The sequence below is a fragment of the Cydia strobilella genome, chromosome 8 (assembly GCF_947568885.1).
Source record: "Cydia strobilella chromosome 8, ilCydStro3.1, whole genome shotgun sequence".
Lineage (NCBI taxonomy): Eukaryota > Metazoa > Arthropoda > Insecta > Lepidoptera > Tortricidae > Cydia > Cydia strobilella.
The window spans coordinates 12751893-13040250 of record NC_086048.1 but is presented as its reverse complement, the minus strand read 5'-3'; the positions used below and the strand labels follow the sequence as shown (position 1 = coordinate 13040250).

The 288358-nt window shown below is 37.6% G+C and overlaps 10 protein-coding genes across 23 annotated transcripts; 7 read left to right on the top strand and 3 right to left on the bottom strand.

Moving 5' to 3' along the window:
- The first annotated feature begins 28901 nt into the window (after positions 1–28901).
- LOC134743676 (uncharacterized) lies at positions 28902–41185 on the top strand. Its single transcript, XM_063677271.1, has 14 exons — positions 28902–29204; positions 30161–30340; positions 30785–30968; positions 31495–31644; positions 32797–32993; positions 33668–33878; positions 35649–35767; positions 36650–36763; positions 37245–37436; positions 37720–37833; positions 38013–38116; positions 39742–39877; positions 40214–40358; positions 40967–41185. The coding sequence occupies exons 1-14, from the start codon at positions 29004–29006 to the stop codon at positions 41161–41163; spliced, it is 2244 nt and encodes a 747-aa protein (XP_063533341.1). The 5' UTR covers positions 28902–29003; the 3' UTR covers positions 41164–41185.
- Positions 41186–42604: 1419 nt separating this feature from the next.
- Positions 42605–123502, bottom strand: LOC134743733 (phosphatidylinositol 4-kinase beta). 3 transcript variants are annotated; one of them, XM_063677356.1, is made up of 10 exons: positions 122965–123502; positions 80542–81445; positions 68024–68224; positions 49462–49725; positions 49069–49230; positions 48230–48463; positions 47933–48111; positions 46954–47065; positions 46228–46369; positions 42605–45995 (listed from the first exon to the last, which is right to left on the bottom strand). In XM_063677356.1, the coding sequence occupies exons 1-10, from the start codon at positions 123054–123056 to the stop codon at positions 45814–45816; spliced, it is 2472 nt and encodes an 823-aa protein (XP_063533426.1). In that variant the 5' UTR covers positions 123057–123502; the 3' UTR covers positions 42605–45813. The 3 variants fall into 3 exon arrangements, with proteins under 3 accessions (XP_063533426.1, XP_063533427.1, XP_063533428.1); XM_063677357.1 differs by lacking the exon at positions 122965–123502 and adding an exon at positions 88289–88511; XM_063677358.1 differs by lacking the exon at positions 49069–49230 and having other exon boundaries at positions 122965–123501.
- Positions 123503–134795: 11293 nt separating this feature from the next.
- Positions 134796–137100, top strand: LOC134743354 (bolA-like protein 2). The gene is made up of 3 exons (XM_063676746.1): positions 134796–134930; positions 135018–135196; positions 136942–137100. The coding sequence occupies exons 1-3, from the start codon at positions 134885–134887 to the stop codon at positions 137071–137073; spliced, it is 357 nt and encodes a 118-aa protein (XP_063532816.1). The 5' UTR covers positions 134796–134884; the 3' UTR covers positions 137074–137100.
- Positions 137101–137397: 297 nt separating this feature from the next.
- Positions 137398–151042, bottom strand: LOC134743740 (set1/Ash2 histone methyltransferase complex subunit ASH2). Of its 2 annotated transcripts, XM_063677374.1 has the most exons (10): positions 150744–151042; positions 150440–150618; positions 150204–150351; positions 149773–149969; positions 142432–142649; positions 142165–142342; positions 141021–141177; positions 140244–140367; positions 139580–139834; positions 137402–138588 (listed from the first exon to the last, which is right to left on the bottom strand). In XM_063677374.1, the coding sequence occupies exons 1-10, from the start codon at positions 150890–150892 to the stop codon at positions 138484–138486; spliced, it is 1710 nt and encodes a 569-aa protein (XP_063533444.1). In that variant the 5' UTR covers positions 150893–151042; the 3' UTR covers positions 137402–138483. The 2 variants fall into 2 exon arrangements, with proteins under 2 accessions (XP_063533445.1, XP_063533444.1); XM_063677375.1 differs by lacking the exons at positions 149773–149969; positions 150204–150351; positions 150440–150618; positions 150744–151042 and adding an exon at positions 147109–147342 and having other exon boundaries at positions 137398–138588.
- LOC134743724 (uncharacterized) lies at positions 139771–210202 on the bottom strand. Of its 8 annotated transcripts, XM_063677328.1 has the most exons (29): positions 209991–210202; positions 201796–201978; positions 199623–199763; positions 197828–197860; positions 196360–196542; positions 195894–196037; positions 193849–194031; positions 193351–193482; positions 192736–193050; positions 192261–192575; positions 191861–192175; positions 191172–191360; positions 190288–190428; positions 189596–189916; positions 189089–189271; positions 188490–188540; positions 186906–188288; positions 186391–186621; positions 185136–185267; positions 184724–185047; positions 184452–184640; positions 184208–184345; positions 183887–183991; positions 183058–183372; positions 182813–182969; positions 182567–182733; positions 182147–182473; positions 181883–182062; positions 180505–181802 (listed from the first exon to the last, which is right to left on the bottom strand). In XM_063677328.1, the coding sequence occupies exons 1-29, from the start codon at positions 210151–210153 to the stop codon at positions 181615–181617; spliced, it is 6828 nt and encodes a 2275-aa protein (XP_063533398.1). In that variant the 5' UTR covers positions 210154–210202; the 3' UTR covers positions 180505–181614. The 8 variants fall into 8 exon arrangements, with proteins under 8 accessions (XP_063533406.1, XP_063533398.1, XP_063533400.1 ...); XM_063677330.1 differs by lacking the exon at positions 183887–183991; XM_063677329.1 differs by lacking the exon at positions 197828–197860.
- On the top strand, positions 151618–156892 carry LOC134743780 (uncharacterized). Its single transcript, XM_063677435.1, has 4 exons — positions 151618–151946; positions 152694–152920; positions 153883–153995; positions 156708–156892. Exons 1-4 carry the CDS (start codon positions 151724–151726, stop codon positions 156859–156861), a joined length of 717 nt encoding a protein of 238 aa, XP_063533505.1. The 5' UTR covers positions 151618–151723; the 3' UTR covers positions 156862–156892.
- Positions 158234–179404, top strand: LOC134743675 (2-acylglycerol O-acyltransferase 2-like). 3 transcript variants are annotated; one of them, XM_063677267.1, is made up of 6 exons: positions 158234–158414; positions 169445–169672; positions 170057–170500; positions 171065–171155; positions 177684–177792; positions 178712–179404. In XM_063677267.1, the coding sequence occupies exons 1-6, from the start codon at positions 158332–158334 to the stop codon at positions 178867–178869; spliced, it is 1113 nt and encodes a 370-aa protein (XP_063533337.1). In that variant the 5' UTR covers positions 158234–158331; the 3' UTR covers positions 178870–179404. The 3 variants fall into 3 exon arrangements, with proteins under 3 accessions (XP_063533337.1, XP_063533338.1, XP_063533339.1); XM_063677268.1 differs by lacking the exon at positions 158234–158414 and adding an exon at positions 165526–165584; XM_063677269.1 differs by lacking the exon at positions 158234–158414 and adding an exon at positions 166852–166919 and having other exon boundaries at positions 178712–179403.
- A 5024-nt stretch (positions 210203–215226) lies between the features above and the next one.
- LOC134743657 (myosin heavy chain 95F) lies at positions 215227–267116 on the top strand. 2 transcript variants are annotated; one of them, XM_063677240.1, is made up of 27 exons: positions 215228–215430; positions 242694–242883; positions 243864–243937; positions 244548–244677; positions 245435–245599; positions 245964–246226; positions 247398–247547; positions 248008–248264; positions 249212–249369; positions 249616–249780; positions 250306–250429; positions 251314–251416; positions 251849–252046; positions 252338–252562; positions 252940–253147; positions 254147–254283; positions 255256–255360; positions 256168–256280; positions 256680–256787; positions 257100–257237; positions 257595–257687; positions 258903–258947; positions 261661–261781; positions 263348–263465; positions 264898–265083; positions 265448–265587; positions 265880–267116. In XM_063677240.1, the coding sequence occupies exons 2-26, from the start codon at positions 242700–242702 to the stop codon at positions 265585–265587; spliced, it is 3708 nt and encodes a 1235-aa protein (XP_063533310.1). In that variant the 5' UTR covers positions 215228–215430; positions 242694–242699; the 3' UTR covers positions 265880–267116. The 2 variants fall into 2 exon arrangements, with proteins under 2 accessions (XP_063533311.1, XP_063533310.1); XM_063677241.1 differs by lacking the exon at positions 258903–258947 and having other exon boundaries at positions 215227–215430.
- On the top strand, positions 218520–219237 carry LOC134743352 (myophilin-like). The gene has a single exon (XM_063676744.1). It carries the CDS (start codon positions 218635–218637, stop codon positions 219196–219198), a length of 564 nt encoding a protein of 187 aa, XP_063532814.1. The 5' UTR covers positions 218520–218634; the 3' UTR covers positions 219199–219237.
- A 7111-nt stretch (positions 267117–274227) lies between the features above and the next one.
- On the top strand, positions 274228–285214 carry LOC134743654 (cytochrome P450 4V2-like). Its single transcript, XM_063677233.1, has 10 exons — positions 274228–274381; positions 278679–278768; positions 280989–281099; positions 281380–281565; positions 281965–282161; positions 283146–283200; positions 283667–283871; positions 284075–284226; positions 284466–284645; positions 284994–285214. Exons 1-10 carry the CDS (start codon positions 274228–274230, stop codon positions 285197–285199), a joined length of 1536 nt encoding a protein of 511 aa, XP_063533303.1. The 3' UTR covers positions 285200–285214.
- Positions 285215–288358: the final 3144 nt, after the last annotated feature.

The following is a 288358-nucleotide window of genomic DNA, read 5'->3' as shown; positions in this document are numbered from 1 at the left end:
TTCCCTTGGTCCGACTCAATTCGGGTAAAGCCGCGAAACCACTAGAGGCAGCGTCTCCACTTGCGCGACCTCGGAGCGAGGCAGCCGCTCGACCCGCGGGTTGCTTCGTCTTATAGAGGTACATCTCGCTCGCACTAATATGCCAGTACGAGCGAGATGCATAGAAAGTAAGTTACGCACACGTTAGAAAATATGTAGTGTGAATCTCGTGGTAAGGCTGTAGCCTTTTACCACGAGTTTCACACTACATATTGCAACTGTAGTTACATTACATAAAATTGGTGGTTTTCGGAAGGAAATGCTTGAGTTACTTTAGAAAACACCGAAATCCCCTTACACGTGCCATTAAAAATTGAGGAGTTCCCTCAATTCCTCATGGATTTCATCATCAGATCAGAACCAAAAATAATACGGAAACACCTTGGAGGTAACTTCTTTCAAACAAAAAAGAATTACTCAAATCGGATCACGGGTGCCGGAGTAATCGCTGAACAATTTACATTAAAAAAAAAACCTCTTCAAAGGTTTTGAATTTTTGATGTTCGATGAAATTTACGAACACCGATCAAATGATATTCAGAACTAGAAAGAGAAAAAATGACAGCAATTTGAAATAGTTATTTGTGCAACAAGAGAGGAAAGTTGGTTTTTTTTGCGAGTGTTGATTTTGAGAACACGAGATGTAAAATAACTTTGCTCTCGTGTGACACATAATTTTTCACCTCAGTAGTGTGAACATATTAAAGGTTAAAATGTATTTCGAATTATGACACAGAATAATACAGAGAAACAAAAAAAAAAACAATTTTTAATAGAAGTATGAGTGGCAGTTCATGGCCTTCACTAATTTAAAAAGCAACTTTGTTTTACTCCCTGGAGTAAGGAAAGTCGAACTAAGACGAAAGTAGGCTTGTTCGAGCTGCTGAGGTGAAAAAATATTTTCATGAAAATTTTCTCAGTAAACTCATTAAATTGGCGTACCTATATTTAAAGACATTAAATACCAGGTAAGTAAAGTTTTAAATTACCAAATATAAAATTACTCTTATTCTGAAAATCTGTGTTGTTAAGTTTAATTCACTGGAATTTTTTTACATCAAGAGTGTAAGTTTTACGAGCAATTTCGACAAAACCGTGCCAATCTACCTTCCTAGTTCGTCGTTGCGCTTGTAAATTCAGCTATTTGGTTTTAAAATTTTCAAGAAAGAAAACTTACATATAGTTTTCAGGGTTTAATTGCAGTTTTAAAAAATCGAGCACATTTCGGAATTTACAAGCGCACCGATGCTATAAAATATATTACCTAGCCGCCTAACCTACACCTAGAATAAAACTTAAGTAATTGAATATTGAAAGAAACATTTTATGCTATGGGTATATAAATAATTTACCTAATTCATCGAAATAAAATTAGAAATAGTCCTAGTTATTCACAAGAATATGCTATTTCTAAATCGCAATCATTAGGATCTAAGGTAATAAATCAGACGGAATAGCTAGAAATGTCTTTTCCCCTCACTAGCTCGGAAAGCCGTCTTTTATCCTTTAAAACAAGCGGGCAAAAACGCATTTTATCCACTAGTGGGGAAAGTAATTTGACCTTGGATGGAGCGTGTTTAAGTAGCTTTTGACAGATAACAAAACGTAAAACGCTTATAATAATGGTTCGTTCGATATTAATTATCATAAATAAATGGTTTGAGAATTTAATAAAAATACCAAATTTAGCTTTATTTAATGATTTTAAATCATAAACCTTAAATTCCATAAGAAACATTTGTTTTTTTAAATGATTTTGAATGTAATTCTGAACGCACAAGTTGAGTCGATGCAATTTCAAAACGCATCGTCAGAAATGTCAACAGTCAACAAAAAAATTCTCACCGACTCCTACACATAAAAATACACAACTTCCAGAGTTTTCTGTTATAATATCGTATTATCGTAAAAAAATGAGTGATTCCAGTGATGAAGATGATCTAACGCCTGTGGATGTTGCACTTTCCTCGCTATAGTGAGGGGAAAAGTTTTGTGTTACACACAGGTGCAAATGTATTTTACTTCTTGTGTGTTGAAACACCTGCGGGTAAAATACAACTTGGCGCCCTTGTATAACAAATAACTATTGTTCAACAATCTCAGGAATCTGCGGCACTCCCTCATGACGCGGATACGAGATTTCTCGGAGATATGTGGACTATATGTTTTATCTGAATTCCAGGCTGACCTAAAACCAATACGTTAACACGCACGTATGCTACACATGCTAGCGTTAACATTGACTTAGGCTGGATACAGTGGATGCCTAATACCAAAATGTTCTTTATTAAAGTGAAAGGCACAATCTAAACTGTTGACAATTGGAATAGAAACAATAAATAAAGCCTTACAAAAAAAATAAACTACAATTAACTAAACTAAAACTACTATAAAACTAAAAATCTAAATCTAAAATGGGCCCCCGTGGCATGGTGCCGAGGATGCTGGCAGCATTTCCGCGCTGGATCGCTATGCTCAAGCGTTGGGCGAGGAAGCTGCCAGCTCTCTTATCTCCGGTCCCATCCACCAGCCGTTTCGCCAATGTTCTTAGTTATCAATATCGATAATTGTCACGAAAATGTATGAACGTTACAACTGCCGGTTGTCCACTCTATCGTATGACACAACCGAAGCTTTTACTTGTAAATTGTCACGAGGGTGTAATCGCGTGTAGGTATAGCTTTCTTTAGCCCAAGAGTTGCTATTTATTGGGGCACGCAACCCCTAGCGCGAATACCTTACCGATTTAGAAAACGGGTATGATTTTCTTTTCACCAAGTTTATTACGTTTGAGTTACGGCAACCCTTTAGAGCTATCTCGTTTACTTCGTCAACAGAACTTTTTACAACAGTTGTCATATGATAGTCTGTTCGGAAAGAGAAGAGCCGTGGAATGTATATGGCCCCATACATTCTACGACTCTTCTCTTTCCGCACATATTACCTACTCTAGTAGTTGACATGTGGTTTTTAAAACAATTGTCATGTGGTATGTAGCACATCGGATATGGGCGATATTATTTTAACTTTAATTTGTTCTACGACTTCAATGGCTTTATAGTAAAAAAAATACTCTTAACACAAAAAGTAAAACGTAAAACAATCAATAGTAATGTGTAATCTTTGAAGAAAATTTTCTCAATTTTAACTCATTGTCGCTTAACCGCTTTTTACATAACGCAGTCTAATTGCTTAATATGTTTGTGACAAGTCGATGGATAACATACTAATTTCTTGAGAATATAGAAAATTGTATTGAATTATAGTCCGGGTTCTTAGCTCAAAGTACAGTTCCAACCAGAAGAAATCGTGACTTGGCATACGTGTAACACGAACGAAAAAGAATGGAAGTGCTCCCTCTGTGCTCCGCCTCTACTTTTTTACCTTTTTTAACATAAGTTACGTGCGTTTTATGCTTTCTTGCGGATGGGAGTATAGGTAGGTACTTTTGTTAGGAAAAAGTCCCGTCGTTGTTGCCCAACGAAATGTATTTAAAATCGCTTACTGAAACTTAGCTAAAAGCTCATCCCACATAATAGTTAATTTAGGAATCGGAATCTCTCTGAGTATACCGATTAAATAAATAAATTTACAGATTATTTTAATAGGATCGTCTGGGACGAGCGAGAGTTTAAATATTAATAAGTATCGACAAAAAGTGGAAAACCCTTTTCCCGCTCTTTACCCTTTAGTTAGGTATATGCTGCTCAAAAAACATCAAAAAGGTCTCGTTTTTGTCAGGAATCCCGTTTACGAGTAGCTTGTTGTTTAATCTTTGATCTCCGCTCAGACGTCAAGTGGACGTCAATGAAGTTTACGTTTTTGTACGCACGGTTAAGTTTGATATAAGTACACATACACCTTGCCTAGTTTGCCAGTGCCTGTGTTAGTTAGTGTACTCCCGAAAAAAGCTGGACAAACTTTTTAACATTAGCGGATATTATGTAGGTATATTTTTACCGTACTTACCTATTATAAAAACGAGAGAGATATTCTAGTGCTTGTTATTACTTAACTAGTTACAGTATAACACTCTGGTTTAATAATGATACGCTTGATATCTTTTGGTAGTGATTCGTTTTTATTTATAATTTTTTTGCCATAAAATAGGCAACTAACATATACAAAAAAACTATTGCGTATGCGTATTAAGTATGTATGCGGTTAATCAACACATCGGTGATTTAATTATGCTAACCTAAGCTTGACCTTTTGGACGCCAATGATGGATATATCGACACCGCAGGTCCAACGCCAAAGACTGATTAATCCGTCACAGACCACAGAGCAACATAGACCTAGGTGCATGTGCACGGTCAGCAATACTATTCACTTAGCACCTTTGCATGTAAGGGGGAGTACCTTTTCTCTGCAGCTGATTGTACATAAGAAGGCACCTCGACTAGGTCAGTAAGCGACGATAATATTGATGATATATCTGCGTCAAAGCGCATGCAATGAGTATTTTCTAAGGAGTCCACGTCCGCACACGTGTAAACAAACAATTTTCTAGTTAAGTAGGTACTTATTACTATTCTGCTATTTGATCCGCCTTAAAAATCTCTAGTATATTGTTTTTGTCCAATTCTTAATGTGGTTATTATATAGACCTCTTCTAGTACACGAAATTTAGTTTAGTTTATTTATCACATGTATACAATTTTCACACAGGTAAAATATACGAACATTTCAGCTTGTACTACTTGTCGTATAATGATCGTTTTTCGAACCAAATTTTCGAAATACAAAATAAGGGATTACGACACGCTGTCTTGGGCTGTTTGATGTACCTAAATTCAGTTCGAGTGGCAGTTGTCCCCTTCTTACCCTAACCGGTCTTGAAACAATAGTATAGTGTAATACAAAATCCGTCCTGGACTCGGGAGTTCCCGAGTCCCGTCATACAAATCTACCGGTACTCCTATTCCTTATTTTTTTTTAAACATAGGTCTCTGATCTCTTATTCACTTAAAGATACGAAAACCTATAAAGCCTAAGTATATACGGATGATTCATGAGACGTGAGCAGGACTAATCCTGCAAACTCAGTAACTGTTAATTGATCGATGACCGTCGTATTTAGGGGAAACAACCGCACTTTGTCCTATTTTTTAACTTTTTGGTGAGGACAAATTTAATTCTCTACAATCATGGTCACCCTACAACACCCAATTAATAAACATAAAACATTTTTAAACGTAATGACAGCATTTTGATTATGAAGAAAATAAACTGTCAAACTTGAGTGAGATACGAGTTTTCAAAAGTAACAAGACTGATGACAGTGATGAAGTGATGACACTCAATTTGACACAGAATATCGGTAGTTTAGTACTTATTCTAATTGTAGGGCGACCATGCATGTCGTAAATAAATTAATAACTTTTTTTTTCAACGCGACAAAAAAAATTACGTTAATCTCACTAATACTGATACGAAACAGTTGTTTGTAATTTACTAAATGCGCAGTTTTGATCCTGCTCACGTCTTCTGAATCACCCTAAACCTAAAAAGCCTATAAAAGCCTAGTATATAGGCAAACATAATATGGTGGAAAACCACACTAGATTTTAATTTGGCACTGACATTGCATAGCATAAATTTAAATATTTTAAACCCACTTTATCGTCTCAGACATTTGGAGGGTTAACTGCTCGGGCTACTAACTGCTCATACCGATTTATCAGTCGCGTATACACTAAAGTGTCTAATGAAGGTTTATATCCAGGACTTATTCAAATTTGAGATTTATTCATGCCATAAATTTTTGTTCGCAGGTCTGTACGTGATACGCGCTTTGGATTGGGACAAGTTGAGAAAAACTAGAATAAGAATATGAAAAGTGAAAGACTTCACCAGCCTATGTTTAAATGTGTACCAGTGTCTGATACTACTGATGGATGAGGATCATAAACACAGGACGCATGGTTAAGGGGATCTGTAGGGTCCTTTTCTCGAAACTTTTCGATGCCACGTAAACTCCTATGATTTTTTAGTTTGTGGACTATAACATATTAGTGTAATAACGTTCAAAAAACGCCTCAATTCACACCCACAAAGAAGGAGGCAGATCCTTAGCGATACAAAGATGTGTAACATGCAAATATTGGGATCATAAAGACTAAAGTCCTTCGGCAGCCGGGTAAGAACAATATAAACGGGTTCCGCTTATAGGTATACACGTTATGTACCAAACCGCTCGTTTTAATTGTGCTTTGTTTTAATTGTAGATTTAGATTTTAATGAATATATATATCTAATAAGAAATACTTTTTAGTGTTAATGCACTACGTTTATTATTCAAATTATAGCAGAGTTCTATACGAAATGTAAAATGTAAATACGTAAGTACCTAGGTAATATGTCTTCTCTCGAGTCTCGACTCTCGAGGCCAGACAAACTATTTCGCCGGAGGATTAACGATTATAATACCATAAAACTCCCGTGAGACTCAAACATATTAGATTATTTTAAACCGGGTCACGCCGCGCCCTCGACCAGTGAAGACGTGTCGTGTCTCCGTGAAGACGGTCCTCGTAAATTGGACCGAAACATGTCGAGCTATTCGACTTAATAATACGTGAGTGACCCGGTTTAAAATAATCTAATATATTATAATACCGGTATTGTATCCCTGCCATTACTTCATCAAATATACCCAAGGTCAGGTAGGGTTAGAGGAATCTGGGATTTTGATACGGTCCCTGTCGCCCCGAGCAAAATAAACTTTCCCAACTTTTCTTGGCCAACCAGACCTTTCCAGTGTCGATGTTACAATAATCTTGTTAATTGTACTTTTAAGCGTTATCTACGTATAAATATTTAATCGAGCAGTTGCAACACGCCACCGGCCTAGAAAAACAAGGCAAGGTTTATGCCGAATTGAATAGAGATATGAAATTCACGTGTAGATATTGTTGACTTTAAACGAGAGGTCAAAATTTTGACAAACAATATAATATTACAGACGGCTTGTGGGTAATTAGCTGAACAATTCTAATCTGTAAAAAAAAACTTATTTTGTAAATAAATAACAGAAATTTGAAAATTTTAATTTGTATTTTGAGTACCTATTTTAATATAACAATTACCCAATTACAAATATGCAAGATATGTAGTGGTACAAAACCCTTGTAGGTTGTAACTTGTAACCCATTCTATTTAGGTCGAGTAAGCATGAACCCAGTCTCTTATCGTCCCCTGAATGACAAAAGAGCAATTTTATAGAATTAACCTTTTAATGTTTAAATACAAGAAGGCTTGCGTAGTGAATATTTTTATTGTTATCTTTAGGCCCGCCCTAATATCAATTTTATACACAAAAAAAATAGGATAATCTTTTTTTTGTCCTTAAATAGCACAACAAGTCAATAATCATAATATACATATTAGATATATGTTAATATAGCCAGCCAGCCATTTGAGCTTTAATTATATTAATTTTATAATTTCTGTTTATTTATTTAATGTTACAAATACACGTTTTTTGTATAAATTCCGCAATAAATGTAAAAAAATGTTAGATTGTTTTTATCCCTTCCTCTGAAAAATCGAACTAGCTACGGGAAAACAGACGCAATTTCTTAGTACGCTAGTTGCTGGCGCGGTTGCACGGAACACTCGTATTTTAATGCCTTTCATTATGTACCTAAATTGCAGTCACATAAACTATTATTTTTACACACGTAGGTAAGAGTTTTCATAAACGCGTCATTATGAATCTAAATAAGGAAGTCGTCTGTGCCTTAATTTTGCGGCATTTTCAAGGTACATATATTATGTAATGCATAAGTAACATAAGCGTAAGCGTAGATATAAAAAACGTTTTACAATTGTTATAACTCTGGATTGCCTTTATTAAATAGGTGACTACTTACATCATTTCATTTTGCAAGTCACTAAAGAAACCGCTAGAAATATTATAAGCACAACAAGTGTTGCAAAAAATAGCACGTTCATAAAATAATAAACAAAAAACATTGTTCGACGCAATTATATACTTGAGTTTTGTTCAAAGCGTGTATACATGTACAACTTGCGATTTGCGTCACTAGTATTTGTTAGTGTTTATTACACGAGTATTATACCTGCTCTGCCGTGTCATGACATGACTAATTGACGTAACTATATATACATAAGTTAGTGCAGGTAGCAAGGTCCTACAACATTTATTTGGTCATATTATACCCCCCATAAAGAAAACAAGTGAAAATATCTCTTACATTACGAGAAAATGCAAATCACAAAAGGACGTAACTCACATTTTGACATTTCCCATGTCATTGTCATGACTATTTGCTGTATCTTGAATTACCAGATATAGTCATGACAACACGCTAGGAATTTAAATACGTGAATGTGATATACCTTGTGGTGTAGAATTTTGACGCGATTCTTTTCACGTGTATCTAAAAAGTCAGGCAGTCATGCAGGAGATATTTTTGGAAGTATATATTATCTGCAGAGACATAATTCCATCAACTAAAGCTTTGCCAGACGTGTTAGATCTTCCGCACAAAAACAAACCACGGGGTGTAAGAAAAAACTGATAAACGACGAACGTCTGAAATTATGTAAGTCAATTTCCATTATCCCGAAGGATTTTTTTTTTAAATTGACGTGTGACGCAACAACTGCTGATCTTGACACAATTTGTGATTTTTGCATTTTTTATCTTAGACAAAACTATATATTGACGTAGATTGTAAACTAAGGAATGAAAGGCACTCTTTTCAATCAAGATATTATAATAGTCCAATAGTCCGCGACTGAAATAGTGCCTTTCACCTGAGGACGGTATTTACCTCAAAAGTAATAGAGTATTTACTCTACTTTTCATTTCGAATACGAGGAAAGTAATGTGTACAATTGTACATACATGATACATGTGTATTAAAAAAAACATGACTATTGTTGAGGGTATCAACTAGAATTTTTGTCAAAGTATAGTTATTTATTAAATAGAGCGTTCATTATCACTGTTATCAGAATGGAAATTGTAAAAAAAAAAACAATTTGTAAGCAAATTTTAATTGCTAATTATAAATATTATAAATAAATAAAAAACATACTTGGAAAGTAAAACGCTCTAAAACAGAAACGTATCACTTTCTGCACATAGATAAAAAATTACCCCTTTCATAGCGTGAAAAATTAAAAAGCTACACTTTAAGTCTTGTATTGTGAGTAAATTAACCATTTAGGTATATGGTGCGTGATCGTGATCTGCTGGATTTTGATATGCCAACTTCACAGACATGTTAGACTGTGTCCTCCCAAGTCTTAGGTACATTTTTATTTAATCATATTCACGTGACAAACGTGCGAGACCAAAGACAAAATGATGATGATGATGCTCACCCGACCGATTGCGGCCACAGCGACTGTTGTGCTCTGGAGGCAATTCTTAATTCGCGTTATTAGTGTAGCTGATCCACTCTCTGATGCGCCCTTAGGTGGCTCACGAGTCTCACAACGCTCACGTACACTATCTTCTTGCTTCTCAAGCGCATTTTAGGCACTTCACGTTGTAGAGAATTGAGGTTGGCGGCCTAGCGGTTTTAAGCTCATCGAATCGTAAAGACACAATATATTAGTAAGTATACAATACAATAGAACCTTATTCTAATAGGTATGCAAGTTTTTCGCTATCAACCCTGTATTCTCAGGAGCTCTAACAACCTTCTCACCGTACCTCTACCAATACTTACCATCCACTTACAACTATAGCACCTACAAAACACATGACATCACCCTACACTACAAAGTAGTCATGCTACTTACATTGAACTATTATTACTAACGTACGAGTTGCTGCCGTTTTGGCATCAAACCATAGAAGCGCCATGATTTTTACGGTGCTTACGACGTTTTGGTCGCGTGGTACAGGTTGTGATTGCGACAATTTATTTGGTAGGTATGTCGTCTCTATGTAGTACTTAATTAATAACTCAGTGGTTACACAATATAGTCATGGATGTGGTTAATGTGTGGTCTACAGTACTTGTTCGAGCCGCTCGTAAAGGAGCCAGGGAGCCTAGCCAAGATGACATTCGTCAATAGAAGACGCCAACTGGAATTTTAATAATGTATGGAAATAATCACGTAACTTTTCGTAGCATCTGTCATCCCGATAAGCACATTTTTACTTTTCGTTTGGCGTTCGTCGATGTACGGTTGGCATTTTGGCTAGGCCACCAGATGATATTATGATATTCCCCTGTGCCCTACTTCTCTTCGTTTTATCACAAAAAAAATGTGTTCAGGTGAAACCGACAGGGGAGATTTACAGGTCTTCTGTGTAGAGAAAAACGAACTAGAAAGAACTTTCAAATATTTTGCAGTAACACAGACAACACAGTGTGGAAGAGCAGACAGCAGGGTTATAGCTTAGCTTAGACAAACACGTGCTCTCGTTCTATTTTCTGTTTACCCAACAGCGCGACGCAAAGTGCCTAATGTGTTTATTCGAAGAAGTTCCGATGACTGTCGTTATTGAAAACTCTATTAGCAATGTTTATTACTACCTAGTATCTGGCTAAAAAAAAAAATACATTTATTTACATACAAGATATATACAGTGGTACTACGTAAACGAAATTAATAACTAGCTTAAATATGTACATTACATACAAACTGCTTTAAGATTACCTCAGTCGGAAAATCCACGCGGATCCGGCGCATCAAGGCTGCTTCATTCTAGATTATCATGCTAAGTAGTTTTCCATTCATTCAGAGAATCGCATGTAATGTTTACTCAATTAGATTTAACGAGTAAACAACGCTGTAGCTGCTTCTAATTTTGTACAGATGTTTTCGAAGAATAAAGACAATTAAGTAATAAGAATAAATTTACATTAGTACCTATTAGTTTAGTACCTAAAGGAAAAAAGATTTAGTGTAATTCGCTGTTGTAATACTGATTACAGCATAATAAGGGTAGATAAAACTTTGAACAAAATTAACCCACATACGGCACTTCAAACATGTTCTATTTCCGATGAGTAAGACTGACATTCGATTGTCATTTTTTAAATGTTAGCCAAACCATAGCCAAACAATGTTATTTTAAACGCGTCACTTTCCAGACCTCCATCCAAATATCAAGTTAGTAACTATTATAATGTCTTCGGGTACGCACTTCTTGACGCTGGTTCTGAGTGGACCATGTTGGTTTCCATCTAAGACACTCACACACACTCTTCCGTGTCCTTACGTCCTTACCCCCTTCATCCACAGATGCATCTAAGTTACGTGAAAAATTTTCGCCAGTAGGCGCGCGCGCGCGAACGATTTAGATTTACAAGAAGAAGAAGAACACGTAAGACCCTATCGCTCCTCAATCCCGCAAGATCCCGCTTTTTTAGAGCGGGATTAATCCCACAAATTGCATGCGGGATCCCGGTATTTCGGGATCCTAGTATCCCGATATTGCATTCCCTAGAGACCGTAGCTCCTAAACTATGCGACGCATAAACACAAACACACCTTCAGTTCAATATTTAAGTAACATGCCTCATAGTTACTAATAGAATGTCTGTGACATGTAAGTACTTATGACAAATGGAAATAATAAAAGGGTTTCGTTACTGCTATTTTGGCTATGGAACCCTAAAAAGGACTCTTTATTGGCTACAAAGCCGGGTTCACTGTCTTAATTATCACTCTCTCTTCGTTTAATTGTTTTATTTGCATTACCTATTCTTTATTTTATTCAGAAGTGAAGTATTTTTTTTTTTGTGAACAGTAGTTATTTTTTTCTTTACTTTTTATCGTCCTAATAGCAGGTTAGACGACGACAAAGACCAGACAAAGAAGAGTATATAATTAAAGATAATTATGAAGGCTTCATACTCTTCATAGCGCAATCAATCTTGACAAAGATTCTCTCTCGACCATTCGAAAGTGCTTTAGTAACGTACATTAGGTAGAATAGGGGAAAGCAGGGCTAAAACGTCTGCGGGCAAAAAGACCTTAGTATGCTTGGGATAAATTTGTCATAGTATGATGGCGTTTTATGGGCTAACGGGCTATTATCAAAAACAGAAAAATACGTTGGCCTTCTTACCGTAGCACGGTTTACCTAGATGAGGTACAATTAAAACCATGCAAACTAGTTACAAACTGTCACATATTAAATTTAGCCTACCTTCTACTAGGTATTAATGTTATCTAACGTCTTGGTAGGTATATCTTGTAAGTGAATCTGAATATTGTATAAATTAGAACTAATTTAACTGCATCTGTTTCTGTCGCATTTATCAAGAGCATTGGTTATAACTTAACAAGAAGACAAGAACTCAATTCCACATTGCCGCTCTAGACATTGCCTATTTACTGTTTTACACTTTTACCTAAGTCACGGTGAAGTCTCAGTGCAATCCTCATACATAGTTGCAATCGTCCAGAGTAAATATGTCACGATATCGCGGTCATAGCATATGTCACAAGATTATTTATGCTACGAAATTGCGCTTCAATGTCCTATGAATATCCAATGAATCTATCTATACATATAATAAAGCGGAAGAGGGTCGAAAGTCTGTACATGGAAGATATTCGAAAAAAAATTGGCTGGGGATACTTAGAATCGATAACAGAACACATTCCAACAGTTTTTAGAATTTTTGTCTGTTTATCTGTTTATCTGTTTGTCTGTTTATCTGTTTATCTGTTTGTCTGTTTATTTGACCGCGCTACAAATGAAAACGGCTGAACGGATTTTGATGCAAACTTTACTAATCTGTCGAAAAAATCCACGGCCAGGTTATAGGCTATAAAAATTTGAGAAATTTTACCCCTAAGGGGGTTAAAAAGGGGATGAAAGTTTGTATGGAGTTCAAGATTTATTTTAAGCTAGCAATTTGAAACTTCGTAAGAAGATATATTATTGAAATACAAGAAAACTGATTTCAGCGTTTTTGAAAATTCATCCCCTAAGGAGGTGAAATAGAGGTTGAAAGTTTGTATGAAGTTCAATTTTTTTTTGAGTGCGTTACTTGAAACTTTGTATAATGGGCGTATTATTATAATACAGGAAAAGTAATTTTAGCGATTTCAAGAATTCGTCCCCTAACAGGATTAAAAGGGGGTGAAAGTTTGAATCCATTACAAATGCTTTGAAACTTCTTAGAAATGTATGATAGACGATTACAAAAAAACTAATTTCGACGTTTTTGGAAATTTAACCCCTCAGGGGGTTGAAAAGGGGATGAAAGTTTGTCTTGGGGTGCAAATTTTATTTTAAGCCAGGAACTTAAAACTTTGCAAAACGTTAATTATATTAAAAAGCAAGAATTTTTTTTTCTGCGTTTTTAAAAATTCATCCCCCATGGAAAAAGGGGTTTCGACGTTTTTGGAAATTTAACCCCTCAGGGGTTTGAAAAGGGGATGAAAGTTTGTCTTGGGGTGCAAATTTTATTTTAAGCCAGGAACTTAAAACTTTGCAAAACGTTAATTATATTAAAAAGCAAGAATTTTTTTTTCTGCGTTTTTAAAAATTCATCCCCCATGGAAAAAGGGGTTAAAAACTTTATCTTGATAACTATATCATTTTAGCTACTAGGCCAAGTTAGGTATCGTTTTTGTATAAATCGGGTATGCCGAATTCATTTATGATATCAAAATGACACCATTCCCGAGTGAAAACACAAAAAATATGAAAAAACTTTTTTTAATTTCTCTTTACGCTTAAACCGCTAAACCTATTTAGATAAAATTTGGTATAGAGATAGTTTGAGTCCCGTGGAAGAACATAGGGTAGTTTTTAACCAAAAAAATGGAGACTGCGTTTGCATGAAGACGCGGCCGTGCCCTTTCCTCTTAATAATGGTCACGAGGGTGGGTACTTTAAAAAAAACATTTTTCAGTAAATGTCAAACGATTTGGGACTTATACGCGTTACCATGCCTTCCCGAAAAAAATCGAATCTTTCGCGAAAGTCTCGCAATGCATTGCGGCCACGAGGGGCACGGTCTCAGAAGTCTAAGAAAAACCACGGTGAGAGGCTCAGTGGCGCTCTAGCCAGGCAGGTCGCTTCGCTTTCGGCTGAAACGGCAAGCCAGCGCGAGTCTCGATTGTGATCCCAAATACATCGTACGCAATACATATGTAGGCGCAGATCCTGACGGAGTGTGGCGCCGGAGAAGCCGTGTTCATCCTGCGTATCTCCCTCATTCCGAGCAACTTCCCGTTCCGCTTTAAGCGCCTACAGGTCCCTGTGAGCGTCTGCTTCGCTATGACCATCAACAAGTCGTAGGGGCAGACGCTACGCAGTTGCATTTCCCACTCCGAAAACAAAAAAAAGGGGCAGACGCTGCCCGCCGCCGGCGTCATGCTTAGACTGATTTGACTGGAGGACCGATTTGGATGACATGATTTTGATGGGAACACCCAAATATTCCGAAATACGTTTTTCCGATTTTTATAACCACGACTTTCATAATCCCGATTATTTATAAGTCCGAAATATCAAAATTACGATTTTTAAAAACACGATGGAATAAAATCACGAATGTGCTATTTCCGAAAACTTTAAATCCGATTGTCACTTGACAGAAAGCTTAAAGTTCCGATTTTACACTTTTCCGAAAATATTTTTTTTTCCGAATTCCTAAATTCCGAAAAATCATTGTCCGATCGGAAATAAAATAATTCGGTATTCAGAAATTCGGTTTTTTACAAGATCGGAAAAATGAAGTCCGTGATATTTAAATGAAGACTCACGTTTTAGTAATTATTACGGGTACCTGTCGTGCCGCGTCATGTTAAATTCGGCATAAAATATTTTTGGCATAAAAATTCGGCATAAATAAATTAGACAGAACTGCGAACCCGAAATGTTGCTAGAAGTGGGTTAGGTTAGGTTAGAACTGCGACCCCCAAGAAAACGAACTGTTGCCAGAAGTGGGTTAGGTTAGGTTAGAATTGCGACCCCCAAGAAAACGAACTGTTGCCAGAAAAGTGGGTTAGGTTAGGTTAGAACTGCGACCCCCAAGAAAACGAACTGTTGCCAAAAAAGTGGAAATTTAAAAATTGGGATATTTAAAATAGGAATCACGTTAATTCGGAATAAGGGCAATTCCGAATTCGTGATTTTGAAAATCGTAAATGTTAAATTCGGTGTTTGCCACCATCGGAATTATTATAGTCGGAATTATGTAGTTCGGAATTTACAAAATTCGGCTTTTTGGGTTTTCGGAAATATAAATCTTCGTGATTTTCATCATTCGTAATTATGACAGTCGGAATTTTGATGGGTCGAGCATTTAAAAATCGGAATGATAAAATTGGACATTCTAAAATTCGGTGTTAATTTTTTTTTCGGAAATATGTAGTGTACCCGATTTGGATAGGTACAGTCAAGGACGTAAAAATACAAAAATAGTACTGTATCGTTCGATATACACCTACCCGTTCTACCTACCTATGCCGTTTAAATCACGTCAAAAATTTGAATAAGGGCAAAAAAAAAAACATTTTGGAGTGTAATTTTATTTAGTGGTAGCAAAGAGGATGTAATATTATAGAGCGGTACTGTCATAGTAAATTTTATAACCACACTAAATTCACTGCCATCTATCGACACACTTTAAAACTAAAAATGAAGATTTATAAAAATACGATAAAATGTATTTAAATATGGATAAATGTTTTTTTATTTTATTTGCATTAATTATTTTTATTATTTTGACCCATGTTCTTTCACTGATATGCGTTAAAATTGTTAAATAATAACAAACGAAACCGTTAACGCCCTCTATACGAGAGTAGGCAAAAGGTAGTAGCGACATCTGATCGAGAATCAAATTTTCGTGATTTTCGAGGCACGTTTTTTCCTTAGACTGTATCCATCTATTACGGAGTTATATCTATCTTTGGTGGTAGGTACCTAATTGTAAAATATTTTATCTGGACTACAGTCCTCTAGCGTATCCATTTGTCAACTTTACTTTAAGTTCCGTCTCCAGGGGACAGGGAGATAAATTAGGGGTGAATTAGCCGCTTACTGACACATACCGAATTCCACGCAGGCGAAGCCGCGGGCACAGCTAGTACCTAATAACTTTGAAGGTACCTAGAGGGAACAATAGAATAGACTATATTTCATACAAGTCAGGCTCAGGTGAAACTGCCCGAATCCAAGGATAGTTCAGTAATGAATGGGTATTCAACGTGGACCTATTAAACTGTCCCATCGACAATTCCGAGCGTCGGTTGCCAGTGCATTGCAGTGGAATTGAGAAAGTTTAGTTTAGGTACGACTTTGTAAGTGTGGCTAAAACTTTACCTGTCATTAAGTAGGTACATAGTAGGTATGTACCGCGACTGAAATGGGTGCCTTTCACCAGTTTCACCCCTTGGTATATTTACACTTACTTTCTCATTAGGGGGTATCCAGTAATCACGTCATACGAAGTAATGAATCACGAATGATCACCATAGGGGAGGGGGGCTCTAAGGAAATAGGACGTGTCTGAGGGCACGGTACTGCCCCCGCCAAGAAGAGCAAAGCGAAGCGCTTCGTCGTTTTTTGAACCCTCTTAACTTGGGTTTGGATTACACCAGATAAACAAAATTTTCGGGATATGATGCCAATTGTGGACTTATTAAGCATACAAAATTTCAATTGCATAGCTCTTATACTGTAGATTTTATTCATACCTGAAAAAAACCCTGATTTCGTCACTGACTCACTCGCTCACTAAAGGGGGGGCCCACTGACTATCAGTCCGCCGGACGATATCGGTCTGTCAGTTAGAACAAAAATTTGACAGTTCCGAACAAGTGACAGGCCGATATCGTCCGGCGGACTGATAGTCAGTGGGCCCCTTAATGATCATCAAAACCTTTAGGATGTTTCCTGAAGTCCTAGGAAGCTGAAATTTGGTATGTAAAATAGTCCTGGGACCCAAACAACAAAAAAAATCAAAAATTTGAAATTTTTAGCCCTTAAGGAGGTGAATGGGGGCGAGGGGGCTGGAATTTTGTATGGGGAATCAATAACCGCTGTACCTATCGATTTAGGCGAAAGGTATGTAGATATGTTTTTGTTATGGGGAATGATATAGAATAGCTTTCAACCTATAAATCACCCTGTAAGGGTGAAAAGGGGGTGGAAAAAGGCATTAGGGGGAATAAGGGGGTTGAAGTTTGAAAGGGGAATCAGTAAAAAGCAGATTGTATAAAAGATGTCCCCAGATACGTATTTCAGTATTTTTAATAGTAAATAACCCCCGACCCTTTAAATTAGGAGATGGAAGACTGTCATAAGCAACTTACAAAAAGAAGTGAAATCCCACCAAAAACATTTCATGTAAATTGTTGCCAAGACGAAAACGTAGGGCTCGCACTGTCATAACTGTCATAAGTTATCAGATCTTTTGTAGAGCCAAGCTTCTAGGTTCTAAGCTTCTAAGGTGTAGAGTTTGTGAAGTTAGGGCCTGTAGAGTTAGAGGCTTGGCTCTACAAAAGATCTGATAACTTTAAAAAAGTAAGTCGCTTCAAAGAAAAATATAAACATTTAAAAACAATACCGGGTGTTTAATGAATAAGAAAAAAGTTTTTTTTTTATTCAACGCCCTTTGTGTATGATTATAGTTGACAAAAAAATTACACGTGATATTAGATAGGGGTTGGGGGGTCCTGAAAATATCACCAAATATCACCATGGGGGAGGGGGGTCAAAAACTAAGTACCTACGCTATCTACATATATCCTCTCTGCACTTATATACCAGTAGGTCTAGCCAAGATGACGTACATCAAAAAACTGCTACGAAAAGTCACGTGAATATTTCCATACATTATTATATTAGTTTCGATTGGCGTTTACTATTAACGATTGACATCTTGGCTAGGCCCCAGAAACAAAGTTACTCGTACGTAGAAAGGCATGATTTCTCATTTCTCGTGACAGCAACCTCGTTAGTATAACCAGAAAAAAAAGTTCACCTTGTTGGGATATTATATCATTAGCAGAAGCGTTTTTATTCGCAACAAACTTTTAAAGGCTCTGTTGCATTTGGATCATAAAACGAGTTTCCAGCCTTGAATAAAAAATATAAACACGTTGGGCGTTCAACCACTATTGAAAACAGGAAGTTATTGGCAAGTGCTATTATTAGAGGTCGACGGGAGGTGAGAAAACGAATTTTAGGAATCGTTTAACCTTATTCCACATCCGTCTTTCCGTATTTTTTTAGGGTTCCGTACCCAAAGGGTAAAAACGGGACCCTATTACTAACACTTCGCTGTTTTAGCTAGACAGTTGAAATTTTCACAGATGACGTATTTTTGTTGCCGCTATAACAACAAATACTAAAAACAGAATAAAATAAATATTTAAGTGGGGCTCCCATACAACAAACGTGATTTTTTGCCTTTTTTTGCGTAATCGGAACCCATTATTCAAGTTACATTCAACATATTAGTTGTTTATATACTCTCTTTGAAATATACATGTGTGAGCTGTGGCCACCTATAAGTGGCTAAACATCAGTAATGTTAATTATCCTTGTTCTAATGTACTAGTGTACATGTATTATCCGTTGGTGATCCTTAAATAAAAAAATCCTTCGTGTGCGAGCCCGACTCGCACTTGGCCGGATTTTTAAACATTGACAATCCTTTTCACGGTCAAAATGTATTGAACTTCGACTTTAAATACTTGAAGAACTACTTACTGAATTACTTACTTATATAAATCATCATCATCATCATCATCATCATATTAACCCTTTATCGCCGACAAGAACAAAGCTCTTAAGTTATGATGATGATGATGATGATGATCGCCCAGTGCTGAGCATAGACCTCTCTTCCAGTACGCCACTTGTCCCGGTCCTGAGCTAATCTCATCCAGAAGTGACCCGCAATCTTCCGGATGTCGTCCACCCAACGAGCCAACGGACACTGCCCCTGCTTCTTTCATACTTATATAAATAGATCTTCATTAGCTAACTAAATCGGTGGATTGCGTAGAATGTTTAGAACTTACACCATACCGTATAGATTATAGAGGAGCCTGGAAGGAATGTCATTGAATTGTTCTACATCGAACGTAGAGTCTGTGCGGAAAGAGAAGCATAGGTATAGCGGATATAGGATAGTTTCAAATCATTCAGAGTGAAAAAGGGAGTGGAATTGAGAAATTTAATGAATTGCATGATAATTGATGTCAAAATAGCTTATCCTCAAATGGATTGATTGCTATTACACTTTATCCAGGCGCTTAACTTACTCTAGCTGCTGTTACTGATTCCACGCAGACGAAGTCGCGGGCAAAAGCCCGCGCTGGACCTGGTGATATATGGCGTCAAATTCATAGTATTTATATTTATCTAAAGTACCAGAAGATGTTCATTTTCACGACCGATTTGTCCCCTACCCATATTAAAAAAAAAACTGGGATACTAACTTTAACAGGAGATATAAGTATTTTTTTCTACGTTATAATTATTAAGATATTAAGAGCAGACCAGATATCTCTCAAAAAAAACCTTTTAAATAAATTGCCATTGGCGTATTTTTCTTGTAAATGTGATGTAAGACTCACGCATGTGCAGCAGTATCGTTGGTTTGTGATTGTGATACGACCGTGAAAGTAGTGAGGGAAATGAATAACTAGACCAACTCAAAAAAAAAACTACAAAACTGTTACCTAGTCAACTTTTTTTCTCGGATCCACAGATATCGATTTTCATTAAGATCGGGTCAAAAATAAATAAATTCTAGATGGCGACCGTTTCGTTCAATTCCGACTTCAAATTCGTGTTAAGGGGCCTCTCGGATCCTCAAATATCGATTTTCATCAAGATCGGGTCGAAAATAAAGAAAATCAAGATGGCGACCGTTCCGTTCAATTTCGACTTCAGATTCGTGTTAAAGGGCCTCTCGGATCCACAGATATCGATTTTCATCAAGATCGGGTCAAAAATAAAGAAATTCAAGATGGCGACCGTTTCGTTCAATTCCGACATCAAATTCGTGTTAAGGGGCCTCTCGGATCCTCAGATATCGATTTTCATCAAGATTGGGTCGCAAATAAAGAAAATCAAGATGGCGACCGTCCGTTCAATTTTCACTTGAGATCCGCGTTAAGGGGCTTTTCGGGTCCTTAAATATCGTTTTTCTGAAAATAATAATAATAATATGCCCCTTATTCAATTTATCACTTCTATATATAGTTTGTCAAATGACTGTCTCATCTCAAACATTGACAGAGAGAATCATACTATCTTTGTCTTACACTAGTACTAGCACCCAAAAGAAAAGGATGAGTATAGTTTTTTTGTTCTTATTTACTGCCAATTTGGGTTGACCAACTATAGACACAAACACATCGGGTAAGCACTGTCATAGAATCCAAAAATAGCCGTCAGTCTTTTCAAAATCGGAATGTTCTACATCGCGCCATCGCGCTATCGAAATTTTTCCTGTCACGTATATATACCCCCGACCATGGAGACTATATGTATAGGTATAAAGGAGCCAAATCTCTATGTATGAAAAGTGTCCATCAAAAAACAGTAATTAGGCGGCGCCACCATACACCGAAATACTACCAAAAACAACCTACGTAATTTGGTCGGGTTATTTGTTGCCTTATATGGTTCATGTTATACTCATGTCCCAGAGCCTAACTAGCGCCACCGGAGAGATTAGGAACTATTATTTAAAGCTAAAAGCGGTCACTTTTGCAACAATTCTGCCATAAGTGATTGGCATCCTTTCTTTACCATCCATACCCCCGACTCACTTATAGGGAGGATGGTCGGGGAGGTGGGTACTAGACCTGTACCGCTGGCTATATTTTGACCCCTAGGTTATAAAAATATTAAAGTCAATTCTGTTTTCGCTTATGAATACTTTGTTAAGATGTAAATCTTACATTTTGTTTTGTGTCATATATATAATTTGCTTTTCTAGTAATTTGTTATTTTGTGGTAATTATTTTTTATTTTGAATTATCTTGGAGAAAAAAATATTCGAGAGAAAACATGTAACTGTGTTGCATTTAGGATAGTGTTTTTAGTGTGAAAACATAGTTTGTGTCAATTACGTCCACTGCAATCTGATACTATGTCATAATATTCTAAAAGACACAAAAAAAAATTAGAGTTAAAAAAAATTACTTAGGTCGAATTTAATCGTTTAAATAGGTCCATTAAATGATTTTGTGTCTTATTAAGGCATAGCTTCATAAGATATTTGATGATTTTGTTGTAACAGGCTGTCACCGTTACAAAAGAATATTAAAGATATTAGAGTTTACATCTTATTAATTTGAAATGCGGGATAAATAAGATGTATGAATTTGTGTCACTTTCATCCACTGCATAAACAAATATTACAAAAATATTATTTGCGTTCAAACGAAGCTAGCGGGCGGTCTGAATGGGCAACGGAGGCCGTGCAGGGTGGGGCCGCGGCGTGACCTTGCCGTACGCAACGCATGTTTACTTCGCCTGTGCGCCAAATTAACGCAACTTATTCAAAGAAGTTACGCAAACAACACAACAACAAGCAACAAGCAAGCAAAGAATGCGTCGAATTATCTTTTACCTATTTAAAACTCATAGATATTGTACAATGTCACCATTATGCAAAAGAACTGTAAGTACATGTTTGATTTGCGAGCGAGCTGGCAACATTGCGCAGGGAAATCTTAAAAATATCGCGTTTACGTGAACGCCACATACATTTGTGACAGTGATAGGGAAAAGGTACCACTAAAGTAAAATTTGGTTATTAATACCGTGACTTTCTTTCATTCTTTGATAAAAAAAATTGCTATTTATGCAACAAGTGCGGAAATCATCTTTACGCACGTGTATCATACAATGTTTTACTATGCATTGTGCGAGTAAAAATTGAAAACAAAAAGCACTAGTGCGGAAAAGCAGTACTTTCCGCACGATATGGCTCCGTAGGAAACGCACTTTTCGAGCACATGCATTGTAAAAAAATATATAGGACTGTATCTCCTAAACCATGCGTCGTAGCGCAAAAATAATAAAATTTTCGTTCCCCTTTATGTAACCCAAAAGTAATACATGAAAAATACAATGAAAAAAAAAAGAAACAAAATCTTTATAGGGCTGTATTAGCTGTATCTCCTATATCGTGCATCGTAGCGCAAAAATAATCAAATTTTCGCTCCCCTTTAAGAAGCCCCTAATTAAGATTCAAAAACGCAAAAAAGAAAAAAAAAGAGGAAAAAATCTTTATAGGGCTGCATCTCCTAAACCGTGCATCGTAGCACAAAAATAATCAAATTTTCGTTCCCCTTAAGAAATCCTTAATTAAAACTTTTAAAAAAACCAGGAAAAAAACTTTATAGAGCAAAGCTATATATATAGATATAATATCTCCTAAACCGTGCGTGGTGGCGCAAAAATAATAAAAATTTCGTACCCCTTTATGAAGCCCCAAAGTAATATAATAAAAACACAATGAAAAAAAAGAAAAAAAAATAACAAAAAACTTTATAGGGCTGTATCTCCTACACCGTGCATCGTAGCGCAAAAATAATTTAAAAAAATCCCTTTAAGAAACCCCTAATTAAGATTGAAAAACGCAAAAAAGAAAAAGTGGAAAAAAAATCATTTTAGGGCTGTATCTCCTAAACCGTGCGTCGTAGCGCAAAAATAATAAAATTTTCGTTCCCCTTTACGGAACCCCAAAATAATATACAAAAAACCCAATGAAAAAAAAAACAAAAAAAAAATCTTTATAGGGCTGCATATCCTAAATCGTGCATCGTAGCGCAAAAATAATCAATTTTTCGTTCCCCTTTAAGGATCCCTTAATTAATACTTAAAAAAAAACAAAAAAAAACAGGAAAAAATCTTTATAGAGCTATATCTCCTAAACCGTGCGTGGTAGCGCAAAAAGAACAAAATTTTCGTTCCCCTTTACGGAACCCCAAAATAATATACAAAAAACACAATGAAAAAAAAACAACAAAAAAAATCTTTATAGGGCTGCATCTCCTAAACCGTGCATCGTAGCACAAAAATAATCAAATTTTCGTTCCCCTTTAAGAAACCCTTAATTAAAACTTAAAAAAAAACCAGGAAAAAAAACTTTATAGAGCTATTATAGCTATATATTAGAGATCCACGCCGCAGCCAAAAAACCCAGCGGCGGCGCGCTGGGTTTTGAACCCGGCGCGTCGCGGCGTCGCCGGCGTGAGGACATTTTTTAGGAGGAATAATTAAAAAAAACATAACTATGCTAGGAATAAACATTTATCTCTTATCTCCATCAATCACTGACTAAAAATTGTTTACAGTACAGCTACAGTGGTTGTAATTATCGTGAATAAAAAATATTTTGTTCACCTTTGCCGGATTTAAGCGCGATCGCTTAGCAGTCAAAACCATCCCAGCTACAGAAAACACCCTTTCACTGGGTGTACTTGTAGCTGGAACGCTTAAAAGTGACCGCGCCAACCCTGCAAGCTAAGGAAACATTTTTTTTTGTTCCCAATACAATATCGCCTACCCTGTTCGTTCTGCATATCAATGATATGTTATTTACTAACAATATTCATTGCTATGCGGATGACAGCACTGGTGATAGCTGTTATACAGGTCGTGCAAACGCCCCCCCCTGAGCAGGTGTCGGAGTGCAGGATGCGACTTGTGTCTGAGATCGAGACGTCCCTTGAATAGGTCTCCAAATGAGGTAGACGTAACCTCGTCCAGTTCAACCCTAGTAAGACACAAGTCTGCGCGTTTTCCGCCAAAAAAAAAACCATTTGTCACGGCGCCAAAGTTTCAGGGCATTCCCCTTACCACCGCTAAAAGTATCGCGATACTTGGTGTCGACATTACGAACGAAGTCCAGTTTCGTAGTCATCTGGAACAAAAAGCCAAACTGGCCTCCAAAAAACAGAGCCAAACAGTACTTCACACCGGGTCACCGACTTTTGTTATATAAAGTGCAGGTTCGACCTCATATGGAGTACTGTTCTCATCTCATCACTGGTCTGGCGCTCCACAATACCAGCTCCTTCCCCTTGACTCCATCCAACGGCGGGCAGTTCGTATTGTCGGCGATCCCGAACTTACTGTACAATGGGGAATGTTCCGAAGAACTTTTTGATCTGGTGTCATCGTCTCGTTTCTATCACCGCACGCACCTCCCGCCAAAGGAGCAAAACTCATCCTCACTTCTTAGACACATGGCACACCAAGAATAAGCGGGCATCTCGCTCGTTTCTTCCCAGAACGTGCAAAATGTGGAATGAGTTGCCTCCTGAGGTATTTCCTTTGCGCTTCGACATGGGATTCTTCAAGAAGCGGGTATTTAGGGTTCTCAAGGGTCGGCAATGCTTAAGGGCTCCTGTGTTGTTGCTTATGTCCATGGGCGACGATGACTGCTTCCCATCAGCCGGCTCGTCTGCTCGTTTGCTGACTATCACATAAAAAAACTAGTCAAGCCAAGCACTGCAATGAAGTGAGTGAGCCAGCGTTCGTTCTTTCACTTCACTCACGCGGCGTGATGGATAGATGATGCGGTGGGGATGGGGGTCAGTGGAGCGGGCGGGAGTGATGCATGCAGCGACCAGTCGCTAGCGCACGGAATGGCGACAGCGCATTGTTTGTTTTGGTCGGTTTGTTCATCATATTTATTCGAATTTCGAGGTCGGCGCGAAATTTTGAACGAATATAATATCTCCTAAACCGTACGTGGTGGCGCAAAAATAATAAAATTTTCGTTCCCCTTTATGCAACCCATAATTTATATTTAAAAAAAAAACGCAAAATTTAAAAAAAAAACATTATAGGGCTGTATCTCTTAAACCATGCGTCGTAGCGCAAAAATAATTTAAAAAAACCCCTTTAAGAAACCCGTAATTAATACTTAAAAAAAAAAAAAAAAAAGGAAAAAAAACTTTATAGAGCTGTATCTCCTAAACCGTGTGTGGTACCGCAAAAACAATAAAATTTTCGTTCCCCTTTATGCAACCCATAATTTATATTTAAAAAAACGCAAAATTAAAAAAAAAAATCTTTATAGGGCTGTATCTCCTAAACCATGCGTCGTAGCGCAAAAATAATAAAATTTTCTTTCCCCTTTATGCAACCCGTAATTTATATTTAAAAAAAACGCAAAATTAAAAAAAAAAAACATTATAGGGCTGTATCTCTTAAACCATGCGTCGTAGCGCAAAAATAATTTAAAAAACCCCTTTAAGAAACCCGTAATTAATACTTTAAAAAAAAAAAAACCAGGAAAAATAACTTTATAGAGCTGTATCTCCTAAACCGTGCGTGGTACCGCAAAAATAATAAAATTTTCGTTCCCCTTTATGAAACCCGAAAGTAATATACAAAAAACACAATGTAAAAAAGAAAAAAAGAAAAAAAAAACAATAAAAAAATCTTTATAGGGCTGTATCTCTTAAACCATGCGTCGTAGCGCAAAAATAATTTAAAAAACCTCTTTAAGAAACCCGTAATTAATACTTTAAAAAAAAACAAAAAAAAACCAGGAAAAAAAACTTTATAGAGCTGTATCTCCTAAACCGTGCGTGGTACCGCAAAAATAATAAAATTTTCGTTCCCCTTTATGAAACCCCAAAGTAATATACAAAAAACACAATGTAAAAAAGAAAAAAAGAAAAAAAAAACAATAAAAAAATCTTTATAGGGCTGTATCTCTTAAACCATGCGTCGTAGCGCAAAAATAATTTAAAAAACCCCTTTCAGAAACCCGTAATTAATACTTTAAAAAAAACAAAAAAAAACCAGGAAAAAAAACTTTATAGAGCTGTATCTCCTAAACCGTGCGTGGTACCGCAAAAACAATAAAATTTTCTTTCCCCTTTATGCAACCCATAATTTATATTTAAAAAAAACGCAAACTTTTTAAAAAAATCTTTATAGGGCTGTATCTCCTAAACCATGCGTTGTAGCGCAAAAATAATAAAATTTTCGTTCCCCTTTATGAAGCCCCTAAATAATATACAAAAACACAAGAAAAAGAAAGAAAAAATAATAACAAAAAAACTTTATAGGGCTGTATCTCCTAAACCGTGCATCGTAGCGCAAAAATAATCAATATCCGTTCCCCTTTAAGAAGCCCCTAATTAAGATTTAAAAACGCAAAAAAGAAAGAGAAAAAATCATTTTAGGGCTGTATCTCCTAAACCGTGCGTCGTAGCGCAAAAATAATAAAATTTTCGTTCCCTTTTATGAAACCCCAAAGTAATAACAAAAAACGCAATGACAAAAAAAAGAAAAAAAAACAACAAAAAAAACTTTAGGGATGTATCTCCTAAACCGTGCATGGTAGCGAAAAATAATCAAATTTTCGTTCCCCTTAAGAAGCCCTTAATTAAGATTTAGAAACGTAAAAAAGAAAAAGAAAAAAATCTATATAGGGCTGTATCTCCTAAACCGTGCGTCGTAGCGCAAAAATAATCAACTTTTCGGTCCCCTTTATGTAACCATTAATTTATACAAAAAAAAAACGCAAAAAAAAAGAGTTTTTTTTTTTATAGGGCTTGATCTAAACCATGCGTCGTAGCGCAAAAATAATTAAATTTTCGTTCCCCTTTATGAAACCTCAAAGTAATATACAAAAAACACAATGTAAAAAAGAAAAAAACAATAAAAAAAACTTTATAGGGCTGTATCTCCTAAACCGTGCGTCGTAGCGCAAAAATAATCAAATTTTCTTTCCTCTTTATTCAACCCTTAATTTATATTTAAAAAAAAACGCTTTCACTAAACTGCTGTAACTCGGAAACTTAGAATCCACAAAGGGGACTTTACTAAATTATGACACATATTAAAGCCTGACCAGTAATATATGATCATTGTCAAGAGGGCGCTGTTCATTCTCATGTATAGGGTGACAGTTCAGTATAGTATGAAAAAATATTGTATTTAATGAACATCATCATCAATGTAATTAATGTTGCTTGCCACGCTTAAACATAACAAAAATCACAATAAATTGCGTCTTAAAATAAACTTAAAAAGTCTACTAAAAATCGAAACAAAAGTAATTTTTAAGTCGCTGTTGTGACATTCTCAATCAAAAGGTAGGTACCACTTTGTCGTTTACCATAAAGACGAAATTTGATTATATCTTTATACAAATAACCTGTCAGAGAAAGTGGTACCTTTTGATTAGGAACGTCACAAATGTTGGTCAGTATGAGGAGTGCAGCCTACAGTTTATTTTTAATTATATTTATATACCTACTACGGTAAGATTATGACAATGTAATTATGCCTACGAATGAAATAAATACACTGTATCGCAAAACTAAGTGGCGAGACAGCTCATAATGCCATCTCTTGGTTGGTCTTAACAAGGGTAAAGGAGATAGTATTAAGATCTCAGTCGCCAGCTGATATTGCGGCAAGTATAATAAGCACCCCACCCGCGTAGGTACCCTTCCCCGCGCACGCCCTTCTTGCTCAATTGAGTTTTATTTTGCCAGATAGTAAAAAAACCGTGGATCAAAATGACCCAAATTATGAATGATGTCTCAATGTGGTATTATAATATTGTAGACGTAAACTTAATAACATGAATTTTTTTTTGTGGCAGATACAGGGTGTTAATTAGAATTTTTTTTTTTTAAATAAAAGCGGTGGATGAATTTGACACAGATTTGTTTGAATAACATATAACAATGTTCTGTAAAGTACAACACTTCACTTACCGACTCTAATATTTTTTTAGGCGTTTTAGGATCAATATTAGGTATTTATTAAATGCCATTATACCCGTGGATGAAAATGACACAAAATGCGTGTGTACGTCGGAAGCCACTTTGCCTTTACAGGGAAACAAAGAATTTCGTCTCGAATATTTTTTTTACAGAATGCTGATTGAAAAAAGAAATACCTAAATTTCTACCTAAGCAAATACCTAGGATGACACAAAATATTATTTTTAGGTTTAGTATATGGTCTGGAAACTATATATAAAAAATAAGCAACATTAATATTCTTATAACCTCAGAAGTTATTGGTACAGGTCTATACTGGACTCCGGCCGAGTGCCGCTGGCATAATAATAATAATCAAAATTATTCACACTATAAAAGGCAGCGCGCTTCTTGCGTCCTTACATACAGGGCGCCTGGGACGCTCCTTCACACTAAAAGGTCGTGCGAAGCCCGACATTCAGCGCGCTTCGCGCGCTCTAGCATACAGGGCGCCGCGTCGCCCTTCACCCTAGGAGGTCGGGCGAAGCCCGATATTCAGCGCGCTGTGCGCGCTCTAGCATACAGGGCGCCTGTGGCGCCCTTCACACTGAGAGGTCGGACAAAGCCCGACATTCAGCGCGCTCTGCGCGCTCTTACATACAGGGCGCCTGTGGCGCCATTCACACTAGAAGGTCGGGCGAAGCCCGACATTCAGCGCGCAAAGCGCGCTCTAGCATACAGGGCGCCTGTGGCGCCCTTCACACTGAGAGGTCGGGCAAAGCCCGACATTCAGCGCGCTCCCTCACACTAAAAGGTCGGGCGAAGCCCGACATTCAGCGCGCCTCGCGCGCTCCACGCGCTCTTGTTAGAGCCTGCGGCGCCCTTCACACTAAAAGTTCGATCGAAACCCGACATTCAGCGCTCTAACATACATGGCGCCGTTGTAAATTTGCCGCCTTTTTCTACTGACAAGATTTGCTTGACCAACTAAACATTCCACCACTCTTCTCTTTCGCTCACATTCTATAAGTGGAATGCTTGGGATATTTTGGTTTTACGTACGCATGAAACGGAACGTCCCTGTACAAAAAAAAAAAAAAAATGTCATTCGATGGTCATTCCATTCTATTGGCAAGTCATTTCATTCGGGACAGGGTTGTCATTGTCAATTTGTCATTTGTCAACATCATTGTCATTGTCAGACGAAAACAGTCACACGTGTGTTTATAGTTAAGTTTCAGGAAAATATATAATATAATGTTAAAACGATTTACTAAACACCAAAAATGCTAAAGCCTAAAGAAAAACTTGACGATCTGCCGGGCTTCGAAGTACCAACAGATGAAACGGCACCAGAGAATGAATCGCAAAGCAATAAAAAGAAAAAGAAGGGCTCTGGGGGTTTCCAGTCGATGGGGCTAAGTTTTCCAGTCCTCAAAGGTATTACCAAGCGAGGCTATAAGCAGCCGACACCTATACAGCGTAAGGTAAGCTGCTAGTAAAATTATCCAAACATAACCTCAAAAGAATTGCATGATTTTGTTACATATTTCTTAATCTAAATATTATTCATTTGAATAAAATGTCACAACTGTTTTGCGCCTATACACTCCACATGTACTGAAAAAAATTATTAATTAATCAAAGTTTATTTTTAATTACAGTTTCAATAAAGTCACACAGCAAGAATCAAGATCTTACTAGTGAACTGAAACTATTCAAGGATAGGTATTTACGAGTCTGAGTAGCCTGTCACACTAGTCTTGCTTTTGCATTTGCATTGTCAATTATATAGGATATCATTCCAGCACAAATTGAATGCTAATTTGTGATTATACCATAAGTCAAGGCTCATCCCAAAGCTAGTCTACCAGTGCTAAGATAAGAAGGGTTATAAATTGTGTACAGATAAATAAATATAAATATTATAGGGACATTCTTACACAAATTGGCTAAGTCCCACGGTAAGCTCAAGAAGGCTTGTGTTGTGGGTACTCAGACAACGATATATATAATACTTATACAAATACTTAAATACATAGAAAACATCCATGACTCAGGAACAAATATCTGCATGTGTTCATCACACAAATAAATGACCTTACCGGGATTCGAACCCAGGACCATCGGCTTCACAGGCAGGGTCACTACCCACTAGGCCAGACCGGTCGTCAGAATATATATAGATATATTATCAATATCACTATCAATAATCACAATGAACAATAATATGTTTATTCAAAATGTATTTAAATATTAACATAAGAAGGGTTCTCCTACCTTTTTAACTCAAAGGCCACAGATAATAAGCCTTTGCGGGCCTGACTTTATGGAATTTGGCTCTTTTCATGGGCCAGGTAGTAGGTCATGGTTTGGCAACCCCTGAAGCGTTGTTTACTTTTAAATCACAACTTTAAGTTTTCACCCAGTCATCCTTTTGCAGACAATTCCCCTAGCGTTACAAAACAAAGATGTGGTGGCCATGGCCCGGACGGGGTCTGGCAAGACTGCTTGCTTCGTGTTGCCAATACTGGACAAGCTCGTGGCACCAACCAACAAGCCCATGCCAGGGAAGAACTTCAGAGCTCTCATTCTGTCACCTACCAGGGAGTTAGCTTTACAGGTAAGGTGTGAACCTATTTTTACATTATTTAGTAACAAATAATTATTTAAATTCTTTATTAATTTAATTTATAGATAGACATTTCTGTATCGTTAAAAATAAATCAATCAATGAATAATTGATTAACTAGTTTAAATTTGATTTTATTTATTTATCTTTCTATATGTGCACAGCATTCCATGGTATTAAAGAAAAAACAATTGTCTATAAACATTTATTTACATGTCATAGGTTCATGAGCACCTGGTGTGAGTTGTAAGGCGCAAGCAGCACCTTACTTTTCTTCTTTGTAGTGTGCGCAAACTGTATATTCTAATTTATTTACAATTTTTCTTTCTTGTGGTAACCTCATGGCTGAGGGACAAGGCGAGTGTGGACACTCTTCACCAGTGCTCTCCAGGCCGCTCTGTCTACACTTACAATTGTGTTTATTTACAATTGCAGACTCTGAAATTTGTCCGAGAACTAGGCAAATTCACAGGCTTATCTTCTGCTGCTATTCTCGGGGGAGAGTCTATTGAGCAGCAATTCAGTGTGATGTCAGGAAAGGCCCCTGATATTGTGGTGGCTACTCCTGGAAGATTCCTTCACATTTGCATAGAAATGAACTTAAAATTGGACAATATAAGTGAGTTTGTTTTTTACTTGTAAAAATATTCTTATTAGTCCGTCAATAATTGCTACTATTGCTAGTAACACTGATCTTAGGCAAATGGCTACCACTCATGGTATGAGGGTACAACAATTGACTTGCATCCAAACTTACAACCTTACCAAATTACAAATATCAAAATACGCAAGCTATAGTAATAATGGTACAAAATACGATTTTACGATAAAAAGAACGCCTATATGACCCCAATTCTTTGTAATCATATTGCAGAATCTATAACTTGTCTATGACTATTGCGAGGCCAATATCGTACACGACAATCAAAATAAAGTGTGAAGACTGCAACATGCAACACTAGAGCCTATACAGGCGAGTGAAATGGCTGGCCTAATAATTTACAAGTATACATTTTTGCCCTACAATCGTGTATGGTAGTCTATGATAAGATAAGATATTTCTTTATTGTACATTGTACGTTGTATTTGTTTGTATTGTATTTTTGTATTGTATGATGTTTAAAGGTACGTATGTATGTTTACAGAAGTAATAGTGTTTGATGAGGCGGACAGGCTGTTTGAACTGGGCTTCGGCGAGCAACTGCGGGAGATAGTAGCTCGCCTGCCTTCTGGCCGGCAAACCCTGCTCTTCTCAGCCACCCTGCCCAAGATGCTGGTCGAGTTTGCCCGTGCAGGCAAGTAATTACTTAATTACTTAGACGACCGGTCTGGTCTAGTGGGTAGTGACCCTGCCTACGAAGCCGATGGTCCCGGGTTCGAATCCCAGTAAGGGCATTTATTAGTGTGATGAACACAGATATTTGTTCCTCCTGAGTCATGGGTGTTTTCTATGTATATAAGTATGTATTTATCTATATACGTATGTATATCGTCGCCTAGTACCCATAGTACAAGCTTTGCTTAGTTTGGGGCTAGGTCGATCAGTGTAAGATTGTCCTCATTTGTTTATGTTTTTTTATTTAATTATTATATATATTATATTATATTGTTTAATACACTAGCAGCTAAAAGCTGATGTGTGTATATCACTGCACTTGTTTTTTTTTAAACTATTAATGTTCATTTTGTTAGTTGTTTTAAGTGTTTGTCAAGTCTGTTTTTAAAAGTGTTCACTGAAGAAGCACATATCACTGCCTCGGGTAATTTATTCCACTCGCGTATGACGCGGTTTGATAGAAAGTGCTTCCTAGGATTGCTTGTACTGGGAACTCGAATAATCTATAAGCTTTAATTATAAAATTTTACTATTTATCTTTTTTATTACCTTTCTACATCTAGATTTAATGAAGATGTTTAGTGTCTATAGTGACTTTGGCGCGTTTTATGATTATCTTCAAATTTTCTCTTGACTAGTCTGAGTTTTGAGAACTCGCACATTTATCAAAATGCTCAAAACTTATTGCTATTGCTACACGCATTGTCAAGGATTTGTTTTAGAGTAGTGCTTGTTGCAACAATCTTTTCAATAAATTATAATTTGATAATTGATTGTTGTTCGCCAATTTAAGAACTTAACAAGCTTTTGACACCTCAACGAATAAACTCAAGAACAAAACAGGTCAATTTACATACCTATAAAAATCAACTATGAAATGAAATTTATTGATGTATGTTGAGAATGGGTTACGTAGTAAGTATTAGTCTCACCAAACTACCTTATCAGGCGTACAATACATTTCAGGACGACACACACAATCACATAATATCGATTTAAAATAATTATAATTAATTTAGATAAATAAATGTCATATAGTTTAAATTTTGAAATTGGCCTTGAGTTTACGTTCACCAACATAAAACTTATTCCAAGTTCCTTATATGACCAGGCCTATCCGACCCGGTGCTAATCCGTCTGGACGTGGACTGGAAACTACCATCAACCCTATGGCTGGGCTGGATCTACGTCCGCGCAGAACTGAAGACGGCCGCGCTACTGCTGCTACTGGAGCGCGTGCTGACGGACACCACGCCGCAGGCCGTCGTGTTCGCCGCCACCAAGCACCACGTCGAGTACCTACACATGGTGAGTATGCTAGGTCTAACTGAAGACATTACATACTATTATTATAGACGTGGACTGGAAGCTGCCATTAACGTTATGGCTGGGCTGGATCTACGTCCGCGCTGAACTAAAGACGGCCGCCCTACTGCTATAGGAGCGCGTGCTGACGGACACCACGCCGCAAGCCGTCGTGTTCGCCGCGACCAAGCACCACGTCGATATATCTGATGGCGACTGTACCTGCACATGGTGAGATCTAACTAGACCACGGACTACACAGACGTTACGAAGCATTTACGAAGAGCGTCAAGTTACACATATAGGTGTGTTCAGCTTGTGAAAAGTTACGCTGCGAGCAAGCACCACGTCGAGTACTTGAACATGGTCAGTACGTTAGGTCTGGTCTAACTGAAGAGCTTCTGACGGACGGACACTACAGATTATGTTTCCTTTATTTATTTATTTGTCTTCCTTAGGTTAGGAATTTATAATATTATTAATAACCGGGCCTCCTTTGGCGCAGGTACAGTCAAGGGCATAAAGATATATACATTCCCAAAGTTTCAAAAATATGTGTAGGTACGCTCTTACACCATAGACAATAAAGTCGTGTTCACATATTTATGAGCCATTTGTCTGGATCGATATTTTCGCCTTCGACTGTACCTTATACATTTTTTATTTTTTTATCCCAGATCCTCCAGAAAGCCGGGATCTCCTCAACGTACGCGTACTCCGGGCTGGACCCGTCGGCGCGCAAGATCGCGCTCGGCCGCTTCACCAACAACAAGTGTTCCGTGCTCATCGTAACGGATGTCGCAGCGAGAGGGTTGGATCTGCCGGCGTTGGACACAGTGATCAATTATAACTTCCCGGCTACACCTAAGCTATTCGTGCACAGAGTCGGTGAGTACTTGCAATATATATCCTATGATCCTTTCACAACGTCACTGGGTAGCATAGGTAATATACGCGCTTGGCGGGCCAACAACATAATATATCTTTCGTATCATAGTTACAGACGTAGCAGCGAGAGGGTTAGGTTAGGTTTAGACACAGTAACTTCCCGGCTAACTTAAGCCTAAGAGTACAGAGTAGCTAGGAAGGTAGGTAGTTTATTCTTGCAGTATCCTATATCAACGTCACTCAGGTATCACATACACTCAGCGTCAAATACTTTGTAGCAACCAAAGTAGTCAAATAGTTCGGTACACCATACTAAATATATGGTGTACCGAACTATTTGGCCACTACAGTCATTTATACAATATATGTTATTTGGCTGCTACAGAGTATTTGACGCTGAGTGTACAACAAGTGCTCTGTCCTTAGGCCAGGATTACACTTGTAAGTTTTACTTACGTAAGTAGGGACAAAGCTATTTGCTAGAATGAGATAACGATATTCATATCTCATTCTGTAGTATAGCTGTGTCCCTACTTACGTAAGTAAAACTTACAAGTGTAATCCTGGCCTTATTGGCACAGACGTCGCGGCGACAGGGTTGTATTTGCCACCGTTGAAAAGTTTATCAAATACTGTTGTATAAAGTAGCATACATCATTGTATTTTTATTTTACGGTATTTTATTTATAAATATAACAAATAAATAAATATTATGTTGCAAGGACATTCTTACACAAATTTACTGAGTCCCACGGTAAGCTCAAGAAAGCTTGTGTTGTGGGTATTCAGACAACGATATATATAATATAGAAATATATTAATACATAGAAAACATCCATGACTCAGGAATAAATGTTTGTGCTCATCACGCAAATAAATACCCTTACCGGGATTCGAACCCAGGACCATCGTCTTCATAGGTAGGCTCACCCTAGGCCACCACTAGGCCAGACCGGTCGTTATATTTATAAAAGTTTCAAAAAGAAAATAAAACAAACGGACGATCACATTTTATTGTCGACAGTTAAGATTAAAGGGGACGGCCGCTTCTCCATACAAACGTAGTCCCCAGTCTCCTCGCTGGATCTTGACATTACGAAAAATATTTTTACATAATTGGATGTATATTAACAATAGCTATTAAATTAAATTAAATTAAATAATCATTTATTTCAGCATGGCCCATAGAAGTGTTAGTAACAAAAAAACTTAAATACTAATGTTAAACAGTACAATGAATTAAAACCTACTATGCAAATCAATATACTTAGAGCTAGGACTAGAACAATACAATACCGGGTGAGCCGTACACTTTTACATTACATAAAACATTTACTATTACATTAAAATGCCAATGCTATGCCCCTACGTTTGACTTTTTTAGATTTTTTTCATAATGGTAAAAATTAGGAGCGAAAAACTGTTTTTTTTTTTTAAATAACAATAATTAAAAAATCATTGCTGTTGTACAACAAATTGTGTCAAAATATTTTCAATTTTCGAGAGGAAAATGAGGACTACGTTTGAACGAAAGGCGATTTCGTGCGGGTCCTCGTCTTTCATCTTAAGCCAGACCGGATGCGTAAACAGCTTCTACAAATTGAGAATCTATTAAATTTGTTGGAGCTGGAGACAGATGTACTGCATGCACTGGCCGCCCTTTTGACGACATGGTGTAAATGCCATTAATGTCAAATTGACAAAGAGTTGATAGTTAATGAGAGGTCGTCAGGAGGTTAGTTGAATGTAAAGGTAACATGATGTACCCAGGTCGCAGCGCCCGCGCCGGGCGCTCGGGCCGCGCGTGGTCGCTGGTGGCGGCGGGCGACGTGGCGCACCTGCTCGACCTGCAGCTCTTCCTCGCTGCTGACCTCCAGTGTCCCACCCAGGTACAATACCTACACGTTACATGTTGTCTGGGACGCCCAGCGCCCAGCCGACCATAGGCGGGCTGTCGACGAATGCAACAAGCGGCATTCATTCTGCCCAATTAGCTCTATGCATGAATTATTTTTATTTTTGTAATCATAATTTATATCGTTTGAACACCGCAAAAAATAAAAATACTTTTGTAAACTTTCACATTATTTTATTAAAAAACATTTAAAATGTTGAAAAATTTTGAGCGGTTGAAACGCTCATAATTTTTGGCGCGAATTCGACAGACCGTGATGACGTCACACGTTGGACGGTCCAACTGAAGTTTGCCACTGATGACACTTATGTTATGTCATTATGTGAACTAATCTGTCTAACGCGTGACGTCACTTGATGTTTCGCGCGTTTCGCTCACTACTCTCACTAGCTTTTGGCGGGCAAGTTTTTGTACTTTTTATTTATTATTTTAAGCAATTAAAGATAATTTAATAACGGAAATGTATTTGTAACATGATATAACGGTAACAAACATCCGAATAAAAAATATTTCGTTCAAATATAAAGTTCATGCATGAGGCTAATTATCTACAGTTGGGGCTGCAGGTTACTGTCCCAACCTCAAATGCCCCGAGCAGGTAAGCTGCGTCTACTCTTAGAGATTAAATAAACTGCGTTTCTCTAAAGAAATCTTACGTGTTCTTGTGACACACTTTTAGTTGTAGGCGCAATCGCAAGTGTTATGTTGGGCGCGCGAAATTTAAAGATTGTTTATTTATAATGCAACTATGCTTATATAACGATTTCAAACAAACCGTACTTGCTTTGCTGTCAATACATTTTGTGTATATGAAAATTGTACAATATACATGTTAAAATGCAGTCAATGTTCCTAGGTATCCGAGTCTGGTCTGGCGTGTCCGAGCGGCGTGTGGGGCTGCATGCCCGCCAGCGCCCTGGAGATGCGGCACCAGGACGTCATGGCCTGGGAGAGGAACTACAACGAGATCGTACGTACAAATGCCACTCATAATAGTCAGAATTTCATGAGTTGTGTGTGTCATAGATCGGACAAAGTTCCTTAGGACAGTTAATAGGAATAGAGTTGTGCAATTCTCGAAAACATTCTCGTTCGAAAACATTCGTTTTGTATGAGAAACATTCCCGCTCGAAAATATTTCCCATAGTAAATGGATAATGTTCTCGAGAACGACACAACTCTAATAGAAAATATTTAGATGTAACCATTTAAATTTTTCAACGTGGTTCTAGAAAAAATTGTTATGTACTAAAATTGACAAGCACCCGTACAATCCCCGTTATGCCGCTAATCGAAGAGATTCTGTCACTCCGGGTGAAGTAATTCCATTCGGGGTAATGCGTGGCCATTCAGAATGAAATACTATTGTTTACTCTGGTTATGTGGAAGTTCCTCTATAGAGAAATTATTATGGTAACTTACACTTGGTACCTTTTTTAACTTATATTCAGGAAGACGCAGCTCGCGTGATGGGTCGCGGCTGGCAGCAGTACATGAAGTGGCGCGAGTCCGCCTCCGCCGACGCCAACAAGCGTGCTAAAGCAACTACCCCTCCTACTCTAACACACCCGGCCTTGCTAGACGAGGGACAGAGAGCCGTGCTCGATCTAGCGGCGCAGATCAAGAACTACACACCTAAAGGGGTATGTTACATTATAGACTGACCTAACTTACACCTAAAGGGCCAAGTTAGATTGTCACTGATAGACCAACAAGGCCAAGGCAACTACACCACTCACGCTTACACACGGCACTGTTAGACGAAGGACAGAGGGCCCATAAAGGTTGTTTGCCACCATCATAGCATAAAAGAAACATTTATAGCTCAGTAAACCAGACATTTAAGTTGATTTTAGAACATATCATGTTGTTAAAACTTACGTACGCAGACAGTATTTAAGTTTATTTTAACCTAATTCGTTTTAGACTATCCTCGAATTGGGCGTGAAACATGATTCTCCGATGAATGTAGCCATGAAGACCATGAAAAAGAAACACGGCAAATTGGTGCAGCGCGTGCGCGAGAACAAAAAACTGCAGGTGAATATATACCTTCTTACGCAGATGTGTACTAACATAGCATTCATTTGAATCATGTCATTTATAGTGAAAGACAGGACGGTACAGGTTTTCAAAATCCATGGGTGCGCGAAACGAAGGCATCCAGAGTTCTACTATGCTTTAATTAAACATGAAACTAAACTTAAAATAACTTTCAGGCTGAAGGAATCTTGAGCACAGAGGGCAAATCAAAGAAGAAGGAAGTGGTACGAGACGAGAATTACATACCGCACCAAGCCAGCGACCAAGTTACTGAAGTCGGGTATGTACATAATTCCACATGATTTCTAAGGGCCCCAACTGCCCTAACTGAATGAAATTATATGCGTTTAAAATAGATTTTCTCAAAAATGGACTGCAAAGTCGACGTTGCCAGTTAAAAAGTAGGTCGCGAAGTGCGTAGTTTATGGTCAGTCAAAAAATTAAAAAGTTAAAAACATTGCAGTCTCGATTTCGGGACTGCAATTTTGCATACAAATTCAATTATTTGTCGAGTTCCAAACTTTTTGAAAGTTGAAGTGGCCATATCAAATGAAGGCATAGGTCCATTATATTTGTGTTTAATGCGCCATTTTGGAGAAAAGCACTATATGTGACTCGGCTGGAAGGCTACTTGCTGGCTTCGGATTCAATTAAACGGACTTCCAAGGACGTCCGTTTAAAACGAATCCTCAGCCAGCAAGTAGCTACTTCCGAGCCTCGACAATAATGTACTATTATATGTCGAGATTTATCCTCCCAAGTTCCAGATGACTACATACATTGCTAGGTGCAAGTTGTAAATTTTTCTTATTTCCATTTTGATCAGCAGCCGTAGCACAGTCGCATTTTTATCACCTGTCACGTTCTAACAAGTATGTAAGTGCAATAGTGACAGGCGTTAAAAATGGAACCATGCTGCCACCGCAGGACTTTACAATGGTTTTAATTGTTCTATTAAAATCTAGCCCAGTCTCTGTAAGGCCAGGATTACACTTGTAAGTTTTACTTACGTAAGTAGGGACAAAGCTATTTGCTAAAATTAGATAACAATATTCATATCTCATTCTGTAGTATATCTGTGTCCCTACTTACGTAAGTAAAACTTACAAGTGTAATCCTGGCCTAAAATTAAATATTTTATAGTCCCGTTACTTTGGAAGTTAAATGATGAACTTACTCATATGGATACAATTTTATAGGTCATAGCAGATTATTAGCTTTTATACAAATTGGAGGCAAATTCAATACACTAATTGTGTCGTTTTCAAGCAAAAGGTACCCCATTGACGCTTGCCATAAGGACGCTCTGCCAGGTTATTCATAATTTCGTATGAAGATACAAGCAAATTTCGTCCTTGTGGTAAGCGACAGTGGTACCTTTTGCTTGAAAACGTCACAATTGGGTTGGCAACTGTCAAAGGTTTGCATAGATGGCGCCATCATAGCTTTCTATGAGATTTGGCTTATAGGGCTGGCATCCAGGCCATAAAATTCCATTAAAAATTTTTTTTATTATGCTAAGGATTGACAGGGAAGCTATGCTGGCGCCATCTGTTAAATACTTCGACCGGCCAACCCCATTGATCTTTCCACGTACGAGACAAGCAGACGATGACGTATTATACACGGTGGCTAAAAAATAAGTGCATTCCCGTTGCCAGGGAGGTTTTGGGATTATACTGAGCAACTTTTACTATGGGACCAACCCCGAAATCGCGAAAAAAATATTTCTGTTTTATACATTTTGGCTGGTCCATTTTCTTTGAAAGGGTAATTTTTTACGATTTCGTGTTTGGTCCCATAGTAAAAGTTACTCAGTAAAATCCCATAACTTCCCTGGCCACGGGAATGCACTTATTATTAGCCACCCTGTATATACTCAGTCACCAATCACTATGTGTGCAGTATGGCGGTGAACTTCAACTCGGGCGCCGCGTCCGCCTCGCTGGACATGGGCGCCGACAGCGGCGAGGCGGCGCGCGCGCACCACAACCACATGCGCTGGGACCGCAAGCGCAAGAAGATGGTGCACGCAGACCCGGTTAGTCATTCACCAATCACGAACACTTCATTTCTGTTTTAGCGATTCATTTTTAGGGTTCCGTAACCAAAGGGTAAAACGGGACCCTATTACTAAGTCTCCGCTGTCAGTCTGCTGTATCTCATGAACCGTGATAGTTAGACAGTTTAAATTTTCAGATGATGTATTTCTGTTGCCGCTATAACGACATACTAAAAACAGAATAAAATAAATATTTAAGTGAGGCTCCCGTAACAAACGTGACTTTTTTGCCGTTTTTTTGCGTAATGGTACCGAACCCTTTGTGCGCGAGTCCGACTCGCACTTAGCCGGTTTTTTAACTGATCTTTTTCATAGGACGGAGGCCGCAAAATGATCCGAACTGAAAGCGGCGGTCGAGTGCCGGCATCCTTCCGCAGCGGCCGCTACGAAGAATGGCGGAAACGAAACGCGCAGGATCAGGATGACGACGAGGACACTAACGCCAACAGGAAGAGGCCTGGTAAGTAATACAGGTTGCCTCTAAAGGGGCCCACTGACTATTACTCCGCCGGACGATATTGGCCTGTCAGTTAGAAGAAAATTTTGACAGTGCCGAACAACTGACAGGCTGACAAGGGGCAAGAGGCGGGCAAGGCGAGCCACGGATCAAGGTCATTCATACATTGCGCTTGATTTCGACCCACTTGCGACCCTTCCGCTTTCATTGTCAATGTTTTTTTATTAGTCAATCATGGTAAAACTAGCACTAAGATTTCGCCCGATGCCGGATGTGTTCTTGAGAACGCCAGCGCATGTTAATTTCTATCAAAATCCCTGTACCGCATACATTGAAGGTAGTTTTAATGACATTCATTGAGTATAAAAGTTCCACCAACATATTCAATTCAAAGCCGTCATGTGTTCGACTGCCAAAACTGCCAGGGTTCTGTTAAAAATAAAAAACAATTGCTGCATTTCGGGATCCAAACGGAACGCAATATTATCACCAAGTTTGGAGTGCCGTTCTTTTTTACGAAAGACGATAAATTTAACCTTTTAATAGTGTCATCTATAGGCGAATCGAGAAAATTTAAAAATCCTTAACCCGATCTCTCAATTTGTTTCCAGTGTCCGAGTTCCGTCCCCACTGGGTGAAGCACAACGAAGCCATAGCCAATAAGAAGGCCACAGCGTCGTCCAAAGAGTTCCGCGACAAGACGCAGATCGTCAAGGACCGCATCCGCAAGGAGAAGATCCAACAGAAACTCAAGCACAAGCTCGGCAACAAGGGCAAGGGGAAGGGCAAGGGGAAGAAGAGGAAATGAGATCAATATATTATATATAAAAGTGAAAGTTTTTGATTTTCGTTCCCCGACTTTTCGTTGGTGAAAATGAGCGATTGACTTGGGTTTCTTATGCGAGCTTCTTTCCACCAATTTAGTTGAAGAAATATAATTTGCGTTTTACTAATGTGTCGTAGAAAGTTTTTTTACATATTTTTGTATTGCATAATGTTACTTAGCAAAAATGTCGATTGGCAGAATTACCTTTCGCATAGTATTATTTTGCATACAATCACTTCACAGTTTTATAATCCAGAACCATATTTAGGCATACTGATGTTATGATGTTCAATAGTCTTTTAAACGAATATTGATTTCGCGGATAAATCATCATCATCATAACTCTTAAGAGCCTGGCTCTTGTCGGTGGAGTAACCGCCACTCCGTTCTTCTTTCTGCCGCTGTTTTAAGCTCCTGATAGGTCACTACGTTGATTTTCTCTTTGGCTTGGTCCAAAAACGCACGTCTCGGTCTTCCTCTGCCTCTCCTTTTTTCTATTCTTCCTTCTATTATAGACTGTATGTAAGTATCGTGCCGTACCTGATACGGCAGATAAATGTATTGCATATTTAGGTGGCATACAGTTGTCAAGTCGAGTCTTCGTCTACGTGGAATGATGTTAATGATTGATCAAAACTACCCTTTGTCCTTCTACGGGTCTCAAACTATCTGCATATTTTCCAAATTCCATCTAAATCACTAACGGTTTAAGCGTGAAGAGGTAACAGGCAGACGGACAGTTATAATGGAATTGCTGTTTGCTAGTTTTTAAAGTGCGTTTATACGGTAAAATAATCAGTAACTATAAAGTCCGTCGGGTAAAAAAAATATGAAATTAATTTCATAATCTAATAACAGGTATTTTTGTTATGCTCTAATGCTGGGGACGGCTAACGGGAAACGCCGTTGATTATCGCGATAATCCCAGTGTTTCCCGTTAGTCCGTTAGTGTGGCCCCGGCATAACCTAATCTATTTTTCTTGCAATTGTTTGTTTTGTGTCAGCCGTTCGTTTTTTATAGGAGGCCGCAGTTCCAACCTAACATAACCTTATTTTCTGGCAGTTCTTACTTAACCCACTTTTCTGCTAGCAGAAAAAATCATCATGCCATAATAAGAGTATGCTGCAGGTGCAGGATGATTATGGTACATAAAATTATGCTAAACTAAAGTCGGCAAAAGTCATCATCTGCTAAGTTTCTGCGATACATGTTATGCGAAGTGTATTTCTGACAAACAATATTATGCCAGATGAGATGAACCCACCAAACCAAACCACCAAACTTTTATGCGGAATAAGTGCAAATTATATTTAGTACCCTTTTTACTCGGAAATTACCGTTTCAAAAAACGCAGTGGTAACTCGTCTATAAAATATGAAAATAGGTTTAACGGGAAACAACATTATAATAAAAAACTAAATTAAAAATCGTGATATATATTTTAAAAAATTAAGATAATCATTATAGTACTTAAAATTATCTGTACACTGATAAATAAATTGGAATTAATTTAGACGAAAAATACTAATATTGGACTTTGGATGTTATGTTTCTTAACTGGAATAGGTAATTGTTATCATTTTTGAATCATCAAGCAAATACTATTCTATTTACAGTTCAATTTATCTAGAAAAAGAATATAATGAGACTATATTAAGAGTAAAATATTAAAGGTACATATAAGCTATCTACAGGTTCAATATCTCAACAGCGACAAAACTCGCGCAAAAATACAATTCGACACATAACCGTACTCACAGTCCAGATTGTTTCACAAAAATATAACTATCAATCGACGAATCCGTAGGAAAAACAATAATTTTACACAGTACATAAAATGTACATTATATTTAGGCGTTTAGTTTTTTTTTGATATGTAAAATACCCATTTTTCCTCCGTATTCTACAAATGTATGTTCCGTTTTATCTAAAACGATCAAAAGGCGAAAGTACACTCCAAACACAATTATTTGGGAGGTTTAATTGAAGTCATTGATATAACTCAATACAAACTTGGTTTTTCTATATCAAACACTACCTTATAATAACTACATAAGGTACATTTTGATATCTGAAAGCCACGTTTTATTCCTGAAGTCTGGCGATGTTTGAATTATACAAATGGCCCTTTGAATTGCTATGTTATATGTTAATTCTATTACAATAGGAAAGTTAAGAGAATATCAGGGAAATCGTGAATATATCGAAAAATATCAGCATCTCTTTCCTGCTCAGTAATAATTTGGCAACATTCTCCTTCCACATTATCCTAAGCTTATTTACGAAACAATCCCAACATAATTCAATCACGTACGAACGGAAAAACTAAATTAATTGTTAACATCAATTTTCAAACATGTCGTCTGTGTAACAAAGTTATGCGTATTTTATCCCTTTAGTTATGATACAGAAGGCTATCTAGCGCACCGCGGCTCGCGACAACATCTAACAACAACCGTCCTTACAACGGGAATCATAACATTACATAAATCTGCATGCTGCCACAATTTTATATCTACTCGTCCAATTTCAGTGATGCTATCTAATTTATCAACAATATTCCAATACACACCATGCGTCCATCCGCGAATGCTTTGGCTTTCCTATTTAGAACCTGCGTTTATCCATAAATTCATCGTACACAATTAATTTCAATATACACCGTTAAAACTTATACAAGGATAAGAAACCTAAACCTAAACCGCTTCATGCTCGAACATCAGTCTTCTCATTGCGAAAATTATCATAATTTTGTTACTATATACAGAGGGTGTCCGAAAGTGAGGAATAGGTGCGGCCCCGGTCGGTCGGACGCTACACTACGGCTACGGACGGGCGCCGGGGGGCCGCTGAGCAAACAAATAACTAACAGATTCAGAGAACGACTGACACCTGGATGTGGGCCTCGCGCAGACCTAGAGGGAGGCGAACGAACATAATTTATCATTTTGAATGGCTAAACGATACCTAAACAACTAAAACGCTTATGTTTAGAAAACTTAAATATTTTTAACATCAAAGCATCTAAAAATAACGAACAAATAAATCAAAGTAAAAAAAATTCTAACTTGATACCGCTGCGATGCGCCACATACTGATATGTCCCTGATTTTAGTTTTGTTGTATTTTGATCCTTGTGTGTAATGTGTAATATAGTATGGTTCAATTTGCAAGTTATCTGTTCTCCTCTACTCTGTAGGTCTGCGCCGGCCCTATGGCACTAACTACAGAGCCGCACGCGGCTCGAAACGTCGAACATCTTCGACGGACTCGTCAATACGTTCGAAAACAACGCAGTACCTTAACACGTTCACTGTCCCCGTACAAAATGATATGACAAAGTCACACGTCCAACTGTGCTTTCACTTTAAAGTTGTGAACTCATAGTGGAAGGCACAGACTCCTGAAAAAAAGTTTGTTGATCCCACCCTGTTGGGGCACCCGGACAGGGAACGTGTTAAGTAACCAGTCAATAATATGTATACGTATTTATACTCCTTTCCATGGCTTAAGTACACCTGAATCCATATTTATGACTATTTAATTACTGCGTTCCTCGTCAGAGCAGAATGGCCTTCTCGTAAATCTCTGCGAAGATGTAACTTAATAATATTTCCTACATCGGAACATTCTGTCTTTTACTAATCAAATTGGGATATAAATTAAGTCCAAATATTTTAAACCATGGATTAAACTAGACTGTTATAATCTATTTTGTTTATAACTCAGTTAAGTCGGATAATATTGACTTGTTACATTGAAAGTAGCTTGAAAAACGTTAGAAAAATCTAAACCAATTTTAAAACTAAGTGAATAAATGTATGATATTCGATGGAATGGAAGCTAGCGTCAATTTCGCATTCAATAATAAATCCTTTATATCTATCTACATCACTCAGATATTTTGTCAGAGTCCAAATATACATTGAATATAGCCGGATTACAATTTGAAAGGATAGAAGTGTTGTTAAACATGAACATGTATTTAGTTTTTATTACTTTAATGTAAATAAGGCCATATGATATACTGCTTATAAGTTTGATTTCTTTTGGGCTCTGCGCTCGTGTGTAAAAATGTACTTAAATTTACTTGTAGGTACATATAACAAAAGCTGAACAGGTTACATAGATAATTTTACAATATTTAGTCATTAAATTTTTATGCAATCTCTATTAGACATTCCTTTCAAATTGTAACTTTTTATTGTCAATACCGTCGATACCACGAAAAGTTTCACTCGGGATTCTGCTATTTTCAAGGCAAGATTTTCTTTTCGACACTACTACAAATTCGTGACGATTAGAGTTGTGCCGTTTTCGAGAACGCTCTCCGTTTACTATGGGAAATATTCTCGAGCGAGAACGTTCCCCATACAAAACGGAGAACGGCACAACTCTATTCGTGACACGGATCGAACGAAATCTTGCGACTCCGGTCAACACGTCCGAAAATCATACGACAGCGAATACCTACGTCACGTGAACTCACACGAATTCATCCGATGGTTACAACCGCGAGCCTCGAATCGGCCTTCTTATTCTTATCGCTCGAATATGCAAGCGCGATATAGAGGCGTATATGGAAATGTCCGTGTTCGCGGTAGACCCTCACTGCAGATTAATGAGTGTTATTAGAGTATCCCGTTGGTGTAGTACTGGTAGTTGTCGTAGAGGCGGGTGGAGAGCGAGTGCAGCGCGTCGCGCACGAGGCGGTCCACGAGCGCCTGCAGCTGCGGCTCGGTGCGGCCGAGGTGGAAGCGCGCGCGGAACCCCGGCACCGCCGCGCTGCTGCGCAGGCACGCCAGCTGCCCGCCTGCCCACAAACAATACTTATTGTAACGTCGAAACCATGCATGCCGAACACCATTCATGAGGGCAACGCGCAACGCACGGGTAATCCTATAGTTAGGTTAGGTTTGTTTTATGGCAATCGTGAAAAGTTACGCGTTTCTGAGAAAAAACAAATTATGACTAACGAAAACGCGGACGAACCGTACATTATGCCTTAAAACTTTATGGGAAACAATAGAGACCCATGTACTCACACATGCGCATAAGCTCGACGATGTGTATGATCTGGTCGCAGTGCTTGCGCGCCGCGATGAGACCGCGCAGCATCAGGATCTTGAAGTAGCCGAACATGTCCGAGTTCTCGCCGTCCATTACTTCTACGAACTCTTGCGTCAACTGCAATGCCATCAAACACTCGTTACATAACAAAAAGTTTATTTGCCAAAAAGTGTACAAGTTTTTCTTAACCTATGACTGCCACACTAGACTATGCCCGTCTTGTGGAGTCAGATTGAAAACAATAATAATTTGAATTCCTACGCTGAAGTGGTGTGGCCTACGGTGAAGTTGGCGACCAGTGACGGGACACGCGCGGAACATATAGGTAAGCCTTTTTACAGTGCCTGAGGCAAGCTAGCGGCCATATTGGGATGCTGTGGGCCTGGAGCCGGCTGGTCGGCTTACTATTAGGGTAGGTTATATCACCCTAGAACAGGGGTCTCCAAACTACGGTCGGAGTCGGAACTGGCTCGCAAGCCTGCCTATTTGATCCGCGAAAGGGAAGTGCAGGCTGTGGCCCTCGGGTCAAAAATATTGAAGTTTTACGAGTATTAAGTAATTCCTAATTAGTGATTTGATAAAACATGAACCATAAACTGATACAGTATGTGTGTATGTACCTATTTACAATCTTCGTATTGCAAATATAAACAATCAATACATGTCATCAACTTGAAGAATTTGTAATTCGTTAAACATACCTTAAAAGGTGAACTCTCAAATCCCAGGTTCTTAGGTGAAATGGAGAAAATAAAACCAAAATCGATGTGGATAATGTGTCCTGCACTGTCCAGCAGAATGTTTCCATTATGCCTGAAACAAAACATTACCATTATACAAGGTGTCTCATCTCACTCAAACCTAAAAAAAGTTTGTTCAGAATCGACAGGAGAATCGATTGCGTTATATTTAAATGGGGGTATTTTTATTTTTTTCGCATGCCCAGTCTACAAGTTTGTAATGCAACAATATCAATAACTAGCATTTGACACGTTGTTTGACACTAAGCAGAAATTAGAGCAGTTAAGGGTGTTTAACTGGCCATTGGTAAACCTTATCTAGTTGTAGTAAGGTATACAAATAGTCAGTTAACAGTGTTTACGATGTTAGGTAGCAATTGGTTTACGTCACTAAAACGACAAAGCATCTTGTGAACAGTCTGGCAAAAAAGAGTAGAAATTAAAAAGTGGCAACACTGTAGTGTCCTACTAGTTCTACTCTTTTTTGCCACACTGTAGAATTACCAATCGAATAGAATTGTTAAGAAAACTAAAAAACTAATATTTTTTTGAAATAATTATCGGATAAAACAATAAATACTCAAGATGAGTCAAAAAAAATATGTTGGGGTATCTCAGGTTTTCAGTGGCTCAAATAACATCGTGTATAAAGCGGAGCGTTCTTACTACTTACTTAGTACTTAAATGTAACGATTCTATGATTGTTTTGAAAAACCGTCAAGGGTGGAACTGGGTCGTTCGGCTAATGCGTTTGCCGAATAAAAGTATGGAGTTGCCAGGAAACCGGCATAGTTGATGCGGCGAACGTCATCCAAGTTGCGACTTCATTCAACATATTAGTAACAGCTAAGAATAATGACGACAAGAAATTCAAGTTCTATGATTTCATAAGCCTAGATCACCTTCGGACCGTTGAAACAGGGTAAATAATTATTATCACCTGTCTTTCAGCTGCAACAGGTAGCTGGTGAGCGCGTACGCAGCCGCGGACTGCACGAAGTTGTTCTGCGCGCGCATGAAGCCCTCACTAGTGGGGGGCCCGTGTTCGAGCTCCAGCCACGCGCGGAGCGATTTGCCCGATTGCTTCTTGATTTGGTGCAGTGATACAGAGTTTAGTACCTGGAGAAGAGTGCAAGGTTAGAAACAGTTGTCTATAATCGTAAGTTAGGAACCTGTCGAATGTCGTGTTCACGACACAGTCGTGTAAATAACGTATAAATTACTGAATGACACTTACCGGTTGAATGAGACCTGACTCCCTATCCAAACACAGGATTTCATAAGGGTGCAACTTGAGTGGCACTCTCTCCAAGTCCCAAACAGCCTGAAGTCTTCGCAGTAGTTGTGCGGCGAGCATTTCTTGTCGAAGGTCGTCGCCGACTTTAACGATGCAGCCGAGTAGCCGCCAGCCCGCCAGGGAGCCGTAGGGGGAGGAGGAACGCATGCGAGCGAGCTTGCTTTCCCAGGATTCCTGAATAACAAAAATATGTTTACCTTAATAATTTGCCACATACACACATACACTAAACAGTCGGAAGTTAGTTTTTCGTAAAACCGACTGCCTCTTCAGTCACAAAAGCTATACAGTTTTTATTTGGAAACCGGTGTCGTTATCGTCTCGACCATACTACTGAGTTGTTAAAATGTGTTGTACTCCCAGCCGCACAATTGCATAGCCATTTTATTAATGACTTCATTCATAATATGTTCGACCAATTTTGCAGCTCGCTGTACCTTGAGCGATGCTCAGAGTTCCTCTTCGGGACAGATTCAGAAATGGAAAAAGTTCTAGAATAAGATATAACACACATGGTTTGTTGGCGGGCCACATAGCCGAAAAATAGGATGCTTTGTCGAGCCATTAAAGTCAGAGTAGCGAAGGGAGCTAGAAAATCGCAGCGTAGTATCCTCAGCACGGCAAAGTGGACGAAAAGCCTCAAAAGGCTTGGAGCCGGTAGATGGGGTCATTGCAGTAACGCAATTTGTGGTAATTGATGGACAAAGCCCATGTTCAAGTTCAGGAGTCGAGTGACAAGACACAAGCACAAGCGAGCTATAGTTAGATAGAGCAGGCACCTTGAGCGCGAGCGCGGAGGGGTCGGCGGGGTCGTGGCGGAAGGTGTTGGGCGGCGGCGCGGCCGTGGCGTCGGCCAGCCGTCGCCGCACCTCGCCCGCGCCCACCGCCAGCGACTCCCGCGATCCGGCTGACGACGCCGACAGTGCTGATACTGCTGACACCTGCCGAATAACAACATACCTACATTAGGTTCAGTTCACTTTCACTGTTCACTTGGCGCTCTGTATCTATTCGAGTCATTGATTTTATGGTGCGCTAAGAATTGGCGAACTTGAGACCGCGGATCCCACATACAAAATGGGTATACCTACAGTTTTGGGGAACGATCTAGCTTATTTACCAAACATAAGTTCTTATTAAGTAGGTAGGTAGTAAATAAAATAAAAAGTAACCTGTGAAACGCTGTCCGGCTGCGGCGCTCTCGCCGGGTACTGGCTCAAGTCCTCATCATCATGACTCCAGCAGTCTCCAGCATCAACATCATCCAACGCGGAGTACAGAGACAGCGCGGGCCACTCCGGCACGAGGTTCTCCTCGCTCTTCGTGTGCCGGATGGGGGGAGAGTGGGGCGCGGGCGGCGCTGGTGGGAGTAAACGTGGGGGAAGTGGTTCGTGGCCCTCTGTTTCTAGGACTTCCACGTACATTATGTAGGGGGCCTGCAACAAGATAAATACTAAGATAAGTATACCGTCTCCTATAGCCAATTGGTTATCTCAATCAAACCTAGTAAACAGTTGAGGTCAAAATATTAGTAACCAACGTTAACGTACCTACCAACAATTTAGTTTATTTTATTTTAATTGTAATAACAATAACTACAAAAAAACTCGACTCAAAATTTGTTTATGATAATTATAAGGCACCAAGGCATCCTAAAAGGTGCGGTTAACTTGTGCCATTTCCTTGCCACTGCAATATGTTCTAAAATTACCCGATTCCTCATACGGGTAAAACCGATCATGCTTGATTTACGAACACACGGCTACAGCTAATTCACAAACAGTGCCAAATGACTCAACGATCCTTTTTCGCTTAAAATTTAAATACTCATGCAAGGCGGATACTGACACACTTGTTTCGTTACCACTTTCATAATATTCTACATAATATGTATTATACTTAATTGCTCGTGGCTTGTTTTTTCACCGATTTAGTAAGAAAGTTCTCTGAGATTCACTTTCAGTCCAACCAGTGGACCACAGTTATGTCAACTTAGGTGTATTCGGGTACTTCCGAAAAGTTCAGAATTTCAGGACTGTAATATGATGGATTTATGGGTGATTTTCGGAATTAGCAGACATTTTGAAGTAGATAGTCGGAATTACACGAATAAGCCATACAATAAAATTTATGCAATAACAGATGCTATCTGTTAGATAATTACTTTCTATTAGATAGTATGTTAAGTTGTATTTAACCGACCTCTACAAGAAAAGGAATGTGGCAGTCAACAGTCAACACACTGATGTCGGAAGCGAGAGAGATGAGAAAATGCATTGCGTTACGAGCAATATGCGCGGCATACAATGTCGTTTCCTGTTGAATCACTGTCCTGAGCTTTATAAACATAGTTAACATTACAAGGTAAATTAATGTGCGCTGACGGAAACAATTGAGTAAATACTGTAAATAGAAATATTTTGCGTCTTTATATCAAAACTTCAGTCAAATCCTTTAGCACTACTTCTTTCAACCATGTTTCAGGTCCTATATTCCATCGGGTCGTATATTACAGAGTAGAAAGCTGTAGTCCCAAATTGTTGCGTGTGTGAGCATTTCAGTCGCTTACTAAACTTCTGCCTTTTATAGCAACGTCGTACAAACAAACATACCCAGGCTTCCTCGCAAGTTTTATGGTTGCAGTAAATGCCACCCATCCCATTCATCACCCTCATTTCCGCTACTAATGTTTTTATTTTATAGGCGTCGTACAAATATTTTGTGATAACATTAGTAAACTATATTTATTGTATGCATCCTAATGATTCTTACTAACGTCCCTACTTCATACGATACAATAGAAACGTTACAGGCCTATCAACCAACAATTATCTAATTAAAACAAATTCATAACTCCAGACACTATTACCATACTTAAGTAAATACATATTCTCGTCAGTATCTTTGTAATAAAATAAATTATTGTCTTTACTGAGTTGTAATAATCGGTGAACCAAATCGTCATGCTCCAGAACATACTTGCTAAATAGGCCGATCCCTGTCCTAAATTCCTTTTGTCGACTCGTATCGACGCCAACTATTAGGGAGCCGATTTACCATTTAAGGCGGTTCCCTTAACGGACCGACACCAGAGCTTATGAAATCAATTTCTTGTGCTGGCACATCGTGCGGTTCTTTTATCAGACTTCATGGCCACCAAATTAAACGTAGGTCTCCAAATCCATAGCGTTAATGTTTCGTCTGTAATAGTCAATAGATGTTAAAAGCTAACGATAAAAGGTCATCTTTGCAGCATCCGAATCAGGAAAAATAAGGATAACCATAAATAAATTTTTCTACAAATGCAATAAAGGAGCGAAAAAATGTATCCGTAAAATAAGGAAACTGAACACTTTTACATAAAAACTATTAGCGATATAATTAATATACCTACGTTACTTCTATAGCGAATAGCGACTGATACCTCTATAGAGAAGCTGAACTGTTTTTCATCCCTAAAGTGAAGCAACGAAACAACTTTGGCACTAGATTTTTCATACTGTCAACAAGTATTAATTAAAATGCGAATATACGGATCCAGTCCCAGCGCAGCTCCTGCGTGTCGTGAACGGTATCGCTCAATCAGCTGAAGGTCGACCGGTCACGGGATCCGTAATTCGGTCCACGAAAGTCGATCAAGCGCTAGATCGATAGTAATAGTTTTAAGTTATCGAGGTAAACGTATAGGGCCACTTTTTAAAGTGCGGAAGAAAAATTGTTATAAATCGTTTCGACCTTGCGGTTGTGTTGACACAATTGCATGTGAAACCTTTGTCTGCTGATAAGTGAGTCGCTTAACTTCAAACTCGGGTAAATCCAACTGTCAGATTTTGCGATTTTGGTATTAAGTAAAGGTAATAGGGTAGATATTTCCTAAGAGGGTCGAATGGATTTATCCGAGCTTAAAGTTAAGCGACACAAGTGGTTGTTATTATAAAATGATCGAGCGATTCGTTTAAAACTAAATTAATTACTAAGCTGTAAAGCGGTGAGGCTACTAAAGCAGAAGTCGTGAGTTCAAACGAACACCAACTCGTATCGATGAGTTGCTCAAAAATAATGTACCCACAGTCACCAGTCCACAGTCATTTAATTACCAGTTGCTCTGGTGAAGGAAAACACACAACTAACAAAACTCCAAAAAGAACCTAGCTTTTCTCTGTCATCGCTTTTGTAAAAGCGCCATCACCAATCGTTGGGATTAGGACGGTTTATTATTTAGCCGGGAACCCGCCAGGTAATGGAGCTCACCGATTGATACGGCTCAGGTAAAACAGCGTAAATGCAATGCAATTAAATTAGAGTTGTCATATATAATCTACACATACATATCTTTACAACGATACTCTTATGAGATATCGTCACACTCGATTACGATGATGAAATCAAGACATTGCGCATTTACATCTTGTTGGTTCCGAGTACGTGTTCCTACAACGAGAGGAATCGTATAAATCAACCTGCCAGAAAAGTCAACTCGATGTGCAAATAATCCCAGAGTAAGCTGTGTGCTTCTTGGCTGGATTTACAATCCGCTCTGAGACTATATTAAGAGCCAACAGGAGTGGTCATTTCTCCATACAAACGTACTCGACTGTTTCCTCCGTGGTTTTTGAAGCTAGAGGAATGATTTTTTCAACACAGATTAATATTGTCAATATCTGTGTCGGTGTGTTTTGCTTTTTTTGATATTTTTGTTTTTTAAGGCGCTAGAGCCCTTCAAACATGGCCAAAAATGGCCTCACTGACTATGCCGCAATGAGAGGCGTGGTATTCAAAACTGATATCAATTTGCCAAAAAATCAAAACAGTCCGACACAGACAATTTCATAATCATTTAGATTTCCAAATTTGGTTACGATTGGTTAAGTTTTGGAGGAGGAAACAGTCGAGTACAAAACCTCGATTTTTGAGATTTTTACGCAGGATTTTTCGCCTAAGCTGCAGTTGTCCTTATCGTACTAATTTTAGGGGCGGGGTCAAGTTTCTAAATACGTACACAGACAGAAAAGTGACGGGCAATAGTCGATATTGAATGTCGTAATGTCGATAATCTAGTGATGTGATAAGATCGATAAACCATAACAGTCGCGATTTGCCTCTTAGTAGGCGAAGTAAGTAAAGTGAGTATGCACTTTGGCCTCAGGGGATATCGTTTAATACTATTTATTATTCCTTGGTTCATACAAAGCTGAGCTGACGCACTAGCTACGAGATTAAGTCCTGGCTACCCCCCAAAAAGGAAGGGGAAAAGTCGGCTTCTGCGGTCCAGTTTGCCTCTATTTCTACCTATCTGTTGATCATGATCTATGAGATCAAATTTGGTATAAATTTTGTGTAAATTAGGGACGAATAATTTATTTTAGAAACAATAGTTTCACATTTTCATATACAAATCTGAATATATGAACGAAACATTAAAATTAAATAAATATTTAAATGTCGCTCCCAAATAACAAACGTGATTTTTTTGCTGTTTTTTGCGTAATGGTACGAAACCCTTCGTGCGCGAGTCCGACTCGCACTTGGCCGTTTTTTGTTAATAGCTTTTGAACTTTTTTTAAGTGGGAATAAATTAACGCTTCGAATACGTTTTTCTAGACATCATTCCGAATCCAATGAGGTATCATACGTATTTTTAGGAATTAGTATCTCTATTAGTGGCAGCCGTACAAGCCCAATTTCAATGAAAAACCGCAAATCGATGTACAGGTTAGCCGTTTGGCACACGCATACTAAGAGGTCAAAACAAAATTTTTGACCCGCAGTTCCTAAGAAAATCCCTTTTTTTTGTAAATTAAAACAAATAGAATTTTCAAAACATACCAAGTTTGGGGTCAAGCTAAAGGGTTAAAGAGGTATTTCCCGTTGGATATATGGATATTACGTATCATTGTATGATTAATATGTACCGTATCTGCAGTACAGTTCCATAAGTCTCGTAAAATAGGTATTGAGTAGATTGTGTCACTTTGTATTGAAAAAAAAAAACTAAATAAAATTATTTTTAAAATTGCTTTTTTGGGGTTCGATATGAGAATATCACGTATCATTTGTGGTATATTGTACAAAAAAAAATCAGCCATATCGTAACTGGAGGAGTCCAAACTTGGTATGTTTTGAAAATTCTTTTTGTTTCAATTTAAGAAAAACCGGCCACGTGCGAGTCGGACTCGCGTTCCAAGTCTGTACATTACAAAATTTAAACAATGTATTTTTTATATGAAACGTGAGTGAAATGTCTTTAAAAAAACCCGTAGGGGTCGGATCAAAAACTAAGTAATTAAGTCCGACTCACGCTTGACTGCAATTTCCAATAGGTTTTCCTGTAATCTTTTGGTAAAGATCTATTTTGTGTATTTTTGTTTTAAATTTTAGATCCAGTAGTTTCGGAGATAAAGAATGATCATTTTTTGCCTATTTTCTTGAATAACTTCTAAATTATTTATCCTAAATTATAAAAAAATGTATTAGAGATTCTCACAATGAGCTCTTTCATTTGATATATAACACGATATAGTTATTATAGTTTAAAATACTTTATTTTTAATTTTCTCATTTACCCCCTAAAAGTGGTCCCCATGTTTAAAATTCATTTGTTTACGTTACATGTCCGTCTTTGGGTCACAAACTTACATATGTATACCAAATTTCAACTTAATTGGTCCAGTAGTTTCGGAGAAAATAGGCTGTGACAGACGGACACACAGACAGACAGACGCACGATCCTATAAAGTATAAGGGTTCCGTTTTTCCTTTTGAGGTACGGAACCCTAAAACTGGCTAAAATGTAATGATGTGGTATTTTCAGAATCGCTTCAAAAAGCCCTTTCGTATGATAGACAAGAGAAGATTACGATAGGTTTGAAAAAAAAAAAATATAAAAAAAAAGGTTTCAGCACTCCCTCCTAAAGGATTTTTTTTTAGGAACTGCGGGTCAAAAAAATTGTTTTGACCTCTAGTATACGTGTACCAAACGGGTAACCTGTACCGATGTACAGGTTACAGCCGCAAATCGATATTTGCGGTTTTTTTATGCGAACAGCTTACACTATATTTTTCACCACCTTGAACGTTTTGTAGACTAGAATATTGTCCCAAATTGGGGTTTCATATTTATTCCGACCAGAATTAGCTCTTCAAACATTTTTATCAAAATCTGACTCATAAATAAAAAACGGACAATTAATAAAACTGTATAATTACATCAAAGTAAGAAATATCACATGTCACATGTTTCTTTGTTATGATATTTTATCTAACCTGAGGCTAATTTTTTCTATTCCACGTAGCCGGAGAGCGGCAAATTTGTTTTTAATCACACTTGCTCGAAAAGATCTTATTCTATGCAGGTGTACTGAAGGGAAAAGGCGTTAATGTTCCCGCGGGAGTTATAGCTTTCTTTTTTAATTAGGTATGTGACTAATTCATACGAACCAAGTAAGTTATAAGTAAAATACTTTGTTTAAAGTCAAGGTATAAGGGAGTTTTACTTTTAAAATACTTACGACTATAATTTAATATTTAATTGGATTAATTTAACAGCCGTTATCTTGTATGTTTTTATACAACAATGTTTTCTTGTATGTACATGTTATGTTATGTTTTTTTACCCTTCTGTACCTCGAAATGTTAATTAGATTGCAGGTTGTAGAAGGATATTGAATTCAGTTACTTAAAATCAAGGAGTTAACCACAATAACAGGGAATAAGCAAACGCTTAGTGGTGGTAGCGAGCGAACGAGTTCAAATCGAAGAATAAAGTAAGAAAAGAACTGGGTGGTGTGTGGCGTGGTATTTGGTATTATATGCATAGCTATAGCGTAGAGCGGGCCGGCCAGCGGAGGCCGGCGAGGAGCGCAAAATGCGTTCGCGTCTGTGTGCGTGCACCACACACACTGGAATAGTCCCTCGCTACGCGGTACCGCCCCCGTCAGAGCGACGGCGATATTCAACTTGAAATCTCAAAATTGAACCCGGGCTCACCTCCTGTTGGCTCTTAACACAGGTAACAGCCACAGACAAGCACTAAGTACAAAACGTACAACGTCGAGCAAACTTGACGTTTACAGGAAAATAACCGAGAATCCCGAGATAAATAAATAAATCACTTTCGAATAAATCATGCTTTTGGTGTGCGCTAACTACATTAAATAGTAATAACAACACCGAACAATCTGACTGAGCAAAACCACGAGCAAAACAAACACGCAAAACGACAGGACAGGTTCCCGAGTAACCGTTTAAACCAGTTACAAACCGTATGAATGCCTGTTGTAATATTATATAAAGAACAATAAAAACCTGGTTCTAAGGTCGCAATAGAATACGTTTATTATCGTTTAATCGATGCAATAAAACTTGGCATTAACCGGATCTCGTGATAATTTATTATAATAATATTATGCACGGTAATTCCGAACCCATTGTCTCGAATAATATCCCACGCAAGAAATTCGTGCAAAAACATTTACGAGATTTCTATAGCTTGTGCTGAAAAAATACTAAGACTATGCCACGAATACTGCAACAAACAATATTTAACAAGAACAAGTCATTTTTATCCTATTAAGACGAAAAGGGACGACCGCCTCGAAACCGGTTTTCCATACAAACGTATTCCCCATTTTCCTCTCTGGATATTAACATTATTGAAAATATTATTACACAATTTGATGTATTTTTAATCATAGCTATACCCGACCGTTCGATTTTTACTTTATTATAAGTTACCATTTAAAATTTTGTATGAAACCTGTTTTTCGCCCCTAACTCTTATAATAATTTAAAAAAAACGAACGGTCGGGTATAGTTATTATTAAAATACATCAAATTGTGTAAAATCATTTTCCATAATGTTAATATTAAGCTTCTGTACCGTTATTTGAAGCCTATATTTTAATATTTGAGAGAGCGATGCAGTTTGTCAGTGACGAGCGGTTCCGGTTCATGATTGTGCTGACATCTACCGGCATGTTTCCACTTTAACAATTTCAGTTTTAACCCCCTCCAACTCCACCAGCGACCGTGGCGTGCGGCCTCGGATTTAGTTCATTGGCGTTCTGTTTGTCGGAACGTTCGGTTCACTACAAAAAATTCTTAGAAATTCTTAAATTCTTAGAATTTTTTGTAAGTACTAATTAAAAGTATTTTTTTTTAAACGGTGTTACCGTTCGATTATTAATATAATTTAAATTTAAAACATTTGACGGACAGCTCGGGTTCGTTAACGTGTTTAGAGAAGCTGACACGTGATCGATTCACATCGCGAGCGCAGCGCAGCGGTCGCCGTAAGTAAGCGACTTTTATATTATTTTGTTTACCGTGAATCGATTCGTCTTAACAATTTATAGGCCTCCGTTTTAGTGTCCTCCGAAAGGGAGGTTATAACGGTTTCTATTTCAAAATAGAACTGCCTAATTTCAAAGGTCTTAAACAGACGCGCTCTATGACGTCGTAATTTATGCTAAGTAATCACTGTGTGTTTGCATTTAGTATTTTTAGGCTAAAGTAATTACAGTGTTAATGATAGTGAGATATACCTATGACCTGATATTTTCCGTGCATTTCCACATTTTCTGGTACTGTGCTGCTGTAATAAAAATTATTTTCCTTTGCATTGAAATCGAAATATCACAAAAATAAAGAAATGCCATTTTTGGTATTGGCACCATTAAACAGTTACTCTAGTCGCTTCCAAACTAGGGTCCTATCTGCCTTAAAGTCGACGAAGCCCAGCTGTCGCTGGGCTTCTATTTCCGCTCTGAAGAGCGAAAGGTAACTAACAAACCTACATCGAAAACCTCCCTTTTCGATCTTTGTGTCTATAGTCTTTGGAAAGTTTTCTCTTAAGTATTGCCAACTTTGGTTGCACGGTAGTCACGGTACCGTCAGCACCTTTGAATTTTATTTTCAATTAAGGGTTTTGTACCTAACAATAAATACTTAGCTGTTAAAAGCTGCCTGCTAGTTCAAGCAAGGGATTGGAAAGTGAAACTCTTGTATGTAAAACTGAGGTATCTCTATCCAGTTTGTGTTGTTATGAATTTTGGTTAATAAGTATTTTTATACATACAAAATGTTGATTTCGTATATATATGTATATGTATAACAGCATACAGGAGGAGCACTATTTTACCCTTTGCTATAATAATAACAATAACTCTTGTGAAAAAACTGAGTAACGTAATTGAGGCTGGGAGGTCTGGTGGTTACGGAGCCGCTGCCTGCACAAGGCATACATTCCTGCTGCATAAGCAGAGTAGTACAATGGTGCATTATGTTCTGTTGACTTAGCATACTCTAAGATTTCCCACCTGCGCAAGGTGTGGAGAAATTTACCACCATAACGTAACTTATATAATGGATATCCGCCAAGCCCTAAATACTACAGCAATTACCCACTGCGCAAGCGGGTATTGCCGGAAAGTTTATTAAAATATGTGCTGATAAGCTATGCTGTGCTATGCTTTAGAATTCAAATAACATACTTAAAATTTCCTGCCTGCGGAAGGCGTGTGAATATTATTATTTAGCCAGCTGAAGACCCGTCGCCTGCGCAAGGCGTGCGAGTTTCATTATCATGAGAAGCTAGTAGATGAAGCAAAATACTATAACACTGGTATAATACAATCAACATGGCTCCAAACGCCAAGACCTTTTATTAAAGCCTGCGTAAGGCGTGTAAAAATGATTAGTCATTGGGCGAAAAGCTAATAGTTGGACATTGTTCTGGAACTGTTGTTACTGGGTTTTTAGTAGTTACAGTTACACTAAAACTGTTTAAGCTAGGTATATTAATATCATACAACATGCCTGCGCAAGGCGTGCAATATACATTAGCCTGCTGTGCAAGCGCGTAGCAATTAGTTCAGGAGTTTATTAACCAAATATTGCTACTACAAAGCAAATAGGATACAAGTATACATGTTTTTCAATGTGTAAAAATGATTCGCCTCCATGTAAATCTCTGCCTACGCAAGGCATTTGAGAAATTATTTACACTTTCGTTTTGCTGCAAAAACACACCTCACTAATAAACATTAAATTCTCCCGGGGAGACCCTAAGTCTTAATATTAAAAGACCCTAAAAAGATAAAATAAGTAACACACTCACTGCCAGCGACCCGCTAGGCGGGTTCCCTTTCGTAGACGCTTTTCGCTACATACTGTTTTTCGCGTGTTATTAGCTACGCTAGCAACGCGTAGTTCGCTCTGGCATTGAGTGGGTTAACTGGCTTTTAGGGCAGTAAGATTAGAAATCACCATAAGCACCATGAACCCCGTTTTTAACAAACCAATCGATTAGGTTAGAAGTGGGTTCAGACGCGGTTCATTCAATCAAGCAAATAATTGTGTAATTCCTATGCCAGGGCCAAGGTCACGCTTTTATAAAGTTCATGATACTAATCGTTGAACTAAAATTTTAAAATTTAATTTTGTTTGCCATAACCAGCGGGCCGCCCCGGCGCCACATATGATGCAAGTCATTGCGATTGCAAGTAATGGGCCACTAGTGCCTGAAGTTGTTAATTTTTTCATTCATTTTCAGTTTATTCATTCATTAAAAGGTAGAAATACATTACTCTTGACTGGCTCAGGCCAAAAATTCATCATTTAAATGATGGGATTAATCCCATGTGGGTCAAAACATTAAGAGAAAGGTTCCTTCTCTGCATATAATTATAAATGTTTGATACAATGTATCCCACCTGCAAGGGTGCATTGTAAGAAGTTAACTTTAGATTCCCTTAACTTTGCATTGTCTTCAGGAAAGACGTGAACGAGGTAATCAAATTACTATATGTATAAAATGTGTATGACTCTCACATTGCAACTCATCTACTCAAGAGTATCAGTCCAAATGAAACAAAGCCATTTTGTTTATCAATCCAGATGAATAACACACGTTAATGATATAAATGTCCTAGATTCCCTAGACAACTTCAGGTTAACAACAGAGCCCTCGCAGGCTCGCACGTTTTTAAGGAATGGGGACAAAGGTCATTTTCTGGAAAACTGATCCAATCCCTTAAGTTAATAAGCTGAAAGAATTTACATACATGTATCGCTGGGTTAAAATCCAACAATATAAAAAACGGTCAGTTTGTTTCTAAATATCAAAAGCTAAAAATTACTCAGGAAGCAGTAATCAGGTAATCTCGATGGTTATTACTGTACTAATGCTCATTAATGGTGTCCGGTGAAATTCCTCCCATATTTATTGTTTTTGGTAACAATATTTTAAAAACAGTATTAGCTTTGTGAGAATGGTACAAATACATGCGCGAATCAGTAAGCTCACTCAGATAACTATTATTTAAATCATCCTAATATAGAGGGTTGATAAGATTTAAAGCTAGGTGCCTGCGCCATAGCCCAGGCGGCAGGTTGAATTGGTGCTCAAATCACGTTTGACACTTTAAGGCACTTCATTTGAAAGCTACATCACTATCTTTCTTTCGTTTCTCTTCAAAAACATAAAAAGAAGAAGGGTACTTAATGCCAAATGATTGAAGGCTGATCATTTTACACGCGAAGGTCATTGACCTTACCTACCTAACCCGCCAGATAATAACATCAGTTAAATCTATAATCTATATATAAATATATCTTGCTCTTTCTTGAGCTTGCACTACGGGTAGTACAAGTAATCCCGAAATAAGGTTCTGTTGTAGACAAAACGCCCTAGCTTTGTAGCCGTCTTCCGGGTAGCATGGCTGTTATAGGTTGAAATTATGCGAATGCAAATATTTGTTTTGAAACACTACGCAGATCTGTCGTCTATGCACGGGCCAAACCTTGGCTAAACAGAAACGCAAACAGAGTACCTAATGTGTAAAATATCAAACGGCACAAAGAACCAAGCGGAAGAGCAATTCTCTGGACAGAGCTTAGATTCGGTTGTTGTAGCTGGTTAACCGGAATTTACGGGGTTTTTATTACCAATAATACAGCACTTGCTTATGACTTTGATCAGATACGGTCACTACGTGTTTAATCTAAAACCAAAGGCCAAGTTAAGTTATATATATATGTCGTACGCCCTAATATACTAATATTATATACATCTTGCAGGATGTTACATATTTTCACAAATAGTAATGAGAGGAACATCTTACTGTTATTCTTGCGGTAATACAGCTCTCGGATTAATATTATACTTACCATACCGGCTCTAATTATTGCTCGTGTAATAAAATAAAACCACATAATAGGTTGGTTAGTATGGGCTTAGGCCCTAGAATATTTTGGAATACTCTGTGGAGTTAGGCTTTACCAACATAGCGACTATCATAGAAAAGTTTAGTTTTATACAAAATGTATATACCTATAACAAGGGCATTCCCATTATGAATAGCTGAGGCTCAGCTGCTGAGCACTGTACCTACACAACGACAGAGAGTTCATGTTGGGTACCTGGCTGAGGTAACTCCTTCAGATGGGCAACAGAAAGTTGTTATAGCCCTACCGAAATTAACTTGTCAACATAATATCATTCACGATCTAATTGTTATTCAAGATTGTACCATAGCTAGAAAATAATGGTAGCTAATGAGTTAATCCTTTAATTGATTGACCGAAAGCCCTGATCACGTTTACACTGTGGTGACAAGTGCACTTTACATGTTAATTACCTGCCTCAAATACTAAGACTTTTAAAAAGAAACAAGTGAGGCTCGGAGGAATGTATTGAAAACTCGTTTTTGGGTGCCTGTAAAATAAATTGTATCCTGCCTTATCATTACTAATGTCGGGTATTATTACATGGGTAAAGGACACTTAAAATTTTCAACAATCAAGGTTTATTTTCCTCGTTGCAAGGTAAATACGTTGAATACAATAATAAATATTGAAAAAGAATACAAACACAAATTATGGCCTGAATACATTTGTGGGATGGATGAAATAAAATATAATAAGGTTGTCAGAAATAATTTTTAATAAACATACTGATATCTATATACATTCAGTTTTTGACAACCCTAATTACCCACCTATAAATAATTAGGTGTAGTAAAATATGTCACTTCACACTTAGCCCATTAGTCTATTTCACATTCATCCATGTACCCGGATTGTTAAGTGCACTTGTACTAGTTGTTTCCACCAGTTTCACTTATGAGTATAAATGAGTCACATAAGTCACATTGGCGTTTTCTGACCACCAGGCGATCACAGACACGTCTCAAATATTAAAATATAGGCTTCAAATAACGGTACAGAAGCTTAATAGCAGCGTTTTACCTTACAATAAAACGCTTATTAAGCGAAATACCTTATTTGAAGCCTATATTTTTAACTTCGCCTGTGGCTACAACACTCAGTTGCAATAAACCACATCACTTTTATTTTATTATGCCCGTTGAGGGTACTTTTGGCACGCTGCATTTTAACCTATACCATGCAATATGCAAATAGCAACATCTACTGTCTTTACAGTTCAATGCCAGTGCATACCAGTGATACCAGTGTATGTCTTTGTTTTATTACACATCGGAATAATAAATGAACTCAACCCTTTGGTAAGTGGTATATTGCAACTTTGTTTTATTATGGTATATTTTGAGACCCAATGAACTAAATCCGAGGCCGCACGCCACGGTCGCTGGTGGAGTTGGAGGGGGTTAAAACTGAAATTGTTAAAGTGGAAACATGCCGGTAGATGTCAGCACAATCATGAACCGGAACCGCTCGTCACTGACAAACTGCATCGCTCTCTCAAATATTAAAATATAGGCTTCAAATAAGGTATTTCGCTTAATAAGCGTTTTATTGTAAGGTAAAACGCTGCTATTGTCAATATCCAAGGACGAAAATGAGGACTACGTTTGTAAAAGGTGGAGTACAGGATATGTGTAATACAAAATTACCATTTTTAGCCGTCCAAACTTTATGAAACTTACAAATAAGAGCGACAAAATCAGTGCTTTACGCGCGTTTACCTAAACGTCCATCAGAAAAAAAACATTACTAATTTAGTGAGTCTGTTTTCAAAAAAATTATCCGTAAAACGGCAAGATGAGAAGACGTGCTAATAGAAACCAGTACTTGTTAGTTCTATTACGTATCAAAAGGTGTACAATTTCAGCGACTAAATCTATCAATTTTACATTTTTGCGACTAAAATCGATAACGGGCTCTTAAGATTTTATTAATAGCCGGTATTGTGCTAGCTGCTAGCATACACTATGCGAAATATCACAACACGAGCGACATAGACAAAATTTGAAATTTTCCTTACAAACTGTCAGTGATTTGTAGGTATGTACTAACTGTACTACTTAAAATATATGTATACCTACTACCTAGTGAGAGTAGAGAAACAGGCGTACTCGGAACATGGATGGTACTAGTATGTACGTACGAAATGCAGTAAAACCATTAGAAAGGCGCGGCGTACTAAGCAGAAAATGTACCATGGCGCCGGTGAAATTGTTCACATAACAACTTAACTACATTGTTGCAAGTTCGCTCAATGCGAGTCTGCTTATTTGCTATTTTGCTTAATTAAGTTATTAACTAAATACAGTCAAACATCGGTTGTAACAGGATAATTTTAAAAATACCTTTCATTTGTTGTACGCGGCAGATTAATTGGCATTTACCTGTTATTCGTTTTTGTTAATAATGGCAAAGGTTCACCATTCTGTCACAGAGTGTCACGTAGTATGTGACTAGAAGACTTCATCAGATTCAGTAGTAGCTTTTGTCATTTACAGCGAACAAGAGTTATCTGCCAAATGATCTACCGTATTCTATCCCCTATACAAAATGCAATTTTTTTACAGGTCCGCTTCAATATTTTGTCTTGTATATACTTAATCCTTTAAGATACATGGACTTCGGAGAAATGTTGATTTGGTATCCATCCAAATACCATGAACAAGAAACGTGTCATGCATCGTAAACATTTAACAGCATGCAACCCAACCTTAGTCTTCAAATGTGTCTCGTATAGCCGCATCTCTAACTAGACATGTATAAGACTATCAACGGTCCATGACAAATGAGTACAGAATGTGTCGCTGTTGCAGTACCGATACGACGTGCGTACAAGCGTAATACTGTCAGTGAAAGTGGCCCACTTTAAGCCATTCGATTTTAGCTGAAAATAATTAACAACGCTTTCCCTGTGCATTGATAAGATATCATCAATAAGAAAAAATTAACATGTACTGGCATACTTCAATAAATGTTATATTATCCTTTTTCAATCTTACAATCGCATCTCGATTACGAGTGGTACATCACACGTTTACTCAAGCAAGTTTCGCAAATATTTAAATATAACATTTTGTCACTTTTACACATTAGACAGATACGAGTATTTGCTGTCTCACAGACACAGTAGGTGAAATGTCAAACGTGGGAATTTTAATCTTTAGGGGAAGGGAAGGGTACCTACTTTGAGTCAAAGATAATTCAGTAATTGTTGTTCCTGTATTGATCCTGGCAGGGGGTCTATATAAATTCGCATAACGTAATACTCCTAATTCAAATTGGCATAACGTATATTACGCATGACTTTTAAATCGAATAACATTATTCCGCATAACTGAGTACGCATAATGTAAATGCGCATAACGTAAATTTCCATAACGATGACTTGGGATAAATGTAATAAGCATAACGTTACTTTGCATAATTATAAAATGGTATAAGTATAGAAGTAAATATTATGAAAGTGACTGTGTAGCACGCACTTCTTATACGGTCTTACCCAAATTACCGTCAACTTCAAACTTGAGGCAGCGAATTCACTATCAGAGGAAAAATCAAATTGATTAAAAAGACCCACAGACAGTGTTCATTTTGAGGCATTTTGCAAAGGCTCTGTTGGGGCTCCACGAGAATACTAATTAACAAAAAAAAACAGCTCTTTTATAGTCGAACGATAATTTTAAATTTGGGGCTCCGTCAAATATTTTGCTTTCCAAAAGGGTTCCGTCACCAAAAAAGTTTGAGAACCGCTGTAATAAAGCAGTTTGATATTAAAGTATTAGACAAAATATGTGACGGCAAGAGGATAATCAAAATCATATTTACAAGAAAGAACTTGATGACAATATTACGCAATTCATTATTTTTAATTATGGATCTGGGGAGTTAATTAGGATGTGAAAATATCTATTATCGGGCTGTTAGAAAAAATACCTAACATCGGAGGCCAAGGCGTGCCTTAACCATCTGAACCTAACCTAACCGAGTAGTTTTGCCCTGATCCATCTAATTCAATCCCTTTATAATACTATCCTAATTCATTTTGTGTTGCGAACGCAACCTTTTATTTGTATAATGCAGTAGCTAAACGCAGCCGTCGGGCTCGCTTACTATGCGGAGGCTTATTTAAATGCACCAATAGGAGCGCTCCACATAACCTGTATCGCGGCCAATTAGAGGCACCTAAATTTAGACTACCTTTTTACCATTCAAAATTAGCTTAATCACTTTCGCATCAGCCTCCATACTATTACCACCGCTTCCACACCTTTAACCGCTTACGTCAACTGTACCTTGTAAAGTAACCAGCACCTATTAATTATAAGTTTACTTCAAATCGAAGTCTTTTATTTGTCGTCGAGACCTGCACGGCGGCTACATATGACATTATTGCATGCCCCGCCTCAGCTCACTAGCAAGCATTCGGCAAACATACTATCCGCTCGGTGAAACGAGACCTGCACGGCGGCTACATTTTAATAATAATGTTATACATATTTCAATTATGCGGATTTATGATTATGCGTAATAAGTATTATGCGATTTTTTTATTATGCCTGTTCAATGTTATGCACAATTATGTTATGCCAAATCTGTTATGCGAATTCATATTATGATAATTAATGTTCGGCGTATTAGGGGGCACCCCCTGGTAGGAAATACCCATGAGCCATGGCACGCAATTTACCGTATATTCCGGGACGGTTGTCTCGATATTAGTATACATACTATACATAGATAGATATTAAGTTTGACATGTTCAAAAATTGTTGCTAATTTTATATGTAGCCGATCTAACTGTCTGGACAGTTACTTTGCAAAGTTATTTGAGAGACAAAAAGCCCAAAGTGCTAGTTTCCTGTTTCTTATATTCTATATTTAGGTAAAACTACATAGATCGATTGAGTATAACCGATACTGTAATCGAACTGTCATTCTCATTTAAGTATCTGGGATATACAATCAGAGTAGTTCTTTGTTATTCGGGTAAATAACTTCAAAATTTACTTGAATAGATAACTTATATTACGAAAGGTTACGAATGGAATTTCAGCAGATAAGAACGACAAAACATACAAACACAATGATTTACTATATGCATAATTTGTGACGACATCGACACCATTTGTTGATTTATATTTAACAGCTATCAGAGTGAGCAAGGAGAGCGATTACATGCATTACAGCATTATGATAACAATCATGCGTAGAAACAAAACTGCGTGCACAAAAACGTGGCATAATTATGATTTAACGTAAACTAACATATTTTACTTTTTTTATAGGCAATTAAGCACACCAACCAACTGACAGTAAATGCCAATTCGATAAATCTAATAGGTATTTAATTTATCACTACTACCTGCTGATTTCTGACGCGCGACTGTTTTGGTCTATCAGACAATGGGAAGTGAAATAAAGAAGCGTAGGATGCACAACGATTGTATTGCTGTATTTAAAACGCGCAATGTGCGAGTGTCAACCCTGAGTGCCTCTGCCTCAGCGACTCTTGGACTTAATTATAAGATTGCAATTACAGTAGTCATTGAGGCGTAATGTCGCGAACTGTTTCTGCAATTTGTATTAAAGTATAATAATAGAAAAATATGCATTCGATCAAACAAACTGTTACATCACTGTATTCTCGGAAATACATTTGTAACTATAACACGTGCAAGCCAAGTTTACAAAATATCAACTATTAGTTTAAAATATAATTATTGTATTTCCCCGTGCGGTAGGAACTATGTTGCAATAGCAATCAAAGTTGATAAAACACGGACGAACCGCCGGCTCGTGTTTGAAACTTCGACCGTCTCTCAACAAGTCGATTACTGCGGCACTATGGTAGTCGCTTTGTATGTCTAGTCTAGACGTTAGTAACTATCGTGCAATTTGTGGCTAGTAACAATGTCCATTAATCTAAGGAACTTCTTGGCGTGCAATATGTTCAATATTAAAGCTCTAGTGAGGCTATTGTCCACCCACCCACGCCTATTCATCCACCCACGCTACAATCGCATGGCAAGGAAGCTAACGAGCAAAACAACTGACAATTTGATTCTTTCTGGCATTGTCAAATTCTATAGAAAAAACAAGAGCCATCCACGTTTAGTTTTTACCGGCCTTTTCCATTCAGTTCTGAGGCCACGCCACGGCGGATGATGTAGTGGAATATGTTCACAAGAAAACGCGTCACGAGCCGAGGGTGTCCCAGCTGCATTCGCGTCATTACGTGCAGTTTAGCTCGTTCGTGGTGCGGGTGCCGCGGCCGCTGCTGGAAACCATCGCGAGCGCGGACTTCTGGACGACGGGTGTGGTATTTCGGCGGTTTCGTGGGAATCTGCCAAATCCTACACCGGGACAGGTGAGGCAACCGAAAACTGTGTCTCAAAATGTTTATCTTTTAGGATTATAATTATTGTATGTATGTTAGTCTGTAGGCCTTAGTTTCCTGAAAATAAATGTTATTTGATTTGATTTGAGACAGCCTTTCCTTCTTTGTCTTACCTTGTCCTTACTGTTGAGCACGGCCGCTGCCTGCGAAGGTATTCTCAACACGTGGTGCGGGCGCTGGTGCAGCGGTAGCCACACCCTGGCCGGCAGGTTGAGGTCCAGCGAAGCGAGCTCTGCCCTCAGTCGCCCGTTCCTTCGCTCTTTGTCTTGCACGCCGGCCAGCCTTCGACCGATGCTCGTGAGCGCGTTGAGAAACTGCAGACAATGGGTGTTTAATGTTAACGATTATTAAACAATGTAGTGTTATTATTAGTACCTAACAGATTCACATGATTTTTTAGAAGCAGTGATGGTAGTAAAAGTCGGGCAAGAAATATTTTAGCTAATTGAATTTTCCATTTTCTTTCTTATTGTAGTGGGTACATAATACTTGTACTTTATAGATAACTATATTTGCAGCTGCAACATTATTTTTTAATTAGCACGAAGAGCGCCAGTTGCCTTGAAAGGTACTTAAATGGCCATAGAAACTCAAATACGGTAAGGAAATGCAAATTGGTTGTCATGTTATATGAAACTTGTTTTGCGTTTGTTGGTGTTAAAACATTTGTTTGGCATGTACATATTTGACAGTAATAACAGCATACAAGGCTAGTATAGTATGTATTATTACTTAATCTATGATACCAGCGCGTTTGTCTACCAAAACCAAAATGTCAATGTCACAAAAGTTCATGAACACAAAACAGTGATTGATTCAGTCAAAATATGATTGAAAAATTGGCGATTTGGACGACGTAGGTACCTACTTAATTATATTTGATTTAATTTTGCCTGCCGTAGGTTAAACATTAATTTTGCACCAATTTGGGATGTCTCCAACCAGAAATAATAGATATATGTGCAAAACAGTACTCCCGAGTACTCGTGCGCTAGAAAGGAATTCAAACCAGAAACCAGTAGTTTACAAAATATTATATATTGACTCAAAAACTATTTGCCTTCGCTTCTAAGTAAGTATACAGTTCTGATTTGGGAAAGCCTCCAAACAGTTTACCATCGATTACGCCAGTCTAACAATGAGTCGTCCCACTGCTGGCCACAAGAAGTCTTGTTACATCCAGGTCAATGCCATTGCCGCCATACAGTTTTTATGGGAACATGCAACAGCAATATTTGTTAAATAATCGGATTTAGACCGTCTCGCCGGTGCCCGAAAACACGCAATGAATTAAAGTAACGTAACGGTATACTTTATATATATCTGTGAGACAAAACATACAAAAAAATGCGCGTTTCTCCAGAGATAAGACCTAGATCGAATTTTCGCCCCCGAAAACCCCCATATAGCAAATTTCATCGAAATCGTTAGAGCCGTTTCCGAGGTTCCCAAAATATTTAAACATATACACGGTGTTTCATGACCCACTGAAAACCTAAAAACAGTTTGTTCAGAATCGACAGGAGAATCGATTGCGCTATATTTTAATGGGGGTAATTTTTTTATTGTTTTTACATGCTCAGTCTACAAGTTTGTAATGCAATATCAATAACTAGCATTTGACACGTTATTTGTCAATGAGCAACACTGAAATGACGAAGTACCTTGTGTAGAGTTACCAGTCGAATATAATTGTTAAGAAAACTAAACAACGAATATTTTTTTAAATATTTATCGGATTAAAGAATAAATACTCAAGAAGAGTTTAAAATAAAAAAAATCTGTTGGGGTGTCTCAGGTTTTCAGTGGCTCAAGTAACACCGTGTATATAAGAATTGCCCGTTTAAACGTATAAGATTCGGTATGAAGTAAACTATAAAGATCGTGCTTTTTTTAGAAAAATAAGCTTCGTAGAAAACTCCTAATGTAAATAAATCGAGAGAGAGAAAACAAAAAGCATGCTAAAAGGAAATTCGTTAAAAGAAAAAAAACCGTTGCGTGTAATAGTTATGATGAAAGTGATGAAACCAATTGGTTCTCACTGAAATGAAAACAAGGACGCGACATTGTGTGTCGCGTGTTAACGATCCATTACAGGAAATACAGGAATTACAGTAGACTTTATTTACAATATCATATCGCAAAATTAGTATGACCGGGGCAAGGTTACTGTTGTACAATGAATTCGTACAGTACAGTACTACTATTATAAGTGCAGTCAAGGTATTAAATTAAATATCGACACGGATCACGGACAAAGTGGCAAGATTTTGTATACACGACCTTATTGCCCATACGTTAAGGTAGTATTTACATAAATATTTTTGGCATTTTGATCGTGTCGATACTTATTACCTTGACTGTACCTACCAACCGTACAAACTTTTTTCCATATTTTTTATCGTTCACGTCTACGCCGCCGTCAGCGGCCAGTATGCAACTATTCAAATGCCTAATCAATAGACGGATTCAGATCCGTAAATAATCCGATCCGATCCGTTTATGAATCAAGACGATTGGTAATGTAATTAAGAAACGCAAAGGCGTTTTTTTTACAGGCTCTTCGACGCTCACCATGTTACATTTACTATGGACTATGTAAACAGTTTACTATCAGTATCAATTACTATCAGCAAAGATAGAACTCCGTAATAGATGGATACAGTCTAAGGAAAAAACGTGCCTCGAAAATCAAGAAAATTTTATTTTCGATTAGATGGCGCCACTACCTTTGGCCTACTCTCGTATAGATGGCGTTAACGGTTTCGTTTGTTATTTAACAATTTTAACGCATATCAGTGAAAGACCCATGTGGGTCAAAATCATACAAAAATAATTAATGCAAATAAAAAAAATCATTTATCCATATATAAATATATTTTATGGTATTTTTAACCATCTTTTGTGTCGATAGATGGCAGTGAATTTACTGTGGCTACAAAATTTACTATGACAGTACCGCTCTATCCTATTATATATGTATATCCTCTTTGCTATCAGTAGTAAATCTGATAGAAAACAGTTAAATCAGATTTACTATCAGTAGTAAATCTGATAGTATGATAGTAAACTGTTTACATAGTCTAGTAAATGTAACATGGTGAGCGTCGACGACCCTGTAAAAACGACGCCTTTGCGTTGCTTAATTACCTTACCAATTACCAATCTTTTTAATTCATAAATGTAAAGGCAATTGTACACCGTATTCCACGTAATTCATTCGAAGATATAAATAACTTTATTGCAAATACGTATCACGAAAGAATTACTCGACTGTAAAAGATTAGATAAGGACCCCTGCCTCACGACTTCATCATAGTAATCTTAATTAATTTTTATACGACCTTGTAATAGCTGAGAACCGGCATAGTTTCCTCGTTTCACTGCGCCAATACAAATACATGTATAGTTCTGATTACACCCACCCATGGCCTAATTAGTGGAATGGACAATTTTTTATTATTTAAACAACGACTACAAATAGATAACCGGGTTACCTATGTGTTTAATTATGTACCTAATTAGTTACAATGTCAAAGTTAAAGTGACAAGATGGTTGAATACTTTATCTTATGCTGAGACGGAAAAACTGACAACGAAGGCCTAACCTACCCACATAATACAAACCTGCAAACATGCACACACTCCTTTTGGCGCACTCACACACACCACCCACACAAACACACGCTCACACCCAAACTTGAATATCATGTTTAGATCTTTTAGTTTAGTTATTCTGTATTCTTTAGCTTGTATCGTAGTAATTACTAAAGTATTAAGATATGTATAATAATGTGGACGTAATTGTCAATCGCTCTCGCAGACTTCCAAGATACAGGCTCTGCCTAGTTTGGAGTCTGACGGATATCGATGCACATGTAAACAACCTTTATGATAATAAACTATTTGTATTTGTAGTTACTTGACTTACTTGCTAATGACGGAATTTAAATGGTTTTCATGGAAACTAATAGCTATATTGCCCGCGTCAACGCCTCAGCAGTAACATCCGAATGTTTTCATCGATTTTTGACAAGTTTTGAATCGTATCTCCTACTTTTGCACTACAGATAGAATTATAAGACAAACGGCTACCGATTCTTCAATCTTTTATCTCCATTCTTGTCTACCGGATTTTGAAAGAAATTAATACTTTTTTTTAAACATTGTCTAAAAAGACTTTTTTCGTATCTCAGTTGCTGTGAAAGATCTTACATATACGAAATCTACATACATATTTGGGTTCGTCTTTGACGTCTCTAAAAACTGGTCAGAGGTTTTTATTTTAAACTAATTAACACAAAAGTTATGGCCAAAAAACCAGTTTCTTGGCTGAAAATTGTTCAATTTTGAAATATCTCGAAGACAATGAACTTTGAAGTAAATATTATATAGGATACTATAATAATTATTGCTTAAAGCCGTTGCTGTCAATATGATAAGCTACAAAAAACATAAGAAACTATTCAGATTCAGATTTTATTTGCGTATAGCAAATGAGATATTTGTTTTGGTCCAACCTTCCAATCAAATTAGTGACTTAATCAATAACGCTGGTAAGTAGGTAAGTATATGAAATGGTTTTCGCATGACATAAATTTTACCCACGCGAAGTCATTTTTTATTCGCAAATGCCACAGCCACACCTGCCCGATATAGATACACCTACATATAACTAAACACCTAAACAGTTCACACTAATATATTTCAAACAAATATATGTAGAATAGAAAACGAATAGGAAATTTAACGTTATCTTTTCTGGCTAAACTATTTTATTACATACATACTTAAATCTCTTAAGAAAAGAAGAGATACTGTAGGTACAGTCGCCATCAGATATATCGGAGCAGCCGAGGTGCTCAAAAATATCTGAACACGCACCTAGCGCCTTGACTATAGAGGCGTGTTCAGATATTTGTGAGCACCTTGGTCGCTCCGATATATCTGATGGCGATTGTACCATTGCGCTCCGCGATTGTTGCGCCATTTTGGGTCCTAGCTAAATTGGTGGTTATACTTACGCTATAGAATTTCCAATTTAGCAAGAACACTAAATGGCATAACAATCACGGAGCGTGACTGTATTATTCCGCACAGAGATTTACGGAAAAGTAGACCAAGACGTGTAAAGAAATGTTGCTCGAAAAAGAAGGCCGTATGGAAATGCAACAAGCACAATTAAACATTGCCCTTCTTCGCTAATGGAATCCTATGGACGTTTCGCACGTTACATGCTCAGAATAAAAGATACGCGGAAACATTTCCTTGTAAGCGATTTGACTAAGCTAACCCATAAAAAGAACAATAGCGAACTCCACTCACGTTCTACTGATAGTACTTACCTGTTGCACACTTCACGATATTGGAACGAAACCGTACAGTCGCAATATGTCGTATACCTAAAATAACTTGAATATGCGAGATTCATAAACGAACTGTAAATAAGTTAGGTATGTACTTACATTTTTTTTTTTTTTTTTTAACAGCTTTTATTGACGTTGTTTCTAAATAGCATGTTTTCAATTATTTACGGCTAAGAGGAAAAAAAATACTTAAAGAGTTATGGGCGCAAATTAAGTTCATTGTGAATGGAATTGTTATCGGTCGGTAGCGTGAAACTACAATAATTACGCAGTTGAGTTTAAAAAAAAAACTTTATCGCTAAATAAAAGCATACCTACCTAAGTAATTTATCACCGCATTTCCAGGTAAGTCACGAAATATGGTATTTTTTTATATTTCCTTGTTTAACATTGTTTAAAAAACACCTTTATACCTCAACGGAAGCAGGAATTTTACTCGTAAGCACCGTAAGACTCGAATATTTTTCCAGGTCTCGGTTAGCCTCGCCTCGGCAACTAAGTAACTCGTCATAAAATGCCTTTCATTTCGTTGCAGTGCGATACTGCGGTATTATTTCTCTACAGCGACTAAATATAATCTTGAATCTCGTGCAGACTCGATGTCAGATGTAGGCAAGTAAAAATACATAAGGAATGTTATATCACAACAATAAAAAAAAACCGGCCAAGTGCGACTCGGACTCGCGCATGAAGGGTTCCGTACCATTATGCAAAAAACGGCAAAAAAATCACGTTTGTTGTATGGGAGCCCCACTTAAATATTTATTTTATTCTGTTTTTAGTATATATTTGTTGTTACCACGGTTAGCTATCACGGTTCATGATGAGACCTGGTGACAGACAGACAGAAGGACGGGCAGTAGAGTCTTAGTAATAGGATCCCGTTTTTAGCCTTTGGGTACGGAACCCTAAAAAAACATTATACTTAAATCCATTCAGCCGTCAAAGACTCATGTAAAACAAGCTTCAATTAAGTAAATTTATCCATTATTATTGTAACTATTAATGTTACAAGGACACTTCTGCATCTTGATAATTAATTGATTGTAATAGCATTATGTATCGTGATAAGTTATTGAATGATTATGTTAATTAGTGTTTGTGCTCATAAATAACAATTCCACTGGAAGGTACAATAGTTATAGTTTTACTGTGTAATAAATAATTTTGGTTTGTACCATACGCAAAATCGTAATCGTACATGAAAGAGAGCAAGTAACGGGGCATAATAAGTCAGGGCTTAGGACTCCGGGATTGACTCATTTTATTGTATTTTCGCACTGTAAATAATTCATGTCTATGAAAAAACTGAAAAATAATAGTATTTTATACAATCGTGATATAATGGAGAGCTTTCAGTCGAGTACCATGTTAAGGCCACGAAACTTGCTGAGTGGCGTTAATTGGGTACGAGATTGAAAAGCTTCTAAAGGGGAACGAAAATTTGATTATTTTTGCGCTACGACGCACGGTTTAGGAGATAGTCCTATAAAGATGAAAAAAATATATATAATTCAGCTGTTTAGCCTGTTCATGAACACAGACGCCTTGAGTTTTGACAGCTGTTTCAAATTTAAATTCATAACCTTACAAAAATCTATACTGTAATAAGTAATAACATTAAAGTACAGATTTTACCTACTACCACAGACAAGAAAATTCTCATAGTAATTTTTTTTGTAATAATGCTGGTCATTTCCTACGATTTTTGAACGCGTTTTAGAGCACTAATGATATGTGCGTAGATAAACACGTTTAGCGCTGAGTTTATACATAACAGCGCGCTATGCTATGAAATAAGGCTTTGCATACAGTGACTGGCTGTTTGTTAAGCAGTTATCGTCGGCCTGGTAATGAGGGCGGATAGAGTTACGGACATGCGCGAAAATCTGCCGAATGAAAGCTCTAACGGCGGCTAACGTTACTGTTATGACATCGTGTGTCCTAATGAGAACCCATAAAGTTAAGTGCGTCTGGTATTTCTTTAAGATCCAAATGTTTACAATGCAAGCTGTAGTATGGAGATCATTACAATGTTTTTTATGTGTAATGCTTTAATGGTATATAGATATTATTATTTTAATTATGCGAGCAAGGAGAGACTTACAGATTGGATACTGAAATTTAATCTCTGAATTTAAATAGTTTTGATACGAGAACGAGTATTTTAAGTAATTTGAGAAGCTAATACCTATGTATTTTGTGTTACTTCATTTTGTTGATTATTCCCATTGGGAAAAAAACTCTAATTCCGTTGCATTTCTAATTAAAAGACTAGTGTTTCAAACAGAGAGTAAATTAATTCAATCAATCGAGCTCCAAACAAAAGAAAAATTCTCCTCCTTTTTAGTACTACAAATTGCTCCATAAAAACAAAAAAACTAACATTCCCTTTCGTTTTCAATAGCCACCCGCCCGGCCCGCTTGTCACGACTCTTTATTGTTCAACTTTGAACAGTAAAAAAACCGGCCAAGTGCGAGTCGAACTCGCGCGCGAAGGGTTCTGTACCATTAGGCAAAAAACGGCAAAAAATCTCGTTTGTTGTATGGGAGCCCCACTTAAATATTTATTTTATTCTGTTTTTAGTATTTGTTGTTATAGCGGCAAAAGAAATTCATCATCTGTGAAAATTTTAACTGTCTAGCTATCACGGTTCATGAGATACAGCCTGGTGATAGACAAACAGACGGACAGAGGAGTCTTAGCAATAGGGTCCCGTTTTTACCCTTTGGGTACGGAACCCTAAAAATAGCACTAGCAGTTATTTTTTCGACGACTTAGTTAAGAGAATTAGGTCAACGCATTTCTACTGTTTTCATTTATGATGTGTATCTATAATTAAGAGCCCGGTTACGATTTTAGTCGCAAAAATGTAAAGTTGATAGATTTCTTCTGTGAAATTGTACACCTTTTGTTACCTAATTGAAATAACAGGTACTGGTTTCTATTAGCACGACTACTTATCTCTAGGTTTATCAGATCATTTTTTTGAAAAAAGGCTTACTAAATTAGTAATGAATTTTTTTCTGATGGACGTTTAGGTAAACGCGTGTAAAGCACTGACTTTGATGCTCTTATTTGTAAATTTCGTAAAGTTTGGACTGCTAAAAATGGTAAATTTGTATTACACATATTCTGTACTCTAGGTTTATCAGATTACATTGTTGTTATATGACTTCGAGGAAATGAAAGTTAAACGAATTCAATTTTCTCCAGAAATGACCTCAAAACAAGTGACAATTTCTCCGAAAATCTACTTATTTTCGACGTAGATTGCATACTCAAATAATCTGCAATGTTTACTTAAACTGTTGCTGTACTTCATTTTATTTAAATTGCAACTTTTATTTTCTGACGATTTTTTAAAAACTTCCCCTTTTACTGGTATAACATCGGTGACACGCGCCCGCGGCCTCAGTCCCGCGCGGGAGCTGGTAGAGGCAGGACGTTTGTTGATCGGCTCCGCACGTTGCATCGACGACGACGAAGTTATTTATCATTGTGTGCGTCGCTCGCCGTGTAAAAAGTTATATTTGTTTGCGTGTTTGGCTGTACTGTGTGCGTGTAAACTGCGACCAGAAACTTTAATCCTTGGGTTGTAAGTACTTGTTTATTAACCGCCTTCAAAAAAAGGAGGTTCTCAGTTTGACCCGTATGTTTGTATGTATATGTATGTATGTATGTATGTTTGTTCGCGATTATCTCGCATTTGGCTGAAGCGATTTTGATGCGGTTTTTAGAAAAGTGTTTGTTACATTCTGGAGAAGGTTTTAGTATACATAGAGCTCGGCTGATGCTGAACCCTGGCTGTACCTAGTGGAACGCAGGTTTAGTGCAACATAGGCACACGCTGTTTTGGTCTGTCTTGATGAGCAATTAGGAGAGCAGTACCCAAGATGGAGCTGATGCTGAACCCTGGCTGTACCTATTGGAAATCAGGTTTCGTGCAACATAGGCACACGCTGTTTTGGTCTTCCGACACGTCTTGATGAGCACTTGGGAGAGCAGTACCCAAGATAGAGCTGATGCTGAACCCTGGCTGTACCTAATGGAACGCAGGTTTGGTGCAACATAGGCACACGCTGTTTTGGTCTTCCGACACGTCTTGATGAGCAATTAGGAGAGCAGTACCCAAGATGGAGCTGATGCTGAACCCTGGCTGTACCTAGTGGAAATCAGGTTTCGTGCAACATAGGCACACGCTGTTTTGGTTATTCGACACGTCTTGATGAGCAATTAGGAGAGCAGTACCCAAGATGGAGCTGATGCTGAACCCTGGCTGTACCTAGTGGAACGCAGGTTTGGTGCAACATAGGCACACGCTGTTTTGGTCTTCCGACACGTCTTGATGAGCAATTAGGAGAGCAGTACCCAAGATGGAGCTGATGCTGAACCCTGGCTGTACCTAGTGGAAATCAGGTTTCGTGCAACATAGGCACACGCTGTTTTGGTTATTCGACACGTCTTGATGAGCAATTAGGAGAGCAGTACCCAAGATGGAGCTGATGCTGAACCCTGGCTGTACCTAGTGGAACGCAGGTTTGGTGCAACATAGGCACACGCTGTTTTGGTCTTCCGACACGTCTTGATGAGCAATTAGGAGAGCAGTACCCAAGATGGAGCTGATGCTGAACCCTGGCTGTACCTAGTGGAACTCAGGTTTCGTGCAACATAGGCACACGCTGTTTTGGTCTTCCGACACGTCTTGATGAGCAATTAGGAGAGCAGTACCCAAGATGGAGCTGATGCTGAACCCTGGCTGTACCTAGTGGAACTCAGGTTTCGTGCAACATAGGCACACGCTGTTTTGGTCCTCCGACACGTCTTGATGAACACTTGGGAGAGCAGTACCCAAGATAGAGCTGATGATGAACCCTGGCTGTACTTAGTAGAACTCAGGTTCATTTATTGTTATCAGAACTTCCACCCCCTTTTAACCCCCAGTACCTACTGCATGTTAAATGTGTGGTAGCTCTGGTCAGGTGCCTGCTTCATCTGGCAGCCCTCCAGGTGTTCCAGGTCTTGAAGAACTTAACCTGCCTACAGCATACTCTACCAACTTCAGATTAAAAGAGTTTTACCCCTGATCCGATGCGTCCAGCAGCACTCCAGGTGTTCCAGGTTTTGAGCTGTCTCCGTCATACACTACCCACAACACGTTGAGCGAGTGTTACCCACCCTTTGCCCTTGACCCTTTGCACTCAGCAGCACTCCAGGTGTTTCAGATCTGGAGCTTTCCCCATCATACACTACCAGCGGCACGTTGAGCGAGTGTTACCCGTTACCCCTGACCCTTTGTACCCAGCAGCACTCCAGGTGTTCCAGGTCTGGAGCTTTCCCTATCATACACTACCAGCAGCACGTTGAGCGAGTGTTACCCCTGACTCTTTGCACCCAGAAGCATTCCAGGTGTTCCAGGTCTTGAGCTGTATCCATCGTACACTACACACTACCAGCGGCATGTTGAGCGAGTGTTACCCCTGACCCTTTGCACCCAGCAGCACTTCAGGTGTTCCAGGTCTTGGGTTTTCCCCATCATACTCTACCAGCGGCACGTTGAGCGAGTGTTACCCCTGACCCTTTGCACCCAGAAGCACTCCAGGTGTTCCAGGTCTTGAGCAGTATTCATCGTACAACCAACAACACGTTGAGCGAGTGTTAGAAGAGTGGAGAAGAGAAGAGGATGACTTTGGAAATAAAAATTATTATACACCCTTCCCAACGATTAAGACTATCTCCATAATATCAAATTCCATCCAAATCGGTTTTATTGGATCCCATACAAATTTCCATTACCCCCCCCCCCCCGTTTCTGGGGTAAAACCTATCCTATGTCCTTCCCCAGGACTCAAACTATGTCCATACCTCATTTCATCTTAATCGGTTCAGCGTTTATTGATTCCCCATACAAATTTCCACCCCCTTAAAGGGTGAGTTCTTGAATAAAAAGTATTCTATGTCCTTCGCCGGGATTCAAACTATCTGTATACCAAATTTCAACAAAATGCTAGTTTCCCCTCTGGGTTGGAACGTTGGAAATTAAGATGGCAGTCGCTTTCGTAAAAACTAGTGCCTACGCCAATTCTTGGGATTAGTTGCCAAGCGGACCCCAGCAGACTTCCATGAGCCGTGGCAAAAAGGCTGGGATAACGCGAGTAAGATGATTATATATATATATAAGATATTGCCTTAGTGCAAATCATTATCATCATGCTATATAATTTGTATGTATTATATGAATACATAGGTAAATTGTTAACAGTAATAAACGATTATATCAAATTTACCGAAAGTTTTATTTTAACCTAATTAAAGTTATAAAGTGACGCATAATGTTGCGAAAGTATCAATATTGTTTGGGCGGTCGCGTTATTTCAAGCAGCGGCCGGCGTTCGGTTACTGTGTAAAAGTCGTATCTTCGCGCGTTTTCAAATCGACTACGGGCTCTTAAATATGCCCCGTGGTAACGTAAACTGCTTTCGCCTTAGCACATAATTATAATATTATGGATCTTCAAGAAAATGAAGGCAACGTAAGACGATAATAATCTCTGAAACAATTATTAGTTCGGTCAACAATGCATAAAATACAGCTCATCCTATGTTCAGTTTCAGTTCGTATAATTTAGATTATTAACACATTCAATCACGGATTAAGTACGCGTCCCAATTTGATCAAATCAGGCCTTAAACACCGGCATTATATCGGACACAAACATAACAAAGTTCGGCAATCCCGACTCCCGGTCTTCGTTATCGCGGAGCTCAGTCAAAGAACTTGTTTAATATTTCACAGCCTACAGCCCATTAGCATAATCTTATTAAATAACACGGATACCTGTTTTTTGCACCTTACAGCAGTCGCAGTCCATTTACATCAGCCTTTAAAAGTAGCGTTTATTAAGGTTTGCCTTTTCATTTTCTGCGTACAGCTCCTTTGTCTAACCATAAATTACAAGGTAGCAACTGGGATTGTGTATGTGTATATTTCCATTAGCTTTGTATATTCAAATTTATTAAAGACTGATATTAATATTTCATTATTAATTATTAATAATAAATTACAACCGCGGGCCAATTAAAGACTTATGTTTGAAATGACTGTGAATTCATTTTCTTATTTGATTGTATTCGCTCAACCATGCTGCTCATGTATGTTACCTGAACAGCATGGCGCATTCACAAATACATACATATACATATATATATATATATTTGGTGTGAACGTTGAGCAGAAACCGTATATGAATGAATGTATAACATACCTGTGTTTGTGGTGCTAATCGCGGCGCTCCACAGGAGCACTGTTCGCCGCACAAGCAGCCGCTGTCGAAGGCCCGGCCCGAGGCTAGGTCGCCGAGGTGGCGCCCCGTCGGCGTCGCTAGCCGCAACGCCGAGGCGTCCGACTGCGACCGATGGTGCCCGCGCCGCGCCGCCGGTCTGATCTCCTCGGCCAATATTGAATCCCTAAACTTCATCGCTTTCGACCTCTTCGCATCCCCTCCGAATGCCGTCAATAACCAGGCCAACCTCAGAGAAAACTCCGCACTTTGTTTACACCTAAACACTAAATATGGCCTCAGGACGTCGGCCACATCACCCATCTCTATATACATAGTCGCCAATTGCGGCAAATAAAAGTCTACGTCCTCGTGCGGGAACGAGAAAAGTTTGTTGGCCAGGTACGCTTGCACGCCGGGGTCTTTGGAGTTGAAGAGGTATGAGATGGCCATGCTCATGTCGAAGAGTTTGCTTTCGAACAGTCGGAGTAGGAAATCTTTGTTTTTCGATGTGTCCGCGTTCGTGGTCCGGTCCGGTTCGGATTTTGTTTCGTTTGTCTCATTAGTGTCGGGCGGATCGGGTGGTTTGTCGGTGTCTTCGGGGTTGCCGGAGTCGAGACTCTCGCGGGAGCGAGCGGCGGCGGGCGGCAGAGGGCGGTCGTCCTCGGGCCCGTCAGGGGGAGTGTGGATGCCGGAGTCGTCGGAGCCGGCGGGCACTTCGGGCGGCAGCGCGAGCCGCGGCGCCGTCGGCTCGCAGGGCAGCCGGCCGGGGCAGCCTTCGGGCGACGTCGGCGTTATGTCCTCGGGTATCCGCTGAAGGACGGAGTCCAGCGAGCGGTTCCGCTGGTGGCCACATCCTGCCGGCGGCCCACTGGCACCCGTCACATGTCTGTGAACAAACATGAATAGGTAACATTTACCCATCGATGTACAATACCCGGGTATTGTACATCGATGCATTAACCACACACCACAACAATACCAACTATCCATTTTTATTCTAATTAATATAGTGTAAAAGCTGTTTTCCCCATAATATTTATAGAATATTGTACTTATTACATCATCATCTTATTAAAACATTGTAGGAGTAGGAATAGTAGGATTAATGAATCATAAATATGGCAGCTGATAGGGATGAATGGAGGAGGCTTCACCGAGCTTACTAAATGGAGCAAGAACAGGAAAATGATGGTGGCAAATAAAGTGAAAAATACGTGCAACAACAAAGGGAGCTTAAAGCTTTCATCTTTTGTGAGTTACGAAGCTTTTAAAAACTCCGCGGGTGCGACAACAGCGTCCATAATACTTAGTCTATGGCTGTCATGACACGTCATAAACAACGATGCCTCACACCACACGGCGCACGCCACACTACATACTCGTATATATACAGAGATCTGTACATGATTATATGATAATTATACCCGATTTAATTGTCCAGAAGAATTCTCTTTCTCTGGACAATTGCGTCACACTCCGCGTCTCTGATTATTGTAATTTAATTATTCAAATGGAATCCCACCATAAACATTGTCATGTAAAATGTTGCCAAGACGAAACCATAAGGCTCGCACTGTCAAAAAGTTATCAGATCTTTTGTAGAGCCAAGCTTCTAACTCTACAAGCCCTAACTTCACAAACTCTACACCTTAGTCAAATTATGTTGGGATGGCCGTTTCGCTACCGTCACATGGGCGTAAAGTGAAATATTTATTTTTAATGTCATGGCAGCGTTGTTGAGTTAAACGAATCTGTAAAGTAAAATTTTGCTCAAATTATTTTTTTATGTTAATATATTTTTCCTTTGTTTTTGTGGGACGTACGACATTATTAGAATCTATAAATTGTATATACAGATGTCAATGTTGTGTGTCAGGTGTATTTTTTAATGTTAATAACCTTTATATGAACTTTAATTGACCGTCTCCTTTAAAATTGTTACTTTCCTTTACTTTAACTCGACCACGCTGCCATGCCTTGAAATTAAAACGTTATATTCGTTTTCAGAACCATCGATTACACGTTATATTACAACTGTTCACTTAAGTAAGGGGCCCACTGATTACCAGTGCGCAGGACGATATCAGCCTGTCAGTTAAAACAAAAATTTGAGTTCCGAACAACTTAATGCACAATTACGCCTATTTTCTGAAAACAAACTGACATCAAGTATGTTATACAATATAGTCTATTCCATATGGATAAAAAATAATGTAAACAAACCACGAGACTCAGTCATTCGGCCAATGACATAATTCTGACTCAAAATTCTGTAGGTACTTACCTCATTGGCCGAATAAACGAGTCGCGTGTATTTTATGTGTTTACATTCTTTTAACATCCATGCACTATAGAACAGATCCTAGGAGAGAATCTGTTCTATAACTGCATGTATGCTAAAAGAATGTAAACTTGTGAAATTCACTACACTACTTATACTGTAGTGAATTTCACTAACTTTCGCATCCTAACTTTTCTCACATAAATATTACTTTAGTATTTCCCGTCATTATCATTGAGCTAACAATACAATTTGCAATATTTTCTGATCAAGGCTCGGAACCGGTTTAAAAAATAGCGGTAAATACCGGTTTATTTCGGTTTTACTCCGAACTTTTTAAGAAATTTATTGTAACCTAAATAAACCGGTTAATTCGACGAGCGACGAGACGGCCGGCTCGGGTGTGCCGCGTAAACAAAGTCACCGAACATACGAACCGGTTTTTATTGTTCTAAATCGGTTAATCTGACAAGAACTATGGAAATGTCCTCCTAAAAACCGGTTTAAAAATAACGGTTTTACGAACGAAACCGAAATTAAAAGGTTTTGCGCCAAGTACATGGTAACGGTTTGAAAATTTAACCGGTTTCCGAGCCTTGATTGTGCATGATGGAATAATTATTACTATCGCGTAGGTCGCGGTTAGTTAGTTATTAGTTTGCATCGCATCGTCAAACGAATAACAATCACAAAGAATGTTATTGATGGTGGCACGAACTTAAGAAATCACCTAGTCAATGCAGAGTGATTTCGACATTGGACTCGAAACTCTTTTTGGTCGACTAAGCCTTTATTGTGTTGAAGCAGCCATTACGATTAAAACGGAAAAGATTATTACTAAATAACTAGTTTATTTTTAAATTCATAATTTTTATAAGAAAGTCTTTTTGGTCGACTAAGCCTTTATTGTGTCGAAGCAGCTATTATTACAGAAAAGATTATTACTTAGATGCTAAATAACTAAGTTTATTTTTATATTTATTTATAAATTCTATAATAACAAATAAGTGCTAAAGGCATTGTGGACAGCTTAAGTTCGCTCGGAGTAATTATCGAACAAATTTGACTTTAAGTTTTAGTAAATAATTTTTAAAAAAGTTGCATTCCTCCGAGAGTTCCGAGACGAATAGTTTAATCTAGATGGCAAAGTTTAGTCTTATGCATCTTTCTCATCATTATTTATAAGGGCACTAGGTTATTGTAACGCCCTCCAGGAAAATTCTTTCAGTGTATAAAACATACTTTTTCCCGTCACTAGCTCGGAAAGCCGTCTATCCTTTAAAACAAGCGGGTAAAAACGCATTTTATCCACTAGTGGGGAAAGTAATTTGACCTTGGATGGAGCGTGTTTAAGTAGCTTTTGACAGATAACAAAACGTAAAACACTCAAAATAATGGTTCGTTCGATATTAATTATCATGAAATAAATGGTTTGAGAATTTAATAAAAAACCGGCCAAGTGCGAATCGGACTCGCCCACCGAGGGTTCCGTACTTTTTAGTATTTGTTGTTATAGCGGCAACAGAAATACATCATCTGTGAAAATTTCAACTGTCTAGCTATCACGGTTGACACCCTCCTCCTCCTATCCTGGTGACAGACGGTCATCAAATTTAGCTTTATTTAATGATTTTAAGTCATAACCTTAAAATTCCATAAGAAACATTTGTTTTTTTTATAACGATGTTGAACGCACAAGTTTAGTCGATGCAATTTCAAAACGCATCGTCAGAAATGTCAACATTGTCAAATGTCAACAAAAAATTTACTTTAAAGTTTTCTCACCGACTCCGACTCACGTAAAAATCACCGTAAAAATACACAACTACCAGAGTTTTCTGTTATAATATCGTATTATGGTAAAAAAAATTGTGATTCCAGTGATGAAGATGATCTAACGCCTGTGGATGTTGCACTTTCCTCGCTATAGTGAGGGGAAAAGTTTTGTGTTACACACGGGTGCAAATGTATTTTACTACTCGTGTGTTGAAACACTCGCGGGCAAAATACAACTTTGCACCCTTGTATAACAAATAACTATTTCATTAGATGACCATACAAGGATTAAGAAGTTGTTACGAAACCACTTTGTTTTGTATGGCTACTCTAGTGCTTAATTTTTTACTTGTGTCTGGTGCCGGTGCAGATAGAGGTAGATAAAAAGTACTTTCACTAATAGGCCAATCAAATTAGATTTTTTCGAAGAATTAATAAAATCGTTTTAATACATTTGGTCCTAAATGCGTGAAATCCAAGTTTGCGCAATCCTAGGAGGTGTGCAATGTGCATACATTTTTGCTATTTTTAGCAAAAATGTAGCTAATCATGATGAAACTTGACACCACAAGAAGCTCTACAAATGTATGTAGATGCTGACCTCAGCAGGCATCAATACGAAATAATAAGGTCAACAAACAAAAAACACTTCCCCTGTTATGATCTTTTGCTGAAAGCAAAACAAGAGTGCTACACGCCAAAAGAAATTTGTATGGGGAATGGCATCCTATGACTCCAACCATGCATAAAACTTTAAATATAGGTAGAAAACGCTCTATTACCCATTGGCCAGTTGTCGGAAGAAGCAGCAGAAGCCCGAAATAATCATTTTAGGGCATACCGACAACATTTTGCAAGGAAATTTTCAAGAGAACAATGTAATTTTGACGTTTTTACTAGACTTTTACTAACATCCGATCCACTCATCAGCAGTATGAGACCAAAAAAGCAATCGCCTTGCAACAAAGCCTTTCTTCCTGAGATAATCGAGCTTTTGTTGCCTGCCGAACCATATATACCAGAACATGAAAGAAGCATTGAAAGTGAAGTGATATTTAGTAATAATTTAAATTTATTTATAAAGAAAATCTTAAAAAAATAATATTTAGTTACATGTAAAAAATCCGCAACGCAGGCTTCGTCAGGTGGCCACAAATGCAAATCAGCAACATGCTTCGTCCCAAAAATACCAATGATGATATCCGCAACAGGCTTCAGCAGCAGGCAGGTTATTTAGTTATTTTTATTGTAGTGTAGATTTGTGTGTATTTTAATTTTGTATTAAATAAATTTAAAATATTTTTTTTTTCATATTTTTTTTTATATTTTTTTTATATATTTTTTTTGTTTTTAATTGACAGAATACAATTGATTTTAGTATAAAACAACGTTTTTACATTTTTTATCCCATTTTGTACCGAATTACCCTAAAAAAATTTTGGCCGCCTAAATCGGTCATATCTACGTCTGTGGAGTGGTTTGCCAATCCAAGGAAAAAAATATCTCCCAAGGCTCCCAAATGTTATTCACACATCATGGGATTGCGCAAACTCCGATTACACGCATTTAGGACCAAATGAAGGTATTAAAACTATTCCCAGCTTGCAGGGAATTCATTCCTCAAAACGCTTTTTATAGATCTAATTTGATTGGCCTAGAAAAGAACATTGTAGACAGTAAACTAATTGAAATATCGACCCTCGTTCCGGATCGGTTCCTGGCGCAGAGATTGTCCATCGCGGTTCAACGCGGTAATGCAGCAAGCGTGATGGACACCTTTGTTTCGGGAGCGATGCGTGGTGGGTGGGTTGTTCGAGTAGTTTTTAAGTAGATGTTATAAGTAAGTATTTAAGTAGGTCTAGTCCTATCTATAGTTCAGGTTAGTTATACTTAGTCGGTGTTGTATTGTTTTATCAGTTGTATTTAGTAAACAAAATTAGAAATAATAATATGTAGTTCTTAAATGTACCTAATGGAAATAATGGAATAAGTAAGTTCATTTGTTGAAACACAAAAGTTTAAACTAAAATAGATATCATACACTAAAGAAAAAGTCCTGACCACTAATGTATGATATCTATTTCAGTTTACAAAAGTTTAAGTTAATGGAATAAATAGAACATGATTACGGCACACAGATATCAGATGCGAGTGTCAATTATCTTATCAAGATACATAATTAACAACAACAATTGTTATTATGTAGGGTCACGTCACGTTTTATAAAGCTTGTACCCATAAAGGTACAGTACATATTATGATTTCGCTATTTGCCTCTTTTTCTAACAAATATACAGAGAGTATTAGGTACTTAGAAAGAGAGGCAAACAGCGAAATTGTACCTGTAGCTTTATAATACACGACACAGGTGTCAACATACCTATTATATGGGGCATTATCTATGAAAAGGGACCTTATTGTCGATGGCGCTTAATTACGCCGCACAGCGTCACGCGGCATTGTATTTATATCGGAGCATCGTTAATAATGGCGTAAGCGCCATCGACAATAAGGCCCCTTTCATAGATAACGTCACATATATATGTTTGGTCGTGTTGGTGGCGTAGATATTATTATTTTTCCGGTTTCCGGTAAGCAAAATCAACTTTGCCTTTTATTATTTCTGGTAAGTATTGCATATAATTTGCGTGTGTTTTTTCTAATTTTGTTTATAAACAATCGATACCATATACAACTGTCTCGCTTTATGCATAAATTCCTGGATAATTTTGTTGATACCTATATGGATAATGTGGCTTCACTTGTCCTTAAATAGCATTATGCAATCATTCACATATAAAAGGCATATTTTACCGGTAGATAGGCAGATAATATGGGTACCTAGGTATTGAAAAACAACCAGTAGGTCGGACGTGAGAGGTAAGTAGTTAACGTTCACCACCTGTTTATAGGTACAATAGGATTAAAAAACCTAAATCTGCCTTGATTTGACGTAAACCGCCCATTTTACATAGTTATTTAATGGAAATTCGGCCAATTCTCGCTAGACCTAGTGTATTAGTTCTTTAGTAATAAGAGATTTGATAAATTGAATCGATTATTTTTTTTAAACTATTGCAAACGAGCTAAGGCTTGATAGGTACTTTGGACTCTTCGATTTGAAGTAACAAAACATTCATTAAATTTTATTCCGTGTGTGCGTCAATTGGGTTGTGTGAAAATGGTACATTCGTGTGAAAAACATCTCAACAAAAAAAACTATTATTTCCCCAGCATGTGACATAACTAAAACCTATAACCCAGGTAAGACTTGTTGGTAATGACATGTCATTATGTGGATAACACGCTTTTTCCTCGTGTGCTCTAAACCTGGTTATTCCATGAATGTTTTACATGTTTACATTAGATACGCACCACATCTACAACATAAGTACGTGTATGAAGAGATAAAGGCCAAAACACATATAAAACAAATGCTACCCCATTTATTCCTCTAGGGAATTTCTATTAATAGACCAAAGCTTTCAAAACCTTACTTAAAATAAGTATCCATACCTCCTTGAGCTCCGTGACCAAAGGCCACTATTCCTCCTGGAGCTCCGTGAGCAAAGGCCAGTATTATGCAAAGTATGAAAACATCATAAATCTAGTTTGCACTCATAGATAATAGCGTTGATATCGTAAGTGGATTATAGAATACGTAATACATACTTATAGAACGGGTCCTCATAGTACTGCAGTCCAACAACAACAATTTTCCTAACCATTTCCGATACACTTAGCACTGGTCACCGTGATATTCCCAAGACTTCACACAAACATTATTGTAACACTGACAATCCAAGAGGCATTGCTGACGCGAATGTAAAGTAAACAGTTTCTCAAACGGAACGCACGTCTGCCCCCGAGAACCGCGAGGGGCGTACTGTTTTACGCAACGCATCACTCGCATCAGCAGTTCAGCACGCCGCCGCGGCATACCATTCGAACACTACCACGCCAACACAATACGCCAATATCAACGGTTCGACCATAACAATAAGAAATAGAATCGTTTCCAATGCTTGAACGCCGTGTCGTCTATTCTACAAGGATCGCCTCGATTACGCTACTAGCCTTAACTCCACTGAACAACAAATGAAACAGTAGGTAAACAAAGATTCGCGGCCCAAACATTTGCCCGACCGAGTTCATGGGTGTCGAAATGTACTTACGTGAAAATTGGTTTCTATGGACGCACATACAACACACTTGCGCTGCGCAAACTGACGTAGGCACATGTGCAATTAACGATGGAGCTTGACAACAAATTATACCTCATTGTCAAAAAAACAATGCCCGCAGTCGAGAAACTCGCTTACGTCACTCGAAATTGTGTTCAATGGTTCAATGACGCGATTTCTTCATACGTGCGAGCATAGGACTAATATCTACACGAGCACTCGTAACATATTTGTATTCTTGGGATATCAACAAGTGCTCATATCGCCACCTTATGAGGAATGAACCGTATTAGCGTTTCGCGCAAGGAATATTAAAGAGAAACAGTTATGCTCGTAAACAAAGTTGGCTCATATAAAAGTAGAACTAACACTTGTTTGTATTCAGTAGTGGCCATCTGTCCCATTACGAAGTGCAGACAGACATGATGACATAACGCTGAATTTGTAAACGCATACCAACATTTGGGAGAAAGCGGACGACGACCCTGTAAATCTCTATCGCTAGTTAAACTATCAATTTTAGAAGAGCCATCTGGCACGGGCGGCCCGACCGCCTAGAGACTTTCTCAACTCGGACGCATATTCACCCAATCAAGAAAGTAGAGGAAGTGGAAGTGTTATAGCCACTTACTGAGCAAGCATTCCGACGCAGCGCGAGTGGGGAGCGAATTAACATCGGTTATTTTTGGAACATTATCGAGTAAGGGCCGGGGCATATGTTGCCTCCTGCGAAACACATGTGGCGTTGATGGAGTCCTAGCTCGGAAGAGCATTTATCGGATTCCGACCATGCCGGGCTAATGGGATCTAAGCAGTAAGCACGTGGAAATGCAGACAGAGTAAAAACCATTCTATTCATTCGCAAATAAGTCTCACGAATAGGAAGTGAGTAGGAAACGGATTTCTAACTGCCACACGTATTCGTCGTAGTTAGTCGATTCGCATTTACGTAAACACAGGTTAGAAACCTAGCCTAGCCAGTAATGGAAATGGAATCGTTAATTGCGTGATTTGCCAGGGGTTCGCCCCTAAAGAAGCCCTTTAAGGAGTTAATTGAGATGAATACTTACAAAAATTTTACCAACCGATATCAATCAATTCAGCTAATTACTAATATCATTACACTTGCCAGGAACAATTAACGTTCATATTTAACGACCAATTATCGCTAGTAGGCGCCGATCTTAACTTCATGGACTTGAGCCAATAGGTATAGTTTTTATTGCCATTTCAATTAAAATTTAAAACCATACCAACGTCATCGTCTGCTAATTTAAGAGATATACGCAGGGAGCGATAAAGGCAAATCTATTTATAGAAAAGTGTGATGCGGTCTCCGTGACAGATCGTTGGGGTCGGGCAGTCAGCCACTAATGCCACTATCAATGGACACACAGTAGAACTCGGGTGTGGTCTTGCATGCCAGCCGATCAACTCTGCTCAAATTTGTTTATTAGATAATGGCAAGGAATCACGCATTCAGAAAATGAAATCATCACAAGCCAGGCGCGTGATTGAACTAGATCCAACGGCGTAGCGGATTTCTTACACCATGGATTTGATTTACAGCATTCAATACATATTTAATAATATTTATGTAATAGGTACGCTGAGGAAAGTGAAACATCACTGATCCGTTTTAAAATAATTTAAGATAACTAATGTATGTAAAGTACTTAGATACATATAATACTCTTTATTGGTACACGTTTTAAGATACAACTTACAGAAAGAAGCAATTGATTAAAAATAGAGGCAGACAACAGACAAACTGAACTGGAATGTGTAACACTTTAAACTGCAAACATTAACAGCCGGGAAATGTGACCAGTAAAGTTGGAGCGATATATTATGCCAATAAAAAAATAAAACCAATTGACACCACAAAAACAAAACAATTGCCGCTAAAAAGGTATGACGAAAATGCATCGCTTTAATAGAACCAATTAAATAACGTCAATGAACATTAACTGCGGGTGTATTGATTTTGATTGAACGCCGTTAGAATGTTTGTTTGCGTAGACTCGTAGTTGAACAACGAGTCTACGCAAACAAAAGTTCTATTCTACCTACACTGTTGAATTTTCTACTGGTTAGGTTATATTCTGGACCATGGACCATAGATGTAGTATAGTCCATGGACGGTAACGAATGATATATGTATATTTAACTATTAATAAATCGACTAAACCTTTTTCTTTAGGTTCTGAAGGAAAATGATCGCTAAATGTTGTATGTACGTTTTTCTAAAAAAGAATACTTACAATATAGATAGACACATGCACTCGAAATGATCTCCAACCGAATTCGCTACAGCAATGCCTAATACTGCAATGGTTTTCCGCAAAGCCTATTTATTTAGCTATTAACGAATAATGCCTAGTGATATTCTACATCCGAATTCAGTTTTATTGAATAAAAATTCAATTAAGCCGTCAGTAAAAAAATTGGGCTACCAGACAGCCCGAGTTCTCAAAAGGAATGACGTCAATAAGCCAAACAAAACAATGGTTGGATTGATTCGGCGCCCGAGCGCATTGTTCTGGCCATTGGGTGATTGGAGAAAGGAACGCATGGCTTCTAACAACAGATTTCTTGGTCCGTAGAAATAATGAAAGATATTAACGTTTATGGCTAGCATTGTTCATTGATAACGAAACAAAGATTACTACAATACATGTGTATTTAGAAAAAAATACGATTTTTTGTGACTATTAAATAAACAAGGTTGATGCCAAAAGTGTTTTTAATTGAAATTTTCTAAAATGCGAAAAAGCGAAGCATTGTTACATGTCATAGCTCTGCTGTTGAAAGCTGAGCATTTAGACCTATCTATCTAATCCACATACTAAATGTATTTGTCACTCGTATAACTTAATGTATTATTAGTTCCCAGCAGCAGCACCTTCAACATTGACAAATAAATGCATTCGAAAGAGACCATGTTAATGCTGTAATGTAACCGAGTTGTTTATCTTATCTTAATGTCGGTAAAGTTCTAGCAACATTACTGCTGTTATTGATGCATGTTACGGTCCTCGGGGTGGTTCAGTGATTTCTTAAAAGCCCCGCACTCATGATTGTGATCATTAAATTTAAGGTGTTACGTGCTTACCAAATAGCGCGAAAGTGAACGCCCGCCGACCTTGCGGAGTTGCGATGTTCGCTACACTTTCTGTGCGAAATTTCACGTGCTCTGCCTCCAAAATGTATATTACGTAATTATTTAAATCAATATGAATATTTATACAACATAACTCAAATGTATTTTACGTAATAGTAGTTAATATAACTTATTCTCCACGATATCCACTTCTAAAATTGATGGTGATATACACCATTAAAATCAAAAAATATTTTCTGCATTCAAACAATACCAGGCGCATTGTAATTCAGAATCCTTCATTACAGAACGTTTAGCCAAGACACTGGAGTAGCCGCTGGTATTACAGCATTAGGCAAACCTTGACCCACTGGGAATTACTCTACTAACGTTGTTACACGCGTATCGTTGAAGCAATGGTTTAACGGCGCAATAACTAATTAAACATGTATCGCTTAGCATAACTATTAAAAAAGCAAGCCATCTGGAACTTCAGATCATAACATAGATTGAACAACAAGTGGATTTTAGGGCCTCAGAATATTTAATAGAACCTTCGTATTCCAGGGCCAGAGGAAATAAACTAGGATGAAAAACACTTTCCTGTTTTATGGTTGAATTCCGGATCCAGTGAAGTTTTATGAGAGAAAATAACTCTTGTAGTTATTAAGAAGGGTAAAGTCAATTTATGTTGACTTTATCTGCCTGAATTATCTTCAAAAAGAATCTAAACATAGACGGAGATTGGTGTTTTCTTAACTGTTGACGACATTGCTGAAAAACACGTGTCTTCGGATTAGGTGCATATCGGTCGCCAGCTAAGCCTCTATCGATATTTCTGGACGCTATGCCATCACAATCCAATAACGCAGAAGCCTATTCAACCAATTTGCAGTATCTACCCTCATTACGTAACTGCTACGGCTTCTTTGTGCGGAGTATTTATTTATATTAGCACAAGTATTATTAAGAATCAACAATAATTCTGACATTAAATTACACTGAACATATGCAGGCTGCCACCGAACACTCGTTTTAGACTTATAAGTAATCTCATGAACCTGGGAGGGTTATTCGAATCCAACTTGATCTAAGATTACTCGAGAAATGTACTTACTTCAAATATTGTCAAATCATAATTAAATCAAGTTCACTTTTTTTTAAGTTCAGATAGGCCTATGGGTTACACTCTCTATTCAAGATATTAATAATTGACTTAAGCCAAGAGTTTAGAGTTTATCGGAGATATGTAAAACTCATAATACAGAGTGATTTTGTTATGTCTGACTTATACTCTATGAGAGTGAATATGTAGGTCATACTGAATAACTTTTACTTTGGGGTCAACCCCGTAACCGCGAAACAAAAATCAGCTGTGTCATACATTTCGGCGAATCATAAGTCAATGTTTTCTATGGAACAGCAGAAGCAAAATAGAAATCGATATATGCTCAATCTGCTGCTTTACATATTACAACTTACAAGCAAGTAAATGACCCCGCTAGGTATTCTAAGCGATTGTTAACCCGAAGAAAAAGTTTAAACTAAGTGACGGCGTGGTGACCTCAAGCAACCTCAATTTGCAAACTACTGAATAAGTTTCGTTTACAATTTTTTAAATAGGTTCATATCAAAGCTAAGTTGTGTTTTATTCGTATACGGCTTATTTCACTTGAAATATGACGTTCTTTCACCAATGTTCTGTTTAAATGGGCTCTAAAAAATCAAAATTTTGTGTGAGTAATTAATGGATGACCCCTTACGTCCCGTTCAATTGTAGAATTACCTACATAAATAGCTAAGTATGGTGGAGAAGAAAACTATTGGTAACTGGCCTAAATAGTTATAAAAATCACGAAGTAACGTTTTCCATACTACGCCTCGAATATTACACGAGTTGGCTTGACCGACCGACATATTCAAGTTGAATAATTCAGGCATATAAAATAAGCGTGTCGGTCAAGCACCGACCTAAAAACGCGAATCACAAGCCGAGGGCCTGGTGACCCGACAACGACATGCATAGATAAATAACATGTCATCGTGGACACTTAATGATTCAGAGAAAGTCGACGCTGGTGTCGGCTTCAATTACGAATAAATCGATCCCTTTGGGATGAGAGTAACATGAGAATGATCGCAGAGATTGATGATTCTCGATGCCAGTGAGTGTATAGATAGAAAGACATGAAGAGTTCATTTTGGGTATAGGACAGGTACCTACTAATCATAGCAGCGTCAACGGAATTTGTTTTATAAATGGTAAATAGCCTCAAAAGAAACTGAACCGATTTACATATAATAAAGATGTTACACGAGTTAATCTCAAGTAATGTAAATCTGACCCGAAAAATACAATTCTAATATTTCTAATACTAATATCAATATCTATTTAAGGTACCTAACAACTTACAGGCCAAAAGTAGAAATTAGTTATTAGTGACTTTACCTGAATAACAGTAAGATTTACTTAATGTTCTTTTATTTGGTATGGCCGTAAGCAGAATTGCTCAATATATTGCTCAAGATCTTGTAAACAAGATATTGGTAACATATCTTGTTTACAGGATCTCGAATACGTGAAAGTGAGACGTAGATGATGATTCTTAATATCCCATGTTAGTTTTTACCAAAAACAAAACATGACGATGTGCAAGGTGCGTTTGTGTGTACAGCTGCCCGGCGCGAAACGCGGATTGGTTCGAGTTGGAGTACCATCGGCCCATCTGTCGATTGCGCGGGGAGATAGCGCCAATTCGCACACCTATTTGAGCGGACCGAGGATTTGATTTTAAAGGAAATACAATAAATTGACTGGCTCAAGCTTTAGGATAAGTATAATATTTGCAGACACCCTGGTCAGGAAGGTTACCCATCAGACAGCCAATGAGCCAATGTCAACACCTTTAATATGTTTTTGCGTATCAACAACTATCTTTAATTTGAAAGGTTTTTCTAAAACTATACCAAAGTCAGAAAAGGTTCTATTAAAACAAGATCAATTAATTAAAGTAACCTTGGTAACGGCATAACGGGAAATATTTTAAAATTCGAGGTAACTGAAATTCAATTACAAAGTTCTGTCAGGTCGTCCTAAGTGTTCTCAAGATGAGACTTGATACGTATTAAATTCAAGAGACTCCTTGGATTTCATGAAACCTGCCCAAGCACCTCTTGAATACTACAGTTTATTGCTTTTCCAGATAAGTTAAAATTTAACCAATGAAATTAGATTGCTAATACTTCGTAAAATAATATGATCAGACTTATATATCGTTAAGTTGTAATTTCATAACAACGGCGACTTAAAATATGCGGCGGTAACGCAACTCGTAGTTTGTAATATGTGATTTTTTTAATTATTACGTTATTCAGCTCAGACCCAGTGACAACACCCTCATTTACTTTTACTACATAGCGATTAGCCACTTACTAGCTATTGTATGAATCCCCGAATTAAGATTCAGACAGCCATAATTCCCAACCTAACGCTCTTGTACCCAAAATCTATACCGACCCAGGTACCCGTGTAAGTAATGAACACTATTTTTTTTGTATAGGCTACTAGGTACCATCTGAACTAATGTAAAATATTTAACTGGATGTGATTTACATATTAGTTTTGGTCGAACAGAATAATGACTCTCGCTTGAATAACCATCGACAATGGATTGAATATTTTACGCAATGATAAAGAAACAATACATTTTTGCCTCGTGGATGTGATAACAGAGAAATATTGCCTATACTACAAGTACGGCATAATCATGTAATTCAATATTCAAATTGGGCAAAATATTAAAATTTCGATCAAGTCAAAAGTTCCTCCAGTTGCATTTAGGATGAAAACCTGTCTCGAAACGCCATAAAGTTTACAAAGCATATGGTTTAGTTAGACCATAGATAGGTTCCGAGTCTCAGATGCAAAATGTGAGTGTTCAAAGAATAAAATGTGACCACACCCAAAGTGTGCAACATGAGTGTTCAAAAAGGAAGTCCAATTTTCAGATAATACAGCAACGAATTAAGTGACATATAGTTCACAATTCAGACAATAAATATGTTTTCTGTTAGCTCGAGTTATCAGTACCGAGTAAAAATTTAGTTGGTCTGAATTGTAGTGCCATACACGAAATTGATATTGCGTATGTGTTACCAAAGCAGGATAGAGACAGTAGAGACATGTGCAGTAAATTGGGTTATTTGTCCACGATACCGAGGAGTGAGCTCGCGACAAATTGGATTACGTCGATCGCCCGGGGAACTATTCAGGATGACATTGAGCCTCAATGATTGAGGCGATAGGCATCATTCTAAACTAGTACTTAATGTAACAACTGAAACCTGATACTATATCTACGAGTATTTGCAGAATTTACACTTAATTTTTGTTTCTATTCTAGAAAATTGGTTTCTTTCTGAAAGTAGAATATTTCTTAAACACTATTCGATGAAAAAAAATTAGAAGTATAAAAAGATCCTAGAAACCTTTCCATTTTTCCTTTCCGTCCAAATTTTTTATTTTACAATTGGAAAGACGTGAGAAGAATATAATGACAAAGCGAAGTTTACTACATAGTTGTTATTCCACGGTCATTTCGAAATACCACGCTTTAGGGTTTCCGTCACCAACTTTAAAATTTACTGTCCCTTCACATAAAGTAATTTGAACGTTTATAAACCCTACTTCCTTCCATTGCACGTAATAAAGGGCAATTATCACGAACTTCCTTCGGACACAATAGAATGTAAAATGCAAGCAGCATGACGGTGGAGTGATTATAAATGACGCTCAGAGATACTACCATTCCTACTGCATCCGGAACTCAGACGTCAGACGCTTTCTGTAAATCAAATAGTCATTTGACGAAGTTGTAGTAAATACAAACGGACCCGATCTGAAGACATTTAAAGACAATTAAAGCAAGTTAGAACAATAGTTTATATAGTTGACGAAAATTACCTTTGTATGAAAGCAAAATAAGAGGACACATTTTGAACAAAGGTTCATTGAGGGTTTATCCCAACTATTAGTTGTGGGAATTGCTAATGGCTTTCCGTTATTTCATTGGAAATACGTATTAGATAATTACTCAATGATGGAACTATGTATTCATCAATGCTATTAGAAAAATAAACAAAAACTTATCTACCAATAATAATTACCCATTTTCGAGGTAAGTCCTCAGAGAGGCCTGAACGTCGCTTAGAAATGGGTGACGGCCGCGGGTCGACCCTAATGTTATTACATCAGCAAGGCCCTTGTCCAAACACGTAAAGGAATGTACATAAAAAGGCACTCAGTATAGACAAATCATGCACAATAAACGAGAGACGTTAAATGCTGAATTATCTATACGAAATTCTAATAATAACAAATAAGTGACTTGAAATAATTGTTGACGGATAACCGCAATTTGGTTGACGTCGAGTTGCGGAAACCTAGCCCGCGAAAACCTATAACCTTTAACCGCAATTTGGCCTTCGGCATGTCAGTCGTTTTATAGAGTCATGGTTCCAAAGACAAACAAAGCTGACGAAGCAGAACAGTTGACTGATGACAGCAATTAAACGCTAGTTAAACGATAGAAATCCCGCGAAAGCTCCAGTCAGTGACTGGCAGTCGCAAACTGACAATAGGAGGAACTGCGACAATCACGGTTTCCGCCGGCCGCTGATTGGTAGATTATTTTCAGTAATTGTATCTTAATATGGATATTGCGATACACGGCGCGCCTTAAGTGCACTATAAATCATATTAATTGTGTTCATAATAAAATACGAGTAAACCGCTTGAATGGTTATTACAATCTTACGAGGGTCATGAGCACATTTTCAATGTTATAATAATCAAATAAACATCCAGACATTAACTAGAAGTTGCGTATCTTTATCTCAAAGCTGAAACTGACGCAGTCATGAGATCATATAAATACATATAAGCAACGTGTGATGTGATCGAAACGCTAAAAGCATATGCCCGTCTGTGTTGATGTTTTAGGCCATCGAGGTTACGCGTTCAAAGGAAACCGTACAAAGCTCTTGTTTGTCCGCGTGACTTTTATATGAACTACTAATACGCATGAAAACGTAACTTCCATGTAAGCTAATGCACTCGTGCAAAAATAGCCCACGAACGCCAGGTAGAGCGGATTACAGTGTATTTTGCATTGAAAAATCCGATCGAGGTCGCCCACACTACCAGTAGTGCGAGATCAGAGCAGAAATCAATTCTATTGTTAACCTTGCCATTTGAGTGACGCAGGTTTATCGTGTGTACTGACTGCCCTTGTTATTTCGGTCTACGGTTTTCAGATCAGCCCACTAGTGTAAGCAGTTCATCTACGCCCTCCACCGCCGTCCCCAAATGAAACCAATTCTCGCCGCCGCCCGGCCATGTGCCTACTACGCTCTACGACTACAATACAATTTAAGGTATTAATAGCACACGAGTGAAACTTATTTTTAACTTACAATGGCTGTGTCCCACGGCGAAAGCAGCATCACGAGGTTTCCCAAAATACTGCTATAATTAAGACTACAATTCACCAACGGCGCGATCTAAGTATTCTTTAAATATTTGCGTTGAGATCCCTATTCTCAATTCTCAACGTGACCGCCGTTCTTGTTTTAAATTAACATTCTTATGAAGAAATATTTTGGGTATTTTCTCATTACCGATACCTGGGTGTTTTTATTTTTAGGCAGAACAACCACGTTACAGGTTGTGAGACTAGTGGGCATTTTGGCTGAATATAGAAGAGAAATTAAGTACAAAATGTTTGTAATGTTTCGCGAAATGCTTTGCCTCAATGAGAAGGCATGAGAGCAATTTGGGGCAGCCGTAGCCGCTAGCATTTCGGCCTTGTCAAACAAGGCGAGTTAGGCGAGGCGAGACTAAACCTCGCAAACTCGCGAATTGCCACTTCCGAATGCAAAGCAAGGTCGTAGGCCTATAATGAGTACATACGTAACTAGAAATTTCAGAGTACATAGTTTTATCGATGACCATCAGTTGCTTTTTAATTAAATGTGAAAACAACGGACGGATTCTAATCAATTAGGTGTTTGTAAAAAAAGTAAAATAGAGCCTGTACTCTAACGACAAACAAAAAGCGCTCCGTCATTTTAATACAATTATAATCCTAAACTTATTTTGAAAGTTAAGACTAAAAGAAAAATGCTGACAAAGCCGTCAGAAAGTCAGTCATAATTTTTGTCAAGAAACAATTATTAATTGTTTCGTGACAAAGCAGTACAGTCAGCAATAGCTCATGTTTCACGTTAAAAAAGTTCAAAACCAAATTAAAAGGAAGGGTTGCAAATTGTTAAAAATATCGGAGAGAAAAGCGTACTAGAAAGTCAGAAGTCGAAGCAGTGAGATGGGCTATGGGTTCGGATATTCAAACTCTTGAGTACTTTACAATGGCGCCCGTGGACACCGGCTGTTGTTACGCGGCCTCTCGGCCTGGGGGTCACTGATTGATGGTTTCCGTCCATTGTGGCCCCTCTTATTCTCCCCGGAGGCCAGGCGACGTATCTCAGTTATATTTAATCTTAACAAATTGTTGCCGACGTTCGACATGAATCAAGCCCGGATAATAGGGTCTTTAAGGGCTGCTATAAATATTTTTTATAGGCGTAGGGAATTGTCCAATTTGGGAAGTCGGTTGGCGTAATTAAATCAATAGACTTCGAAACTGATACTATGGCCTTTGGTAGGCTTTGTGACAGGGTGTGCCCTGAAAGTTAAAACTGGGTGAGGCTGAATGTCCTCATTTTCTGGGTCACTACACATAAAGAAAATGCTAGCCTACGCTCTGATCCAACAAAATTTTCATATTAAACTCATCAAACGAACGAACGTGTACTGAATGTTTTAAAATGTTCCCCTATTAAGCAGATTTGTAAAGCAAAAATGATGTCTCTTCTTTTTAGTCTTAAGTATACCTATAGGTTTAGTCTTAATGACTGACGCGTGCGAAAATGAAGCACTAGTCGCTAGAGTAGGACCAGATGATTCAACTAGTTAGATCCAAGCTTGTTTACGTAACACGTTATTAATACGATTTAAAAAGTTAATACATTTATAGTTCCGGATTTAGGTACTTAATAGTCAGATTCAGAGATCAAATTGTTGCCTTCTTGATCTTATAGGAACGGGGATCTCCGTGTAAATGTAAACTTAATATTTTTGTTCATTTTCCTGCTAGTAACCACCTACTGAAGGAAAGATACTTGTTATACGTCATCCTGTGGTTTCTATATTAGTTACCTGACGCCTGTTTCTGACAGCGTCAGCGCCAGAAGACAAGATATATAACGTAGTTAGCTCGTTTACGACAGTGGAGTCACATAAAATGTACTATACAAGTAGGTATATAATCCGTGGGAAATCGCATTATGGTCCCGTCTCTCGTCTGTCTTACAGTCACGATAAAAGCGTTTTTGATCTTATGTCATTTGTAATAAGGTGAAAATGTGCGTACATATTTATTAGCTTCAGCAAAGCAACCTCACCGCATAATGGGTCCGTTATGTGTCCTGAGACTGTTAATATGCTATCCGTTATGATATTATTAGTCATTTTCATTATAAACTCTTTTAAAACCTCTTGAGATTTTACCAATTACTGTAAGATATGTATCAAAAGCTCTATCCTCCGTATCAAAGTATAAGCGCAGTCGAAAGTATCATCGCTGCTATCAATTCAAGATATTAATAAAGAGTAAACTCACCGAGAGACGAGATATTTACTCGATTATTTTCCATAAAGACAGTTTTAGTACCTAAAACCAATAATAAAATTTGTTACTACTATTACTATTTATTTATCCTCCAAGGATAAAAAATATATAAGAATCTAATTTATTAATATATTTGAGTTCGTTGTAACTAATATAATTATGGTTCTGAGCTGAACACCTATAATCTACTACGAAGATGTTTTCCTCGCCAGTCTGCCTGTGACCACGAACGTAACGTCACGTTCGAAACGTCAGGCCATAAATAAACGTAAGTTTGTACGCGATTAAGTCCCGTGTTAGTTTTAAAATTATGAGTGAAAATCGTGTTAGTTTAAATCAGTATATAAGAGTATTTACGCTGGTATATCAATGTAACAAAGTCGATAGACATAAATATTAATAAAACGATTCTTTTGATATATTATGATCTTGACTGTACAATAATGAATCAGTCAATTATGTCAGTCCTACTAACATTGCCCAGTAAACGAGTTTATCTTCGGAATCCTGCGTTGACTCATTAAGTCCACTACGTACTATTTTTAAAGGTGTTTTGATTCATTATGAATGAGTCACTATGAATCGGAAACCGACAGACTTTGGTCATATCATACTCATACATCGATAGAGTAACATGAAATTGTTATAACAATAATAGACTGTCTTAACGGGTGACATCAAACAACCTTTACAGAACGTATTAGTTACTTGCAATTCGAATATGTTGAATATTCGACCTGTTTTTATATTCGAATATTCGGCCGCTATGTTTTCGATTTTTTTTTATTACTCGAAAAAAATCTATTCCATCCGTTATAGTTACAGTTTCTGTGTTTTTCCGGGTATTTACAGTGAATGAGCAACGGCAGGTACCCAAATGCGAAGGAAATAATATTTTTACTGTATTCCTCTCGATAGGCTTCTTGAAATTACGGTACTTCTTGGAAAACGAAATAAAAAAGTATGTTATTTTTACGGTGCGTGCGGCTAATGATTTTTGTAGGACTATAGGTAGTATAGGTACAAGCAACGTTACGTAAGTTTTAAGTTAAAGGGCCGTTCTGTTAAATCCTTGCCCCTTATCACAATTCGCAAATTTAGTTATACCCAACCTGCTTAACTAATCTAACCATGCTGACGAAAGTGACGAATAATCCACTCAGTAGTCAGTCAACTTTTTGCCTTCAATATTCCAATATTATACTCAAAGGTTAAACTCCAAAGATCCGCCGTCACACTGTCTTCCCAGCGATACCTGGGCCGACCCACCGGACAGCTACCAGTCGGTCGTCCCTCTCCCATTCTGAGTAGGTGACCGAACCAGCGAAGTCTGTGAGCTTTTGTTACGCCGATGATATTGGGTTCAGCCACTAACTCCTCGATCTCGGCATTTTTCCGGATCCTTCAGGTGCCGTCAAGTCATATCTGTCATCTCTCTGAATAAGTCCCAGGATATTGCGAAAAACTTTCCTCTCCGCTACCAGGAGCTGACTTTCTTCTTTCAGTGTTAGGGACCAGGCCTCACAGCCAAACATAAGGATAGGCCGTATAACGGTTTTATTTATCCGTAACTTAGTATGTTTGCTGAGAAGTCCGGACACCAACACTTTGTAGGGGGCTGCACTGCAACGCAGGGCGTTTTGGATGCGTATTGTGCTCTCCTCCTCTCTGGCGTTTGTTTCGGTAACAGTGCATCCAAACTACCGAAACTTGTCAACTCCACGGTAGACGGTATACCCCCAACATGAAGATGTATTCAGTTTTTGCCTGGTTAATCCTGAGACCTAATCTAGAAGCTTCTCGGTTCACGGCTCTCGCCTAATAAAGCTAGGCCATCTGCCTACCTTTTTGCCGTTCAGCTCTACCCCTATCTCCAACACTAAAATTTTTCGAACAAAAATTACTAGAAATATTTTTTCTCTTAGGTACGTGATTAATGTTATATTCGTTCACGCAACGATGCATTTATAATAAAAAGTTTTATGTATAAATATCCAATACGTCTAATTTTTGCGTTTCGACTCGTTTTTATAAATGTGGGCATCTCATAGTGGGATGATAAAATCTAGTCAATTAACAGGATTTCTGCAAAATATCATTAGTTTTTGCAATAGGTATGTGAAAATAGTGTTTGAATAAAAAGATAATAAACCGATATCTCGTTCCTTTTCTTATTTTTTATAATATTAGAATATCTCGTCAGAAAAAAATCGAATATTCGAATATCTGAAAGTTTCGAATATTTGCAATCCCTATAAGTAATGTCTATGTATGCTATAGATAGAGTTTGTGGGTGGTCCGGGGATTTCGCTTATCTTCATAAATATCGCGTATCTCTTATAAATGTTTGATTTCAGCTACAACCCCACCCAGCACAGCATAATAACGACACGAAGTAAGGCCTTGTAAAACCAGCTAGGTAACTATGGAATAACTATCCCACATAAGACGCCCACTTCCCACATTACTTTTATCTAGTCTTCAATCCCACGTCAATAACATTAACCGTGTTTAACCATCTTCCTCGTGGCCGTGAAATTCTGTTAGACAGCCAGAGGCGATAAATTATATGACCTCTGCAAAAACATCAAAGATCATAGGTACCTTCATAACGCAATACAAATATAATTTACGTTATAACGGAATTTATGGTTAGACTAGTAGGTATAACAACACGTTAAGTGTCACGATCACGACAGACGTGAATGCTTCATATTCATATTTGCGCTTTGCGCCGTGCCACGGACACCGCGGGCCGAGTGCACAAGCACTGGCCGTGTATTCTCATTGGCTGTAATGCAAGTAACTAAATGTAACTATTAGATCTTCGACTGACCAGTGTAATGTGATCTCGATACCCGTAATAACAACTATGCGATTAGGCTTTTGTGTTGGTTCGCCAGAGCGACTAAAGCGATTGGAATGATCCTGGTTTACCCATCAACCGAGACTAAACTAGCGTTATCTTTTGCCTGCTGCTTGTTGTTGTTTTGTTACATAATCAAGTTTGTTCAAATATCAAATTTAACTATTTCGACGAATTTCGGTGTCACCTGTATTTATCACGTGCTCTGAAATGAGCCTTCTGACTTCTGGCCTTGACATTTTATTTTATGGAACATATAATATTTAACGTTCACGTGTTACATTTCATTATTGGTCGATAGTTATGTAATCGTAGCACGACTAGCCACGTCATTAGCAAAAACGTACATGATTAATTTATTTATGGTTCAAAATTTGTTTTTCGTAAGTACTTTATGCGTGAAACAATACCACAAAATACGATAATAAATACGAAAATACATTTATTTGTATTTGACTGCCAAAGTAATCCAAGTGCGTGTTCGAAATTTGATATCTACACTAATGCGATTTTACGTAGGCTGCCCTCAAGACTTAAGTTTAACATGCGTAAACAGAATTTGTCATCACTACATAGTCACAAAGTCGCTTTCTGTCTGTCTGTCTGCTTCTAACGGACGTCTGTCCCTATGTATGCTTAGATGCCTTAGAATCTAAGGCATCTAAGCATATCTATAAATATCTAAGGCTTAGGTCTTTAAAACTACGCAACGGATTTTGATGTTTTTTTTTTTAAATAGATAGAGTGATTCAAGAAGCCGTGCGAAGCCGGGGCAGGTCGCTAGTAATTCTATGAAATAAAGCTAACAATCTTATAAATGAGGTCAATCACTGGATAATGAATTAATGATAACGACAGCTGCAATCAGTCTAGAGACGCATGGGGAATAAAGTTCAAGTTCCGAATAACCCAAATAGAGTAAGTGGCAACTAAAAACAGATCTCAAGTCAAACTTATGGATAAAATGTAGTCCCCACATAACAGATCCAGAATGACGAGGTATAAACTTACAACTGTACGGCTACCTTCAAACTGTCTAAAAATTACATATCGCAGCTACTGGCACTAAGGAAAACGTGACAAATGATGGGAAAGAAGGATTTAAACACCTTGTTTAATTTGACCAAAGTTACAGAGCTAACAAAACAAGCTTAACGACCGGAACTAATCGCTTTTCCTGGGATTTCAATTGAATGTGCAAATAAGGCTGTAGCACCGACACGGCACCATTAGGTATTCTATAGGCGAGCACGGATCAGCTTAAATTGCGGTCAGCATACAAGCCTGCTGTTTAAAGGGCGATGTTGTACAAGGATACCAATATACATAGGCTCTTTGTGTTTGTGGTGTACGCTGGCGTGCATTCCTCGCATGCTTCGCTCGATTGTCCACCCGATAAAGGGTCAACAATTAACTGTAATTGAGGCAGCTTATTAAACTCGGACTCGGACGATTCTATCTTTAATAGCCAACTCGAATTGACTCATTTCGTTGGAAGAAAAGTATTAGTCACGCTAAATTGGGTATGTTATTGGTCTAGTTTCAAAATAAAATGTCTGTTTTATGTCGAGTAGTCATAGGGCCGCTAGTTTTGTGGCTATAAATATAGGTGATGTTCTTTATGGATCATTTTCCTTTAAGACTCATCCTTTCCTTAACATGTCCACAGTCCAGATTGCCAATTACACATCACGTCAATGTTACACGAAATAGTAGATTGTGTCACAAGGGAGCGAAATGACATATTTATGACGAGGGCATACATTGAATCCTAAACGAAGCGAAGGATTCTATAATAGGATCCCGAGAGTAGCGAGGGATTCTAAAGTAGAATCCTGAGCGTAGTGAGGGATTCAAGTGTGTTACGCCCAAGATGGAAATAATTTTGCTACCACGTGACATACTGCTCGCATCACCTATGAGGTAACTGTGATGTTTAAAAATATTATTAAAGTTAAAAAAATAATGTGCAAAAAAGTGTAAAAATAGTGTCCTAGAACAAAGAAGTGTTGCTTAGATCCCTCCTAGCAGGTAAGAAAAGTGCCACTTTGTCCCAGCAGGGAAGAAAAAGCCCTTTTTCAAATTGGTGATGTGAAAAATACGAATCATGTCATTCCCGTCTAATGCTCTCTGACAAACAATAGTTTACAATAGGTAGGTACATGCTGTTTCCAGGCCAGGCTCCGTAAGTTTGTTCTCCGTGTCACTAAATTATTTATACAGAAACATGCCAAAAAATTATAACGTGGGCGTAGTTGCCTTTATTTAAAGAACCCATCGAAGTATTAGGTACCTAATCTATAATTAAATTTCAGTTTAAACTCTAAAACGTCTAGCCCGATATTAGTCTTATAACAAATGATTACAAATTGCAACCTGGCGAAACCATTACTCACCATCGGCGAACAATAAACTCGATGAGCACGAGAAAAACGCGAAGCGCCTCGAATCGACAATGACAAATGTCGACAACATTGTAGCGTCACTTCCGAACCTACGAGCAGCTTCCGGCGAGGTAAATGGACACTCAATAGCTCTCTCGGTAAGAAGGTCGACAGAAAAAACCGGCCAAGTGCGAGTCGGACTCGCGTTCCAAGGGATCCGTACATTACACAATTTAAACAATGTATTTTTTATGTGAAACGTGAGTGAAATATCTTTAAAAAAAACCCGTAAGGGTCGGATCAAAAACTAAGTAAATAAGTCCAACTCACGCTTGACTGCACATTTCTATTAGGTTTTCCTGTGATCTATAGGTAAAGATCTATTTTGTGTATTTTTTAAAAAATTTAGACCTAGTAGTTTCGGAGATAAAGGGGGGGGTGGTGGCCTATTTGGCCTATTTTCTTGAATAACTTCTGAACTGTTTATCCTAAAATTATAAAAAAAAATATAATTGAAATTCTCACAATGAGATGAGATTCTCACTGGTCGTCGGCAACGTGTAAAGGTAGATTCTTCCCGGTCATCATGCCGGTGTACCGCAGGGCGGCGTGTTGTCTCCTTTGTTATTTTCTTTATTTATCAATTCCATTACTCTCAATCTCTCTTCATCTTTCCACCTTTATGCCGACGATCTTCAAATTTATGCACAGGGTTCGCTTAACGATCTATCAGCTGTTATCTCGTCGACGAACAGTGATTTACAACGAATTTCTGAATGGAGCAGCAGCTATGGACTAAACGGTAACCCGAGTAAAACTCAAGCCATCCTTATTGGGAGCCCCAGACTGATTTCGAGAGTAGACCATAATAATCTTCCACCAATAATATTTAACGGAGTATTGATTCCTTTCTCTGATCACGTAAAAAACCTGGGTATTATTATTGATAGCACTTTTTCTTAGGTGCCCCAGCTTAGCGAAGTTAGCAGGAAGATGTTTGCATCAGTGGCTTGCCTGAGGAGACTCCGTAACTTTCTTCCTATCCCAACTAAAATTACACTTGCTCAGACGGTGCTCCTCCCAATCTTGGATTACGTTGATGTCTCCTATATTGATTTATCTGAAGAGCAACTCAGCAAACTGGAGCGTATTCAGAACATCTGTATACGTTTCATATTTGGATTGCGCAAATTCGACCATGTATCTAGCTTTCGTGCGCAGCTCAAGTGGCTTCCTATTCGGCGTAGACGTAACCTTCACACTCTTTCTCTTCTTTATAGCATACTTTTTAATCCTGTAATTCCCCGTTATCTCAAAGACCGCTTTAGCTATGTTTACTCTATCAGATCTTCTCAAAATTATCTTCTTAAAGTCCCATCATCTACTTCTAAATTTTTTAATGATTCCTTTACGTTCCAGGCAGTTCGGTTGTGGAACTCATTACCTTCCGACTTAAGGCATGCTAAATCACTTCATATTTTTAAAACTCAAGTAAAGGATTTTATTTATCACTTCCATAATGTTATTTTTATGTCCTATTCCTATGTCCCTAATTGTTGTTGGCCCCGTTGTGGTGTTTTATATATATTCGTAAATATGTTATATATGATATTTATTTATGTATGGTAGTATATGTAGTTTATACTGTGGCCTACTCCACATCAGTACTAAAAGAACATTAATAAATTAGATTCCCGAAACCTTCTTCGTATGGACCCACGATTCCCACGAATGCTTATAACATGGCGGCGCGCGAGCCGTCAGCCGTTGCTAGGCAACGATCGTCGCTCGCGCAGGTGCCGCGCGCGCCCGCGCCGCGCCCCTTCACTTCAGTGTTACCTACGTCACGGAAACAACCGCACGCGCATCAGTAGCTTAAATCCTATCCGCGTACCGACTGTGATATCTGATTATAAATACCTAAAGACTCATTGACTATTAATCATATATGGTGCATGAACCTGATAAGTGTTTTGGTGAACTGTGTGTGCTTGTGTAACTGCTTGTTTAAACGCTAACCTTAACAAACCTTAAACTGTAATTTTAGACATTACATACTGTTTACGAAGTGCGTGCATTATCATTTACGATCCACGTAGGTCTAACACCCACACTGGTGACCACGACAATAAGAACATGTCTGATGATGAACTAAACCGTGATAATTCCGTCAACATGCCTCCCAAAAACGACGCCGGAACTAACCCGCAACCGCAAGCGGACGGCACAGCACCCGTCCCGCTTCCACCAACGCAGCTGTTAACTGTACCCGTCTCGCTCCCAAGTGCGCAGCAAAACACCGCGCCCGCCCCGCTCTCGCTCAGCGCCATGCCAGCCACGCACCCGCCCGGCGTTTCTACGACCCAGACGAACAACGCCGAAGCTGAATTTTCTCAACTTACGCAGGCAAGTTTATTCCGAATTGGAATTAAAGTACCAGCGTTCTGGGCAGATAACCCTGCGGTGTGGTTTGCGCAATTAGAGGCTCAGTTCGATCTCGCACGTATCACATCCGACTCAACAAAATTTTACCACGCTATGGCGCATCTAGAACGTGAAATTGCTGCAGAAGTAGAGGACATTATTATCAACCCGCCGAAGGAAAACAAATACCTTACGCTAAAAACTGAGTTGATACGTAGACTGTCCGTGTCACAACAACAGAAAGAGAAGCAGCTTTTGATGCACGAGGAGTTGGGTAGTAGAAAACCATCTCAGTTTCTCCGCCACCTGATTCACCTTGCTGGCCCAACCAAATTACCAGATAATTTCATACGCACCGTCTGGTCCAGCCGGCTCCCACTCCACTTACAAACTGTGGTAGCTCAACACCCTGATATACCTCTGGCGAAATTGTCAGAATTAGCGGATCACATCCACGAGATTGCCTCGCCTAGCCCTCGCATCGCGGAAGTGTCACCCACAGGTGCTCAATCGCAACCCCATTTACCCGTCGCCACGCCTTCAACGTTGTCAGCGCACAACCCCTACTCTACGGCGCACCCGACTTCACCTCTAGAGACGATGTCCTTGCAGATCGCTGAACTCACCCGACAGATGGCAGCACTCACCAGCCACGTCTTTGAAGTTCGCTCTCGTTCCCAGACCAGGTCAGCCCGTCGGAGCAACAGTCGTTCACGCTCCAAGTCCGGGGCACGCTCTCAAGTGCGCGACGGCGTATGTTGGTACCATCGTAGATTCGGTTCGGAGGCAACGAGGTGTACCCATCCCTGCGAATACAAGGCGGAAAACTAGCGCGGCAGCCTGAAGTGGCCGAAAATGACTGCCCTACGCGACCCGGCCGCCTCTTCATAACAGACAAAAACAGCAAAGTACAATTTCTAATCGACACGGGAAGCGATCTTTGCGTTTACCCTCGATCAGATGTCAGAGGTCGTCGACCCAAAACCGACTTCCAGTTATACGCCGCAAACGGTTCTATCATCGCAACATACGGTTATGCTCACCTGGAGCTGGACCTGGGCCTGCGGCGGTGCTATCGCTGGCAATTCATTATTGCGGACGTCACTAAAGCCATAATCGGAGTGGATTTTCTGGCTCACTACAACCTACTCGTCGACTGCACCAACAAGCGCCTCATAGACTGCCTAACGTCGCTGAATTCCCCAGCGAAACCTGTTCCATCATCAAACATGATATCCTCAATCAAGACTATCATTGGAGAATCAAGATACTACGATATTTTACGCGACTTCCCTGATATCACTCGCCCGGCCGGCACCCATCGCCAGTTAAACCACGGCACTGTTCATCACATACGTACAACGCCCGGTCCTCCAGTTGTCAGCTCACCTCGTCGCCTAGCGCCAGATAAGCTGAAGATAGCGAAAGCGGAATTTCAGTCGATGCTCGAAAGTGGAACAGCTCGACCTTCTGAAAGTCCATGGTCTTCACCCTTGCACCTCGCGCCGAAAAAAGACAACGGATGGCGGCCATGCGGTGACTACCGGATGCTCAATGCTCGCACCATACCTGACTGCTACCCCATCCGTCACATACATGACTTTACACAGAACATCACAGGCTGTAAAGTATTCTCCACCATCGATCTCGTAAAAGCCTATAACCAAATCCCAGTCAATGAAGACGACATCCCGAAAACTGCTATTACTACGCCATTCGGTATGTACGAGTTCCCCTTCATGACCTTCGGGCTCCGCAACGCTGGTCAGACTTTTCAGAGGTTCGTGGACGAGATGACGCGAGGACTGGACTTCTGCTACACATATCTGGACGATTTTCTGGTGTACTCTACGTGTCATGAAGAGCATGAAGAACACCTCCGCCAGCTATTCTGCAAACTCCAGCAATACGGTATGGTTATAAACACATCCAAGTGTGTGTTCGGGAAGTCGCAAGTTACTTTCCTCGGTTACAGCATTTCGGCAGACGGCATCAAACCTCTGGAAACAAAGGTTCAGGCGATTAGGGATTACCCAGTACCCAAGACGGTAAAGGAGCTGAGAAGATTCTTGGGCATGCTTAATTTTTACCGCCGCTTCATCCCACATGCAGCCAAACTCCAAGCGCCGCTAAACGCTTTCTTGACCGGCTCCGTAAAAGGCTCACACCCCGTAGACATATCGGGTGAAGCGCTTAAAGCATTTGAGGACTGCAAGCAAAGCGTATGCGATGCAGCACTCCTAGCACATCCAGACTGCAGTGTTCAGCTCTCTTTGGTCACAGATGCGTCTGACACATCGATTGGCGCAGCCATACATCAATACAAGAACGGAGCATGGCAGCCTCTGGCATTCTTTTCGCGCAAATTAACTACAGCACAGCAAAAATATTCTCCTTATGACCGGGAACTCCTTGCCATCTACGAATCCGTACGCCACTTCAGACACATGCTGGAGGCAAGAGACTTTACTGTGTTTACCGACCATAAGCCCATCACTTTTGCTTTCACCACAAGACGCGACAAGTGCTCACCAAGGCAGTACCGTTACCTAGATTACATCGCCCAGTTCACCACAGATATTCGCCATATCTCTGGCATAGATAATTCAGTTGCCGACGCGCTGTCACGCATAGCATCCATCGCAGGAACCATAGACTACAAGGCACTCGCAGAAGATCAGAATTCAGATTCTGAACTGCAGGACCTCCTAACGAATGGTTCCTCCCTACGACTGCAAAAAGTGAACACCGAAGGCGCAAGCATATACTGCGATCTCTCTCAAAGCGCACTAAGACCTTATGTGACACCACCGTTCCGCAAGCAGGTGTTTGACAGCATTCACAATTTAAGCCACCCAGGCGCCACAACATCGGCTAAACTAATCGCAGACAGATATGTGTGGCCTGGCGTTCGTCGCGATTGCAAGACCTGGGCACAGAGTTGCCCAGACTGCCAGCGCAGCAAAATACATCGCCACACTTCAGCTCCCCTTACTCCCATACAAACCCCTTCCGATCGCTTTTCCCACGTGCATATGGACCTCATTGGCCCCCTTCCCGTCTCTTCAGGCAACAGGTACTGCCTCACCGTCATCGACCGGTTCACAAGATGGCCTGAGGTGTACCCACTACCAGATATGACGGCAGAGACGTGTGCAAAAGCCTTTGTCTTCGGCTGGGTGGCACGTTTTGGCTGCCCAAACAAAATAACGACCGATCGCGGAAGACAGTTCGAGTCGCAACTATTCAAAAGCATCGCAGGTTTCCTCGGCTCCAACCATTGCCCCACGACATCATACCATCCTGAGTGCAACGGTATGATAGAACGTCTGCACAGACAGCTAAAAACCGCAATCATGTGCCATAATAACCCACAATGGTCAGAGATCTTACCACTCGTACTCTTGGGAATAAGGAGTGCCTGGAAGGACGACCTCAAAACTTCGGCAGCAGAACTGGTTTACGGCGAGCCTCTCAGATTACCAGGTGAATTCTTCAACCCATCCACCAACCTGGACATTGACGTTACTGACTTCGCCTCTCGCCTGCGTCGACATATGGCTAACCTGAGCCCTGTTCCAGCGTCGTGGCATACAACAAAGACGTTTTATGTACCAAAGGATCTGCTCTCCTCAGAATATGTTTACCTGCGTCAGGGCCCCTGCCGAAAATCCCTGGAAGCTCCATACTCTGGTCCATATAAGGTCCTGGAGAGATGCCAGAAAACATACAAAATAGATATACAGGGTAAAGAGTCAACAGTTACTATAGACAGACTAAAACCAGCTTACCTGCTTCGCAATTCCTGCAATCAGCCACAACCAGGGCCAGATAGAGTCCCTGAAAATCGGACCAGAAGTGGCCGAGTAGTTCGATTTCCAGCTCACCTAGATCACTATCGCCCGTGAAACGGTCTCGGCGGGGGAGTATTTGTGGCCTACTCCACATCAGTACTAAAAGAACATTAATAAATTAGATTCCCGAAACCTTCTTCGTATGGACCCACGATTCCCACGAATGCTTATAACATGGCGGCGCGCGAGCCGTCAGCCGTTGCTAGGCAACGATCGTCGCTCGCGCAGGTGCCGCGCGCGCCCGCGCCGCGCCCCTTCACTTCAGTGTTACCTACGTCACGGAAACAACCGCACGCGCATCAGTAGCTTAAATCCTATCCGCGTACCGACTGTGATATCTGATTATAAATACCTAAAGACTCATTGACTATTAATCATATATGGTGCATGAACCTGATAAGTGTTTTGGTGAACTGTGTGTGCTTGTGTAACTGCTTGTTTAAACGCTAACCTTAACAAACCTTAAACTGTAATTTTAGACATTACATACTGTTTACGAAGTGCGTGCATTATCATTTACGATCCACGTAGGTCTAACACCCACAATACTATTTGCTATTTATGTATGTGTATTATTAGGTATTATTATTTCTCAATTTCTATCACTCACTGCATCACCTACTCACATTACTTGTTTTTTTTTTTTGCCTTGTCTCCACTACCCTAAGGTTGTCTGGAAGAGATCGCTCTTTAGCGATAAGACCGCCTGTTGTCTACCATAGTTTAAGTGCTTAATTTGTATGTCATGTCCTTTTTATATTGGTGAGCAATAAAGAAAATTTATATTGTATTGTAATGAGCTCTTTCATTTGATATGTAACAGTAACACGATATAGTTTGAAAAACTTTATTTTTTGATTTTATTATTTAACCCCTAAAAGTGGCCCTCGTGTTTGAAATTCATTTGTTTACGTTACATGTCCGTCTTTGGGTCGGAAACTTACATAAGTATACCAAATTGGTCCAGTAGTTTCGGAGAAAACAGGCTGTGACAGACGGACAGACAGACAGACAAACAGACGCACGAGTGATCCTATAAGGGTTCCGTTTATTTTCCTTTTGAGGTACGGAACCCTAAAAACTGAAGAGCCACCGGGCACGAGGATACCCACTTATCGTCGGCTAAAATCGCAAACCTCGTAAATCCATCTAAAGAACATTAGGGATTTGTTACTTTAGCCAACAATACCTAAAGTTGCAAACCTTCTTTCGGAGGAGATAAGAGGTTTGCGACTTTATTAGCCGACGTTATTCGACATCGGCGTGTGGCCGTTAAAATAATCAGTCGCACTGAAGAGGCGGAAATTCGGAAATCGTTACGAAACGAATTGCCACACTCGATAATCGTATGTACATATTGACATAGACGACGTGTGTCAATACCCTTGTTTTCATAAGACCTCTTTTTGTTATCTATGAGCTCACAAGTTGTTAGCCCAATTTTATCGGATGAAAGTAAAAGGAGAATGGGAGGATGAGAGGTCATTAAGTGTAGACGGGTCACTTAGTGATTGTATGGAAATTTCTATAGAAAGCGCTCCCTTCCCTTTCTCTTGATGTGTACTTACAGTTGTTTTATGTTGTATGGAAACACATAATTTATTGCCTTATGTGAATATAATATGTCCCATTTTGGAAAAAATATATACATTTTATCTACTATTTTTTCCTTTAACTCATCGTCGGTCGTAAGATGTGCATTAAATAATTAATTTAAATATCAAGTGATATTTCGTACGTAAGTTCCGAAAAACTCATTGGCACGAGCCGGGGTTTGAACCCGCGAGCTCCGGATTGAAAGTACCGCTAGGCCACCAGCGCTTTTTTTATTAAAAAATTAAATTCCATATATTATATGGCTAATGGGATTACATCGTCCCTGTAGAAAAAATTATGCAACATAAGCCGGATGCCCAATGCAGCGCGTTTAGCGCTCTCATACATCTCGTTTTCTTTAAAATGTTTTAATTAAATGTTACAATATAGTAGCTACATTACGATATCAAATTAATATGCATATTAAACATAATGTAGATTAGGTTAGGCATCAACGCATCAAAACACTATAATCCTCGGCCGAATTAAGGTTTACTTATACGATTGAATGTGTTTAATTTGGTCAGAAACCCTCGAAGAGAGTCGGCAACGAGGATATACCATGAGGCAGGGGGTAAGTTTGTTTATGGTGTCCCTTAATGGCCGCATTGCCTATTTAAAGATCCAAGCTTTAGTTAGTGCTTCTGGCAATTTTCCGCAACTCGACAACTATTGTGCCTATTTTGCGTGTTTTATATGTGATCCAAGCTTTAAGTAGTCGAGTTAATTTAAAAGTACACAATCAATTTTCATGACAATACTCTAATGACTGAACAAACATACTACTAACAATAAAGCTGCCTTGGACTGTCTACTGGACAGAAGGCCACAACAAATCATTTTAGATTCATTGAATGATACACTGATATTGTTTCAATAGACATTTGTGACGTTTCCAACCAAAAGGTACCACATTGTCGCTAGTCGATAAGGCTGATTTCAAATTGAAGCTATATGGAAATAGCGCCTTATTGACAACCGACAATAAGTACCCTTTTGGTTGAGAATGGCACATTTAGAAGGCCTTCCTACGGACAACGTTCGTTTAATACGTCATTTTCAGTTGTCTCTTTCTATGGAACCTAAACCACCTAAACCTTAAAGGAGAAGGAGTTCTGAATTGGACAAAAAAAATTGTTAAGCATGTGGAAATGATAACAGTTGTTACAGTAAATAAAAGGTAAGTATTATCCAATATGTTTATTTTACCAACTAGAAAGGGAATAAAATAAAACTGCTATTTTTCATAACTGAATACACAATGATGGCTAAGTCACTTCAAAAACGATGAAGGTTTAAATGTACGAAGCGTCTACTCAATAACGTTTAAATTAATTAGCACTTTGTAAAATAAAGGTAAAAAACCGCATGACTCATCCGACAATGAACGTTGACAGCAATTTAGCCTTAACCTTGATGCGAAAAAGTCAAAAATAAACTGGTTACTGCAGATAAAAAGAAGGAAACATTGTCGCACCTATAATTAAGTACAAAAACAGATGAATTATTGTGAACACGAATTTTGCGATGACGAGCGGTCATCATGTTTTCAATTAATCAACCTTGTAAGCGACAAAGGGCATAAATATTTCATGAAAATTTAAAAAGAGTTAAAAACCGACTTCCGCCTATATTGTAACAGCTTAAAATGATAACCCCTCAGAACGAGTTTTGTTTTAAGTCCCCGGCAAGCTCATTTTTAAAACGACTAGCTAGATTACTCTGAAACTTTGTACTTGTAAAAAAAATACAGCGAATTTTAGTTTTTCATACAAACTTATATACTTGTTTTTGTTCTATTTCGTTTGTTTTATATACTAGAGCTATATAAATTAATTACAGAGTACTACAGACCTACATATACCTCATGTCATTGTATGTGCAAAGTTTCATTACAATCCAACACGAAACTCCGTTTGTATGGGAAGTTGAGATTCGGCCGAGCTTGCCGGATATAGTTGTTACGTTGTTAGCTCTGAATCCTTAGCCAATATTGTTGTGCGAAATTTAAGATAAGATCGCGATTATTAAATTTTAGGAGGCATACGGTAACATCCAAGTTCGTAGATTGTGTATCGCTATTTATATTTATCATTGTGTATCGGCGCGAGATAGCCTATACGATTTTCTCATTTCGATATTGCAGTGCGTCTGTAACGTATATAGGAGTAATCCATACTAACATTATAAATGCGAAAGTGTGTCTGTCTGTTACCTGGCTTAAACCGCTGAACCGATTTTGTTGAAATTTGGTATAGAGATAAGTTTGAGTCCCAGGGAAGGACATATGGTAGTTTTTATCCCAGAAGTCATTCTTTAAGGGGGTGACAGGTGGGGGGGGGGGGGGGGGGGGGTGGAAGTTTGTATGGGGAATCGATAAAAAGCAGATTGGATAAAAAATAAGCTACCCAGATTACTAACTCCACGCAGACGAAGTCGCGGGCAAAAGCTAGTACCATATAATAACCAATTTATTGTCCGAGTAAATCTTCAATTTATGAAGGACGTATTCATTAAACGTATTTGCGCCGATTTCAATATTATTTTTTGTCGTAGTTGTGTCCACTTGAAGATATGAAGTGCAATACTTCTTCTCTTCTTCTTAATAACAACTTATACAATCAATGAAATTTTCAGTTCATAAATCATAATTCATTTATTCGTTGCAACCATGGTTCCACAATTATCCAATACAAACACGTTCCATCTTTCTCGTGTCACACTGAAAACTAGATGATAGATGTTAGTTGTGTGTCGAGTTTCGTGGTTAGGAAATTCATATTCCAATTAAAACAATTATAAAAGTACAATATCTATTTCCGAGTACATACATTTGCAGAGCGATTTAACGTCACGATTGCGGACATGTTTACAGCAGTTGATCTAACCGTGTTTGAATACGGCTCAAGGCATTGTTAAGATACTATTTTATATTTACATATGAAAATCAGAGGGCCTACCGCGAAACACGTTCGACGTGTTGCCTCCCTGTCACACTTACGTACGAATTTACAAGTGCGACAGAGAGGCAACACAGATGTCGACTACGAAATAAGGCGCGTTTTGGTAAGAAAACTGATGTATGGAGTTACCACTCTTTCTTTACTTATATATCTCTATGGTCAGGAGAAAATCACAAATTTGGTTGCAGCAAATACGAGACTTTAGATTGTATCTTGAGTATCGTTTCATGTTATGTCGTATGTGTTGCTCTAATTTTTTATTCCGTGATGGTGGCAAGGCAAAGCGTATATAGAGTAGAGAACCTTCCGCGAATAACGTAAATAGACATTTCCGATGGTCGCACTAGGCCCAACAAGTAGATATTTGGCTGTCTTCCGAGCTGCTTCCGTATAGTTGAACTGTTTCAAATATGAGTGAAACGAAAATTTCACTGTCACTTAATCATCCTAGTATTTATTTAGTGGTCCCATATTTTTGCATTGGACTTAAATTAAACCAAGTGGCTGGTTATATTATATGCTCAGGAGAGAGCTTGGAACGTGGAAGCAATCTCGAGCATTACCCGACGGGTCAAAGCCTCGAGCGCCTTTAGATTTCCTCTCCACCTAGTGTTAATCGGTTTAAGTTCATTTACCTAAGCGCCGGACCGAGGGTTAAAGGATTAATAATTTAAATCGGTAAACTCGGAGCAAACCTTGATAATTATTTTTAAACACGTACCGTCCGTATTATGTACTGAACGCTTACAACTCGAGCAACACATCCACGTGCCTGCCTTTTAAAAGTTGGATGGGATTTGATTTGTTAGCAGTAAATAATAGGTCCTTAAGCAATCATATTGAAATCCTTTCTTCAAACATCGGTGTGGGTGACATATCACATAATTGCCATATAGTGACACTAATACTAATGGCTAATGTACGAGTAATAAGAGCCATATTCTCGTGTTTTGATCATGTAACAGACAAGGAATAGTTAGACTACAAGCAATTTTGATTGCTTATACGTTATCTCGCTTTTACGTTTTTGAGAGAAAGAGAACTTTAATCAAAACGGATTAAGGTGGTTTATAGAACTTTCTTATCGCGTCCGACACGAGGTTTAGAAAGTAATGAAGCAAAAGGCTGACCAGGAAGCCGGCTAGGTGGCGCTTTCCGCCCACTTTTACTTTCCGTCCATTCACCTCGCGGTCGAAGATCGCCCTACATTCAGCGAACCTTCTTCGAGACCCAGTCAACAATTTGACCTCTATGTTATTTTTAGTTTTGGTTTTGAAACCAGCGCGGTTGTTTATAATGGCATACTTCGTTTTTCACCACTTATTGTATTGCAGTCAATTTTGGTCAATTAAAATACCTATCCTGCCTGGAATTTGAGATGGAGTACAGTACTCCACCATAGAAGGAATACAATGGGTAGGTACTAAAATGAAAGAAACTAGCGACCCGCCCCGGCTTCCCTCGGGTAAACCTTAACAAATTATACACCAACCTTCCTCAAGAATCACTCTATTGATTGGTGAAAACCGCATGAAAATCCGATCATTAAATAGTTTTTGAGTTTATCGCGAACATTCGAACATACATACATACAGACAGACGCGGCGGGGGACTTTGATTTATAAGATGTAGGTAACAGACACGAGATTACGGCGTATAGACATATTTTCCAACCAACAATAAGCTACAGAAAACTTAAGTTCAACAAAACGCTACAGAAAACTTTAAGGGGCCCACTGACTATCAGTCCGCCGGACGATATCGGCCTGTCAGTTAGAGCAAAAATTTGACAGTTCCGAACAACTGACAGGCCGATATCGTCCGGCGAACTGATAGTCAGTGGGCCCCTTAAGTTCCAGGACATACGTATAAATCTTACAAAGTATGTCCTATTTATGTGTCAGTATCTGACTTATTGAATTAAGTATGCGGAGTCTGGGGTCAAAGGACAGACTGCCTACATTCCAATTGGGCCACTCATCAATCATGTGTGAATTGTGTGATACGGCATTAGTTCCAACCGAATTCCTAACATGTTATTTATTTGTGGGTTTACTATCGGTATATACGGAATTGAGGTAAACAGAACTACAATATTGGATACAGATGTGCCTGATACTACCAGTTGACCACGACATGAAAGAGTACATCGACTGAGGAGGATGGACACAAACATTATAACAGGTAGTTTGAGATGTTTACCATATTATAATTTACTTTAGGTACCTTCATACCTTGCTAAAAATAGTTTTGAAATATTTCTAACTCGAGTAACTAATGTTAAAAAACTCAAATTTGTTTACATCGCTATAGTTACCTACATGCCATGCTTATTGCTTGTGTCACTGTACTAAAGATGATATTTTCAGGGGTGCCAGTTTTTCAAATTGTGCGCCAGTCGCTAAGATTTTCCTGTCATAAACGTTATAATAATAATTATATTTATGCTAGAGCCGTAGTCGTTAGCCGTATGACGAATTGTAGAATACTTTTCCGCGTGTGTCCAAGGCCAGGATTACACTTGTAAGTTTTACTTACGTAAGTATACTACAGAATGAGATATGAATATCGTTATCTCATTCCAGCAAATAGCTTTGTCCCTACTTACGTAAGTAAAACTTACAAGTGTAATCCTGGCCCAAGTGAAACGAATTAATAAGTGCAGAACAGGTGTTCAAAATTAATACTTATTGGAGCATAACACTTAGTTTAAGAATGAAGTTAATGAGAAGCATTCCACTAAAAACGTGATTTAAGTAGGGTAGCCTTGTGTCGTAAAGTAGATATGTTATGTTAAATATGTAAAGTCGCAGCCAAACACCTACACGTTTACAATTTTTCTCCGTCCGTTGTAACTTGTATGTAATAAGGCGAAAACTTTTAGTTATAGTAGTACCTACCTCGCGGTCTGGTATTATTGGTAAAGAAAAGACGCTTACCACAAGGATTATCGTACATTGACCCGCCTGTCGATATCTCTATTGCACACTCATAATTATTGTATTGTTGTCATGCTTCCATTAACATTGACAGCCGGCATCATGGGACAAGCGGGTCAGCGGGAAAATCCTTGTGGTAAGCGTCTTTTTAGGGTTCCGTAGTCCGTACCCAAAGGGTAAAAAATGGGACCCTATTACTAAGACTCCACTGTCCGTCTGTCTGTCAGCAGGCTGTATCTCATGAACCGTATGTATTTCTGTTGCCGCTATAACAACAAATACTAAAAACAGAATAAGATAAATATTTAAGTGTGGATCACGGCGGTGCGGATATAACTATACTTCCGCCGCACGGCCGCACTCCTACCTACAATTATTTCACTAAACTTAATCCAGTAATATAACTATATCACTAAACTAAAGACGTATTACAGTTATATTCCTAATAAGATAGTAATGAATCACTTTCGTATAACTATGTTACGACATATAATTATATCCCTAGGGTTATAACTATAACGGCTTTATCTATCTTACTGCGACATATACATACTTAAATACATAGAAAATAACCATTACTCAGGAAATTAACTCAATATGCACAAGTGCACGCAATGATACCACAAGTATAGCAAAAAAAAATTCAAAATAAAACGAACTATCATGTTAAAAAAGATCCAAACTGAACAAGCTAATAGAAGTTTATTATCTATTCAAAAGGATCATAACATTAAACCATTTGCTGAACCATAAAATAGTCATATAATAATTATTGTTCACTTTGAGCAGTGTAAAAGTACCAGTAATAGAAAATTATTAAATAACATGTTGGCAACAGTACAATCTCTTTATTACACATAACTTGTACCACAAACATGTAAATATATACTTAAATATACTGTACATTGCATAACAGCATAAGAAGTATTATTTTGGGATAAAAATCAATACAAGAAAGTTTATTAGAATGTTTCATACATTATGAAAAAAGATTGTTTTCACTGGTATTGGTAATTCATTTTCTATTGTTTTTTTCATGTAATAACATATAATTTAAGTTTAACTATAAAAATAAAAATGTGAGTATCTGCATTTACAAGTTTTTTAAGTGGAGAAACCTTTCAATCATGCACCTGGTTGTCATTTAGATTTTATTATTGTGACTCAGTAGCATGACCATCATCATCATCTTTCATCAAATGTGGCCAAATGTGTTCAGCAAGTTTGTAAAATTGAAAAATGTTACATCATCACTCTTGCTAACAATTCATGAACTAATACCAGAACAATGTTTAAACAAATGTAAACTGAGAGTGAACCAAGGACAAATTGTTACAGAACTCCTATTTTTCAGTCAAAGAAAATTATACCTTTTTATATATGCCACAAGAGCTCTTCCATTTGTCACAGATTGCACAAAAACAGTGCGCAAAATAAAATGATGTTCATAAAGTGTGACCAGTTTCTCAAGGCACTGCTTCATGCCCTCTTAACTGCTGGTTCAATGCTCACATGGATGAAATAAACTATGGGAAAGCAAGCCGTTGGTAAATTGCTGTTATTTGGAAAACTACCAATACTGTTAGACATTGTACTTATATTAGACTATACAGCTATAATAATATGGAATAGATAGGGCGACCAGACATCCCAAATTTTAGCCATTGAACTTGACCATCTCCCGAAAATTGGACAAACTAATTTGAGACAGTAGTCTTAAAAACAAATTAAAAAAACATACAATCAATCATAATCAACCTCCTGCTTTATATAAAGTCATTTAAGTCAGTTAAATTTAATATGAATGAGTTAAAGAAAGAAAGTAAAACTAATAGGCATTATGGACATACTCAATGTGGAATATTTAAGAAACAAGGAATTTGAAGCGGCTGCAATTTGTGTAACAAATAAATTATGGTGGCAAACATATTTTCCATTCTTGTTTTATACAAACTAGTGTTTATGTACAGATGAAGGCAAAAATATCGATCCAGACAAATGGCTCAAAAATATGTAAACACGACTTTATTGTGTAAGGTGTAAGTGTACACATATTTTTGAAATTTTGGGAATGTATATACATTTATGCCCTTGGCTGTACCACTTATGTTTTCTATCAACAAAGTACATAATTTTGCAGTAGAATATAAGTAAACTACTTGAAAGTCTAAATATCTTGAATGCTGCAGAGATTTTTGTTCACGGGTCACACCTTTATTTACATTTAGTTTGTGTAAATAAAAGATAGACTACAAAATTATTTAGCATTCATATTCAACTAGCGAACAAATCAAATTATTTTATGAATCATTTTGATTTGTGTTTTTTTAATTAGTCACACTACTATATATAAATTATGAACTGAAATAGATAACCTACTCTAAAGAAAAAAAAATTGTGGACTTGATCACTTTTTTTTGTATATGTTATCTATAGTTGGTCAAGCAAATCATGTCACGACGTTCGACTAGTCTGGCCTGTGAAGCCGATGGTCCTGGGTTCGAATCCCGGTAAGGGCATTTATTTGTGTGATGAGCACAGGTATTTGTTCCTGAGTCTTGGGTGTTTTCTATGTATTTATGTATTTGTATATAATATACTATATTATTGTCTGAGTACCCACAACACAAGCCTTCTTAAGCTTACTGGGGAACTTGGTCAATCTGTGTAAGAATGTCCTATAATATTTATTTATTTATTATTATGTCAGTAGAAAAAGGCGCGAAATTCAAATTTTCTATGGGACAATAACCCTTCACCCCTACATTCTTTTGCCGCCTTTTTCTACTGACAAGTTTTGCTTGACCAACTATATTTCAGTTTAGCATTCATGTTGTTGTGGTACAGATCACCAAACAGTAACAAGCACCAGAAAAGTGCATATGTACTAGCATACCTAATTAGTTGAAAGATAATACAGTATATTCCTTTATAATTAACAAATGTTAATGCTATTAGTAACAGTTGTAAATGCATTACAGACAAGCAACTTGAGATGCAAATGGAATATGTACACAAAGTAATGCTAATACTTAGCATTGTTGTCCCAAACATTTATCGGTATGTTTACAAATTCGGTAATATAGGACATGTTTAGTACGGGTTTATGAGTATATAGGACGTGTTTAGTTTTCCCATGGAATAAAATATTACTTACATTAGGAAACAAATATCTGTTTGTGTTTTCCATAACAACATAACCTGAGTCGTAAAGCCCATGTCAATATCGTTTGTCACGTCAATGCGCCGAGCAAAGATAAAGCACTGATAAGGTTTCTCTCGACTTACCTAAAGTCCAAGCTGAGATTTCTCTGGTGCGCGGAGACCTTTGAGCCCTTGGAATCACTCCGGCTGCCGTGGACGGGTACATCCTCCAACATGCTTACACACTAACCGACGCTTTGTTTGCAAAATAACAATAAACTCATATCACGACTCGCGACGATTACAAATCAGAGTAAATAACAACATGGCGTCCACTCCCCTGCATTCGTAACTAACATCCATAAACACGAAACCCCCGTTACGCACAACGGAGATGATAATGAAGATGATAATATATTACATCTCACAGCCATTAAAGTCCTTTCAATTTTTGTTTACACAAAAATGTAGCCCAAATAACTGAAATTATTATATCGAAATTGCGCCCTACAAAAGCGAGCTACCGTAACGTTAGAAATTAATTGTTACGAAAACAAAAAACTGCGACTATCAAAACTATAATTAAAGTATAATTACTAATGCGAACGTTACAAAAGAAAATATTCACGAAAATTAAATAAATCGATGGCCTGCGACCAAATTCCGAGACATATTCGTTTTGTTGTGCTGTCAAAAGTGTCAAAAATGGTGTTTTTTTTTTTTTTTTTATTTCATAACCTACAGTCCTACAAGTCCTACAGTGGAATTCATAAAAATGAGGGCCTCAGAATAATGACTAAAGCATAGAAGTAGGGCAAAAATGCTTCGCAAATATGTATACCCGTACTTTACTTCCTTACGAATTAGATAATGTGCCGAAAAGAGATGCATATATGCTTGTTATTTCTCATTTACGTATGGTGTCATAAGTTTGATAATTTGCTAGGGATGTAACTGTGTCGACTTTTTATATCGATAAATTATGCATAAGTTTATGTGCCGTGTAAAAGAATAATCACGAAATTGGCAAATTGATAATAGTCTGGCTAATGAAAGTTGAACCTGAAAAAACGCGGCAATTTTAAGAAATCTGTAGCAGGCGGCTCGTTGAAATGAAATGAAATGCGTGGAATACAAGGATTGCATAACTTTTATACTTTTTATAATTTTCATATTCTAAAGATCATTAAAAAGTATAAAAATTATGCAATCCTTGGAATCAAAGAGCCGCCTGATATGAGGATTAATGCATGTACCTAATATAGCTTTTATCTCATTTGCAGTCTACCACTCAGAACCGTCTAACTATACCTCTCGTTTTTTTATCATTAGAAAGAAGGCGAGCGATCTTAACGTGTCGTTTTATCGAAAAACACTTTGAAAATAAGTCACAACAAATATAATATACGATAATTTACATACTTTTGCTTTCATAAGTAAAATATTGCTTTATTTATAAAAAAACTTGTCAATAAAAAGACACGTGGAAATGGTTTACCGTTTTTTCTAATGCTAAAAGACTAAGTATAGTTTCTAGTCATGTACAGTCAGCTGCAAAGAAAAGGCACCCCCCTGCATACAAAGTTCTGTAAATTAGTATGGACGTGGGGTACCTTTTCTCTGCAGCTGACTGTACCAAATAGGAAATGAAAAAAAAAACGTTCGTGTAATATATTTTTTTTATTTAATAATAGGGAATATTACGCGAAACTCGGCGTAGGTGGCGCCACTATCACAATCTGAGGGTCTATCGCGAAACAAGAAAATCGAACTTTCGTTATCTAACATCTCTGTCACTCTTGCGTATTCGAGCGATAAAGAGGCTGCTAGATAACGAAATTTCGGATTCGAGTTTTCCGGTAGGTCCCCTGAAAACTTGTCAAAAACCTGTTAAAGGTACAGTATAAATAAGTTACTCTACGGTGCACTAAAAAAGCTAGTGCTGCACTCTGGTGGCAGAACATTGCAGTAATATCCCCAATTCCTCGTCCTTTGGAAATCTGAAATAAAAAGTTGAGTTTTGTGACCAACAGTATTAATAAAAGGAACATTCATCACTGATCATTAATGTCTTTTTTATTAGGGTTCCGTACCCAAAGGGTAAAAACGGGACCCTATTACTAATACTTCGCTGTCCGTCTGTCTGTCACCAGGCTGTATCTCATGAACCGTGATAGCTAGACAGTTGAAATTTTCACAGATGATGTATTTTTGTTGCCGCTATAACAACAAATACTAAAAAGTAGTCCCCTTGGTGCGCGCGTCCGACCCGCACTTGACCGGTTTTTAGTATTAAACTATAGTCTGGCAAACACAATCTGTCAGTAAGTAAGAACAAAGAAAACTATAGGTACAGTCGAAGGCAAAAATATCGATCCAGACAAATGGCTTAAAAATATGTGAACACGATTTTATTGTCTAAGCGTACACATATTTTTGAGACTTTGGGAATGTATATATATTTATGCCCTTGACTGTACTCATCAATTAAAATGAGACAGTCCTGGGCCAAACTATAAGAAAGCTGTAAATGTCGATACGTTATTGATCTGAGGTCGATACATCACTATGCCAAAAATATAACCTTTCATACTTAGCAGAAAAGTACGAAAAAATATGCAAAAATCTATAAAGACTTGAATGCAAGTAATAATTACATAAACAACATATCGATTTCTATGTTTAGGGTCAGGTCCTATAAATTAATTTCTTCAAAATTGAACAAAACTCACCGATTAAAGGATATCGGTTCGTGCGTATTTTCTTTTCTTCCTGTATACGATTTACAGCCCTCGATCACACAAGACATTATCACAAAGGGAACTTCAAACCATTACAAATAAAAACTCAGCACGTTTTCCAACAATCTTTCAGGAATAGCAACATTATAATTAAAATAAACCAAGATGACCGCTGAAACATCCCGAAATATTTCAACTAAAATAATACGACTATGTCAAGTTGTTACAGTTGACACCTACCTGTGAAATAACGAACATATATTTTATTTGGCTGGATTATATTATAGAACCACATAGGACCATTTGACATTTCCCTCAGTTCATCTTATGACAATACTGAAAAAAACGAAAGAACTTGCGGATTGTTGTCTCACTCACTCATAGACAAAAAGTAATAACGTGTTGTGAATACGATATCTTTTACCAAGCTTTTATTTTTGCCCGGCTTCTTTGCTTTAGTCATTATTCTGAGGTTAGCCCTCATTACATAAAAAACCGGCCAAGTGCGAGTCGGACTCGCGCACGAAGGGTTCCGTACCATTACGCAAAAAGCGAAAAAAAAAACACGTTTGTTGTATGAGAGCCCCACTTAAATATTTATTTTATTCTGTTTTTAGTATTTGTTGTTATAGCGGCAACAAAAATACATCATCTGTGAAAATTTCAACTGTCTAGCTATCACGGTTCATGAGATACAGCCTGGTAACAGACAGACGGACAAACGGACAGCGGAGTCTTAGTAATAGTTTTTACCCTTTGGATACGGAACCCTAAAAACCCATAAAAATACACATAGCCATGAAACCCGCTCCAGATTACGCCGCGAACGCGAGCGTGGAGTTGATTTCGCTGATTAGCGAACTAGACTACACACTCGCGTTCGCGGCTTCGCGCCGTGATTCGCGCATGAGTGTCGAGGAATCTTAACAAAAAGAGATAAACTAGTACACAGAAACTATAGACCTGTACCAATAACTTCTGAGGTTATAAGAATATTAATGTTGCTTATTTTTTATATATAGTTTCCAGACCATATACTAAACCTAAAAATAATATTTTGTGTCATCCTAGGTATTTGCTTAGGTAGAAATTTAGGTATTTCTTTTTTCAATCAGCATTCTGTAAAAAAAATATTCGAGACGAAATTCTTTGTTTCCCTGTAAAGGCAAAGTGGCTTCCGACGTACACACGCATTTTGTGTCATTTTCATCCACGGCTATAATGGCATTTAATAAATACCTAATATTGATCCTAAAACGCCTAAAAAAATATTAGAGTCGATAAGTGAAGTGTTGTACTTTACAGAACATTGTTATATGTTATTCAAACAAATCTGTGTCAAATTCATCCACCGCTTTTATTTAAAAAAAATTTTTTTCTAATTAACACCCTGTATCTGCCACAAAAAAAAATTCATATTATTAAGTTTACGTCTACAATATTATAATACCACATTGAGACATCATTCATAATTTGGGTCATTTTGATCCACGGTTTTTTTACTATCTGGCAAAATAAAACTCAATTGAGCAAGAAGGGCGTGCGCGGGGAAGGGTACCTACGCGGGTGGGGTGCTCATTATACTTGCCGCAATATCAGCTGGCGACTGAGATCTTAATACTATCTCCTTTACCCTTGTTAAGACCAACCAAGAGTGAAAGAGATGGCATTATGAGCTGTCTCGCCACTTAGTTTTGCGATACAGTGTATTTATTTCATTCGGAGGCATAATTACATTGTCTTATCAATCTTACCGTAGTAGGTATATAAATATAATTAAAAATAAACTGTAGGCTGCACTCCTCATACTGACCAACATTTGTGACGTTCCTAATCAAAAGGTACCAATTTCTCTGACAGGTTATTTGTATAAAGATATAATCAAATTTCGTCTTTATGGTAAACGACAAAGTGGTACCTACCTTTTGATTGAGAATGTCAAATCAGCGACTTAAAAAATACTTTTGTTTCGATTTTTAGTAGACTTTTTAAGTTTATTTTAAGACGCAATTTATTGCGATTTTTGTTATGTTTAAGCGTGGCAAGCAACATTAATTACAATGATGATGATGTTCATTAAATACAATATTTTGTCATACTATACTGAACTGTCACCCTATACATGAGAATGAACAGCGCCCTCTTGACAATGATCATATATTACTGGTCAGGCTTTAATATGTGTCATAATTTAGTAGTCCCCTTTGTGGATTCTAAGTTTCCGAGTTACAGCAGTTTAGTGAAAGCGTTTTTTTTTTAAATATAAATTAAGGGTTGAATAAAGAGGAAAGAAAATTTGATTATTTTTGCGCTACGACGTACGGTTTAGTAGATACAGCCCTATAAAGTTTTTTTTATTGTTTTTTTTTTCTTTTTTACATTGTGTTTTTTGTATATTACTTTGGGGTTTTATAAAGGGGAACGAAAATTTAATTATTTTTGCCCTACGACGCATGGTTTAGGAGATCAAGCCCTATAAAAAAAAATCTCTTTTTTTTTGCGTTTTTTTGTGTATAAATTAATGGTTATATAAAGGGGACCGAAAAGTTGATTATTTTTGCGCTACGACGCACGGTTTAGGAGATACAGCCCTATATAGATTTTTTTCTTTTTCTTTTTTAGGTTTTTAAATCTTAATTAAGGGCTTCTTAAGGGGAACGAAAATTTGATTATTTTTGCGCTACGATGCACGGTTTAGGAGACACAGCCCTATAAAGTTTTTTTGTTATCATTTTTTTCTTTTTTTTTCTTGTGTTTTTGTATATTATTTTGGGGCTTCATAAAGGGGAAAGAAAATTTTATTATTTTTGCGCTACGACGCATGGTTTAGGAGATACAGCCCTATAAAGATTTTTTTTTTTAATTTTGTGTTTTTTTAAATATAAATTATGGGTTGCATAAAGGGGAACGAAAATTTTATTGTTTTTGCGGTACCACGCACGGTTTAGGAGATACAGCTCTATAAAGTTTTTTTTCCTGGTTTTTTTTTGTTTTTTTTTAAGTATTATTATATATTATATAATTACGGGTTTCTTAAAGGGTTTTTTTTTATTATTATTGCGCTACGATGCACGGTTTAGGAGATGCAACCCTATAAAGATTATTTTTGTTGTTTTTTTTTCATTGTGTTTTTTGTATATTATTTTGGGGTTCCGTAAAGGGGAACGAAAATTTTGTTATTTTTGCGCTACCACGCACGGTTTAGGAGATATAGCTCTATAAAGATTTTTTCCTGTTTTTTTTTTTGTTTTTTTTTTTTAAAGTATTAATTAAGGGTTTCTTAAAGGGGAACGAAAAATTGATTATTTTTGCGCTACGATGCACGATTTAGGAGATGCAGCCCTATAAAGATTTTTTTTTTGTTTTTTTTTTTTCATTGTGTTTTTTGTATATTAGTTTGGGGTTCCACAAAGGGGAACGAAAATGTGATTATTTTTGCGCTACGACTTTTAGGAGATACAGCCCTATAAAGTTTTTTTTGTTTTTTTTTTTTTTATTGTGTTTTTTGTATATTACTTTGGGGTTCCGTAAAGGGGAACGAAAATTTTATTATTTTTGCGCTACGACGCACGGTTTAGGAGATACAGCCCTAAAATGATTTTTTCCCTCTTATTCTTTTTTGCGTTTTTCAATCTTAATTAGGGGTTTCTTAAAGGGGTTTTTTTAATTATTTTTGCGCTACGACGCATGGTTTAAGAGATACAGCCCTATAATGTTTTTTTTTTAAATTTTGCGTTTTTTTTTAAATATAAATTATGGGTTGCATAAAGGGGAACAAAAATTTTATTATTTTTGCGCTACGACGCATGGTTTAGGAGATACAGCCCTATAAAGATTTTGTTTTTAAATTTTGCGTTTTTTTTTTTAAATATAAATTATGGGTTGCATAAAGGAGAACGAAAATGTTATTGTTTTTGCGGTACCACGCACGGTTTAGGAGATACAGCTCTATAAAGTTTTTTTTCCTGGTTTTTTTTGTTTTTTTTTTTAAGTATTAATTACGGGTTTCTTAAAGGGTTTTTTTTTATTATTTTTGCGCTACGATGCACGGTTTAGGAGATGCAACCCTATAAAGATTTTTTTTGTTGTTTTTTTTTTTCATTGTGTTTTTTGTATATTATTTTGGGGTTCCGTAAAGGGGAACGAAAATTTTGTTATTTTTGCGCTACCACGCACGGTTTAGGAGATATAGCTCTATAAAGATTTTTTCCTGTTTTTTTTTTTTTTTTTTTTTAAGTATTAATTAAGGGTTTCTTAAAGGGGAACGAAAAATTGATTATTTTTGCGCTACGATGCACGATTTAGGAGATGCAGCCCTATAAATTTTTTTTTTTTTTTTTCATTGTGTTTTTTGTATATTACTTTGGGGTTCCGTAAAGGGGAACGAAAATTTTATTATTTTTGCGCTACGACGCACGGTTTAGGAGATACAGCCCTAAAATGATTTTTTCCCTCTTTTTCTTTTTTGCGTTTTTCAATCTTAATTAGGGGTTTCTTAAAGGGGTTTTTTTTTATTTATTTTTGCGCTACGATGCACGGTGTAGGAGATACAGCCCTATAAAGTTTTTTTATTTTTTTCTTTTTTTTCATTGTGTTTTTAGTATATTACTTTGGGGCTTCATAAAGGGGAACGAAATTTTTATTATTTTTGCGCTACGACGCATGGTTTAAGAGATACAGCCCTATAATGATTTTTTTTTGCGTTTTTTTTAAATATAAATTATGGGTTGCATAAAGGGGAACGAAACTTGTATTATTTTTGCGCCACCACGCACGGTTTAGGAGATATTATATCTATATATATAGCTATAATAGCTCTATAAAGTTTTTTTCCTGGTTTTTTTTAAAGTTTCAATTAAGGGTTTCTTAAGGGGAACGAAAATTTGATTATTTTTGTGCTACGATGCACGGTTTAGGAGATGCAGCCCTATAAAGATTTTTTTGTTGTTTTTTTTTTCATTGTGTTTTTTGTATATTACTTTGGGGTTCCGTATAGTGGAACGAAAGTTTTGTTATTTTTGCGCTACCACGCACGGTTTAGGAGATATAGCTCTATAAAGATTTTTTCCTGTTTTTTTTTTTTAGTATTAATTAAGGGTTTCTTAAAGGGGAACGAAAAATTGATTATTTTTGCGCTACGATGCACGATTTAGATGTAGCCCTATAAAGATTTTTTTTTGTTTTTTTTTTCATTGTGTTTTTTGTATATTAGTTTGGGGTTCCATAAAGGGGAACGAAAATTTGATTATTTTTGCGCTACGATGGTTTAGGAGATACAGCCCTATAAAGTTTTTTTTTTGTTTTTTTTTGTTGCGTTGTTTTTAAATATAAATTAATGGTTACATAAACGGGACCGAAACGTTTATTTTTGCGCTACGACGCACGGTTTAGGAGATACAGCCCTATAAAGATTTTTTCCTCTTTTTTTCTTTTTTGCGTTTTTAAATCTTAATTAGGGGCTTCTTAAAGGGGAGCGAAAATTTTATTATTTTTGCGCTACGACGCATGGTTTAGGAGACACAGTCCTATATTTTTTTTTACAATGCATGTGCTCGAAAAGTGCGTTTCCTACGGAGCCATATCGTGCGGAAAGTACTGCTTTTCCGCACTAGTGCTTTTTGTTTTCAATTTTTTTTTACAGTACATATGGTGCTACTTTCTCGCACTAGTGCGGAAAAGAGCACTTACCGTGCATATGTCGAAAGTTTAAAGGGCCATATGTACTGTAAAACGTACGATACACGTGCGAATAGGTAATTCGCAACTCGTGTCGATTTAAAACACTCCTTATAATAATTAAACTTATTTGCCATGATATGTTTTTTTATTTACTCGCACAATGCATAGTAAAACATTGTATGATACACGTGCGTAAAGATGATTTCCGCACTTGTTGCATAAATAGCAATTTTTTTTTATCAAAGAATGAAAGAAAGTCACGGTATTAATAACCAAATTTTACTTTAGTGGTACCTTTTCCCTATCACTGTCACAAATGTATGTGGCGTTCACGTAAACGCGATATTTTTAAGATTTCCCTGCGCAATGTTGCCAGCTCGCTCGCAAATCAAACATGTACTTACAGTTCTTTTGCATAATGGTGACATTGTACAATATCTATAAGTTTTAAATAGGTAAAAGATAATTCGACGCATTCTTTGCTTGCTTGATTTTTTTTGTTGTTTTTTTTTTTTTTCATTGTGTTTTTTGTATATTATTTTGGGGTTCCGTAAAGGGGAACGAAAATTTTGTTATTTTTGCGCTACCACGCACGGTTTAGGAGATATAGCTCTATAAAGATTTTTTCCTGTTTTTTTTTGTTTTTTTTTTAAGTATTAATTAAGGGTTTCTTAAAGGGGAACGAAAAATTGATTATTTTTGCGCTACGATGCACGATTTAGGAGATGCAGCCCTATAAATATTTTTTTTTTTTTTATTGTGTTTTTTGTATATTACTTTGGGGTTCCGTAAAGGGGAACGAAAATTTTATTATTTTTGCGCTACGACGCACGGTTTAGGAGATACAGCCCTAAAATGATTTTTTCCCTCTTTTTCTTTTTTGCGTTTTTCAATCTTAATTAGGGGTTTCTTAAAGGGTTTTTTTTTAATTTATTTTTGCGCTACGATGCACGGTGTAGGAGATACAGCCCTATAAAGTTTTTTTATTTTTTTCTTTTTTTTCATTGTGTTTTTAGTATATTACTTTGGGGCTTCATAAAGGGGAACGAAATTTTTATTATTTTTGCGCTACGACGCATGGTTTAAGAGATACAGCCCTATAATGATTTTTTTTTGCGTTTTTTTTAAATATAAATTATGGGTTGCATAAAGGGGAACGAAACGTATTATTTTTGCGCCACCACGCACGGTTTAGGAGATATTATATCTATATATATAGCTATAATAGCTCTATAAAGTTTTTTTCCTGGTTTTTTTTAAAGTTTCAATTAAGGGTTTCTTAAGGGGAACGAAAATTTGATTATTTTTGTGCTACGATGCACGGTTTAGGAGATGCAGCCCTATAAAGATTTTTTTGTTGTTTTTTTTTTCATTGTGTTTTTTGTATATTACTTTGGGGTTCCGTATAGTGGAACGAAAGTTTTGTTATTTTTGCGCTACCACGCACGGTTTAGGAGATATAGCTCTATAAAGATTTTTTCCTGTTTTTTTTTTTTAGTATTAATTAAGGGTTTCTTAAAGGGGAACGAAAAATTGATTATTTTTGCGCTACGATGCACGATTTAGATGTAGCCCTATAAAGATTTTTTTTGTTTTTTTTTTCATTGTGTTTTTTGTATATTAGTTTGGGGTTCCATAAAGGGGAACGAAAATTTGATTATTTTTGCGCTACGATGGTTTAGGAGATACAGCCCTATAAAGTTTTTTTTTGTTTTTTTTTTGTTGCGTTGTTTTTAAATATAAATTAATGGTTACATAAACGGGACCGAAACGTTTATTTTTGCGCTACGACGCACGGTTTAGGAGATACAGCCCTATAAAGATTTTTTCCTCTTTTTTTCTTTTTTGCGTTTTTAAATCTTAATTAGGGGCTTCTTAAAGGGGAGCGAAAATTTTATTATTTTTGCGCTACGACGCATGGTTTAGGAGACACAGTCCTATATTTTTTTTTACAATGCATGTGCTCGAAAAGTGCGTTTCCTACGGAGCCATATCGTGCGGAAAGTACTGCTTTTCCGCACTAGTGCTTTTTGTTTTCAATTTTTTTTTACAGTACATATGGTGCTACTTTCTCGCACTAGTGCGGAAAAGAGCACTTACCGTGCATATGTCGAAAGTTTAAAGGGCCATATGTACTGTAAAACGTACGATACACGTGCGAATAGGTAATTCGCAACTCGTGTCGATTTAAAACACTCCTTATAATAATTAAACTTATTTGCCATGATATGTTTTTTTATTTACTCGCACAATGCATAGTAAAACATTGTATGATACACGTGCGTAAAGATGATTTCCGCACTTGTTGCATAAATAGCAATTTTTTTTTATCAAAGAATGAAAGAAAGTCACGGTATTAATAACCAAATTTTACTTTAGTGGTACCTTTTCCCTATCACTGTCACAAATGTATGTGGCGTTCACGTAAACGCGATATTTTTAAGATTTCCCTGCGCAATGTTGCCAGCTCGCTCGCAAATCAAACATGTACTTACAGTTCTTTTGCATAATGGTGACATTGTACAATATCTATAAGTTTTAAATAGGTAAAAGATAATTCGACGCATTCTTTGCTTGCTTGTTGCTTGTTGTTGTGTTGTTTGCGTAACTTCTTTTAATAAGTTGCGTTAATTTGGCGCACAGGCGAAGTAAACATGCGTTGCGTACGGCAAGGTCACGCCGCGGCCCCACCCTGCACGGCCTCCGTTGCCCATTCAGACCGCCCGCTAGCTTCGTTCGAACGCAAATAATATTTTTGTAATATTTGTTTAAGCAGTGGATGCAAGTGACACAAATTCATACATCTTATTTATCCCGCATTTCAAATTAATAAGATGTAAACTCTAATATCTTTAATATTCTTTTGTAACGGTGACAGCCTGTTACATAAAAATCATCAAATATCTTATGAAGCTATGCCTTAATAAGACACAAAATCATTTAATGGACCTATTTAAACGATTAAATTCGACCTAAGTAATTTTTTTTAACTCTAATTTTTTTTTGTGTCATTTAGAATATTATGACATAGTATCAGATTGCAGTGGACGTAATTGACACAAACTATGTTTTCACACTAAAAACACTATCCTAAATGCAACACAGTTACATGTTTTCTCTCGAATATTTTTTTCTCCAAAATAATTCAAAATAAAAAATAATTACCACAAAATAACAAATTACTAGAAAAGCAAATTATATATATGACACAAAACAAAATGTAAGATTTACATCTTAACAAAGTATTCATAAGCGAAAACAGAATTGACTTTAATATTTTTATAACCTAGGGGTCAAAATATAGCCAGCGGTACAGGTCTACTATGTGACACAGAAGAATAAACAAAACATTATATGAATCTAGTATAACATGAGTATAACTGGATCGGTCATGAGGGGTGGGGGGAAATGTAACTCGATATAGTTTTAAAAAACTTTATTTTCTCTTTCCTCTTATAGGAATCGCAATAAGACTATCTTTCACTATCAAAGAGTGCAGGCCCTTGTTTACCATCAATGTCGAAACTGTCAAATGTCAATGTCAAATTGAAATGTCAATGCATCGCTAAATAAAAGGGGGTTATGTTTACAGATTTTATTTATCAGTATTTTTAAAATATTTATTTTAGATTTAGACCAGTAGTATGTATCTTAATAGTTCAAAGTTATTGTATAATACATTCCATACAGGTATGGAGGTACTTTAAATAGTAAATTTAGGAACACTACAATCTATTGTAAAACACTACGGACTTCTTGCATTTTCACTATTTACAGGTATTTCTTACACTATAAGAAACAAGTCCAGAGTAGTAGAGAGTACGATTAAGAAGAAATTGCAGGCTGCGTTGCAAACGACGCACCTAGACGTCATAAATGAGTTAGACCAAGTGGAAACGCCTCATTTCAGATTAGTTGTGGTTACAGACAAGTTCCATGGATTACCTATGTACAAGGTATACTTACTACGGAATTAATTTTAATTAATTACGATAAGCTTCATTTTTTCTTTACTTTTGCAACTAGGAGAATATCTTCCAGTCACTTTTCTCTGAACTTGCTAATGTTCATTTTGTATTTGACATAGGGCACTGCACTGAAAGTGTTAAGTAGACCATGAATACATTACGTTTACTTATCAATACAATGGAACCATTTCACTGTACAAGGAAGGGGATACGAGACTTAGAGAAAGCGATCTGAAAGAGAGCATCAAACCCCAGAATAAATGAAATACTAGTAAGGAGTAAGGATAATCAAAATAAGATGCAATTTTTTTGTAGTATACCTAGTCGGCTCATAAGTTCTGTCATATACATAGTATCAAATAAAATCAAAAGTTTAAGTTTATTCCGTATAATTTGTACAGCGTTTGAAAGCTTATAAACTAGAGAATCTAAATGTATAACATTTATTCAAAATGACCGCCATAATTATCTACACAGGCTTGAAGTCTTCGTGGCCAGTCGTCAATGGATTCACGCACCACTTTCATGTCGATATTGGCCACTGCCGTAGCAAGAGATTTTTTCAGCGAGTCTAGATTTGCATGAGGTTTTGAGCACACCTTTTCCTCTAAATACTGCCATATTTTATAGTCTAAAGGATTAAGATCTGGGCTAGAGGAGGGCCAATCTTCATGCCGTATAAAGTCGATTTTATTGGAGGCGAGCCAGGCTTGTGTAGACTTTGCCTTATGGGCTGGAGCAGAGTCCTGCTGGAAAACCCAATGCTGGTTTAGAAACATCGTATGGGATAGTGGTTTCACAATATTAGTCAACACCGTGTCTTTCTCACAAAAATGCATACTAGTGACGCCCGCATAAGAAACTCCCAGCCAAACCATCGCAGATGAAGGGTGATGACCTCTTTGAATACGAGGAATGCTATTAGACGCTTCTTTACTATTGCGAGCGTACACTCTATCATTTTGTTTATTACAGTTTTCTTCTATGTCAAAAATTTTCTCGTCCGAAAACAGTATACAACGGTGCTTATTTTTAGCGTACTTCTTCAATAAAGCTTATCTTATCTTTTAAGCCTTAAAGCTTTAAGCCGACCATTGAGAAGATGGCCAGTTTTTCGTTTATAAGCACGAAGTCTCAGGTCTTGATTAAGCACTCTTTTCACCGTGTTTTTGCTCAAACCCATCTGGAGGGCCATAACTTTTTGTTTCCTAGCGGGATTTCTGGCAATGCGTGCCCTAATTGCTTGTACAACCGCTGGAGTCCTAGCTGTACGCGGACGACCGCTTCTTTTCTTGTCATTTAAACTAGAGACCTCACTGTATCTTTCTATGGTACGATACACAAATCTTAGAGAGAATTTTAAATTTTCAAGTAGCTTAAAAATTTTAGTCGGCGAGTGACCACAACGATATAGTGCAATTATTGCGGTACGGCTATCTTTAAGCGTCCACTCCATGTTGAAGAAAACAGAAAATTGCAAAATTATACTACTCAAATATTTAATAAAGATTCGAAATTCAAATGCAGAACGGTTTTTGTTTTAGGAGTTCCAAATTTAAATTTTAAAGGCCAGTGACAGAACTTATGAGCCGACTAGGTAATATCTCTTTTGGTCATATAGCACAGTCCACTTTAGGTATATTTGTGAAGTGTACCCATGGTCCAAACCAGACACAGGTGATCATTAAGAAATGTGACTGTAGTAACTAATAATTTTATATTAACTTTTTCAGAGATACAATTTGGTTAATGAGGTCCTGAAAGAGGAGCTGCAAGGTGGCACCCAAATTTCTTCAATAGTAGCCAAAACCCCCATCCAATGGCACAGAAGTCTGGCTGCTAAGGAACATAGCCCTGACAGCTGAGGGTTTACTTTACTTGCTGCGTAATAGTAAATAATGCTGTAAATAATTGTTGTTTATCTATTATAAGACAAACGTAGTAAAAAGTATTAGCTGTTGGTCAACAGTGTTTTAAAATTAACCCTTTACCAAGGACCCTTTCATTTTATTATTTACTAGAGCAGACAATCACATGACTTGCAAATTAGATATGCACATATACACCCATTACTCCCTGCAAGCGTTTCAATTTAACATAGCTTACCTACGAGGTATCAGATTCGTCTCAGTTGCCCCATTACAAATAAAACAAATTTATGAGTATAAAACATTTATCAATCAACATGTACACTTTTGCTTACACAACACAACATTCAACTTGAGATACCTATTGATGCAACCTTGATATATATATATATATACACTATTTTATGATTCTATTGTTGTCCTTTTAGGAGTGTTAGGAAATATAATACTCATCATTTCACTATACATTCATATGTATAGAACCTACATTTTTCAAATTTACCGCCTTTTTACTAGTGATAGATGGCCAGAGTACATAAATATTACGATCAGACAAAGCATTTTAATACATGATTAGTTTATGTAGGGCCAATATTCTATAATTACATAGTTGATTTAATGGTTACTATAGTATAATCTTATGTGACTATTTACCATTAAATTCATCACATTAGAGAACAGATATATGATAATAGTACATTATTGTCGAGGCTCGGAAGCCAGCAAGTAGCCTTCCAGCCGAGTCATATATAGTGCTTTTCTCAAAAATGGCGCAATAAATGCAAATATAATAGAAATATTTTACAGAAGCAACGTTTTTATGTATATATTTTCACAGAAAAAACTAAAAAGATTTGCTTTGCCGCCGTTTTATTTTTTAAATTAAAAATATACTGAAATAATTTTTTTATAGTCATGTTCGACATGAATGAACACCTTTAATATAAAACGCCAATAAACATGTAAATAATGTATAGAAAAGATCACTTTTCGTTCGCATAGCATGTGTCATCCTGATATATAGGACCAGGAACAAGTCTCACCCCTTATTTCCCAAAAGTTTAACCCTTAAATTGCCAACTTCCACATATTGGACCATAACTTTTGCCCCTTTTTTGGATTTTTTCTAACCAGGATCATTTTAACTTTCAGAGCCTAGGAGGTTTAAGTTCACAACCTTGCACGTTTTTATTTTTTCGAATTAAGGATTAAGTCAGATAAACGCGGCGCGAACGCGCACATGTTACATTGGTTGAGACATATAAACATAGGTTGACATGCAAACATAGGTTGAGAAGGGTAGTTGAATAAATATATACTATATACATATACATATAGTTCACTGTTGTGTCATATCTCACACCTCACACTAAGTGCATGTACACCGAATTAACGGTGCTACGTATATCAGAGATTGAAGTTGTCTAGTCGCAGCTTGCCCTCATTGTCGGTGAGGTACAGGAGGTCGGCCATGGTATGCTCGCAAATAGCTTCCTCGGCCTTCTCGGACATCTGGGTAACAACAAATAGGGATGATGACACATGTTGAGTTTTATAACAAAATCTAGTAAAATAGATAGCAAATGAGCAATTTATCACAATAATGTGGATATTATAAAATAATATATGGAAATGATAAAAAATACAGCATCTAAAAGTTTCAAAATTTAACGTTTTTTTTAACTTCCAAAAAGGAATACTCGTAAAGTAAAAATACCATTCGATTCCTTGCATTTTATCCAAAAAGATTATATAGCAAATATATGCATAAACGCAATATTTCACCTACATAAGCGCAATTTTACTTATATTCCATACATTCAAGATGCGCTCTCAGTGACCTTGACGTCACGTTCACATATCGTTTTGTAGGGAGCGTTTCGGGAGTGAAGTACGATTGTCGGACTTTGATTATCATTTCTGACTTTTGTATTGCTTTAATGCCCATGGTCCCATATAGACATTTGATCCCAAAAACAAACGTTATCGATTGATACCATTAATAAAAATTTGTCATCTAGCCTATTAAACTACAGTTTGAGCTTTGTCAAAAATTTTAAACGGTCAGCAACGTGCATGTAAGTCAATAGGGAGCGTGCAAGAACTATAGGGGGCAGCACAGGAGCCATCAGATTTCTGGCGCGAGGCGTAAATGTGAAGTTTATGCTTCCGATGTAACTCACAAGATGGCAGAACCTACTATGTACAAGAAAACGTACGAGAACGGTAGATGGCAACACTTGCTTTTGGCAATGTACATGTTTATGTTTCCGATTCTTATGCAACTTTTCAAATCTTACTTTTCTTTTCCCTATCCTATATACCTATATATTCACTCCCCGAGAGATGCTTGAAGTTGGGTCCAAAGTTGACGCTGACAGTGGCACTTATGTGGACTGACTAATGGATGATAGCAGCTTTGGTAAATGTCCAGGAAGGCTGCCCTTTGGCCCTGGCCATTCTTGAAGTAGATCTTAAAATTAGGAGGAAGAATGACTCTTACTGGTCTGAAGCTATATTCACTCCCCGGGGGATGCTTGAAGTTGGGCCCAAAGTTGACACTGACAGTGGCACTCTTATGCAGACTGACTGAAGGATAATAGCAGCCCTGATACACGTCCAAGAAGGCTGTCCCTTGGCACTGCCCGTTCTTAAAGAAGTAAATCTTGGAGCCGGTTAGTGGCTTCAGGCTGTTTAGAGATTCTTGGATGTTGTCTTTGTCTTCGTAGTAAAGGTGGCTTTTGAACTTTACTAATGGCTGGAAAAAAAGTAATACATATACTTATTGAAATATTAAATAGCAGAAAAAGGGTATTGGAGACTTCTAAAACTGCGAATGGTTACCATTTTTAAATACATAAGTAAAAATTGTCGTTGTTTTAGAAGAAGTTAAACGTGCAAAACTTCTAACTGGCAGGCTTTATTGAAGTTACTTATATTATCAATGGTAGTGGTAGAGCAGGTACAGATGTAGTGCATAATTGTTTTCCATAGTATTTTATCGGAAACGTTCGCATTTGTCATGCTACTTCAGTCGACCTCAGTACTTTTTGTACCGAGACAGAATGAAATAGCAAGACACGTTCGTACATTTCCGTGAAAAACCGATGGAAAATAATTATGCAGTACATCTGTATACAATATGAATATGAGAATCGTCAACTTACCCGATCTTTGTAGGTGTTGGGCGTGTACTTTGTATTGTGGTTGTTAGGAAGCACTATGAGGAAACCTAGCGTGTCGCCCTCGCCATAGCCGTTACTGTAATGTTTGCCGCGCGACTCGTGGAATCTGTAACGTGAATTGCAACTAAAGTAGGTACCTAGAGCAGCATGGCATCCAAACACTTGACATTTATATCACGTCTTGGCTGCAGCCGGGCTAGCACATGATTGGCGCGAGAGTATCTCGCCGCGACATAGACTACCCGTCCCCTTTTAATTCATACAGTTAGTAAAATACGGGTAGTCTATCTCACGGCGAGATACTGTCGCGTCAGTCATGTGCTCGGCTTACTGTAGGTGCGGTGACAACATCTACCGAGCAAAGTGAGGTTGTAGGGTCAACTATGGGTGAAATTTCATGCTTGTTAGATGATAATTCACCAATTTCCATATAAATTGGCAGAACCATAGATTAAATTAATAGAGAAATAACCAAAGTTAAAGCCGAAGTTAAGAAGCTAGGGCCCTAGGGGTTGTTGGTACCTATGTCCGGATCGTGACTTACTTATTCGGGGTGGACTGCTAGTAGTAGTGGTGGATTCGCACGAGAGAACGCATCTCATGGTCTGGTGGCCTTGCGGCTGCGCCACGAGTATATTAGTCGCTTGTCGTAGCCGACCGGCGCCTGCAGATTCGGGTAGTGCCGCCCCCCGCCTAGACAGGAGGCTGTACCACCTAGCATCTCCTCTACTATAGCCTCATAGACCTTAGTAGCGTTACCTGGTGCCCTTGCGGCTGCGCCACGAGTACCCGAACTTGTCGTATCCGAGCGGCGCCTGCAGGTTCGCGTAGTGCCGCCCCCAGCCTAGACGGGCGGCTGCGCCTTCCGGCATCTCTTCGACAGTGGCTTCCCAGTACCATGCCCCTCGTGATACACCTGTAAGCAACCACACATTATTTTTTTATTATTATTATTATTTTTTAAATAAATAAATCTTTATTGATCAAAACATACATGGTACATATGAAGTTGGAGCCCTGGAGACTGCGTTAGTTTACACTATGTTGCAGCCCCAGTGGTTGCCCGTATTATATAATCAGTTGGAATTATAAAGAACCATTAGACTTAACTTGTAACATAAAATATATAATATCTAATTTAGGTACAAACAATAATATAGCGGGAAGGCTATTCAAAAACTTGTATGCATTTGTGTGTGTGTGTGTGTGTGTGTGTGTACTAATCCTAACATCCAAATAATCCCTGGCTTAATAGTTTCTCAGTCTCATCATAATTCATAGAACATATTTACATAGAATTGATATTTTGTATCACCAAACCGCTTACGTGAGCGATCATGTCGCGAACGCGATGCGGCGCGGTTTCAACGCGAACGCGGCGCGGAAGACACAAACCGTCGATACGTTATGGAAGTGTCCTAGGTCAGCGATCTTGATGCCAAGGCGAAGCGGCGCGGCGCGTAATAGTCTGTCGCATCTACTTGCGGCCGTCCTGTCTCATTTCTTAGAACCACGCGTGCAGCTCGTGTTTGAAACACACATTCAGAGCTCATTATCCTATAAAGGGCACAAGGGGACGCCTGTTGCACGTAATCGGGCGAAGCTCGACATTCGAAGCAAGTTATTTTATCGAAGGGCCATTAATGGTAAGGCTTCACTTTATCTATAATAAGCCCATGGAACTCGCAAAGATATCTGACTCAACAGAAGTCTCATCATGTTACAGCTGCCCATCCCATCCCATCGTCAAATGTATCTTCAGGTGGCCTAGCCAAGATGACAATCGTTTGCAGAAAACGAAATGACGCTAATGCCTCTCTATCACTCTTCCATATTAGTGCGATAGAGACAGATATACCTAGTTTTCGTTTCGTTTCTCTGCAAACGGTTGTCCCTGTCTCACCGTGGGTGGCGCGCACCATGCAGTATCCCTTCTCGCCGGTGACCGCGAGCCGGTCCTCGGATATCTTCAGCTGCGGCGCGCGGTCGTGTAACGCGAGCAGCACCATACCGGGACAAAGCGAGCGGTACAACCAGCCTGGGATAGGCTTGCCGCTCCATTCATTGCTCTCGTCAAATTCCTAGAAAATGGAAATTTATATGATTTTGAATATTGAACATCTGGTAACGGATGTATGTTGTCTAATCAGTTAATTGGCTGCCTGCTGACCTGTCTGAACGGCGCGTGAGGGTCAGGCTCGGCCAGTATATACCGATAGCCATCCTTATTGAAGGGATGCTCGGTAGGATACCCATGAGATGGCAACTTGAGACTGGCGGGGTCGGCGGCACGGCCCTTCTTGCCGGCCGGGGCGCCCGCCTCGGCCGCGCCACCGACGGCCGGACGACGCTTGCCCTGACGTCCCTTTACGTTGCCTGCCAGGGGTACTGAAAAATATCGAAGTGATATTGCAGGAAAATGCTGATGCAGTCGTATTATTTAGTCTCATACATGATGGATAATGGTGGCAATCTGGCAATCCAGTATCCACCGGATAATGGTCGTCCAGAAGGTACAATTTTTACACAATTTTATTATACTGGCAATTGAATTGCGCGTGTTGTCGATGGAAAACAAAATTCAAGAACTTTGGTGGTTCAATGTGACCAACTGACCGATGAAAGTGCAGGTGTGGAGTAGACACAAGCACGCCAATTTTCAAAGTTATTTATTGGCAATAAGTGTGGACGAAGTTGAATCAAAAATTGGTGATCAAATCAAAAAATGGTAATGTGGAGCTTAAAACTGGGCGTATAATTAAATTATAACCAAATGAATTGACTGATCAGATTGGCATTTAAATTGGTCGTATTAACCAAAACTAATAATAACTTCGTGTACGCATATTTATATTAAATTGGTCAATTGTTAAGCCTTGACTGTACATATAAATATGTATCGAAGATTTCCACGTGCAAGTATAAGCAATGCACATTAAATCCGAGGTTAGCGGATATCCCACACTGTCACTTCTCTTCGATAGTGTACGATCCAATAATAAACCCATCGGTGCATATTAACCGTCCAATTTCAATACACCTCCTACTGGGACGGATATCTGAATGCTAAGGTATCAGTATACAATAGTTAGGGTACACTTTATAGTTTGTTTATGAGACAATGAGGTGGAATTTAATACGACTAAGAGAAGGAATAAGACAATTCAGCAAATAATACACTTTTACATGTCAAATTTTTACAAGCTATAAAAATAACCAAACATTAGAAAATACAATTACAAATAAGGAATCAATGAAATATAAGATACTTTGTTAGAGATCTATCCAGTTTCTAAATGTCGAATTACACAAACAAAACTATGTATAATAAAAAAAAATGCAAAGAAATACTAAAATTGTTTAAAGATGTAGAATGTAAAATAAAATAAAAAAAATAAGTGTCAGAGAAAAAATACATATAATAAAAAAAACACATTTTCCTTCATAAGTAAATTTTTTTTACTAAAAAAAAAGTTTTGTAATGTTCAATTCCAGCTCCTTCAAATGATATCCCAAGCGACCTAGTAACTGGACATTTTGCCCCCTCTTTATATTGGGCATTTTCCATAATTAATAATAATAAAATAAAAATTACACTTCCAATGTGTTCCCCGGTTAGCGTTGTTCATAACTATTCCAAAATTCAAATCGATACCTTCAGTAGTTCTCGAGATATTTAGCAATGTGACAGACAGACAGTCGCACCATAAGGATTCCTTTTGTACCTTTTTGGTAATTCTGGTATGGAACCCTAAAAACGAAATATACGATCATACAATCGACCAATATTACCCTCCTCTTACTCTTAGTCAGTCGGGCAATATATAAAGCTTGTAAAAAAAAACTTACATTCCATGTCGAGTGCTCGACTGCTCGAATATCACCTAAGTCCAATAAGTGACAAAATTCTTATTTTGTAAGACGCGCGATAAGATAGCGCTATCAGTGTGAACTGCGTATAATCGACGTCTATAATATTTGCCATGTCGTTGCTCAGAGTAGGCGAGCCGGCCAATAGCACCAGACCAGTCCAGTGTAACTTAGAGCCTCAAATCTCTTTAGCTACTTACTAAATAGAGCATAATAAGATGACTTGACTCACGATAGAAGGTTGACTGGTAGAAATGCCTGTAGCTGTAGCATTAAGTCCACCTTTTGTACATTTGTATTTTCTTTTGTGCAATAAAGATTAAATAAATAAATAAAAAAAAGTACAAAAACAAAAAAATTCTAACTTGAAATTCCTGGTGAAAAGGGGGTTGGAATTTTGTATGGGGGGGGGGGGATCAATCACCGCTGAACCGATTTAGTTGAAATTTGGTATGTAGATAGTTTTGAATGATGGTTATGTTATGTCTAGTGGTATGTAGATAGTTTTTGTTATGGAAAAGGGATATAGGATATAGAAAAGTTTTCAATCTAAAAGTTTGTGAATTTAGGGCTTGTAGAGTTAGAAGCTTGGCTCTACAAGAGATCTGATAACTTTTTTCAGTCAGATCTGGTAACTTTTGTCAGTGCGAGCCGTACAGGTTTCGTTTTGGCAACATTTTACATGAAAATATGTTTTTGGTGGTATGAGTGACAAAATCTGTTTTGAAATCTGCGTACCACATTTATTCATGTAAATTACAAACATCAACTATAATATTAAGTTTTAGGGGGGAAATGGGTTAGGTAGAGTCCGCCTACGCTAACTTTACACCGACTTGAATAACACAAAGTGAGGGAGTGCCATTATGAACGTCATATTTTCATAGAAATTATAAAAAATGGTGTAAGAAGCTACTGTATGGTGGGGCTTGCAGCGTCATTTTTCATACAAAACCGGCCAAGTGCGAGTCGGACTCGAGCACGAAGGGTTCCGCACCATTACACAAAAAACGGCAAAAAAAGTCACGTTTGTTGTGTGGGAGCCCGACTTAAATATTTATTTTATTCTGTTTTTAGTATTTATTGTTATAGCGGCAACAGAAATACATCATGTGCGAAAATTTCAACTGTCTATATAAATATGACGGTTGATGAGGTACAGCCTGGTGACAAATGGATAGACAGACGCACGAACAGCGGAGTCTTAGTAATAGGGAGGGTACGGAACCCTAATAAAATAATTCTTGTGAACACATCGCTCTATGATGCTATGGTAGGTGCCATCGACGACACTTAAGTGTTAACTGACAATTCAAAAATCTAATTCCACCGATGACCAGATAAGAATGTTGCTGTGTATTCTGAGCGCAAGATTCCATATTAAACTCAACATTTTATATTGAGTTCAAGATCGGTAACAACTTATCGTTGTCTAAGGGCGGAATGGGCGGATTCTGCCGTCTTTAGACTAAATCATGAACGCGCTACAAGCCTCCATTAACTAAAATCGTTTGTCTTGATCAGCCATTTTGACCTAAGTATTTTTAAGAACTAAAAGGACAAAACATTAAAATGACTAATTGAGGCCTAAAGCGTGTTTAAAAATAGGGCGTATATTCTGGAGGCTAGCCGAGATGACAATCTTTTGCAGGAAACGAAACGCTAGCTATCTGGTTCTCTATCGCACTAATATGGAATAGAGACAGACAGGTAGCGTTGGCTAGGCAGCCTGGTCACTCTGGCTCGCTTGAGCGTTCAACTCGCTTGCGGGTAGATAAGGGATGGGAATAGCAATTTTGCTTAGGGATAGCAGGTCGAATATATCCTATAAAAGTGCAAAATATAAGCAATTTAATCTCTAACTAAAACAAACATAATCCCATACAAACAAGAACTTGTCGAAATTTAAACAACCTTTTTTATTGTGATACACTTAATCAGACTATAGGCACATTTTAATAACAAAACCTCCGTGAGACACAGATATATTAAACCCGACCCGACCCGGGTGAGTGACCCGTTATTAATATATTTAATATATAACCCATTCACCAAAGTCAGAACCTGTTTTTTCATAGCGACTGAGTGTGTAATGTCAGTAAAGTTTTTTTTATTCTATTTATTTATTTATTATTTTAATAGGTGGCGAATGAAGAGACGCTATTTTATAAGGATATTATTAATTTAAACTAAAGATGTGTAAGTTGCGGAAAGTTCAAAAAAGTTTCGGAAATTTCGGAAAGATTTCACAGGAAACAAAGGAAACTTTCATTTTGGAAATGGACATTTTCGATTCTTATACAAATTTATGAGAAACATAAAAAAATCGCAATTTTGAAAACTTTTCCGTGGCACATCAGTAATTTAAACATGATTTAGTTATAAGTAGATGTGTATTTGTTGTCTTTGTATGTATGTATACCGATTTAAACTTACAGGACCTTCACCGATCCGCTCCGGCTTCGTACGGTGTAAATAAATTTTTTTTGCAGTATATTTCAAATAATTTTATACAAAATTTTTACTAATTTTACATACAAACCCTAAACCTTCCTCTTGAATCACTATCTGTTTATCCGTTAAGATTTAATAAGCGTACAAACAGACGGAATGAGTTCGATGTACTATGTAGAGATAATATAAATGAGATAATAGAAGCACTGTCAGAAAGGTACATTATGAATAAATACTATAGTTAGTATTGAAAACAAGAATTTAAATAATTCCAAAATAAATCCTTACAATTCATGATCGGTCAAATTGAGCCGTAATCTTTAACCATTATTTTGAATATAATTATTATTCGTAGGCGTTACACGATTGCCCAATCGTTAAAAACATTTTCAATAAGAGAACGAGATAACACGTAAAACAATCGAAGTAAATTATACATACATACCTATGAACCTATAATGTATAAGTCACAGCGTCAGTGATAATGCGCAAATAAAACAAAATTATGTACGAAAAAACTTACCAGCCATCAAAGTTCAAGGTGATGAACCATTTAAATCTAAAATCAATAGTCAAGACACAGCACCGACGACACAATGCCTATGTGAGACGAGGAAATAGTGATATAACACATACGTAGAGCTATGTGTGCATGTTTACAAACACTAATGCGTACAATAGCGGACAATGTTGTGATGGAATATTGTAGATGTGTCTGGGAGTTAACCGCGTGTGCGCCGACGGTAGTGCTTGGTTTGACTGACGGAGCGATAACGATAGGAATGTACAGACATATATCTCAACTAGTTGTGCCTGCGGCTTCGGTCGCATGGGATTCGGATTGTCTTTCCATCGGGCTGAATTCCCAAAAATAAAGTAACAGTAAATCCCAGGACTTCACGCTAAATTTCATCAAAACTGGTTCAGCATTCAGCCATGAAAAGGTGACACATAGACTGTTACTTTATTATCTTTAACATTAGTATATTATAGTTGGATGTATCGATATAGACGTTATATGTACAGATAGTCAGATGTATATGTACATTTTACACAAAAGTATATCTTAGTAACCTTGATTTGTATGAAAATCAAGCATGCTGATTGATTACTTTTTACCCGACTTAAATTTCATAGAAGGTTCTGTGTTCGGTTGTGGCTTGTGGCTATGTTTTTTTTTAAATGTATGTTCACCGATTACTCCGAGACCCGTGGTCCGATTTGAATAATTCTTTTTTTGTTCGAAAGGAACTACCTCCAAGGTGGTCCCACATTAATCTGGTGCTGTTATGATGCTGGGATCCATGAGGAATTGAGAGCTCATGGGCACATGTATGGTTATTTGGGTGTTTTCTTAAGCAACTCAAGCATTTCCTCTTGAAAACCACCAATATGATGGACCTGATCATGATTTTTTAAATGTAGATTACTCTGGCACCCGTGGACCGATTTGAGTAATTCTTGTTTGAAAGAAGCTCCTCCAAGGTGTTTTCATAATGTTAGTGGTTCTGTCTGATCTGATGATGGAATCCGTGAGGAATTGAGTGGACTCCTCAATTTTTAAAGGCACGAGTATGGTGATATCGGTGTTTTCTAAAGTAACTCAAGCATTTCCTGCCGAAAACCACCAATTTGATGTAGTGCAACTGTAGCCTTACCACGAGTTTGATACTACATATTCGCTAACGTCTTCGTAACTTACCTTCTATACATCTCGCTCGCACTAATAGGATGCCAGTACGAGCGAGATGCATAGAAACTATAGAAAGTAAGTTACGCACACGCTAGCGAATATGCCGGTGTCAAGCTCGTGCAAAGGCTACTGATGATGAAGACCACGGCGATATGTGTAACTTCCCTCTTGTTATTGGGCGTATTATGATTTTTGATGTAGGTAGTGTTGGAAATGACTACAGAAAGAGACTGAGAGGTGAGAGGTGAAGGTAGAGGCTAAGGTTGGGGGTTGAAGGGGCAGTGAGTTGATGGGTCGAGGACTGATGAGTTGGAAGTTGAGGGATCAGGGGTTAGTAGTTTAGCGGTCGGGGGTTGGAAGTTGAGGGATCGGGGGTTACGGGTCTGGGGTTGAGGGGTAGGGGAATGGCGGTTGAAACGTTGGTGGTTCAGGGTTCAGGGTCGAGGGGCTTAGTGATCAGGGGTTGGTGTGCTGTCAGGTTGAGTGATCGGGGGTTCGGGGGTTGAGGGTTTGGGTCGGTGGTGGGGCGGAGGATGGATTTAGTGTAGTGACAGGAATCATATCGAATTTAGTGTTAAGCATGATTACGTTTTTCATTCATGCGTCACATGTGTCGGGACTGACGAAAAGTGTATTGCTCAACAACTTATAACTAATATTATATGCAGGAGTTGAAAGTAGAGTTCCCGTTAATCCGATTATAATATTAGCTGAAAATCATTGAACATTAGACTTTCCGTTTTAGCAGTACTGAGAGTTCCACTACTTGACGCTAGATGTAGACTACGAAAATAATAGTCTATTTGGTAACAAAACCGATGTATGGAGTAATGTCTTCTTAATTCTCTTTGGTTTTGACATGGGGGTGTCACTGCGCAGTTTAGGTATATTTGGCCGGCGCACCGCCCGGGAAGGTGTAAGTATGGCAGTGGGCTGCCGCTCGGCTCCCACGATAGTCGTGTCACGTGGCACTCGCGCAAAATTGAAAATACGCAATGGCTTTGAAACCTAAATCGCGATCTAATCTGTATAAAACACAATGTTCTGTTTACGGATGTCTGAATAAACGGAAGAACAAGGAAGCAGAAAAAACTTTTTTTTTAAATTCCGGACTATATTGACCGACATATTTTCTAAGGAATAAGTACTTCTGTGGCATACCTACTTCCGTGGGAATCAGACATACTATCTCCGGCAAAAAAAATTATGTTTACAGAATCAACGTTTGTAATTCCTACATATTTATCTTAAAAATAATAAATCAGTAGGTATAGGTACAAAAACTTGTCAAGTGACAACCCCGTGCCGACACTCGCAGCTCGGTCATAAAACTGCGGCGCGCAAAGAAGATTCACGGTTCGTGCGCGGTTATAAGTTTCAATTTTGCTTGCAGGCAGCGAGTGTAGGTATAATTTTATACCTAAATCTGGCTTTTCTGAAGGAGTGAATTTTCTGTATGGTAGTACTATTTGTTATTCTGTGGTTTTGACTTACTTGTAGCAATCCCCATATCAGTGACTTTCAGCTGCCCCTGCTTGATCATGGCTTCATAGTTAGGCTTGATAGAGGTAAGCTCCATATTATAGAGCCCAAACATTGGCCCGTGGGTTGAGTCCTCCTCGTATGTGAAAAGGACCTGGATATCCTTGATCAGCGCTCTTTGCACTGTAGCATACCAAGATTGAGTCACTCTGAAAATAAATTTCTTAATGTAGAACTTTTGAGTGCAACACTGAAAATTATAATATGACATTTACTTTGCGACATTTGTAAACCGACCAGTATGTAAATGAAATGTTAAAAAACAATAAGACTAAGGAGATCCAAACAACACAATTTTTTAAATTTTACATTTCTTTTATGGAAGCCTAGGTTATCAAAACTCATCACAGGCCATCACAAGACACACTTTAGTAAGACTTTACCTTCGAGGCATAGTCGTCATTGCCTCCCAGTATTGATCTATGTATGGAATAATCTCTCTATCTTTGCTGAAAAGGGTCTTATTGCTACCATTTTTGGCACACTCCTGCTTCAAATTTGCAATAGCTGTCAGACACATTTGAGGAAATGCTGCAAAATAAAAATAAAAATTATCACTGAGAATTAAGTTTCAAATATATAAGTTTATAATATAAAACTCAAAATATACAATACTCACGAGCTTGATTCTTCTTAAAAGTCTCCAAACCAGTTGGAGAGCAGTTCTTACAAATGAACAAATAATTTGTCATAAAAGGCACCAATTTTCCTAACTGATACCCAATACAAGACTCATGAAACCATCTGTTACATGAAGCACACAGTAGTTCCACTATGTTAAGATTCCTGTCTTTGCCACTGTAAAAAAAGAAATAGGATCTTAAAGAAGTTAAATTTGGAATGCAGGCTGTTTCCAGTGTTTAACCTGCCAGTGTCTTAGTACTTAGGAAAGGAACGTTTATTTTTTTGTTAGTTGTACTTACCAGTAGCAAGACCCCTGAGAATCACTTCCAGATTTATTTGTTTTGTTTTTATCGGCATTATCTGTCGGCTTATGAGATTCTGAATGCATGCATTGTGCACTATGTGATATATCTGCTTCGGATGATTTTCTTGTGTCTTCAGACGCCATCTCGCGTAACAGGATCCCCTGGACACAAATAAATCCTTATTGTCTGAAAATATATTCGAGTATCACATGATTTACTGGAAATCTCTAAAGTAAAACGCTCTAATATGATATAGGCAAAACCAAAACGGGATAAACGATTAAACGCTTGATTGTTGATTGACCAAATCAAATAGTTTTTTTTTGTAAAGAATTAAAATTCGATTGTATTATAATGTCACATTACAATTCTGTCAAGTTTAATTTAGCGCTAGTATAGCATTGTATTACACTAAAGAGTGAAAGAGATAAACTATTAGTTCTAAACATATCAACTGCCTAACATTATTTTGCTTGATTTTACCGTACACTACATTCGTTCAGAATTGTATTAAATTGATAGGATAAAATAAAATAAAAATATAGTTTGTCAAGGGACTGTCTCATTTCTGGCGTAGACGGAGAGTCATACTGTCTTCGTCTTGCACTGGTGCTGGCGCTCAGAAGAAGGGGATGAGTGTAGTTTTTTTTGTTTCTATTTACTGACAAGATTTGCTTGACCAACTATATTTATAGAAAAATATCGACGATATATAAAAAAATAAATAGTAACAATTCATAAATGTTATAAAAAAACAACAAAAAAGAAAAACAACAAAAAATAATGTCCAACACAGAACGAAAATGGAACGAAATCAATGACATAATAATAATAATTTGAAAACTAATCGACAGTTAGTTACGTTACCTTGACAACAGCTTATTGGTTACTGTTGCGTATGTTATTTATTAATTTATTTAAGTTTTACCACGTTTTACGTGAATTATTAATAACTTGTCCTAATCTTAAAAAACATGGATTCCACAACCAATACTGAGAACTTCAACATAAAGTTAAAGACGTCCCAAGAGAACATTCTGCTGGAAATTATTAAAGAAGTCTGCAGTGACTCCAATAGCAAGATTTCATCAAAACTTATTGGCAAAGTTAATAGGATTATTGCGGACTGTGATTTATCTCATTATTCTAGTTTACACAAGCTAAGCACAGTCGATGAAAGCACATCTACTTTACTGGGTAAGTGGAGCTTAAAATAAGTACCTAAAATTGTAATTCTTATAAATAATAGCAAATTTCTGGTCGTTAACAAATACGCAAGGAAAAATCTGAAACTTCAGCAACATGCTGAGGGATAAAATGTCATAACCCTCAGCACTGATGTATAGTCATCGGCGTTTTTGGTGCCGGAATGTTTTACACTAGCCAAAAAATAGGTAAAAACCGATACTTATTTGACATTTCTGCACATTTGGTGCTTACTACCTATTTATAATTCATAGTTTGGTTAATTTACCTGAGACAAAAAACAAAAGTGACCGACATACTCACTAAAATAGATCAGCAGAAGTGGAGATGGACTGGCCACATGTTGAGAGACAGGCGGGAAAAATGGAGCAAAAATAGTAACAGATTGGTATCCAAGAGGTTGTATACGGGGCCAGAGGAGACCTCGAACAAGATGGGAGGATGAACTCAAACTCACAGCGAGCCCGAACTGGAGAAGAGTGGCCCACGACAGACCTCAATGGAAAGAGCTAGAGGAGGCCTTTGCCAAGCGGCACACTGAGCTACGGGACATACTCTAGCTCAGAATAAAAGGGCTAGATAGATAGATAGATAGATAGATAGTTTGGTTAATTTACAATAAACAAAGTTATAAATACACAAAATCATTCCTGCACTAAAAACCCCAATGTATGTAGGCCAAGACAGATGGAGAAGGCAATTACAATTTTTTTTTAAAGTAATTTTAATTCATTCCAGGTCTCATGAACCAAACAACAAGAGAGCTGAGCTATGACGAGCAATCGGAGCTGATGCAGGCAATATTAGTTAAGATCCATGCCAAACTTCCGGCATACATCGCAGAGCTTGAGCAGCTGAAGCAAACCAGCCTCTCCAGCAAAGATGCCCGCAAACAGCAGATCCAGGAGCTTCAGGAAAGCTTGGATGAAAAGCTCAACACTTTGCAAGAACAGGAATCTGAGAAAGTAAAATCTTCAAATAAAATGCATGAGAAAATTGGTTTATTATAGTCAGGCAAAATTTATAACACAGGGGTAAGAGAACTTATTCACCTTTAACCCGTGGAGCGCGCCAGTACCACAGCAGTATGGAACTCCTTTACTAACTAGCATAACATGTGTGATACGGCGGAGCTCCATGGGTTAATATCATTAATTTGTCTCTTTCTTTGGCATTACTGAAAGGAATATTTTTTTATATTGTATTTTCTACCCTCAAATGTATGCTTTAAGGGCAACCAGGATTTCAATAAGTTCACAATTCAAAGGAGTTTCAATATTTGACTACTAGTCAAATCAGTATTTTTTTTTGAACTTTACTGTCAAAACTATTTGCCACTATGGAATTTATAAGAAACATTGTGGAAACATTACACAATGACGTGAATGACGTAACGATCGAGTCACCTACTCTTTATACAAAGTTCTATAAGATTTATGCCCACTTGCTCCATCCCACTAACCCGGGGCTAAGCGGTTAAACCGTTAACCCAGTGTCAAATTGTACTGGTAACCATGGTAACTCCAGGTTTAACTGGTTAACCCCGTGTTAGTGGAATGGTGCAAGTGGGCCTTATAAAATAGAAATTGTGTCTAAAAATAACTCCAGACTGTGTTTCACAATCAAGGCTTTGCCACACTGGATGCGTTCTGCGGTCAGCGGTCAGGTCAAACTCGCATTATGTATGAACAACATTGACAGCAACCTTTGAAGTTGAAGTTTGACCTGACCGCTGCCCGCAGAACACATCCAGTGAGGCAAATCCTTTAATGTTCTGGTGCTTTATGTCATGCATGGTGTGAAGTAATTTAAAAATAGCCAACATCCCTATTTCTTGGTATGCAATGTATCATAGCTTCATGAAAAGTGTTCTTGAAGTGGTGTTTTTTCAAGTCTTTAATTAGACTTAGGAAGATATATATTTCAGGTGGAGCTGATGATGGAGTGGCTCAACCACCGGCTGCATGATGCCACCAAGTTCAGTGAGTCCTCTACCGAGCTGCTTACCCTCAAGACCAGGAGTTTGGAGCTCAAGTCCAAGTGAGTTAACATCTGAAATCTGATCTTAAACCTACAAAAAATGAGTATTGCATGGGACTGTTTACCCATTATACAAGCCTCAATTAGTTAATTTATGTATAATCCCATTCTTACATATGCGTAAGAGCCGTTACCGGGATCCCCGAAATATATATATATACAGGATGTCCTTAGCCATTGGACAAAGCCGAAATGTACATATGCATTAGGGTATTTAGAATCAGTATACAAAGTATCATAACAACCGGTGTAGCGGTTACGAAGAAATTAACAAATTACGATTTTTTACTTTGGAGCAGCCTGTATGTGTTAATAGCTCCTGAGGTAATAAATAGTATGAAACCTTCTTCGACCTTATTGATTATCTTTTTTTATTTATAAATTAATAAGATTCAGACTTTTGACAAATGTCATCATTGCCGCACATTTCCGAACAAGTTGTCAAAAACACTGCCAAGTATGTTTCTTTTTGTAGTCGATCATTGGAATTAATTATTGTTCGTTTTTTTTATATCTTTTGTTCTAATTAAAAAAAGTTAACGTTAGAGCATTCCTGAGAAGTAACCCTACGTGGGATTTCAGGGTTTGTCCAACGGCTAAGGTCACCCTGTATATACACGGTGTTTCATGACCCACTGATAACCTAAAAACAGTTTGTTCAGAATCGATAGGAGAATCGATTGCGCTATATTTTAATGGGGGTAATTTTTAGGGTTCCGTACCCAAAGGGTAAAAACGGGACCCTATTACTAAGACTCCGCTGTCCGTCTGTCTGTCCGTCTGTCACCAGGCTGTATCTCGTGATCTGTGATAGCTAGACAGCTGAAATTTTCACAGATGATGTATTTCGGTTGCCGCTATAACAACAAATACTAAAAACAGAATAAAATAAAGATTTAAGTGGGGCTCCCATACAACAAACGTGATTTTTGACCGAAGTTAAGCAACGTCGGGCGGGATCAGTACTTGGATGGGTGACCGTTTTTATAGTTAATGGTACGGCACCCCCCGTGTGTGAGTCCGACTCGCACTTGGCCGATTTTTTATATTTTTTATTATTATTTTTACATGCCCTCTACAAGTTTGTAATGCAACAATATCAATAACTAACATTTGACACGTTATTTGTCAATGAGCAACACCCACTGGCCATTGGTAAACCTTATCTCGTTGCAGTAAGATATGCAAATGGTCAGTTAACAGTGTTTACGATGGTAGCTAGCAATTGTTTGGTTTCACTAACGGCGTAACGTCTTGTGTAGGATTACCAGTCGAATAGAATTGTGAAGAAAACTAAACAACGAATATTTTTAGGGTTCCGTACCTCAAAAGGAAAAAACGGAACCCTTATAGGATCACGCGTGCGGGTGTCCGTCTGTCACAGCCCATTTTCTTCAAAATTACTGGACCAATTAAGTTGAAATTTGGTACACATACGTAAGTTTGTGACCCAAAGACGGACATGTAACGTAAACAAATGAATTTTAAACATGGGGGCCACTTTTGCGGGGTAAATGAGAAAATTTAAAAATAAAGTTTTTAAAACTATATCGTGTTACATATCGTATGAAAGAGCTCGTTATGTGTATCTCAAATATATATTTTTTGTAATTTTAACATAAATAGTTTAGAAGTTATTTAAGAAAATAGCCAAAAAATTACCATTCCCCCCCCCCCCTTTATCTCCGAAACTACGGGGTCTAAAGTTTTGAAAAAAATATACAAAATAGCTCTTCACCTATAGATCACAGGAAAACCTATTAGAAATGTGCAGTCAAGCGTGAGTCGGTCTTAATTATTTAGTTTTTCATCCGACCCATACGGATTTTTAAAAAAAATCTCACGTTTCACATAAAAAAATGGCTACATTGTTAAACATTGTGTAATGTACGGAACCCTTGGAACGCGAGTCCGACTCGCACTTGTTTTTAATATTTATCGTATTAAAGAATAAATATACTCAAGATAAGTCGAAAATAAATACAAAATCTGTTGGGGTGTCTCAGGGTTTCAGTGGCTCAAGTAACACCGTGTATATATATACAAAGATAGATATAACTCCGTAATAGATGGATACAGTCTAAGGAAAAAACGTGCCTCGAAAATCAAGAAAATTTGATTCTCGATCAGATATCGCTACTAGTTTTGGCCTACAGTCGTATAGATGGCGTTGACGGTCTCGTTTGTTATTTAACAATTTTAACGCATATCAGTGAAAGAACATGGGTCAAAATCATAAAAATAATTAATGCAAATAAAAAAAATCATTTATCTATATTTAAATACATTCTATCGTATTTTTATAAATCTTCATTTTTAGTTTTAAAGTGTGTCGACAGATGGCAGTGAATTTACTGGGGTTACAAAATTTACTATGACAGTACCGCTCTAGTATAAGTTACTCTATGATATATATATATACACACAACACAAGTATATATATATCATAGAGTTTTTTATAAAACATAGTATAAAGTTAGAATGCTGCTTATTTGCTACACACACACACACACACAACGCAAAACATACAACATTGTGTTGTGGGTTGAAACGGTAAACTCACATCCCACCGCATTTTTCATCTTCACGTCACTCAAATCACATATTGTATAAAAATAATAATAATAAATAAGGGTTTTTTAAGTAAAGGGTTTTATTATATGTTAACTTCTATTACCAACTAAAAACTTAACTTATTTCTGTCATTCTCAGAATACTGCACCTTCAGATCCTGCAAAGCATCTTCACGGAGACCAGTCAGTCGATCAAGGCGTACTGCGAACTGCACAAAGACTTGAAAGACAACGTGAAAGACGCGGAGACCAGGATCAAGAAGTATAGAGAAATCATTGACAGTGATTTCTAAATGGGTGCTAATAAATAGTTAGTATCAATAATTTTGTTTAATTTACCTATTGTAGTTTGTTAGATGATTCACAGACTCCACTCCGGCAAACCAGTGTAATGTGACTCGTGACTTAGGGGTCATCAATTAGATCACACGTTTAGATATTGTATCTGAACCTACATAAACTAATTACGACGCGACGATGTGCACGACAGCGCCACACAGCGGTTGCAACTATAGGCTTGTATTTTGTCAACACTATTAAGCGATAAGTAAGTATATCGTAATAATTTCAGTGAAAACTACTAAACGGATTTTTATGCGGTTTTAACCTATGAATAGGGTGATTCTTGAGGAAGGTTAAGGCGTATAATTTGTTAAGGTTTTGTGTAAATTGGTTGAAATGTGACGATATTTGGTAATGAAGTCAGAAAAAAATCACGCTGGCTAAGAGCTTTAATCGAAAACGCTGCCCAACCCGTTTGAGATATAACAAAACAATGTATGGTGGAAAGATCTCTCTTTTATTGCTCTATAAAAAAGTCCGCGATGGTGTATGTCTATCTTTTAAGGATAACTTACTATACCCATTCTTATCTTCTACAAAAAGATTTCATAGTATGTGGTATTTGCAAAGCTATTTACACGGATAGAGTATTAATAATTATCAAATTAATATTAATAATAAGCATTTCATACAGATTACAATGGCATGTTACACCATACAATTTAAATGAATATCTCAGGAGTAATCGTAAATTAAAGTTCCATTTCGACCCATGTAACTTGTATGAAATGTTAAAGACGCTAATCCGTCAGTTGTCAATTTTTACCACCTTATGCGCTGCGATCGTTTTACTTACCCCCACTATGTACTTCGCACGGTGCCAATTGCAAGTACAAAGTTTCAGAGCAATCTAGCTAGTCGTTTTAAAATGATAGCGTATAAAGTATAAACTACGTTTGTAATTTGTATCATATGGAGAACCGAGCTTTTTTGCCGGGGACTTAAGTTTTACGACAATCTGTAGCACACAATACAAAAAACCGGACAAGTGCGAGTCGGACTCGCCCACCGAGGGTTTCGTACTTTTTAGTATTATTTTAAATAGAGCCTTGAGGGTAGTTTGTATTTGTACACACGATTGGGTAGATATCATAGATCACACTGTGAATTGTCAATTAGTAATCTTTATTGCCAAGGTATAAGATCTATCAATGGCCAGTTAAAAGTATTGTTTTTAGTACCGCCACAGAATAGGTAATAGTGCTGTTTTTATCTCAGACTCAGTGCAATACCGAAAGCCGGGACCGCATAACATCTTGAAGATCACATGTAGCAATCTTGATTAAAATAAAGCTACCAAATAGAACGAGTTCTTAAGTCCTTCAATAGGTACAACATGAGTTGATAAAGTTCATTAGTATTAGTTCAGTTTGTTAGTGGAACTCGCGGTGCGCCGCCGTTCGCTTGTGTAGTGAGGTTTTATGACAAACAAGATACCTATTTCTACAACAATTTGTAGTGTCATTCACGTGGGCGCAATGGAATTAATTACAACTCCTATCAAGTGCGTAAGTTTCTATAATCGGTCGGTGTTGTTATTTTTTTGAATTTTTTGTATTAGTTACGGTCGTAGTAGATTTTGTTTTTTTTTAAAGTTAGAACTGATTGGGAACTGAGCATTTTTACTAGGTAACTTAATAGGTTCCCACCTCCGTATTTATTTGGAAAATATATATAATAGTAAAAGGTGCATCTAAAACACATTTATGTATTTATTTAGTTAATATAAATAAATAAACCAATATTATAATATTATTCCTTTATTTATTTATACTTTATGGCACAAAAGAAAAACTTAGTGTACAAAAGGCGATCTTAATGCCATAAGGTATTATGCCATTATGCCGAACCTTTACCGAGAACATATATACCTAGTTAAGCTTATTAAGTCCTGATTATTTAACCATGATCATGTCACATTCACCTCAGCAGCTCGAACAAGGATACTTTGCTACTTAAAAACAGTGAGCAAAACTGCATTTTCAAATGTCATTTCAATGAACATCAAATGGTTCAAATGTCATTTCAACATGCGGGGTCTAATACAAGTTCGAAATACTTTGATTCTATTTTCTCTGTCCCTTTCATGTCGTTAGCAAAAAGAAAGAGACAATGACGGTTTATAATCAAGGAGCGGAATTCTCATAGCAGAAATCAAATGTAAAGAGGGATTGACTACTGTGTTTTATCGACTATCGATAAATATTTGTCACTTAACACGATATCGTTTAAGTAATGAAATTAGACTTGGATTAGCAAAATATTGGATAAAACAGAACATATGTATCTAACGTTGACGCGATTTATTTTAATATGGATATGCAGAGGTCCAATGTTACAGAATAATGTACTTAATAAAAAGGTGGTGATCGGTAATATGCGAACAGATTCGATAACATCGATAACTGGAATTATCGATGAAACACAATGGTCAATCCCTCTTGAAGTTTGATTTTTGCTATGAGAATTCCGCTCCTTGTTTATATAGGTATTATAATAATGAATTTAGTTAACTAATTAACTGTAAAAATAAATGAATTGCCAGTAGAGCTTCAATACACACAGTACGATAATTATTGTCCCGGTTTATTGTCAAAATAATGCTGCAGCTATTTTGACTGAGGAAGTAGATGGCGCTGTACTTCGCCGCTGTAAGTGGACTGCCATTCATTTATACTATCACCAAAGATAGATATAACTCCGTAATAGATGGATACAGTCTAAGGAAAAAACGTGCCTCGAAAATCAAGAAAATTTGATTCTCGATCAGAGGGCGCTACTAGCTTTGGCCTACTGTCGTATAGATGGCGTTGACGGTTTCGTTTGTTATTTAACAATTTACGCATATCGGTGAAAGAACATGGGTCAAAATCATAAAATAATTAATGCAAATAAACAAAATCATTTATCCATATTTAAATACATTTTATCGTATTTTTATAAATCTTCATTTTTAGTTTTAAGGTGTGTCGATAGATGGCAGTGAATTTACTGGGGTTACAAAATTTACTATGACAGTACCGCTCTATCTTATTATATCCTCTTTGCTATCACATAATGTTCATGATCAATTGATCATGCATTCAGCGCGATTAGGTAAGTACTTCAGTTGTCAGAACTGTGGCTAACTACACTATGTTGAACTATTTTACGCGACATTGTATTCCATTGTTGAAATGCATTACAACACCAGCTATCATTTTATCTAAGTACCTATGTGTGGAACTGTAGGTAAGAACGCCTTATATCTAAGTGGGTTAATTTTGTCTTACACGTCACGTCCATAATTGGTTGTAACTCGAGACTAAACGCAAAGATTCATTCATTCTAAGCTTGTATAAGATGTGTGTAGAGATAAATAAAATTCGTGCTTCGAATTTGACGGCTAATATTAACGGTTGATGGCGCTGTTACGGCCCCGTACATTATTCGGTAACTCTGGCTATGTAGGCTGATATTAGATAATTTGTCTTCCACTAAATATAAACCTACTTATCGTCGTATGCCATAATCTCATGACCTCTGTAAGATTTTGTTACTCAGCGGGCCGTCATTTTCTTCAATCGATCTCTCCCAGGAAACTGGCTAATGCTGGAATGTTTACCTGAACCAGACTTTCTAGCAGTACTTTTTTTTAAAGAAAAAGGATGTAAAATTATTATAAATATACCTTCACCTCTAACCCGCTTCCACAAAGTGTTCCACTATCTTCGCTTTCGGCCATAGGGAAATAGTGCTGGAGAAATTACATACAGTTTCGCGATGGTGTTCTTCTAGATTGACCATAATTTCAAGAGAAAAAATCCAATGTCCATGAAACTTACCGGATTAATTGACAGATATAGAGACTTTAAATTGGCAGTTGGATATAATTTCAGTTTAATTTTTAGGGTTCTGTACCCAAAGGGTAAAAACGGGACCCTATTACTAAGACTCCGCTGTCCGTCTGTCCTTCTGTCCGTCTGTCCGTGTGTCTGTCTGTCACCAGGCTGTATCTCATGAACCGTGATAGCTAATAGACCGTTGAAATTTTCACAGATGATGTATTTCTGTTACCGCTATAACAACAAATACTAAAAAGTAAGGAACCCTCGGTGCGCGAGTCCGACTCGCACTTGGTCGGTTTTTTGTTTACTTTTTACATGTTCAAAACTTTGTCCAGATGTCACTCCGCATACGTTAGACATTAATACACCTCTTCAACAAACAATAGCTCTTTGCTAAACGTAAGCTGATGACTATTAGCGCTATCTGAATTAATTGCAATGTTTATGACTATATAAGATGAAAGAGAGGTCAGTTGCTATCGGTGACGGGTTTCCTGTTTTCTTATTCTTTTATGCGTCATTTATCGACGGTTAAACACTAGTCATTGTGATTATGAAGCTATTGCTAATGAAGTATAGAACACTGCCCATGTAACAATTTTGAATGATTCACGGTTAGGTATATCGACCGGGATATGGACCGTGATTAGGTACCTTATGTATTGTGCCCATGTGACGAAGCCCAAGGGATGAAGATTGTGTGGTTTTTCAGTTAGTAAAAAGATATAATTTCACGAATAAGATAAGATAAGAATGTCGCGGACTTTTTTGTAGATCAATGAAAGAGAGATCTTTGCACCATATTACGTTCTGTTGTTATAGGTATATTAAACGGATTGGGCAGCGTTTTCGATTAAAGCTCTTAGCCATCGTGATTTTTTTTCTGACTTCATTAGCAAATATCTTCATAATTCAACCAATTTACGCAAAACCTTAACAAATTATACGCCTTAACCTTCCTCAAGAATCACTCTATTCATATGTGAAAGCAGCATAAAAATCCGTTTAGTAGTTTTCATAGAAATTATTACGATTTACTTACTTCTCGCTTAGTAGTTTCGAAAAAATACGAGCCTATAATTGCAACCGCTGTGTGGCGTTCTGTAGTCGTGCACGGTCCCCATGAATCTAGGTCATGCTAGGTCCCAATATGAATAAATATTTTATTTTAAAACGCCATGACTGACCCATGTTCTTTCACTGATATGTGTTAAAATTGTTACCTAAATGTCAAACGGTGTCGAGAACGCCATCATCAATCCATACTAATATTATAAATGCGAAAGTCTGTCTGTCTGTCTGTTCCCTCTTCACGCTTAAACCGCTGAATCGATTTAGATGAAATTTGGCATAGAGATAGGTTGAGTCCCTGAGAAGGACAGAGGATAGTTTTTATCCCGAAAATCATCCCTTATGAAAGTAAAAAGCGGGGTGGAATTGAGATAATTAATGAAGTGTCTGCTAATTTGTGTGCATAATATGCTCAAATTGCATAATTGCTATAAGACTTTCTCCAGGCGCTATTCTTACTCTAGCTGGGGTTACTAAGTCCACGCAGACGAAGTCGCGGGCAAAAGCTAGTCTTCTATATATATAAATGTACGTGTCCTGACTGACTGACTGACTCATCAACGCAGAGGCGAAACTACAAAAGCTAGAAAGTTGATATTTGCACACCAGGTTACATTTATAATGTGTACAAGAGATAAGAAGCGATTTTGAGAAATTCAACCCCTAAGGGGGTTAAAAAGAGGATGAAAGTTTGTATGGGGTTCAAGTTTTATTTTAAGCTATGAATTCGAACCTTGGGTAAAAGTAAAAGATATATTATTAAAAAACAAGAAAACTAATTTCAGCGTTTTTGAAAATTCATCCCCTAAGGTGGTGAAAAAGGGTGAAAAAGTTTGTATGGAGATCAAAAATTTTATCAAGTGCGGGACTTGAAACTTTGTACATGGGCATATTATTAGAATACAAGAAAAGTAATTTCAGCGTTTTTCAAAATTCATCCCCTAAAAGGGTTAAAAAGGGGTTGAAAGTTTGAATCCATTACAAATGGTTTGAAACTTCTTAGAAAGGCATAATAGCCGCTAACAAAAAAAAAATTCGACGTTTTTGAAAATTCAACCCCTAAGTAGGTTAAAAAGGGGATGAAAGTTTGTCTTGGGGTTCAAATTTTATTATAAGCTAGGAACTTAAAACTTTGCAGAAAGGTATTACTTATATTAAAAAACAAGAAAACTAATTTCAGCGTTTTTAAAAATTCATCCCCCAAGGTGGTGAAAAGGGGGTTGAAAGTTTGTATGTGTGTATTTTTTTGAGTGCGAGACTTGAATTTTTGTATAAAGACATATTATTAGAATACGAGAAAAGTAATTTCAGCGTTTTTAAAAATTCATCCCCTAACAGGGTTAATAAGGGGTTGAAAGTTTGAATCCATTAAAAATGCTTTGAAACTTCTTAGAAAGGCATAATAGCATTACAAAAAAAGTGATTTCGATGTTTTTGGAAATTCAACCCCTAAGGGGGTTAAAAATGGGATGAAATTTGTTTTAAGTTTCAGTTTTTATTCTAAGCTAGGAACTTGCAATGAAACTTTACAAAAAGGTATTATATTAAAAAACAAAAAAACTAATTTCAGCGTTTTTTAAAATTTGTCCTGGGGGACCCTGGGGGGTGGTGAAAAGGGGGTTGAAAGTTTGTATGGAGATCAAACATTTTATTGAGTGTGGGACTTGAATTTTTGTATAAAGGCATATTATTAAAATAGAAGAAAAATAATTTCAGCGATTTTAAAGATTTACCTCTTAAAGGGGTTGAAATTTTGTATGGGGTTCCAATTTTATTTTAAGCTAGGAATTAGAAACTTTGTAAAAAGGTATTTCATTAAAAGAGTAGAAAACCGACTTCAGTGTTTTTGAAAATTCATCACCCAAGGTGGTGAAAACGGGGTTGAAAATTTGTATGGAGATCAAACATTTCTTTGCGTGCGGGACTTGAATCTTTTTGTATAAAGGCATATTATTATAATACAAGAAAAGAAATTTCAGCGTTTTTAAAAATTCATCCCGTAAAGTGGTTAAAAAGGGGTTGAAAATTTGTAGGGGTCCTAAATTCGAAATTTTGAAACTTCGTAGAGAAATATTTAATTAAAAGGGAAGAACTCATTTCAGCATTTTTCAAAATTCATCCCCCAAGGTGGTAAAAAAGAGGTTGAAACTTTGTATGGAGATCAAACCTTTTTTGAGTACAGGACTTCAGTCTTTGTATAAAGGCATATTATTAGAATATAAGAAAAGTAATTTAAGCGTTTTTAAATATTCATCCCCTAAAGGGGTTAAAAAGGGGTTGAAAGTTTGAATTCATTACAAATGCTTTGAAACTTCTTAGAAAGGCATTGTATAATATTACAAAAAATAGTTATTTTTGCAACAAGAGAGGAAAGTTGGTTTTTCTTGCGAGTGTTTATTTTGAGGCTCGAGAAAGCGAAAGATTCTATAATTGAATCACGAGCGAAGCGAGTGATTCTAAGGTAGAATCTTGAGCGTAGCGAGGGACTCAAAAACACGAGATGTAAAATAACTTTGCTCTCGTGTTCCACACATAATTTTTCACCTCAGTAGTGAGAACATATTAAAGGTTAAAATGTATTTCGAATTACACAGAATAAACAGAAAAAAAAAGTATTATAATATGTACGATACGATACGATACGGGACCGGACCGGATCGGACCGGACCGGGCCGGGCCGGACCGGACCGTACCGGACCGTACCGTACCGTACCGGACCGTACCGTACCGGACCGGACCGGACCGAAGCGTACCGTACCGTACCATACCATACCATAAAAAAAAATGTAAAAAGTACAAGGCCTTCACTAAATTAAAAAGCTACATTGTTTCACTCCCTGGAGTGAGGAAAGTCGCACTTTCCTCACTCCAGGGAGTGACGAGAGTAGGCTTGTTCGAGCTGCTGAGGTGAAAAGTTATTTCAACGTTCTTAATAATTCAACCCAAATTCAAAGAGGTTTAAGAAGGGGGTGTAAGTTTATATGTGATTCAAGTTTTCGTTTAAGCTAGGAACATAAAACTTGGTAAAAGGGCATTGTATTTAAAATAGACGAAAACTGATTGATAAAGTTTGCATCGGGAGCGAACATTTTTTTTAAATAGTGGACTTGAAAATCTAAGTGTTGAGAGGGGTTATATCGAGAACATTTATTTTCAGTTAGGGGCTTGAAACTTCGTAGTTTGTGAAAGACAAATTTCATGCGTTGTATAATTATTAACAAATGATTAACCGTCCCTACTGATATCTTTTGCTGCATAATGTTCTATGCTCATGTAAAATAATAATGTAAACAAACCATTTTACCATTACCATACCATTTTTTGTTTACATTATTTGCAAGTTCTATTGACGACGATTTTAGGCCAAAGGTGTGGCGCCATCTATTCGAGTATCACATTTTCTTGATATTCCGAGGTACGTTTTTTCCTTAGACTACTTATCTTATACTGCTGATACGCTACCTAATTACGATTATGGACTTTGGGTTAATTACTAGATTAGGAATTACTTTACCGAAAATAATTGATTTCATCATTACACACAAATGATTAGTATTTCCAAGGTGATAAGGCTTCAGTTTAAACAGCAATCGAAGAGATAAATGGTCCTGATAGGATATCGAAACAATATTTAAACGGCAAGTGTTATTGACTGATAAAAATATGAACATTTCGTATCCTGTTGCCTGATTTGGCTCAAGTGTGTTGTTGCATCTAAAAGTGTGTGAAAATATGGATTTTGGCGAAATTTGGGCACATATTAAAGATGGCTTCTGGTACGTATCTGACTTAGGGTCATTTACACCATCTAGGGTGACTGTATAGATTAGGTAATTACCCAAAAATTTTGTTCCCCAATAGCTTTTGTTTCATAAAAGCTATTGGGGAACAAAAAATTTTGAAAACCCGCGCGGCAAGATGTTGATACAATTCCTCGCCAGTCTGCCTGTGACCACGAACGTAACGTCACGTTCGAAACGTCAGGCCATAAATAAACGTAAGTTTGTACGCGATTAAGTCCCGTGTTAGTTTTAAAATTAATCTATACAGTCTCCAGGGTTAGCCCTAACTCACCGTTAGTAAATGTAGGTATAGTACGAATTATCTCAGCTGATTTTTTCGGATTCGGGCCCTTTATGCAGTGGTTAGTGGTTACACTGCTTACTGCTAATAGCCCCGACATAAGTAACAGGAACAAGCCCGTTTAATAAGCAAATTTACCATTCTATTTATATGGTTCAAATTCATGAAACAGCCCATTCCGAGATAACGCAGTCTCTTCTTTGGAGATAACACCAAAGAAGAGACCACCCTGATTGTTCCCTGAATGAGCTGTCACATAAATTTGAACCTTACTACTATTACGATTTCACAATAGTTACTTTTTAAACGATATGCTTGCTTTGGCACGTGCTGTAAAGTTCGAGCACGAAAAAATCATTTGAGATAATTCATACTATATGCACGGTAATTTACAGTCACGAAACTTCCTGTGCACAGTTGCCCACATGCAGACTATTAGATAGCTTGGCTATTGAACTTTATGTAGGTATGAAATGATGCGTCATTATTATTGTTGGCGCGTCAATATTATTTATTTTAGATCTTAGATGACTTAGGTTTTAGGGTTTCATTACGTAATTACATTCAGGAGGTGTGTGTTACATAAATGTGTATAATTATAATTTGTTCGATTGGATCATCTCATCAAAACTTCATTCCATCTTTCGTCAACGCGCCGCACCATATAGATTCGCGTAAATGTTTTGTATTATGTACCTACAAAGTATATTTACGGGTTCTTTACTTCACAAGACAATTATTCAAATTAACCTAACGTCATGGCGCTAAACCAACGCGATTAGACAAACTCCTAACTAAATCAAACATGTAGGTAATTTTCACCAAAAATACTAAAATAATTTCAAAATGTAACAAGAAAATGCCAAATTTAAATGCAGTTTTTAATAACTAGATTGGCATTTTGTAATTTTTATTTGAGTGCAGTCTATGCGTCCATCATAATTTATTATTATTTCCTTCTTACCACTTCCGTTGCTGGGTAAAAATAACAAAATGTCAAGAAGTCCAAAAAGCAAGACATATCCAGGGTAAGCTTAAGAACTTGTTTAATAGAAGCTCAAAGATTCTAGATTTAATAACTCCCATTCCCAATTTTACAATCCTAACACGCGGAAAACGTAGAATAATGGGTATATCGCGTATAGGTCCCGGATGCTGATGTTGTCTGTCCTTTAAGCCCCATTTATTTTGGCAGCGCTCCTGTAAATAACGCAAACAATGTAATATGGGGAGAAAGAACGTCAGAGCAGATTAAATTGTTTCATAAGAAATGTCACGAAATGTTAAAATGTATCGATCTTCCATCGAAACTCAGAACCTGTGCTGATAAATTTTGTCAGAATCCTGAGCACAAAAAAGTTCTCGATGTGCTGTATTATGACGTAATTAATGCCCTTAGGACATCAGCGATGGTAGGAAGGCGTGAAAAGGGAAATAAGCCTAAAAAACAAGTGACAGGGTGGAATAAGTTTGTCAGTGACGTCCATGGGGTGGCTAGGCAAAAGTTTCGTGAATGGACACTGGGGGGAAGACCTACTAGCGGGTGCCTTTTTAAAGAGATGTGTGAGAGTCGGAAGATATTTAAATCACGTTTAAAATGGTGTCAAGATCATCAAAACCAAATTAAACTGGACATTATTACCTCTCACCACTCTAAAAAAGACTTCCGTGGCTTCTGGAGGTCTACTGGCAAAATGAAGTATAAGGCGGGGAACCCGGCTAGTGTTGATGGTATAAGCGATCCTAAAGGCATTGCCAATCTATTTAAGGACCATTTCTTTATAAAATCTCCCTTAGATCCGTCGATGGGGGAGCTCGATGTTGAGACCTATGATGAAAACCTAGGCCCAGGTTTTTCGGCCAAAGATATTGCTAAAGTCATCAAATCAATGTCTAGGGGCAGATCCCCGGGACATGATGGGCTCAGCATTGAGTACCTCCAGAACGCGGGTCCTCACATGTCCAGGGTTTTGGCTATGTTCTTTACCTTGTGTATTAGACATTCCTATTTGCCCCTTGATATGATGCGGACAATAATTGTCGTACCCGTGGTTAAGAATAAAACTGGGGACTTGGCCGACCGTAATAACTACAGGCCGATATCATTAGCAACAATTATGGCCAAAATATTTGATGGTGTGCTTAATTCACAGCTAAATGAATGTGTTAAACTGCATGACAACCAATTTGGTTTCCGACCCCGTCTGTCTACAGAATCCGCAATACTGTGTCTGAAGCACACTATCAAATATTACACTAGGAGTAAGAACCCAGTTATTGCCTGTTTCCTGGATCTATCTAGGGCTTTTGACCTGGTTTCCTACAATATACTATAATATACCACCGGAAACGGTACGTATGTTCAGGTACTGGTATGGAAATCAGTTCGTTAGATGGGCAAATGTGCTGTCTGATGAATACAGGTTGGAGTGTGGGGTGAGACAGGGAGGTTTGAGTTCACCAACGCTCTTCAATTTGTATATTAACGAACTGATTGAGACGCTCAGCAGCATCCATGTCGGGTGTCATATAGACGGAGTGTGCGTTAACAACATAAGTTACGCGGACGACATGGTGCTTCTGAGCGCCTCAGTCTGTGGTATACGAAGGCTGCTCAATGTGTGCGAGGCTTATGCTGCCAGTCACGGTCTGAAATGTAAAAAAAAGCCAGTATGTCGTCTTTGAGTGCGACCGCAACAAATATTCAGAGTTCCCCGCAATTGCGCTAAACGACAGTACTATGGACCGGGTAACCCAATTTAAATATTTAGGCCATGTGGTTGCGGCCGACCTCAAAGACGACATGGACATCGAACGGGAGCGGAGGGCCTTATCGGTGCGTGCGAATATGATAGCTCGAAGGTTTGCGGGGTGTTCCAGGGGGGTTCGGGTTACTCTGTTTAGAGCGTTCTGTACTTCCCTGTATGCCTGCAACCTATGGGTTCAGTATTCACAGCGGGCCTATGGGGCTCTCCGTGTCCAATATAATAACGCGTTCCGGGTGATTGTGGGACTGCCTCGCTTCTGTAGCGCATCAGGAATGTTTGCGGAGGCGCGCGTTGATTGTTTTCAGGCGACCTTGCGCAGGCGCGCCGCATCCCTGGTGCGCCGGGTGCGGGACAGTTCCAACATCATCTTAAGGATGATAGCGGATAAGCCGGATTGTCCGCTAATGTTACACTGTGCGGGGCTGCGACCCACCAGTCGGTTTAGGTAGAGGTATAATTGTTATTAGGCTTAGGTATACTAACCCTCTTGAAACTGTCTTTTACTAACAGAATGTATGTGACACGGTTACACGAAATAAAATGATTTCATTTCATTTCATTTAGACGGTTCAAGAACTTGCATGCGATTTTCGTTGCATTACGGTTGGTTGATCGACTGAACTCATTGTACTCTGTAGTTACCTAGAGTTAGCAATGTCCTCCTATCGAATATTCTTGATCCGTGTAATGGGCTTTACTACCGCCTAAAAACCAAGATAACCCAAGTGACTGTCACTGCCCTGTCCATAGGCGTATAAATTACCTCTAATTCTACTTAATTCCAGGAGCCTATCAGACGCCTTAGGCGTACAATGGGCACCACGCGACCTGCCTATGACGAGGCGCCTCCAGACCCTCGGCGCCATCGGCTGGATCAGCCTGGTACTATTCGGGGAAGCCATCGCCATCTACCTGTTCTTGAAGCTGCTGTACTCGCAGTACTGGTGGGTCGGCATCATGTACGCCGTGTGGATGTTGAGAGATATTGACACGCCGGCTAGAGGGGGACGCACGTTAGTACCTATCTAGAAATTTAAGTTAATCTTAGACACCTCCCTAAGGAGTGTAAAACAATGAAGGATATGGTGGTATTAGGTACCTATAGTTCGTGACGATCCGCCTCCTGATGTTAGCGATCTCGATCTCGAATACATCTTTAAGGGTGCTCGGGGTCCGTATTTGGCTGGCAACCTATCCCAAACTGCCATGTGACTTTCTAACTTCCAAGCAGACCTACTACTAGGCCTTTTTGGGATTAGTCCGGTTTCCTCAAGATGTTTATCTTAACTGAAGAGCAATTGGTAAATTATCAAATCAAATATTACGTCGTCGTAGGTTGCACAAATTACGATTTGGGTTTGATCTGGTTTGGTGACATATGTATCTTTCTCTTTCAGGTTTGAATGGGTCAGAAACTGGGCCTGGTGGCGTTACTATCGCGACTACTTCCCTCTCAAGCTTGTTAAGACGGCGGACCTGGATCCTTCCAGAAACTACCTCCTCGCGTGTTTCCCACACGGCGTTGTCTGCACCGGCGCCTTCGGGGCTTTCGCTACAAACGCCTTGGACTTCTACAAGATATTCCCTGGAATGAGCTGCAATATGATCACTTTGGGCGGCCATTTTCTAATACCGTTCTTCAGGGATTTGATTCTTGGGCTGGGCGCTTGCACATCGTCAAGAGAAAGTTTGTTGTATCTGCTGGATAAGAAGAAGCATAAAGGCAACTGTGTGGCATTGATCGTTGGAGGGGCTGCTGAGGCGTTGGACTCCCACCCTGGAGAGTACACTGTCATCTTGAGCAGGAGGAAAGGATTTATCCGTATCGCGATGGCATCAGGGTAAGAATAATAAACTACTATGCCTATCCCAGGTAGCAAAATGACGTCAAATGACGTCAGCGACGTCGTAATGACGTAATAATGCCATAATTATGACGTCGCTGACGTCATTTTGCTACCTGGGATTTAATTTGTCTAATTGTGGACAGTAACGGAATATGTCAAGCGCGACTTCAAGTTAATGGAGTCCCGCGCGAAATCATGCTAAGCAGTCAAAGTCTCACAGGGGATATAATGATTTTTTACCACGTCGACCCAATGAGTTGTATCAGTAGGTATGCCACACTTTTGTTACTCTCCTCCGCGTTAACTGTACCGCGTATTGTGGTGCAAGTGACTTTCCTCAGTATACGATGTTCGATTCGAGTATATAAAATTTTTGTTAGTTGTCTCAATATACATCACTTTATTTCCAAAACTAATACGAATTTCAGCATGAAATTTCAGTGGATTGAATGGATTGTTAAAAAAAAATGAGTTGAGCAATTGAAGTATAACGGAAAAATTGATTACCAACTAATCGATGAATGGACCATCGATTAACATCGCTGCCTTTTATTGCAGAGCGCCCCTCGTGCCAGTATTCTCTTTCGGCGAGCCCGACGTGTTTCGGCCATTGAATAACCCTCAAGACAGCTGGCTGAGATGGTTCCAGGTAAGAGAAACGAAGGCAATGCAAAATCGTGACGTAATTTTGGTCTGTATACAAAGAATTCTGGGCATTTGCTTCACCAATATTTTTATCTCGAAACGAATTAGAACCAGATTGTTGTGACTTGGTTTTAGATTGTTGTGACTTGGTTTTAGTTTAGTTTACTTTTTAGTTAGTTTTAATGTAAATTGATATAAATTGTACTGTATAAGAAAACTGTAAATTCGTAAACTTTATTAAATAATCGGGCCACAAAAAAAAAATTAGAACCTAATCTGTGCAACATCCTTCATAGAAATTATAACACATTCTGACTTGGTATCTTTGTATTTTGTACTTTTAGACCTGTACCAATAACTTCTGAGGTTATAAGAATATTAATGTTGCTTATTTTTTATATATAGTTTCCAGACCATATACTAAACCTAAAAATAATATTTTGTGTCATCCTAGGTATTTGCTTAGGTAGAAATTTAGGTATTTCTTTTTTCAATCAGCATTCTGTAAAAAAAATATTAGAGACGAAATTCTTTGTTTCCCTGTAAAGGCAAAGTGGCTTCCGACGTACACACGCATTTTGTGTCATTTTCATCCACGGCTATAATGGCATTTAATAAATACCTAATATTGATCCTAAAACGCCTAAAAAAATATTAGAGTCGGTAAGTGAAGTGTTGTACTTTACAGAACATTGTTATATGTTATTCAAACAAATCTGTGTCAAATTCATCCACCGCTTTTATTAAAAAAAAATTTTTTTCTAATTAACACCCTGTATCTGCCACAAAAAAAAATTCATATTATTAAGTTTACGTCTACAATATTATAATACCACATTGAGACATCATTCATAATTTGGGTCATTTTGATCCACGGTTTTTTTACTATCTGGCAAAATAAAACTCAATTGAGCAAGAAGGGCGTGCGCGGGGGCGCGGGAAAGGGTACCTACGCGGGTGGGGTGCTTATTATACTTGCCGCAATATCAGCTGGCGACTGAGATCTTAATACTATCTATCTCCTTTACCCTTGTTAAGACCAACCAAGAGATGGCATTATGAGCTGTCTCGCCACTTAGTTTTGCGATACAGTGTATTTATTTCATTCGGAGGCATAATTACATTGTCTTATCAATCTTACCGTAGTAGGTATATAAATATAATTAAAAATAAACTGTAGGCTGCACTCCTCATACTGACCAACATTTGTGACGTTCCTAATCAAAAGGTACCACTTTCTCTGACAGGTTATTTGTATAAAGATATAATCAAATTTCGTCTTTATGGTAAACGACAAAGTGGTACCTTTTGATTGAGAATGTCACATCAGCGACTTAAAAATTACTTTTGTTTCAATTTTTAGTAGACTTTTTAAGTTTATTTTAAGACGCAATTTATTGTGGTTTTTGTTATGTTTAAGCGTGGCAAGCAACATTAATTACATTGATGATGATGTTCATTAAATACAATATTTTTTCATACTATACTGAACTGTCACCCTATACATGAGAATGAACAGCGCCCTCTTGACAATGATCATATATTACTGGTCAGGCTTTAATATGTGTCATAATTTAGTAAAGTCCCCTTTGTGGATTCTAAGTTTCCGAGTTACAGCAGTTTAGTGAAAGCGTTTTTTTTTAAATATAAATTAAGGGTTGAATAAAGAGGAAAGAAAATTTGATTATTTTTGCGCTACGACGCACGGTTTAGGAGATACAGCCCTATAAAGTTTTTTTTATTTTTTTTTCCTTTTTCCTTTTTTACATTGTGTTTTTTGTATATTACTTTGGGGTTTCATAAAGGGGAACGAAAATTTAATTATTTTTGCGCTACGACGCACGGTTTAGGAGATACAGCCCTATATAGATTTTTTTCTTTTTCTTTTTTACGTTTTTAAATCTTAATTAAGGGCTTCTTAAGGGGAACGAAAATTTGATTATTTTTCGCTACCATGCACGGTTTAGGAGATACATCCCTAAAGTTTTTATTGTTGTTTTTTTTCTTTTTTTTTGTCATTGCGTTTTTTGTTATTACTTTGGGGTTTCATAAAAGGGAACGAAAATTTTATTATTTTTGCGCTACGACGCACGGTTTAGGAGATACAGCCCTAAAATGATTTTTTTCTCTTTTTCTTTTTTGCGTTTTTAAATCTTAATTAGGGGCTTCTTAAAGGGGAACGGATATTGATTATTTTTGCGCTACGATGCACGGTTTAGGAGATACAGCCCTATAAAGTTTTTTGTTATTATTTTTTTCTTTCTTTTTCTTGTGTTTTTGTATATTATTTTGGGGCTTCATAAAGGGGAACGAAAATTTTATTATTTTTGCGCTACGACGCATGGTTTAGGACAGGGGTCGGCAACCTTTTAGCAGCCAAGGGCCACATAGCAGTTAACGAAATTGACGCGGGCCGCACTTTGCTAATATCTATGACTTTATCAGGTATTGTCGTTTGTCAAAATTACATACAAAATAGCCAGGGAGGCTCGCGGGCCGCAAGTGAGAGGTTCGCGGGCCACATGCGGCCCGCGGGCCGCCTGTTGCCGACCCCTGGTTTAGGAGATACAGCCCTATAAAGTTTTTTTTTTAATTTTGCGTTTTTTTAAATATAAATTATGGGTTGCATAAAGGGGAACGAAAATTTTATTGTTTTTGCGGTACCACGCACGGTTTAGGAGATACAGCTCTATAAAGTTTTTTTTCCTGGTTTTTTTTTGTTTTTTTTTTTAAGTATTAATTACGGGTTTCTTAAAGGGGTTTTTTAAATTATTTTTGCGCTACGACGCATGGTTTAAGAGATACAGCCCTATAATTATATATTTTTTTTAAATTTTGCGTTTTTTTTTTTAAATATAAATTATGGGTTGCATAAAGGGGAACGAAAATTTTATTATTTTTGCGCTACGACGCATGGTTTAGGAGATACAGCCCTATAAAGATTTTTTATTGTTTTTTTCTTTTTTACATTGTGTTTTTTGTATATTACTTTGGGGTTTCATAAAGGAGAACGAAAATTTTATTATTTTTGCGCTATGACGCATGGTTTAGGAGATACAGCCCTATAAAGATTTTTTTTTTAAATTTTGCGTTTTTTTTAATATAAATTATGGGTTGCATAAAGGGGAACGTAAATTTTATTGTTTTTGCGGTACCACGCACGGTTTAGGAGATACAGCTCTATAAAGTTTTTTTTCCTGTTTTTTTTTTTAAGTATTAATTACGGGTTTCTTAAAGGGGTTTTTTAAATTATTTTTGCGCTACGACGCATGGTGTAAGAGATACAGCCCTATAATGTTTTTTTTTTTAATTTTGCGTTTTTTTTAAATATAAATTATGGGTTGCATAAAGGGGAACGAAAATTTTATTGTTTTTGCGCCACCACGCACGGTTTAGGAGATATTATATAATATCTATAATAGCTCTATAAAGTTTTTTTTCCTGGTTTTTTTTTAAGTTTTAATTAAGGGTTTCTTAAAGGGGAACGAAAATTTGATTATTTTTGTGCTACGATGCACGGTTTAGGAGATGCAGCCCTATAAAGATTTTTTTTGTTGTTTTTTTTTTCATTGTGTTTTTTGTATATTAGTTTGGGGTTCCACAAAGGGGAACGAAAATTTGATTATTTTTGCGCTACGACGGTTTAGGAGATACAGCCCTATAAAGTTTTTTTTGTTTTTTTTTTTCATTGTGTTTTTTGTATATTACTTTGGGGTTCCGTAAAGGGGGACGAAAATTTTATTATTTTTGCGCTACGACGCACGGTTTAGGAGATACAGCCCTAAAATGATTTTTTTCCTCTTTTTCTTTTTTGTGTTTTTCAATCTTAATTAGGGGTTTCTTAAAGGGGTTTTTTAATTATTTTTGCGCTACGATGCACGGTGTAGGAGATACAGCCCTATAAAGTTTTTTTTGTTATTTTTTTTCTTTTTTTTCATTGTGTTTTTAGTATATTACTTTGGGGCTTCATAAAGGGGAACGAAATTTTTATTATTTTTGCGCTACGACGCATGGTTTAAGAGATACAGCCCTATAATGTTTTTTTTTTTTTAAATTGCGTTTTTTTTTTTAAATATAAATTATGGGTTGCATAAAGAGGAACGAAACTTTTATTATTTTTGCGCCACAACGCACGGTTTAGGAGATATTATATCTATATATATAGCTATAATAGCTCTATAAAGTTTTTTCCTGGTTTTTTTTTAAGTTTTAATTAAGGGTTTCTTAAGGGGAACGAAAATTTGATTATTTTTGTGCTACGATGCACGGTTTAGGAGATGCAGCCCTATAAAGATTTTTTTGTTGTTTTTTTTTTTCATTGTGTTTTTTGTATATTACTTTGGGGTTCCGTATAGGGGAGCGAAAATTTTGTTATTTTTGTGCTACCACGCACGGTTTAGGAGATATAGCTCTATAAAGATTTTTTCCTGTTTTTTTTTTGTTTTTTTTTAAGTATTAATTAAGGGTTTCTTAAAGGGGAACGAAAAATTGATTATTTTTGCGCTACGATGCACGATTTAGGAGATGCAGCCCTATAAAGATTTTTTTTTGTCTTTTTTTTTTCATTGTGTTTTTTGTATATTAGTTTGGGGTTCCATAAAGGGGAACTAAAATTTGATTATTTTTGCGCTACGACGGTTTAGGAGATACAGCCCTATACAGTTTTTTTTTGTTTTTTTTTATTGCGTTTTTTTTTTAAATATAAATTAATGGTTACATAAACGGGACCGAAACGTTTATTTTTGCGCTACGACGCACGGTTTAGGAGATACAGCCCTATAAAGATTTTTTCCTCTTTTTTTTCTTTTTTGCGTTTTTAAATCTTAATTAGGGGCTTCTTAAAGGGTAGCGAAAATTTGATTATTTTTGCGCTACGATACACGATATAGGAGATACAGCTAATACAGCCCTATAAAGATTTTGTTTCTTTTTTTTCATTGTATTTTTCATGTATTACTTTTGGGTTACATAAAGTGGAACGAAAATTTTATTATTTTTGCGCTACGACGCATGGTTTCGGAGATACAGTCCTATATATTTTTTTACAATGCATGTGCTCGAAAAGTGCGTTTCCTACGGAGCCATATCGTGCGGAAAGTACTGCTTTTCCGCACTAGTGCTTTTTGTTTTCAATTTTTTTTTACAGAACATATGGTGCTACTTTCTCGCACTAGTGCGGAAAAGAGCACTTACCGTGCATATGTCGAAAGTTTAAAGGGCCATATGTACTGTAAAACGTACGATACACGTGCGAATAGGTAATTCGCAACTCGTGTCGATTTAAAACACTCCTTTTAATAATTAAACTTATTTGCCATGATATGTTTTTTTATTTACTCGCACAATGCATAGTAAAACATTGTATGATACACGTGCGTAAAGATGATTTCCGCACTTGTTGCATAAATAGCAATTTTTTTATCAAAGAATGAAAGAAAGTCACGGTATTAATAACCAAATTTTACTTTAGTGGTACCTTTTCCCTATCACTGTCACAAATGTATGTGACGTTCACGTAAACGCGATATTTTTAAGATTTCCCTGCGCAATGTTGCCAGCTCGCTCGCAAATTAAACATGTACTTACAGTTCTTTTGCATAATGGTGACATTGTACAATATCTATGAGTTTTAAATAGGTAAAAGATAATTCGACGCATTCTTTGCTTGCTTGTTGCTTGTTGTTGTGTTGTTTGCGTAACTTCTTTGAATAAGTTGCGTTAATTTGGCGCACAGGCGAAGTAAACATGCGTTGCGTACGGCAAGGTCACGCCGCGGCCCCACCCTGCACGGCCTCCGTTGCCCATTCAGACCGCCCGCTAGCTTCGTTTGAACGCAAATAATATTTTTGTAATATTTGTTTATGCAGTGGATGCAAGTGACACAAATTTATACATCTTATTTATCCCGCATTTCAAATTAATAAGATGTAAACTCTAATATCTTTAATATTCTTTTGTAACGGTGACAGCCTGTTACAACAAAATCATCAAATATCTCATGAAGCTATGCCTTAATAAGACACAAAATCATTTAATGGACCTATTTAAACGATTAAATTCGACCTAAGTAATTTTTTTAACTCTAATTTTTTTTTGTGTCATTTAGAATATTATGACATAGTATCAGATTGCAGTGGACGTAATTGACACAAACTATGTTTTCACACTAAAAACACTATCCTAAATGCAACACAGTTACATGTTTTCTCTCGAATATTTTTTTTTCCAAAATAATTCAAAATAAAAAATAATTACCACAAAATAACAAATTACTAGAAAAGCAAATTATATATATGACACAAAACAAAATGTAAGATTTACATCTTAACAAAGTATTCATAAGCGAAAACAGAATTGACTTTAATATTTTTATAACCTAGGGGTCAAAATATAGCCAGCGGTACAGGTCTATTTGTAGTAAGAATCTGTTAAATAGCGAGTAGGGTGAGTGCGTTTTTGTACTGTAAAATCAATTTGGGGTACCATTGGCAGTCAACAATTGTAAATTAAAACCTTTAAACCCTATTTACAGGAAGCGGTGCGGCGTTGGACTGGCATTTCGCCCATGTTCCCGGTGGGCCGCGGCGTGTTCCAATACAACTTCGGCGTGGTGCCGCTCCGTGCACCCGTCACTACTGTCGGTAAGTCAAACCCTCGGTATAGTTTTAGGCCATGTATTAGCAGCAAAGCCTTAGCTTGTAGACTATCTCGTAGCAATAAGGTTCACGCAAGGTCAATTATTGTGTCAACAATGGAAAGGGTTCCTCGTGGCGTGGGATTATCCAGTAGGTAGGTGTACATCTTCGACTTGCTTTGAGGTCTGTCTCGGGCTCGCTTACTTACCCTATTTATAGTGGGAGATACGTTATATATGGTTGACCTTCACCGATACGTCTGACGGATAAAACTTATATTTTATGAAAGAAAATATGTTCCTGAACATAAATAAATAGGGTTGCCTAAAGAAATATGGTCAGGTCGTTATTAATTAATTAAAAAAAATGTTTTACTTCAAATTTCACCTACTTGTCTGACGAACGAAATAAGTTCCAAAGGAAAGCATACAACTTGTACAACATAAATCAATTAGGTTGCCTATCTTTTTCTTGTCACTATTATGTGGTTGCCGTGTTTAAAGTTTAAACAGGTGAGTTTATATCGATATAATTGCACTAATCTGTCTGACGCTTGAATTATATATCAAAATGATATATTACATATTTCTTTAGGCAACCCTATTTATTTATGTTCAGGAACATATTTTCTTTCATAAAATATAAGTTTCATCCGTCAGACGTATCGGTGAAGGTCGACCATATAATAACAAATCTTAGGCTATTGTGTTTCACTGGTTTCCCGGTATGCCACACTAAATCGGTAGGTAGTGGGACCGCTTCATGAAGAGTTGTCTTAAATACAAAAAAAAGTCTTCAACATTTTGGGGTATTACTCGAAAATTTATAAATGCTGGATACCTAACTCGTGGGATCTGCTAAGTAACAATTCGGGGTCTTTATTTACTGTTCGACTTAGCCCACAACTTGGATTATTTTCTTCCAGTCGGCACCCCCATGGAGGTCCAAAAGAACCTGGAACCCACCGACGCTGAAGTGGACGCAGTTCACGCGGAGTTCACACAGAGACTAGTGGATCTCTTCGAAGCGGAGAAACACAAGTACTTGAAGAACTCGGAGAATACGCATCTGGTCATTACGTAACGAGAATATTAAATTTTACAATCCATCCTTGAGAAGCAGGGCAGGTTATAGGTATTAGGTACCTTCGTGATAGGTATGGTTTTTAAATTTATTTCTACTAAAATATAAGACTCGCCAATATTCGGAAATTATCATATTTTCAAGGTAAAACCAAATTGAAATTGGGTCTATCAACTTTTTATTTCGTTAGCTAAACCCGATAAGAGATAATTGACCCAATTATGTACATTTCCTCTAAAACACGTCCTGTGGATTCTGGGATCGCGAGTAGTTACAACAATCAAATTACATAGTGTATAAGGTATAGCTCAACGGTATTAGATACTTTATTCCATATGAATAGACTGATAATTTAAATTAATAGTAAGTTAATATTGTCTTCGGTTACCGCGATAGTTACTCATGAAATAAAACTATGAAAACGGATTATATCGCGTATATTGAATTTATAATACATCCCGACGTTTCGAACCCTTTACAGCGTTCGTGGTCAACGGGTGACTGAGGAAAAATTACAAAGTGCAAAAGTACCCACATACTAAAATAATTAAATTAAATAATTTTTAGTATGTGGGTACCACGAACGCTGTAAAGGGTTCGAAACGTCGGGATGTATTATAAATTCAATATACGCGATATAATCCGTTTTCATAGTTTTATTTCATTAATAGTAAGTTCTTAAAAATGGATTAAATATAACAATAGAATAAACATTTATTATACACAACACATAGTTCATGATCAGCAACGCAGGCTTCGTCAAGTGCTTACAACAATAAATCAGCTACAGGCTTCGTCAAACTTAAACACTAAATTAAACTAGGCCAAGTCCCCACTTCGGACCGTAGCCGGTTCAAAAGTCCCCATGACACTGGCAGCGTTGCCCCGCTGAATTGCCAAGGAGATCTGTTGGACCAGATACGATCCGGAGCGAGGATCGCCACCCCTTTCTCTTAGTCGCCGACCCAATTGCCACACAAACTCCTTAGCCTCCGCACCCCAAGATCCTGCAGTCTCCACCGCCACCGGTATGAACTCATACGTCGGTTCCAAGGCAGAGTACTTTATATGCTTCTGTTTGGCCGCATACTCCGCAGCCGAACCAGCAGTACAGAGAATAGAATAGAATTGCAATAGAATTGTCTGAAATATTTTTCGCCCGAATATTTCAATTATTGAAATTATCCAGATTTTGGATAATTATTTCAAATATTGATAATATTTTTTGGGCAAATCTGTATTAAAGTAGCTATGACATGATGCAGTATAAAATATAATTATGTTACAACTGTTACAAGTGAAACGTAAAGTACAAACTACAAATATATCGTATGTTGTTACAAAATGTATTGTTTCATTAACCTCGCATGGCTCCCACCTGTTCTACCCGATAGTCGATACTCAGCACAAAACAATGATGAATATCATATCTGCACAATACTTACCCGTTTATTTGGGTACAGTCGCCATCAGATGTATCGGAGCGGCTAAGGTGTTCACAATATCTGAACACGCACTCTAACGCCTTTGACAATAGATGCGTGTTACAAATATCTGATTTATGAGCGCAATGACCGCTCCGACATATCTGATGGCGACTGTACATAAAGCAATAGCAAAAATGAAACCAAAGTCCAAGTTTTACTATTTTTATTTAAATTATGTACATTTTATATACAATTTTATCATCTAACGCGCGCGCCTTTTCCCGCGCAGACTCTTTTGAGCATATAACATATCGTAACTGCTTATGCTTCCCTTATCGTTCCTTTATGACGGTATCATTATAATTATACATATAATAGCGGGAATGATACAGAGAATATCGGGCATGCTACTACTATACTTTAAAACTTAATTATACTATGCTGAATGCTGATTACGATTATAGCTGGATCATCGATATAAAAAAAGTTACCTACCAAGTTCACGAAGCAAAGAAACAAATACGAAGGAAATATTACACAAAATCAAAATTGTCGTGATGTAAATTATAGATTGAAATGTGGTATTACTTAGACTACTTAGAGTAACCATACCATAACTTGCTTTAAGTATTGTAGTATCATGCTGATGGCAAGATCCCGCCTATTTGGCAGTCACTGGAACGGAGCTCGAAAGCAATGTCACGAAAAATAAAAATTTAAAATAAAATAGCCGCCAAAGTAACAAATAAAGTTGACGACATTTAAATTAGTGACATTGCCAAAAAACTCAAAATCACTCAAACGCAAACTTATCAAAGACTCAACGAAAATAAAAAGGTTGTAGATATCAATACCAGGATCAATACAATTGACCGAAACAGAAACATTGGAAAATGGTTCATCGCACACTAAGATCCATACAGGTAATACTACCGAGAAGATTACGAACAGTCTTAAGGAAGATAACAGCAACATTTTCAAAATGCTAGAATAAAAAAACTTACACGAATGTTCTCATTATTAGTAAAGTGATGAAAAATATTTCCAACCCAAAGTAGTCTTAAAAAACTTAGCCTATTGTCAATCCAGGATTGCTTTGTCAAAGCGAGTTCTATTACTTCGTAATATCTTCTAAAATGTCTATCAAAGAAAATGTTTGATCCCAAGAACTTATAAATTGTCTAATCTTATTTGATCCATTGTCAACAGACACTTGATGGAAGATTGTTGAATGTCAATGGATCATATGTCAAAGTCATGGTAAGAAATCCAAGCCTGAAGGCGGATGTCACAATCAAAATAGAAATGTAGTGTTGTCTCACGCCTGCTTCGGATGCGGTGCCGGCGCAGGCGGTGCGGGCTTGAAGCACTGCAGCAGGAACGCAGTGTACATCACGAACGCTATTGACAGCGCTATCAGAGCGTACATGAATATGTTTAGCTCTGGCTGTCTAAATCGATTCTTTCGAAGCCAGTCCAGTACTTCCTCTTCGTTCATTGTGTCGCCTTTAAAGATGTAAATATTTTGTAAATGTTGATCACTCGTATAAAGCACACATAAAAATGCAATCTTATAAAAATCTTACCTCTGTATATGCTTGGGAATCTCTTTCTAAAGTACACGATAGCTGGTAATTTAGTGACTCCCCATTTTCTTGCGTATCGCGGGTCTTCCATTTTTACAAAAGTTATATCCAAGTTATCCGTTTCGCTATCAATATTCTCCAATTTGTCCAATACGGCTCGACTTTCTTGTGATTTTTCGTCTGCAACCAAACGCAATAATATCTCTGTTAATATTTATTTATGGTGATTATAAAAATCATTTGAATCATGAATATAATACTTACAGAAATAAACAGCTAAAAATTCGTTTTCCTCCAGCAACTTATCCAACATTTTGCGGTTGACCTCCTCAATTTCATTTTTAATTTCGAAAACGTCTTGAGAAGTTAGCCAACTAAGAACCTTATCAACTTGATGGATGTCGCCATCATAGAGCATGGGTACTTGTTTGCGGAAATACACTAGAGAAGGTATATTAATAACGTTGTACTTCGCGGCCGCTTCTGGACTGGCTATTTTCACAAAATCAATACCAAATTGATCTACTTCACCATCTATTTGTTCTAGTGATTCGAGCAGATCTTCACATTCTGGACAGTCTTCATCATCATCTGTGATTTAAAAAAGACAATTACATTAACCTTTTTGACGTTTACATATATTTTTTTCAATTATTTAAGAACTAAGCAAATTAAATTACTTACAGAAGAAGACGACGAGTAAATGTGATTCGACTAGGAGCCTCTCTAGCATTCTCTCGTTTACGGATTCAATTTCATCTGCAAGCTCCCGATTTTCATCGTCAATAAGCCACTCAAGAATTGATTCTTCATTCTGCAGATCACCTTCAAAAAGCAGTGGATTGCCGTTCCTAAAATTAGGTTTGTTGATTTAGTTTGTGATATTTTAGATTTACACGATCATAGATCTCTATATTTTTGTTTAAATACCTGAAGTAAACCATCGCCGGGAAGGTCTTGATAGAATATCGTTTGGCTAATTGTGGATCTTGTATTTTGACCATATGAATACCGTAAACGTCGCATTCGTCGTCTACCTCCTCTAGTCCTTCAAGAATAGCGTCGCAAATATGACAGTTCAATTTGTCTGTAACAGAAATTTGTGAAAGATAAGCATGTCGTTGGCATTTAGGTATCTCTAAATCGCGACATTTGAAAACAAATAAGTTACTTACAAAAGTAAACTGCCAAGTACTGTGTTTCTTCAACCATATTTTCTAGCATCACTCTCGTTATCAATTCAATGCGGTCTTCAGTTTTCTGTGTAATCAACCATTGCAACACTTCTTCCTCCTCCGCCAGAGAACCTTCGTACACATTCGGAACATTGTTCTCAAAATACACCAATACTGGGAAGTCAGTAACTCCATACGATTCCGCTATCGAGTAATCTTGTGTCTTCACGAACTTTATTTTATGTCGGTCACAATCGTCATCTATGTTCTCCAGTTCTTCCAAAATGCCAGCGCATTGCTCGCAGTCGAGCGAATCTGAAACAGGCATATCTATTACCAATTAAATTGTTACGCCAGGTTGTCAGTCGTTAGCAATTGAATGGGGATATGTGCTGGATCTCTGAGCTTGCACATTATTGATTAAAACTACGATAGGATATGACTAGCTAGTACAAAGATGGCGAAACAATGTACAAATTTTTTCTTTCTGTCCATTAGACTGTCCACTATACTATTTTTTTTTTACAAAATGGTGGCACGTTGATCAAATAAGATTCACCATCCCTGGTCTAGTAGTAACTAGATCTAGAAAACTCATCGAATTCTACCTACGAAGACGCTACTATCAACTGAAATAAGTATAAGAAAATAAAATGCAAAACAATATGGAAATAAACCGATATACAATGCAACAGTCTAAAAAAATAAGCATGCACGTGCAGTGAAATTCTTCATAATCTTTTAAGATGCGACTAAATACAGGGGCATAAAAGGTTTGGTGGTAAAATCGTGATTTTTTAATTAAAGGGTTGTTCAGGGGAAGGAGTACCCTCTTCTGGCGCCTCTTCGTCTTCAGGATCTCTTTCTTTGTCTTTCTTTTTCTGTGTTTTTCGCATTGCCTTTGAATTGCATAATTCACATAACGTTTTGTTCCCTAATAAAAATTTTAACGGTTACTTATTTATTTATATTAGATACTACTAATACTACTATTGAGTCTGTACCTGTAACAATGTATTTCTCCTCCCTGTGTGGGTTAACATTTCAGATTAAAATTACATAAACTAGTATTTTTAGTGTAGCGTTGTGTGTATTAGTTGTGTATTGTACAGTGTTAATAGTGTGATACAAGATCAAAGTCGACACTTACAGAAGTACACAGCAAGAGATCCTTCCTCTTCTATTAATTTGAGTAAATCTTTACCCTCGAGAGCTTCAATTACATCACCTGATGGATTCTTTTGAGTCAACAACCAGTTTAATAACTGATGTTCATCGTAAAGATCACCTGCAATATTTAATTTCATACTTTAACTTGAAGATACAGATACATCCGACAATAAATCGATTTTATTTGATTCATGTTTATCAGTGAATGAATTACGAGTATTTACCAGCGTAAATGACAGGGTCTTTAGATCCCATTTTGAAGAACAGCACAGCAGGTAAAGCGAAAACTCCAAATTCCTTGGCCATCTGCTTGTCGTCAATCTTGACAAAGTTGATACCGGCGCCGTCAGCGTCATCGTCAATGTGCTCTATCTCCAGCAGCACTCTGGGACACTGTTTGCAGTCATTACTGTCTAAAACATGTCATATGTGCAATACCATTGAAATTATAATGAACAGTCTATTTAATATTAACCACTTCAAACTGATAACTCACAAAAGAATACTGCTACATAATCGGATGTCTGTCGTATCTTCTGAAACATTTTACGATTAACTTTTTCTATGTGATCCGTAAGTTCCATGTTTTCCGGATTGGTTAACCAGTCCAAAATCTCTTCCTCGTCATCCATGTCTCCGTCGTAATTGATGTATTTGCCCTTCCTAAAGTAGGTGATGCCAGGCGGATTGCGGAAACCGTATTTCTTGGCCATCAAACGATCGCTGCATTTTACTACTTTGATGCCGTACTCTGATGCTTCGTCATCGATTAGTTCCACGTACCTTAGAATACGCGGAGTCTCTGGATCTTCTTCTTTATCTAAAAGTATAAATATGGTCAAGCAAAGATTTCGCTTTTGAATAAAATATATATTATTAACGAGGCTGTAAGACTAGTAGATACTTACAGAAAACAACTGCTAAGAATTCTTTTGTGTCAATATATTTGAACAACTTTTCTCTTTCAATATGTTCAATACTTTCATCTTCCTTTTGTTTGACCATCCATTCCAGCACTTCTGATTCATCCAGTAAATTACCTAAAATATTTCCTTAGTTACTAATTTGCTGAAAAGGCTGTGTAAATTAACAAATGAATTAAGGAACCCACATCCATTTTAATTATATTTAAAAAAAAACTCACCCGTTTACATCCAATAAACGTCATGCTCGGAATATACTACAGCAATACCATGCTGACATCATTCGTAAATTAATGAATAATGATAAGATTAAGTATAATAGAAATAAGTATTTATTATAACAAAAAATATTGATCCAGCGCCGACTAAACAATAAATAACAGCCATGCGAATTTTCGGTCAAACAATACAACTTACATATCGCCATATATTGTCACTCAATGCCAGCACCGATCAGATAAATAATGGGTTAAAAAAGGAGACTTAAATAACAAAAATTGTACGTCACCGGCATTGCGTTGGTGTTAAATTCAGAACAAATTATTTTATAAGTTTTGTAGAAAATAAAACCTATGTTTATATTCTAGAAAGTACGTAAAATAGTTTATTAAATCTTTTACAAAATAATGAGATTCCATGAAGACTAGAAAACTATATGAACATGAAATCCTTAAAACAATAAGTCTTTCAGATGACTCGGCAAAATACAATAAGAAATGCCTTCGTGTTGTTGTTTTCCCTCACTTTAATTTAAAAATATTGGAATCAATTTACAATAATAATAATGATTTATACATCTGTTCATAGTCACAAAACGTCCCAATATCTGGTCTTCACATGTTCAATTATATCGTAAAAAAATATTTTTTAAAGATGACAAGAATGGTCCGTATTCACATTTGGTAGAGTTAGTGCTGATTTGTATAGTTTGCTGATGTAAATACAGTCCATTTGCGTTCAGTTAAATACAACATTCAACCCTGTTATGTGCTTGCAGGAATCAAGGGACACGAGGTTACAGAAAGCTAGCGTGTTAATGTGCAACAACCGATGCAACGTTAAGCTGGACTCAGAATTAGAGGTGAAACCGTATTGCAATTGCAAGGACTAAACGTAACATTCGTGTCCTCTTGATGCCCGTGCACTTTCTTGCGGCAGTATCAGATGATAAAATACTGCTACAAGCTATATTCTAACATGTAATTTTACCACCACCAAGTAGTTTCAGACCCGTGTGAACCTTTTTTTCCTTTTCCCTTTTCCGGCTTGGCGAGTGCTTTCGACCCCTTGGCGGGCTTTTCTTGCTGCTTGGGGCTTCCCTTCTCGAGTTTCTTGGCCGGAACCTTGGTCGGGATGGCTTTGGCTACTTTGGTCGGACTTTGAACTTTAGTGGGACAGCATTGGTAGGGTTCGTAAGTCATTTTTGGGGCGGCCGGTTTCGCCCCCAATCCAATGTAGAAACAGCGATCGCCTGCAGTCAGTAAAAATCTCGTTTATATAACCCGTAAAAACCTTAATTAGAATAGTTAACTGCGAGTTAATGCGCGTATATTTTGTTATGCGCTGTCTAGAAAAGATGATATGTTAGTAAAGGTATAAAAGTTCAGAAAACATTTATTGGTAAGCGCGAATGACTGCAGGCGACAGCTGGAATGCTATGCTAGGACCCATGCGAGTTCCATAACTCGACCATGCAGATGTGTGTGGGGTACTTCCGTGCCTCCGTGCAGGGTCTCAGGGCCAACCTTCATTTACCTGTAAACATTCGTTTTATTCTACCGAAAAAACTATCGTCTTCATCGTGATCGTCGTCATCGTCGTCGTCGTCATCCTCGTCATCATCATCATCATCGTCGTCGTCGTCATCGTCATCATCATCGTCGTTGTCATCGTCATCGTCGCCATTGTCATCGTCATCGTCGTCGTCGTCATGGTTTCGCAAATTATTTCTTTTATACTGAATTCCTTTCTTGTGCCCCAAATAATTGTTACGTTTCTTTTTAGATTTTACACTGTCATCGTCACTGTCGTCATCGTCGTCATCATCGTCATCATTTTTTTGGTGTTTTTTTTTACTCCCTAAATTACTACCGACTTTATTTCTTTTGAAGGTTGGTTCATCATCGTCGTCGTCATCATCAACGTCGTTGTCGTTTTCATCTTCGTCGGCATCATCATCGTCGTCGTCATCATCATCGTCATCATCATCATCATCGTCACCATCGTCATTTTCATTACCATCGTCGTCGTCGTCATCGGTGTCATCATTATGTTTACTTTTCACTGAGTTTTTTTTTACTTGTAAATTTTTTGAACCAGCACCCATATTATTTCTTTGATATTTAGTTGATATTGTTTTTGATTTATAGCTTCTTTTATCATCCTCGTCATCATCGTCGTCTTTGTCATTGTCGTCATCATCGTCATCGACGTCATTGTCATCGTCATCATCGTCACTGTCATCATCATCATCATCATCATCATCATCATCCTCGTCGTCGTCATAATCGTCGTCGTCTTTGTCATTACCATCATCATCGTCTTTCTTACTATGTTTGTTACCAGGAATACGGATTCTTAATTTACCCACAGTTTTCCATGTAGCTTCTTTATTTTTTCTTAACTTTAGTAATTCTTTTAATTTAGACCCTTTTACTTCATTTTCCTTGTCGTCATCATCGTCATTGTTGTCATCATTATCATCGTCATCGTCGTCATCGTCATCATCGTCGTCTTTATCATCGTCATCGTCATCATCATCGTCGTCATCGTCACCATCTTCATCGTCGTCATCGTCATCGTCGTCTTTATCATCGTCATCGTCGTCATCATCATCGTCGTCATCGACACCATCTTCATCGTCGTCATCTTCATCGTCGTCGACGTCATCATCGTCATCGTCATTGTCGTCATCGTCATCTATTTTCGGTTTTACTTTCCCATCTTCCTTCCTTTTTGGATCACCGGGGAATCTAACTTTCAATGTTCCGATAGTCTTCCATTCTGTTGGTTTTACCCTTTTCGGTGTATTTTTCTTATCCACATCTGTATTTCCGCCAAACCCCGAGGCTTTACTACCATCTGCATTGGCCTTCGATTTAGTATTAGCTTTATTTTTATGTCGGTTGCTATCTTCACCTGCAGGCATTAGTAACTGTCATGCAAAATGACATAGCTCAAACATTCAGCATTTTTAGCGTAAAGAAATAACAATTTTATATTTAGAAGACTCTCTTTAAGAATGATGTCATGCACGTAATATTGAATAAGTAATATAGTTTCTAAGTCAAAGATCGTTTATTCTTAATAAAAAATCTAGAAATGGATGTGGATTCTTACTTTTTTGATCTATAAGCCACTGGAGGACCTTATTTTCGTTCTTTAAGTCACCTATAAACAGGATAAGGAGTTAGCATATTATTTATATCAAAACTCTTCCCTAAATTCATTAATTAGGAATTTTACAAAAAAAAAATCATTGAGGAAATTTGGGATTATTTGATTTATTTAGTTTTTTGTAAAGTTACACAACAATTCCATAGTTTTTAAGTGGTTAGCTTATTTACAAAATAAACAATAGCCTTTACAAGGTGTAACAAATATAGTGGGGATCAGTTTATGGGCATATTCGGTATCGGGTTCCGATTAGGAAACAGTAGAAGGAAAAGGCTCTTGGCCTTTACGAGTATATGGAGGGTTGGCCGACTTGGACGACCTGACCCATAACAAAAATTCCTGAAAAAAAAAATCTTCTACTTTTCCCTAATCAAAACACGATACAGAATATGGACCATTTTTTTCCCTCAATTTATTCTTACTTGACGTTGTTGAAAATTCCTTTTTAAAGACCAAAAGATTGAATTTGTTAAAAAAACATCTACCCTTACAAAATTAAAAAATTAAGATTAATATTTTAATTACGACATATTTGGACTTACCATCGTACATGATCGGAACGCCGGTCTCATAGTATACCAGAGCTGGGAAACTGAAAATTCCAATGTCTGAAGCCAGTTTGGAGTCCTTGGATTTGACGAACTGAATCTCGTATTTGTCTGTGTCGTCGTCAATTGTCTCCAGTTCTTCGAGCACTTCGTCGCAGGTGTCGCAATCATCACTGTCTGTAATAGTAAACGACAAATTATAACTAAAATTTGTCCCGAACTCGACTATGTCAATGACAGGAATTGCTAAATTTCCATAATAAGCATTTACTGCTTTAACTTTTTGAACCTTTTGTACCTAATCACGCATTAATTCGATTCGAATATTTCACGTACAGCAACCAAGTACCAAGGCTGTATATGATCCACCGATTGATATATAATCAATCGCTGATATGATCCTATTGGCATTTGTCCTGCATTTTGAATTTGTAACCTTGCAAAAAAGGAACAGGTAACAATTACAACGGATAACTTATTAAAATCGATCAGGATACTTACAAAAAAAGACGGCAAGATGTTCCACATCAGCAATTAAATCCTTCAAAGTCTTCCTGTCTACGCTCTCAATAACGTCAGGCTGAGAGTCAACTAATTCCAACACCCAAGACAAGATATCTTCTTCATGCATCAAGTCGCCTTCATAGATGGTTCTGAACTTGTGGCGATAGAAAGCCAAAGCCGGCAGTTCAGACAGGTCGTATTCCTTCTCCACTCCTTCATCAGAAATCTTAACAAAATCGATGTCTTTTTCTTCGCACTCGTCATCGATGTTTTCAAGCTCGCTGAGTACTTTTTGTGATTTCTTGTCGCCCTCCTTGTCTGGAATAGTGCAGAAATGAAAACATTACAGTAGAAAATATTACAGTATATTTATCATCGATTTACATCGATTTTAGTTTAACTTTCATTGATTTTAATTATTCTCTAATTTTCTCTTTTATCTCTTTTATGTTTCTATACGTACATAGTCCCTTATGTTTGTAACCTTTAGTATTTTTTTCTCTTAAACCACGCGGGAAAATCCTTCACACGCATTGCTTCACACGGGACAATTCACAGTCATTATTGATTTAGTTATAGGTATACAATATACTTAAATAAATGTATTACAAATATACATTAAATATGTATACTCCATACACAGCCAAAAGGAAATAAATTCAAGTTTCAACTAATTGGTAAGTACTTACAGAAAAAGACAACGATATGGTCGTTTTCAGCGAGGATCTTCTCCAGCATCCTAGAGTTGACCTCCTCGATCTTGCCGGGGATCTCGAGGGTGTCTTCGTCCGTCAGCCATGACAGCACTTCATCCTCGTCCTCGATGTCACCTGGAATTGCCAATTGCATACATTTTATTGACGAATTATAAGTAACAACTTCAAAACGCAAAACTAATCATCCTCCAATAGTTCTCAACAACATCTCAATTCAGCAGGTGGAAAGTTTCAAATATTTAGGCAGCATAATTACCAGGGACTGTAGGTGCACACTAAACATCGTTGCAAGGTTTTCCTTTTTTTGCAAAGGTCAAATCATCAAACAGAACACATAAAAATTGGATTAGCTTTTGAGCCTAATTATATAGAGAACTTATGAAATGGTAGCACACCTCTTATATTTGGTAAACCGTTCTTATAACATTTTATAATCGTTCTTTTTAAATTTTGATTGGTAATTTATTTTGTTTTGTTTTTATTTTATTTAATTTCTTATAGCAATTTAATTATACTGATACAAATTTAATACTACTATACGAAGTTGTAATAAGATAATCAACTCGACAAGTTGTAGGTATCCATAAAAAAATTAAAAAAGTAGACAGTGGACGTCAAAGATATGTTGATGTGACGTTTTTGCACCTTCCTCCCTTGTAATAAGGCGAAAACTATAAACATATCCTTGACCTCGACGTTAACTACTACGAGTTTGCCACTTAACTTACTTGACATACGTTTTATAAGCATTACTGCTGAAGAACAATTTTCAGTTCAACCACGAGGAAAAAACGTTTGAGAACGGAAATATTTCTGCAAGACTTAGTCCAAACACAAGAATAGGCAAGATTACTGACCCTTATAAATGAGTGGGTCCTTGTTCCTGAAGAACACAAGCGTGGGAAAGGTCTTGATGCCGTACTTCTTGGCGAGCGACAGGTCCTCGGTGGTGACGAAGATGATGCCTGTTTCGTCCAGCTCGTCGTCGATGTTTTCAAGCTCGTCAAGGATGTTGTCGCATTCGTCGCCCTCTTCGCAGTTGCCGCCTGGAGTTAATTGTGTTTTCGTTTAAATATTTTAAGTATGAAATGTGAATTCTGTATACCAAAAGGACACTTTTGCAAGTCTGATTGTTGATAGCCTCAATTTCTTATTTGTTAACTATATATACGTTTTTATGGTGGTTTTAATTAATGAAACTTATTTTTAAATTCGAAATAGAAAGAAATTATATCGTACCATACATTTAAAAAAAAAGTTTTTGTAAGTTTGTAACTGTGAGATTAAGCGTCGGTTGCACCGAACCGTCTGTCACCCTTAAATTTTATTGCATGAGAAGTTTCATAGATCACTGCTGCGTGACGTTGATCAGTCTGTTAACTTTGGTTGGTACAACAGGCCCTAAGTGAAGATATAGTTTGATCGGGAAGCCAAAGTATTGCAATTGAATTGGTATATAAATGGGCATTCATTAATGACTTTTATATCTCTATCACTAGTAATCACTATATGTATAAAGAGTCGAATAATGTAAAAATCTACTTACTGAAATAAACGACCACGTATTCGTGCTCTTCGATTAGATCAGTCAAGATTTCATCAGTAACCTCCTCAATGGTAGCGCTGTTCTTCTGTTCAATGAGCCACTCCAATACTTCATCTTCATTCATCAGGTCACCTTCGTAGATAGCGGGGATGTTCTCTTCAAAGTATACGAGGGTCGGCAGATGGTCGATACCGAATTCTTTAGCTTCATTCTCGTTGTCCATTCGCACAATAACGATACCTTCCTTTTCTAGTTCATCATCAATGTTTTCTAGTTCATTGAGGATCCTTATATCTTGTTTGTCCTCTTTGTCGTCTGAAATATTAAAAGTTTATTAATTAATTTCATACACTTGAAAGGGAACGTATCAAATTTCTCCTTGAGTAAGTTTGATACTTACAAAAGATAACAGCCAAATACGGAGTACTTTCTATTAACTTGTCCATCATCTCATCAGTGACTTCAGGAATCTCACTATGTCGTTTCTGATGTAGTAACCATCCGAGTAATTCATCTTCCTTCATCAGATCGCCTTCATAGATGTGAGGGATACCTTTCTCGAAGAAAACCATAGTTGGGATGGATTCAATACCATATTCCTTGGCTTCTTTATCGTCATCAATCTTGACAAAGGCAATGTCATTTTGGTCACATTCGTCGTCGATGTTCTCCAGCTCAGAAAGGATCTTTTGACTCTTCTTCTGGTCCTTGTCGTCTGAAATAAATTCGAAGAACTGTATTTCATTTTTATGTCAGTTCTTCACGGGACAGTCGAGAACGATTCAAGACATTAAAATAATCATCGGTAAAGTAATTTTGGCATTGTTTCAAACTGACCAATTTTAAGGCTACGAGAGTGTGAAAAAAATACTTACAGAACAGCACAGCGACATATGGCATTTTCTCGATAATGAGGTCGAGCATTTCATCAGTGATATCCTCAATTTCGTCGCTCTCCACTTGATACCTGAGCCAAGCTAATACTTTCTCTTCCTCTTCCAGATTTCCTTCGTAATAAGTCGGGATGCCCTTTTCGAAATACAGAAGAGTTGGGATCTTTTCAATGCCGTATTCTTTAGCTTCTTCATCATTGTCAATCTTCACAAACGCAATGCCAAGGGTATCGCACTCGTCATCAATGTTCTCAAGTTCTGCTAATACTTTCTGAGATTTGCGATCGTTATTGTCATCTGTGAATAAAAACCATAGTTTCATCAGAATTACGAATGTAGTTATAAAAGTGCTCACGTAAAGTAACAAACTGATGAGATATGGTGTTAATGTGTGAATTATGATAGCTCTCTCTTGCTCTAGTCTACAAACACATCATATGGTATGTATGTATTTTACAATAGCTATTTACAAGAATAAAATGTCCGGTCTGTCTAGTCGTCAGTCTAGTGTTAAAAATCATATCCACATTCAAACTGCTCTGGAAACAGATTTTATTAGATGTTGCATTTGTTGAAAACTGTATAGTGTGAGTTTACAGAATAGCACGGCAACGGTTTTCCCGTCCTTGATCAACTTGTCCAGCATCTCATCGGTGACGTCCTCGATCTCGTCCTTCTCCAGCTGCCCCACCAGCCACTCCAGGATCTCTTCCTCGTTTTCAAGATCACCTGAAAAATTTACGCATTTATATTAATACACTATGTGTGTTATAAATGACATGAATCTAGGAACAATAACGAGAACTTCACATCAATCAAGTTACTTGATGTCTTGATTCTAAAAATAAAACAGAAATCTGAAGAAAGAAACTGAGGAAGTTTAGGTATAAATCTAGAAGTGTAGTGTTTAACATCTTTCAAAATAAGACCTATAAAACTTCTCGTAACCCAGTTTTATGTTCAAACATACAAGTAGATGCTGCAATATTTTCAGGTGAAAACATGAACAGTAATAAAATCTATGTAAACACAGTTCTTTATTTTGAAAGACTTCTATCGGAAACAAGTCTATTCGAGATAATGTATTATTGTTACCGTCGTAAACGTTGGGGATCTGCTTCTCGAAGTAGACGATGGAGGGGATGTTGTCGATGCCGAAGGAGTTGGCGGCCTTGGCGTCGTCGATCTTGACGAACTGGATGCCGTGGCGGTCGCAGTCGTCATCGATGGTTTCGAGCTCGCCAAGGACTGTCATTGATTCCTCGTCACCGTGGTCATCTGGGAAAATATTTTATTTATTTGATCGAACAACAGAATACAGATATACTGAAAGGTATAGAAAGAACTAAAAATCCCACCAAAAACATTTTCATGTAAAATGTTGCCAAGACGACCATATATCTCGCACTAACAAAAAGTTATCAGATCTCATGTAGAGCCAAGCTTCTAACTCTACACGCCCTAACTCTACAAACTCTACACCTTAGTTAAAATATGTGGCTTGGCCGAATTTTCAAAAACGCTGAAATTTGTTTTCTTCTCTTTTAATAAAATACATTTTTACTAAGTTTCAAGTTCCTAGCTTAAAATAAAATTTGAACCCAGTACAAACTTTCAACCCCGTTTTCACCACCTTGGGGAATGAATTTTCAATAACTCTGAAATTAGTTTTCTTCTATTTTAATAAAATATCTTTCAACAAAGTTTCAAAGGTACCTAGCTTAAAATAAAATTTGAACCCCTACAAACTTTCAACCCCTTTTTTAACCACATTAGGGGATGAATTTTAAAAAACGCTGAAAATACAATAATATGCCTTTATTCAACGTTTCAAGTCCCGCGCTCAAAAAAATGTGTTATCTCCATACAAACTTTCATCCCTTTTTAACTCCCTTAGGGGATGAATTTTCAAGGTGGACGACGGCCTAAAGAGACCTGAAATCTTTAAAGTTAGACCCAAAGATGGCACTAAATCGTGCAGAGTGGAAACGTTGGGAGATGAATTTTTAAAAACGCTGAAATTAGTTTTCTTCCTTTTTAATATAAAACCTTTTTACACAGTTTCAAGTTCCTAGCTTAAAATAAAATTTGAACCTCAAGACAAATCTTCATCCAGTTTTAACCCCCTTAGGGGTTAAATTTTAAATAACGTTCAATTAAATTTATTTTGTAATCTTATATCATGCCTTTCTAAGAAGTTTAAAAATATTGGTAATTGATTTAAACTTTCAACCCCTTTTTAACCCTTTTAGGGGATGAATTTTTAAAAACGCTGAAATTACAATAATATGTATTTATTCAACGTTTCAAGTTCCGCGTTCAATAAAATGTTTGATCTCCGTACAAACTTTCATCCCCTTTTTAACCCCCTCAGGGGATGAATTTTCAAAAACCCAGAAATTCGTTTTCTTGTTTTAATAACCTACCTTTATACGACGTTTCAAATTCCTAACTTAAAATAAATCTTGAACCCTGTACAAACTTTCACCAGGCTGTATCTCATGAACCGTGATAGCTACCTATAGATAGTTGAAAAACCCTAAGAACGACGAAGCGCTTCGAGAAAAGGTAGGTAAGTAGTGCCCTTGCGCTTCGCTTGGCTCTTCTTGGTGATCCATTAAGATCCATTTTCAGATAGTTAATCCTCTGTGAGAACTTGTTGAGGATTTAGGTAAACGGAATATGTGAATTGAAAGTACCATTAAACCATTTAAATGCATACATACTGCCGAAGATCTTAACCAGTATGAAATGGTTCAAGGTTGCAAAGAACCGTAACCTATTTTCGTGAAAGCTATAATTTCCCGTTTGACGTCATTTACAAGTGTAACCTACATTTTCTCCTTTGAAGAGAGTGTAAATATATTTTTAGAACACGTACGTATTGTACGTATGGTATGATTGTTTTTTTTTTATTTCTATTAGGTAGCTATGTAGTGAGAAGGCTGACTATAAAAAGAAACTGGCGATTCTTTATATCTAAATAAATAGTTAAGTACCATACTGGGACTGACGAGATGAATAAATAGATACGTACCATACTTGGACTGACGAGATGAAAACACACCTTTGAAAAAGTCGTCAAAAGGGATGGACTAGTTCAGCTTGTAGGTTTACGTAGTTAAAAACCATATACGTACAGAAGACAACAACAAGGTTATCCACGTTGCCGATGAGGGTGTTGAGGGTCTTGGCCGTGACGTCTTCGATTACATCTTCTTCGTCACCGGTGGACTTGTTGGCGATCAACCACTCCAGGACATCTTCCTCTTTGCTCAACTCACCTAAAATTTCAATGTCACGTTTGAATACAGTGTGATTTTTATTCGCTTTACCACCCTTAGCTAATAAATTTATGAATATAATACCAACTAAATGCAAACAAAAATAGATAATTAAAAAAACATAGGTAAGTAGGCTTTTTCAATATCTATAACACAAACTATTTTTAATAAATGCCAAATTATCAATCAACGCTACGAATGACAAGACACTGGTATGATTACCGCAAATTATGTTATGCAGAATGCTGCCAAGGCGTGCATATGATGCATCCGTCCATGTTGTAACCATCGTAACTAATCCATAAAAAGCTCTGTGACTCACTTTCATAGATAATTGGTATTTCGTGCCTGTAGTACACAAGTCTTGGCAACTCTCCAAGACTGTACTCCTCGGCAAGTTCTTCGTCGTGAATCTTGACGAACCCGATTCCCAGCTGGTCAGCTTCATCATCAATGTTCTCCAGTTCTTGAAGCGCCTTCGCACACTTCTTGCATTCGGGCTTGTCTGAAACACCATGACGGGATATTTAAGTAAACTTAAAGATTTTAAAATTATTATGTGTGCTTCTGTTTGCATACCTCCATGCTCCGAGTATTCTAAAGCAGTGCTATTACTGTATGCAATGCTCAAAATTACGATAAGTGTTGTGTGTTATTGGAAAATTAGGTGTTTTAATCGTGTGTGCATATGAAGCGTGTGTCGTGCAGTGGATGCCTCGGGCATTCTACGATTCGCATAAGTGGAATATAAAGCGGGGTCGGCTAAGTCCTAATGTGACTATACTATAACAAGGTGTCTGGATTTCTGGATTCTAATCGCTAAACATATAAAGTGCGTTGGGGTTTCACTAAAACTGTTAGGTACCACATTTTCTGTTTCTATTTAAATTGTATTATTACACAAATGTGCATCTCGACCTCGGCCATATTTCTATGCATGGTCTCGAGTATATAAATAGGTGAGCGTAAACAATTTGTGACATGCCGTCCGCTCCCATCACAGATTTAGGTCAAGGTCAATTATAAAACCGACGAAGATTTAGGTTGGTTCGGGGTGTTTGGTGAGACAATGGGGTTTGAATAGTCCGTTGTCGTCGGGGAGAACGCGACGTGCGTGACAGGTCGGTGGGGCCGTCAATCCCGGCGGCTAACGACGGAAATAGAAGCTCTGAAATAGCTCGCCACGACCCAATAATGCAAACGCGTTTTTGATTCTGCTCTTCCCGTTAAATTAGACTGGATTAATAGTTTGGCGATATTAAGTAGCTCGAGATAAATAGCAGCATTTTACAAAAACAGATCAAATATGCTTTCTCTCCGGAGGTTCAGGCGTCTATTTTCTGTTCAGAAGTAAATCTAATCTCAAGAGCTAGTAAATTTTAGTTGAAATTGTAGGATATTAAAATTTTGATAACCAGGGCCGATGCTTTTGTGACCGAGTTGTGGGCTTTAGTTATAATTATAACTTATAATTAAGATGACAGATGAAATTATTGTAATGATGATTGTAGGTACCTAAATATTGAATTATCGACTGTGTTTCAGTTTTTCTTATGACTCGGGTTATGTGGTATTTTGATCGAGTCAAAATTTTAACTAATATTATTCTCGAAATAATTTCATTAATTTGTAAACATTTTAACCTAAGATTTTCCCTTACTGCCAATTTAGTTTCGCTGAAGCGAAAGCGCGGCTGAAACATAAAATTACACATACTATTCTACAAAGCGAGAAGAGTTATGCCACACGAACAAAAAAAGGAACATGCCGCCAGCTAGAATCTTACTTACTGTTCGATGGGCCGCAATTTTTGTGGTCAGGACCTACGCCAAAAACACAGTAAAAACCAACGCCACAATGTACAAGTACAGAACACCACAGTACGCTTAGAGATAGAATGGCGTACCCCTGTAATCAATAGCTTCAAATTGAAAGACATTTACAACTATCTACAACTACTGTACAGTACTGTATTTATAAAAACGCTCCAATGAATCCAAAGTGAGTTAATTATTTATTAGTTAGAACAATGGGGAGATTTTTGATTCCATATAAAAACCAAAAAGTACTTACTTACGTTTGAAACTTGAGCCCGAGATTTTTGCCTTGATGTACTTTATACACCTAAGATGTTTTGAGACGTAAAGTACATAGTGGGTTGTTTCACACGCAAGAAACTCATTTGCTATTAATCCACCCACCTGACATGTTATATATAGTAAAGTATTTTTTCTCCAATATGCTCGGAAATTTTATTTACCTTATTGCATCAAAAATAGTACGGGAAGTTCTTTCGTTATGGCCAAATTACAATTTAAAAAAATTAAACCATTATTGTCCTGTTTTAGCGGACGGGAAGTGTTCATTACTGTATTGTTTTTAGGGTTCCGTACCCAAAGGGTAAAAACGGGAATTACTAAGAATCCGCTGTCTGTCTGTCCGTCTATCACCAGGCTGTATCTCATGAACCTTGATACTAGCAGTTGAAATTTGGGCGTGATAGCTAGACAGATGATGTATTTCTGTTGCCGCTAATAATAACAAATACTAAAAACAGAGTAAAATAAATATTTAAGTGGAGCTCCCATACAACAAACGTGATTTTTTTTGGCGTTTTTGCGTAATGTTACGGAACCCTTCGTGCGCGAGTTCGACTCGCACTTGGCCGGTTTTTAACTTTTTTTAAACATCCACTAAGAAAAATGCAAACAGCCAATTATTATAGCCGCGGGCCGTGTCTACGCGACCCGGTCTACTAGAGTTAGACCAAGATAAGTCTGCAACGATTTTGATAGCACACGCAGTGCAACTAGTGCAAGTGTTATTTCTTTAAACTTCAAAGTTCTACGGAATTATGACGAACTTATATTTTTTTAGTGCACAAGAGAGGTATGGGCACTGCGAATGACATCTCGCATTGTGTGGTAGGGCACAGGACAGCGGATGTCATTCCAGATCTAGAGCAGAGCCCAACTGGGGAAGTACCTCCACCTTACAGAAAACCGCAGCCAAATAACACTAGACCCTACTAATAGTGTTGTGTTCCTGCCGGTGAGTAAGGTTGCCAGAGCTCGAGGGAGAGGAGTGTTAGGGTCGGCAACGCGCATGTAACTCCTCTGGAGTTGCAGGCGTACATAGGCTACGGAGACTACTTAACATCAGGCGGGCCGTATGCTTGTTTGCCACCGACGTAGTATATAAAAAATATATATATATATATATATTGAATAAGTAGAATAATTTGGGCCTTTAAATTTAAAAAATAATTAAAGAGCGAAATTGTTTTAGACGTTTTTGATGTGACGGTTCGATTTGAGTGATGCTTAAATTATTATTATATTACCTATTATATTCCGCGCATGTTTGGAGAAAAGCGCTATATCCCTCGGCAGGAATAGCAATTCGTGGATTCGTCTTTGTTGTCGAAACTCATCCACGAATTGCCCTTTCCCGGCCTCTGCAATAATGTACTATTAGAGATCACTTTAATTACAAAGGAGCGTAATGTTAGTTGAGAAATTATTTTTATCACGATAGCTGATAAGTGGACGAATACGAAAACCCTTATTCCACGCGTATACTCACAAAAGAGAACGGCAACGTATTCCGTGTCCTCGATGATCTTGGACAGGATCTTCTGGTTTACCTCCTCTATCCGGTCCGGAAGGTCCATGGATTCTAAACTCGTCAGGAAATCCAGGACGCTTTCTTCGTCCATGAGATCTCCTGGAAATGTAAAAGAATTTTAATGGTTGACACATACCTTACGACCTAATTAGTTTTCTCATGCCATGTTATATTAAGATATAAGGTATGTTTTAATTTGTCACATTTGAAAAAACTCAAGTCTAAAAATAATTGGACTCAGTGATATAAATAACATATGATAGTAGTTTTAGTTTTAGGAGACTGATGATGAAATATTTAATCTGAATCAACTTGATGTAAGGCCAGGATTACACTTGTAAGTTTTACTTGCGTAAGTAGGGACAAAGTTATTTGCTAGAATAAGATAACGATATTCATATCTCATTCTGTAGTATAGCTGTGTCCTAAAACTAAAACTACTATCATATGTTATTTATATCACTGAGTCCAATTATTTTTAGACTTGAGTTTTTTCAAATGTGACAAATTAAAACATACCTTATATCTTATATTTATCACAGTCACGTTAGTCATCGAGATACTTTTTTTTTAACGGTAGTTTTCAAGATGTCGGCTGTGAATTAATTTAAAGCATAAAAAAGAAATTTGAGATTTCTTAAATTCTGTGGAAAATAATCAGTTCCATTCAGAAAGTGGATCTAGATTTTGGTCTTAATACCTATATCTCCTTATTAGGTGTGTGATATATAGTTATTATAGATTTCTAAAAAACTCCGTAGGGCGGCCGTTAGGCACTGCAACGGTAATGGCATAGAGTAACTTATACTAAAAAGAAAGAAAGAAAGAAAATACATTTATTTAACGCCACAACAGATTACATATATGAAAAAAAGGAAACATACAGACAAAAAACATTAGACGCTAAAATAGGACCCCACTCAGCATAATACTAGAGCGGTACTGTCATAGTAAATTTTGTAACCCCAGCAAATTCACTGCCATCTGTCGACACACTTTTAAACTAAAAATAAATATTTATAAAAATACGATAAAATGTATTTAAATATGGATAAATTATTTTTTTATTTGCATTAATTATTTTTATATGATTTTGACCCATGTTCTTTCACTGGTATGCGTTAAAATTATAAATAACAAAATAAACAGTCAACGCCCTCTATACGAGTGTAGGCCAAAACTAGTGGCGCCATCTGATCGAGAATCAAATTTTCGTGATTTTCGAGGCACGTTTTTTCTTTAGACTGTATCCATCTATTACGGAGTTATATCTATCTTTATGGTAACCGCAGACATCGAAAATCGAAATATTTTTCGTTACGTACCTGCTACTCTATCGCTCTTGCATATGTGAGTGATAATAAATTCGCAGCAGGACCTCAGTGTAACACTTGCGGTGCGAATTTACTGTGGTACCTATAGTATATAGTGTATGCTTCTCAGTTGGTTTGGAACCATTGTCAAAACATTTAAAATAAGACATTTGCTGCATTCAAGATTCCCTGTACGCCCACATGGTCTTTTTACAAATCGCTATGTGCGTCCTAAATAACGTTTACAATGTCACGTAGCTATTCTTTTATTTACTTAATTTGTTTAGGAAGGTATTGGCGAAATCTAAATGCGACACTGTGCTGACGCGTGACGGCGCCTGGCGCTTTTGGGTCACATTAATCGTTCATTTAACATTCGACAAATGTCTATTAACCAGAAAGATTAGAAAGTTTGAGCGCTATGTCGACTTTAATTTTAATTTTCGTAAAAGCCAAGTTGAATTTGTTTTTCTTTCAATTTTTTTTAAGTAATAACTCCTTAATCTAGACACGCGGTAGCGTGTCAAGCCAAGGTCAAAAGAAGATATCATCCCTATCAAGATAACACATTATAATCATCATGTAACTTTATCCACAATAATTACTCCCTGATCGTAGTTTCTTAACATGGTGAGATGTTTGAGGTATTTGACGTCCAAGAATTTGGGGTTTCTCTGATTTACCGTTTGCCAAATTTTCAGTTGATTGGATACATTTATTAAGGTTTTTACAATAAAAATAACATCAACATAAAAGTACGGCAAATACTATAATAATAAGACAGCAGCAATGTCTAGTAGCCAAGATAAAAGACTAACCTTCGTAAATGATCGGTTCCTTCTCACGGAAGTACGTGAGGGCGGGGAATTTCGTGATGCCATACTGCTTGGCGAGCCTCTTGTCATTGATCTTGACGAAGTCCACCCCAAACGTGTCTGTGTCGTCGTCTATCTTCTCCAGCTCTTCTAGCACTTTGTCACATGTCACGCAGCTCCTTGCATCTGTTGGCGATATGATAAAACGTGAGTCACAAGGGTGATCTCCATAAACAGATTAGGGCTAGGGGTCTCCGAACTTACTGACCCGAGGGCCATGGCCTTAGCTCTCTCGCTTCCGGGCAGGATTATATGGCCTTTGGCCATCTGTTTCCTTTCCGCGTGCCAAAAGTAAGGGCTTGCAGACCGAATCTGGCTCCGCAGGCCGCTCTAGATTAGGTCATTTTGAGCATTTGTTCCACCTATATTGTTTTTTTTATTCCGTAGACTAAAATGACATTTCATATGGTACTAAGAAATGTCATGTCTTACAAATGAAACGTCATTTTAGTCTACGGAATAAAAAAACAGACCTTACGTGTTTGTGCATATATTTTGGCAAAGAACTAAAAAAGCAATATACTTCGTTGGCGTTGTTTTGTTAGGCTTATTTTTTGTTATATGTGCGTGTAGATAAAATCCATTACGTATCAAGATCAGATGTTTAAAGTTCGAATGTCGTTCCAGACTTATGTGTTCTACGAGGACTACGAGTGCTACGCCGTAGCCCGTAGCAATAATTTTAAACACTGTAGAACGGTATTCAGATATTAAATTGTGTAATGGTTTTGAAATTGATATGAGAATGATACGATCTCTCAAGTTTATTGATTCGTGTGCAATACACTACGAGTCGTAAGTCGTAATGCTCTAGCTCACATTTAGTGGTGCGCACGCTGCGCACGAAATGCACTGCGAATCGTATTGAGGTCGTATCATAACAATAACATATCAAGTTGATATTTTAAAACTTAGAATAAAATTAACCTTCTTTCAGAGCGGTAAATGGGTTCAGGCCAATTTAATTCTAACTTCTTACAGGTCAATTCGAGTTTTAGTTATTCGATATGATACTGATCTGTCAGTGTCGAAAGTGAAGTTTTTGGTTGAAGAAATGTCACTTAATTATGACACTGACAGATCAGTATCATATTCAGTTTTCCACGTTTTATTTCGATAAGGCACATTATATAATATTTTGTATACATACCTACATAAACAAGGCGTCGAGTGCGCAAGCTCACACGAATAGGCAAAGCGGTACAACGCATGAAAAATCAACTACAACTTTCATTGAGAGCTATATAGGTACTTATATAGAAAACGGGGTCCCTTTGTTTGACATAATTATTGAAAGTCATAATGTAATGATTGTCATATTATCATTAGACATATTCCAAGGCTCGGAACCGGTTTTTTCTTCATACAAAAAATACCGGTATTATTACGTTATTTTTAGTTCTTTGGTTTATTATTTCATTTTAAATGAGACAATCTAATAATACGAAGTTGTTACCTAAATACATGATTCAGTCCTACGTAAATATTAGGCTATTTTCGGATAAAAAAAAACCGGTTCCGAACCCTGCATAATTCTGAACCCGTTAACTTTTCAGGATTTTCCTCAGGTTATCCTATAGATAGGTTAGGTTAGGTTAGGTTTGTTTTATGGCAATCCTGTAAAGTTACGCAATTCTGAGAAAAACCAAATTATGACTAACGAAAATGTGGACAAACAATACATAATGACTTAAAACTATATGGGAAACAATAGAGATTGAAAACAGATCGAATAACTAAAACTCGAATTGGCCTGTCTATCTGTGCTTGGCGAATCATTTTTTTTTTTATCATTTATGGCCTTGGCGAATCATGACATGACACATTCTCGTAGAGAATCTACGACGCATTTTCGCTACATACCGTGTAAAACATATGGAGAGTACACGCTTAGGGCTTAATGAAAATAAGGTAAAACAAGGGTGATTGATACAGGCTTGTTTTGAACTTTACGTAACTTAAAGTCTAGCCCATTTACTGTGGTCCCACAGTTCGAAGGCACAGCCCTTACCATGTCAGGGAGTATTGGGATCCTCGGTGTCGACATCTCCAGTGACGTCCAATTCCGTAGCCACCTGGAAAGGAAGGCTGATCTGGCATCCAAAAAACTCGGTGTGCTCAATAAAGCACGGCGATACTTTACTCCGGGGCAAAGACTGCTGCTATATAAATCGCAAGTCAGAACCCATATGGAGTACTGCTGTCACCTTTGGGCAGGAGCACCTGGATGCCAGCTTGGACCCTTCGACTCAGTCCAAAGGCGCGCTGTACGAATCGTCGACGATCCCAAACTCACAAGCGGTATTGAACCTTTAAGTCTAAGGAGAGACTTCGCCTCCTTATGCGTGCTCTACCGCTTGTACAATGGGCTGTGCTCTGAAGAATTGTTTGACATGATGACAACCACTTTTTTTCTCAATAGGGTCCTTTTCCGAAATCATTTCTAACCATTCGCATAATTTCCGACTATATTTCATTTGTTTAAAATCACGGAAGAATGTCATTTGACAAAGCCTAGATAGGTGTGACGACGAGCGAATTATATTACAATACTGTCTAAGCTATTAAAAATAAATATTAATAGGGAAATATACGAATGGTTAGAAATGCTTTGGCGAAAGAAAGCCATTGAGAAAAAAAAACTCGTCAATTTTGCGAATGGAAAAATCGCTTGCAGTAAAATTCGATTTTCTAGAAATAATAGCCACTCTCTCACACTTATAGTTACAGCAGATACGCAAGTTGCGGAAATTTTCTAAAAAGTTGATAAAATCATCAATAGGAGAAGTTTTCGAAATTTTCCCTTGTATTCATTTCGCGAATTTCAGCGGCTCATCAGTAGGTATATTCTGTTTTTTTATTCCGTAGACTAAAATGACATTTCATGTGGTACTAAGAAATGTCATGTCTTACACATGAAACGTCATTTTAGTCTACGGAATAAAAAACAGACTTTAGGTACTCGTGATTATAAGCGCGCCTGAGATCCACTCTAATAGTCGCAGTGCTGCATGTAATCTAAAATCCATAACAAGTCAAGTTGATAATATCATGCTCCAAGTAGGTTTCTTGCATTTTAAGATCATAAACGGAATGATGTAGTTAATGTAAGTAATTATAGGAACGACCAAAAAATCTGTTTTCCAACACTGATTTCCGTAAACAAATCCCACGTGGCTGAGGTGGCTTTTACTGCCTCAGTGATTATTATAACCTACTGCCGTCATCGGGACCAGGCCTGTAGAAGAACTTATGCCCTAAACCAAAAACTTAAACATGACATTCGCATTTAATTTCATTAAGCAGTCCTTTAGTTCCCGCGCGCGTTTTATTTGTGAAAATTTCCTGCGGGCTTACAGGTGACCCCAAAACGCTCACAAGATAGTAATATTATGTAAGAGATAAAATAACTATACAAATAATGTCAACCTACCTAATAAATAAATTAAATAACACAATTATATAAAATTAAATTCAATTACGCCAAATTACAAGTGAAATGTGAAATTACAATTAAATCAAATTTCGGGAATAAATATATTTAATATTTACGTCAATTTATAGGCAAATTATCAACTGAATTACAATTAAATCAAAATAAATTTAAATTTAACACACAAGTACATAATTATTTATTTACAATGAACGGGCTAACAGGTTTGCAAATAGAACTATTTTTGTTTTTAAAAGCGCCATGTTATCGGCAAATACATCAGCGTCCTGGATCTGTGCAAGGAACTCATTGAAGAAAAGCGTTGAAGGGACTGCCAACTCGTAGCCAAAATTGGAAACTAAAACGTGCCATAATTTACCACCAAAAAACCGGGGGCTCCTATGCTACACTGTACAGTGCACACATGATCTCTATAGTTCCCTTCAAATGATGTTGATCGTGATCCGTGACCGTGGTCTGCAGACGATTATGTTTACATCATCAAAATAAAGCTCTGCACACATCTGGAGGCTCTCAGCCTTCACATCACTGTTCTAAACCCGAAACGGTCTTCGGTCGGTGCTAGATCACGTTCACATTAGCATGAGAGAAATGAGACATGATCTCAAAGAAAATGTCAAAGATGCAACGTAAATCAGTTCAGACTTAGACCCTGTCGTGACGGTAGCCCTGTTGCGTAGAATCAGTCCCAGCGTAACTTTGCAAGCCTGCACCGATTTGACAAGCTAAAGACTGGGAAGTGCAAACTGCAAATTTCTATGAAAATATGTCGTTTATAGCGGAACCCCCACACTTTGTCGCTACAAAGTGGAGTCGGTGCAGTTAGCTAGGCGGACTCTACGTTTTATCGCAGCGCTGTTTGCCTATTCTAAGTATTCTAACAAGTACCTAAGGTTTTTACGGAGAGATGCGAACAGCGATTAGGTTAGGTTAGGGTATTTAGGGATCCACGGTATAGCTTATGTACTTATCTGTCAAACGGAGAGCTATTTAGTAACGTAGTTATATTATAAGGTATGTATTCTATGTACATTGCTATTTGCTACGAAATAATCATTATCACTTTTCGGGGGTAAATAAGAAAAAAAAAAAAAATTCTACTATATGTCGTGCATATGTAGCACGACATATAGTTAGAAATTTATATAAGTGAATTAAAGAGCTCATTGTGAGAGTTTCAAATATATTTTTTTATAACTAGGATAAACAGTTTAGAAGTTATTCAAGAAAATAGGCGAAAAATTACCATCCCCCCCCTTTATCTCCGAAACGGGTCTAAAATAATAAAAAAACAAACTAGGTCTTTATCGACATATAGATGACAGGAAAACCTATTACAAATGTGCAGTCAAGCGTGAGTCGGCCTTAATTAAAGACATATTCACGCACGGTTCACATAAAAAATACATTGTTAAAAATTGTGTAATGTACTGAGTACTGAGTCCGACTCGCACTTGGCCGGTTTTATTAAGTCGGCCGGCCTACAGTGGTCGTTCTCGTTTTATTTCCAACAATATATCCGAAACACCGAAACGACCAACATTACGCAAACACATGCTCGGCTATTTTAAATGTCCTCTGATTCATATGGAAAAACGTCAGAAACGCGTAATGCTACGAAATGCATAACTACAAATGTGTTGTGTAGGTATTTTTAACTCAATCGAAATGATGGATGGGCAGAGTAAAGATAGCTGTGACGTCGACCGATTGAGAGTTTGGAACTTTGGAAGATACAAATCTGGAACACGCGGAAGCACATAAATTTTTTCTTAAGATTTTATTGCTCATTTAATAGGTATTGTAAACTTGTAACTCCCGCACGCCGCTTTTGTAAGGTTTGACCATGTTTTTCCCGTTTATCACAAAATACAACCGATTCTGACAATACACATACAAATGTGAATGACGTTTAGTGACTGCTAAAAACATTGCCATATATAGTTTTTTAATTGGCTGTCTTAATATTGCGTTGCAGACTTATCTTGGTCTTACTCTACCTATTTACTTTTATTCCATGAAAACTCTGGTAACAGAATACTCTCTCAAGTTCTCTTCACGGCACGATCCTCTCCCATTAGAGACAATAATGATATTATAACACAAAGTTATTATTTTTATTAGAACATATGTTCCCTGTAGGCAATAAAAGCTCATATAACAATGAAAGGTTGCACAGAACCTTGTTACCTATTCTATTCTAGATAACATTCCAAGGCAAGACATTGTAGTAAAATATCAAGATAATTAAGACAATGAAACAGCTACATCTTGTCCTTACACACAGACACTACATTACCGCCCACATGAAATGCAAGTGTTGTGGTGTTGATGTGTAGGTATATCCAGACAAAATTAAAAAAAAAAAATAAGTTTTGATTATAACATTCTTTGAAAAGTCTTATTTTGTGACATTAATTTATTTCTTACGAGTTACCTTGTTTACCTACTTTCTTCTTCTTCCTCGTGTTATCGCGCATTTTTGCCACGGCTCATGGGAGTCTGCGGTCCGCTTGACAACTAATCCCAAGAATTGACGTAGGCACTAGTTTTACGAAAGCGACTGCCATCTGACCTTCCACAACCCGGAGGGGAAACTTGGCCTAATTAGGATTAGTCCGGTTTCCTCACGATGTTTTCCTTCGACGAAAAGCAACTGGTAAATTTCAAATGATATTTCGGACATAAATTCCGAAAAACCCATTGGTACGAGCCGGGGTTTGAACCCGCGACCTTCGGATTGAAAGTCGCACTCGCACGCTCTTACCGCTATTAGGCCACCAGCGCGATTTGTTTCAATTTCAATTTATTTATTTTGCTAATATTTATTTTGCTAGTTTACCTACTACCTAATATATAAAAATACGAACAAAATTCCATCAATTGTAAGAAATCTTGTGAAGTATTTAATTGAGCCATAAGTGGCCATAACCAGGCATTGTAAACTGCGAGCGAAATCCATTGAAGTACTAGGGTTGTTGTCAAGTCAATGTACGTCATTTCAATGGATTTCGCTCGCAGTTTACGATGCCTGGCCATAACACACATTTTGCCATTGCTATTTTGTAATACTTTAACAATTGCCTTCAGCCTTAAAAACTGGGACTCAATCCTTGCAACTTTCTTGTTTGAGAAACCTTCGAAAACACTATTATCAAGATTTATTTTAACGCTTATGGGAAGGGAACTTAACATACCTACAATTGAATCTTATAGAAGCAAATGCAGCAACGTCCACTCAAAAACAGAGGATATTGCTGACTTTGCTTCTAAATGTATATGACTTAATTATGCGAATTACGTGAATACTACTCGTAATTAATAAAGGAGTACCTAGTACTTAAATACAATAGTCCAAATGTATTTGCCTTAATGTCTCAAAAAATACAATAAAATGTAGTAAATCACACTAAACATCTGTGTGCTTCGCAAAATGCGGCCGTTATTTTCATTAATCCAGTAACTAAATTGATAACATTTCATGATTTTGGATGATATCCAAAGGAAACAGTTGTACAGAACATTTTCTTAATTGTCTTTTCTGTAAAACACACTAAGCAACCTGCGCCTATTTTTGTAACAACACGTTTTATAACTGAAACTCCAAGGGCTTCAAACACGCTTGACTATTGGCCAGATGTCTGTGGTCTATTTGAAGTCTTTGGAATGTTTTCAATTGATTTCAGGAAACGGATTTGATATGAGCAGGCTGGTTTGTCAACAATAAACTTATTTCTATAAACGATCTTAAAAGTTTATCGACATGATATCAGGATAAATGACTGCCCTCTAATGTTTTGTTTATGTTTTTGTTGACGTCACCAGCCATGTCATCTGGAGCGAAATGGGAAATAGACACCTCAAAATGCATTTCGCAACAAATCTGAGTTAAATCAAGGGATCGTCGAGCTTAGAGGAACGATTGCAGTTAGGTCAGACCGACAGCGTCTCAGCCAAGCGACAAACTTGCATCGGCCGGGCTCCGACAGTGATTTATTGCACTTTTTGCGTCTAGCCGGCCACTGCATCCTTCAAATGAGTGAGAGCCGCATTTGACAGACGGGTTACGACACATATATCGGGAGTAACATTTAAATTCGAGATAGCGTCCAAGCTAAATCCACACTCACAGATCGCACTTTCTCAAGCAGGAAGATGTAAGATGTCAACGAACAGATAAAATTGCCGCCACGCCAGCTGGTGACAAGCAAAAATAGGTGGAATGCCTAAGAGCACGTAATGGGCACGTAAGTCTATTTCAGCGGCACGCACGGCACACCACACTAGTTAGTTTTAGCCGGGCCCGGAGCGTAGGCGCCTGTGACCTTGGAGCCAGCATCGGTGGAACGGTGGAAAATGAGAACCGCCGCCATTTTAGGCCACGCCAACGGCCGCAGTGGTCGGGTCAAGTTTTATTGTCTCCGCTATTCGGTTGCATAACGAGAGAATTTCGCACCGAGCCGCTCGCTTCGAAAATATCATGCGCACAGCCTAAAGCTCCGGAGAGTCGAGGCGGGCGGCTCGGCCGTCTCCCGAAGATCATTAACTCGGCTATAACCCATTTGGACGGGCGCCGTCGCAGACGTTTCGACACGGCGGCCGCCTCCGCGCTGGCTCCAGGCCAGCGGCTTTCGAAAGCACGAAATTAATGAAGACGCGCGCGCCGGTCGGCCGCCGCACTTACACCAGTACACCGCGACGAAGTCCTTGTCTTCCAGTACTCGATCCAACTGTTTGGCGGTAACCTCCTCGATCTGGGGTTCGGCTTTCGGGGGCGACTTGCGCGCGGCGGTCGCGGCGGCGGCGAGGAGGAACACGGCCGCCAGGGCCTTCAGCCAGCGAGCCATGGCGAGGGCGCGCGCGTACTGAGAGCACGCCCGGCGTGCGTCTGCGCCGCCCGCCCGCGCTGCGCATGCGCCCCGATATAGCGGCGTGCGCCCGCCCCACGTCCCGCCCTACGCGCAGCGGAAACGCTACCTCTTATCCCAAAGCAATTCATAATATTCCTTATTTAATTTTATTGTAGCCTCTTGGGACGTACAATATAAACACATCCTTTTAAGCATCATTTATTTAACTACTATTGAAACTTTAGAAAGTCACGCTACTCCATATGAATAACTCAGCAGTTAAAACTTTTGTAGAACATAACAAAAAATAATCAGCAAAGGACAGCAAAGAAAAAACCGGCCAAGTGCGAGTCGGACTCGCGTTCCAAGGGTTCCGTACATTACACAATTTAAACAATGTATTTTTTATGTGAAACGCGAGTGAAATGTCTTTAAAAAACCCGTAGGGGTCGGATCAAAAACTAAGTAATTAAGTCCGACTCACGCTTTTCTACACATTTTTAATAGGTTTTCCTGTAATCTGTAGGTAAAGATCTATTTTGCGTATTTTGTTTCAAAATTTTAGACCCAGTAGTTTCGGAGATAAAGGGGGGGAATGGTCATTTTTTGCCTATTTTGTTGAATAACTTCTAAACTGTTTATCCTCAAATTATTAAAAATATATATTTGAAATTCTTACAATAAGCTCTTCTATTTGATATGTAACACGATATAGTTTGAAAAACTTTATTTTTTAATTTTCTCACTTACCCCCCGAAAGTGGCCCCCGTGTTTATAATACATTTGTTTAAGTTACATGTCCGTCTTTGGGTCACAAAGTTACATATGTATACCAAATTTCAACTTAAATTAAGTTGAAATTTGTGTTAAGTTCTCCGAAACTACTGGAAAATAGGCTGTGACAGACGGACAGACGGGCAGCCAGACAGACGCACGAGTGATCCTTTAAGGGTTCCGTTTTTTCCTTTTGAGGTACGGAACCCTAAAAAACTGTTATCAACACCATTCATTGCTACAATCGTTTCCGCTCCCTCAATCGTCAAAAGCACCGCTCCAACCTTAACACCATCGATACCAATCCCGCCGCCCAAGCCATGAGTATCGACACGAACCTCATTCTACGCGGGATATTTTAAATTTTCTGAAATATCTTACTGTCTGCTTCTCTCCCCATTCAAACGTAAGAGAAGGTGATAAAGTATTAGCGTTTTAGTTTGTCCCGGTTTCCCGGCACGTCGGAGCGAGGCTACAGTTTTGTTTACATCGCGTTTGTTAAGCATGGTGACACGGCTTTGGCGTCAGTTATAAATGTTAGACAATTGGAAACGTTTAAATAACTGTTGTTAAGGATTCTAGGAAGCGTGGGTATTTTCCACTACGGGTATATACAGGCAAAGATAGATATAACTCCGTAATAGATGGATACAGTCTAAGGAAAAAACGTGCCTCGAAAATCAAGAAAATTTGATTCTCGATCAGATGGCGCCACTACCCTTGGCCTACTCTCGTATAGAGGGCGGTGACGGTTTCGTTCGCATATCAGTGAAAGAACATGGGTCAAAATCATATAAAAATAATCTCTATATCTTATTATATCCTCTTTGATACAGGGATCGGAACCAGTTTTTTGCAAAAACTTCAAAATAACCATATATTTCGAATTATTTTGTACTCGAAATGTAGGACTCAGTTGTGTTTTTAGGTAACGACATCGCATTATTAGATTGCCCAATTAGAAATTAAATAATTAGCAAAGAACGAAAAAATACCGTTTTCGTTCCCATACAAAAAATACCGGTATCCGATCCCTGGATAATAGCATAATTTGTTACGGCACATACATACGGCCAAGGTGCTCACAAATATTGCAACACGCATTATTGTCAAGGCGTCAGAGTCCGTATTCAGATATTTTTGAGCACCTCGGCAGCTCCGATATATCTGATGGCAACTGTACCATGTCTGTACCTATACGTTAACTGTGACACATACGTTTTATATTCGCTAACAATATTTAGGTCTCTTGACCCCTTATCACCCAGGGATCGGATATAATAGGTAAGTAGTAGAAGGTATATCAGGGACATTCGCCAGCCACCTTGAAGTTTTTTTGCTGCCTTGATATTGAGGCGGTAGACTCCGAGGGGTTAATAATACCTACTCGCATCAGCTCGTCAACAAGGTTAATGCCCGCAAAGACATCAATGACGTAGGTACAATCAAGTACGTCAGAAAATTTCTGTTCTTTTTCCTGAGTCCTGACTGATTTCGGCCACAGCGACTGTTTATTCTTTTATTCTTATAGGATACCTATTACCTAGGCATTTTCAATTAATATTAGTATTGCTGCTTTTATCCACTGGTGGGCCTCTAGGTGACTTACGTATCCGATTTTCCCGATCTTTTATCATGACAGTATGTACTCCACCGACAAAGTTGTTAACCCGACGCCTAGTTGTACGATATTGCTGTTGGAGGAGTTCATTACGGCCCCCAATCTCGAAGCCATTAACTTGATCATTTAGTTCACCATGCTACCAGCCTCGCTCGTATCGCTTGAAGTAACAGCAATACTCTTAAGTGATCAGTGGTGGACCTTTATGTGTTTGCTATACGATATACTCGTATGAATTGTTAATTAACAATGTGGAAGAAGGATTGGCTATCGTTTATGGAGTTCCGAAAAGAGGATGCGCTCCGCCAATTTATGATTTTTTCCGAAAACTCAAAAACGGCTAAATGAATCAGGTTCGAAATCGTTTTCATTGAAAGCTTTACTTAAGCTTTGGGATTAAGAAGATTGTCGAGGGTCTGATAGAGAATGCAGTGAGGGCGGATAGAGCGAGGCTTCTGGCGGGGTCCAGATCAGAATCGGGGGCGTGGTTGCATGCGCTTTCATCTCCGCATTTGGGCACCCTCCTCGACAACGATTCGATGCGGGTGGCAGTGGCTGTTCGCCTGGGTTGCGATGAGTGTGTTCCTCACTTATGCATCTGCGGTACTATGGTGGAGAGCAACGGCCACCACGCGTCGAATTGTGGGCGATGTGCAGGGAGATACCCACACCATCACGCTCTAAACTAAACGATCTGGTCCGGAGCATATATATTATACTACTCTTTGATCAATACTAAGTACAATTAAAACTGGCAGGCATTTACAAACTGCTATCGATGATAAGTTACTTAAGAATATACTACTAACCTCAATTTAATGATTAAAAGACCTTCAAATTAAATAAATTTCCACTTACACATATAAAAATAAACTACTTTATTCTATTTTTGTGCATTGTAAATAGTCGATTTCCGAACGTAACGAAATGACGTACGTAGGGTTGTACTACTTAAAATCGGAAATATCGATATCGAAAAACTGCACAGAAAATACTCAACACAGTATTACAAAGCGTATAAATTCTAAAATAAACTTACATGTCTAGTGATCTGCAATCTGCAATTTGGTTCTTGTTAGAGGCGGATTACTTTTAATGAGGAGATCTTTTAACAAATTTAATTTTCTATGATATTTCTGCTTCTTCTTCCAAACAACTAAATCATGTTTGCTGATGACATTTATTCCACAACTATAATTATTCCGAATCTTTATATTTTATGTGGGATGAGTCATAAGCTGGCAATTTAAATAGTTATTTTAAAAACAAGGCTCAGATGGCGCCATCGTCAAAATACAATTAGACTAATTTCTTTATGGAGTTAAGAACTCGTAGCTTATATCAATCAAATCCCTCAACTTTTGTTTGTTAAATTTGAAAGTGAAAATTATTCTATGTTCTCAAATTTTTTAGTCCGTCTTTAGCATGTCGCATTACAGAATTACAACATTAGTAAAATTCTACTTTATTTGTAGTAGGTCGTAATCTTTAAAATAAGCTTCATTAAAAAATAAAGATATCTATTTAATATTGATACGGTTCTAACACCCTCTGGCACTGACCAAAATACAGACTTGGTTTCACATTACATCTCAATTTTTTTTTTGTAGTAGAAGAATTGCGTTGCGACTGTAGTCGCCTCCGTGGCGTAGGCCTCCCCCAAGCTCTTCCACAGTGCTCTGTCATGAGCACGATAAAATTAATACTCATACCCAATCCCACACCATACCCGCTATACATCTTCATACTCACATCGTACATCGTACCTTTACTTTACCTACTGTTAGTAGGACTGCAAAAGTAATAGCGTATATTTATATGGGATTACAAACTTACTTATTCAGTTCTTAAATCTTTGAAACGTGACTGATATTACAAATATTTTTTGGTTTTTTATGGCTTGATAAGCTAAAAACTGTTTTAAATGTTTAAAATTTTAAGCTTATCTAAAACTTGTAGCAGGCCCATATGCTAGAAGATCGTGAGTGTGTCAGTGACAAAACTAAGGAACTTTGACGTGCAATAATTCTTAAGCTACAAGTTCAAATTGAATGTTCTTGGGAATATATCTAAGCCATATTATGCCCTATGTGTCACTGAAAATTCAGGGTTCTAGCTTTAGCCAACACAAATTTACAGGACGTTGAAAATGGCCTGAATGGCTTCGAGTATAGGATGGTACAGCCGTGTCTCTTTGTTTTGCTCGACTTGGCGCAGAATAATAATTAAATACAGCGCTATTCTGCGTTGAGTATATGAATTACATTTTTTTTTGATGTTGCATATTCGATACGTGTCATGTGTTGCCAATTTATTTTGTCAAGAAACCCAGCGTAGCGAACGATGTGTCATAGGTCATAGATTACAGACTTTATTGGGTCACAATAATCCATGGCTTTTTAATAAAAATCTCATTGATTTGAATCAGTATTTGGTAGCAGTTTTAAGTATATGAATACCTTTAAGGGCTCTCTCGTTTTATATTTCAAGTAAGTTAATTGATAGTAAAATTTTCGTTAATTTGTAACGAAAATACAGTCTGTCAACTCGATTCTCGATAACACTGTGTGACGATGTATACATACGCATCTCTATTTTAAAATTGACCAATCACAAGTTCGCTCGGAACTGTCACTTTCAAGCTGTCACGAGGAGGGGGCTGTGGAAGTGGGAGAAAACGTTTCCGAACGGATAGTCAGCGCGCCGCGTACACCGTTGACCATTCGTTGTGTCAACAATTTTTTGTTGGATTCGTGCGGTCGTTTGGCTGCTCAAAACTTGTGATAGTGCTGTGATTGTGAAATAGTACAAATGGATATTCAATCTTAACTCGTTCCTGTTTTGTGAAAAGTGGTATATTAATACGTATCAAATACTTGGTAAGTAATAAAAAAAGTTTGCAAACAAATAAAGATCTCTTATCTATCTAAAGTAACTTTTTACCTTTGTTAGATTTTGGTAGTTCTTATCATTGATAGTCGAGTCACAGAAATCTATTAACGCTGGAAACTGTACACGTTGTTCGCGATCTAAGTAGATCTGATCTTATTAGAAATAGGACAGCTTAATAATTTTAAATTCTTTATGTTTCAATGCGTTTATAAATCATAATACAGGCATAAGTACTTAATTTTATCGGGTTCGCTATTTTTGATAATCTAATATGATTATCACCGTATTCAGATAAGTTCTTTGTCCATAGACGGCATTACATGATTCATCTTACTTAGATTCTACTTTTATAAGAAATATTTAAATAATAATTTTATTAAATTCCAAGTACCTGTGACAAAAAATTTTAGGTAATAAATAAACATTGTAGACACAAGTTAATTTTATGAAAAAATGAAAATTGGAGAATTATACCATGTTAGTATTCTTATCAGATTATCCCTTTTCATTATACAATATAATACACTTTGTATACAAAACAAAAATAGGTTTTAAAATTTATTTGTCTAGGTAATTTTACAATTTGTTTGTTTACGTTACCATTTAAAACTGTATTTTTTATAGTCAGTGTATGACAAACAGCAACACTCCCGACTGTACATCGGTGAACCTTATTACAAAAGGCATAAGGTCCACCGATGGACAGGCAGGTGTGGCTCACTCCGCAATTTCGTCGCGATGCTACAAGTACATGCGGCCCACACCAATTTTGGTGTCTAGCCATAGTAGCAGGGCCTGACTTAGAGTTCTGACCGCCCTAGGTTGACTATGTATATCCGTCCCCCCCTTGTCTCAACTCAGAGCCGCCGCCGCGCCCCCTGGCGCGCCCCCTTGGTCCTTGCGCCCTAGGCTTTAGCATTATTAGCCTGTGGGTAAATCAGGCCCTGCATAGTAGTTGCCATGCACTGCTACGGAATGGACACCTGCTCGCGCCTGCGTCATATCTGTCGTAATAAATGCGTTTTGTTAGAGAGTGAACCCTCTGTACCTAGTACTATTATTTATTCTGTGGTACAGTTAACAGTGTGGGAGATGGTACCAACTGACAAGTTATGTTTGAACAAGTCACTATTTACTTACATGTATTGTATTGTGATGTGAGTAAAAGATCATTACACAACTAGACTTATTCATTGTGAGAAATACAACCACACGACAAGAACATGAATTGCGAGCAAAACAAGTTATATGTTTATTGCGTGAGCTATCAAAATCGTTGCAGACTTATCTTGGTCCAACTCTATAAATTTGTTTACCATAAAATCCAGGTGGCAAAAGTTATCTTTTTAAATACTTCCTTTAAATACAATATGAATTATTATTTTCATGAAATAAAAAATTGTAACACACTTCAAGAATGTGACAAAATCAGATTCATGATCTGCTAATAACTGTTGTTGTTGTTTTTTAAGACAATAACGAAGATATTTCTCATTCCTCAACCCACCAACGGAGCGGCAGCTGACATTCACGAGGGTTCATCATACATAGCCGTTAACCGCTATACGAGTTTTCGCCCGGGAGGCGATGACTGACGAAATTTGCGCCTGGCTCGCGGTCTAGAAGTTTTTGTGCTTGCACAATTTACACCTTGAATGATACAAAACAACTTAATTTGAATGGGCAGATATTGGCATGCATACTGGCACCTACACCTGGCGTGGGCACTGTACCCACAACCGCCAGCGCCAAATAGATAGTGACGGCCAAAGTGTTGTTACCATAGTGCATAACTAATAAGGATATACCTATATGATGACTGGGAACTCGGGGGATTTATTAAGACAAAATGGAAGTAACTGAAAACTTTTTTCTTTGTGTAGCTCATATCTCGATCATTTTAATAATTTTTTACCGTGTTGATTGCTATCATAAACTAATTGCCTACCTACCTATGCACAAAAAGAAATGTAAAATGAATCAGCATAATATACCTATTTTATTTATCAGGGCAAAATTATATGATACGCAGTACTAACAAAAAATAATATAAGTGAACTGTTCCTGTAGAGCTCTGCATTTTGAGATTGAAAATCTCATTTTTAGAAAAAAAAGTGACTAGAGACGTATTCTTTCTATGTATTACCCTTCAAATGCAGTTAAAAGGTAAATTTAATTCATCCATACAATTAAATTTTACTTATGGATAGCTACAGCTATGTGCTATAACCATCTCAACTAAGACTGTTGAAAGCTCGTAGTATACGGTCTATTACCTATTATTCCTGTCTCTACACTATCAATATTTCTATTAGTTCATAGGTAAGTATGACTGTGTTTTCGTTTCTCGTAGGGCACACATTTATGATACCTAAGTCCAATATGTGTTAGGTATGAATATGAATGTCGGCTCGGCTATTAAATTTTATCGCACAATATCATCTGATATAAATATGAACGTGAGTAGATAATAGGTATAGTTACGTCAGCGTTGATATAATGGTAAATCAAAATTACATTCTGGACAATTCTTTCAATAACGAAATTTCTGAAAACTAATTGATCCATATGCTGCGAGCTAATCGAGATGTTGGCTGGCAATATATAAACGATATAATGGACCACCCTTGGACCAATTGACGATTTCTCTTTTCTGTAACCTAATTATTATTATTTTATGAAATATCTACATCTATACTGAATCCTACGAACATTAATAGGCACCTACGTTCTATAAAGTGTATCCGGGTAAATCCGAATCATATGAATGTCGGCTGATTCCGAAAATCACCCATAATTCTATCATATCAGAATCTATTTTCGGAATAAGCCGCCATTCGGAAGTTATTTGAAATTAGCTAGTACACAGTCTTAATAATTTTGGTGCAATAAGAATATTTATTTACTTACTTACCTACAGTCTTCTAAACTTTTAATTATCCGACGACGAATACTCATAGATTTTTTATAATCCTAATACTCTTTAAATCCCTCGTAATCATGTGATTTTGATAGTTTATACATCGATCATATAATTAAAGGAAAAAGTGTACAGATATCAATATTGCCGCAGTAATAAATCGACGTCAATTCGTGAAACAAGTGATAATCGTTATCGACCGTATCGCACGCATATCGAGATATCATAAGGAGGCTCAGTGGATCCTTGTCTGCAAAGCCAACAACACATCATGGCAGAGAACCGCGCGGGGAAAGCTGGCATCAACGCTGACGCCCAGGCCAGAATTAACAGCAAGTATAACGATGACGTCGCGCGCGAGACGCTCGAGTGGGTCAGGGTTCTCACCGGACAGCCCGCCAACACCTCCGGCGACGTCGAAAACCTCTACAAAGTCCTTAAAGACGGTACCCTGCTCTGTAAGCTAGTCAACGCCATCCAGGAGGGCTCCGTTAAGAAGATCAACCAGTCCACCATGGCATTCAAGTGCATGGAGAACATAAACGCCTTCTTGGAAGCGGCTAAGAAGCTGGGTGTACCTCCTCAGGAAACTTTCCAGACCATCGACTTGTGGGAGAGGCAGAACCTTTACTCTGTCGTGATCTGCCTGCAGTCTTTGGGAAGGAAAGCCGGTAACTACGGGAAGCCGTCGATCGGGCCCAAGGAGGCCGACAGGAACGTGCGGGAGTTCAGCGAGGCCCAGCTCAAGGCCGGCCAGAACGTCATCTCCTTGCAATACGGCACCAACAAAGGGCAGCAGACTGGCATCTCTTTCGGAGGCAGGCGGCAAATATAAATCCCTATCTATGTATATTTATGACCAATAAATTTGTAATATTTTTCTAATATAAATAGTATTTTTATTTCATTACGAGGTGTAGCCTGTAGATTATAAATACCGTGGAATGCGTAACAATTTCTGATTAGATAAGGTTAGCGCTAAATGTTTTAGTGCAGCTGTGGTCGATTTATGACTTGTATTGTATGATAGCATGCAGTTTTAATTATCATGTTGCATCGCATGTTAGTTAAAGTGATACCCCCTTATAAAACTTTACGGGCCTGATTTAGTTAAATTATGTTTTATCCCTTTCCTACAAATACATAAGTCAAGATGACAGATAAAGACAAACAATTCATAGCTAGTTCAGGCCAGTAACGCGTTTATGAATAACGCCAATAGCATTTAATAAGCCTAGAGGATTCAGTTCGGCACTCGATAAAAGATAATGATATAATAATAATTGAACAAGATAATAATGGATAATGATAAGGGGCACGATTGCATTTCCATTATGTACTTAGAAATGAGTATTGGATCAATAAATACTTAGCAACGAGGCCAAATAACTTCAAGGCATGCTATAAAGACAAAGCCGGTCTAGACCTACGTCGTAGAAAATTTCTGATGCTTCGGTGTCTCTATTTTAATACTAAACGATGTAATGCGTGTAAATAGTCAGTGTCACCCTTATACATATTATAGAAGTTTGTTTGTACTTGTAGGGGGGTCGGATATGTCTCCAGCTCATTGTAGCTTGTTTGACAGCTGATTAATACCTAATACCTATACCTACCTTAACTAGGGTTAACGTGAAAATTGTAGAGACCTACATATAGTAGGTGTTAAATGTTTCACTAACATTGATTCACTAAAGATGGACTGAATCCTTAATCCGTCGGAAATACACGAAGATTATTTGCTGCTAATTATCACGTCAAATTGTATTAGGTGTAAATATGGGACTAAACTTAAACACGGAACCCTTGGAAGGAACCGGTGTATACCGTTTTTATTTTTAAACACTACTTGTGTTACTTTTATCAGCACTAAATGCTAAATAGCTGACACCTGGCTAAGTGTTCACCCAACCTTGAATGGAACGAGATAGCGTGGCCATTTCTCCGTGACCATCACCTTTTGCAAATGTCGAGGGGAGAATTTGTGACGTCACATCCTAAATATTGATCTAACGTTAACTTGCACAAAGATAAGATGTCATTATAATTGCTTACCAACCACTGGCGAGTCGAAGGCTCGAGCAAACCAATATAAAATGCGCCTCCGATACGCATAGTTGGGTTATAATAGTTCTCGAGTTATTATAGTTTGCCAGAGAACTCAACTTGTCCGCTCTCGTGGATTAATTAGAATACACAGCCAGAGTACGAGCGGTATCAGCTGCCGCCAGGTACTAACCCAGAATTTATGATTAAGTGCTGATGCTAAACAATGCAAGTACCTATGTATATTCTTATAGTTTTTAGGGTTCCGTACCCAAAGGATAAAAACGGGACCCTATTACTAAGACTCCGCTGTCCGTCTGTCTGTCACCAGCCTGTATCTCATGAACCGTGATAGCTGAAATTTTGAAATTTTCACATATGATGTATTTCTGTTGCCGCTATAACAACAAATACTAAAAGCAGAATAAAATAAATATTTAAGTGTGGCTCCCATACAACAAACGTGATTTGTTTGCCGTTTTTTGCGTAATGGTACGGAACCCTTCGTGCGCGAGTCTGACTCGCACTTGGCCGGTTTTTTACTTTACGTAAGCAGTCAGTACAATACAATCATCGTTAATATGACAATGCCATTTTAAACTGTAGCGATCCTTAACGTCTTGATCTTTGGATGACGCCGTACTCTGCGTACAGCATCAATGCGTCACGCTTTATAGAAATTTTGCACCTTTTTTTTTTATACCACGACGGTGGCAAACAAGCATACGGCCCGCCTGATGGTAAGCAGTCACCGTAGCCTATGGACACCAGAGATATTACATGCGCGTTGCCGACCCTTTAAAAACCTGTACACTCCTTTTTTGAAGAACCCCATACTGTAGCCCCTTACTTCCCATACAATCTGACGATGTAGGTACGCAGCGTCCGGAAAGCGGAGACATAGGTTTGAGAGCCTACAGCGAAAATTGATCGTTAGGTATTTTTCTCTGTCGCTTTCGCATATTTGAGCGATAAAGATGCAAATAAACGAACGAGCCAAACATTTGCGGTAGTTCTTCAGATAGGGAATCCGAAGGTCAAGTTTAAATAAATGAGTTAAATTGGCTGTCGGTGTCAATGCGAGTCCTGTTTTATACTCCGCATTACACTTTTAACTCTTGACTGAGTCACAGTATAATTGGAGCAATTACACTGGAGACCTTCTGGTATAAAATGAATGCCTTCACTGACAGTTAGCTTCAATTTAGCACTACAGGCGGGCCTATACAGGGTGTAACCAAAAATAGTGTAATAGTAGTATCGTGTTCTGATTAGGAAAAAGTATTTTTTTTTTGACGCGAAAATTTTTTCGTATCCTAAGTCCTAGAGTCATTATTGCAGTTTTGAATTTGGAACCTTCTTTTATTCCATTATCGTTCAAAATTCGATGTTAATTTGTTCTTTTAAAAGGAACTCAGGACTTAGGAAGATACAATAATAATTTAACAGAGCATGTTTTCTTCCACACCCATTGATATGCATTTGCATTTTTATGTTTCCGATGATGAGTTGTCCAAAGCTTCCGAGGATGCACTGGGTTGGTCGAAGAAACAATATTAAATTGCTCATGCCGAACATTTGGATTCGCTCTTATATATTTAAGGGTCTCCGGCAAGCTCGGTTCTCCATACAAACTTAGTTCCGCTCTAATTTTAAAACGACTATCTAGATTTCTCTGAAACTTTGTACTTACAATAGGATAAGGTATATCTATGTCTGTAATTAGTTTATGTAGCTTGTAGCTTCAGATACCATAGTTAAAAAAATACAGCGAATAAGTTTTTCATACAAAACTTGTTTTTGCTCTATTCCGTTTGTTTTATAAACTGGAGCTATATAAACTAATTTCAGACCTAGATATACCTCATGTCATTGTATGTGCAAAGTTTCATTACAATCCAACTCGTAGTTTTAAAATGAGAGCGGAACTACGTTTGTATGGGAACGTGCAATTCGGCCGAGCTTGCCGGGGACTCTTTACCTTGTTCGCGATTAACGAGAAACACATATCTGTTTATCTTATTAGTTCAAAATGAGTCATGTATGTACCTAAGCAAGCAGTCGGGCAGTGTAGATGACGTCACACATAAACAAAGCCCTAATTTTCCGTCACGGCCGTGTCAGCACCCCAGCCGGAAGTCATGGTCACGCGTCGGTTGCCGACGGAAGCACGGATATCTCCGTGTCTATGGGACAATTGCTCCATACGGCTGCGCACGCGCCGCGCCGCCCCGCGTCGCTCCCGCGTGTTGCTGATTATTTTCGACTCTGTATTCTCTTCTCACTCGTCTATTTGATTCTAAATTCAAATATTTTAATGAAATAAAACTATGAAAACGGATTATATCGCGTATATTGAATTTATAATACATCCCGACGTTTCGAACTCTTTACAGCGTTCGTGGTCAACGGGTGAGTAACTATCGCGGTAACCGAAGACAATATCAAATATTTTAAGTTATAGATCGTCTCAGCATTGCTAAAGAAAAGGGCCACGTCTCCGTCCGGAGTTGTTGGGCTGTAGTTCACGTCAAGTAGGATTTGTTTACTTTCAGTCAAAAACATAGAGTTCCGATACTTAAATACGAAAAAAAAAACATTCAGGAATCCAATCCTGAAGCTACCATATCAGGATGAAAGTGGCAACTATCTTTACTTCTATGATAAGTGGCCCTCACTTGATGGTCTTTTGTCTTTTAGTTCTTTACCTAAGCTTAAGCTACGTGGAACTACTGAGTGACAGTGGAGATGGATGCAATTAATAATGGCTATGTTTTATGGACAGACCTCACTCGGTGCATTGCTCCTAGGTCAGTTGTAGTTACATAGCGGTCACTGGGGCAAATGCTTTTGAGAATACGTCCTTCAAATATTTATCTCTATGCAATTATAAAAAAAATTGTCTGTAAGATATTACATTAAAGTCATCTCTGACTAACGGGTTTCGTTAGGCCATTACCTTGAATCATAAAATGCCGCTTTAACCTCAACGTCTAACAATTGCTTCGTCATTCACTAGATAATATATTCTCAGTCTTCTGAACGTCATATGTGAACAGTGAAATACAGGGCTGACCAAAATACGACTTACTTCCACCTCAATGCCAAATCTTTAAGCATTAATAAGTACCTATGGAATAATAAATAGATAAACACTGTTTCCGTTAAACTATACCTACTATATTATCTACATCTGTAAAAAAGTTTCAAAGGAGGAGGAAAGGAGGTTGATTCATGAGTTTCATGACCATAATATTATTGTAATTTTGATCGTATCATTGCTCCAGTGAAAGTTGTTCACGTATTCGCAGTATCATTCCAACGTACCTTCGCATATTACGCGTTAGACACTTTGATGACGATGATACAGCAAAAGCGACATAATACCTACTTGTAATGAAATAACCTTATGGTAATGGCTTAGAAAGTTGCAATATTTCAGCAATTTGCCATTGCCGGGACAGTTATGTTGCGTAACTTTTAACAGTGAGCATTAAGTTGTATAATATACATGTGTGCATTAAACAGTCTACAATTTGTTGCTTAAGATAGTGCATGAGAAAGTCCTGTTGAGATGCTGACATGAGCAAAAGTCTGGAAGAAACTGGCCATGACTTATCTTAGTGGATGATCATGCCTTCACCCGTTTCCCTTGTAATCTTCTATTAAAACGAACTGGTACTATATCCTACTTCATAGAAATATTAGGGGATACACAGATCAACCTAGCCCAAAACTAAGCAAAGCTTGTACTATGGGTGCTAGGCGAAGATGCCGACGATATACATACTTACATATATAAATCAATACATACTTATACACATTACACATAGGAAATACCCATGACTCAGTAACAAATATTTGTGTTCATCACACAAATAAAGCCCTTACCGGGATTCGAACCCAGGTCCATCGGCTTCACAGGCAGAGTCACTACCCACTAGGCCAGACCGGTCGTCAAATAAAAATGTCTAAATATAATAGGGGTCTTCGCGCCGAATACAATTTCGTACCTTTGGGGTTGAGACCCTTGGCCCGTGGGTTCCAAGCGCCCTTATGCTTATTAAGGAACTATCCAAAAGGTTAGCAGAGGTCACAGGTGACCGCAGAGCTGGCAGCTTCCTCGCTCAAAGAATTAGTCTAGCGGTACAGCGAGGAAATGCTGCCAGCATATACGGCACCATGCCGCAGGGGGATATTTTTGAGTATGTTATTTTATGTTTAGTATTATATATTTTTAGATTTAGCTTTTAAGTTTTATATAGAATGGCCCAAAAATACGTTGACAGTTTTTTTCTAATTATTTTAGTAAGTACTTACGTAACTAGTACAAAATAAGTTAAAAATTAAAACTTCAGTCTTTTTTATGCAACAAAAATTAATTGTCTTCAAAATAGCCTCCTTTCGCTTTGATATACAAACGCAAACGTTTGTTAAAATTTTCATCGATATGCCGCAGCTCCTCCAAGGATATTTTTTCCCATTTTTTGGTAAATGTTGCTTTTAGAACGTTTTCACTTTTGTGTTTAATATCACAGGCCCTTGTCTTTAAGATTGACCATATAATACATTGGATATAGATCAGGCGAGTATAGGGTGGCCAATCTTTTGAACTTATAAATCCGGGAAAATTATCTTTGCACCACTGCTGCAAATACCACCCCAAACCATAACTGAATCCGGCTTTTGGCGATGAGGAATGACTGCGGCTTCTCCAAGGCGACTAGAAGAGTAAATTCTGTCATTTTGGTGATTATGGGCCTGTTCAATACAAAAAAAAAATCAGTAGCGGCACACGTTGCTTAATCAACCGACAATACCGACATCTCTCCAAGCGATTTTTTTTATCTTTATCCTTAAGGAGTTGTGCTTTAGCTGGTATAATTTCAAAAAGACTGTAGTTTTAATTTTTAACTTATTTTGTACTAGTTACGTAAGTACTTAATAAAATAATTAGGAAAAACTTTGTCAACGTATTTTTGGGCCACCCTGTAGTGTAGTGCAATGCAAGTACATTACATATTATGATGATCGCTAAACCTCCTACAAAAAATTGAATCGACAGAATGGTGGTAAAATTAATTATTGTTTCATTATAATTAGTATTACTTATTAGGTAAACCTTGTTCATCCCAGTAAAAGATACAACTTTATATATCCTATGTCAATAAGATATTTGTAATAAAAAAATGGAACTAGTAATTCGATCTCCTCACGCTAAATATACAAAAATCATCTCAGTTAGTTGTAGGTTGTAGGTACTTGTATCCGAACTGCATCTGCACGTCGACCGCACTCTTTTCATATTTATTATTGCAAACTATGGGGTTACAGCTGGTACATAATGTAAATTGTTCCTCATGGATCATGGATCCTGTCACCTGTCAGGGCATAGCATAGCAAGTTAAATACTACCTAAATTAAATGGACTACAAAAATAAAATTTAATTAAATAGGTAGTTAAATTAAATTAACTGACAATATATTCGGATTATATAGTTTAATAAATTTTGCTTGAAATGGTTGAAATTGTCACATAATTTCCATCTCCAATCCCACGCAACGCGATATCGATCGCTGTTGCAAGGCTTCCGACTCGGTTCGCTGCAGAAGGCTCCGTTACTCAATCCGGGCTTAACGGGATGACGTCCGATGACAACTGCTGGTCTCAGGTGTACCAGGCCATTTTAGCGTCTTGTCGCAGCATCAAATACAGAGGTAGTTATTGTATTTTATCGCAGCAACGGAAAACAACCTAGGCAGTTATTATGTATCCCATTGGAACTACAGGCACAAACTAAAACAAATGTTTATCTTCCCCCTTTTTCCCAAAGATAAGACAGAAATATGATTTGGCTCTCTGGCGACGTGTGTAGTTTTGACTCAAAATGCTAACTTTGCAAAATCCTGTTTTTCTTAACCATGAATCTACTCGAGTAAGTACCTAATATAGATATTTATTAAATATCACACATCTAAGTAAAACTATTCATTAGATTACAATACATATTTTTAACTTGCGCAGATACTTGGAGACTGCAAGTAAAGCCAATTATAGGTGCGATTATCTGTTACATTCGGGTTTTAGCAATTATTGTAACAAATGATTTCTAATCTTAAGAAACGGCTATTAACTTGGATATTTCATTACTCAATTCGACAAATTAATAGACAGTACAAGTTTATACTGACACTATCACAAATGATTTTATTTCAACAATGAAAACCACTCTTTTCATATGGATGGTATTTACATTTCCATAAGATCTTATAATATGAATATGCACACCTTTGCACCAGTTTAAGAGAAAGTGTATCTTAATGTCTTAAGTACGATAATGACCTAGATCCACTGCTAATTGATACTGTGCTTACGTATCAGTTTCCCGTAATCAAATCAGCGCAGCGTGAACATTTAAGATTCGCGTGTTTCAAATATTTCTTATTTATTACTGTTACGTCAGAAACCGTCATTGTTTTCTGTTTTGAAAGTAACTATGTTTCGGACTGGAGCACGGAGTAAGTGAACTCGAATTAAGTAGAGCTGAATAACGCATTGTGCACCCGAAATGTGGGCCACACGTAATTGTATTGTCATCGTTGATCATTTATGTTAATTATGATGTTCGTTTCCACGATCCTCATTCTAAAGTTTATTAATTTTGTAACTACGACGTCGGATTTCCCATTATACCGTATTTCGCACGTCACTCGCTTCAGCCGAAGGGGAGGCCAAATGGATACGGCCCTGATGCCTTGCATGATTTATTAGTTAACCTGCGTTATTGATCAATGCAGTTTGACCTTTTAAGTTGATCTGTAATTGTTACAATAAGCGAACTACGCACGAGTTCAGGATCAATCATTGACATTAACTGTTAATCATTTGGATTAAGATTCACGCCATATCGCTTATGAGTCTACCATTTATCTTAGGCAGATACTGAAGAAGTTACATGGTGATTCTCTAGGAAAAGGTAGCTGAGTTTTGGTATTAAACCTAGTTTACTCGTATATAAGTACTAGCGACCCGCCCCGGCTTCGCAAGGGTTTCAAAAAACCTTAACTAATTATACACCTAAATCTTCCTCAAGAATCACTATTGATAGGTGAATACCACATGAAAATCCGTTCAGTAGTTTTTGAGTTTATCGCGAACATACATACAGACAGACGTGGCGGGGGACTTTGTTTTATAAGGTGTAGTGATTGAATGTTTTCTTACCAACTTCTTACCCAGCCCCTCAGTTAAAATGTATACATACATATAGTTCCGTTCCGTGAGATATTAAAAGCTTGTATTACGCTGTAAGCTTGTATTAGAGTGCTATGCTGTTAGTTAAATTGATAAATCGAGTTAGAAGGCTATATAGTAAGCACAAATCGGCTTAAGTCAGGTTTTATCCGTTAGACTGTAAGTATGTCAGTTTTTTAGGGTTCCGTATCCAAAGGGTAAAAACGGGACCCTATTACTAAGACCGCTGTCCGTCCGTCCGTCCGTCTGTTACCAGGCTGTATATCATGAACCGTGATAGCTATATAGCTAGACAGTTGAAATTTTCACAGATGATGTATTTCTGTTGCCGCTATAACAACAAATACTAAAAACAGAATCAAATAAATATTTGCCGTTTTCTGCGTAATGGTACGGAACCCTTCGTGCGCGAGTCCGACTCGCACTTGGCCGGTTTTTATTATTTAAAATTAATAACCGAAATATAGCGCATAATTGAGCGCAAGTAAAAACAAAGTTTATTTTGTATGTACATATTTGCATTCCGTCGGTTTCTCGTATACATTCGACGAAAGTGCATGCTTCTTCAAAGTAAGAGCCTGTATATGAACGAAACATTAAGCATCTTACCAATATACTCTCTGGAAAGTCACATATTAGCTTATTTCCGTTCGCTGTTCCTTTTCCGTTTCTATTGACTCTATGCTAATGCACCTCGTGATCGTAACTATTCGCGGCAATTGATTCCAGTCAGGTTTTCTAATGTCGCCAGTTCATCTCGTTTTTTTATTTTTGTATTGTGTGATGATGATGTGAAGTCATTGATCTTATACGGCTTTTTTCACTGCTATATCTATATCTTTTATAAATACAAGGCTAAGTCCTATACTATAGGGGCGAGCGCACAATTTTGAAACTAACAACCACTGCAGGTATTCAAATAGATTTTTTAATACAGTTGCTCATAAAGTGCTACTTTTCGTGGCTGTTTAGCGTGCGGAAAGTTGGTTTTCGCGAACTAGTGCTTTTTACTTTTCCAATTTTTTTAAATTTTTACTTGTTCCAATTCATGACTGTTAATTGATGAGTGTTAATATTAGTTTCCTTTAAACGTCGTAATCAACATAAAAACCTACTGTTAATGTAAGAATACGAAAAATATGCATATTTCATATTTTATTACTTACCTCTTCATCATTATAAGTATTATAACACGTTTATTTTTTAATGTTGAAAAACCGTTCTTAATAAGTTGTCTGAATGGAACGGAACGCCTGTCAAAGAAGAGGCGTATTTTCTTACTGCAAGAATGTTTTAAGTTTCCAAAGGCAACATTCGATATTGTTTTTATAAATATACGATACACAAATATCGATATTTAGGTAATAATAGTACAATGTTTTAATATTTACAATTGTTTCTGTCTTATAGAACATGCATTTGAAAAAAAAAAATCTTTAATTGAAGTGGGTTCAATAATAACATAGAGTAACTGATACTAGAGCGGTACTGTCATAGTAAATTTTGTAACCCCAGTAAATTCACTGCCATCTCTCGACACACTTTAAAACTAAAAATGAAGATTTATAAAAATACGATAGAATGTATTTAAATACAGATAAATGATTTTTTTATTTGCATTAATTATTTTTATGATTTTGACCCATGTTCTTTCACTGATATGCGTTAAAATTGTTAAATAACAAACGAAACTGTCAACGCCATCTATACGACTGTAGGCCAAAACTAGTAGCGCCCTCTGAACGAGAATCAAATTTTCTTGATTTTCGAGGCACGTTTTTTCCTTAGACTGTATCCATCTATTACGGAGTTATATCTATCTTTGATAATAATAACAAAATCTATTCTAGTCGAATAAAAGCTAGAAAAACACCTCTTCATAATGTCAATGTCAATGATGTCAGTGTCACAGAATGAATAATATAAAAGTTTCGAATTCCATTCCTTGCTTGCTTTTGTTGCTTTTCTTATTTTTTCGCAACTGTATTAAAAAAACGTCGTTCGATACACGTGCGGAAATGACATACTTTCCGCACTGGCATCGATATGTACTATTTCATCACACTCGCTCAGTAAATGTGGAATTGTACGCAGGCTTAGCGGAAACTATAGAAAAAGCGTTTTTCTTAGGGAGTTATGAAGTTTCTACTATTATAGGGTTAAGAGTTTTTTGTCTTTATACTTCATTTTTGTATCGCAAGTGTAATGAAAAACATTGTGTGTAACTCGGGGCGTAATAATATTGCAAACTCGAGTCTATAAGGCAAGCCGTCGCGATTTAACTATACTCTCGTTTGCAATGTTTGACTTACGCCCCATGTAGGTATCACAATGTACTATTTGTTAGTTTGCGACTTGCGAGTCTTGCGACGTTGCATTTTAAACCCCTCCCTACATTGAGTAGACATATAGGGCGATTATTGCCACACATAACTAAATGTGACCTTTCCAAGGCCAAATAGGGAAAAACACATTTACCTATCGTTTCATTCTGCCGTTTATAGCTACATTCACTTTTACTTGTGTTTTGCAACATTTTGTACTCGGAGTGCCGCGCGACATTTCAATTAGCACAAATTAGCTAAAACTAGCCACAATGTCAGTTTCCTTGACATGTAAATGGCCAGTAAGCGATATCGTGGCAAATTGGCAATAGTGAGGATTTAGACCCACAGCTTCCCTTCTAGTCAGAAATATATTGTAGGTAGCTTTGCCATATCTTTGGCATTGTCGTAATTTCCAGTGCAAACTGACTAACCGATTTATTTAATCTAAAAATGGATCTGTGAGCTGTAGTCCTCACGAATCACCATGGCTCCGCCATTAAAAAAGAAAACAAACTGAATAGACATAACAATCTACATCGGTTGAGAAATGCAATTTGTAGAGGAGAACATCCGGACAGACATACGAAAACATTTTGCCCCATGTTTCGCTCTTGCTCGGTCAACTAAGCGCCCTCTACTATTCTATATGACGTCTATATTGGTCCAAATAGACAAAAGTAATTCAAGTACTATTGATCTTTAGAGATTTGCCATAACTAAACATAATAAAGAGAGAAAAAAAAAACTATTGACCGGCTAACAACTGTCTGCTTGACATACCTTTAAACGGTCTAAAACTAGCCTAATGGCTAGTGTTAAACCGCAGAGCCTGGAGTTTCGGTCGGCGGCATCGGAAGCTAATCCGTTCCATGTCGCCGGTCCGCTATCAGTTGTATCTTGTATCTGCCATCAGCTTTGTTATGCTCTGCCTTTTCATTTTGCGTGCCGGTTTCTGCACTGCTGGCTGTAGTGTAATACAGCTGTTACGTGCTTTTTAAATTACCACTTGCCCTAGCTGAGGGACGAAAGCGAGCAGTACATTGATGCAAATAAAGTAGTATTTAGTGACTGTAGAAACCGTCTTTGATATTATTAGTCACTTAGCAGCGTCACGTTGTCGCGTTTGTCTCTTATTTACACAGAATTAGTCCATGCACTTCGATTTAGGATTGAGTTTCCTGGCTAGATTCGTTGATTATTAAAAATAGTTAAATCAAAACTATAAATAATGTGATTCGTCTGATTCAACATCGAACTAAACAATATATATAAAACTTTAATCCCTAATCACAACTTTGGGAACAAATCAAGTCATTTTATTATTTTAGTCTTAGTAAGATGGTAGGTATATAGTAGTCGAGAAATTGGGACCGATTCCACCGTGGCGGGGTGTCCTAGGGGTTCAAAGCGTTAGCCCGGATTGCTAAAGACGCCGGTTCGAATCCGGCCTTCACCACTGGAGGGCTTTGTCACTTTTTTTAAATATATGACATCTATTTCAGTTTATAATTTAATACCTAAAATTTAGCAGTAGCAAACATTTGATTTGACCTGCTTCAAAAGGCATCTAGTTGAATTTTATAGTGAAAACGTATTTACATGAGAATAGTCTTCTTTGGTATAAGTGTAAGTAAGGATTGAAGTCATGCCCGCTGACTCACCCGCTTCCATTTACATTTGGTAACTTAGGCGCCATTCACTTATTACGCAAGACGATTTTTGCCAGATTTTGACCCCGTCCCTCCCCTATGTAAGAAAAAATAAGAATAATAGGTCGACCCCCACCCCCCTGTTTAATATTTATTACGTAAAGAATCTGAAGGAAAAATTATTACACATCGGGTTTGTTTTTATTTCGATTTTCAAAGAATCAATTTTGTAGGAACTTTAATTTTGTACCTGCAAAAGTACAAAAGAAAAACATTTTTTGGGCAATAATCGACTTTGGTTTTTTTTTTTACTTTTTTTGTCGGCACTTGCACGGATGCACGCGCTTATTCGAAGTATAATCTTTACTTGCGCATTTTTGTGATCTTACGTAAGAATTATCAAGACTCCCTCCGAGCCCCCTGTAAAAAGAAATAAGACACGGTCGACCCCCCTTCCCCCTAAATTGCCTTACGTAATAAGTGAATAGCGCCTTAAAGACCAGATGGGGTGTTATGAGTCGTAAAATATAAATTATGAGGTGCAAAGGGAGATGAACAGTTCAAAGACCCAAAATATATATATAGGCCACAAAATTGTTACTAATCGGGTTTTTTTTTCCAACATTGGTTTACTGAAAAAAAAAGGAAAGTATCATTAACAAAAGATAACTACTCGTATATCGCGTTGCGCGGTGCGCAACATTTTGGTACAGTTAAAGTTAAATCCGTTGAAATATCTGCAAAAGCAAGCTTGACAGTTCCGTATGAACGGTGAGCTGCCTCTCAATTTTACCGTTGCTGCATGGGTCACTGCAGCGACCGTGTATTCTGAGCTGCCTCAATGTAAAACGAAGTAACGACCAATCTGCGTGTACACAGTTACTGTCTTTTAGAATTGTGATGGCAGCCGTTTACCGGTTCGAAATGGTGCCCAGCAAACCAGTTCCCTTATCACTCACCTTGCCATTGAAGATGATGACTAACGTGTTACGTCATGAAAATATGATTATACGCTGTCATTGAATGGAAAAGGACTTAAGAATCATTAATTATTCTATTGGTTACACCGTTTTTCTAACATTAAAGTAAAGTAACGATTACTTGTGTTGCGCACTGTATCGCGTGACGATAATACATATTTAATAATAACTTATGCCAATATGCCATTTTCGAATTGTTTCTGCATTTGTATGTAAGTAAATTGAGTATTGATTCGGGCCTTACTATTAACCTACTTTAGGATTTTACGCTTGTAGGTTTGCGACAACTTGGTGTGGTAATTTTATAAGTTATTTACTATATTGCAACACGCGATTTTAGCCAAAACAAAGTTTTTCTAAGATATTGGCGAGTTGCGAAGGTTGCCTTGCCTATGATATTGCGTAACCTACACTTTCAATAGATATTCTTTTTAATTACTTACTTTTACTTGTCAAAATATTCTGTTGTCACTTCTAGGGTATTATTTACTCTTATTTTTATAAAATGTACGCATACTGGTTAGTGGTTACTTCATAATTCATATAACTTATTGGAGTAGCAGGTATAGTATTTGCATTGTTCACAATGAATGTGATTGCGTCTCGCGTCTTTTGTCTGCTGCTATACCTAATCTACAGATCCTGTAAATCCTGTAATCCAGTTTACTTATTAATTCCTGGGTCACCACAGTCATATAAGGCCATTTATGCCGCTGTAGGCAAGACCCGGATAATTAAACCATATGTTTAACACCAGAAAGTTCAAGGTTTAATTGGATCAATAAGAACTGGATTCTCATTCGATGCCTGTATAAGTCGAGGCAGGTACCCGACTCCTACGCTCGAATCGTATTCTGTGCACAATTATCTTCATCTTATTACAATCAAATAAGGTTGTGCATTGCTTAAATACTTATATTTTAACTCTACGCCGTCTTGTATAGATATGCCTAGCATGCCAGTGATATGTTTTTATTACCATTGAAACAATAGTCTGTGAACATAGCACTACACAGGTAAGTACTTTATTTTTATACGGAATGCGGTTGCAGGCTCCCGGGTCTTTGCATTTATTAGATTTTATCAAACCCAGAACATGCTTTTCTTCTAGAAGATTGTTTTTTCTTCTTTTTTTGTTTATAGTATCACGTAATAAATAACCGAGTAAAGTAGGATTAAAAGTCCGAGTTAGAGGTTACTTTGGGAATTAATTGTATCGAGCGAAGTGTCATAATTCGTGTATCGAAAGCTATGTTGTTAAAGATAATATAGTCAAGAACTACATATATTTTTTCCACGTCTACGAATATCAACGCCTCTTAGAAAAACATGATCATATAAGGAGATTTTTCGCCTTCTAGCTCAGGGAACCGCCTTAAAGCAAATTGTCTTCAGGAAGGAAAAGAGTCGACTATTCAGGAAATCTCGTATAATCTTATTACAAGTTACAAGCTTTTGAGAAACGGGCCCCAGGTAGAGTGTAGAGTATTCGTAATTATATTTTGTGTTCGGAAGCCGAGCGGCATTTTTGATAGGTACAAAAATTAAAAGTAAACAAACGCTTCATGACGCTTTTTCAGAAACAATTTAGTAGATGTTTGCAATACGTGAATGTGACATTTAATATCCTTAAAACCACTTAAATTTAGTATAAATAAATACCTATTAGGGCGTTGTAGTATGTATTCTAAAATACATAAAAATATTTTGGTACGCTCTTGTTCAGTCTCAGATCTGACACAACACTTGTAACAACGCCGTTTATTCGCTATCATGATTTTGTTATTTAATTAAATTCAAACATTACAATGCAATACTATTTGCAAGGAAGGAATCGTAAATCCAGTCTCACACCGTTTCATCACGAAGTGTCGACATGGAAATAGAGCAAGAATTTTCATTGTGCTTCGAGCCTTCGAGATAAGATAAAAGACCGGCTAATTGTGCGCCATTGTTTTCAACATTCCAATTGGTTTACTACAATTTTTTGCAGTTTCAGTTGAAGCTGTTTAAAGACGAAGGTTAGATCACTTATTAAATGAATTTTTGTATGTCGCGTAAAAATATCTCTGATTTCTATATTACCCTCCCTAATATAACAATAACGTACCCGCTAAATACATCACTAACTAGATATCTAAATAAGTTTTTGGCAACAATTTCATTTTTGGTACAAGCTTTTGTCGCTGACTGTACTTTTCTTTCTTGAGGCAACTAATACTCATCTAGACAATTCTAACAACCTCAAACACAATTAGTTTGCGTTGTTTTATCTCAGTTCTCATGGCCTGCATTGTCATCCGATCTGATTTACCATTAAAGATAATATTATAATCATGTCATTCATGAAGGTCAAAAGGTCACTTTAAGGATTCATAAAAGCATTTAACTGAGAACATTTCCCACACATATGGATTAAATAACTAATGATTCACGTACAATTAGAATTTTAACATAATTTGTCCAACCTTTTCCTTATTCATCTTAGATTCCTTTAGTTTGGAGTATTATTTTGGCTTAATAACTAATTCACAAACCTGCAGTGGTAACATACATTTACGTACATATTTACACACTCACCATCTGTAGCTACACCATAATGTGGGGTTACAATTCCGTAACATAACTCTTTAATCATCTAGCTATAAAAGCGAGGTAACCGCGGGCATTAAAATACTTGAGTGACTTTCGACATCATTAAATTGCATTACTATTAACTTCTGATCTCTAGAATTAATGATTTTTTTGCATAGTTACTGCTATAATACAGTAATTTATTTTTAATACAGTTGCTTAAAAAGTGCTATTTTACGTAGCTGTTGAGCGTGCGGAAAGTTGGTTTTCGCGAACTAGTGCTTTTTACTTTTCCAATTTTTTTAAATTTATATTTGTTCCAATTCATGACTACTTATTGAGGAGTGTTAATATTAGTTTCCTTTAAACGTCGTAATCAACATAAAAACCTACTGTTAATGTAAGAATACGAAAATATACATATTTCATATTTTATTACTTACGTCTTTATCATTATAACACGTCTATTTTTTTATATATTGAATATTGAAAAACCGTTCTTAATAAGTTGTCTGAATGGAACGGAACGCCTGTCAAAGAAGAGGCCTTTTTTTCTTACTGCTTTAAGTTTCCAAAGGCAACATTCGATATTGTTTTTATAAATGTACGATACACAAATAATCGTAATTAACGATATTTGGGTAATAATAGTACAATGTTTTATATTTACAATTATTTTAAGTTAAAATTTTATCTTCCTTAGGAAAACTTTTTTAGGAAACTTCGTATGCTCGACATATTTCACATTCTCGTCCGTTGGACCATTGGTGTTCTCAAAATAATAGTTACCTTGCCTTGCCATGTCCCCCAAAAATCCCATTACGCAAAAACAGCAGTGTTTTACACATTTTGGTCGGTATGACGGACCCACATTTTCAAAGTTATTTATTTTTATTTTCGGATACGGTGACCTTAACTTTTCTTGGATGTTTGCCGATGCCCATATCTTCAAGATATTTTTAAACAGTTTTACTGCCACATTTGAATAATCTCATGACCTCTCTGTAAGATTTTGTGACTCAGCGGGCCGTCATTTTCTTCAATCGATCTCTCCCAGGAAACTGGCTAATGCTGGAAGGTTTACCTGAACCAGACTTTATAGCCGTAGTTTTTTTTAAAGAACAAGGATGTAAAAATATTATAAACATATCGTTACTTCTAACTCGCTTCCACAAAATGTTCCACTATCTTCTCTTTCGGCCATAGGGAAATAGTACTAGAGAAATTACATACAGTTTCGCGATGGTGTTCTTCTAGATTGACCACAGTTTCAAGAGAAAGAATCCAATACCCATGAAACTTACCGGATTAATTGACAGATATATAGACTTTTAACTGGCAGCTGGATATAATTTCAGTTTAGTTTTTTGTATACTTTTTACATGTTCAAAACTTTGTCCAGATTTTACTCCGCATACGTTAAAGTTCCCATCTCGATGTGTCATCTAAACAAAGAGAGGAGCAATTGCGTGCGATCGCGGAGATGGCTGGCGTGTCAATGAATGTGAATCATTCGCTTTCCGGCGATTTACAAGCATTACCAGCCCAGATTTGCTACACTCAACGAACATAATTATACTACACTAACTCTGTTTCAGAGTTCTACTTAAATTTAGTTTGAATTCGGACCTTGTGCTCTGCACTTAAAGGATGACTTCAAAACTATTTTCTATTGAACTACATCCAATTACTGACTAGAAAACCTGTTAACAGAACCCGTTCGCTGTTGAGATCGCCTGTATCTATAATCTAAACTAATATCGAAGGAAGTATGATGTTCTAGGTAATCTTCAGAATTGATGGCCAATTTAAAAATGCCAGTGCGTCTATAAAACAGCCGCGTGTTGTTAGATGCTATCCTGAGATATTGGCTTGCTTTGTATGCGAAAATGTCTCTACTATAATTAAGTCTTATATATGTGAAAGGGCATGCCGTGACTCGTGACATATACAAGAATAGCGAAGGTAATGATGGGACAATGAAAATTGACACGGACCACGGTAAAAGCGTATAGGTGCGGTCAGTGGTCCTATTTGCTGAAATGGCACGGTTCGAGGTCGTGGGGTCAGGCCTAATGTACGACTCGACCAGATTTGTCCAATCTTGCAAATGTAAACTTTAGTTATATGAAGATTAAGGTTTAGTCTTGATGAAAGGGTCTAAGTAAGTTCGAGGAACCATTGTCGAACACGGTCTAAAAATGGCAGAGGTCGCTGACATGATTTATTAGGTTCTTCGTGATACTTTGTGTTGGTTTTGTTAGTGTGAATCCGGCGAGTGCAAATGGAATCGGTGTGACTCATCAATGTTATGGTTGGCAGTGGCACAGCCTTTTTGCGTTACAAGATTTGATACAACTGTTATTTGAAATAATTATCTTTAGAATGTTATCTAGGTGCTTAATACCTTTTCTATGACTTGTAAAGTCGAAAGTTTATGCAATTCTCTTATACTGTATTTTTGCATTTATATACTTACCTATTTCAGATTTTCCTTAAACACGGGTTCAAGGAAGTCTTGTGCTTAAATCAATCGTTAGGATAAGGAAAACCCGTAAAAACGTAAGTATTACTTAAATCGTTCAAGAGATTTTTAATTATTGAACGTGATTACAGAAGAGATCTGACCTTTTTAGAACAGGTCCTTCAAATGCAAGTGCACGCAACGCAACTGCAGTTAATAGACTAAGATCAATGCAAGTACATGAACGTGTACACCGCACATTTACCTAACCAGTTTTAGTTGTATAACGTAGTGTTTTGCCTCCTTTTCTGCTGGATGGTGTTCGATACTTAGTAATGAGTTCTAGTAATCCTAATAGTGAAGCTGCTGTCTTCCAGATTTCTTGAGATGCTATAAGATAAGCTATTTGCTTACAATAATTTAAATATTCTTGTAATATTATTCTATTATACTATTCAAATTTGGTATGTGGTATTCAGAATGATACAGAGGAAACTGACAATCAAGTTTGTTGATGTGTATTTTTTTTTTGCGATTATTTAAAAGTTTTCCATATCAAACAAAGAAGTTAAGAAGAAACACAAACACACTTTTCCAAACTTTTTTCCATAACTAATGGAACTAAGGGAATAGAAAATCTTCAATTCGGAGTACGGTATAACTTTACGTGAAATTGCTCTGTAATGTTGGAATTTTAAGGTAATTGATATGCCATTGTTGGTATGAAATTGCTTTAGTTGCGGGTTCCATGGTCTTTAAAGTCAAACATTTGAAATCGAAGGATTATAGCATTTATAACGTTCAGTTTTAGTCTTGCTTCTCATTCAATAGATTATAGCGAAACACCTACTTGTTATACCAGTGTTATACCTGCTAATCAGTCTTGACATATGAATTGCCAACGACTAACAATTACAATAAAATACAAAAATAAAGTATGGATGGTATAGAAAGGATGCCAATCTCTTATGGCAGAATTGTTGCAAAAGTGACCGCTTTCAGCTTTAAATAATAGTTCCTAATCTCTCCGGTGGCGCTAGTTAGGCTCTGGGACATGAGTATATAATGAACCATATAAGGCAACAAATAACCCCACCAAATTACGTAGGTTGTTTTTGGTAGTATTTCGGTGTATGGTGGCGCCGCCTAATTACTGTTTTTTGATGGACACTTTTCATACATAGAGATTTGGCTCCTTTATATAGTCTCCATGAATAAAGGTTAGCGTTAGATGAAGCTGTCCACCACGGCTGTTTTTTGTCACCCTTTCTTACATCCAAGATTGGTATTGGTAACATTATTTTTTTACAACTGGCAAGGAAAAGCACCGGCAAAACTTGTGAATAACTTATGATTAGTTATGATATTATAGTACTACGTCAAACCGTCGTCAAAATGACATTCTGTCATGTTGTTTATTTAATATTATGTAGATGAAATCTGTAAAGTATTTTATTCTAAAACAAATACAAATGGGTAAATAATAATAAAATGAACTCTAATGGCAGTGCAAAACCATGTGTTCGTTATTAAACCAATAATTATCAATTGACACAATTTATCCCCAGCGCTGCGCTGGTTCTTTCTCAGAAGGATAAACGAGCAAAAACGCAGCTTTCATGAACGGCTTGATTGTGTCACGCACTTATTGCACCAGTATTATCTCTACTATAACACTAAAATTATACTGTTATGCTATTATACAGGGTAAATAATTATGGTAAATAATTATTATTATTATGGTATTTACTATATACCCATACATACCTACCGACGTACACGCTACAGTCGCGTGTCAGGATATTAAAATAACTTTCATTGGAGCGTTTCGAACGATTTCAGCGATGTAATGATTTTACAAGCCTGAGGATGAAGTAGCAGTTTGTTTGTGAAAACCAGACGAAGCATTTTTAATATGAACCAGTTTTTTGGAAGTTAATCCAAATTGAATGCCTGTTGTGTACAGTTTTACAGTACATCTAGTGCTACATTACGACACCAAGTGCTATAATAAGCACATTACGTAACTACGTCGAAAATTTAAAGGGCCATATGTACTGTAAAACGTTGTACAGTCGACGTCAAAGATATGTTTACACTTTTGCACCTTACTCCGTTGTAATAAGGCGAAAAATGTAAACTTATCTTTGCCGTCGACTGTACTTACGTTACACGTGCGAATAGGTAATTCGCACCTCGTGTCGATTTAAAATACTCCCTTCGGTCGTGTTTAAAATACGCCACTCGTTGCGAATTTCCTATTTTCGCACTTGTATCGTAAATAACTAGTATATGTGTCAAGTGTAAAGGTGTAAATTGTATGACTTATTGTTTGTTTTACTAATTGATTCGCAACGTTGTTTTATAGAATTTTCCATGATAATGAGTAGATGTACTCATATTATCGACCATATTTAGATTGCTATCTATTAGTGCGGTTACATCCGTTTTAAGTTTAGTATCAGTTTTGATTCAGTAAAGTGTTGTTGATAATAACGATTTCTTTCACGTTAAGTGCACTTAGTTTGGGGACTATGATTTACTTATACTTTAAAAACTAAGCAGAATCTACAATTTAATTCATAGGTATAATGTTTCTCGGATAAGATTGAGTGAAAGGTAAGGCCTTCAAAAACATTTGATGATTTCGACTTTAATATCATATTATTTAGTCAATTCTTTTAATCATAATATCATATCAAGGTTGGTTATTATCCATCCCTTGTAACCCACCATTGACTGGTCAATATCAACGTAATGGCTTAATACCACAAATTGCTAGAGTCGCCGTTATAATATGTACTTACAAAGTTTAGAATGGCTCGTAATTTGTCTCCATTTCCACGGCAGCCAGTCTTTGTCCCATTGAGCTTTCATTCGCTTTTCCTGATCGTTTCTTCTCGCTGCATCGAATAATTCCCTTCGTTTATCCACGCCAGCGGCCATTCATATTTATTCGTACCTTTGTGATTTTCTCCGTAATGTTTTGGACAATTTTCTCGGCTTTGTCCCGGAAGCAGGTCAGCATTCAGAACTGTGTCGTTACGGTGGAAGTCTTACAGCTACTTGTAGACCATAGTGGGTAGTGAACTAGTGTAGTGAATAATCCCGTATCAAATTACCAAGTGGAGTGCTTTGTATGAACAATTTGTTATTGAATCACTAAGGATCATGCAGCAGATCCTGCATGCTATTGATTTATGTAGTGTGTTTGTTTTAGTCGCTCCTCCTATATAAATATATTCCGTCGTCAAGTCAATTGAAGTTCTGTCTTTTCCCTCATTTTGTTAAAGTAACTGTAAGATTGTTTGTTATGTCCTAGAGTTCTACGACTTCTACGTGTTCTCACGTTTACCGCATTAGCTATGTTCAATCTAGTGTTTCGCGAAATTACGCGGATGCGGGTTTATCTTTGGTACGTTTGCGTTTGCCGTAAAACTGTAAGTGTCTATTGTTTCAACTTGACTGAAATCTTAATATTAGGTGCTCTTGTCAAATTAGAGACCATTATTATTTTTATAGTTTGTCAATTGCCGGCCAAATTTAAATGTTGATAGGTTCACAAAATCTGTTGATACGATTTGGAATACCAATGCAGCTTTTTCTTCCTTTAGATGTCAATCTTGGCGTCACAGTGTTTTAATTGAATTTACTGCAATCCGAAACGTAACCGGTCCAGTTTTTGTTTCCGTCGGTCCATCTAGCGGAACGAGGCGCCTGTTTTTACGGACCCTCCTTACGTCATTTTGAAAGTGTAGGTTATGCTCGCTAGGTCCGACAGTGAGTTAATCGTACGTTAATTCTAGCGGAATTACATCGGGCTTAATGTCTCAGTGTAAGCTTTTTTCGCAACATTTTTCGCCAGCTTAATCACAAATACTTATATTTATTCATATTCACTATATATATATTTATTGTAAACATACATTTTTCAAAGCAACCTGCGTTAATACGTTTCTGCTTCTGCTTTGGATCAATTTTTCAAGTGGGTATTTCCCGTTACTTGTCCACGTTATATTAATGTCCTAATTTAAAACACAAGTTTACATTTACAGTTTAGTTCTTTGGTTGAATATGTTTTATGTTCAATGCTGAAGATTTATTGATAAATGGGGATCTCGCCCACGGCCTCGCACTTAGGGGGCCTCGCAACGCCAACCTTTTTATTACGTTGGGAATAAACATTGAAAAGGGACTCGCAGATGTGGTTTCGCCCACGGCTAGATTAGTCCCCGCTACGCCACTGATTAGTGCTCTCGGTAGATTAATTGATATCAAATAATCTTCATGTTCTTAAGATTTTTAGAAATTTATTTTTATGTTGCAATACCATCACTAATGTACAGAAACAACAAACAAGATGTTTATCATCACTGTTATTAATGTGCTGCACTTCCTACGTCAAAGACATTACGCCTTATTCCTTTGCAATAAGGTGTGGAATGATTATACATATATGTTTAAGTCTGATTTCATACGGTTCATCTTGACGCTTCATGCGTGCTGTGATGTAATTTTAATTACTTAGTCTGAACTCTGAATATGAATAATGCTTCTGGGTTAGTAAAGTCAAGACCCACTTTCGGAAAAAATATAAAGAGATTATTAATTGCAGTATTTATAAAGCTAGATCATTAATAGATGTAGGAAGTTGCTTTAATGGTATGTGATGTTACTATTTAAATGATATTGTTGGTAAAAGGAAGCACAGATTCTAACAGACAGAGACAGTGAAGAAAATTCTAACTATGTGAAAAGGCAGTTTTACGCCTAATAGCCATTTCAAGTTTTTCATGTCTCTTATATTCACAAAACTCCTACTCACACGATTGAATTCGAGACGCTATACTTAGCAGTAATCGATTGGTATCATATGATGGCTTCAGTAATAGCTTAATCCGTGATTGGAATTTCTTTTGACCGTAAAATTGTAGAAATATTCGACATGGATTGAGTGGGAGCGAGGACTTTAATAGACCATGACTTCTTTAGTAGCACTGGAGCTGTACTGTAACCATACTTTCTATTGTCGCAGGTCACGATGATGGACAAGCAACTGGTGTGGGTGCGCGACCCCACGGACGGGTTTGTCCTGGCGCGCATCCAGGAGCTGATGGGCGAGGAAGTAGACGTACTGCCTCTGGATAACAAGCATCCTCGTCGCGTGTGCAGCTTTGAGGATGTCATGCCGGCTGGAGATCCTGCCAAGGATGTCGATGACAATTGTGAGTACTGTAGACTTGACAAGTGGAAAGGTAGTAGCTGATGGTCGAGGAAGTAGACGTACTGCCCCTGGATAATAAGCATCCTCGTCGCGTGTGCAGCTTTGAAGATGCCTTGCCCGCTGGAGAGCTTGCCTAACATGTAGCTTAGTATATGTTATTACTGAAGATGTCGACGATAACTGCGAGTACTGTGACGTGATGATACGGATCGCTGATCAAGTCACAGTACTCACAGTTATCACTCATTCAGGCTGGGAACTCCACCCTGCCGTCAAAGTCGACGATTTTTTAGAAAGCAATCTCTATAGATACAAACTCACAATCAGTTACAGTCTTCGTCACAAAACAATACAGCGATAAAATCTGCAACAATTTCTTACTTACTCTAAAAGTTATTCATAAAAAACTCTACAAATAAAAAACACCCTCTAACTCGCCGCCCGGCAGTGTGCCCAGCAGGCTGGCCGTATTTCCCCGTTGAATGTCGATGCTAATTCTCTGGGCAAAATACTGACCAGTCCTTTGGTCACCCGTGGCATCCACCAAACACGACGCCAAATCCTTATAATATATGTGCCGGGCGCTGGGCCCCCATGGCCCTAACGTTTCGAACCCAAAAGGCTCAAATATGTAGCCACTGCCGAGCGTGTTGTACTTTAGCCGTTTGCTATCCTCGGCTGTTAAAGCATGACCAGCACCAGTGCTGGAGCCCGGTAAGTGGGACGCGGCAAAATAATATGGTGATGTATGATTAGCGTATTGACACATTTTGCGTAACAGCCAGAAGCGCCTTATTATGGTCTCCAGTAACGTGGTGCTCCCTGTAAACTACTGTCTTAGACCAGTAACAGTCCTACCTACCTACCAGTGTTACAATTAGCGGGGATCCGAGCTTCAGCTATATCCAGTAGATGGCGACTCTTAACACAAAAATAATAAATAAGTAGCCTATAATGTTATCATTACTCTTTATTTTTCAGGCGAACTGATGTTTCTCAACGAGGCCACACTTCTGAACAACATGGTTGAGCGGTACAAAAAGAACAAAATATACGTAAGTGTTCTAGTCGTTAAGGTTCATTTTGAAGTGAAGATGTTAGAAGAAATTAAAACAGGTCCATATTACGCTTATGACTATTTTTACGAAGCAAACGTTGACAATAGACCGTATGAGTCATATTGCTTGGATATTCTCACCTTGGCCGTTACAATTGCGATTTATTGATCATTGCAGCTGATGGTTCGTGTTTGCATGAATATTTAAAGGTAAATATTAAATATTGAAGAATTAAAGCGTCTCGCGGGACTTGGATTGTTTACTTTAACCACCTAAATTACGAGATATTCAATAAAATTTACATTTCTTAATGCCAATTATTGTTTTTTTCTGTCCGAGTAAAGTACCTACGTCGATTTTATTGAGAAATTTCAACATCGCGAAACTTTTCAATCGCCTTGAACCAAGAGCCAAGAACAATGGACATCTAGTGTTAATTATAATATGATGCATGCCAATCATCAAGTTCTTTCACATCTCCTCCCACGTTATAGCCTATTTAACCGAATCAGAAACTTAAGTTAAACGTTGAAACAACTGATGTAATGTGGGAGATGTGTAAAGGAGTCTCGTGGCCGAGGCATTATACGAAACATTTCGTTTCCAGACATATGTAGCGAACATACTGCTGGCAGTGAACCCGTACCGCGACCTACCAGACATGTACTCTTCGGCAACAATCAAGCGTTACCAGGGCAAGTCGCTGGGCGAGCTGTCGCCGCACGTTTTTGCCATCGGTCAGTATTTCAGTTCAATATGGGTTTCCAAACGACGTGGCAAGTTAAAACCCCGTTATTGTCGCTTTGCTTCAAACTTGTACTTGGCCTTTACATTTTAAATTATATCAACGCGCTATAAATTTATATTAAATTATTTATATATATTTTTTAAGTCTGCAAGGCCCATATTACAAATAATACAATTATTATTGGTGTATTAGTCGAGACACTCCGCACTTAACGAGATGTACGAGTATAATGAATAATGTTTGACGTCTTATTAGTCTTATTGTATGACTGATGGATCAGCATCCATAACGCTATTGAAATGCATTCTGTCAGCTATATTACATGACAGTCAGTAATTACAATTGCTAATACTATGATTTATATCCGTTGAATCGCAATTTGAGCTTATTTCTCACGTGACTAATTTAGTTCTAGAGCAATATGGGTATAGTTGTAGCAAAAAACCCATGGTATTGTCGACGCCAAAATATATGTGCACCTTACACCTTTCTGATAAGGCGATAATGTAAACATCTTTGGCATCGAAAGTACAGTCAACCCTTGGTAAACAGATTCGAGTTAAGACTGAGAAAGAATCGTCTACTGCGGTTTATATTACCTACTGTCTTAGAGTAATCGCTATTCCGTTCCTTATTAGAGCCCTTGATATTTATTGTCTTTCTGTTAGATTCTATTTTTCCTACACTACCTTGCCCTATTTATGTCTAGTCTGATTAAGTAAATAGTTTGTTTTATGACATTTCAGCCGACAAAGCGTTTCGCGACATGAAGTCTCTAAAACAGTCGCAGTCCATCATAGTGTCCGGCGAGTCTGGAGCGGGCAAAACGGAATCCACTAAGTATATACTGAAGTACCTCTGCGACCTGTGGGCTAAGGGAGCCGGGCCTGTTGAACAGAAGATTCTAGACGGTGAGTGCTCCTTTTATCCTGATTTACTATGTGTTTTTGCATACCCAAGCATTTCAGGAAATCTTTGAAAAGAAAGGAAATCTTCGAATAGTAAACAGCACAATCTCGTAAATTACGTGACATGTTAAGCTATGGGTGTGATTGACTCCTTAAAAGCGGTGGTAGTTTCTTACCTAACTGACTGCTATTTTTTCCCCTTTTGACAAGAAAGGGTTACACAGACTGAAAATAAAATTCTCGGTAGTGAGTCCCACTTTTTGTCCTAAATCTGCAACATGAGGATGGAAAGCAAGTCCGCGTCTAGCCTTAAAATAAAATAGGTACTTTAACGCGAAATTACAATTTTCCCTTCTTTTATCCCCAGCCAATCCAATCCTAGAAGCGTTCGGTAACGCGAAAACAACACGCAACAACAACAGCTCCCGCTTCGGCAAATTCATGGAGGTCCACTTCAGCGCCAAATACCAAGTGGTCGGCGGGCACATCTCCCACTACCTCCTCGAGAAGTCCAGGATATGCACGCAGAGTGCCGAGGAGAGAAATTACCACGTGTTCTACTTGCTGTGCGCTGGTGCTCCGCAGGAGTTGAGGGCGGCGCTGAAGATCACCAAACCTGATGACTACCACGTAAGTTCACCTTACATTGAGAATATTGAGATACCTTTTTTTAGGGATATGTTCGGCGCCCGAAAGGACTGCACTAATAATACACGTGGATTTTAAATGGGACATTGATTGGCAGCTGTCTGATCTCGTGACCATTGTAAATTCACTGCCATCTTGTACTTTAAAACTAAAAATGAAGATTTATAAAAATACGTTAAAATGTATTTAAATATGGATAAATGATTTTTTTATTTGCATTCATTATTTTTATATGATTTTGACCCATGTCCTTTCACTGATATGCGTTAAAATTATAAATAACAAGCGAAACCGTTAACGCCCTCTATACGAGAGTAGACCAAAACTAGTGGCGCCATCTGATCGAGAATCAAATTTTCGTGATTTTCGAGGCACGTTTTTTCCTTAGACTGTATCCATCTATTACGGAGTTATATCTATCTTTGCTTCCATGTAAGTTCACCTTACATCGAGAGACTTCGAGTGGTATAACGTGTATACTAAAGTAGAAGAGCTGTAATATGCGGGTCAGTCAGAGCTGGGGCTACAAATAGCACTGCTAAAATCTTGATGGATTCTAGTAGGGAATTGTTTTTGAAATTAAGTCACGCTGAAACCACGCATTCATGAATTTACCTATTGCCTAATTGTCCAGGTATTATTATGTATCCGTTGACGGTGACGGGGATACCTTCATCGTTTCACCACACAGAAAACAAATACTGTAGAAGAGTAACGTACATGTGAAGCGTTTGGCAATATTAAGATTGTAGAGTGTATTTTGTAGGGTAGCTGAAACATCGGAAAATTATTATGTATTATTTATTATTTGTCTATAAAGTTAAAATTATCGCGACGGGCGAGGGCTCATAATCTTGGCTTTTGGCGACACCGGTTCAGGCTCAAGTCGCTTTCCTAGTTTTTAGGGTTCCGTACCCAAAGGGTAAAAACGGGACCCTATTACTAAGACTCCACGGTCCGTCTGTCTGTCACCAGCCTGTATCTCATGAACCGTGATAGCTGTTGCCGCTATAACAACAAATACTAAAAAGTACGGAACCCTCGGTGGGCGACTCCGACTCGCACTTGTCCGGTTTTTTGTTTTCCGTGTTTCACCATAACATTCCAAATAAATAGATGATCGTTCTTATTAACGTTGAATGTAAATTTCCAGTACCTTAAGAACGGTTGCACGCAGTACTTCACGACGGCCGAGTCTGACAAGAAGCTGTCCGCCGCGCAGAAGTCGCAGCAGCAGCAGGCCAAGGGCGGCCTCCGGGACCCCATACTGGACGACGTCGAGCACTTCCAGGCTCTCCACCAGGTACTACCTAACTGCAACTGCATGACCATTTGATGGACATTACTCCGGCCTTCACCACTGGAGGGCTTCGTCACTTTTTCTTTAATATATGACATCTATAACAGTTTATGTTTATTTACATGTTACTAATATAATTATAAAAAACTATCATACACTTGCTATAATGCCGTATCATATATTATTACTTGTTATAATGTGATTATTAATATACGTCGATTTTGTTATTCAAATATGATAATGTGGATCATTTACAGTCAGAAAAAAGTGGTTTTAGATCACGACCCAAAAATCATCCTGTATGAAAGTAATTATAAAATATGTAGTGCACCCGTTACTAACTACCTTTTGCAAGTATTCTTTGAGCTAATATGACAAAATATTGTGCAACACCAACTCTATAAACATGTGCCAATACATTACGAGTATAAGCATGCTGTTTTTAACAAACCTTTTTCCACAGGCCCTAACCCGCGTTGGTCTATCAGACGCCGAGAAGAAATCAGTGTACTCCGTAGTTGCCGCGGTGCTACATCTCGGCAACATTCAGTTCGAAGAAGAAGGAGGCGCGAGAGGCGGCTGCCATGTTGCTCCTACATCTGAAACCTCTCTGGCTACTGCCGCGTCTTTGCTCGGAGTTGATAGTGGGGAACTCAGGATGGCGCTAGTATCGAGGCTGATGCAGAGCTCTAGAGGAGGGATGAAGGGCACCGCTATTATGTAAGTAACGTCAGTCTTACTTGCTACAGTTGTCTCGCTAGCTATTGTGGCGTCTTTGTTTGCAGTTGATAATCGGGAGCTTAGGATGGCGCTAGTGTCAAGGTTAATGCAAAGCTCTAGAGGAGGGATGAAGCGCACTGCTATTATGTAAGTCAGGCTTACTTTTGAGACCTCTGTATGTACTGCGGCGTCTTAGATTGGTTTCGAAGTTGACGCAAAGCTCTAGTTAGACTTCTGAAACTTTTTTAACTACGACGTCGTCGTTAATTGGAGTTGATAGTGAGGAGCTCAGGATGGCGCTAGTTTCAGGGCTGATGCAGAGCTCTATTTTTTTATTTTATATTTATTGGTTCACCAACAATTGTTTACCCTTTTTAAGTATAACTACAAACGTTTAAACTCGCTTAGCCTAACAATTACTTAAAGGTAAACACAACATGTATTGAATGAAGTAAGAAGACTGCATCTACGTGACATACTTTCCAATAATAATAATGCATTAATTATAACAGGGACTAATACTGTTTACAATCGAAATTAAACTATCCTATCGTGAGACATATTTCAAGATGTTTAGATCAGTACGGCTTCACTCACTGTTATTTTTAGTTGTTTTACAATAACAATGCAGAGATTACTAATAACTACCTTACGTGGAGGAGGGATGAAGGGGACTGCTATTATGTAAGTTTGTTTAGAGGTCATGTTCCTATTTTATTGACTTGAATAGTGCAAAATATCCAATACTCTGATGGTAGCTGTAGACATTACGTACCTAAATATTTAATTAGGAAGTTGGAAAGAAACTTCTTACGAAATAGGCCAAAATCAAAAAGAAAAAAAGGTCTGAAATTGTAAGCATAATCCTGTTGTTTTAAGATAAAAACGGATAACATATCATGTTTCAACATTCTGTTTTTTTATGTTGTTTTAATTATTTTTTTTAGGGTGCCTCTTAAAACCTATGAAGCAGTATCAGCCCGGGATGCGCTAGCTAAAGCGGTGTACAGCCGCCTGTTCGACTACATCGTGCACCGCATCAACGCCTCCATCCCCTTCCAGGCCTCGGCCTACTATATCGGAGTACTCGACATTGCTGGCTTTGGTGAGATATTCCAACAAGATAAAGTGACCGATTGCCCGTATTATGTTGTAAAACTGTCTCTGATGAATTTCCAAAAAATCTCACTATAATCCAAAGCCACTATCCACAAAGACTTACAAGCGCTTCTGTTATGTTATGTTTAAAAATTGGTCCTTGCAGAATGTCCATAGTTTCTCACTACAAGCCGAATCCACTATTTATAAAGAGCTTCGAGCGCTTCAGTAATTGGGTAACGTGTTGTTACAGAGTACTTCCAGATGAACAGCTTCGAGCAGTTCTGCATCAACTACTGCAACGAGAAGCTGCAGCAGTTCTTCAACGAGCGCATCCTCAAGAACGAGCAGGAGCTGTACAAGCGCGAGGGGCTCGTCGTGCCCGAGGTGCGCTTCAGCGACAACCAGGACTGCATAGGTACTCGGTGCCCACAGGCTTGCCTAAATCTACATTCCTCCAATTTAAAGACTCCTTTCAACCTCCCAAAGAGTGGTTCAAATGTGTTAGAATATATCCATAACTTCAGATCTATGAACGTGTCGTCACGCTCAACATAATTCTACTAAATTTGAATGTCTAAAAAAACTAAACGTATTCAGGTAAAGCCCTGTCGCAAAAAATTTGTTAAAAAATGTATTTTTTTACTTTTTTCTTACAAAACTGGCAATTACTTTTTAGGGTTCCGTACCCAAAGGGTAAAAACGGGACCCTATTACTAAGACTTCGCTGTCCGTCTGTCTGTCTGTCACCAGGCTGTATCTCATGAACCGTGATAGCCTAGACAGTTGAAATTTTCACAGATGATGTATTTCTGTTGCCGCTATAACAACAAATACTAAAAAGTACGGAACCCTCGGTGCGCGAATCCGACTCGCACTTGGCCGGTTTTTTCTTAATAGGCCACGTTACGTTGCCATTACTAGCAACAATGCTTACTTTCAGATTTAATCGAAAGCAAGAACCACGGCGTTTTCCATCTTTTGGACGAAGAATCCAAGCTACCCAAGCCAGAGTTTGGCCACTTCACACACTCCGTGCACAAGCAGCTAGGCACCAATAACTCAAGGTAAGTTGTTTTTAACACGTCACTTAAGAAAATTTGTTAGTGCTGTTAAAACTTGTGCTTATTGTTGACCGATAAAGTGGTGTCACGACGATAATAAGTAACGTTTTATGTATTTTATGTCATCAAATACGTATAACAGTTAACCGACAATCGTATGACCATGTTGCAATAACTACATTGGTCATTAAAGGTTTTACTATACCGAGTATAACTCCTGTAGAACGGGAAGACCAAGGACATTGCTAAGGATATATGCGCTAATGGTCTTGCAAATAAGGATGCAAAAGGCCGTGCCAAGTACAGCTGACGACCTTGGGCCCGAAAGCAGTAGCGTCTCAAGACGCAACCGGGATAAACGCTAAAACGAGATTGTTGACTAAGGGATGAAATGGTGCTTTTCACCCGAGTTAAACACTACTTTTCATTTCGAATACGAGGAAAGTAAAATACATGTGCATTAAAAAAATCACTTCTAAGTATAAACTTCAGTAGTATTTCTGAGGGTACTTTCAATTAATAATTTAGGTAAAAATATCATTATTTATGGAATGGGGAGTTAATAAAGAATAGTAATTGTACAACAAATCCATTTAAAACCAAAATTTTAATAGCGTACTTAGAAATCACAGTGCTCTAGAGCAATGTATAATTATCTGCACACATTTAGAACAACAAACGACCCAGTTTCAGAGCATGAGAAATTAAAAGTTATAAACTGTACCCTTTTCAAGCAAATAAATGATTTAGGTAGGTAGGTACTAACTTTGATCTCTACTTAGGTACTATTGAAATCACTTTGATGAAATAATAAACAACTTCACAAATCATACATAAAGAAAAGAAAATAAAGAGATAAGTATATAGCATGATTTTTGCATTTTCAGATTGCAGCTCCCTCGCTCCTCCCGCCTAAAGGCGCACCGAACTCTGCGAGACGACGAAGGTTTCCTGCTGAGGCATTTCGCGGGCGCCGTCTGTTATAATACTGTGAGTTACCATTACAGGAGTGCGCATTGATATACACGTATCAGCTATTTTAAGCTGCCTGTGCATTCGTATATAATAATAATAATATAAATTATAGCTACTTCCTCTTCCTCAGATTGGATGCTTTCAAAGAGTATAGTCGGGTAGACGTGCAAATGGTCAAACACGGCAATGCGTCATTAAATCATCAGTACTTAAATAGTAGTGCATCGATGGTTATTCTATGACAAATTTGCACGTATGATCACTATCAGTCGCAAACTTTCATACTTATTTTACATATCAATATTAACCTTTTCAAAAATGTCTAAAAACTCCTCAATATAATCCTCTACCTGTGCAAACTTTTAATTATCTCACTGTTTGTATGTCATTACCTTTTTTGTTACTCTAGCTGTAAATTTTCCTACGAAATAAAATGATTATTTTCAGAGCCAATTCATAGAGAAGAACAATGACGCCCTCCACGCCTCCCTAGAGTTCCTCGTGCAAGAGTCCGGCAGCGCGCTGGTGCAGCAGCTGTTCCAGACCACAGACAATAACAACGCCAAGGGCAAGCTCAACTTCATCTCCGTGGGCGCCAAGTTCCAGAGTCAGCTGTCGCAGCTGATGGAGAAGCTGAAGCAGAACGTGAGTTGTCCATGGGCTAACTAAATCGTGTAAAACTGGTAAATCCACACAATAATTCTTATGTCCCGTCTACAGCACAGACACACAAGCGACACACGGCATCGATTAGGGCACGAATATTGCCCTGCTCACTGACCTGCCGCTGCCCTCAACGACATACTGTAAACGGGTCAGGCTGAACTTCAGAAGACGCGGGACGCTTCCCGTGCGCGTCTCCCGTCCCGGACAGTATGTGCGGGGCCATCACCATCCACAACGAATGTAATCTGTAATCGTGTTTAACGTCCTCAGGGCACAAACTTCGTGCGCTGCATCAAGCCGAACTCCCGCATGGTGGGGCTGGCGCTGGAGGGGTCGCTGGTGCTGACGCAGCTGGAGTGCAGCGGCACCATCGCCGTGCTGGCGCTCATGGAGCACGGCTTCCCGTCGCGCGCGCCCTTCCAGGACCTCTACTCCATGTACAGCCAGTTCCTGCCGTCCCGCCTGCGCACGCTGTCGCCGAAACTGTTCGCCGAGGTACATAATACCATACCATCCCGCATACTGATAAATACAATTCTTTCGAATCTAATCGATACATCTGGTCGTATTATTTGTTTTTTGAACAATTTACTCCCTGCTAATATATATCATAATCATGATGTTGCAACAAAATTTAACGTATAGTCTTATCTACATCGTAGAAAAAGATTGGTGCGGCGTAACTATCGTAGCATATATTTCAGCAATTTTAATGAAAAAACCAAGTTTCTTCAAATGTGATTTCATACACTTTACGTCGGAACTTGAAGTTTTGGACACAAAATGAATCAAGAAAACACGTTTTTAAATTTTCTTATACCCTGGTCCTAAATTATAATGAAATGAGCGTATCGATCCGCTTGAATTCTCAGGCTATAGTGCACAGCATGGGGCTATCCACCTCCGACTACAAGTTCGGCATCACCCGCGTGTTCTTCCGGCCCGGCAAGTACTCGGAGTTCGACACCATGATGCGCTCCGACCCGGAGAGCCTCCGCGCCGTCATCGACAAGGTGCTCGCGTGGCTCGTCAAGTCGCGCTGGCGGCGGTCCATATTCGCCGTGCTGTCTATTATTAAACGTGAGTTATATACATATACTACGGAACATGGTCTATACTAGAAATCGGCTGAGTTTTGAAGACAAAAGCCAGCCACAGTAGACATCATTAGCTTTAGGAGTGGCAAAGAGCCCCAAGAGTTAATTTGAGCAGATAGATATAACTCCGTAATAGATGGATACAGTCTAAGGAAAAAACGTGCCTCGAAAATCAAGAAAATTTGATTCTCGTTCAGAGGGCGCTACTAGTTTTGGCCTACAGTCGTATAGATGGCGTTGACGGTTACGTTTGTTATTTAACAATTTTAACGCATATCAGTGAAAGAACATGGGTCAAAATCATAAAAATAATTAATGCAAATAAAAAAAAATTATTTATCCATATTTAAATACATTTTATCGTATTTTTATAAATATTTATTTTTAGTTTTAAAGTGTGTCGACAGATGGCAGTGAATTTACTGGGGTTACAAAATTTACTATGACAGTACCGCTCTAGTGTAAGTTACTCTAAGATTTGAGTGATCTAAGTCCTCTAAGTGTTTGAGTGCCTTAAATAATACAATTCGCGTGCCGCGGTTTGCGACCTACGGTTTATACTTCCGACTACAAGTCAGCATCATTTGCGTGTTCCGGCTCAGCAAGTACTCGGAGTTGGACGAGATCTATATTCGTTGTGCTACTCTGTTGTAAAACTTCAATTTTTAATCCGGCTTTCATACATGAGCGTGTGAGAGGATCTTCTGTGAACTTCGATAATCGAATTTCATCCTTCACTCCATCATAGTAGCGGCCTTCGAGCAAAAAAAACCTTAACTGCGATAACAAATTCAAATTGATCTCAAACTAGGGAGTTTGTCAGGGGACATTGGACTACGAATATGTTACAGATACCTTTCAGCCCCGCGTCCTATTTTCCGTGTTCGGATTTTACGATCGCAATCAGTTTTGATAATGTTAGAAGTGGTAGTGGTAGATGATTACAGTTGCACAGCATTTCCACGTTTATTTTGTATTGCAGTAAAGAACAAGATCGTGTACCGGCGGCAGTGCCTGGTGAGGATCCAGAAGGCCGTGCGCGGGCACCTGGTGCGGCGCCGCCACCAGCCGCGGCTCCGGGGGCTCGCCAAGATACGCGCGCTCGAACACAGTCTTAAGGTTCATTGCTGTTCATGTTCATACCGGCCGGCCGCTCTCGTACTGGATACTGAATCAATATATATATAATAGGCCTTTTCATCTGTGCCAGATGTTTTAAGCAGCATCCCGGTAACGACACTTGCGTTCGTGGCTGTGTAGCCCTATGCGGGAGAGGATCCCTCGTCCGCACACGCGGCAGGTATATGCTCCCCCAGGTGGGCGGGGGTTGGAGGCCTGCTCGTGGCGCCCCAAGCGTTTTTCTTTCAAATAGGTAAACCAGGCATCGTCGTGCTTGGATTGGCCATCATGGACAACACGACGCCACATGGGTCGGTCTTCGGCCAGTTTCTGCCATTGGTTGCATGGGATATTAAAGGCGACCATATCACGCTTGACACAATCTTTAAAGCGCAGCATTGGCCGCCCGACCGGTCTTTTTGCGTCTGCAATCTCTCCTAGTAGGATTTGACGTGGTAAACGAGTCCGTTCCATACGATGCACATGCCCAAGCCACCTCAGTCGTCTCTTCTTTAGTATTCTGAATCAATACTGGTGGTTTAATACTGGATCAGGGAAATAGGAACATCTTAACTAGCAGCAGAAGTCAGTGAAACCTAAAGTTGGGTTTAACTGACTAACTTCTACCATCCCAATTTTTTTAATACAATGAAATGATTTTTAAATGATACGGAGTCATTCTACCTTAAAAGGAATCGATAAGTAATTCTTTTAATATCGTCGCACTTGACAAAATTTGTACTCAATTGTTTTCACAAAAATATAGTTTCGCATTTACCCACATTCACATTAATCCATCTTCTAAAGCTACACTTTTTTGTCTGGTCAGTCGTACCAATTTTAGTATGAGACACAATATGATTCTTTCTTTGAAATTAAATATCGTAATTTGTAAAACAGTGGAATTGTAACATACAAAAATTATATTTTTAGTCCCAATGTAATAATCCAATAATGTTTTTATTACTAAAGGACATGGAGGCAGTGAGCCAACAACTGAAGAAAGAAAAGGATCAGGCTCTGAAAAACATCGATGTTTTGAGGAACAGTATTAGAAACGCGTGTGGAACTATCAAGGTATGTTAAAATTAAAATTTGACCAGATCGATGACACATTAGAAATTTAAGGAACTGTTGTACCAAATCGTATGTTACTGTTAAAACGTTCCTCAAATTTTGATGTGTGAGAAGTCTCATAGTTCACTGCTCAGTGACAGATCAGTTCGTGATTAGTGGTTGGTGCAACTGGACCCAACTCGTGTCTATTATACTGATAATACACTACTCATAATATACTGATATTTTTATATTATATACCTACTGACAGTAAATACACTGAGCTTTTACAGTATATTGTTTTATTTTTTATTATCCGGAAATTTACAAGGATAAGAGCGTCTGTAGATGATTAAAAAAACCGGCCAAGGGTGCGTACCATTACGTAACAAACGGCAAAAAAAACAGGTTTGTTGTATAGGAGCCCCACTTAAATATTTATTTTATTCTGTTTTCAGTATTTGTTGTTCTAAGGGGCAACAGAAATGTCAGAAATACATCATCTGTGAAAATTTCAACTGTCTAGCTATCACGGTTCATGAGGTACAACCTGGTAACAGACAGTCTTGTGGAGTCTTAGTAATAGGGTCCCGTTTTTACCCTTTGGGTACAGAACCCTAAAAATGATTGAATAATTTGCTCATTTAGTCTCATTCTAGCGCTGACTGTATAAGGGTGGTATTCCATCTGTCCAATATTTGATCAAATTTGTATTTGCGTCTCACATTTTGCTTACCGAGAGAGTGAGACGCAATGCACATTTGATCAAATATTTGACAGGTGGAATACCATCCTAAGCAGCAGTACCGAAAATTCAGTTTGTTGCAGAGCAACGACAAGATCAGCCGCACCGAGATAGACCAGCTGTTCGCGAAGCTAAAAAAGGATATCGAAGTGCAAATGGCCACGTTGCAAAAGGCCATGCTCGACCAGAAGAACAGGTATGCTGTTTAAAATCAAATAAATAAAAAACAAAGTCATTACTGTACAGTTTTAGCGGACGGGAAGTTATTACTGTATTGTTTTGTACCTTTTAAAGACACTATTAGACTAAGAAATCCAGAATACAGCCAATATAACGTGTAAAAAAAGATAACCCAAGGCGTTGTTCGAAGTGTCTTGAATAACTTACTTTTTTTAAACCATCGCCCACACTGTTAACTGTCCATCGGTAAACCTTATTACAAAAGGCATAAGGTCCACTGATGGACAGTTGGATGAACTTGGATATTTTGCTGTTTCTACGGTGGGCCTTACGTTGTTAGGTTATGTTAATTTCGCTATCATTTGCTCTCTATCTCTCTCGCTATTATTATAATGAAAGTATATCTCACTTACAGGGAGGAACAGGAGAGATTGCGCAAGATCGAGGCGGAGATGCGCGCCGCCGAAGAGGCCAAGCGGCTCGAGCTCGATCGACAGCGCCAGGAGGAGGAGCATCGCCGACTGTGAGTCTGAGGCGACTACTATAGTTGTATCTCTGTCGCACCTACATGCGGCGGACGACATGCTATCTTTTTTATTACTTGCGTGCAGCGGGTAGTTAATACAGCTATCGCCTTTTTTGTTGGTCTCATTCTAGAAACAAACAACAAATAAATGCGAGAATTTGTTACGCCTTGTGCCTCTCACGGTCGATTGCTTAACCATATTACTTAGTGACATATATCCCGACGTGAACGAAATGCAAAATCAGTATTATGGTACAATTATTCCTGCTACTGTGATATCTAGTCTGATGTGTACGTAATGTTCACCAGGAAAGCGGAAATGGAAGCGCGGCGGAAAGCGGAAGAAGCCGAGCGGCTGCGTCAGGAGGAAAAGGATCGGCAGCAGGCGCTGCTGCTGCAGCAACAACTCGAGCAAGCCGCGCAGGCTGACCGCGACAGCCGGGAGAGGTAGGAATAACACATATGTAGTATGTAATAAAATAACCTTTAATATTAAAAGACAAAAGTAAAACAACGCCATCTAGTGAGTCTTGAGAGCCACTTTCGATAAAAAAAAACCGAACATAAATCGGTTTATCATTTGCGGAGCTACGATGCCACAGACAGACGCTACACATACACATATTAAACTTATTACATCCCTCTCTTTTCGTTGGGGGTTAAAATTCTAAACTGTTCTTGCGAACAGGTCTAAGGGTCACTTGCACCAATCACTAACCCGGGGTTGACCGGTTAAACCTAGAGTTACAATGGTTACCAGTATAATTTGACACTGGGTATCTCTCACTCTGTCCGTTTGTGCAGGTTGGAGCAGGAGCGTCGAGACCACGAGATGGCCGTGCGGTTAGCTAAGGAGACCAACGGGCACGTGGAGGGGTCGCCGCCGCAGCTACGCAGGTATGCGTCCATACTTACATATCATGGCCTATACGCGTATACACGAAATGGCTAAATTTGGCAAATGCACCATTAGCGTGCTATTAGCGAACTGCTCGCGCAACGCACACACATCGTACGTAACTAAGAGTACGTATGGTAACTTCGAAATGCGCGTAAGCGGTTGGCAAGTTTCGCTAATGGTGCGCTTGTGGCGCATATAGTATACGTCAGATTTTGACGAACTTTTGAAGTAGTTCGTCGACTAGTAATAATTTTGTACAGTTACAGATCATTAGTTATCTTGACCGCATATACGTTAACGTCGTACCCGGGGTTCGTTTCATGATAGCTGATGTAGGTATTCTGCTGTACAATATCTTGGTCCAATGTGCATTGCGTCTCACTCTCTCACTAAGCAAAATGTGAGAAGCAAATACATATTGAACAAAGAAATTGGACAGGTCAGGTGGAATACCAACCTAAGGAAAGGAAGTGTCTTTATATTATAAAAGAAGTCAAATAAGCAGCTTGTTTTATCATGAAATGGGTGCCGTACTTTATAACAAATATTTGAAAAATTCATAACGATTTTATAATTTAAACAAATATCTGACTTAATTTAAAATTGTTCACGAACAAATGTTGTACTTCAAATTAAAATAACACGGTCGCTTGTCGCGCCTTTCTTCCTGTATATAGCTTGGCACGACATACAGCGACAAGACCACAAACAACAATCATGAGCAGTACATTGACTTCATACGAACGTCGAGTCAACCCACACGCTCTGTGATTTACTCACCACTCGCACTTACTCGTTCGGAAACACAGTGCTCTATACTCAACCGATGAGTGCGTTAAAACAACATGATTACATCGACCTTTATGATGCTCCTGAAAAAAAGCATCATCATTAACTCACATACGGGTAAATGACAGCTCAAATATCACACTACTTGTAAATTGACAATACACACTTCCTAAACACAGCACAAATGCAGTTACGTGTGAAGTGTTTAAGGGAAAAATATATTTAAGACCATTGCAAAATGATAAGCGATGAATAAATCAAATTGTAGATGTCAATAAAGTAATTGCCTACCTTGGGCCTGTATGATTTACAGTTCTGAGGTAGCCCGATTGTACATATTTGATTGACTTAGTTTTTTTGTCAGAAGTTGATATGCTGCGAATGATTAGTATTGTGATAGTAAGTATTATTTGTTTGCACAGTTTCCCAACAATGGACACAGTGAATGGAGAAAATAAGTTGAACAGGTATTCAGTGAGACTAACGTTTCCTTCTATGCACGCTCGCTATATCTATGATTCGCTTTCAATTATTGTAACAGATAGTAGAGCTGTGATAGTGTCATAAGATAAGAAATACAAAAACGTGACGTTGAATACTGACACTTTGTGCCACTACGATCGGCTAGTATTTTTTCGTTTGTCATCAGTCGTAACTGTCGTAACGCGTAGGGGTCGAAATGATCTAGAAACGTAGGTTTTGGCAAAAGAACTATTTACACATTCGGACAATTATAATATCTTTTGTGTAGCTAATGATGCATATAGAGCATACTAATTGAAAACTGCTGAAAGTCTTCTCAAGCGGTCTCTAGTTATGTTAGTTTTCTTGATTCGACGAGTTTTCAACGTTGATATTATCACAACTACTTTCTGATATAAACTACTGGATGCGTTCTTTTACTGATATACAGCAGCGGAAAAAAATCTATCAAACTGCTATTTTTTGCACGCATTCATTCGGAAACTCGTGAAATTAGACTATATATCATGTAAACAATCATTGCGTCATTATCACGACCATTATACTTACGTCCCATTCACTGCACGTGGCAATGTAGGCAGCCACGTTAGCACAATGCGGATTGGGGACTTCACACAAACCAATTAATGTATTTTATATTTATTAAATATCTTATTTGCGAATCACTCAAAAGCGAATCTTACCAACAATAAAACCTAGATGGATCGATTTTTCGGCCTCGTTTAAAAATTAAATCGAATCAGTACTTTACAATTTAATGCCCACCGGTGTACAGCAAAAACTCGGACAAACTAATGAATTTTAAAATGTATGTAGGTTGATAGAATTTTCGTTTTCATATATACGGGTATATTGTAAATTTCATCGAAATCGCTAGAGCCGTTTCTGAGAAATAATCAAAAATATTATAAAAATTTATCTGAAAAAATTAGATAGATTATTTTCCGCTACTGTGTTTATAATACCCCGGATAAGATTGTAAGACAATCTTTGAAATTTTTCGCTGAATTGACATTGAATTGATGATTGATGGTTTGAAAACTAGAATTCACACATAAGGAATATGCACAGTCTGTCTTCAACAAACTCACTCACCTATACAGTTACAAAAAAATATCGTAGGTTTACTTTAAATCAGTTAGAAAAATGATCTCGCTGGGAACAAAATAATACACTTTGTAACGAAATAGAAGTACATAATAAAAGTAAGTATAAGTCGAATTTATGATTTGGATCAAGTAAGAGCGCATCTATAGTCTAGAATGATTGAAAGCGAAATGATCTCTACTGACACCTACTAACTCACCGCTAACTTTATACCGCTTGTTTCTACTATGGCATGGACTGTGCTTAACTATTTAGTTGTAAATTAGTTTTTATTATTATTTGGATGTGTAACTAAACAGTAATCACAATAACATGAAACGTGGAATTATCTTTTGATTTTTTGTAGTCTACATGATTTTTTTTTTAATAATTAAATAAAAACACGGAAAAACAGCAGAGCTCGATTTTGAGATTGGATACTATTCCAAAAAATGCAATTTAACCCTATTAATTATTGTCGAATCGTGCATCAATCAATTTTGACTGATTATCGATTGATCAATGAAGCATTCTATGTATATCGATCAAGTATCGAGTTGGTATTGGTATTGGTATGGATGGAAACCTTATGCGTAGACTGTGAATTTCATATTTTCTGATTATTAAAATAAGACTGTTGTGTGTAATTTTTTTTGTAATATTTTTAATTTTGATGAGCTTTAAAAACCTTATCAGTGGGGTAATAATTTGGTTTGTTTTTGTCGATTAAAGTTATTGCATGCGTCTTCAGACTTGCATCTTGCTTCTACTTTGATATTATCGTTTTGCACTGTAAGTTAAAGCACTTACACACTCCGAATTTGAAAATTGACTATTTCCGTCTTTATCGGCATTTCTGTATTTGAGCGATAGAGGGCCAATAGATGATTTTCGAATATCGATGTTCGCGGTAGCTTCCTCCTGTTTTATCAAATGTATTTGTTCATTGGTCAAGGTCACGATATCACTTTTTTGCATTATACGAAACCAAATTTTTGGTACTAAGAGTATTTCTTCTGAATTAAGTAATTAAGACAAAAGTGGAGTACCCGCGCGAAATCGCCTTTTCATACAAACGTAGGCCTCATTTTCCTCTCTGGATATTAACATTATTAAAAATATTTTGACGCAGTTTGTTGTATATCAACCACAGCTAAGCCCCTACGCTTGTTTTTTTTTTCGATTTTTTAATTATTACAAGAGTTAGGAGCATTTTTAAATTTGTATGAAATCTGTTTTTCGCTCCTAATTTCTACAATAACCAAAAAAATCTAAAAAAGGCATAGCTATGGTCAATATACATCGAATTATATAAAACTATTTTCCATAATGTCAATATCTAGAGAGGAAAATGTGGACTACGTTTGTATGGAAAAACGGCAGTCCCCTTTCCTCTTAAGTTGTGTACTAGTAAATTACTTGTATTTTATTGAAAAATATTATTATTATACTAATTTGTTCGTTATAATACTTGTATGAATGTGTTGTTACTAATATGTGTAGGACTAAGTGAGACATTACTTTAAAACAAAACTGCATGAGTGCATGTCAGTGTTATTTGACCGCAATACAGTATGTTTGTATTGTAATAACAGGTGTATGTCATTGTAGATCGGAGCGAGTTAGGATGCAGCAAGCGATGCAAGGCAAGCAGAAACACGACTTGTCCAAGTGGAAGTATTCCGAGCTGAGGGACACCATCAACACGTCGTGCGACATCGAGCTGCTAGAGGTAACGTATACAACGGCGGCTAAAAAATGAATATTCCCGCTGCCAGGGAGGTTTTGGGATTATACTGAGCGACTTTTACTACGGGACCAGCCCCGAAATCGCGAAAAAAAATTGGCAGTTTCATACATTTTGGCTGGTCTATTTTCTATGGGAGGGTAAATTTTTTTTCGTGATTTCGTTTGGTCCTATAGTAAAAGTTATTCAGTATAATCCCAAATCCTCCCTGGCAACGGGAATGCACTTAGTTTTTAGCCACCCTGTATACTCCTCCTCATCTCTTGATGACGGCGACCCTAACTAAACATTATGGACGTTGTCTATCGTCAAAGATAATTGATTGTAATAGAGAGGTAAAGTCTAAGAAAAAAACGTGCCCCTTAGTTTGACATTCAAAACAGATGGCGCTGTACTGCGCCATGCAAGGGCCTGACACTCTATGATAGAGAAAGATAGTCTTATTGCGATTCCTATAAGAGGAAAGAGAAAATAGTGCCATGCTTTGTCCTTATCACCGACCGGGTTTTTTTTCATGGTCGGGTTATGGCAATACGTAGGAGGCGATGGCGAAATACCGAAGTTTATAAGAGTGAAAGAGAAAAAGGATTATGCTGCCATACATTACCCTGTCAATACATGAATATGTCTTTATCTTACCCCTGGTCGCTCGGTTTCATGTCTATAACTACTATACTATGTCTATGGCGCCATGTTTTGCGGACTGCGGTCACTGAATTGACAAACGTCAATATCTCGCTTAACTGTCAAATTCGTAGCACGAAATTGTCTTAGATTTTACGCATCTTAATCAATGCATCTGCTATCGTGAATTTGATCGTGAACCTTAATACGGCTGGCTAGGACGAACTTGCTCTTAAATATCCTTTTGGACATGTGACAATAAAGTTGGTTGGAGGTAAGTGTACAGTGAGTATAAGGGTCGGTTGCACTAAACCGTCCGTCATCGTTCGCTAAATTTGGTTTTATAGGAATTTTCCTAGTTCACTGTTGTTTGGCGATGATCGATCAGTCCATTACAGTTGATACAGTTGGCCCTAAGATTCCTCTTGGGCATTGTTTTTCTGTTTCATTCACCCAAGTCTTAGAAAAACAGTAGCGCAAAACACTTTTAGACTTTGTAGTAACAGCGACTTCTGGCCATTGTGGACTGCATGTCTCTGCAATAAGGTTGACGAACTATTACACGGTCAATAACGCTATCTGAACATGAACTTGTTTTTTCCGTTTTTCGTCCCAATACGATGAAAGCCGTCTGTTTTCTGTGTATTCATGAGGCTGACCACTTTAGCATGGCTGGTTCTTAAAATGAAAATATAATATTGTGTGGCAGCTAGTCCTTAAAGTGAAGAAATTTAGTAATTCGTAGCTCCTTGTCTTCCAATACCTATTTCTGATTTACATTCTGGCAAATGAATTTTGTCAGTATTAAAGGCAGCAAATTTCAAAAGTGTAAGAGCGAAAAATCGATTTGTCATAGAAGTTTGAATTTCTACGCCTTCTTTACTGACAAGTTGTTCAATTTGATCACTAAAAATGTGTATAATACAGGCGTGCCGACACGAATTCCATCGGCGCCTGAAGGTGTACCACGCTTGGAAGGCCAAGAACGCGCGCAAGACTACCATGAACGAGCAGGAGCGGGCGCCGCAAAGCATCATGGACGCAGGTATGTAATGTACCATCACTACGTAGCCGTTCGAGTTCTATCGCCGCCTGAAGGTGTACCACGCTTGGAAGACCAACAATAAACATCACTATATTGACGCGTGCCGACACGGTTCCATCGCCGCCTGAAGGTGCCCCGAGGAACGCCAAGAACCCGCGCAAGACGACCGTGACCGAGCCAGGAGTCACTATTTACCGATATACGTAATTTGTATAGCAAACCTAACACCTTTTAACCTCTCAACTAATATTGCCTATGTTGCATGAACGTGACGTAAGAACATATACATGTAGGTTTTTAGTCAGTTTGTTTAGTATCCGCCATTCCTTGCGTGTTTTCTTTTAAAGAAACATTTATATAGAGATACTGGTATTAACACCTAAATTTGCATCACGGATAAAAGGAACAACAAGATATAAAAGCTTTGATGTAAGAAGGCGACCTCAAATCATCAGAAATCGAATAATCCCATAGGTTAAAATTCTAAGCTGACCTCGCAAATTCTCATGACTCCGCCATTTTGAAAAAAAAACGACAATATTCTAACTCGGGAACAAATCAAATTATTTAATGAAATATTTGTGCGATGTCTATTTCAGTTTATAAAAAGATTCTGTATAATTATTTGCTCACGAATTTTCACGGGAATCTGTCTCGAGAATCTGTAGAGGCGGACTAACGAAAGCAAATCTCAATCTAAAACGAAGACCTTGCGTTCGCTCAGTCAATAATATGTATTCTAATAACATCTGCTCCAGAGTGAGCCGTTTTAATATATTTAATATTTTGATAATTCAATGTCATTATGGACCGCGAGCCAGGCGCAAATTTCGTCAGTCATCGCCTCCCGGGCGAAAACTCGTATAGCGGTTAACGGCTATGTATGATGAACCCTCATGAACGTCAGCTGCCGCGCCGTTGGTGGGTTGAGGAATGGCAGCCACCGAAACGCGTAACACGGTCTTTCCACCGCGATACAACCGGCTGACGATTTGTTTTATTAACAATAGCATCTATAAACTACCATCTGACAAAGTATCAAACGGGAGGCGATGACGCCGATGACTGAAAAGAATTTTCTTTTTTACACGTTCATGTGACCAGCTGACGGTCTTTCCACAGCGATACAATCGGCTGACGATTTTGTTTATTCACAATAGCATCTAAACTATCATCTGACAAAGTATCAAGCGGGAGGCGATGACTAAATTTTTTTATAGACTATTTGCTGCCATTCCTCAACCCACCAACGGAGCGGCAGCTGACGTTCACGAGGGTTCATCATACATAGCTGTTAACCACTATACGAGTTTTCGCCCGGGAGGCGATTGGTGATGGAAATCTGTTCCTGGCCCGCGGTCCATTATGCTAAGTCTTCATTTTATCTTTCGCCCTCTTGTATTTAATATACGTGTGCATATTGTCCGGCCAGCCAAGACTCCCCGCTTGCCAGCCAAAGGCGACGTGCTCGGCGCCCGGCACCGCTACTTCCGCATCCCGTTCGTGCGGCCCGCGGCCGCCGACCGCCGCGGCTGGTGGTACGCGCACTTCGACGGGCAGTACGTCGCGCGCCAGATGGAGCTGCACCCGGACAAGGCGCCCGTGCTGCTGCAGAGCGGTCAGTGACACATCCACACATTTAATGATTGTACACTCAACTAAACTATTCGCTTAGCACCCCGGCATACAAAATTATCCCACGTGTATCGTGCCGCGAGCCACTCTACTGTGTACACCGCACAGTTTGACAAAACCAAATATTGTAATGCCGCGCAAGAAGTTTAATTTATTTATAAATGATGTCATTTTAAAGCCTGTCAAGATTATATTTGGCTCTGAGAGTGTCGATGTCGCTACAAGAAGCTTAAATTTGGTAATGTTGCTTGTTTCACTCCTTACCGTTTATTGCCACGTGGTCCATGATACGCTTGCGTGCTTAAAATGATTGTTTAATGCCCTAATTTTATTTTATTTTGTCTCAGGCGTGGACGACATGCAGATGTGCGAGTTAAGCCTGGACGAGACGGGGCTCACGCGCAAGCGCGGCGCAGAGATCCTCGAGCACGAGTTCGAGCGCGAGTGGGCGCGCCACGGTGGCGCCCCCTACCACAACAACAGATAGGTAACACGACAACAACATTTATGTAACTACCATAGCAACACATGTGTAACTTTCACAACAACACTAGGTAACAAACGACAACAACAATGCAACAGATAGGTAACACGACTAACACCACAACAACACTTGTGCAACTACCACAACAAGAAATGGGTAAATAACACACAATAACACTTGTGTAACTACCACAATAACAGATAGGCAACGCACAACAACACTTATGTAATTATCATAACAACAGATAGGTAACACACAAAAACAACACGTATATAACTTATGTTTTATGCTACAGGTACCCAACATTCGTGGCGGACATCAAGGAAACGAGACATAAACAGCGAAACGCAACGTATCATAATAATTTAATTAATAACTAATTCTATCTTAGTAGAATTAGTAGAGTAAATTATAGACCTACACGAAACTTAGTGCTTTTCGATGTGCCTTCACAGGTTCCTAGTATCATAAACATCAAAGTGCAATAATTAGGCTTAGGAATTTTGGTAGACTGTAGCGTTAGAGCCATGAAGTTTTGTAACAAAATATTGTTCGAGCTTACATTTTATATTATAAATTGAAAAAAGTACGAGTTAAGACTTTGCGAGCATGTATTTAACAAGATTGCCATTTACCTGTAAGAATTTAACGATTTCATGAGTTTTATAAATTTCTAGTAAGGGATATAGAATAATACTTGGGAATAGAGCCCCCACTTCTCAATAACGAAATTAATTCGTTATTGCATTTTACATATTATTGTACAACAATCTATACATGTTATAGCAATTCCATGGTATTTCTACTAAAATTCCTTAACCTAGCAACTATATACAAATTTAGATGCGTTATATCTAGTTAGCATTTCATTCAAGCAGGAGATTACATACGAGTATAAGTTTAGAATAAAAAAAAATGAATTATATATTGTTTATATCCCTTTGAAATACAATGAATTAATAATTAGTCTTGGGTGTAAAACAGTGTATCTCCTAGTTCGAATGAAACGGTTGTAGAAATTAATGCAAAAGTCGTATACATTTGTAGTTGTTAAATAAATAAAGTACATACTTAATAATAATAATATAATAATAAACAAAATTATCAAATTAATTTCAAAAAGCTAATAAGGTGCTGGAAAAGAAATAAGCAGCTATTTTATAAAATATTTATGTGTGTTTAACGCGTGATGAGATGTTTAACTGAAAATTCTACTTATACATTTTACAGCTAATATTTATACTCCGTGTTTGATCAGTGTAGTAAGAGCAATGTGTATTATTGAAACGTATGAAAGTATTTTATCAGTATTTATTTATACATTCCTTTAATAAAACATTTCCAAATCAAAACGTCCATGCATTCCTATTCGAAGACTCGTATAACTTTTTTTTATAACTGGTATCGTTTTATGAAGTACAATTGTACATATAATCATACCGTTTGCCTTTTAAAGTGCTTAGTCAGAATACTGCTATGTATTTATGTAATGTGTTTGCTTTACCAAATAAAAGTAACGTGAATTTGAACAAGTTTTTTTTATATACCCACTCCAATACATATCCTTAGGTTTTACAGGTTGTTTTTTGTAAGTTATTAACTTTGGCGTTTGGCGTTCGTTGGCTAAGTACATTTTTTTTTATAGCCTAACGTAGCGTCTTACGTACGCGAACAACGCGCGAGCGCGAAGTGAAGCGGCTCAATCAATCCTTTGATACCTATATAAGTGTCCTACGTGAACGATTTGGTTGCGAACGCGAAGCGAAGCTCATTTTCCTCCCTGGATATTGACATTATGGAAAATATTTTTACACGATGTATTTTATTCATAGCTGTCTCCGATATATTTAGATCAGTACGGTTTCACTCACTATTATTTTTATTCGCTTTTGGCGACATGTTTCGGATTCTATGTTTGAAATATGTCTCACCATAGTTTAAGTTCGATTACTGTCTCCGATAGTTTGATTTTTATCGATTTTTACTTTAGGTATTATGAGAGCTTTTAAAAATTTGTATGAAACCTGTTTTTCGCTCCTAACTCTTCTTCTTCCTCGCGTTGTCCTGGCACCTTGCCACGGCTTATGGTAGCCTGGGGTCCGCTTGGCAACTAATCCCAAGCATTGGCGTAGGCATTAGTTTTACGAAAGCGACTGCCATCTGACCTTCCAACCCAGAGGGAAAACTAGGCCTTATTGGGGTTAGTCCGGTTTCCTCACGGTGTTTTCCTTCACCGAAAAGAGACTGGTAAATATCAAATTATATTTCGTACATAAGTTCCGAAAAACTCATTTGTACGAGCTGGGGTTTGAACCCGCGACCTCCGGATTGCAAGTCGCACGCTCTTACCGCTAGCCCACCAGCGCTTCAGGTATCAGCGCATTAGGTAATAAGTTATTTATAAGAGGCGCTCCCAACCACTCTTATAATACCTAATTAAAAAATCGAAAACAATGCATAGCTATGATTAAAATGCATCAAACTGTGTAAAAATATTGCAATGGAAGTAAGGAATACGTTTGTATGGAAAACCGGTTTCGACTTTCGAGGCGGTCGTCCCCTTTTCGTCTTAAGTAGTACGTCAATAGGTTCAGGTATCGGTAAAATATAAGTACAATTGTGATTTTGTACCGAGTGCCGATCCGAGTTTGTATTATTATAATAGCTAAGTGGTTACAATACGAGTAAAACAATGTTTTGGTCGCTCGTATTGGTTGCAGTAATGGCGGGTGTTGTGTTTGTCGTGTGCTCCAGATGGCAACTGCGAAGGCTCTATCAGATTCATAGAGAGCTTCCTATTAGTGCAAAATCCCACCCTATTCTTGGTCATGTATATCTAATGAGCAAGATGAGCTGATGCTAGTAAGTTTCATCATACTATCTGTCATAGTATAGTAAATCGTCTGTCCGTGGTTTAGCTAAGAAACTGCTCCTGAAACCTGTAAGATAGGGATCAAATTGGCTTTTCTGTTGTAGGACATTTTGTTGCCAGTATAAAATATTAACACAATGAAATATGAAAACAGTATGCATATAATCGACTACAATTTCTTTTATAATCGATGACGTGCATACTGTTTTTAGGGTTCCGTACCCAAAGGGTAAAAACTAAGACTCCGCTGTCCGTCTGTCTGTCTGTCACCAGGCTGTATCTCATGAACCGTGACAGCTAGACAGTTGAAATTTTCACAGATGATGTATTTCTGTTGCCGCTATAACAACAAATACTAAAAACAGAATAATATAAATATTTAAATGGGGCTCCCATACAACAAACGTGATTTTTTTTGCTGTTTTTTTCCGTAATGGTACGGAACCCTTCGTGCGCGAGTCCGACTCGCACTTGGCGGGTTTTTTAGCTTAAATAATATTTTGGAACAATAAGGCCTTATACCTTATCCTATTGTTGGTACAAAATTTCAAAGCAACCTAGCTAGTCGTTTTAAAATGAGAGCGTAACTACTTTTGTATGGAGAACCTATTATTATGTGACAATCTATTATTATTGTACTATATTATATCTACCTATATACACATAAAACAGTAATTTTTCAATTCATGTCGTTGTGAAACAGTTTCCTTCGCTCGTGTTCTCTCGATACTCATTAGGGATAAAATGTATTACTTTCTACAGTTGTATCACAACCACACAACATTTGAAATGCATTAAGCGAGGAAATAAAAAAATAGCACAAAAAGTAATGACAAAATCTTTCAGGATTAAACTCAAGATCGTTGCGTATCTTGTTAACTTGTTGACCCTCGTCACATCACAGGCATCACACATCCAACGCAACTTGCATCATCGCCCATAGTTAGGTACATCAGCACTGGTCTTACATATGATGCTTTTGTGGAACACGTTGCTTCAAGTTGGCCGTCGGCGAGCAGTGGCGGATTATATAGCCACTTGGCAAAGTAGCAAATGCCACGGGCCCCGCGCACCTACTCATTGCGGCCGTAAAAAATCCAAGTTTCACTTCGTCCAACAAAATTAAAACAATCTATGGGCCACTGCACTGCGAATGGGCACAGCGCGGCGACCGTTACATGCATGGTTACAGGCCCCTGGCCCGTCCCTACGCCTGGGTGGTAGGAGACCTAGGCTCTCCGAAACTTGTCGCGCGAGTGACTTAAACAAGTGAGTCTAAACCGTGAAATTATTTAATACTAGGTACAAATAAATTATTTACTCAAAAATAAGGAAAAAAATATAAAAATGCAAAATTATTACACATTGCTCGACAACAATAGATTCATTCACAATAGTATTTTCCACCTGGTATGTCGAGGCCTTCGAGGGTCAACGTTAACGACCAATATCATTAGGTATATTAGCTTTAGGTATTTCGTTCAATAAGTAAATCAAGTTTTGGGGTATCGACTATTAGGTATATCTACTTTCGGTATTACGTGGATTAGGTATATCGACTTTAGGTATTCCGTGCATTAGGTGTTTGGTTCGTTAGGTATAATAGCTTCAGGTAATTCATTCGGTATATCAAATTTAGGTGTTTTGAGCAATAGGTAATAGGTATATCAGCTTTAGGTAATTCGTGCATTAGGTATATCAACATTAGGTATTTCGTGTATTAGGTAAATCGACTATAGGTAATCAGCTTAGGTAAAACAATATTAGGTGAAACGTGCATTAGGTATTTCGTTCATTAGGTGTTATAAGCTTAGGTTAATTGACCATTAGGTATTTAAAAAAATAGGTGTATCGAGCATAGGTCATTCGACATTAGGTAAATCAATTTTCGGTATTCTGATTGTAACCTTTATATGACGTGTTCGGAATTGTCAGTGTCTATATTTCATTAGAGATTGTAAAAGGTTTCATACATTATGAATACGAACGGCTTCATAAGGTTCCGTATGTATACGTGTCAATTAATATTGGCCACTTACAAATTGGTTATTAGTTGGCTAAAATTATAAGGGAAAGTTTAAAGAAAAGCGCTAAATTGTTACGGTAGCCCTATAAAGGGCCTTGGTAAGTTTTTTGGTCAGGGATAGTCAAATGAATGGGCTAGCAGTTCGAACTTCTGGGTTAGCCGTCTTAAAGGGACGCCTATTAAAAGGCTTTTATCGAGGAAAGGGTTGTCCGGTCCCTGGCTGAAGGCCAGTGGCAAGTAGAGCCAGGATGACGTCTAAGATGTTTACAGCTGAGCTGATGCCAGAAGTTTATAAGGCTGCGATGTCACGCATAAACTGATTGCTCGTAAATTGATAAGGCGCATCACTAAGAAAAACGCAGGCGTTAGCTGTAAATAAAAGATATGAAATGATATGATAAATAATCACAATTATATTCGTATTTAGTCCTAGATAATTTAACAGTGTAGTGAATTTTTGAAAAGTTTACGACAAGAAACAGTGCCAATATGGAGGGCGCTACTTGGCTGGTTTACGTGAACCTGGATCAAATCTGTACTTCGAAAACTTGTATTTTTAGGTACCCCCATTTTAAGGGATTGCAGGGCGAAAGTTACAGATTTCTGGTCACGATGTGTTTGCATACAGACCAATCCCTACATGCCAAATTTTTGCCTTCTAAGACTTCAGGAAGTAGTCTGTATTTTCTATGACACGAATTTCATATGTAGGTATCGGACAGTGAAAATTAAGGTATCTAAAAAGTCTAAAGTAAAGTATAATAGGTAGCCTAATAAAACTTGGTGTTTTTGACAAGTCTACTAACTACACGGTAAAAAAGAAAATGAAAAATTGTTTATTTCGTTTAAGAATTACTTATACAGGTAAGTGTTGGTGCCTTTTTTTAAGTAAGAAAATATAATACCTGTGTTAAGAGGCACCGCTCTTCCTTAAAATTGGTAATAAATGGTTTTAAAATATAAATTTAAAGAAATAAAAATGAACACAATATCAGTATCACACGGTATACTAAATTAATAATTTCAGCTCTCTAGCATTATCTAAGCCGAAACTACGAGGGTTCGAAAATACGACGAAACGTGCCGTGCCTTTTGCCCTTTGTCTCGTCTTGGCGGGGGCACGGCCGTGCCCCAAGATGTAGTTCGAATCGATATTCTTAGGACGCACGGAAGTGAGCAAGTTCCTCCCAAGTAGTTCTTGACCCCGGGGCCACATCGCCGTATTGTCGCTGAACCGTGACCCTCTGGTTCCTAGTACACGTGGATAATGACCATAATTGCTTTTATTATGAATAGGACGCAGGTTGGTTGGGGCGATTTAACTTTTTGAACGGCATTTGATATATTTTTAAGAAAAATGACTTACCTGCCAAGATTTTTTTTTTAACTTCCTACCTACTACTACTAACTACTATCAATATGTTCAATGATTTAGTATAGGTACCTAATATGAACATAATTATGTATATTTAAAGCGGACAGTGCACTCACCTAAAAATTTGTCCGAAAGAGAAGTGAAACAAGAGAATTACATCGTTTTAGGGTTACGTACGTAAAGGGTATAAAAACGGGACCCTATTACTAAGACTCCGCTGTCCGTCCGTCTGTCTGTCTGTCTATGTGTCACCAGGCTGTATCTCATGAACCGTGATAGCTAGACAGTTTAAACACAGATGATGTATTTCTGTTGCCGCTATAACAACAAATACTAAAAACAGAATAAAATAAATATTTATGGGGCTCCCATACAACAAACGTGATTTTCTGACGTTTTATGCGTAATGCATAAAACCGACTCGCACTTGGCCGGTTTTCTTAAAGTTACCTATGCTACTTAGGGGTATGGTTTCTTTCTACTTATTAGTTCCTTACCTTTCTGTGAAATGTCGACCTCCCCTTGCGGTTATAAGATTCGTAAAATATTTAGCTTGATTTCATTAAATACTTTACTTTGAGTTTATCTATCTATAAATATAATAAAGCGGAAGAGGGTCGAAAGTCTGTACATGGAAGATATTCGAAAAAAAAAAATTGGCTGGGGATACTTAGAATAGTTAGAATCTATAACAGAACACGTTCCAACAGTTTTTAGAATTTTTGTCTGTTTGTCTGTTTATTTGACCGAGCATCAAATGAAAACGGCTGAACGGATTTTGATGCAAACTTAACTTTTTAGGCTATAAAAATTTGAGAAATTTCACCCCTAAGGGGGTTAAAAAGCGGATGAAAGTTTGTATGGGGTTCAAGATTTATTTTAAGCTAGCAATTTGAAACTTCGTAAAAAGATATATTATTGAAATACAAGAAAACTAATTTCAGCGTATTTGAAATTTCATCCCCTAAGGTGGTGGAAAAGAGGTTGAAAGTTTGTATGGAGATCACATTTTTCATCGAGTGCGTTACTTGAAACTTTGTATATGGGCATAATATTATAATACAGGAAAAGTGATTTCAGCGTTTTTAAAAATTCATCCCCTAAAGTGGTTAGAGAGAGGTTGAAAGTTTGTAGGGGTCCTAATTTTATTTATGGTTTAAGAACTTTGTTCTCAAAAAGAATTTACAAAATTCGCTTACTTGAGAATACAAAAAAATTATAATATATCTTAGGACTAGCGTGCAGACAATGTAACATAAATATTCATTATAAATAATCATTACAAACATTCGTTTGGTTACAAAGTGGGTAGAAATAAAAAAACGTTACTAACCATATGGTGCATTCCCAACGCTTACCAAGCATCATCGCACTTAAACTATCGTGAGACATATTTCAAAATATTTATCAGTACGGTTTCCGAAACATGTCGCCAAAAGCGACTAAAAATAATAGTGAGTAAAAACCGTACTGATAAATATTTTGCTTACCAAGCATATTTTATGCTAGGTACTTGAAATTTCGTAAAAAGATATTTCATTGAAAGAGAATAAAACTAATTTCAGCATTTTTGAAAATTCATCCCCCGGGTGGTAAAAATGGGGTTGAAAGTTTGTATGGAGATCAAACATTTTTATGGCATATAAGCTAGGAACTTGAAAATGAAAAAAATGTAAAAGGGCATTACTTATATTAAAATAGACAAAACTGATTTCCCCGTTTTTGAAAAGTTTGTATTAATAAAGTTTGCATCGGAAGCGAACATTTTTTTTAAATAGTAAACTTGAAATCTTTTAACAGGGCTGAGAGGGATTATATTCAGACCAATTTTTTTCAGTTAGGGGCTTGAAACTTCGCAATTTGTGAAAGACAAATTTCATGCGTTGTATAATTTATTAACAAATGATTAATCATCCCTACTGATACATTTTGCTGCATAATGTTTTAATGTTATGCTCATGTAGAATATATAACTACCAACATACAAATCCACGCGTACGAAGTCGCGGGCAACAGCTAGAAACAAATAAACGAATAAAGTGCGTATTAATCAACATATTGTCAAATTAAGGCTTTGGATACATATCTAAGTATAGAAACAATGGAATTTACCTTAAGTTTTTTGCGGAAAAACATAACTACCCCTATCTCCCCCACGTGAGTTTTGGTGAGATTAAGCTTGACCCCCTCGTCCACTTAAGCGCGTGGATTAATTAATACCTACTAGATAAAACTAGGTAAGTTGCCTACATAAACATCTGCAGTACTATTTTTCTACAGTTATAATCTGACAAGAGTGTAAAGTAGTTCCTTACCATCAATCTAAATATTTAAAAATAGGATTAGTAATAATAGTAAGAGAGTGGAGCAATGTTTTGGCTGCTTGTGTTGGGGGCAGTGATCGTGGGTACTCTCTACAGGCGGCGAAGGCCAGAACTTTGTCAGATCCATTCAGACCTTCCGATCGGCGAAAAGTGCTATCCGGTTATCGGGCATGCATACCTAGTTAAAAATTCTGATACAGGTAAAGATTCTTTATTCTACCTATTACCTAGATATACATATAAATTATAATACTATTACATATAAAAAATATATTGATTATATCAATTACCAGTTTATCCTGATGTGTACTTATTCATATTAGGCTCAACCAGTTCAGCCTTAGGTTAAAACTCGAATGGTGGATAAACTACTTGTTTAATAGTTCCCATTTCAAAGCTGACGTTTTTAGCGATCCGTAAAGCGAGTTGCAGGGTCACAAAGTTGCAAAAAAAATCTCGACCTTGACTTACTCGAGCGCGTTCGATTTTTATTTTATTTTTAAGGGAATAATACAAGAATAACGAAATAAAAAAATCTGCCGATTTGCGCAAGCCGGAGTGTTTATGAAGTAATGCGCCCAGCTCTTTTCACTCACTTTTTCACTATCAGATTTTTATTTTTAAATTAATCTCACTTGTAGATATTTATCTAAGTTAAGTAGAACTTATACAGGTGTAAAAATTAATTGTTAAGTATTGCCATCCTCGGCTTCCTCATATCGATTCCGTTGCCATTATTTTAAAAATACGCTTTTAACTTTTAACCAAATTATTAAAGTTTTGTTAATAATAGGGAAGCCCAAGATACTAAATTTGAAGTTACTCGAGCTTAAAATAATTCAATGTTAAACATTTATTAAAAAATCTTCGAACTGTGATATCTCTTCAACCCGTTGGTTGATGTTGGTCTACTTGGCGGCATTCTACGCATTTTTTCAGGCACAAAAAAAGTTTACGAATAAAAAAATATGAGGAATTTTTAAATTTCTGGAAAAAAAAATTAACTCGTAATAAGGATACTGCTCCACATTATCGTTAGATTAAGGTTAACTGAAACATCAATCTGAACCTGTCTGTATAATAATCTGACACGCTCGAGTATTTCAACATGGCGGTTTTTTTTGGAACTTTGTTACACTGCCATTCCATTATGGATCGCGGAAATCGTCAGATTATTTAAATAGACACTTTTGTAGGGTCCATTTACAACCCCTTTGAATATCTGACGCGCTCTAGTAATTTTTTATTCCAAATTTTCTACCCATCCGTATGACTACCCGACCCCTGACCATGTAAACCAACGGTTGCAGCCCGCGAACCTCTAACGTCCGGCCCGCGAGCCTCCCTGGCTATTTTGTATGTAATATTGGTCCGAGAGCTGGTGGAAATTTGGAGTAGGTCCTTGAGGCAAGCTGCAAATTTGTCTGATGCTTCTCCTATCTTACCCTACCTCAGCACTACAAGTCTGGCTGCAGGGTAGCGGGTCTAAACCAACCTATAAATTTTTAAAGATTTTTTTTTTTGGTGCCCAAAAAAGGTTCTTGAGGCAATCTGTAATTTCTACAAGTGAAAATTGAATATCTAAATAGTCATAAAAAAATTATGCCAGACGATTTGGCCGGGTCTTTAACCTTGCCAGACGCGTGCAAAATAATTTTTCGAAAATACAAAAAAAAGTTCTTGAGGCAGTCTGTAATTTTTACAAGTAATAATTAAATATCTAAATAGTCATAGAAAAAATAAGCCAGACGATTTGCTCGGGTCTTTAACCTTGCCAGACGCGTACAAAATTTTTTTTTCATAAAATAAAAAAAAAGTTTTTTGGCAGCTTTAAAAAATTTTACAGGGTTATATTGATTAAAAAAAACTCAAAAAGCCAAATCATTTTTGATGGGACTAATATACCTGCCAGAGGGCCTAAAGTTTCTGCGTGTTCGATAGATGCAATGGACAGTGGTTTGGTCGGATACCGGATATCCGGCCTTCGAGTCGACCGAACATCCGGTATCCGGTGGCCGAATAATCAAAAAAAAGTTTGCTCTAAAATGGAGTACTTAATCATAACTCATACGCAGTACGCATTGAGTAGCAGTACGTTACAGTTTAATTCGTAACTGATTAAATGTTTTTGTTATTGTTACCGTTATTCATTTATAATTAATAAATAGTTACCGTTAATTTTATGAATTGAAAGAAACATTGAGAAGTTAAAATAATTATTAGAATAAAAAATCAACTCAGAGAAAATAAATAAACTGAACTGAACTGATTTATTGAATTACACAACATCAATATTAAAGAATATATTTTATAAATTTAATCCTCGTCCGAATAAATCCGTTCATCCGAGGACTCCTCATCAGAGGAAGGAGTCGTAGGAGCCTCTTGGGATTCTTCAGCATTATCTGTGAATAGGTGTATATGTCCATTAATATACATTAGAGATGATGGGCCAAATAGAGTTTACCAAATACGAAAAATCGGCCGAATGTACGGCTCAGTTCTTACCTAACCAAATATTCGGCCGAATTATTTGGTTCATCTGTATCATTCTAATAAATCATTTGAAAACGCTCCATTTACATAAATATATGTACAGCTAAAGATGAATTGCTTCCTAGACAATTCCATACAACCAAACAGGTGTCAAAAGACAACAGACTAACTAACTGTTTTCAACAAATAATCAAAACATCCTATGGATTGTATCATTGTATCCAATATGTATCATTATGTATGTGCTTTAAATAAAATTTGAGTTAAATATACTTTATTCATGTAGGCCTAGCAACCAGCACTTATGAATAGTCGTTTATTCGTTCATTCTTGGCGGTTGGCGCCACGGCCACGACTTCTTACGATGCTTTTCTTGGCGTTCAAAGGGTTAACCGAATAATTTGAAAAATCTTTGTAATATCTTTTCATCAACGCCACAAAGCTTCTATAACACAGAGCATGATATCCGTCTTTCAGGTCGGGAACCACTGGCAAATCAATATCATCATATTTTAATCCGTGTTGTTTCCTTATTTGCAACACTTCGCGGCTTTTGTTTAATGTTTTATTAACGAAAACAATTACTTTGCCGTCGTCTTTTTTACAAATAACACAGATTATTTTTTCTCCGTGACAATGACCAGACATTTTTTACTAGCTGTGAAGATTTTTTGATGCTTCTTTGTTTCATTCATATTATTTTTGAATATAGCCGGATAGTTTGAATTTGAATGTTTTTTTTTTTCATTTATTTGGAGCATTGGCAACACGGCCATCATCTCAAATTTGAATGTAGGCGAGATATAGGATTAGGTAGTATACATTAGTAAAATTTGTGTTGATGGTATTATTTGCCATGTCAAAAATTTTACCCGATCCCGCAATGTGCAAATATAATTTACATGTTCCATGTGCAAAATAATTGTAATATCATAATACTTAATCGCAATCGCATTTATATAGGATTACAAACTTATGCTTGCGAGTGTGTATTGCATACTCTTACGTTAGATTCGAGATCGTCTAGCAAGTAGAAAGTCCCATCAAAATGATTTGCCTGTTAGATTTCTTTTTTATTATAAATAATACCCTGTAATGCCCATTAGATGTCAAAGCGGACCCAGGCTCCCATGAGCCGTGGCAAAAATGCCGGGACAACGCGAGGAAAAAGAAATAATACCCTGTAAAATTTTTAAAGCTGCCAAATTTATTTATTTTTATTTTATGAAAAAAAAAATTTTGTACGCGTCTGGCAAGGTTAAAGACCCGAGCAAATCGTCTGGCTTATTTTTTCTATGACTATTTAGATATTTAATTATTACTTGTAAAAATTACAGACTGCCTCAAGAACCTTTTTTTGAATTTTCGAAAAATTATTTTGCACGCGTCTGGCAAGGTTAAAGACCCGACCAAATCGTCTGGCTCTATTTTTCTATGACTATGCAGACATGTAATTTTTACTTGTAAAAATTACAGATTGCCTCAAGAACCTTTTTTGGGCAAAAAAAAAAATTCTTTAAAAATTTATAGGTTGGTTTAGACCCGCTACCCTGCAGCCAGACTTGTAGTGCTGAGGTAGGGTAAGATAGGAGAAGCATCAGACAAATTTGCAGCTTGCCTCAAGGACCTACTCCAAATTTCCACCAGCTCTCCGTCTATATTGACAAATGACAATGTCTGATAAAGTCACAAAATGCGGCCCGCGTCAACTTCGTTAACTACTATGTGGCCCTTGGCTGGTAAAAGGTTGCCGACCGGTGATGTACCCTTGTTATCAGAGACACGTGATCTTTTCTTTCATGTCGGTTAAGGAGATTTAATTTAAACAATCAGTAGGCCAAGCACATGATTGGCGCGACAGTATCTCGCCGCGAGATAGACTACCCGTCTTTTACTAACTGTATGAATTAAAGAGGGACGGGTAGTCTATGTCGCGGCGAGATACTCTCGCGCCAATCATGTGCTAGCCCGGCTGGTCTCTTAATTTCTCCTTTTTTGCAGACGGTACCGTTTGGTTTAAAGCTTTGGGCCGGCTGGCCATTGAAAATGGCGGCGTCACATCTTTTTGGATGGCTAATAAGCTGTATATAAGTACGTATATAACTTTTATTAGTTATTACTATTGTTCCAATAGACAACATTACGATCATATGTATATATTACCATAGAGAATATATAGTATAGAGGGTTATTGTCATAGTAAATTTTGTAATCACAGTAAATTTACTACCGTCTATCGACACACGATTAAAAATAAAATGTATAAAAATATCAAAAAAATTATATATATATACTATATATATAGTTGGTCAAACCAAATTGTCAGTAAATAAGAACAAAAAAAAACTACTCATCCTTTTGGGTGCTAGTACTATTTAGAGTATTTAGTTTAAGACAAAGATAGTAGGTATGATTCTCTCTGTCTATGTTTGAAATAGTCCTTACACAACACACACAGAAAAGACACACACAGACACACAGACAGACAGTAGACAGTCCTTTGACAAACTATATATGGTATGGATAAATGTTTTTTTTTAGAACGCCATATGACTTTGAGCCATGTTCTTTCATAATATGTGTTAAAATTGTTAAATATCAAACGATGTCAACGCCATATAGCCAAGTATAGGCCAATTTTTTAATTTTTTACTGACACCTGCAAAATTTCTACCGCTTTATGCGTTAAAAGTTGAATATCCTATTCTTTTTTATGTTTTTCATGTATTTAATTATAGATACTGCAATTGGTTTCAATATTATTAACAAATTAAAACTACATATGTGTTTTTGCTCCAGTCATCATGGGATGTATGAAACAACAAACATTTATTCAGCAAATAGGCCACAGGGGCACTTTTACATGTCAATTTTTTACAGGCAATAAAAATAACCAAAAATTACAGAAAACAATTACAAATATGGAATCAATTAAATATTACATACTTTTTTTTATTTCTTATACCACGTCGTCGGTGGCAATCAAGCATACGGCCCGCCTGATGGTAAGCAGTTACCGTAGCCTATGGACGCCTGCAACACCGGAGATATTACACGCGCGTTGCCAACCCTTTAAAAACCTGTACACTCCTTTTTTGAAGAACCCCATACTGTAGCCCCTCGGGAAAACCTATACTATACTTTGTTAGAGATGTATCCAGTCTCTAAATGTCGAATTACTTACACAAAAAAATAAAAATATACAAACAACAGATGTAAAACAGAGATAACATACATAATTGTTGCGTGGTATTGTTGCTGTTGCGTGTTGTTGTTGTGTGCTATTTATTGTTATTTTAATTGTGCTCGTGTTTTTAATACAATATGGATCTTGTTATCTGCAATAAAGAATACAATACAATACAATAATTTAAAAAAACGATCATCAAAATATTCTTAGAGAAGTCAAGGGTCTCCAAGACTTGAATTGTTATATAAGTAATTAAACGACGAAATTAAATCAGACAAGAACCGAATGAAATGTCTTACCTTAATGCCACTCAAGTAAAGTTACATAGGTCTTTATAACATAACATGAAGCCCGTGTAAACTTAAACAGACCGGTCTGTAAATGAAATGTAAAACTAATTAAAATCAATAATAAGTAAAACTTAAGCATCTCTATGGCTCTTGTTCGTGGCACAATGTTGCCAGTGTTTAAAAACTGATGGTAAATACGTATTTCACAAGATTTTTCTATACCATTACCATCCCATTATTACTGGTGCCAGACTGCCAGTCCCATTATAGGGGTGGTTACTATAATTATGTTAGTCTGTAAGGTATTTGTAGTAGATACGAGCCTTATTGCCCGATTTAAATTCTTAAATTAATAATTAAATGAAATAATAAAGATAGGAACAGACGGAACAATGTACGAAAGTCCTCGTTTTCTTTACTTCTAAATACACTAAGGTACTTACCTATTTTCAAAGATAGATATAACTCGGTAATAGATGGATACAGTCGAAGGAAAAAACGTTCCTCGAAAATCAAGAAAATTTGATTCTCTATCAGATGGCGCCACTACCTTTGGCCTACTCTCGTATAGATGGCGTTGACGGTTTCGTTTGTTATTTAACAATTTTAACGTATATCAGTGAAAAACATGGGTCAAAATAATATAAAAATAATTAATGCAAATATTGCAAATAAAAAATATCATTTCTCCATATATAAATACATTTTTGATATTTTTATTTTTAGTTTTAATCGTGTGTCGATAGATGGCAGTGAATTTACTGGGGTTACACAATTTACTATGACAGTACCGCTCTATCCTATTATATCATCTTTGCTTTTTTCTAACAGTTGTTGCTGACCCGGAAACCTCTGAAGTAATATTGAAATCTTGTATGGAGAAAGGCTACGTGACTCAGTTCCTACGGACACTAATTGGCAATGGCAGTATATTTGCTGCAGGTAAAATATAACATAACCCTACATAACAACTTCCAGCTTTCAATTTACGCTACGCGTATCTATATCACGTTTATGTATAATATGTAGTTGTAGATAGGGTACGAGGTTTTCCTTGACCTTTGCCAAACACGTTTAATATCTACGCCCGATAAATATGAATAATTACGTAAATTTCGAAAATCGAGTGCATTCAACCTCCAGGTTGAAAGCTGCACTATGACAAAAAATTAAAAATAATTGATATCATTGCATACCTAAAAATACTGCTTCCAATTTACAGTTGACATTTGGCGGCCGCGGCGCAAAATTTTAGCTCCTGTCTTTAGTATGAAGAACCTTAACGAATTTGTAAAAGTGTTTAATAGACAAAGCATGATCATGGCCGACATGCTGGAGCCGATGGCTGGAGGCGCCGACTTCTCCGTTTGGAGATATTTTAACACTTACACGTTCGATTCAGTTTGCGGTAAGTAGAAATGTTTTTTTGATGTCTGAATTTTATAAACAACTCTTTAGACACCTTTAAAAATCTCATAACAATGTGGTATTTATAAAAATCTTATATTGACTAAGACAAAGCTCGAAATCTCTTGAACAGTCCTGAAATTTGTGTGATACAAAATTCATTATCATTTTGTGCAATTGCAATGGCACACGACATGAACTATGTCAATATTAACATTTTACCCGACTGTAGCTAAATCATAAAGGATAATAAATCTACCAAATTTTAGGACTGCTCAAGAGATTTCGAGCTTTGTCTTAGTTCGATTGTGTTATGCACTATATGGTGCTTAACATTGGAAAATATTAAGATACTTCCTCACTTGTTACCCTGCTTACTACAACCAAGGTTTTTTTGTAGAAACAACATTAGGCATTGATTTGAATAGTCAAAAGGATCCGAATCACAGCTTCCTCATCGCGTTCGACTTTGTGTCGCAAGAACTGGCGAAGCGAATGGTGTCGCCGTGGATGTACCCGGAGTTCATTTACCGGATGCTGCCGAGATACAACAAGTTTGTCTTCCACAGGAAAATCATACGTCATTTTGTTGATGAGGTAGGTACTTACAGTCACCTGCAATAATATTTCACTCTTCGAAGGCCGCAAAATATGTGACACGCTCTTATACAGAGTGCCCTTACCCTTACCCATTGGACAAAGCCGAAATGTAATATATATGCATTAGGGTATTTAGAACCAGTATACAAAGTATCATAACAACCGGTGTAGCAGTTACGAAGAAATTACGATTTTTTTACTTTGGAGCAGCCTGTATGTGTTAATAGCTCCTGAGATAATAAATAGTATGAAACCTTCTTCGACCTTATTGATTATCTTTTTTATTTATGACATTAATACGATTCTGACTTTTGACAAATGTCATCATTGCCACACGTTTTCGAACAAGTTGTCAATAACACTGCCAATGATTATTAATACAGTATGTTTCATTTTGTTGTCGATCATTGGAATTAGTTTTTGTTTGAAATTTATTTTTTTATCTTTTGTTCTAATTAAATAATATTAACGATAGAGCATTCCTGAGAAGTAACCCTACGCGGGATTTCAGGGTTTGTCCAATGGCTAAGGTCATCCTGTATATGGCTCTACAAATAAGATCGTGTCAAGAGATTTTTGCGGCCTTCGTTGTGTAACATATTATTGCAGGTGACTGTACGAGTAGGTACCTACTAATTAGGTACCTCTGTCACTTAAAGCGCTCTTTTAAGTTTAGGTTGCTTCACGAAAGCACCGCACCGCGATATAATCCGTTTTCATAGTTTTATTTGACAGTTAAGTAAAAATTCGCGCCAGCACGTATGAATATGAATCTACCTATAACTGACGGATTATTAAGTTATATTTTAGTAAATGTTCAGTTTAGAGCAAATCTTTTCTCTTACCTCCTACTATATACACTTAACCGATTCTTTCCATTATACCTAACTTGTACAAAATGTTACATGACTAACATTTGATCTTTAAGTATGTTTTCTTTATTATTATATAGCTATTTAATTTCGTCCCTGTTAATTACAGGTAATAAAAATAAAACAAAAACAACTATCTACATTTCAAAAAGGGGACAATAAGGGTAAGTGTGAACCTGGAGATTTAGAAGTTTATTTACGGGACGTAAATTTTAAATATTTAAGTAGGTAGTAGGTACATATAAGTTTTAGGAAATGAATACCCGAAAATTGTTAAGTTTTCATGCCTCAAGTATGGCGCTCTTATGGGCTATATAATATATTATGGGCTATATAATATAATATATTATGTATATTTACATTGTTACTGCCAAGTCAGTGTAAACTTAACGTGGTTGGAGACTAAGTCTGGCTCGTCTTGAACACGTGAAATTGTATTCTTCCGTCATCGTTTTATCATGCACTCAAATAAATGTACCTACAATTCTTCGCGTTGTATATACCTATGTAAGTTGGTATTAAAGAAATATTACCAACTACAATTGGCAAAGTATTCTTTCTTCTATTGAATGTATCGTATTGTTGGTGCTTACGACATAAATGTACTCAGATCGCTACCATTTTGTACAGAAATCAGCGACACTGCTCCAAAAACATTCTTAGACATGATGATAGAGTCATCAGACCGTGTTGACAAGAAATATTCCGACCTTGAGCTGCGCGAGGAGCTGATGGTGATCGTGTTGGCCGGCACCGACACCTCCGCCGTGGGCGCCTCCTTCGCCGCCGTTATGCTGTCCCGGCATCCCCACGTCCAGGAGAAACTACACCATGAGTAAGGCCTTTAGCATATTTGTCTCGCTAATGCTATTTTTGCCAAAAAACAGTTATTCTCGGAGGGTCAAGTACGTCAAGTACGTGACTAATGCGTGGTTTTGACAGTTGCTGACACATTGGCATATGCCTGAGAAAGAAAAAGGGAGTGATATAATTTGATTTGTTTCCTAATTGTTGTAATTGTAATTGCTCCACTCACAGGTTAGATGTCGTGTTCGGTAACTCAGACCGAGCTTTAACTGTGGAAGACCTGCCGAAGCTCCAGTACTTAGAGGCGGTCATCAAAGAGACTTTACGGCTGTACCCTCCAGTTCCCGTCACGGCGAGAGAAGTCATGAATGACGTGAAATTACGTAAGAACAAATTAATCCAATTAATCGTAATTAGTCCAAAACAAATAGGTCACGGTACCTATTGATGGCCATAAGCGGAAGTAACCTGACATTGCCAGGCTAAAAAGTGGTGCCGTTCAGCTTCCTGAATGTTTCCCTTGCAATTCTCAACTTTCGCCGTAAAAAAAAAAACACATTTAGTTAACATCAACAAAATAGAAATAAATTTAATATTGACCACTAAGTATTATGACTTCTAGCATCAGGCACCACTCTGGTTGACGGGGTGTCGGTGATACTGAACATCTGGGCGACGCACCGCAACCCCACCTACTGGGGAGCTGACGCGGAGCAGTTCCGCCCGGAGCGTTTCCTGGAAGGGCCGCTCAAGCACCCCTCGCAGTTCCAGCCCTTCTCGCTGCCCATGAGGAACTGCCTTGGTATGTTTAATAGCTAGCATAATTCAATATCATTTTCATCATCGCCATATCGACTGGAAAACAGCCACATCTACTCCCATTAAAAATGATAAAACTTTACTTTAACTGTGCTTACTTGATCACATCATTGTTCCAACTTGTTGAGCCTTATCTGACTTTGCTAGAGGTTCGCAGTGGCCACTCACGTAGGTTGTTGCTACACCAGCCGTGTAGTTAGGTATTGACGTTGTAGAGAAATCCAAGATTTGACGATTGATATATAAATTGATCCAGAAGTTAACTGATGGTATGTAGCAGTGTTCAAATGTATTGTGATATGATTTAAGTAGCTACTATAATTTTTTTCAGGATACAACTACGCTATGATGTCGATGAAGACTATGTTGGCCAACACGATGCGCCGCTACAGGATATTGCCGCCTTCCCACATGGACGAACACAAACTCCAGGAACCCTTGAAAGTCTCTTTCGACGTCATGATGAGGGACATGGATAACTATGAAATAAGGCTACAGGATAGAACGAAAAATCAGAGCGAGAGAAGAGGGAATTGAATTGAATCCTATAAACTGTGTTGTTTTTAGACTGTTATGGAAAAAAGTTCAAAATGATTTTTTATATAGCCTATTTTGTGTCACACTGCTGGGCAAAGGCCTCCCCTTTCTTTCGCCACTCGTCATGGTTTGATGCATGCTCCCGCCAGTCGCTGCAAAATGCCTGAAGTCGTCCCGCCATTTCTTCTTTGGTCTGCCTCTGCCCAGGCTAACCTGCGGTGTCCATTCGGTAGCCAATTTGTCCCACCGATCTGGAAGCATTCGGCAAACTTGTCCCGCCCAATCACACTTGATTTGACTTGAGCTTGGCGGCCTGCGGCCTTATCAGTATCACCCACATCTACAACACCAGTTTTGGAGCGCAGTTTGGTGTCTCTAACCCGATCGGTTTCTGCGGACTCCAAGTATGCTGCGCTCCATTGCTTGTTGGCAAATCTTGAGTCGGGACTTCTGGGCTTCCGTTAATGACCAAGTTTGGTATGGGCGTCGTAGCTTAGGATAGGCAGAATAGGCAGATACACATGTCGACGAGTTTGCGCTTTAGTGCCATCAGTGAAAGGCTGCCCTTCATTAGCGCCTTCATGGGCCAGAAGCTCCTCCAGGAGTTTTCGATGCGTCGATCGATTTCTTTGGACTACCTGTTTTAGAAGGATGCCATCTGGCCCAAATAGATGTATCAAAGACCTATGTAACTCCGTATAAGATGAATACAGTCTAAGGAAAAAACGTGCCTCGGAAATCAAGAAAAATTGATTCTCGGATAGATGGCGCCTACACCTTTGGCTTATTCTCGGCTAGATGGCGTTGATGAGCCTGTTTGATATTTAACATTTTTAACACATATCAGTGAAATAACATGGGTCAAAATCATATAAAAATATTAAATACAAATAAAAAAAACGTTTATCCATATATATAGGTCAATCACTTTTTTTGTTTTTGTGTGGCACTACTGAATAATCTATTTTTTATTACACACTTTTATTTAGCTTCACTGCGTATTTCTACCTACCTTTGTATATAGTGCTTCAAATCTTGTAACTAAAATTCGAACCATTTCCCGGTATATGATTCAGTTAAAATTTGGAGTACTATCGTAATTCCGGTGACAATGCAATAATATGCTAACATGGAGGTGTTCTGATGATGCAGCCGGTAGGTAGCCAAAAGAACTCCTCAATGGAAAAACACAAACACATCAAGTTTAGGCTCATTATATAGGTCTCAAGAAGTACTCGATAGACATGCAAACGAGAAGAAGTACAGTCAGCAATAAAAGTGTCACAAAAAATTTTTTTTGACAGTTACTTGTTACTATTAAACTACTCAAAATACATGGATTCTAATATGTTAAACATTAAATTAATGACAATTGAGCAAAATATAAAATAATACATTTTATAATTTACACAAAATTCATTTGTTTTCTAGCAAACACATTTTCACTTCCATACTAAAATTTAATGTCACTGATATATTATTTTTTTATTAAATTTGGCGTCGATGTCAAGGGCGGCGAGCGCCGCACATACACACATACGGGTATTTGATTTGAGCGATTTACGCGGTCAAATTTATTTTTTCATAGAAATGACTTCTGAATGGTATCCATACTAATATTATAAATGCGAAAGTGTGTCTGTCTGTCTCAGGCGCGGATCCAGCCCCCAAAAAAGGTTGTGGTCACAGCCACACGAAAATCGGCAAGTAAGAGTCAGAGTACGAACTCGCTCATGAACAATCATGACTCTTGAACGATCATCCCGATCTCAATAGACCGTATAAGTGTGACGTCACATGTGTTGTGTATTAGGGGTACCCCCCTAATGATTCCCCTACCAATGTTTCGCAGATTATCGATTCACAGACAACATTTCGCCAAACGTCTAACTTTTAGACGACATTTGCTAGTTTTACCGTTCAATTCGCTTCTGTGTTAATTAGAAGAACAATTATTGTAAGATTTTATGCATTTTTTTTATTAAAGATTTCGTTAAGTAGTCGACAAGTTCAAATCAAATGGTGAAAAATAAATATACTGCTCCTAAAAATACTGTCTAGATATGTAGGCCTATTCGCGAAGCACATAAAAAATTGGAAGAGTTATATAATATACTAGCGTTTGCCCGCGACTTCGTCTGCGTGGAGTTAGTGTTTTTTTTATCAAATCTGCATTTTATCGATTCCCATAAAAACTACCTTATATATGTCCTTCCCCAGGACTCAAATTATCTCTATACCAAATTTCAACTAAATCGGTTCAGCGGTTTAAGCGTGAAGAGCACAGACAGACAGACTTTCGAATTAATAATATTACTAGTTTTTGCCCGCAACTTCGTCTGCGTGGAATCAGTAACAGCAGCTAGAGTAAGTTTAGCGCCTGGAGAAAGTCTTGTAGCAATCATTCAATTTCAGCATAATATGCACAAAAATTATCAGACAACTAATTAATTATCTCAATTCCACCATGATTCCACCCCGCTTTTCACCCTCTTAAGGGATAATTTTCTTGATAAAAACTATCCTATGTCCTTCCCCGGAACTCAAACTATCTCTATGCTAAATTTCAACTAAATCGGTTCAGCTGTTTATGTGTGAAGAGGTAACACACAGACAGACAGACTTTCGCATTTATCATATTAAGTATGGATGGTAAGTATTTTGTTTTTTTGCCAATATATCATAAACTATTAATATTTAATAAATGAAAAAACATTCCTAAAGGTACTTATTAAATTCGTATAGATTAGCTTAAAATAATTTATAATGTAATTTAATATTAAGAAATAAATCAATCTGAATCTAAATCTATTTAAAAATTAAAAAAATTAAAAAAAAACTATGGTGTATTTTAAACATGTTAAAGAATGTTACTGTTGTTGGGCAATTATTAATTAACACATTTTTCTCGAAATTTCGGCTTTGTTGTAAATTAATAAAATGTTAAAATAATTGGATAGCGTAAAAAATTTTTTTATACATAGTTTTAGTTTACGAAAAAGACGTAAGTTCAAGATTTTTTTTTAAATTAATAATTGCCTAACTTATAAAAAAATATCTTTAAGATTTTCTAACAGTAGTACATGCTTTGACGTGTTTAATATACACCACATTTTTCAGTTTTAAATGAATTTTGAATACCTTATAATTAATAGAGTT

Coding starts and splice junctions, on each gene's coding strand:
- LOC134743352 (XM_063676744.1), top strand. CDS start 218,635: ATGGCAGAGAACCGCGCGGGGAAAGCTGGCATCAACGCTGACGCCCAG.
- LOC134743675 (XM_063677267.1), top strand. CDS start 158,332: ATGACAAACAAGATACCTATTTCTACAACAATTTGTAGTGTCATTCAC. Junction 170,501..171,064: donor CGTATCGCGATGGCATCAGG/GTAAGAATAATA, acceptor CTTTTATTGCAG/AGCGCCCCTCGTGCCAGTAT. Junction 171,156..177,683: donor GCTGGCTGAGATGGTTCCAG/GTAAGAGAAACG, acceptor CCCTATTTACAG/GAAGCGGTGCGGCGTTGGAC.
- LOC134743676 (XM_063677271.1), top strand. CDS start 29,004: ATGCTAAAGCCTAAAGAAAAACTTGACGATCTGCCGGGCTTCGAAGTA. Junction 30,969..31,494: donor CTTAAAATTGGACAATATAA/GTGAGTTTGTTT, acceptor GTATGTTTACAG/AAGTAATAGTGTTTGATGAG. Junction 35,768..36,649: donor ACCTCCAGTGTCCCACCCAG/GTACAATACCTA, acceptor CAATGTTCCTAG/GTATCCGAGTCTGGTCTGGC.
- LOC134743740 (XM_063677374.1), bottom strand. CDS start 150,892: ATGGCGTCTGAAGACACAAGAAAATCATCCGAAGCAGATATATCACAT. Junction 149,970..150,203: donor ATGACGACTATGCCTCGAAG/GTAAAGTCTTAC, acceptor ATTTATTTTCAG/AGTGACTCAATCTTGGTATG. Junction 141,178..142,164: donor CATGGTGCGCGCCACCCACG/GTGAGACAGGGA, acceptor GGTTGCTTACAG/GTGTATCACGAGGGGCATGG.
- LOC134743724 (XM_063677328.1), bottom strand. CDS start 210,153: ATGGCTCGCTGGCTGAAGGCCCTGGCGGCCGTGTTCCTCCTCGCCGCC. Junction 192,576..192,735: donor ATATGTCGCTGTGCTGTTCT/GTAAGTATTTTT, acceptor AATTTATTTCAG/ACGACAAGGACCAGAAGAAG. Junction 183,992..184,207: donor ATCTCTTGCTGTGTACTTCT/GTAAGTGTCGAC, acceptor AATTTTTATTAG/GGAACAAAACGTTATGTGAA.
- LOC134743354 (XM_063676746.1), top strand. CDS start 134,885: ATGTATCTTAATAGTTCAAAGTTATTGTATAATACATTCCATACAG. Junction 134,931..135,017: donor GTATAATACATTCCATACAG/GTATGGAGGTAC, acceptor CACTATTTACAG/GTATTTCTTACACTATAAGA. Junction 135,197..136,941: donor ATGGATTACCTATGTACAAG/GTATACTTACTA, acceptor TAACTTTTTCAG/AGATACAATTTGGTTAATGA.
- LOC134743780 (XM_063677435.1), top strand. CDS start 151,724: ATGGATTCCACAACCAATACTGAGAACTTCAACATAAAGTTAAAGACG. Junction 151,947..152,693: donor AAGCACATCTACTTTACTGG/GTAAGTGGAGCT, acceptor AATTCATTCCAG/GTCTCATGAACCAAACAACA. Junction 152,921..153,882: donor AAGAACAGGAATCTGAGAAA/GTAAAATCTTCA, acceptor TATATATTTCAG/GTGGAGCTGATGATGGAGTG.
- LOC134743654 (XM_063677233.1), top strand. CDS start 274,228: ATGTTTTGGCTGCTTGTGTTGGGGGCAGTGATCGTGGGTACTCTCTAC. Junction 284,227..284,465: donor CATGAATGACGTGAAATTAC/GTAAGAACAAAT, acceptor TATGACTTCTAG/CATCAGGCACCACTCTGGTT. Junction 284,646..284,993: donor GCCCATGAGGAACTGCCTTG/GTATGTTTAATA, acceptor AATTTTTTTCAG/GATACAACTACGCTATGATG.
- LOC134743733 (XM_063677356.1), bottom strand. CDS start 123,056: ATGTTGGAGGATGTACCCGTCCACGGCAGCCGGAGTGATTCCAAGGGC. Junction 48,464..49,068: donor CCTCCGCGCTCGCGCTCAAG/GTGCCTGCTCTA, acceptor TTTGTTATTCAG/GAATCCTGGGAAAGCAAGCT. Junction 47,066..47,932: donor CTGTTGCAGCTGAAAGACAG/GTGATAATAATT, acceptor GTTTTGTTTCAG/GCATAATGGAAACATTCTGC.
- LOC134743657 (XM_063677240.1), top strand. CDS start 242,700: ATGATGGACAAGCAACTGGTGTGGGTGCGCGACCCCACGGACGGGTTT. Junction 249,781..250,305: donor CGACAACCAGGACTGCATAG/GTACTCGGTGCC, acceptor GCTTACTTTCAG/ATTTAATCGAAAGCAAGAAC. Junction 255,361..256,167: donor ACGCGTGTGGAACTATCAAG/GTATGTTAAAAT, acceptor AGTTTGTTGCAG/AGCAACGACAAGATCAGCCG.